Source organism: Enoplosus armatus, chromosome 12 (genome assembly GCF_043641665.1).
Source record: "Enoplosus armatus isolate fEnoArm2 chromosome 12, fEnoArm2.hap1, whole genome shotgun sequence".
NCBI classification, from domain to species: Eukaryota; Metazoa; Chordata; class Actinopteri; order Centrarchiformes; family Enoplosidae; genus Enoplosus; species Enoplosus armatus.
In genome coordinates, this window is record NC_092191.1 from 23757134 (window position 1) to 24016425 (window position 259292).

Genomic DNA, 259292 nt, shown 5'->3' on the forward strand with positions numbered 1-259292 from the left:
TATTTGCTTGTTCCATCATTCTATGAAATGTATTTAGAATATATTGACTAGATAGTATGTTGACTAGATAGTAGTGACCAGAAGTACGCATAGTAATGACTAAATGATAAAGAAATAATTATTTAAATGATGGATAAATAATAATATTGAATAAAGAACATAAATACACTAGAATATACTGAAAGTATGCATGTGACTTGGGGACAAACATCTACTTTGTATCTACATTATATGGACAGTATATACTGTATGTGCATAGTAGTAACACATTGCACATGTGGTATAAAAAGGTATATTGTATTGTATTGTATATTTAATTAATGAAAGGTTGTTTTAAATATATACGTCCCCATTATATTTAGTGGAGCACAGATCCATTATATTCACTTATCCCCGCCCATTGGGTGTCCAGCCCCGCTTATTTCTGACCCCCAGGTTGAGGTATACCAGCTTCCCAGTATGAACACTTGCTTTTTCAAATCATGTCCTAAAAAAGTTGTAAAAATGCACTAACAGCCGAATCCACTCTGTTTTGGTCCATCCCTGCAGGTCCACTCTGGAATACGTAACAGCAGGAAAACACACAGTGGTCAAAGTTGGTGGAAACATCCGATAAAGAATCATTAGAAGACATTTTGATGACAAACCACAGTCCAAGTCCAAGTACAGACAGATGTGCTTTATTAGCTCCAGCTCCTCTCCAGCTTAGTGAGCCGGGAAGGCCGTCACAGTGGACCTTTTCATTGGCCGGTATCAGCCACTGCGATTTTACTTCACGTCATTTTTTTTTCTCTCTCCGATGCAAGTTTACAGTATGTCTGCTACTTCCAGGGCAACGCCAAATCAGTGGAGTAAAAAAAAAATACAGCAAGTACTTTATTCTCAAATGTGTATTTTTCTACGATCACCAGGTCTGCGAGCCAACACAAGATAAATAGTGACAGATGGTTTCCATCGCAACACAGGAATTACAAGCCTTCATATTCAAGATTTTCAGTATTCCGTTTCTGGTGTCTGGTGGTTACCACGGGGGAATCCTGCAGCAAGTGCTGTAGAAGGAAGTACCAGAAAACAGCAGAGACAGCAATTCTGATACAAATGTCCGTCTCTCTTTGTGACGTTAAAAAATGTTCTAAAAGGTTCAAAACGTTTTCTGAGATGGCAGTCGGAAGATCAACCGTGCAGGTGTTAACGGGTAGTGACGAAACAGCTGAAGACGCTCCTGAGAGCACGGCTGGATTAATCCACCACCCTACAGGACCCACTTTAAGGCCCGAATCCTTTGACATTGTGCCTTCGTGGTTCTTATTCCCAATTTATTTGCAAATCGCACAAATGACCACAAAAGCGGACTGCTGGTGTGAAAAGATACGGGACGTTCCTGGGCTACATTTGATTGAGAAGTTTGGCGTCATAACGGCAGCCGAACTGCTGTCGCTGCTATTTCAGTCACATACTGTATCAACAAGCACATTTACTATTGTGTAGTAACACAGAGTCAATCGACCCTGGTGAGACCACGTGTGCAGACCACGTGTGCAGCGTGTCAAGCCAGAGAAAACACGGACGCGGCGCAAATGTTCCTCACGTCGGCAATAAGTTAGTCAAACATTGCGTATTTTCTTCATATTGTGTAGTCCTGCTAAGAGCGAACAGCGGGCCTTGACTGGAAAACATAAAAGAAGGAAATCAATTCAGTCAGAGGGGCCAGGACGGGGGGGCCAGGACGGGGGGGGGGGGGGGGGGGGGGGGCTCGTGGGGAAAAGCCCGAGCAAAATCGGTTCAGAGTGACGAGTCCAGCCCATCAGTCGACTCGACCGCACTGGATTGTTTTTCATTTCTTGACACAGAACCAGCACACGTGGCATTCTGATTTCCCCTCATTTTACATTCAAATCCAACATTTGTCTGAGAGTGTCATGAACTATGATTATGATATATAAAATATATATTTTATCCTGTCCTTTTATCCTTATTGAGATATATGTGTTTGTGCATGTGTGTGTGTGTGTGTGCTCTGCTGCATATACTATATATTTTAATTAAAAAAAAAAATCGAAGTGAATTAAATTGAACTTGGGCTTTAGTGTGTGCAACCAGTAGGAACTACATCAGCAAACCTGTCGTCTTGTCTTCCTGAAAGCCTGCGCCACGGCTCTCTCACTCAACCTGTCCTCGTCCATTGACCCTGGAACCTGGGACCCGTGGCGGCCTGGAACTGAGAGAGCTGCTTTTGATTACGAGTCCAAACTCAGAATTCGGCTATTTCTGACCCTAAAATGTCCCTTTAAAGCCAAACGACCACGGCTGCTGCGCACACACATCACAATAGATAGACAAATCAATCAGCGTACTGATATAGTAACTGTGGATGGTTCAACCTACAATTAGTCTCGGGTTTCAGGCACGCAGCGAATGAAGTGTTTCTCGTGCTTGACCTTTGACCTCTGGCCATTAACAAACACAGCTCGTTTTGACCCATGATTTTGCCTCCTAAGGCGACGTGTCCACTCCTGCTGCCGTCGGTCTCACCCACAATGGGACTGCAATTCCACTGTCAATAGTCTGTAGTGTAAAGTGAAAGTGCTCGGGCAACACGTGAACATGCAACAGCAACAAGTGTCCAGCAGCAGGAGATGTTTCATACAGTATGTCTATTAGTGTGCGCCTCCTTTCGCGCGTCTCCTCGGCTGTAAGTCAGTGTCCACTCTGGTAAGGAGTGTTCCCAAGAAGCTTCCCATGCGCTGTCCCCTGGACATCTATGCAACGTGCTTCAGAAAATCGCTGTGTTCTATTGCAACCAAACACAATCAGCCGGTCAACTCAGTATCTGTCTTGGTCTCGGCTGTGGATGTCCCTGGTCCATTTGATCATAGTCTCCGGAGATCGATAGAGGAAGATCAGTTTGGAGTAAAGTTCCTCTTCCAGCTCAAGCTCTCCTGTCTCACGCACCTAAAAAAAAAACACACACACACAGAAACTTTAGTTTGTGGAAGAGGATTACAAAGAAATTTGTCTTCCCAGGACACTTCCAGGACACATGCGTGTTAACATGCACACACGGCACACTCACCAGGAAGATGTCGGTGCACAGCTTGAGGATGCGGTCCACACAGGGCAGCTCCTCAAACATGATGGAGTGGGAGATCTCACTGAAGAAGCCGCGCACGAACTTCCCGATGACCAAGACCACAGACACATACAGACCCATGATCCTGGAAGGAGAGAACAGAAAAGAAAAGAAAAGAAAAAGGAAGGTTTACATTCAAGAAGGGTAGAACACACACACAAAAAAACAAAAACACATCACAGTATTTTCCAATCTCCCTAACCATAAACAAAAGGTACAACGTACAACATAACTTAATCATGCTGCAGTTGCCGTGCATATTTGACAAATATCGTCAGTGAGCGTCACGGCACCGTCATAGGTTGTAAATGTAGCAGAACTGGGAAATCAGTGACGGAGGGTTTGAAATCCATGAAACAGCTCATGTGCTGAAAACGTTAAAACTAACAGATTCCCAACAAAACCTGCTCTGAACCTATTTATAGCCGGCCTGCCACTTGTACTCACCTGTGTCAAAAGACGGCGCTAAAAACAGACAAAATGACGATAAATTTGAGGTTCGACACGAGCCGTCAAACCATTCTTCCAGCTGTTTTGACAACAGGCTAGTCTGCCCGTTCAGAAACATCAAGCACACGACTAGAAATGAGCATAACAGGCCCCCTTTAAGTATGTATACATCCAACCCACGTGCATGGTGTTTGCGAGTGTATGTTCCTTACCCATATCCAGCCAGGAAGCCCAGACTGGGTGGACTGACTTTGTCATTGAATATGACCATGGGTAGAACCCCGCATGAGGAGGGGGCACAGCCTGCGATGGCAATGTCCCACCACTCCTGATTCCCGCTGCCGTAAAGCGACCTGTCACTCTTCAGGGACAGGGTTATATTCAGGTAACCGTCTTCATTACCTACAAAAAAAACAATCAGCTGTGTTAACGGACACTCGGAGGTGTGAGTAACAAACACAGACGCTAATATCTAGTATTTAGTATTTATCCTTCCGCGAACAGGCCCTTTACCAGCACTGCGGTATTATCGTTGTAAGACAACAAGTGCTCTGCGACACCAGGTTGGTCGAATTAATCCAGGAAGAGAAGAGACTCAAAGACACTGCAAGAACCAATGTAATGACATGTCCATTCCCTGTATGTGAAAACCGACCTGGCAATAAAGCTGATTCCGCTTTTAATGTTACCCAGTGACCTTATGTTTCCTTATGGGAGTCTTGTTTGTTCCTTCTGACTTGATATTGGTGCTGTTGCCCTGTACAGACGATCTAGTCTGATCCTGGAAATGGTTTTGTCCCGCTTTAAAAAACATTTGATCTCATATTGTTTCGACGTTAACAGTGCCTCAACGAACTCTGACCTTTATCTAGTTGACTGACTGGTTTGGCCTCAGCTCCGTTAGGGGCGCGGATGTAGCTCGGGAACATATTAGGAACATGCCTGGGAAAGAGACAAGACACCATCTGTAAGATACAACCTTATGTGTTACGTAAAAAATCCAACACCTCCAGAGAGTAAACCTACACAGGCTCAGTGCGATTGCCGACCAGCAGTGAGGCCAGATCTGCTCTGACTGGGTTCCCAGGTTCCAGGTCTATGGAGTGTTTGTCAAAGGTGTGTTCCACCGTCCCGCCTTTACCCAGGTCCCTGTGAGAGACGGAGACATTCAGAGAGAGAGACAGACAGGTGCAATCCGCTTTTAGAGGTGAGAGCATTCGAAGGTGCATCACATATACCCAGTCATATCACTGACACAGCAGAGGAGCTGTGTGACGGACAGGAAAACAAATACTTCAATGTAAACGCTATCATAATTAACAGCTATCCATTATCTCACGCCACACTTTGTCCTTTCACTTGCACTCATATGTACAATGGTTTGTATGAGATACAGCCTATTTTAAGTCATGTTGTCAACTAATTTAAAAAACGTCTCACATCCTCTCCGTGATGTGCTGGTCAGGCATAAGAGCAGCTTCACCCCCCCCCCCCGTATTTCTGATTCATAATGCATAATGCACTATAGCATAATGCCATTTTGTAAGACGGAGAGCAAAGGCTTTACCTCTGGAAATTCCAGGCCAGACGCAGTGTTAGGTCGACCGGACTTCCAAGTAGTTCTTTAATGACTTCCTGTCTGCTGGGGGGGCTGATCCTCCATACTGATCCTGAACTGCCTTCGATCATGGCCGTCACAATGTCCTCGTAACTGTAGAGAGTGATGAACTGCATGGCTACCTAGACACACATGCACACAAAAGGATGCTTAAAAAGAGGCAGCAACTCAAGTAGACACACACACACACACACACACACACACACACACACACACACACACACAGACTCACACACTATTAATGACCCGCAATATGCTAGAAGAGTCTATGTTTACGCCAACTACTTTGAACCTTGAAGGTTCCAGCAGAAACAGTCCCTATTCCCATAGACAATGTGAGAGCCTGAGTATTCGACAACGTTACAAGTGAGCATGTGCGAGATCCGGGCATGCTGAAAACAAATCCTGTAGTGCCAATTATTCATGAGGAAATGTGATTTCAACTAATATTTTGGAGGATCGGCCTACACTCGGCAAAGAAGTTTCCTGTTTTTTGTTGTACAGGTGGCAACAACGACATGTGAGATAAAGAGGAGAGCCAGCAAGAACCGCCATCTTTAAGTCACTTTCACTTCAGTTATTGAGAAGGAAACAGGATTCCGCAAAAACGATGGCGAACCGAGAGAAGGCACAGCGGAAAGTAATCTTCAAGTGTTTGGCCCGACTGAAAAAAACAGGAAAAGGGGAAATTGTCCACGTTTTTTTTTTTCTTCAAGGAGCTATTCAAAAGAAACACTCACAGCTGGAACCAGACACGCGTTTACATTTATTCATTCAAGGAGAAGCATTCGAGCAACACTCGACACAGTCCACATTCCACCACCGGACGCCAGACGCCCCCAAGGCTGCAGGTGCGTGACGTAAGAAATAAGTGCATTTTTTTTTTGTTTGAGAAATAAGAATGGCGAGAGACTAAGTACTTGTTCCAATCGGCATTTGGGAGCCAGAAAGGCGTGACAGTGGTCACGGCCAGAGATGACCGCCATTTCACAGGATGACAGAACTGAAATCCACTGGCCCACAGAGCCAGCCAGAACTCTAAAGCGCCGGCCTGATAATTGTTTATACTTACTACAAGCACTCCAGACAGCAGGGAAGACGAAGTAGCAGTGCATAAATAACATAAATCAAACAAAAAAAAAAATCACCAACGTACCGCGTTGTCTCCAAATGTTTTGGTGAGATTCTCATATTCAGCCTCCGTGAAGGGCTGGATGGACTGCTGCTGCACACTCATGGTGAACAGGGGCTAGACATGCCCACAGGAGACAAAAAAATAAATACACTCGTGAATTATGCGCATTTGATGAACTGTGCCGTGCTGTGCGTTTGTGATTCACATTCATACCTACGTTCCATGTGGCTGTACTGCACGTGGACTGCGAAGATCCATTGCTACTTAATTGATTTCCGCCTATGAATAAAATGAATCTTTGCGTACTGAAACCTGGGATGTTCCTGGCAGAGGGCTCTGACGATAATCTAGGATCTACAGGGATTTCCCACCTTCCACCTTCACGGCAACACCCTCAAAACCATAGACTTAAAGACACAACTTAAAACTTAAAAATATGCCCTGTATACTGTCAGTATGTCTGTTAATTTAACACACTGCAGATACGATATAAACATTAAAAAGCTAATCAGCATTTACTCCATTTGTCTAAGCAATTTTATCAATACCCGGAAAGCAGTTTTGGAAGTTCTGTTGTCAAATTATATTAAATGCAGCTACTCTGCCAAAAGCTGAAGAGCAGTCACCACCTTTAAAAGCTGTATTCTTTTTTTCTTTTTTTTTTCCTATTTTAGGAGACAGCGGAACAGGCGGCTGCGTGAAATGTCGATTACCTCATATCCTCCCAGCTTGACAGTCACGGTGACGTCGATGGGGTGGTTGACCACACCCACCACTGATCTGACCAATGAAATGAAGAGAAGGGGAAACCAGATGATGCAGATCAAGAAGAAGATGATGAGTCCGCCCATGCCATATTTCACTATCTTCTTCTTCTTCTGCCCTTTAGGTTGCGGGTATTTCTGAGGGCAGAAAATCATTTATTTTTAGAGTGTGTGGTGGTTAATGAATCACTTACACTCTACACTCATATCTGCAACCTGTGGGTCTTTTTTTTTTTCCTGCTTTCACATGTACTTGATTGCGTACTGGGCTGTGAGCGCTAAAACACTTCTGATTTTTACCAAATGTGTCCGACTGCAAGCACAGCACCGTATTCAATGCCACCCTGGAAACGTCGACTAAAAACAAACTGCTCCAATGAGTTTTTCATTTCCAGACACGGTCCATCAGCGCTTCAGGCTGACCGTACAAGTGTCACATGACAGGAAAACAGGAAAACACACCCTATATGAAGTTGTCAGTCATATAGGGTTTCAGTTGAAGTGAATGAGTGGAATTTCCAGAGGAGAATTCATATTTGTTTACACTACTCAAGCAAAAAACATGTCAAAACGTGTTCAATTTTTAATAATGAAAGATTCCATTTTAATCAAGCCACCCCCCATACACTTCATACCTTCTCTGTCTCACGGCTGCATTTAATGATGAAGATGTTGGCGTAAATGTCCTCCACGCACATCCAGTTCGACAGAGACAGAGTGGTGTCAGTCCAAACCCAGTCCATCACGGCTCGCAGCTCCACCAGGAACGGCACCAGACGAAACCTACGCACAGACACGCAGCATCCATATCGTACAGTTTTCCTTCGATACACACGCCGTAATAAACTGAAAACACATCGCAAACAGCTGCAGCTGACTGTGTGCGCTGTGTCCGTACCCTTGGAAGAGAAACAGGTTGAGGTGGTTGTATTTCTTGGTGAGGAAGTTGCCGAGGATTCGAGTGGGGTATCCACAGCGGATCTGGTAGGCCGACAGGCCGAAGTAAATACACTTGACGAAGTACCAGAGCTGAGCCACAAAGTTCTGATTGAACTTCCTACACAGAGAGACAGAGAGACGAGGACGGATTACAGCTTGTTTCATTTCATATGCAGCGATATTCTGAGGACTCAACTCATGTGGCATCAGAGGGACGCATTTTTTTCCTCTAATATATCAAGTCACTCTCAATTCAGTTTCATTTATGTACTTATCTCAGGGCACGTGATCATTTAGTTTGACTTCACCTTTCAGTGACAGCAGGCAGGATGAAGAACATCCACAGGTGGATCCCAAACACGAGGATCACCTTAAGGGAAGGAATGAATGTAAGTAATGAGGAGCAAGGCAACTCTGAACATGTCATCCTAACAAATACTGCAGGCCACTTGGGTCGGCATTGGTGGTGCAGCGGTTCGCACTGTCACATGGGAGGCAGAGCAGGGTAGAGCGGGTTGGGGGATGCTCCTTACGGAGGCCAGCACCTTGCATGGTGTGTGAAAGGGTGAATGGGACCAATCTGTAAAGTGCTTTGGGAACCTTTGAGGTTGAAAAGCCATTTACTCTGGGTCCAGACGTCACCTAGTTTTCACCTGTAACACAACTGACAGCCACGGTCCTCCACCTCCTGACTTCTTCTTCTTCAAAAAAAAAACATGACGGAACTGGACATGAACGCTAACGATCTGAACTAGAAGAACAGAACTGAACCTGGAAGATGAGCTTTCCCAAGACGGCCTTGCGCAGGTACAAGGCTCTGTCGATGATCATGGTGCTGAACTGGATGAGCAGCATCACCAGGAAGGCCTCGGGAACCTGGTCCTCCGACAGGGTGGAGGCTATGTCAGCTGCGGCGCTGTGTTTCTGAAGGAGAGAGAGAGAGGGTTAATATATGAAATGTCTTTTGATATGTGCACATTATGATTGAAGGTGACGCTGCCGCTACCTTTGAGAACAAACATGACTTCAAACGATTTGCTGTACCTGCCATGCCGTCCGCCATATCCCTGTGACAGTGCACCTGTTGTTTTTATAAATGTAGGTTCGACAAGAAGGAAAATAACACTGCCTCCTTGATGACGCAGAGCGGCAAGATGCACGTCCACGGCCGGCGGCAGCCTGACAATTTGGCTTTTAAAGCTAAATTCATGCTTGAGGACATGCTGACCCGCGTGTTTTCCGCGCTGTTTTGCAACAAAGTGGTCTGTCTATGAACAAGTTTCTGACTTGTCGACTACAAAAAGCACAATAACAAAAACCTAGAAACAATCATTAAAAAGCAGTCACAAAACCTGCTGTATAACGTCACGGCACAGTCAGAAAAAAAAACAACATTTTCCAATAATCAAAGCACAATCTGGACAATCTGCGTGGGCTTAGACAGGAACGCAAATTTATATTTTAATCACAAAATTCGATTTCATCCCATTGCGGTTTCTGATTTCATTGATGTAAATCCTTGATAGTTGGGTGAATAATTTTTAAAATGGCAACCCTCCACCCTTCCATCCATCGCTCACCCCAAACGCCCAAAAGCCAAAGACGATGATGATGAAGTCGATGACATCAGTCAGGAACATGAGCGCGTAGACGTCAGTGGCAGCCCGGTACTCGGCGTGGAGAATGCCCATGAAGAAACCCTGAGCTGGCCTGTAAACACTCTGGGCACTGCAGAGGAAAACAGAACGGCATGCATTAAACCACTGCATCAGTGGTGGACACTGAGTAATACATTGACATCACAACCCTCTGGACCCTCCTCACCCAGAGACCAACGCATGTTTCATCTTCTGTCCCACAGCCAGCAGTCTCTGACCGGCTGCCTCTCTCCTCCCGCCTTTCTGCTTCTTCTTCTTCTTCGCCGGCTCTTCGCGGGGCTCTTCCGTCTCAGCTGTGGGCTCCACTGGAACAGTCAGAACCACACCCAAGGAGGGATTCAAACACAATCAGCACCACAGAGGAATTAAAAAGATGAAGATGAAATGCTTTTCCTGTGAAAACGTGGGTTTCTCTTTTGGTCCAAATGACGCATCAGCGTCAGAGACCAAGATAAACAGATAGCGTTGGCGTTTGGAACAGCAAATACAGTCAGTTGTGAAATGGCAGCATGTGTGTGTTGTCCAGGAATCCTGCCTGCCAACAGCAGCAAATACTTCAGACTTCAGGCTGCCTCATCCCTGTCTCACTCTCTCCTATTAGTCTTTCTCCATTTAGATGGGACACTCTGGACAACACAGTGAGCAACCATGAAAAGAGGAGGAAGCTGTCACAGTTTGCCTCTCAGTCTCGCTCCTCGACCTAGAACTGGAAGTCGGGACTCGGGTCCGCCATCTTGCCAGCCATCTCAAAGCTCTGTTCTCACTGACCCTCATCAGCCCTCTACCACCTTCAGTCACCCGAACCGGCCTGCCTAACCACCTTTCCGGTAAGCTCCTTTAATTGGGTCAGAAGGTTGCACAATACCGGGTCCGTGGATGCGATACACCTTAATGGAATGCAGCCACAGAGTTAGTTGCGTAACACATCTACCACCATCACAGTCCACACATAATGAAGCCACAAACCTTTGCTGAGCTGTTGTTTGGGTTGTCTAGGTTTCTTGCGGAAGCGGATACCGCTGCTTTTCTTTGGGACTTCCACTATAACCTGCTCGTTGTCCCCCTCCATCTTCTCCTCCTCCTCCGTCGGACTGCTAGGAGGATTCAACATGTCCTCCACCCCAGGCGAAGTTTCCTGTCCGTCTTTTGACCCCGCGGGTGCCGGTTCTGCTGCAGGAGGTTGTGGGGTAGCAGCAGCAGAGCTGGTACTTGGTTCAACAGAGTCCACATTATCCTACAATGATAAACAATAGATTTAGGGAAAGTAGTCTAATATCTTTTTTAAAAAATAAGTCTGCTGATGCTCTCACATGATGTCACTGCTTTGATGAATAGCCAAGGACGCATTCTTTAAAAGTGGTTATCGACAGGGCAGTGACCAATAGCAACTCATTTGCACCGACCTTTTCAAGTTGGTCCAGTTCCTCCTCCTCTTCTCCTCCCTCCTTCCTGCTTACATTTTCATCTCCCTCTCTAGTTTTTCCTTCATCCATACAACCTTCTGGTGAGGGGGTCTGCTCCTCCAGGGGGCCCTCGTGGTCCCACAGGCCATAACGCTGTGTACACACACACACAGAAAAAATGCAAACGTGAGGCTGAGGTTACGCTGGCTGTATCTTGCTCTTTATTGGATTTGGGGAGGTCTCCGTCCATTCCAATCTTCCCTGCCCACCCGTTTCCTCTTTTCCTTATCAACCCTGCAGCATTTAACCAGCCCATTACCACTCACTCTTTGCTCACTCAAAGTTGACTTTGTTGCTTCTTGTCATTGCTTTCGAGCCTCTGATACCTGTACCCACCTGGAGCCTTGCTACCTTTTAACCTGTGCCTGCCTGCCTGCCAGCATCACAATATGGAATCGTAAGGGTGCATTGATGAGGTGGTTTCACTGGTCAATTCTAAAGTTTTATCCACTTAGTGGTTTCATGTGTTTCCCCAAATGAATACAGCTGGCCATCAGTCACTGCGTCATCCGTGGCCATTTACTGCTGTGAAACTACAGGCCTTAGTCTTAGTCTTTTTTTACTGCTACGGTGCTGAGTTTGCCTGACATTAGGGTTGCTTAGTGCATCACATCGGCCATCGACCACTGAGCCCTCCACCTCGCACACAGGACCGGGTGAGTAGGTGAGGATGGGCTGTGAATGGGCTAAAATGTGCACAAAATAGAAATAGTTATTAATATCCAACACACATATGAAAACTATCGCCCAGCCCTGTCTGATATTGTGTATGTAGCCATGAAAACTTGGGGAAACATTGGGGGAAACATAAATAAAGGCAGCCAGAGATGTTTGACGTTAGTTAGGTTCAGCTGATGATAAAATATGAAACATCATTAAATGAGATGAAAAGCCTGCTTTCTGTCTGAGAGCAAGGAACGGAATATTAGATCTGCTCCCCACGGCCATCAAACTCAACACTGGAATTCAAAGGGCCTACTTAAATGATGTGCATTGGCTGCACCTAAAGTCAGCGCATTCTGTCGCCCAGATTGTAATTGTTAGTGCTAAAAAGTCTAACTGTAAAATGTGCTTTATTTTGAAAGGTGGCCAATTATACCCTTGCTGCTTTCACCCCTGTACCATAACTTTAAAGTGCCCTTGCTTACGAGTTGCGGAGTGTAACCATCGCTGTAAACGCTAACTAACCATGAGCAGGGATCTATGGAAGAACAGAGCCAGGAGCTGCAGAAGGTCATATCTGATGTAGTTGTCGGTCTTCTCCAGGCCCAGGATGCGCGGTGGGAAGAAAGGTTTGTCTTCATTTAGAGTCATCTCATAAACACTGTTCCAGGGAAAGAATCCAAACTGGAAAAGGTATTTCACCACCACCATCACCTGGTAAAAAAAAAAAAGAATCACCAGTCAGACCAAAAAAGTCTCGGAAGAAGGCAACAGCACACCGGTCAGTAATATTATGTAACCTGTCTATAGCGCTTCTCTTGGCCTCGTGACTGCAATTCAGTGACTGGATTAGCAATTGAGATATCACATGCTGTATGATGAGCAATTAGAAGAGATGGTCTGAAGGTTAAGATGATGGTTGAGTCTGAATAGTAAGTCTGCTTTTCATCATGCCATATCAGGCCTCCCTGAATACAAGTCTTACGTAATTATTCTCAACTATACCTACCTATTCAAATCAGATTCATCTCTTTGGACTACTGCTTGTCAAACGTTTAGGAACACCCTCACACTACAATAACGCCTGCTATGTAAAACCAAAACAAAGAGCTGAGTGATTGTTATAATATGAAGAATATTGATTGGTGGTCTTTTAAAGGCCCCATGTGAAGGATTTGGACATTTCTGACTTTGGTGACTCTCAAAATGATAGAGTCACAGAGAGCAATACGTGATTGTTTTTTTTTTTTAAATATTGTTCACTGATGCGTTTGGTTTTTTTTTTTTACTCATGCAGAGACACAATATAAGCAATGTGTGCTCATACCTCTGTGTAGACTATAGCAGTCATCCAAAACCTCTTGGTTGGTCTTGGGACAGCCAACATAGCCCATAGGAACACCAGTATGGGCAGGACTAGCGATATCACAGAGGCACTGACCCCGTTGTTTAACACTATGATGAAATAGCAGACCAGCTCCGAGTTGGCTGCCAGCAGGTTGTACATGGCGAACAGCAACTTCAGCAGGCGGCTCTGGCTGTTATAGAACTCTCTGCTCTGTTCTAGCTCTTCAATGAAGAACTGCCTGCAAAGAGAGAAGGGAAAGTCACAGCTACGAGTCGTCGGAACTCTAGGACATTTGCGTTTCCTGAAGAAGATTTGCGCGATCGCTGCTGCCGTAAAATTGTCAGAACATGTTTTGCGCTTACAGATAAAACAGTAAGGGACACCCAAAAAACAAACTGATATGTTTTGGTATGGTATGTACCAAGTTCAGTGAAGATTAGATGAAATGTGTGCCAAAAGAAGCAAAACAAAAAACGTGTTTTATTGGCACAAATGGGGCGTGGCCTGTGTCAGTCGAATCGGCATCGTCCAAGAAACACACTGTGTAAATGTTATTTCGCTAAACCTCACGGTTCGTGACTTATTAGCCAAAACGTAAAACACGTGACGGCTGAATGTGGTGTTTTACTAATGGCCAGAAGGTGGGGCTATTGGTGCCATGCAATTAGTGGGTTCTAACGCTTTTGTGCTCAACGAAAGGAAGCAGTTCAATAATCCATATATTATATAAGCCTAATATTCTATGGGCAGAGAATGCTGGTTTAGCCCTATGCTAACTTGAATGGTGGTCTTCTGGACTTTCCAAATGTTATTGGGCCGAATTGATCAAATTTTGCAGGGGGTGAGGCGCTCCAAACAATGTATCCACCGTTTTACAGCTACAACAGTAGCGACGGAGTAGGCTACAGGAAAACTTTATGGATTTTTTTTTTACCCACCAGGATGTCTTGCCCCTCCCCCCCGTTATGTCGAAGTGTCCTTGAGCAAGACACCGAACCCTGAGTTGCCCCCGATGGAGACCAGCACCTTGCATGGCAGCTCGGTCGCCATCGGTGTGTGTGAATGTGTGTGTGAATGGGCGAATGAGACTTCGCTGTAAAGCGCTTTGGGAACCGTGAAGTTTGAAAAGCGCTATATAAGTGAGATCATTTAACATTTACCACAATAGACCACGCCCACATGCACCAATCAATATGACACTCCAGAATCCCGTGAATACTGGCCTCCAGAGCATGTGTGCCAAATTTGGTGAAATTCTGTCTGCTGGGTTTTCGTGGTACACAATTTTGGCATTTGTGGCGCACCTGTGGGCAGAAATGCATTGGCAGGCCTATTCCCCAAACACTGCCTGAAAACATCTTCTAAGATTTATAATGACTGGTCCAACAGTTGAGCTGAGCCCCGCCCTCTTTGAAGTTCATTGGTCGATACAATATCAACAAGCTTTATACAACTTTTGATGTGCCTCAATGGTCCAACAATGAGCCACAGAAAATTTGGTAGCAACTGTACATACGGTTTAGGAGGGGAAGTCAAAACTGTACGGCACAGCAATTTAAGACAACAAATAATAATAATAACCGGCACAAACTCAATAGGGTTCTCACCTCGAAGGAGTAGAACCCTAATAAAATGTTCCTTTGACACATTCGTGACCCAGAACATTCCCTTTGCAAGCATCATGGCGTTACTGCTGATAGACACGAAGCACCCTGTGAAACCGAGGCGGTCAAATGAAACCAGTGACTGTGGAGTTGGGAGAGTTCGACAGTATCTACCTGTCGCCCAGCAGCTCGCTGGCTGTTCTGGAGTGTCTGTGGTGTTGTTTGGACGGCTCCGGTGCCAGCTCCATGCTGCTGGATGGGGGTTCTGGACTCAAGAGGTCCCCAGTGCTGTTGAGCCTCGGAGTAGACCGGCCTGTCAGCCCCCTGCTGTCCACCTCCAGGCAGCTGAGAGAGTGTGATTCAAACACGCATACACATCAAAATGACGAACATAAAAAAAACGGAGAAACTGAAGATGACAAGTGGATTATTGTTTGAATGTTTGAAGCCCCACTAGCTGCCCCCCTACGAAACAGGGGCAAAATGAACCCTTACCAGCAGTGACCCTGACATGTACATGACATTTTGTCCTGAGGGTATCGCCAGAGGAAAAGGAAACAAGGTGTCAAAAGCAGACAGAGATTCATCCTTTATGAGCGTGCTCAGTACATTTCATGGCACGCAACACACGAGAGCATCCGCGTTCTCTCCTTACATCACCTCGAAAGACCCCCCGATCTCGAGTCCTCCTGCCAGGGTGTGGAACCACATTCACAGCACGATGACAACCCCAAACTCTAACCTGTATCTGGTGGAGTTTTCGGCATCGGTCTCATCCAAACAGGTCTCCAGCGTGGGGCTCTCACTGCCCTGAGACATCTGGTCGTCTGTGGAGTCCGCTGTTGCGTGACGCTGCGCGAGACAGACATGCCGTTAGGGGTCTGCTTTGTCTTTGTCAGCTTTCGCTTAGCTAGAATCTCCCGCTGCGTTTACCTGCTGTATCTTGTGTATGATGAAGTAACGCTCATTGCACAGGACGGTGGACGTCTCCCTGTACTGTTTGGTCAGCAGGTTGAGCCACTGAGTCAGTCCGTCCAGCATGGCCAGAACGATGGCCCATAAGAAGCGCAGGATGTCCAAGATCCTCTGAACCATCTCGCCGTGACCTGCGGCACGCAGACGGAGAGAGAGGAGGAGGAGGTCAGGTGATACAGTCAAGGAAGCAAACTGTGAAAGACTGTGGATTTAGCAGGGTCCTGAGAATCCATCACCTACTGTCGAAACTTTTTTTTTAATATACTTTGATTTATACGCTGTTCAGGCACACACCACCAATACACTCTCATACCAGATTCCTGTTCCTCTGGCTCCTCCGCCTCCTCATGAACGACAGAGTCTCCAAACACATCGTTGTCCCCACAACCTACACACACACACACACACACACACATCCTTAGATTAGCACGTCCGTACAACTCATGGCCCTACAAGAGCAGTAAACCTTCATTATTATGCATCTAGGATGTTTCAATAATAATAGCCTGTCCCCGACTTTTATCGTCACGTGATCGCGACATCCAAAACCTTTCCCTGTGATCTACTTTTCCATACCGAGCCTCGCCCGATGAACAAACGTAAAAAAAAAAAAATATGTGCTACAAATCTAAGTTGTCACGTTGTCTAACATTACAACAAATTAGGGGTAAATGAACAAACAAGCATAATATCTAGCAAAATACTATCAATTAGTGCACATTGTTGTTGTTGTTGTTGTTGTTGTTACAAAATAGGCAGCAGATTCCTCTAGTAAATGATGAAATCGAAGAGAGCAGGGGATCTACAGAAACGATTAGACTACTGGGAAATGTGGGCGAATGTCCCTCACACTCGCTGTGGTCATTAATTAATGCTTCAACTGCAAAAATACGTTTTTTAAAGCCATAACCGATGCAGCCTGTGAGAGGCCTGAGACTACTGCTTCTCCCTACAACAAGATTATATACTTTAATAGAGTATATACAGATGTATTTTAATGAGGCCACTCAGCCATGTGCAGAGGAGAGACTGGAGGAAAGGAAACTTGTCCTCCCCTCGAGTGTGCTGTTATTGAGTCTTAGCATCTGCTCTGGCATCCCTGGCAGTAAAAAAAAAAGAAAGAAAAAGGATGTAAGAATATCGAACCGATCGCGGAGAAAGCCTCCTGTTGTGAATCCGCTCTTCCGTCGCCCTCTTTCTCTTTTCTCTCGATCCTCCTCAACTGTCTCTGGTGTCTCTGACGTTCCCTCAACGCCGTTTTCACACTGGTCACCCACGCTTGGTATGCCAACTGAGAGGGAAGAAAAATGAGAATCAACGACACACAAAAAAAAAAGTTAGCGAGAGCGTAAATTAGAGCAAAGCATTATGATGTGACAACTGCAACTACATGCAGCGTACCTGATCAGTCAGTGGTTTAAAGCCAAGTAATGTGGACACTCACAGCTGTCTACTGCGGCATTAGACCTACGACATAGCTGGTTGACTTACAGTTTAACTTGGCATGCATGATGACAAATGCATCCTAAAAACTCATAAAAGTGGTGTTCATTAGTGAAGATTAATCTCGCTGAACAAAACGTGTAAGAATCATAAACTTTTGTTTGCCACTGATTTTATTTTCTGCAATAATCCTTTGGAATCCCATGGAACAATCCCATGGGCTTGTTGTCGAGGGAACCAGGGCGATGCCGTGTATTGATAAATCCATAGCACTGTCCGTGGTGCTGCAGTGTTCTCCCAGTCCCGTCCCATTCTGTCAGTTTCGTCTCGGATCTATGATATTCTCTAAACTGTATGCTATAGGCCTGTAGTATAGGCCATGATGTTCTCTCTTCTATTATGCGCCATGTTCAGGACTAGAAAAGGCAGAATTAGAAATGTCACAGTCACGGTTAAGGCGTCCTGCAACAATCCGCCTCACCTGTTTACAAGCCTGACCCTAAGCCTACTGAATGCAAGACTCCCATAGAAAAGTCGGTATATTTTGTGAATCGGCCCGGGCGTCTGACCTGACAGGCGGTCTGCTTCTGAGGCTTCTGCTCTTCAGACTGCAGCTCCTCTTCATCCTCGCTGTCGGATTCAAACAGGTAGTACTCTCCCGAGTGGAGCACTGTGAGCGGGAAGAAACGCATTACAACCTCCTCTACCTCACTGCGCGTGGAGACTATCCAAAGTTAAATGAGAGCGTATTTTTCACCCACCCGTGGCGTGGTCCAACCACGGCTGGGACCACTTTTTCTTCCTGGACCTTTTCCTGTCTGCCTGAGTCTCTGTAAGGAAACGAGAGAAGGTTTGATGTGAGGAAGCGCTGCTACAGGACAAACATACAGACAGTTTTCCTAATATTAGAGTTTTACTCATGGTGGAATTAATTAAACGAAAATGCAACCTGAGGGTGGCGCTAGAATAAACGTCAGAGGGTCATTAAATATTTGTATCTCCAGTTTTCTGTATTTTCAAGTTTTCAGAAGTTTTTTTTTCTCCCAGTCAACCAGTAAACCAGTGAGTCCTACCAGCAGTCTGACTCTTGTTGGAATCTTCACTTGCTTTGTGTCCCTCTCTGTACTTCTGCTGCTTGGAGCGAATTCTCTGCATCCTGAGAGAAGAGGACAGGAAAAGAGTTGAACTTTAACTCTCATTCAGAGCTAGTTGTTGTAGTAATGTTTGCTGCGGGATAAAGGGACTCTGTGTACTTTTGATTCAGAGCCACATTTGCATTACCTTTACTTGGATGCTACAAAAGAAATGTGTACCAATACTTTTACCAATACCAATACTGATAATGGATTTCTGGGCCTGACAAGTATAACATTTGAGAGAAAATGAAATATACTGCATCCATGTTCTGCAAGAACGGAGAGTTGAGACAACAATATGTGCCGTGGCAAGACATGCTGCAACTAAACAAAAACATTTAACGTGAGTCAGATTCAAACAGTAAATGCACTCAACCGAAACATTAAACTTGACTTCAGATGAATAAAGGGGATGAATATACATAAAAATGCAACCTACCCTATTTGTGATGCAGCTTCTTTTTTTGCATATTTGCCAGCATGAAATACTATATTTCTTCCAACTTTTTTTCAATTGTTTGGGTTTGTCCCTTTTCCTGTTTCAACATGACAATGTCCCCATTCACAAAGCCAGCTCCATAAAGAAATGCTTTTCCCAGTTTGGTGTGGGAGAACCTGACTGGCCTGCACAGAACCCCATCCAACACATTTGGGATGAACTGGAACAATGAACTGTGAGCCAGACCTGATCGCCCGACATCAGTGTTGGACCTCAGTAATGCTCTGGGGTTATGGGTGGCATGGTGGTGCAGTGGTTGGGGGTAAAATATTAGCCAATAACACGCAGCCTGACATATCAGTCGGACTCCTGTTCAACAAGATTAAGCGTTAGCTAGCTGCTAGCTAGGTGCTATGAGCTAAATACTAATGTCAGCGTGCTAGCATGCTCACGTTCAAAAGGCTAAAATGCTGATGTTAGGCAGCTGTAATGTTTACCATGTTCCCCATCTTAGTCTTAGCCCGCTAACAGTTGCTAATTAGCACTGAACGCAAAATAAAGCTTTTGCAGGTGTTCAGTCAGAAACCAAAGTATTGGACAAATTAACATAATTATTATACTTATTATTATTACTATTACTATCTTTATCAATTTTAGCAACATTATTACCACTACCATTACCATTACTAGTAGTTTACCTTTGCTTCTACCTAACTGGTCGAGGCTATGGTGGCAACTGATGGGTCTTTGTAATTCAGTTCAATTCAATTCCATTCTTATTTATATAGCGGCAAATCACAACAAAAGTCATCTCGGGGCACTTTTCATATAGAGCAGGTCTAGACCGTACTCTTTATAATATCATTACAGAGACCCAACAGTTCCCACCATGAGCAAGCAGTTGGCAGGGAAATAACACGATATTATAATATTATAAAGAGTATGGTCTTTAACTGCTCTATATGTAAAGTGCCCTGAGATAACTTCTCTTATTTTTTGGCACTATATTAATAAAATTGAATTGAATTCAATGTTTGGCCTGATAAATGGGCTGAGGGAAGGTCAGGGGATCACCGAAACTTATCAGGAATCATTGCCGGCGAACCATTAAATAGGTGTAAAGATATCCTCACTGGATATCGTAAACTTACGATCTCTTGAGCTGTGACAGGGATTTCCTCTCGGCTTGTTGGTGGTACCTAATGTTCTTCACGATGCTGGCTCTGAAGAGCTCAAACCCCCTGGAAGAGAAGAAACAGCCGTCACTGCACAAAGAACGCGTGCCGAATTAATGGTAGCTTCTACATTCGGGATCTTCCGTCATCTGCATCACACATGATAAGTTTCCTGTTTTGTCTGCTTTTTCTTTTGGGTGTATAGCATGAAGGGACTGCAACTTGCATTTCGTTGTACAAGCCTGTGCTGTATAATGATAAATAATGAACCATGACCCTTGTATCTATGAAGCGGAAAACTTCCAAGGAATGTGAATACATTTTATAAGGACTGTACGTACAGTATAACAACAGTGGCATGTGGTTGAAAGATACATATACTGCCCCCAAAGTTCGAGAATGAAACTGAATGCTCAAAGACACTATAATTAGTTATATAATAATTAAACCTTTTGGCTTGTTACCCATTAAAATTACACCATGTCTATTCTATTTCTCACACCTCATCACTGTTTGAGGGTTTAGTGTGAAAACTAGTTGCGAGAAGTTCAACCAAAGATGGATTTTTCCTTCTTCGATTGTTTGATGTTAAGTATTTTTAAACTAAACATAATTGTGGGTAACACTTCCTTTAATAATCTGGTGACCCTCATGCATTACAGCCACTGCATTAGCGCCTTCATTCAGTCAGCAAGCTGTACATCGCGTCTTTACCTCGAGGCCTGCTTGGCAGAAGCCTGCAGCTCTGCCGCCACATGCAGGAAGTAGAAACTGAGGAAGACCCTCCTCTGCAGTAACAGGCAGAGAAAACAGATACTGTCCCAGATGATCCCGGCCTCTTCTACTGGGAGGCTGCAAGTCTTGTCACTCACCGCTTTCGCTGTCAGGAGAAAAAAAAAGGCTATCAAAGACTATCAGCACTTGAATGCACAGACATAGCTGTAGATAAAGTAGAATTACCACCCTGCGGTCGTATGCCTCTGCCAACCAGTCAAGCTGCAGTTTACATCCATGTCTGTCGAGACTCATGTACTGTGTGTAGTGAATACTTCAAAGGAATTGAATAAAAGATATAAAGAGTATTTTTGGGCTGAATGGAAGTTGTTACCATATTGATGATACATGTATGATTCCAGTGAATATACACTGTTGAGCTGATCAATGAAGGATTATCGATGATGTATTGGCTACACAGGTACACATGTACTTGGTTACTATGTAAAGATGGATTCTTATAGAGTATAGCGACACTAAATGTGCTGCTTTTGTTTTCTCCTGGCATATTTAGATGCGAAGCCTCTCTGTGAGCTGTGGGTGAGACTCTGCGCGCTCCAACACGTCGTTTGCGGTCATGTGATTCAGAACGAGGCAGGAAGTGAAAGGCAGTAATGGACGAGATGGAGGAAAGCCCGCACTGTGCTGGTTGTTGTTGACTCATTGTGTCGTCCCAGTCAACATGTGTGTGTGAAATCTGGAATTGTCCAGTTCAGTCTTAAATTATGGCTAAAAATCTATTTTGAGGTCACAGTGACCTTTGACCTTTGAGTCAAAAGTGTCACCTAATCGGTGTCCGACCAACTGTGAAATATGGCCACAGTCTCCCCTTCTGTTCCTGAGTTATGGTGTTGAATAATGGCCAAAGAAGGTTTTTTCCAGGATCTTCCAATCCCTTAAATGCACCTCGAGGAGACGGGGAGGCTTCTGGAGGAGCTTAGAGAAGGAAACAGGTTTATTCTGCGCAGAAGTATTTTATCAAGCGGCGTCAGGTACAGGTACAGCTGTGCAGCATATCATAAGTCACTGACGTTACTTGAGCAGCTTCGGCTCCTCCGTCCTCCTGTCTCTTCCTCGCATCTCTGTCACATCCTCGCCGGGAGAAGCTAAGATGCAAAGAGCACCCTGTGATGTCACGGTGAATTGACCTTTGACCCTGGGTCACTTCATGTTTGTATCTCATTAAACATCTGTGTGAAATGTTGTCATAATTACCGCACCAATTCTTGAGTTATGGCCAAAAACATGTTTTGTAAGGTCACTGTGACCTTTGACCACCAAATTCTAATCAGCTCATCCTTGAGTCCAAATGAACGTTTGTGCCAAATTTGAAGAAATTCCCTCCCGGTGTTCCTGAGATATCGCCCTCAACATAATGCCCCTGGCTGTCGCCGGCATGGAGACATCTAATATTCAAAGGTCCAGACAGGAAAGGGGGATTCCTTCATAAACCAAATGTCCCAGGATATACACTATAAAACGCAATGCAATAATAAATGATTTTTGCTTACGTTATATAGATTTTATCAGATAGATATTATTATTATTATTAAGGCACTTACGGTCATAGTATCCTTTGACTGTGCAAACCAGGCTGAAGAGTTGAATCACCCAACAGAAGCCCTTCTGCATCTCAAACACAAACACACATGCCAGGATCTGAAACACAAAACAAACGCAGATTTCTTTCAGTTTGACGGCCAAGAATCTCGGCGTTACGTTTCATTCTTTTGATCGGCGCATTAAAGAAATCCCCAAGACAGCCTTTTTCCACCCATGCAACAACAGCCAAAATGAGGTCTTTTCTGTCTTTGGCTGATGCTTCGTTTCATCCAGACTCGATTGTTGTAACGTTTTGTTGTCGGGTCTGCCGCATGCTGCAAAAGCTCTCCAAATGGTTCACTAAAACTAGGACAGTTTACCTTGTTTATTAAGTTTCCCTTCACTGGCTCCCTTTCCATGTCAGATCAGACTTTAAGGTGCTTCTGATGACTTACAAAATTGTACAATTTTGGTGGATGCCAGCGGCAAAAATATTAGACTTTGAGCTGAGAATACACAGCTCTCACTTTGGTTTTACAAAGACCAGATGGCTCGTAGCAACAGCCCCGGTACCCCCCCCACAGGACCTCACAGAGGTCATACGCCTTCTCCAAGTCCACAAAACACATGTAGAGTGGGCAAACATACCAGCGTTTCACATAGTTCATAAAGTTTCCCCTAACTCAACAACTCAAAAAACTACACCTTTGTCTGGGAACTTTGTGCGTGGCACAGATGTTTCAGAGCCATGAGAGCAGTAAGGTGACTGTGGCTGAGCGTGTATCTATTAAACACCACACCCTCTAATCTACATGAACCAAAATAGCAGACGCATTTGGAGACGCACATACAGTCCGTGACCCAAGACCCACCGCTTTGTGTTTGTTGTTGCGCTTTCATGATTAAAATAGAGCTCTAAACTTCGTCACCTCCCAATATCCAATTTGTTAAAACACATGCTTATCGCTGATGTTCCCTGTAGCTGCCACCCATTTTTTTTTTGTAATATATTTTACTAATAGGGTCCTGCAGGGATGATGTACTTTTGTAGGCAAACCCGGAAGTTAGCATCACCCTGGTTGCCTCGACAACGAGCCAATGGTAAAAAATTTAATGGTAAATGATCTCACTTATATAGCGCCTTTCAACCTTCACAGTTCCCAAAGCGCTTTACAGCAAAGTCTCATTCACACACCAATGGCGACCGAGCTGCCATGCAAGGTGCTGGTCTCCATCGGGAGCAACTTAGGGTTCAGTGTCTTACTCAAGGACACTTCGACATGACGGGGGCAGCCGGGGATCGAACCCCCAACCGGCTCTAATCAGCTTTACCTCCCGTGCGACAGTGCTAATCACTGCGCCACCATGCCGCCAATGGGATTCTTCCATAGGATTTTGGATTATTGCAAAAAATAAGCTCCGTGGCAAAACAAAAGTTTATGATACTTACATGTTTTGTTCAGCGAGATAATCTTCGCTAATGAACACCACTTTTATGAGTTTTGAAGCATAAATGGAATCGCCAGAAGTAAAAAGCTATAGGCTTATTAGGCTATAAAGGAACTCCACCATGGTCGCATTACTTCAGTGTCACCACCACCGAGCTTCACTTTGAAGGGAATATATACATAGATATAGATATATAGACAGATAGATATAGAGTATAAACACAACAAGGCTGTAAAGGGGGACTAGTGAGTAGATGACTTTTCGTGTTCGGCATAAAGACATTTAATGTCCGCGACAACCTCTGTAGTCTCATTTAGCCGCTTGTTAGCAACCGCCTTTTTAAAGACACGTAAAAGCTTCAAAATTCACGAGTGGGGGGCATCTACTGATGTATTTTATGTCGTAGAACAAAATGTGTAAATCTGTTAAGCTTGTGTTAACCAGCTTATTGTGTTAACCAGCTCATTTCAGGCATCTCACCAAAAACCCATTCAAAAAACCCACTGACTTCCAGACGAGGGAACAGGAAGTAGAAAAAAGACGAATTTCCGGGTTTTAGGACTCAGTCCTGCAGCACCTCTATTACAAAGATAAAAAGTCAGAAGAACCAAGAAGCCCATGAAAGCTGCAAACTAGCACCATATGATGAGCTTCATACTTACGGACAACATATTTTTGGATACAATGACTGCCACATTATAGATGATGAGACAGTCCCACAGGGCGAGGCGGGTACTGGATCGTTTGACCAATAGCTGGGTCCCAAACAGTAGAAAAAAGAAGCAGGCGAGCAGGTAGCCCAATCCAAACACAGATATCCTGGTAGCCCCGGTGATGAAGATCACGGACAGCACAAACCAGAAGAGGTGACGAAACACCAAAACTTTAGCCATGTCCAGGTAACTCCTGGAGGGCAGGGAAAAGAACATGTCCAAACATTCCAGATTTGATCGACAAAGAAGCTTTTACTGTGACAAGTGAGCGGGAGAGGGAGGTATCTACTATGTCGGTTGATACATGAAAGAAATGCAAAGGTGAGACGGACGGACAAACCGCTGTATTTACCTGCAGTTGATGAAGTTGGGTGCAGGGTTAAACAGTCGACCTTCCATTGGATCAGGGTCGTCCGTGTTCTCTCCTGCCAGGACCATCCACTCCTCCGTGTGCTCACACTCAAACACCTTCCATTGCTGGGATGCACACATCAGAAGCACAAAGTCCGCTGTGGACACACCCAAGACAATACACCGTCGTCATCATCATCATCATCATCATGAGCCTGGAATAGGAACCCCTATTTTATCTAGGAATGTTTACGTCAAGTTTGACATCAACTTAACGCTCGGCCGGTCGTAGATAATTACAAAGGCCGCTAGATGTATTGTTAGTGTGGATTTGGAGTCCACTGGCTTAGTTAGCTTCTCCCCCGCCGCATTACTCTCGAGTTTTAAATGTGTGACTTACAAAAGTGTAATTATCATCCCTGCCACTGGCGGTGGTGAAGTGGCTTTCAGTGAGGTGAAGAAGTCTAAAAGGTCTGCGGTGTCTGGTCTGAGCTACAACCGCCCTGTGGCATATCTCCTCTGTTCTGACGAAGTGCTTTGAGAAACTGGTTCTCCAGCACGTCAAAGACAACTTCCCAGCGAGACTGGGCCCTCACCAGTTTGCATTCAGAACCAACAGATCCACTGCCCTCTACTCAGCCCTCACACACCTTGGAAATAGCAACGCTGTCTGTTTACTTCAGCTCAGCATTCAACACAATCTCCCCCTGAAACTGATTGGCAAATTTGGCACTCTGGGATTGAGTACTACACTCTGCAACTGGATACTGGACTAGACCCCAAACAGTTTGGATTGGTGGTCACACCTCATCCACTCTAGTGCTCAACACCGCAGCCCCCCGCCCCCCCAGAGCTGTGTGCCCACGACTGCAATCCCCAACATGGAGAAAACTATGTTTTGAAGGACGACACCACCATCATCATCGGCCCGATTACAAACGGCGATGAGGATTCATATCAGGAGGAAGTCAACCATCTTGCAGAGTGGTGCACAGAGAGCAACCTACGACCAAAAACCAAGAAGCTCATCATTGGTTTTAGAAAAAAAAGGAAGCTATGACACACACCTCTGTCTACATCAGTGGAGCTCAGGTGGCGCAAGTGAACAGTTTTAGGTTCCTGGGAATCAGAATCACAGAGAAGCTGACTGTGTTTTGCTCATGGTGGGAACTGTTGGGTCTCTGTAATAACATTATAAAGAGTCGGTCTAGACCTGCTCTATTTTGTAAAGTGTCATGAGATGACTTTGTTGTGATTTGGCGCTATATAAATAAAATTGAATTGAATTGAATTGAATTGAATTGTTTCTTAAGGAAACTTAAGTGCCAAGTTCTTGTTGACAGAGGAGCAACAGAAAGCGTCCTGACTGGAAACATTACAAACTGGCATGGGATGTGCACGACCCAGGACAGGAGGGCTCTGCAGCAAGTGATTAAAACCGCCCAGATAATCATTGGTACCCATCTACAGAGCGTCAGTGAGGTAGCTGCACAGAGCCCAAAGGATACTAAAAGCCAATACCCACCAACTGAAGTATTTCAAAGTAACAATATTCTTAGAATAACAGCTTCAATATCATTTATGACACACTAACTTGTAAAGGGAGAATGGTGCCTCTTTCATTCCCACTCTGCGCCCCAAACACCTGCTCCTGCACTATGTAACTTGGTTGAGCGGGTACGATCTGCCCCGAGAAGTGCGTAACGCTTCACGGCACTACGTCACACATGGGTCTGGCTCGGTATCCTCAGTACGGACATTACGGCAGAGGCGAAGAGACAGAGGAAGACGTTGATGGACTGAGCAAGAGGCCGGACAAGAGTAAATCTGGGACTGGCTTTAAGTCGTTAGCTTCATGAGATAAAAGGCTGCAGACAGATGCCGAGTGGCCTTCTTGCTGCTGGACTAGTAAGTAATATTAGATGGCTTGTTATTTCTTATGTTGTTGCACTTGCTTGATGTTTGGCTGTGTTAGCCAACTTCCTGTTTTTTGATCATAAGCCGAGCCAGCCCACCAAATCCAAATCCTTCAGCTTGTTGTCAATAAATGCACCAGTACGGCTATCCATGAGGGTGAACTGCACTCCAAAAACTGTAGGGGGCGCCAAGTACACATTAAAACACACATTCTTGCACAGTAAACATTGAGGACGTGTGGAAGGTAGTCTTGTTTTGTCGATGCAGATGATGAATGAATGCATGGATTGCCTCTGACAAAGACACACAGATGCACACAAAGACAGACAGACATACGCGCACCAACTGACCGATGAGGTTTTTGGAGTTAGGCACAGTGTAGAAGTCAGGCAGATAGATCCACTTAATGAGAGCCGAGTTCATCAACACTGGAGTGTTCCACCGCCACGGGTAGTCTGCAGGACAACAGACACACAGGAAATACAGATTATATTCATTGCATATGAGATGATTTCACTTTCTGGCCAGAGCATTGAACTATATGATACGAGCGCACAGAACAGTATCCACGGGCAGAAAGCCATCCTTGTGAGGGAGCATTTCTGCAATGGGGTGTGAAAGCTGGCAACCACCTTGCTAACTAAGCAGCCAGTGGTGGTGATATCAGTGACGTCCAAAGACAACTGGGGAAAATTAAAAAATGACCCTGATCTTCCACATAGCTTCCACACCTGTGCGGCCCATAGAGCAAGCCTTGCCGTGAACTGACTCCATGACCACTGACGTCAAAGAAGAAGCAAAGAAAGGCAAAGCAAAGAAGACATCTTCGTCACCCCTCTTGTCAGAGAATGGGCATGGGAAGCCACGGGAGGAGCTACGTTGCCTCCGTGTCAATATAGTTTTCATCCATCCATTCCTTTTCTTCCATTATCCGGGGCCGGGTCGCGGTAGCAGCAGGCTAAGCAAGGAAGTCCAGACGTCCCGCTCCCCAGCAACGCTTTCCAGCTCCTCCAGGGGGTTCCCGAGGCATTCCCAGGCCAGATGAGGTATGTAAATCCCTCCAGCATGTTTTGGGTCTACCCCGGGGTCTCCTACCAGTTGGACATGCCCAGAAAAACCTCCAAAGGAAGGTGCCCAGGAGGCTGAGCAGCTCTACTCCCAGCTCCCTCCACATGTCTGACCTTTCAAAAGTCAACTTGACTTGTTGAGCAGTTTCAAGGGTGTGTAGGGAAGGTCAAGCCTGCACTCGTCACAGCCCCGTGGATACTGTTCTGTGCACTTGTATCACGGGCATGCACCTGGTTTTTATGTGCGTGGGTTTTGAGAAAATTGTACATTGTAATTGTTAAAAATATTGTAAATTCATTCTATGTAGTCAGAGTCAGTTTATGTGTTAGTCAGTTCTGGCTGACAAGAGATTGTACAGGTATATCTAATAAACTGAGAACTTTGTGTGCAGGACATTTGGCATACGTATACATACATATCCATAAACAATATTGGCGCTATTCACTTATGGAGAGTGCAGTTGCTCTACCCGTACACCTACAATAGGAGAACATACTGTAGTTGTGTGTTGTCATCTAGTTGCACTTAACGGGACTCACCTATACAGAGAGCAGGCGGCATGCCCACACACAGTAAATACTGGTAGATCATGAAGATGCACAGGAAGAGACAATATCTGGGCCATATCCTGGCAATAGCTGCCCGCCGCCGCCTCACCAAGATGGCTACCAACCAACAGCCATGGATTATCACCATGAAGTTCATCCGCTGGCCAATCACATTCACCGTCATCAGGAAGCAAATCTTTGAAGAGACATATTACAACTTGATTATCTTTGTTGGCAGACAAAACAGTGATGTTCTGCAAAAGTCTATAAGAGGAACTCACAATGGCGTATCATCTTTTGAAAAACATCTAAAAATGATTGCAATAGAAAGCTATTTCATTAATTTACTATCTTTTTGATTTTTTGGATTTTGAAGCCATCTTTCCCAGCTACCTCTAATCCAAACTTGTAGAAGGTGTAGTTGAGCAGGTACTTGAAGCAGGGTATGAGGCCCTGGTCTAGAGTGTCCCTGGTGGCAGTGGGGAACAGAGTGTGGATGGTGGGGGGAGATCGTTGGAGCTGACGGTAGTGATGAGCCTGGTGGCGATACACTGTCGCCTCGAACACCAACAACATCAGCACTATCAAATGGTTCTGCAAAGAAACAGTCAGGACACTAATTCAATTATGAGATCACTTAGTTGGCCCTTAAGAGAAGCCATGAGATAGAGCAAAGAGGTATCGCAGGTATTATATTCAAAGTTTTAGACAAAATACCAAGCCATAAACTATACCCACAGTACAACATGTTTATATTGTACATTAATTCCATACCTTCATAAACCAAATATGGCATCTGTGCTGGAGCCATGGCAGTTAACAATTTTTTTCACCGACTAGGATTTATATATATATATATATATATATATATATCAAATATACCTTGCTGTATCCCAGTACGGTGGCATCTTTCCTGATTCCAAACCATTTGGCTGGATCCACTGACTCCATATACAGAGAGGAGTTCATCATCTCCTCTGGTAACATGTTGGTTTCATTTGTTAGAGGCTGTGAGAAAAAGAGGAAATAAACAAATAAATAATCTGGACAATCAACACCTCCCACTGGAGCACATTTCTATCGCGTCAGGTCAAGTTATTCTTCAACACCAGATGTCCCAGCTCATGGGGAAAAAAACAAGAAAGTGACAGTAATGGTAATGCTAGTTGGTGAATTTAATGAGGATTAGTCTTTGCGTCAGGCCCACGCCTTTGTTCGGCAACACCATCACCCTCTATTGATCAATTTCTAAAACATTCAGAGACATGTCTCAAAAGCTTAATCAAAAACATCCACAAAGTTTGGTGATGTTTGGACAAACTGTCATTGACTTATGGCCAAATGTGTGCCATGTGTTTTTTTGTCCTTAAGGAATGCCTGAAGCTTAGCTAACTGATTGGTTTCATCTGACTTGATCAAAAGATATAATTGGGTATCATCTGCATAGCAATGCAAGTTTATAGAGTGTTTCCTGATAACATTGCCTAAAGGAGGCATATATAAGGTGAATAGTATTGGTCCAAGCACAGAACCTTGTGGAACTCCATGACTGACTTTGGCGTACATGGAGGATTCATCGTTAACATGTACAAACTGAGATTGATCTGATAAATACGACTTATACCAGCTTAGTGCGGTTCCTTTGATGCCAATTAAATGTTCCAGTCTCTGTAATAGGATATGATGGTCAATGGTGTCGAATGCAGCACTAAGATCTAATAAAACACGTACAGAGACAAGTCCTTTGTCTGATGCAGTTAGAAGGTCATTTGTAACTTTCACCAGTGCTGTCTCTGTGCTATGATGAGCTCTGAAACCTGACTGAAAGTCCTCAAGCAACTTATTGTCATGTAGAAAGTCACACAGCTGGTTGGCGACTGCTTTCTCAAGAATCTTGGAGAGAAAGGGAAGGTTAGATATAGGTCTATAGTTGGCTAAAACCTCTGGATCAAGAGTGGGCTTTTTAAGAAGAGGTTTAATTACAGCTACTTTAAAGGACTGTGGTACGTAGCCTGTTAATAAAGATCATGTCTAGTCAAGGAGTGCTAAGGGTAAAACGACTTCAAGCTGTCTTGTCAATGACAATGAATGATAATATCATCAGACATGACTGTGAGGGATTACTGTAATTATTTTGTTATGACAAAAAGAAAAATAATAAATCTGTGCGAGGCTTATAGATAGCTTGTGATACCAATGACAAACACTCCTTGTGTATCCACTGTACTGTAGAACTCCATTGTTGTCCAAAAACTATTAAAAACACATCATCCAGTGCACATTGTTGCACTGGATGATGTGTTCCTTCTTTACCATGGACACACACACACACACACACACACACACACACACTCATTCATTTTGACTCAGTCCCACCCCCACCGTCCTTCTGCCCCAAAAACTCACTAGAGCACCAAATGTGGATTCATCCACCGCTGAAAATAGTCCCAACAAATGTACTACTTCCTTTTGTTAAAACGTTAGTGTCCCGCTGTTTTAAGAAATTAGTCTTTTCAACAAATGAATCCATATGACACTTCAGTATGACAGGTTTTTCTGTTATGACAGAAGACTTTTGGTTCATCTTGAACCTTGTAACCTTTCCATTTGAACTCAATTGCTTCTCCTATCCTACCTTGTCTCCTATTCCATTCATTCTCTCTCCTTTCCAGCCAGCTGGTAGCTGTTCAGATACCTTACCGTGGATCAAACGTACATAGACATATCTGTTACTGAGTGGCACATCAGAATTTTCATAATTTTTAGGTGATATGTTCATCTATGAAAGGCCATAGAAACTGGTTCAGCATGAGCATGGAAAAACTCAGCCCGTTGCCTTAGAAACAAGTTTAATTACAGACACGGAATGGTTAGACTCAAATTTTCATTCACCACTGCAACAATACAAGAGCTAGCCAACCTCCTCAGCTTGCACGTGTGTGTGTTTAACAGCTATTAGTTTCACCACAGGAGCAACTAAGGCCTCTTTCAAACTCAGCACAAAAGTGCCAAATGATTGTTCTAATAAAGCTTTTGTCCTTGATGTGGTGTGAATGCTTGGGCATAACATCCACTAGGCAGCACTAGAATTGGTGATATTTTGAATCTATGTCGATGGGGACATTTTCAACATAGCTACGGTCAATTGTAATCACCACTCTATATATCACTGCTAATTGTTAGAAAGTAACATAAAGTACATTTACTCAAGTACTGTGTGTGTGTGCATATGTGTCTTACCAGGCTACAGTTGCTGGAGTACTCGACAGGGTTGACAACACTGAGCTGGTACAGCATCTTACACACGATGATGACGCACACCCAGACTGTAGACAGACAGGAAGCCATGTGCCCGAAGCGACCGTAGGGCATCGCCAAGGACCACAATACCACCAGGACCAGATTCATCACAGATGGCTGCGGACAAACACAGAAGCGGGACACGTTTAGGTCATGATGCACCCGAGCAAAAAAATGAACACGCTTAAGAGCTTTACGTCAGGTATCATATGTGTGCAGGCGTGCATTCGTCTCTCAGGTTAACAAGCTGTTCTGAGTTATATTACTGGATACAGTGTCCCAAATAGTTTAGAAAGGCACTGTTTTTCTGTGTTCACATCCTACAGCTGCAGGCATAATCCTACTTGTTGGAACAAGATGGATGGATGGGTGATTTTAGGTAGAGGACAGTCTCACTCAATATGACTACCAATACCACCTTTTAGGTTGTAGCATAATTGACTGTGACATTATTTATGCAAAAGACACATTCAAAATGCTGAATTTCTTGCCTCACTCCTTTAACACACAACAGCCACACCGTCTGCCTTTACCTCCTCGAGTGCAACCCACACGGAGAAGAAGGCCACCATCTTGAGGATGTGGAGCTCCAGTAGCCTCCAGAGAAACACTTGAACTTTGGTGAGAGTGTCAGAAAACCTCCTGGACAGAACCAGTAACCTGTCCATCACCAGACCCCACTTACTGGGTACCAGCTCCACTGAGTGAGGGAAGAGAGAGAGAGAGAGAGAGAGAGGACAGATGAACAAAGAGAGTGGATAGGGGAGGACAAGGGGTGGACAGGAGTTCATTGAGTCCATGAGAGTTTAAGGGGAACTTCTCAACTCACTCAATCTTGAGTGTACTTACATGGAAACATCCAAGGCTCAAGTCAGATAAATAGAAACACAAAAAAAAAAAACACCCATGTAAGAGCAACGCTTCAGCAGAAGTGTCCCATCCGACTCCATTACAGCCAATTAGATGTCTGTTCATACATAATTCTAATACCATATATAAATATACATTATAAAATAACAAAACAAATCACCAAAATCTACACCTGGTTCATAAAATGTGATTATTTATTACAATATAATGTATACATATTATAATTCAGAAATTTCATTGTGAAAATGTGTCACTGCTGTGTTTTTTTTCAAACCTTCGTCTTCAGATTCAGATTCCTCGTCGATGTTAGTCACCAGATCTTCCTCTTCAAGGTTCAGCCCCACCTGCTCCGTCTTCTCGCTGTTCTTCTTCCTGGAGGCAGATTGTGGCGTTAGCTCTCGTTGAAAAAAAAAAAAAAAAAAAAAAAAAGGAAACATACAGAGTTCCTGAGTAATACATGAAGGGAAGCACCGACACAAAAAGCAGAGGTCCGACTGTAAATATCCATTTGTGCTTGCGAGCAGAGACACACGGTGAGCACATTCCAGGGGAAAAGGTGATTTTGTTTCATTGTCGCGGGTCAGCATTTTGAGAATGAGACTGGGGACCATTCTATTCCATTTGCTTAGACTTTTATTCATGACATAAATACAGTACAGTACATTAAAAAAAATAGTCCCTTGAATAATTAACTGCTAACTTATTTCTATCATGAGATCAGTACACAATTTCAACCATTTCAAATATCAAGATAAATGGATGAAATTTATCATGTGACCAAATTCACAATGATTTGGGTAAATATTGCCTCAGCTAAGAAGGAAAATGCAGCGCCTGTTTAGGGCATATAACTTTATGTATGTCCTTAAATCATAGCAACTTGTTGTGCTAGAATGAAAAACAGCTTTAAAAAACATGTTTCCAGGGAAACTAGTCCTATACTTTTAAAATGATTATTATTATTTTTTTTTAATTCGGCAAAATCAGCTGTTCTTCTGACATCTCTAGTATGATCTTCACCACCAGAGGTCTCCGTCGTCTTTAGAAGCAAAGTGGCACAAAGAAAATTCCAAGTCCCTGTTCCAAGTTCCTCCGAATGAAAAATAGATAGGTATATAACAAAAAAATTAAAATAATTCTACAGTATTTTTTTATACCTAAATCCCTCTCTTTTCTCTCCCTGTAAAACATTATGATAGTTGAGGTAGATGGGTAGCCTATAGCCACCGCACAACCGAACCTTAACGTTATGTGGCGTGGATTAGCTGGGATCGGGTTGTAGTGGCTAGCAGGGCGATATAACATTTCCTCCTGATCTAACAATGCCGGAGTGTGTGGGTTGTGTTACTTGTGTATCGGTGCAACATGCTCCAGGTCAGTGATTTTCATGAAGGGTTTGTGGAAGTAGTGCAGCTGCAGAATACAGGCCAGCAGGAAGAAGCCGGGGATCAGAATACTGGTGAAGAGCTCGGACAGTGCAAACATCTCCAAGCCAATCGCTGCCAGCCTGAGGACGACAGGGGGGGCATGATCACACACTCATTATTTCAGTTTTAAACATACATCTTTCTTATTCCTAACTCAACGTGTCTAATTAGGAAACGGCTGCACACAGAGTGGAGGGAGCACAGGGTTACTAAAGACCTGAGCCCTGACGCTGTACCTACGTGCCTAGTTACCACATCGGCCTAAAACAGGCCTAGTCTAGTGATGCTTGGGACCAGAGCCTGAAATGGGCAGCATTGTATTTGCGTACAAGCTGGAAATGTATGTCGTATATTATGATTACCAAGATATGCGCATGAATATATCCAAGACACATTACCCCTGCCAAAAAGGATGTTTAACTATTCTTTTAATATAGAAATAAGAAACTACGAATAGAATACTAATGACAGAAGAACCAGAGAGAGAGAAACAGAGACAGAGAAGTATATAGAGGAAGACACCGGACGAGTCTCAAGCTTTTGTGAGAGAACGCACTGTTCTTCTGTGAAACCAGTGCAATTCCTCCAGTATCCGGGGAAGTCTTCAAACTGGTACGTGTAGATGGAGATCAGCACCAGCATGGTGTAGGCCACAACAAGCCACCAGAAGAGCTTCAGCAGACGCCTCCACAGAGAATAGTACACCTGGGATACATAAACAGGTTATTCATTATTCATTAAGAGATTTTTAGAATCACAAAACCTCCTTTTGGTGGCAAACCAAGCGACACAAAGAAATAATAAAGGCAAAATCTGAGGTGGTTATTATGCTTCTAAGAGTATCTTACGAGATATCTAAATGGAACTTGAAGCTGTTTTAAAAATGGGAGGACTGGGAACCCGAATCAGTGGTTTTGGAGGCCGGTCCCTCACCTGATAGAGACAGAGGCAGAGCAGGAACAGCAGCATGTAGATGATCTTGTATCCGACAAGCTTCCCAGCAAAGGAGACCATGATGAACATCCCCCCACACACGTAGATCCAGTATTTGGCGTAACAGCTCATCACCATGCCTCCCAGAACCTTCAGCACCGACTCATTGCCTGGCCCCTCTTCTGACAAGGACGAGAGGGGGTTAGATGTTGATGGCGATGAACAGGTAAACAGGAGGATACTGTACATGATAGGAATGACTGTAAATGCGAAGATCAGAGGGGGAAACTACAGCAACACAGGGACAGAAATAAGTAAAGCTAAACAGAGAAACTTAATAGAATTAAGATTCATATTTATAAAATTCAACGGCAACATGTCTTTCCAGAACACATGTTCAGCAACTGGGACGTACGCTTTCATGGCTAGAACACAGGTGCGTTGTTTTGTTTTGTGTGTGTGTGTGTGTGTGTGTGTGTGTGTGTGTGTGTGTGTGTAAGAGACCTCCAGTAGTGACTTCCTGTAGCGGTGTGGCCATTTTCTTCTTCCTGCTGAAGTTTTCCTTCACTGACTGACGAACCAACAGCCAGAAGGTTAAAGTGAACAGAAGCTGGAGAGAAAGAGAGAGATTTAAAAAAAAACTAAAAAACAGAGAATGATGGAAAAAAAAACACACAGGAAAAAAAACACATGGAGAGCAAGAATTCAGTTCAGCTGAGAAAAGACGTCTCCAGCCAGCAAAATGACCCCGAGACGGACCCTTTTACTCTGCTGTTTGGATCAATAGACGCTTTTAGGACATATTTATCAAACCTACAGCAAATTACCATGAGGGGGAACAGAACTTTGCATTACTGTTTTTTGTTTTTTTTTCCATTTTGCAGGGTGAGCTCAGCCACAGCTGAACCGAAAACCTGATGCCGGGCTGTTCAAGACGTGTTTTGTACATGTCTGCAAAGGAGCAGAGCGCCGGGAGTGATTCCTGCTTCCTCTCTCTCTCTCTCTGCAAGTCTGAATGGCATATGTGAAGAAAATATATAGTTAAATGGGCCAAAAAAGATCAGTCACTGAATTTGTTTAAAAGATTAACATCCTTTTTTTTTTGTGTCGCTCCAAACGGGTTTTTTGATTTTCCCTCTAGAAAAGCAGGAGTGTGGCTCCAGTGCTGGTGCGGTGTGAAGAAATATGTCCTGGATTTGGCTATGATTCTGCATGTAACCTGGACCAGCCAAGCTATATCTGGTTTGTATCAGCTAACTTCATGGACAAGCTCTGGCTTCCAACACCCTCTTTCCACTGCCGGCAGTCGTAATGAAGGGTCATATTCGATGATTCATATCACACACACACACACACAATGCCTCATTGTCTCCCGTCTTACCATAGCGCCCAGTCTTAGACAAGGATACTGGGCTCTGTCCAGTCCCAGTTGTCTGAGGCTCATGGTTCCCACAGTGGTGGGCAGCTCAGGCTGAAGCTCCATGGCCCAGACGTACTGCAGACAGCACAGAGCCAGGCCATAGAGCAGGATGAATGGAGAGCACAGTGTGGCTGCATGCCTTCTGTGAAAAGAGACGGCAAACTGAAGTCAGGTCGAAAACCCTGAAACAACACGTCAGTGTGGATTCGGTCACAATGTGGCCTGTGAAATCTATACACGGGGGGGGGGTGGTAGCTAGCTTAACGCTGAGAGAACAGCGCTGAAAATGTCTTTGTAAAAAAAAAAATAAAAAAAAATAAAAAAACAGGACCAGGAGGACACTTCAGCAACTGTAGACATAATAACATAATATAGGTCTTATATGGCATCCATCTGCTTTCCTCTAATTTCCAATGTATGACGCCAAAGCACCGAGGCCTGCACATTTTCCACTGCAACAATGTAAGTGAGTGAAACTATTCTCATGCCCCCCCCCCCCCCCCCCCATAAACCCCCCATAACATAAACTCAATTTATGTTGATTTAAATTGGCTTGCCTTTGGTATTCCTTCTCATTATCCAGTTTAATCCGCAGGCCAACAGATATCATTAGTTTTCAGTTGGCGTTATTCTAGCATGTACGCAACATTATATTTGCGTACAAGCTGGAAATGTACGTCGTATATTACGAAATGCACACAAAAATAAATCTGAAGTGGCACCTTTTTTTTTGGGTTCAATTTGGTCAGGCACTGTCTGTGGGAATTAACGAACACATTCGCCAAGAGGATTTACAGACAATCAGGTACCTGACACGCAGGATCCAGATGAGACAAGCCCACAGCAGCAGCACAAAGGTCAGCCAGCTGTGGTACGTGATGCTCCAAACCTGAACAATACGGAAAGAGACAAGAGGAACGTTTGCGGCCTGTAAGATCCATACTGTCACGCCGTTTTTTGTGGAACAGAAACAATCAGCAACCAGTCTGTGATCACAACCAGTAGAGTAGGCTGAAATAGCAAACTGCATACTGTCTTGCGTATTGCGTCATTTTTAGGAATGCACCATCCTCATAGTTACCATCATGGCTATGAGAGCGCAGACATAGCTCTGCTGCATGACCACCTTTCCCAGCAGGTGAAACGGACTTTCACTCTGCAGGCCACTGGGAGCGCCACAGACACCTGCCCAAAAAAAACAAAAACAACGGCCATCTCAGCATGCGGAACATTACACAGAATAAGAGCAAGCCAACCGAGGAAGATCATTCAGAGGCATTATGTAATTTTGTCTTCTGCTGAAATGATCTTGACAGAATAATTACGGTTTAATTACGGCTTAGTGCTTATTTTTGTTTGTTTTTGTTGTGATACCAGATGAGATCTGGGAGCACGATGGGCGTCTTTACAAACGAAGTCAGACGGGTCAAGAAACATCAGTTGAGCAGCAAACAAACCGGTCAACGGTTTATCCCGATCATCGAAACTATCTTTACTTGGAGGTCAAACTGAAAGCATGGACGGGGGAGAGTACTAGAATATTTTTATATTATATTAAATGTACTGTTATTTTAAAGACATGCTCCTCCAGAACAAGTCAAATTTGCCCCAGCTAAGCTAACAGGACCGCTACCTGCGCGGCTAAATGAGCTAACTAGCTAACAGCAGCTACTTTCAGCAGCAGTTAGCGACCCAGGCCCGCTCCCCAGAAACACTCAGCTCAGGCAGAAGTTGGCCAATCAGAAGAATGTGGGCTTTTAGGGAGGGGGGTGGGGGGGGGGGCTTAACCCTTAAAGAGACAGGAGCTCAAACGGCTTGTTTCAGACAGAGGGGGCACTGAGGGGCCGCATGAAGGGCCAGTAGAAAATAAATCAGGACTTTTTTTCTAACTGGGAATCATGCAAAGCTGCTCTAGTGGAGTCCCAGAATAAAAACATAGAGCTGGAAAATCGCATAATAGGTCCCCTTTAACATGTCAACGTATAAACATCATACCACAGAGCCCCTATGTCCAAACCAATACATTCCTTTTCTATAGAGGGCACTTTACAGCCTGTGCATACGACTGAGGATCAAGAAGTCTGACAGGTCTAGAAACGAGACTGCTCTCATTTCTAGACCTGTCAGACTTCTTCTTCTTCTTCTTCTTCTTCTTCCCAAATCTCAGCAATTTAACTTGAGTGAATAGAGCGTTATCAAAACGAAAGGCACAACCAGGAACATAAGGCACACTTGAACTATCGCTGAATCTGCCTTTGGCTGCAGATTTGTGGTGCAGTGTGTTCACACTGAGAGTTCACACTCTTTCCATTTGTGGAGTTATTGCAGGCCAGGCTCACTGTGATTGGCACAGGCTGTTTAAGAGCCACGAGGGCAGTGATGTGACCGGCGGAAGATTCATGCTCACCACACCCTCTGATCTATAATCCACTTCGCTCTACTGCACATGCACACGAAAAGCGTTTCTATTCAAAGACTGTCAATGTCAATTAATGTTCATATTTGAAGAGCTTCTTACATTCTTATCTAACTATTAGCAAAAGGTTTGTATAGATATTGTGATACATCACTTATCATATTACATCAAAATAACCCACTTGTTGTAATGTTTTTATATATATATATATATATATATATATATATATACATTTTTCATTTTAGTGACATAAAAAAAAAGTATTCGATACCCAGATCTGGCTGACTCTCTCCAGCCACAGTTCCCCCTCTGCTGCTTTCTGTGCCCATAGACTGGAGCATGAGCTGCAACAGAAGAGCACGCACACACAAACACTGTCAGATACGGACATTAAACTCTACACGTATAGTAGATGTGTGAGTACAGTTTTATTAAAGAAGGCATTTTCATTCCACTTGATATAACACTTAATGTGATGAATATGATGAGGATGATTTCTGGAAAGAGACATCGCTGTTGAGTTTTTTCCAGATGTATTCTTTTCGGCGCTTTGAGCACCACAAACTAGAGTGCCCATCTAGTTCCATTATATTGGGGAGACGGCAGACATCTCTACCGCTGAGATCTCCAAAACTCGGCAACTCACGCCGAAAGAATCTGGATGCATAAATAGCACTACTATATTTTTGATTTCGGGGCGACCTGTCCCTTTAAGCTGCGAAGCTCCTGTGGCCATCCTCGATGAAGTCCATATAGATTGAACCCTAATGAGCAGGTGACATAGAGATATGAGCATTTACCTGCGTGTCATCTTCAAAACTATCTTTCTGTGGATTCCACGACCTCAGCTCCACCATCTCCTCCTTTAGTTCTTCCTTTTTCTCCTGCTGCTGCTGCTGCTCCTCCTCAACCTGCTGAACACAAATACAGCATCTGAGAGGAAACATCCATCCAAACTGACCAAAGCTTCTTCTTCTTCTTTTCTTTTTTTTTTTAAATGAAAAGTTAAAAGCGTGTTCTCTGTAGATCTAAAGGGATTCGGCCAGGAGGTCGAAGTGAAGTAATCGCTTGAATTTTTATACCTTCCATACCAAACTTGAAAATGTTTTTCTACAATTTTTTTATTTACCAAATACAACAAAACAAACAAAAATGTATGATGCTCTCTCCGCTATGGACACATTTCAGTCCGTACCAATAAAGACGAAAGTACCAGATACCTGGTTAGGCGTTCCATGACATCCTGTCTTGAGAACAGTTGCTATGGTGATGTAGAGGAGGAACAGTATTCCTGGGTTGACGTAAACTGGCCAATCGTGATCTGCATTAAGGTTGAGGTCATAGGGCGAGGAGCAGTTTCCTGGTATGATGATGTCCTTCAGACCAAAGAGTCTAGACAGGAACAAATATAAATACAGACAGGGGTTGGGGGGCGGGGGGTTAAAGACAACAGGAGGTGATAACTTAATGGCATGTTGAACAAATGGTTATTAACATGGTTGTGGCCATGGGTATGTGGAGCAGCTGAAGCAGGAGGATTAGGAGGGATTTGGACAGTCAAATGATCGGGGGGGGCAAAATCAAAGAAATTTATCTTAAAACTTTGAATGTGAGCAAAGAATGGACGAATTAAAGAAATGCATATGTGTTAAATATAAAGTATAACATGTATTATTCTACTATGCCAACTAACTGTCACACAAATCTGACATTACACAAAAAATCATGATGAACTTGACCTTAGAACATTTGAAATTCGACGCTGTGAAAACTGTGATATGACAGTTGCCTTTAACCTTCTCTTTCATCTTCTTCTGCATGAAAAGACAAGGGATCTGGCTAACGGCCCATGTGCGCCTCAAAACCGCATCATTCGTAGCTAATCATCGTCACCCGCTTCACACTTTTATTTCACCAATAAGAAAACCACAGACTCCAAGCAAGTCCAAGGAACGCTGTAACAAGATAGTGGCACATCTGACACGGACAGGCAATTAGCAGCAATATATGAGTGGTATGTAATAAAAATAGATTTGGAATAATGATACTCATGAGACACTATGGTGCTCAGATACAGCGTGTGCAGGTCAACTGAGGTAATGGATAAGTTCAGGGTTCTTGGGAGGACTACAGCAAAACATTGAATTAATGTTGCGTAATGTTAACGGCTCATTGAAAACATGACACCTTGATTAGTGGAACACGTTGGAGTGAATGCATTAATATATTACAATATAAGGAAAATATCACCACATCTCACCCTGACACGAACCCAGCTTTGCCTCGAACATTGTGATTTGTTTCTTTCCTGTTCCCGCCTGTTACTTTTGTTGTTGCCAGGCCAGTGTCGTCCTGTTCTGATACCATTTCAAATGTAGCTATTACAAAGCCGCATGTCATCCCCCCTCTCTCTATGTATTATTATTATATATTCTATTTATATTATCTCTATATATTGCTTTATAAAACGTAACCAAATAACCATTAGCCAGCTGATCGTTTAGCTATAAATATGAGCGCATTCATAACAAAAAGAAGTACCGGATCGATAAGCATTATCAATACCAAACCCTACTAATGATGAAGCAATTGGTGATTTTGTATTCCACCTCCTGTATTCAGCCTCTCTTCCATGTTGCGCTGGGCTGCGGCTGGTTTGCGCCAAACGCCTATTCTCACCGAAATTGCACATGCGAGTTTGCTGCAGCCACATATGCGACTGCACCGGGGGTTTAGACTTTGGGTTTGTGTCTTGCATCCCCCCGTTTCAGTAAAACAGAGGCCTCAGTGTTTTATGTGAATTCATGGTGACGTAGTTTTCAAACGTAGTCTCACCTGGCCCACAGACTGTGTGGGGGGAACAGGGCCTGGGCCAGCAGACTCTGGTACAAGTACAGGCAGACCAAGTGACCAGAAGTGAAGAAGCCCACCATCACGCACAGTGCGTTGAACCCCAGGTGACTGATGGGAAGGTGGCACGCCCACCACGTGCACACGCCAATAAACAGCAGGAAGTAGATGGCAGAGAAGGCAGAGGGCAGCGTGATGCCTGTGGGGGAAACAGAAAAATGTATGTTGCCTCTTTCCCATACTCAAATTTCTATGACAGATATATCCACTTCGCCCGGCAGGTGTGATGGGAAAAAAAAACGAATTTGTGCTGTTAAATGAATAATTCATGCACATAGCATACATATACTTTAGGCTTTGCTCTTTAAATAACGGCCGTGTCATCTTAATGCCCTAAACATACATTCAAATGTCCAACCATATTGTTTAAGGCTGAAATGTCAAAATGACATTGACGACAGGGAGTAGGATAACCCTCCCACATTGCTACTGGAAATCTCCCACCTCATCCACTTGGATAGAAGTATTAAGTATGATGACAAGTACTTATAGGGTGGCTGGGAGGCAGGATCTATTTAATGAAGTATGGGTACATTCCACTCCACTAGAGCAGCTTTTCATGATTCACAGTTGATAAAAGTCCTTATGTATCTTGTCCTGGCCCTTTCTGCAGCCCCTCAGCCCCCCCCCCCCCCCCTCTGTCTGAAACAAGCCGTTTTAGACAAACTGAACAACCTCCAAAAACTTGAAGAGTAGTTCCTGAGACTGAGCGGGTGGATGAACGTCCCTGTACTTGGTGGGTGGTGCTGTGCCTGGATCAGATGACCTGCTGAGGGGGGGTGGGGGGGGCGTGGCTGAGTGCTGTGACTGTGCAGTTGTGACATCACAACCTTATAGAATACAGGCTATGTGCATTTCTCCATGGACTGAGCGTTTTGATGCTTTCCCAGTATTTATACAGCACCGAGACCTGCTTTATAATCAGACAAGACATGGAGAGCTCACTTTCTACAACATGGGACCTTTAAATGATGAACGTAAAGAGCAAATCTGAGCAGAAATTTGAATTTGAGCACCTAGTGTGAACGAAATACCACTGAAATGTTGTTACACAGATCCTACCAGCCAAAGCCAGCAGGCTGATGGCCAAGATTCTCCCCAGGTCCCGCAGAACTTTCCGGGCTGAGGCCTTCAGACGCTCAGCCAGCTGCTTGGCCCTGGTTGCTGTGGAAACCTCCCTTTCGGGGTCACCAGGTAATGACCTCTCTTCTTCTTCATCTTCATCTCCTGATGCCTCTTCCTTAGCATCATCATCATCATCATCGTCATCATCATCATCCTCCTTCTCCTCCTCTTCTGTCGGATCATCTTCTAGCTAAGGTGGGAGGGGGACAAAAATAATAGTTACAGTTGGTATGGTCACACATTCAATTACATTCGTGTAGGCTTTGTTCAGTTACACACACACAAGAATATACTTCCATGTAGGTCGGGATGTATTCACGAAACTGACTGGTAGAACTGGGAAAAACTCTTTAGACTGAGTCATCTGCCATGTCGTCAGGTCAATGGTTACGACATGCAATGAAACAAAGTGCGAACAAAATTGGTGTGTAACTGATCTTTATTAGTCTTTATCAGCATTTACTTTCCAAAGGTAAGACATACTAAAGTAGATATAACAGAAAAAACAACAATATTGTTGTTTTAATTCAATTGAGATGAATCTGATGACGTTAGTAGCTGCAGCAGCACTTCATCAGATCACCGGTTGCCACTGATGTGCCGAAGATCATAACATACAATCTTATGACATTATCCTATTAATTCTTTAACTGACATGTTGTGTAATGGGTCATATTAGAACCCTGTATATCATTGTGCACGTGTAACACGTTCTAACAGCATTTGGCAGTCAAAAATTGGCGATAAAAGCACTTGGATTTGGATACGTTGAAAAGGGGGTTGAATCAGGTGCTCCTCGGATCGAGGACAGCAAACTTCCATGGATCGGAAAAAAGCAGCCGTCGTAATGAACTCTTTGAGCACTGTTGGATGAACAGCGTTTGATCCAAGAGAGTGCAGATTCCGTGATCAATGAAATCAAAAGCTGATCTAAAATCTAGGCATTCAGCCCCTAATTTACTTTGATCAAGGTCCTTAGAACCAGTGGTCAGTCAGTCAGTCAGGACTGCAGCACTCCAACTGCTGGCTGGAGGAACCAGGTCTGAAGGCATGTCGAGAGCAAGAGATCAATTGGTTATTTGCTAAATAATCATAAGTCTGATCAATTCAATGTTAATTCAGTTTCAATTCAATTTTATTTATATAGCGTCAAGTCACAACAAAAAAAAGTCATCTCATGACACTTTACAAAATAGAGCAGCTCCAGACCGACTCTTTATAATGTTATTACAGAGACCCAACAGGTCCCACCATGAGCAAGACCTTTGGAGACAGCGGCAAGGAAAAACTTCCTTTTAAGAGGCAGAAACCTCAAGCGGAACCAGACTCTAGGTGGGGGGGGGGGGTCATCTGCTTTGACCGGTTGGGTTGGAGAGAGAGAGAGAGAGCCATAGCAGCTATAATTACAATAAGAAACAATTCTCTCCATGGATCTCTCGCGCAGAACAACAGAGCTTCCCTAAAGCCAGCATTTGGTAAAAAAAAAAACGTGTTCTACTTGTTGCCATACAGCTCTTGAAATGTGTCCCTTCGATATAAACATTCAGAAACGTGGATGTGGCTAGGGAACGTGAAGACAGTACCTCAGGAAAACCAAACATCCATCCAACTTCTTTCCAAAAGGACTGGATGCATGAACACTCATCTAAAATATACACAACGTGGTCCACCGGTAGCAAGCCACACTTCCCTTCAACAAAAGTACGGGGACCCAGTTCATTTAGATTTCGGCTAGGGAAGTTCTTTTCCATGGAACTCCTGAAGCAATGCGAGCAATATGGAAACGGAAAGGCAAATAGTGAGACGTTCTCAGACAAGTCACCCATATTTACGTTTGGATATGTTTTTTTTTTTTAAATGAATCGATAAGTTGCTTGTAGTGTGCTCTGTGCACATAAATGCTGCGTTCACATGGGTCACCCGCAGATAAATCCACTTCCAGCTCTGTGTCTGCCACTGATGTTATGCAGTAAGTTCGTCATAGATGCCGTCCCACCACTTCTTTATTTCAGGATACCTGGATCCCCTTCCTATACGTGTGCAATGTTTTTTTGGGTTCACTAAAAAAAACAAAAAAAAAATCAGAAATGTTTGGTTTCACCTCAGCAGGATTCTTCTTATTGCGTACGTAAATGTTTATTGTATGGAAAGTTTTACAGGACCACCGTTCCTATCGCGCTGCTTATACTGCGGTATGGGTGTAGTTTATGTGAGGGGGCAGCAGCCCAGGGGTTTTAATGGTACACTTAACACAGCATGTTGTCACGCTTACTCTCTCACTCACTCTTAAGTACAGGTTCCATCACGAAACGGCAACATAGGGTCGGACCCAGGAATATAAATAGAAACCCCCTCCATCTAGATGCGCATACACACACACAGAGTAATCTAATATCCCGTGAACTCACGGTATAGAGTACTGAAGTACCAGCAAAACACAGCCATGATACGCAGTAACAGGTGGCAAAGATCGTATGCTTCTTATTACTGAGACAGGAATATCCCACAAAGTCACCCCCTTGAGAGAACCCTCTGAATTACGGAATGAAATAATTGTCATGCGACTGATGATCCCCGTTACATAAAATGCTTTTCAGAAGGGGTGAAGGAAACCTTTATCGCTCCTGGGGGGATCCGCTTTGCACAAAGAGCCTAAAAGAATATCAACAACAACAAAAAACACCAACAGCCACACATGAGTCTCGTAAAAAAGAAATGCTATACCTTCACCCTGAGGATAAAGGTGCATATTCAGACCGCAGGGAGGGGGGGCGCAGCGAGTCTGCTATGATCTTGTGAGCTGCATTCATGGTGTACTGGTCTGCCATGTAAGTAATAACGTACATTGGCTCCCCAGTTATATTGCCAACCCTGTCCAGTTTGTTCTCGTTTTGCACCGACAATGCATACACTGAATACAAAAAGGCCAATATGCTCTGAATAGCTATCAATAACAGTGCCCAGGTACTGTATAGCTTCAATGATAACCATTATTGTTCATAATTACAGGAGACAGAGAGAAGATGGCTTTAGTTTTCTTTGTGTTGTTAATCTCAGTGCATCTTGTGGCCTTAATAACCATTTTGTCCTGAAGGTGGCACTCGAGGAAAGCTCATGAAGCGTCCAATATAGAAACGGTTCTCTGGGGAGCACGACCGTAGTCAGAACAGTTCATTGCAACCTAATTGTATGTGTCCAAGTGGACATTGTGTCCACCCGGAGATAAAGTGGTTTGCACTTGAAGTTCATATTTGCTGTGTCTTTATTCTTTTGTAATGCAGAAGAGTCTCAGGAACAAAAGGTTCGGCTAATGCCTACTTCTACCCTGCTAGAGGACACATGATCCTCAGTAGATCATGAATATCAACCAAACATGTCGTGAAATTCCAATCCTTTGTTTTTGCGATACCTTGTTACGGAGTCAAGGGGACGTGAAAGGTCTAGGGATCATCCTCCGGGGACCATAAATACCCAGAGCAAATACCATGGCAATCTAGCCTGTAGTTGCCGTGGACACACCGACCAACAAACCGGCAGACACTGCCGTCATTTAAACCTGTAATGTTTGACTGTTAATCCAGTTTGACTGTTTGTCACATCAACATGAAAGACCTCCCAAAACTTGAATATGTCTCAACTGCCCCTCTCAGATTCTCAGATACTCATATTCCATTGTTTCCGTCTCCTTTACTGGCCTAAATCTGATTTGTGCTTGTTTGTTTGGGCAGTTGCCCTGGAAATGGAAAAGAATGAAAGTGAGGAGGTAAAGAGAGAGAGAGAGAGAGAGAGAGAAGTGGAAACACACAAAGAGAGAGATCAGACTGAGAGAGACCTGGAGTATGGAGATTAATTATAGTCTGTAAAATAACAGGAAGGAGGAATGGTAACAATTAGAGCTATAATATCTGAACACTGTTTCCTATAGAGTGATAGACAGACAGCATATCTATGTGTATGCGCGGTAGCTCAGTTGGAAGTGAGCGGGGGGGGGGGGTTCGTTGCTGTCCCAAGTATAGGCGTGCTTGCAAGGCACCCTTGTTTCCCCCAAAGCATCACATTTAACCACTAGAAACGGGTTCAGACTGCTGCTAGCCCTCATGGCCCCTCACTCCGCTGTCCTCAGGTCTGTGAGAGAATCCGTCACATGTAACGTCAGGCTAACTATGCCTCTACTGGCACATTGTTTACTAGAGGTCACTGTTCCAGAGGCAAACCTTAGAGCCAAATGGCGGCTGGCTTGACCGCAGCAATCCTCTGGCTTTAACTAGCTGTCACATATTAGCTGATTCATTGTTTTAATTGCCTGTTCATCTTTATTGCCTGTGTTTTTATTTTTCAGGGGAACTTTTTTTTCCCAATACAAGTGTTTCAGTGATAACGTTTCCTCTTTCCGTTCAGGTTTTTGTTTTTGTTTTATTTTTGATGCCAAAATCACTTTCCTGGCTCCACATCTTTCACGTTCATTCTGCTATAAACGTACAAAAAGAGGTACCCCAATGTCTTCAACTAGTGTGAGCTTTTGAAGTGAGCTCGGTTTTACACGGGGGGGGGGGGGGGTGGCGATCACTATCAACTCGCAGAGGCTAATTCAATCCAGATCTGTTTTCAACTTTGTGCGGACGGAGACGGAGACTTTAACATACAACAGCATCAACGAGGCACTGACAAAAGAGAGAGAGAGGGCAGCCATGTTTATACAGGCCGAACAACAACAGTGGAGCTGTAAGAGGGATACAAACACACTGTACCTACAAAGAGAGGCTGCTTGGCAAAAAAAAAAAAAAGTGAAAAGAAACTTGCTGGGATGGAACAGTTGACTGTTAAAGCCTATTTCTGAGATTATCTATACATTCTGGGAGTAATCTAAATGGTAACCGAAAGATAAAAGGTGTGGCTAAAAAGAAATGATGCCAGAAATTAGGAAGAAAAATAGCCTTATCAGTTCTGTTAGTTACTCATCAATAAACATACAATAGAGTACAAACAATAAAGAAAGTGTTAATGTCATTTAGGACGGACCAGCATTCAGGCTTGTTTTATTAGTCACTATGGCAACTACACCAGGTGCTGTAAAACCTGACGTAAGTGAAATGAGGCTACCTGATCGTGCCTCATGACCTTATTACCAAACACTGTGTCAACTTTGCTTTTACCCCAACAACATGCCTCTCACTTTCATTAACACACACACACACAAACGCACAATGACTCACCGACGTAATGTTGGCAGCAGCCACCATTTCCCTGTTCCTGACCAATCTGCTGCAGAGCACGGTTGTTACCAGGGCAACCAAACACACACCCAAGTCAGGACACAGGAGGCGTAACACGCTCCAAGGATCATCCAAGGGAAACCTTCAAGACACACAACGGTCAAGGGACGTAAAACATTTCGCAGACAACGAAAATGTGAAAATATTCTGATATTTCCTCAAATATTCGACGCAGATTTTGCCTCAAGTTCAAAGATTACTTTACTAAACAACAATGCTTTAAGTTCTGTTTTTCCAAATGCTTTCGTTCAATAGACAAACTTGTTTTTAATCAACACCCTTTCCCCCAACCAGTCATCCAACCATCAAACACTAGTTTACATACCTGGACAGTCCTATATGTCTGGTTATGGTGTCCCATTGCGAACAGTTATCACCTATGGCGATGTTGAGAGGAGGATGCGTGTACAGTACTGTCTGGAAGCAGATGTGAGCCAGCACAAATAGCAGACTGGTACAGAATACCGCTCTGATAAAGCGACCGGTGTGACCTGTAAGACAAAGAGAGACGTAGAGGGTCAAACGTAAAAAGTCAACGGACAGTCAAATACAGCGTAATAAAAACGGAACTCAGTTAAATATACAAAGACACGTGAATACAAAGTCAACTACACAAAATCAGAGTATTTTAAAGGCATGCTGATAAAATCCTCTTGTTAACCGACTTACGCGGAGTCGGATGACAAGATGGGATGTGTTTAGCCTAGCTTAGCACAAAGACTGGAAGCAGTTGAAAATTGCTAGCGTAGCTCCATCAAGAGTGAAACGTAAGATAGTTAGTTCTTTTTTTATTTCTGTGTCATGCCAGACATCTGACCCTCCCACACCACCATTTCCTGGTGATATATATACAACAACTCCTCCACCAACCAGTCAAGTTACAGTTTACATCCGTATCTGAATACTTTTGAATTGAATAAAAAGATATAAAGAGTATTTTTCGGCTGAATGGAAGTTATCACCATATTGATGTATGATTCCAGTGAAAATAGGCTCAATGAAGGATTATCAGTGATATATTGGAATCGTCCGGTTCAGTCTTAAATTATGGTTAAAAATCTATTTTGAGGTCACAGTGACCTTTGACCTTTGAGTCAAAAGTGTCACCTATTCAGTGTCCGACCAACTGTGAAATATGGTCATCAATTCTTGAGTTATGGCCAAAACCAAGGTCACAGTGATAATAATAACAATAATAATAATAACAGATTTCAAATCAACTGTACACTGAAAAGAACTGCTTCATACCTACATTTTATCCTGATAAAGATCATCATGTCCAATATAATCTATAAAACAGTGCACAAGACCCATACTAAAAGTGTATGTGCACACAAAAGCCAAAAAATGGCGTGCACACGTGGCTCTGCCTCATGCCCCGCCCTCTGCACGCCCACATTCAACCATAAATAAAGCACCACGTGAACACTGATGCATATAAATGAGCCTGCTTTTACAGGCACACAAAAACAACTTAAATCGCACTTGCTGGTGTGCACAGTATTAGAAGATATCATCAGAAAGTGCTGTCGCTCTGTTCTGCAGTTCTTTGATGCTATTTGATGTCATCTTACAGTCCGTGAAGACAACAACACCCACGATCCCACGCTACTTCACGAGTACTGAATACTGATAAGTATTGTATGTGTATCCAAATCCTGTTATATCTTATTAGTCTGTGCCATAGAACTCCGTTGATGTCCAAAAAACTATTCAAATTTGTCACTTCCAACTTTGTGGAAACAGTTTGGGGAAAGGCCCTTTTCTGTTCCAGCATGACTGTGCCCCCCAGTGCACAAAGCAAGGTCCATAAAGGCATGGTTGGATGAGTTTGGCGTGGAAGAACTTGACTGGCCCGCACAGAGCCCTGACCTCAACCCCGTTGAACACCTTTGGGATGAACTAGATCGGAGATTGCTCACAAATGCTCTTCTGTATGAATGGGCAAAAATTCCCACAGACACGCTCCAAAATCTTGTAGAAAGCCTTCCCAGAAGAGGACAAGCTGTTACAGCTGCAAAGGGGGGGGGGACCAACTTCATATTAATGCCTATGAATTTGGAATGGGATGTCATAAAAGCTCCTGTAGGTGTAATGTGTAGGTGGCCCAATACTTTTGTCCATATAGTGTATTTGTAAGCTGTTTTTTAAAAGTTCACATCGTCAGTGGGAACCAACCAAAGTCAGAAAGTATTAAAACACAGACCAACACCAAATACAGAACTAACACCAGCCAGTCAAGGTTGGTTTCTCTTCATCTCGACCACGATAATTTCCTAACATTAACAACCACGGGCCCTAAAACCGCGACCGAGTCATTATCTTCAACCAAACCATGATCTTTCCCTAAACCTAAGACAAACATGGTGTAGTGTACGCACATCCAAAAATCTGGTGCTGGATTACAAACCGGAAAGAATCAAACAAAAGATCTGCACACTGTATTTCAATTTAATAGAGCAACATTTCGTCAAATCCCCAAGCAATACATAGGCACAAACACATTCACCACTCAGGTGGTTGTGATCTGCATGACTGAGAGTCAGTCTACTCTCTAATCTAAGATGGACCAATCAGGGCAGAGCTGGACAACGCTGTCTGATACTTAGCATCCATTATCTGAATCAATCATCCTCTTGCTGAGACATTCACTTTGGCTGACATTGTTGACTCTCTGGAGCATCTTTGGATCCGGCCTTCCTCATACTGCCTATCCCCACATTTTTCCACCATGTCACCGCTACGTTTATTATGAGACTCATCTGAACCACAAATGCGGCATACTCTATTAAACTGCCTGGCTGGAACACTTTTATTTTGAGAGAGGTGGGATGGAAACTCTTGCCATGTAATCTTCATTACATCACATGCAGGTGACACCAGGGGGCAACAGAGAAACCACACACACATCGGACTGGTCTCTTGTAACTCAGTATTCTGCCTGCCATGCAGGAGACATCAGACTACCAGAGCTCACGACCTCCTTTCCGGTTTTCTTTTGCAGCTTTTTCAATGTTTCATGTTTTACTCTTGCAAACGCCGCTGCTGTCTGTTTGAAACATGATGTGAAAATGCACAACATGAAATAGAGCAGAATATTATGACTGTGGAAGTGGAATGTAAACAGCTTCACCAAACTGTTTTTTTCCGTTATTTTTTTCTATTGAGTGTTCACGTCACGCTGCTCTGCACCCACGAAACAATAACAAAATTTCCCGGAGGAGCCCACTCGTCATTTGTTGAGCTAATGTCATGCGTCACTGCGATCGGCACAGCTGTTTCAGAGCGATGACATCAGTGATATTGGGGGGGGGGGGGGGGGGGTATTAATCACCACATTGCACTTTGTGAAACTCTTCATACATCAACCAAATTTAGCAGGAGCGCTTGGAGGTGTTCGCACTTTGCGTCAGTTGTTGCATTAAAATGGTGCCCAACGTGTTATTATTATTCATATGTCAGTGCATGTAGCAGACATAATAAGTATCCAGTCCTGAGGACCACTGCATGATGATGATCATATCATAATGATGTGACATGATTCCATGAAATTCCAAAACCAGATCCGGGGATGAGTATTCACCGCGAAGGTGATGGAAGTGTTCGTTTTTGAGGTACTTTATCATGAACCAGGGGAAACTTTGGGCCAATCCACATGGCAACTTCATGGCAGTCTGGCCAGCGGTTGGTGATCTGACCTCGCCATCTGAAGCAGCCAGAAGAGATTGTGTACATTTCAACACGTTACGTGCACGGCAGGTGTCGGACCTGAGCTCGGCTTCGCTGCCGTCGAATCGCTACAGCCATCAGCTACAGCATGTCAGCGCTGGCCACTGCACACGTTACACAGCGGTGTAGAGATGCAAAGTTAGGTTTTATAGGGCGACGTGTGCATGAGTGGCGCGATCCACGATAAAGCTGGGATGAAACCTGTCACAGGCTGTCAGGAGACCCGCGGCGAAGAAGGCTTTCAGCAGCCTCATAAACAAGCAAGGTCGTACCGGCCAATTCTGAAACGTTGAAACAGCGACTGCAGGTGAAAGGAGATACTCAGAATAAACATATTTTTCCCACTTGACTCAAAGCCGAGGCTGCCAGAGGAGGAAAGGGGAGGGGGCGGCAAAACTAGACAAGACTGTAGAGAAGCATGGACGTAGCACCCGTGAACATCACTGCTTGTCCTGACCTTTCAAGTTTGCGGACCCAGAACGTCCTGCGACGAGCAGGTGGCAACGGCAGTCATAAGCCGAGACACTTTTCAAACCAAACACGGCTCAAAGCGTACTTCTTGGACGCAGGACGTGTGAAGCTATATGGGACAATAAGTCTCCAAATCACCACTGAGACTCACATTTGAAGAGGTACAATTAGCAATGGAGACTTCAGAATCAGAATCAGAATCAGAAACTGTTTATTGCCAAGTAACATACATTACAAGGAATTTGCTGTGGTCTGAAGGTGCTATTGTTTTGATAACAAATAAGTAGAATATAAAAGCTAAAATAAGAATAAGAATAAAAATAAAAATAAAAATAAAAAAATAAAAAAATAAGATAAGATAAATAACAACAGTGCAGTGACCAGAATAAAGAATAAGTAAAGTGTCCAGATAAAGTGTCCAGTAGGGGGTGGGTGCGTTAATGTAACGCAGTGGGGACAGGGGTGATGTACGTTAATATAACGTAGAGCTTGTGTTTGTGTTCTGGGGGGGGGGGGGTCAGTGAGAGTTTGTCAGGTTGACTGCAGAGGGGAAGAAACTGTTTTTGTGGCGGGAGGTTTTGGTCCTGATGGACCGCAGCCTTCTGCCAGAGGGGAGGGGGTCGAACAGATGGTGTCCGGGGTGGGAGGGGTCGGCAGCGATCTTCCCTGCTCTCCTCAGGGTCCTGGAGGAGTACAGGTCCTGAAGAGATGGGAGGTTGCAGCCGATCACCCTCTCTGCAGAGCGGATGATACGCTGCAGTCTGCGTCTGTCCTTGGTGGAGGCAGCAGCGTACCAGACGGTGATGGAGGAGGTGAGGATGGACTCTATGATGGCAGTGTAGAAGTGAACCAGCATTTTTTGTGGCAGGTTAAACTTCCTCAGCTGCCTCAGGAAGTACATCCTCTGTTGGGCTTTCTTGATGACGGAGCTGGTGTTCAGCTCCCACCGGAGGTCCTGGCTGATGATGGAGCCCAGGAAACGGAAGGACTCCACAGTGTCCACTGCAGAGTCACACAGGGTGATGGGGGCGGGTGGGGCTGCGCTCTTCCTGAAGTCAACAACCATCTCCACTGTCTTTGAAGCGTTAAGCTCCAGGTTGTTGCTGTTGCACCAGGTCACCAGGTGGTCAATCTCCCACCTGTAGGCAGACTCATCCTCTCCAGAGATGAGTCCGATGAGGGTGGTGTCGTCCGCGAACTTCAGGAGCTTGACAGACTGGTGACTGGAGGTGCAGCTGTTGGTGTAGAGGGAGAAGAGTAGAGGAGAAAGAACGCAGCCTTGAGGGGAGCCGGTGCTGATCGTCCGCGAGTCAGAGACGTGTTTCCCCAGCTTCACGTGCTGCTTCCTGTCAGACAGGAAATCTGTGATCCACCTGCAGGTGGGGTCAGGCACGTTGAGCTGGGAGAGCTTGTCCTGAAGAAGAGCCGGGACGATCGTGTTGAAGGCAGAGCTGAAGTCCACAAACAGGATCCTGGCATAGGATCCTGCGGAGTCCAGGTGCTGGAGGATGAAGTGTAGAGCCAGGTTGACGGCGTCGTCTACAGACCTGTTGGCTCTGTAGGCGAACTGCAGGGGGTCCAGCAGAGAGTCTGTGATGGATTTGAGGTGGGACAAAACCAGGCGTTCAAATGATTTCATGACCACAGAGGTCAGGGCGACGGGTCTGTAGTCATTTAATCCAGTGGGCCCTGGTTTTTTGGGGACGGGGATGATGGTGGAGGCCTTGAAACAGGCTGGCACGTGGCATGTCTCCAGTGAGGTGTTGAAGATGTCCGTGAACACCGGAGACAGCTGATCGGCGCAGCGCTTCAGGCAGGATGGGGAGATGGAGTCTGGTCCAGCAGCTTTACGCGGGTTTTGTCTCTTGAAGAGCCTGTTCACATCTCTTTCAAGGACAGACAGAGGTGTCGATGCTGGAGGAGTGGGGGGCGCTGTGGGGGGCAGCTGTGGTGGTAGGAGGTGTGAGAGTTCAGCCCCAGGTGTGATGAGGGGGTTGGGGCTGTTGGGCTGGAGCTGGTGGGTGATGGTGTGGGGGATGGTGTTAGGACTGTCCCATTGTCTTTCAAAGCGACAGTAGAAGTCGTTGAGGCTGTTGGCGAGGCGTCGGTCGTTAGCAGAGTTGGGGGCTCTTGGCTTGTAGTTGGTGATCTGCCTGAGCCCCCTCCACACAGAAGCAGAGTCGTTGGAGGAGAACTGGTTTTGTAGTCTCTCTGAGTACAGTCGTTTAGCTTCCCTCACCGCCTTGCTAAACTTGTACTTGGCTTCCTTAAACTCCGCTCTGTTGCCACTCTTAAACGCCTCTTCCTTTTCCAACCTCAGCTGTCGCAGTCTTGCTGTGAACCAGGGTTTGTCGTTGTTATAACTCACCCTGGTCCGAGTTGGTACGCAGCAGTCCTCACAGAAGCTGATATATGAAGTCACAGCCTCTGTGTACTCGTCCAGACTGTTGGTAGCAGTCCTGAAAACATCCCAGTCAGTACAGTCCAAACACGCCTTCAGGTCCTCTGCAGCTTCACTGGTCCACTTCTTCGAAGTTCTCACAACAGGCTTAGAAAGTTTTAATTTCTGCCTGTATGTGGGAATCAGGTGGACCATGTCGTGGTCAGAGTGTCCCAGTGCAGCGCGGGTGACGGCGTGAAAAGCGTTACTGACTGTGGTGTAACAGTGATCCAGAGTGTTCCCCTCCCTGGTGGGGCAATTAATAAACTGTTTGTATTTGGGGAGTTCGTGTCTGAGGTTACCTTTGTTAAAGTCACCGAGGACAATAACTAAGGAGTCCGGGTTGGTCCGCTCCGTTTCCAGTATCTGATCGGCGAGTGCGCGCTGTGCGTCCTGCACGTTGGCCTCCGGTGGAATGTAAACACCGACCAGAATGAATGAAGCGAACTCACGGGGGGAGTAGTAAGGTTTACAGTTTATGAAAAAGGTTTCCAGGGAAGGAGAGCAATGCCGTCGGATCACTGTCACGTCGTTACACCAGCTGCTGTTGATGTAGAAACAAATACCTCCACCCTTTGTTTTGCCGGAGAGGTGCGCGTCGCGGTCCGCTCGGAGAAGCTGGAATCCGTCCAGCTGCAGCGCCGCGTCGGGAGTTCTTTCCCCCAGCCATGTCTCCGTGAAGCACAAAACAGCAGATGAATAAAAGTCCTTGTTTCTCCTCATCAGCAGCTGGAGTTCGTCCATCTTATTCCCCAGTGAGCGCACGTTAGAGAGGAATATTCCGGGTAGCGGTGTGCGTTGTCCTCGCCGGCGAAGACGCACGAGCGCACCGGCACGTTTCCCTCTACGTCGACGTAGAGCTGCAAAGGTGAGAGCACCTTTGACCAGAATGTCCCATAAAACAGTTAAAGGTGCGAGAAATTCGGGAAACAAATCCACTGGAGATGTTCCCCTGATGTTCATGAGCTCTTCTCTGGTGAAAGAGCTCCGTGAACCAAAACAAAAAACACTGTTTACAAACAAAACAAGGCAAAACAATGCGCTCCAACAGACCGAGGCAGCCATCCGCGGCGCCATCTTGGTTTTATATAGACTTAACTTCTTGCTGAGTGTACTTTCTGTCCAGTGTCCTTCCAGTCCAAATGCTCGTGGTATTCGGTGTTAGCCACATCATCTATTATCTATATGCGCTGATCCTTTCACAGGGTTGCAGGGTGCCAGGGCTTGGACCCTGGACTATTACAGGGCTAGTCCGACTCACCGGATGTAGGCTGCTGGGATGAGTCTGCCACTAGGCGACCATGTCAGTCGCCATTCTCCTCCCCCCCTGCTACCTGCTACATGAAACAACATCAACAACCTCCGAGCCAACAGCCTACATGCTTTGACAAAGATATGGATCGTACGTGGCTTTAACGGGTCCAGTGAGCTCCTCCAGGACTAAAGTATAGGGAGGCTTCACCTCCAGGACACCGAGGATCAACTTATGTTCATCTTTAGTCAGTAAACGTTGTAAAATCTCATAGTCTACATACCTCGTTTACTATTTTATGTGACGCTATCTTTAGAGGGGATTTAACCATTTTAATGACAGGGCTCGCCTCCCCACGAGCAAATGTTCCACCAAAACAAGCCCCCCCCGACACTATTTTGCAAGGGCATCCTGGGCTGACACATAGAGTAAAGACAGACAACCTTTCACACCTTCCCGCAATCTAGAGTGTCTAATTAACCACACCTGCATGTCTTCAGGCTGCTGGGGGGGGGGACTGCACCAGCCCGGAACCCTCACAAACGCAGGGGAGAACACGTAAACGGCACACAGAAAGAGCCCAGCTGGGCAGTAGGGTTAGAATCCAGAACCAGAACCTGCTGTGAGGATGCTAACATATACAGCACCATGCTGCCCGTAGTACAGCACAGTCCTAATGCTCCAGTCCTTCTCTGAGTTTAGAATGGGGGTGTGTGTGTGTCTCAGTGACCTTCAGGCTCAATATATAGTCGCATACAACTGATGTTGATTAGCTGATCAAACCCCATCAGCTTGTTCCTCTGTTCTGATCGGTGGATCGATGTTGAGCTAGTTTTGGCAGTTGAGACCCAAAATGCTCCCCAACTATTACAATGACAGGGGCAACCCTGCTCCTTTATTACGGCATCATGTTGGCGAAAATGTTGGAGACAGGTCCATACATCGTACGACAAGTCGATAACGTGCACCAGCAAATCACCACGGGCGACAAACGCTTCCTGAAGCTACGGTGACTGGAATCGCATTCAATTTGACAAACTTGGGGGTCTGAGGGAGAACGGTCGGCGGTCTTACCTCTGATTGTGTGTTTGTTGGGACACAGGAACCATGGCACCAGGAGCAGGTAGAGGAAGTAAACCAGCGATAGGACATTGTAGCGGAAAAGGCAAGCTGTAAAGAGAGAGAGAGAGAAAGTCGAGTCAAACAACAGCATGCCTTTAGATATATATATATATATATATATATACGTTTAGAGATGCCTGCACCCCCTTGATCATGACACATGCAATTGTGGGTTTAAAGCGTTAATGATCATCACCATACAACATGACAAGAGTCTGACAACAAAAACCTATAAAAAATGCTGAATGATACAGCATGGACTGTATGACGCCATTCATTATCATCTGTCCATATTTGTTGACTCCCACTGTTGTCCTCGAGGGTTATAGACAGACCTGTAGATCTGCTATGGTAAGCAGTCACAATGAGGCTGCCCTCACCAGAAAACCAACGGCACGGATTGTTGAAACACTGCACCCACCTACACCCTTCTTATTCCACTCAGTCTGACAGGGTTTTTTTTCTGGCATTCTTTTGGCTCAAGGTTCATACAGACTTGAAAAATTCAAACCAAAGTCTCCCTTTATTATGAACCCCAATATTCTGGATGTCTCCTTTTGCTCGATTTCCACGCGCTTCCCCTCAAATCATCATCTGGACGATTATCACTTATATATAGATTATTTTTTGGGGGGGGGATTAGTCTATAAAAAGTCAGCAGAAAGTAGACATTGCCTGTCACAGTTTCCCAGAGCCCACAGTTAAGTGTTCAATTTGCCAAGTGTGTTTTGTCTGACCCACCCAAAGATGCAACTTAGAGTGAAATGAAATGCTGAAAAGCGGCAGATCGTCAGATTTGACAAGCTGGAACTGTGACAACCGACATGAATGGGTAATTGATTATGAATGTTGTCTGCACTACACTGACCAATGCTTTTATAAGGATGTCCAGTGTATCACTTTATTCAAAGCCACTACAGCGCCCGAGGGAGGGCCCACAGGGAGGGCTTATGTGTTTGACTGACGATGTTTGAGTTTCTCCTCCAAAGAGGGAACGCTCCACAGGTGTCTCTCTCCTGCACGTACAGTACAACAAGAGAGGTTTTTTACGAGGTGTTGCTGGCTTGAAGGAAATGAATACAATCTGCCAACATTAAGACCTGGAAATAAAGAAATGTCGGGCTTATTTCCTCCTCTTAAACACATGCAGCGATAATTATAAGGTCTGGATTAAGAGATCACAGTTTGAACACGGAGGCGAGAGGTTTACTACACCGATTGCCGCCTGGCCCTCACTGAAGCTCAACTTCAGTTCATTCGTGAAGTGCACGTCATCCAAAGAGGGGCCGCGTGATGTAAATGTCATCGTCTAGAGCAGCGGTTCTCAAAGTGGGGTCCTTGAGGGGGTCCCCAGCAAAAAGTGGAATGATTTATTTTCACTGTAATTCCATCCATAAGTAACACAGAGTGACAGAGTGGGTGACTATTTCGGTCATGGGTTTCATACACTTTCTGTAGTAAAACAGCTAAAAGAGCAGAGCTAAAACAGCAGAGTCCCAATGGGACAATGATTTTGTCCCAATGGGGGTCCGTGGTCTAATGTGTGTCAGTTTAGGGGTCCTTGACGTCAAAAAGTTTGAGAACCACCGCTCTGGAGTACTGGGGATGCTTCTACTCATTGATGCTACTCATCTGTTGCACCAGTGTGCTGTTGTACCCCCCCCCCCCCCTTGTCCCTGGTCCTATTCTCGTTATATTTTCTCCTCTTGCCTTTTTTTCTTCTTGTTCAGCCAAAAACAACAAACACACTTCTTCATCTTGATCGATCAAACTGGGTCGAGAAACGTGCATGCGTGGAGCGCCAGATCGACACGGACGCTTCAATTGTCCTGTGAACGGAAGCGCGCACTCGACCAGAAAGTATGTCCAAGGCTTCGTGGGTTCAAATCTTAACGTCAGACACACAACTACGCACTCACTTTCCATGTAAAAATACACAACAAAGGGCAGAAACAAACACACAGGTATGACTGGCATTTCTTCAACATAGTAGATACGATGCATAGGCCTCCGCGGTGATTGCCCCTGTGCTTATTTCACTGAAATAACATGGATCTAATAACGTATTTCATAATAATCAAACACTTGATTGGCGGAGGAAAAATTTGGTCGAGATAGCAAGATATCGCGACAACTTCTAGTCAGGTTTGTCGTATTTTTGATGTGATATTCATGCTCCCCAGAGGATGATTCACACTGATTTGGGTCCCTCCCTTGGCCTTCTGGCACACGTGGCTGTCAACTCAAACTTTTCTTTGATCCACGACAACGTATCTTGAATTTTTGGAGATTTTGGAATTTTGTTCTGGATCCCCAGAGGACATAACTTGTAACTTAAGGAGACCTCCTGGTCTTTTCCTCTGGTGCCACCATTAGGCATACATGTTCACTTATACACAAGGAATATTTAAATCTATCAACCCATTCATGCTCCCCAGAGGGTGAACCATTTCCACGTTGAACAACTCATGGCCTTTCTTCGGGAGAAAAGCGCACTCTCCACTGCCAAGTATTGTCTTAGTATTGTGGGCTGTAATCAACATTGCAGCCTCTAGAGGCTGTAGCACTTTTATGTGTGCTTGACTCGTTCCATTGAATCATTCAGTTCGGGTTTAAAAGAAAGTCAACATCAGTCACAAACTTGTTCTCTCAACTTTTACCTCCCTCTGTCTTCTTCTCTCTGAATCGGTTTATGACAGAGTCATTGTGTGTCTTTTACAACACCTGGGACACGGACAAAGAATCAAACACACGAGCGCTCTGTAGCTTCCTCCAGTTGCAAAAGCATAAAGCATATTGTCTGCCAGCCGGTCTGCAGGAATTAGACCGCACCAGAGGGAAGCTGTAAACGTCACGTCTCCTACCTGGCTACCGTTTTTAACGTTTTAGCTTTGTCTCTCTTTGTTTCGCCATTAAAAAAAAAACAAATCAAGGACACAAGATTGTTTTGTTAGATGGTGAGGAGGATGAAACGGAGATCCCGAGATACAACTTTTAATACATTACTTGCAACGCGACACAATATTGCGAGAGTAAGCCACACTCTAGGGCAGAAGCTTTCATAAACAACAGACACAAAGGGGGTATTGTTAAGTGTCCACCTAACTGTAGGTCTTTTATTAGGGCCAAAGGCTGTTCTGGTGTAATCTGTAGGACAACGCTGACTAAACAAACCCAGCCCTGAAAACCCACAACTATAACTCAGGCATACCACAGCTGCTGCAGCTCGACTCGCATGTGTACTGTTCCCGCTCCGGGCTTCGGGACCAGTGGCGCTCTGTCTCTCTCTCTCTCTCTCTCTTCGAGTGTTTCCTTCCAGGTCAAATCAAACCAAATCTTGACCTCAACACCCCAGCAAGTCTATTCACGGCCGAGGGCCTTTTCTGTCCCGGATCGCTTCCTCTCCGCCTGTGCACGGCTCCACCAGTTCAAACTTCTGCGAAACATTCCCCCTCAAGATAAACATCCGATTTGTTTTCTGCCAGCTCTCTGGGATACCTGGGGTATATATATATATATATATATATATATATATATATATACATATATATATATATAGTATGTTATATTTATCAACATGAGTGTCTGTAGGAAAGTTTTAAAAAATGTAAACCAGAACCATGGCTCTAGACCACTGCAGCCGTAACACGACAGTGGACTGCGTTGGCCTTGAGAGGGACAAAGCATTTCCTCTCATCCATTATGTGACTCATGAGGTCAAATGCCAAGTCACTCTGGCCATTCGTGCGTGTGTGTGTGTGTGTGTGTGTAGCCTGTTAGCTACTTCACTGCCAGTCACACAAGTAGCTCACACAGCCCATTGTTCTCCAGCAGGTGGGGAATTCATCACTTTAGACTTTCCCAAGCAGATCGCTGTACAATGATGTCATCCCTTAGCTCTTCGTGCGTTCAAAGGACGACCAAATGCACTGAAACAACACAAGCTTCTTCAGATCGGACGCATCCGCATGTGTGTTTACTGTAGTACAAGGTTGTTGCAGTATTCCTTACTGCTAGTGAATCTTCTCGGCCTGCAATCACTTGATCTCGTCTCGAGTGATTCCCTGATGATTTCTGCACTTTTCAGAACGCAAGCCAAGTCTGAAAATGCAAAGTCAGCCCTGACGGTGGCACTAGAGGAAAGGCCAGGGGTCACGGAACAAAAGTGGAATATCACCAGGAAACGTTTGCCCAAGGGTCCTAACAGGTCACCCCCCCCCCCAGCCATTATGAATATCCACACCAAATATCATGGAAATCTGGTCAAGATTCTTGACATACCTTTCAACAAAAGGATTAGGAATCCTCTGGAGAGGGTCTGGACTGGACAAACATCCCCATCCCACTCGCAAAAACCTATTTTATTTGGTAACATATGTAAAACAACAAATTAAAGTCATTCAAACTAAAACGCCACATTTTACCAACCAATACAGCGCAGAGATGTCCCGATGGTGTTTCTCTGACCCGTGACTGAAGTCCTTTAATAGTGAGATTCTTCTGACAGCCAGCACCAATCCGATATTCATATTTTATACACAAAATACTGCAAACTCATTTCTCTGTCGTTTAATTCCGTACACATTCCACAAAGCCTGGAGATTACTGGTGCCAACATATCCCTCAGGAAAGTGCCATTAAAAGTCAAAAATCCAGATCCGTCAGATTGATTTCATGTTATTCTCAGAAACATTTCACAAGACAACTTACAAATGTGCTTATTCCAGCCAACACCAAACACTTTCTGTATGTTTAGCGTACACATGTTTTCTTTTAAATGTACTTCTAAAGGGCCGCACTATGACAATTTGTGAATACACCTTTGATGACCAAACCCATCACACACTGTGTCCTTAGTGTGAACAGGAACTGTAAAGGCCTGAAGAGATAAAAAAAAAAATAAAAAAAAATAGTATTTGGAGAAAAGATTTGAGAACATGTGGAGAGAAAATAATTTTATCCAAAAGAAATTTTCTCCCTACTTTCTTTCAATCTTTCTTATCCTTTTAATCGTCTTGCACCCCACAGTTTTATTTTGGGACCCTTGTTGTCTTCCATTCATTTATTTAATGGCCACTCCACAGTTCATGCTGACTTTAAAAAGTGGTTACAACATTTTAACACATCGGGCAGACCCAACGAGGGATTTGTATGGCATCGGGTTTTATATATTTATACCTATCCATCAAAAATACCCGGATCAGCCCTGTCCTGATCCTGCAGATGGACTTCCTTAATAAAACAACGATTCTCATTATTGTCCATGGCTACAATATCAGTCCCACGTCAAGAGGACAAGCTGAGTGATGAGGGACTGCCCAGTTAATCATCAAACACACCCAAAATGATGTGTGTGGACAGACGAGATAACACTGTTCAGTAGCCACAGCACCTATCTCTCTCCAGCACTCCGCCCTCTCTGTCCTGTTATGTTGCTCCGCATGTCTAATATTATTGGTGGGGGGGGGGGGGGTTACGCGTTACAAGGGGTCCTAGTTTTTGGTAATATCATTACATTTACTATGTCAAGTTACGTGTTACCAGGTGGTTAAATTGTGCCGGCAGGGCCTGTTCATTTTTACAATTATTCTCCTCATTGTCAGGACAATTTTGGCTTGTCCAGAATATCAGAGCAACTCAAATCACACCAGGAAATGCAGGCTAGCTTGACAATTATCTATAGCTATAAGTAGTAGTATTTTATTCAGAATCAGAATCAGAAATACTTTATTGATCGGGGGGGGGGGGGGGGGGGGGGGGGGAATTGTACAGTACAAGGTGCTCCAATTCAAGCGTAGAAAGAAGCATAAATTTAGAAATAAGAGTATGTACAAAATATAAAAATAAGAAATAGAAAATAAAAATATACACATTTACAATATTCAAGTGAAAAATAAAACTAAAAAATATATACAACAGCAATGAATATGTATGTCTCCATATATATATATATGTATGTATTGCACATTTAAGAATAAGTAACTGTGGTAGTATATGTATATGAAGAGGCAGTAGGAGTCCGCCACCCTCAGCCTGCTGCCCCAGCATGCAACAGCATAGAGGATCACAGACACCACAGACTCATAGAACATATATGAGTATATATATATATTTTCCTACGATTAAAGCTACCCTCAAGACATAAAGAAAAGGAAAAAAATCATTCACACTTAAAAAAAAAACCCTCAAATATACCTTTGTATACCGTTCTTTAAAAAAACAAAAGTGAATTACACATTTTTAAATGTATATATACCCTGACGAAAGAAATACAACTCCTTTTAATGCCTTTTTTTTTTTTTTTTTTTTTTAGGTTTTTGTACTATAAACCTACAAATAATACTGAAATCATATTTGTTCTCCCTCATTGAAAAAAAACCCATACAGTCTGGGAGTGTGGGAATATACCAGATCATTGAATTTCATGACATGAGAATTTAAAAATAGTGGGTTTGTGTGATGACGATGATGATGATGATGATGATGATAGCCTTATTAATCATACCTATAGCTTGTTTTTTTTTGTAGTAAAACTATTGAATTTATAGTTGTTTCAAAAGTGGACCCCCACAATTCCACACAGTAAGATATGTAAGGTGTATAAAGCATAAGCAAGCAATAAATGATATGCAAGGCCTTATAATTCAATATATCCCTCGATGTATACAGAATTGCTGCTGACTTTGACATTTCTCCTTTGATATAGTCAATATGTTGTTTCCATGTTTATGACATGTATTTAGAGCATTAATCACTGAAAAGAAACGAGCTCGCGGTCTTTGTCTTGCCTATTTTGCTCGTGCGCCACCAGAAACAAAATACCCTGACAGATTTCGCCATGATTGCATTCAACCTGTGTATTTATATTTATCAAGTGCACCTTCCTCTACTGTATACCAAAATGAGTAGATGCATGCTTCTTACAATGCGGCCACTGGTAGAGGGGTTAGGTATGCAAAGCTACACTCTCTTACCGCTAAAAGAATGTGCAGGGAGGTTCAGCTGCACGGGGAGGTTGGCTACAAATCCCAGCTGGACTTGCTGAAAGACCAGAGGGGCCCAAGATGCAAACCGTTCAAGGAGACTTCATATCCAGACAGATATCAAACCAACCAGACTCTGTGGGAATGGACAACCACCGACCCAGAGGCGGTGCGAGCTCTAAGGGATGAGACTTGAGGGCGTCTCCCAACAAATCCCAGGAACATCAGTCTAACTTAATGAAAGAGGCCGCCACCAACAAATACAAAGAGAAAGTCTGACAACAATCATATGACGCACAACAATGAATTTATGTTGCACAGAACGCAGCATCTATGACATAAAGGTGGCCCCCGGCTCTCTTTTGCTGTTTTGTCTTGGTGGGTTGGGCCTCTACTTCCTTCCTGGCGTACATGAAACAGGTTTCCTCTCAGTCCTAACATGCGGACAGCACAGCCACACCGAGTGACGTTGAAATCGTTTGTCAGGCGATGGGTTTGCTTGTGTCTAAGGAAGAACACACAGTTAAAGGAGACTCCGGATCAAACATTGCTTTGTGTTGAAAAGGCTGCAGCTGCTTTCCACTGCAGGGCCAGGATTTACACAAAAACGAAGAACTACCGCGCTTTCATGTCATGACAACACGGCATTTATGGTGGGAATTTAAAATATATCTAAACTGCATGATTTAAAAGCCGTGAAGAGCGATTTTATTAATTCAGACCGTCTGTTTTCGGTTACTTCTTCCAATCTTCCGTGGGGCTCACCTTGAATGATAATGAAATGATAAATGATCAATATCAAAAAAAAAACAGTGCTGACAGATGATGATCAAAATCCCTAACTGCATGCACCAAGTCACTGCCAGTTGACATGCAGCTTGCAAGCATGCGTCGGTGGATTTATGTGAATACAGGTCATCGGGTCTGATCTGCCTGAGACTGTGACAGATGTCGACTCCACACCCAGCATTGGATACATGGTATCACTGTAGGTGTGTGTTTGCATTTAGTTACCCATTAATAGGACGCCAAATTTCCCTTTACCTAATACACACACACACACACACACACACCGGTTAAGAAAACTCAGCTGGAACAATACTCCTCCCAAACAGATGGCCGGCATCTGAACAGATCAGATCAGAGCCATGTAACGCTTCAAACACACACACACACACACACACACACACACACACACACACACACACACCCTTCTGCTTCTATCCCAGCAAGTCCTCCAAAGTAAACGCCAGAATACCTTGTTTGTGATCGCCCTCTAGAACGACACCCTATCAGCAGGACAACCAATCGTCTGTCTGCCCACCCCAGACTTTGTAGATCAATAATAATATCACCCGTCTTCATCCTCTGCTCCCGGACAAGAGTCATAATTGCTACAGCTGCTAGAGGGTGTTTTTGCTGCTTGAACGTAATCATATGTACGTCACGCTGTCATTTTTCTTTGGAGCGCGGCCACGTCTTCTATCCCTGGGAGTCATTACATCATACTGTACCGTCCACCTACTGTAGTCTCATCACGCAGCTAAACAGAAGGTTGCGGCTTAATAGAGCAAGTGGGTACAAATACGGCATGATGAATAAGGCAAGTTTTGCAAACTAATATCATGCACATTGTGCAAGTTTGAGTATGTTCAAATACGCTCCAGTGACGCTTGTTCACTGACGGTGAAGAGGTGTGTAATTCACGGAACTCAGATCATGGGTGTATTAAGAGGCTAAGACACCAGTGATATTAGATCTCGTATTGTTTCCCTCACCATGCCAAAATAAAATAAAAAAATAAAAAATGTTTTCCCTTCAGGCATCAACCAGCTCTAAGAAGATGTCAAAGCCACTGGAACCATTTGGGGTTCGAGGGTTCATTTAATGGTCATCTTATAACACAAAGTTTAAATGCACACAAAGGGACTATAATTTACATTTGTAGTTCCATTTATGCTACCCATAGACACAAACAACACAGAGCAAAACATAACAAAAAACATTCATTTTGATGAAATGAGGGGACAATGAAACTTAAAATCCTCACAGATACTTCTGTATTGCTTGCCAGACGGAAGCAGGGTGAACAGGCTGTGCCTGGGGTGGGTGTTGTCTCCGAGTATCCTTTGCGCTGGCACCTCACCTCACCGATACATCACATCACCAGTGATGTTCTGTGTGGTGCCACTGCCAATACAGTACCAAGGATCCAGAAGGGGGAACAGGCCTGCAGTCCCACGCCTTGGTAGCTGCTGAACCCCGCGTGACACAGGTGCCTCTAGTAGCGCCAGAGATGGCGATTGTGGCAGTCCCACACCCCAAACATCAGAGGGTGGAGCTGGAGGAGACGAGTTCAAAACAACAAAACGCTTCAGAGAAGAAAACTCGAAACTGTGAACAACAAGCTCAAGCACTTATCGCAAGAGATTCAAAATGATGATCAAAAATGCTGGTTTTTGATGTTTTTCGGACATCTGGGAGGCGAAACTGGCTGCCGATGTCACACAACGGGAGCAGATAGAGTATCCATCTGTGGTACGTTGACCAGGATCTCAACAGTATTGAGGGCTTTGTCGGATTCTATGGAATTCAGTCGAATTCTGCTGCTACTCTAGACTGGGTTTGTCCTTCAGCCGGCCAGCAGATGGGAACAGCTTGCGCCAGCTCAAGAACATTGATGTCCGGCTGAGTAGCTTGCGAACTGACGCCTATTTCAACACATTCTAGTGCAGAGCGCACATCCACACTGTAGGAGACCCTAAGCTCCCCAAGACACAGCAGCCCTCTCCAAACAGGTTCCAAGATGGAGCCACCACAGACGCTCAAACATTCTCTTAGGCTAAGAAGTATGTTCAGAGGTTCTCATCTGAAGCTTTCAAAGGCATCAAACTGGGAAAAAAAAAAACCCAACAGACTGATGAAGACTCCTGCGTGGGACATCATGGCTCTCTGCAAAGAAGTCGACATGGGCCGTTTTGGAATTGCAGCTGGACATGCTTGGTGACCTCTGCAGAGCTCCCAGCATTGTCTCCCATTTGCTCCATGCACCATGTAAGGGGGTTTTTCAGAGCTGAAGCTGGCTTAAAGGATCTGTTTAGCAAGCCTCTCAAAGCTTTTTTACACATTGCCAGCCACAGCATGCACGGCTAAGACCTCCTTCAGTGCTACAAACCACGTAAATGGGATTCGCGCACTGTACAGCTCATACAGTTCAGCACTGCACATAAACTCAAGAGTTCAAAATGGTCCAAAACTATTTTTTTGCCATTCATCTGTCGCTCACTTTAAATGGAGGAACGTATTTCATCCTCTCCTACTGATGTACTTCCTTTCTGTGTTTGCACATAGTACTGTATGTTACGTTCAAGTAATTCAACAATCCATTGATTTTATGCTTGTATCTGAATGTAATACTTTTGATTGTCCGAATTCAGGAAGGGAAGACACACCCAGTGTGTTGATAGTTGATGTTACGCTTCAGTAGTGCGTCATGCGTCGGTATTTATCCTCGCTCTTATTTTTAAGGTACCATTGGTTAAAAGACATGAAGCTCTTCCTGAGCCTCTCAGTGCTCCCAGTTCCCAACTGTTTGGTACATTTCCTTGTGTTTGCTTTAACCAGGTTTCTTGTTAAATTGAGAGACGTCATGGGAAAGCACTTTGCAGATCAGGTCTCATTCGCACACCCCGATGCCAACCGAGCCGCCACGCAAGGTGCTGGCCTCCATCGGCAGCAACTTCGACACGTGTGCAGTGCTAACCACTGCACTACCATGCCTGCACCAAACCATGCTCAGATCAAAGATCACGCTGCATTCAGGCTGGTTGTGTTTGAACTTGTTTTCTACATTGGTCCAGTCTAGTCACGTGAAGACTGACGGAATGGTTCATATCTAGTAGCTGGTCAAAACTGTCGTTCCACATTCCTTGTTTACCTCACTGTAACACTGTCATGACGAACAGCTCCTGTATATTTAGGCTTTACGGAGACTGGAAACGCTGTGTGTGTGTGTGTGAGTGAGTGAGTGAGAGAGAGAGAGTGAGTGAGTGCATGGAGAGAGAGTAGATCAGTGGTTGGTGTGTTCCCAGTCTGTAATCAGAGAGCAGAAGCAGTCACATCCCTCTCTACCAGCCTGTCTAACTGCTAGGTGGTGTGTGCTTGATACTGTTCAACCTTATTCAGTCATTACTGGTTGAGGGACCACAGAATTTCCCTTTCCCTTTTTCCAAAATTGGTGTTAGCGCTGCCAAGTCTGCCACTGATTTTGATACAATCCTCACATGCCATCCACAGGCAGTGTTTCCTGGCGGAGCAGAGGTGCATGTACTGGCAGTCACATGCAGCTTTGTTGGGTTCTGCTTCTCTACGGATCTGAGTTTCCTTCGTGTAGCTTGAACCCAACCTGAGGCCGAGCCAAACAGTCGTCTCTGCGATGCCTTACCGTGAACCTAAATGTAGCTGTAACCCTGACCACAGGGGGCAGCAGTGCAGGAAACAACGCACACCAGGACAAAAGCCAGCATTAGACCTCCATCAGGACAAAGGTACCAACTCAATAATCATGAACTTATTCCTTTTTAGTGATGCCTCTGTTGAGTTCTACCCCTTCCCACCTAATTCTCTGCCTGAGGTTTAGGGTGTGATGATGCTGTGTTCAGGGCTGTGCGCTTCATGGTTTGTTGAGCTTTACAAGCCTCAAGCTGCAGAAGGTGTGCCCTTAAAATACAGCTCTTAAAAAAAAACAAAAAAACGTGGCTCCCTGAATCCTGCAGAGACGATTAGGCTTAAAGAGACGAAACCTGGTCACGCTGTGAACTGGCTGGAAAATGTTCATTCGACGCTCCTGGTAAAATAACAAGCAACCGTGCCAAGATTCTAACATATCACTGTTAAAGGCGAAAATTTTGCATCCGCTTCCAGAATGCAGTTAGTTGACTGACTATGTGCTTCATCCCACACCTAGACAGAGAGGAAAAACCAGAAGGTCTGCTGCGGAACTCATCAGAACTGAGAGCAGTGAAGCTCCGTGAGATGAAGCTGCTGTCCAACTCAGCTTTTTTGGAATGGAATATTGTGTGTGTGTGTGTGTGTGTGTGTGTGTGTGTGTGCGAGCGCGTGTGTAGTTGAGTCCATGCTGACCAGCTTTCCTGTTTTTGTGGAAAGAAAATGGCCAGATTTATAATTTACACTCATTCTCCCTCTCTCTCTCTCTCTCTCTCTCTCTCTCTCTCTCACACACACACACACACACACACACACACACACACACACTGTCTAACGACACAGTGTGTTGTGATGGTGGTGCGGAAGGTAATTTCTGGATAGCTGATGTTAAAATCACTGCTCCTCTGTGTGTACGTATGTTAACCCTGAGATAACTGCAGGCTTCCCAACCACGGCCCCAGTGGTCCATTTCCACAGCTTCCGTGACAGTAAAAGCAAACACATGCACACATGTACATGATGATTACAGGAGCCAGTGATTGGACAGAAATCTGACAGCAGCTGCAAGGAATTAACTAAAAATTCCAAACGTCGGAGGGAAAATGTGTAGATTTGCAGCCAACTGTCACTGAAGGACCAAATCTGCGGATGGTCATGGAAACCTGCCTGTTCGATGTTGACATGCTTGTGTTTGGGTCTGTTCCACTGAATTTTTGGATCGCGTCTGATTTTTCCTCTGATGTGTATTCTGGCCCTTTCTGACTGTGCTCCACTCACATTTGGGATTGGGTCTCTTTTACTCAAAAGTTAATTTTTTGTTTTAGAAAGTTTTAGACCCATGAAGACCTTTACTGTAGATCACAATCCACTGACACTTCCCATCCAATCTGACAGTCTGAGACACAAACAGTGTGTTTGTCGACTCCCTGCAGGTTTGTACCTCCGCTTTTTGGGATGGAGGGGTAGTGGCTCGGTTGGAAATGAAGGCTAAAGGTGATTTATACTCACATCTGTCCTATTTCTGGTGGCCTCCTCTGTGTTATCAGACTATTGCAGTCACCATCCTCCGCTGGCGTGCGTTACTGTTTTCAAAGTCCGTGGTTCCAGTGAGCTCCTCCAGAACTAAAGTACAGGGAGGCTTCACCTCCAGGACACCGAGGATCAACTTCTGTTATGTCTTTTTTTAACAGTAAACATTGTAAAATGTCTACATACGTCGTTTGCTATTTCATGCGGCGCTTGGGATGTAACCCATTTTAACGCCGGGGCTCGCCTCCCCAAAACAAGCCCGAACGCTATTGTGATTGGTTTAAAGAAAAACAAACAAGCCAGAGCACCACCCCCCCCACACACACACACCCCCACCATCCCAGAACGATGATGGGTTGAGCCAGACCTGTCTCCGAAGGGTGAAGGTAGATACATTTTCTTGTAAACTTTCCATGAATGATGTCCCTTGACCAAAGATAAAACATTGTTTCAATTGAATTGAAAAGGAATTTGGTTTGTGTGTGTTTCCATGGGTGTCCTGTATTATATCACATTAAGTTACATTATATCATACAGGGCGTGAAATGATACGAAAGGGATACCTGAATGCCTTCACTCATGATTTCAATATTTTTTCCACTTCCAATGAGTGCATTCAGCCATGTGGATACAATCCAAAAAGGACCAAGAATCACGCAAGCACATCAAATATGCTGAACTGCTTCAAGTTTTTTTAACTTCATCGTCCTGATGTCAACGGGGAGCTCGTTCCTCCATTGTGGACCGCAAACAGTGGTGATCCTGGTGAGCGGTAGCCGGGGCCCCCTCGCAGTGAGGGAGTGGCAAGCAAGCAAGCAAGCAGAGCAGTAGCGGGTGTGGCCAGGGTGTGTGAAACCACTTCCATGTTTCATGCAGTCCTGCTACAAAAATATACTCTTATGCACACTGTACAGTAAACGGCTAAATAACTCAAGGTCCACCCGCCAGCTTGTTCTCGAGCTTTCAAATGCAAATCACGCGGTCCTCACGAACGTGAACGGTTCCGCGGCAAATGAGCCCGTTCAAAGTGCTGATAAGGATCGTGCAGTATGGTTGAATGCTCAAGAGCCTTGAGTTGAGATTGTTGCGCCATCTGTGTGCACGATTTGCTTGTCTAAAGGCTGGTGAATTTTACAGATAAAGTTCTGGTGGGATGGGGGTCGTGCTACCAGTAGCTGAGGTAGAGTTGGGACCGAGCCGAAGTATAGAGTGCCGATAGCGAGATAATTCACATACCACAGATTCCATAGTCTGATGTTTTTGAATGAACGAATTATAAATATGTAACATTTGTAGCACAAATGAATGAATTAGCAATCAGACAGTTCTACAAAGATATCCAGTAGTCCTCATTGTTTTTGTTTTCTCCCAGAATCCTATGAGTTTGACGTACAGGCACGAACCCGTCGTGATGTAACACGAGACAGCGGCTAGTAACAGCTGGCTCAACTCAACACGTCCTCAGTTTGGAGATATCTCGATAGCAACTTGTGAAGTCCGTAAAGTTGTGCTGCATCGTTGGTTAGTTCGGCATTGGTATCCACTGATATCCACATTCAGGTGTCCGAGAGAGAGAAAAAAAACGTGTGCTGAAAGTTGCTCCAGTGCAAAAGCACAGCATTAAGCTAATACGGTTGGCGAGCTTTTACTGCGGCGGTAGAGTTGGCTTCCATACATTTCGCACACATTCTTTCCAGTAGCTGAAACAGGACACCCATCCACACATTTTATAATCTGCGGTAAGCGTCAAGACGTCAGACTGGCCCAAGCAGCCAGTGTCACAAAAGTGGAAGCGTGGAATGCAGTACAATAGATGACATTATTTTACCAAAGGATATAAAATACACTATAAATATACTAAATGACTGAATTCTAATCCCCCCCCCCCCCCCCCTCTGTGATGAAACAACGTTTGTCCCGGTTTACGTATGTTTACATGACATCTACATTTCCCCCCCGGGAAAAGTGACTTTTGTGGGTCAGATATTCCATGAGTTAATGCTCCGTTACAGACCAGGGCCAGTCAGAGCCTCGGAGCAGACACTGTCCTGGCTCTGAACTCTCCAAACGTGCCACGCTCTCAGCGCGCTGGCTCCGACATGCAACAACAAGTTTTCACCATTAAAACTGAGGAGGGGAAAAAAAAAAAGAAGAAGCCAGCCAGCACTTAGGAAAATCTGACTTAGCTCTGCAAAGTCAGGAAAAGGTTGTGTGAGTTTAACGTCATTTGGAAAACGCAGGCACAGGAGGCCGCAGCTCGTCCTGCTGATACAACTCTGTCTCGAGACAGATGATCAGATCCCTGCCGTTCCCTCCCGGTTCACTCCCACACACCCCACGGCAGCTCACACACACTCGGAGCATTTCTCACTGAGCCGCGAAGTGTTGCTAAACTGCTCTGGTGCGGAATGTCTCTGACTCACTGGCTTAGCAACAGTTATACACAACACGCACACACACACACCAAAACACTCGGGGTACTTTTTTTGGTTTTTCATTTGATATTTGATAGGAGGGATAGACATCCAGTGCTGTTGTCTTTTTCAGTTTAAGTAAAGTAAATCTCACTGTGTGGCCCTGGGAGGGGGGGGGGGGGGGTAAGCTCAACTGAGGCTGTAACTACACATCACTTCTTAACTAGAAGTAGCCCGTGCACACGTTCATACACTGGCATTCTTTGGAAGCTTGTGCAAATTTCTAGGTTAGTACTAGGTTGTCCTACAAGCCTTATGCAGTTGTGTTGCGCAATCTGTACAATAACAACAGTGTTTCACTGATGATGTCAACACCAGCACCAATACCAATCCAGCGTATCACGTCAGGGCGCCATAGCCATAGGCTAACCCTGGTTGTAGGCAGAAGTCACCACTGCAATGTCATGCACGTGCAGAGAATTTACTTTTGAATTGCTTTTGCCAAGAAAAAAAACATCCAGGGGATCCTGCAAAACCTGTTACATGCTGAAGATGTGGCCATTGAAATGCCACTGAAACAGACGCAGACAGTTCTAATAGACAATCTCAATCCAGCTTCTCCAACAAGAAACCTAAACTTTGGAGAGAAAAACACTGACACCAAAAATCCACAAGCCTCTGCTTCATGAAATCACACTTGAGTCGAGAATATCTGGGTCGTGAGGAGAGAGAGAGCCTCCGGAACAGCTTCAGCGCTCCTTGTCATAGATGTCATAGAAGTGTAACTCTCCCGGAGGGATGAACAGCATTCTTTCAGCTGGGCTGAGATCTGGTGACAGTCTTGGAAGTGAAACTGAAAGTGCTAAAAGTGTCCATGATAGACGTAAGATCCAGTACTACATACGGGACACAACACAAAGGCCTTTTGTGCCCTAACCGCCTAATCAATCTGAAAGGATCTGCAGACACAACCAATGTAGGGCTGAAAAATACTACTGCATGTTTTGGGGGGGGGGGGGAAACAAACATTGTATAGAATTCTCATGAAATGACTCTACAATGATTAAGTATCAGATCTCTACTTATGAAACTAAATTGGATTTTAAGTTGGGTTAGTGCATTCATGGCACAGCATACAAACGTAGCATTTTCTAACTCTTTAGACTCATTAGACTTGTACTTTTCTTTCCTTTTCTGCTCGAACACCTCCTGACTTCATTATGTCCCTCTCTCTCACTTCCGAAGCCAAGCCTTTGCCCTTTCGGGCCCGAGCCTCCAAAGTTCACCGCTGTCATCATACCTCTATCGTCTGATAGATCACAGTTCGCAGTTGTCTGGTTACATGTAAAGCAAGCGTGGAAACACGGCCACTGATGCATGCAACTGTTTACGGAGCGACACACATGCAAATGCATGCTGGGATAGGCTCTAGCCCCACAATCCTTCATCTGATAAGCAGGTATTTGAAAATGGATGGACGGACTGACGCGTTCAAGGTGTTGATGGTGATGGAAATGTTCTCTTTTCATAGAAAGGAACAACAACAAAATGTGACTCATCTCATTCAAGTATAATGTTCAGCCTCGGCAACAAATAGACAAAAACACAAAGCATCACGTCGCATCGGCGTCTTTCCGCTAAATCCACGCTACATATTGACACTGAAGTTAAAAATAAAATGGAAAGCAACACAAGTGACACTGCGCTACATTATGGGACTACATCATTGGAACCTTTTTTATTTATTTACTTAATTGGACTACTTTACCAGCTGACAGACTGGTTGTGTGTGTGTGTGTGTGTGTGTGTGTGTGTGCATGCGTGTTTGTGTGTGGCAATGTCTTGGCAACCTTATTGGCATGTTTCACTTCCTTTGACTCAGTAAAAAGTCATGTGAACTGTTGACAGAAACACTGCAAGTTCTAGCTAGTAACATCCTGTCAGGAGAATCACACACACACACACACACACACACACACATACACACACACTCTCTCTCTCTATATATCCCCCTCAAACACACACACGCACACACACACACAATGGAACATTTCATAACAAAAAGATAAAAATAAACCCTCTGGTCATTAAAATGGACGTCTCTGATGGTTTTTGCTCCGAATTCTATAAGAAACGGGCTAAACTGGTGGTTGGGCCATTCACCAGAATGTATGCTGGCCAATATCCCACTTATTCTAAAGAGGGATACAGCTTCCGATTGCTGGTCATCCTACGGACTGGTAAGTCTGATCGGAGCGGACTGCAAATTGCGGTCAACACTTGGAGATCGGAGGCTTTTCAAAACTGATCCAACAGGATTCATTAGGAACAGGTTTTCACACACCAATGTACGGCGCATTCTTAATGTGTTATAATACGCACACTCCAGTTAAGAAAGGACCCTCTGTGTAGCTCTTGATGCAGCAGCTTTCACAGGGTGGAATTTGGACATCTCTTTGAGGTTCTTCAGAGGTCTGGACTAGGGCCCGAATTTGTTAAGTGGGTGAGGCCGCTCTATAGTGGCCCAATGGCGACACTGTTGGTCAACGGCTGTGCCTCGGAGGCCTGGTGGAATTGTTCACAAACTGGCACTCTATGCAGATGATGTCATTCTCTTCCTGACTAAGCCTGAAAAACTTCAATAACCTGCCCTTGTCTCAGCTACGGATGCTTTTGGCAGTTTCTCAGGCCATAGAACTAATTATGACAAATCCCAAGCTTTGCCACCGGGAAACTCTGGGGACAAAAGGGCCTTGGACGATTTTCCTTTTGAATGGTCAGAATCTGGTTTTCCATATTTAGGTGTTAAAAACAACTTCCAAAAGAGGGGGGGAGTCTTACAATGCCTAACTTTTTGTTTTACAACTGTGCACGCCACACGCATAGTGTCAAGCTGGCTGAGGTACTTTCCATATTGATGCCTGGCACTACCCTTTACTCAGCATTGTTATTCAATGAAACATCCTTGCTTCAAACCAAGGTCAAAAACAGTTATTACAATTATGATTAGCACGATCAAAACCTGGGAAAAAACATTGTGAAGCTCGCTGGAAGGAAGGGTCCCTCATCAGCCCAGCACCCCATTACAAAAAAACAAAAGCCTTTCCCCCAGGAATGGGTAAGAATATATACTGTATTTCAATGCAGGTATGACCATGGTATCAGGATTATTAGTGATCTGTGTGTGTGTGTATGTGTGTACGTGCGATTTACGAGATTTGAGCCCCGTAGCAGAAAGTGAATTTAGCGGGTTAGCCAGCTATCTTTTGGCTTAACACGTTAAGCGCTCCGTATCACAAAGCTGGCTTACTTTTACCCATTGTAACCTACGCTGCATTGCTGCATAGCTTACCTGAGGCTTGTACCGGGAAGCAAGTTCAACATAGCCAGGATATCTTTCCGTCACCTGGCTTCACAAAGCCTAACAACCGACGGCAGATATCAACTCTGTGAGCCAACCCAAGTTTTCCCAATCTAGCCATAAGCGTGTTCACATAAAAATTGCAAACATGGACACGTCTCCTGTGTGCAGCAGAGCGGCATATTTTACAAACCAAGAGCAAGCTATAATATTAGAGGAAGAAGCTCAACACATCGTCCAGGCTGAACGCAACACAGCTGCAGCTGCCAAATGCAGGAAGGACAGCTGGCAATGTGCACTTATAATAACATCGGTCCCATCATTAGGGCACGGGGAGACATGACTGTAATTACATTTGCGTGTTCTATTAAATTAATGTGCTGCTTAGATGTATTCTTATGGCCTGTGTGACAATTTTAGTCTCATTCTGTCAGCTGCAACCCCGGTGTTTCAAACGGACTCGGAAGCAAATAAAGAATAAATATAGTAATATATAATACAACAAGTGCGAGGCTTCAGTACTTCAATCAGTCTCTGTTACAGGATGATATCAGTATACAAAAGCCAGAGTCATTCCCTCCAACCAAAATGTATAACTTTCATATAAAATCGCTAACCCCAAATTTTGCTAAATAGTACACGGGACTGGATCCAAGAATTGAAACAGCCTGGCCTCTAGACCAGTCAAATCACTGGACGGACAGGAAATAGCAGTCACAATTTATTGGTGGAGCTTGGGTTAGTATTATTGCTGCAACCAGCTGCCATTTCTCGCTGGAATTCCATGTGTCATGTGTATCAGTTGTGAATTAACCTTCGTGACAATACTTGGAAATGCTGAAAATGTCCACATAAAAAGTGCTTCTTTTTTTTTGTTGCCACATGGCTGCATGAGTCCGCCTTGCTGCCTCTTTGTCCTGGTGGCCAACTGTGGTACTGCAGCAAAAGTAATCCCGGCATTTTACAGCGTTTTCCTGACAGACCACCACAATAAAATGCAAAAGACACCTCAAACGTAACACAAGGTCAGTCGTTGGCCTCACGGACGTGTGTACTCGGCCCTTCCACGCTCAAGTGACTGAGGAGCAAATTCCAGTGTGACTGCACCTTTAAGTCTGCATTGTGAATGCATTTTCAAGTGAGCAAAATCAGATGTCAAAGGGGGGGGGGGCGAAACAAAAGCATGGGGGAATCAATCTTGATATTGTCTTGAGCTGACATTATGCTCCACAAAAATACTAGACTAGAAGCATTGAGAGGAACGGGTGCTCTGAGTAATCTGAATATCAGGATTTACACAAAACAGTATTTTGTGCACCAGGCCCATACCTTAAAAGCAGTATGCGTTTACATCAGCAACGAAACCGGTAACTTGTGAAGTTTCACATGCGTCAGAGCAACTTTTGGCACGGCTACGCCAAAACCTAACTGAGATATCGGTCGGTTTAGGATTCCTCTGCTCATCAGCGAACACGCGCAACTCGCAGGAAATAACATCGCGACCCGCCGAACGCGTTTAGAGTCGTTCTTAATTCGGCCGATCCTCCGGCCCCCGGGGGCAGCTTCACCCGATCCCATCTCACAACTTCTTAACGCCATGGGGCGGCGACACCGACACCCACTCCACCACAGTCTTGAGATCTGAGATTTTAAAAACTGGAAGTTAGTTTTAAAATAAGAAAATAAAAATAAAAAGTCATCATGTGAGCTCCACATGACGCCCCGCTGCCTCGACTCGTATCAACTCCAGTAACCAGACACCAAAGGAAAGTTCCCTCCAGCAGTTACCACCCCAGTATATACGTTTGTACGAGCTTCTGCGCTCAGATGGAAGTTGATAAAAAAAATTAAAAAGTAAAAAAAAAAGTATGGTAAACTTTGTCGTGACAAAATAAATAAATAAAAAGCGAGTTACCTGTTAGCAGCACGGTGGGCAGCAGAAAGCAGTAGAACAGCCAGACAATCACTTGAAGATCCATGTCGGGGTCCCCGATTGATCGATCGCGATACAGAGCGCACCATCGATCAGGGGCGCGAGCGCTGCTACACTAACTTAAACGGCTCCATCGGGGTTGATTGATCAGATGTGACGGGGGTGGTGGTGGTGGTGGGGGGGGGGGGGGGGGGGGGTGAATGGACCATTACTCCGATATCCGCTCATGATCTCCCATCAAAAGTACAAAAACAACACAAAACAAAACAAAAAAGTTTCCAGTGAGTCGATTGTATTGATCTGGCGCGCGAGATTGTCTCGTCTCGGTTAAACTATTGGTGGAGGAAGAAGGGGTTTGTGTTGCTTGTGATCCCTTTCGGAGGAGGAGGAGGAGGCGGCGGCGGTGGTGGGGAGGGGGGGGGGGGGGCAGTCTGAAAGTAACTGTGTTGTAGGTGGAAAATGTGATTCACAGGCAAGTCCGTCAGGAGGGCGTTCATAGAGGAGCTATTCTCCGCGAGCTGTGCCGCTGGTCGCCTCCCTGCTGCAAACATGTCACTCTGAGGGCAGAGCTCACTCAGCTGCTCCGCTTTACAGCCGGCGTTTGATCGCAACGCTGCGTCCGTGGAGTGTTGCATTGTCGGGTCCCGTGGAATTGGCATTTCTGACATGACCACGTCAATCAATACTGGCAGCTCGAAATAGGTGTCTTCCTTGACACATCTGCCCCAAAACTGACGCCAAAGTAAATGGCATTGTGTGTGTGTCTGTGTGTGTGTGTTTGTGTGTGTCAGTGGCGCCCCCTATAGCGTTCAAATATACACTGTAACAAAGCAGTGGAGCCAGTGTGTGAAAAGTGTCCCAAATCAAGTGGTTTCTTTCTGGTCTCGTGATCATTCAATTCAATTCAATTCAATTCAACTTTATTTATATAGCGCCAAATCACAACAAAAGTCATCTCATGACACTTTACAAACAGAGCAGGTCTAGACCGACTCTTTATAATGTTATTACAGAGACCCAACAGTTCCCACCATGAGCAAGCACTCTGGCGACAGTGGCAAGGAAACACTTCCTTTTAAGAGGCAGAAACTTCAAGCAGAACCAGACTCTCTAGGTGGGGGGGGGGGGGGTCATCTGCTTTGGCCGGTTGGCTGATCATCTGGTGACCCCTCAGATGCCTTAAGCCTCTGGATACATATTAATGACCAGTGTGCACGGAGTGGGCTAGTGACTGTAAGTGGTAGAGACACTGACTTTAATCCTGTTACTTTCCCTTACTACCTTGGAGTATCAAAAGTAAAAGTGCTCATTAGAATTGTCTTGGGTGATCCAGCTGGGTTAATCTGCCTACTGGATTAAATTACTGAATGCTCTGGTTGGGAAGTTAAACTATATCAAAGTATAATCATCTATTTATGTACGTATAATACGCTAAATAACTTGAGTTCCAGACACATGGAAACCAAGAACAGTAAAAAAAGATGTTGTGAGAAAATGAATATAATCAAGGGGCGAATAGCCCTGATAAAAAGACAATAGCTTCTTGACAGCTTGTCGTCAATAAAGATACCTGTAGCTACTCTGTGTCTGAGCCATTGATCATGATATGTGAGGCCAGGTGATGATTGTCAAAAATGATTAGCCTACCGGTAATCATTTCCTTCAGTTCTTTTTAGACTCTCAGTTTCAGCCTAGCGTTATTACACCTTTTTTTCTTTCTTTTTTTTAAACAAAGTAGATGGATTTGTACAAAATTTTGAGATACTTTAAAATAAGATGAGTGACACATATGTGAATTAAAATATCATAACATCTACAAGATCTGATTCTCAGTACTTCAACTTTTTAATACACCAGTCAGGGCCCAATCTGTAGGAAGTCTTTCATGTTTTTATCTCCAGACTTATGTACAGTCCTTTTTCTTGTTTGATTGGGGTTTTTTTTTGGTTAAACTAAAAGAAAAGGAATCTGCAATCCGGCAACAAAATACAAATATAGCCAGACAACCAACACAGAACAACGTGAGAAAAACAAAACCAAAAAAATCAATGCAGGAATTGGGCCCCATACTTCATTAAACAGATACTGGTATTTTCTGTAATACAGCACAATGACAAATAGGGATACAACTAACAATTAATCAAGGAATCTTTTAGTCTATAAAATGTCAAAAAAAAATGATGAAAAATGCTCATCACAATTTCACATCACAAAAGAAAAGCAGCAAATCCTCACATTTAACAAGCTGGAACCTGCGAACCTTTGACATTTCTGCTTGAAAAATTAAAAATAAATAAATAAATACACACTCCGATACAGTAGGTGGCGGTATGCTCAAATAAACACAAAGAAGGAGAAGAAGAAACACCTCCTTCGAAGCCGGTACGTGGCCCCCGCGTGGATGTAGCGTAAGAGCGTGGGCGGGGCTTTGTTGAATTCGCGCGAAAGTTCATTTCTTCTTCCTGTGAAGTGTGAACATTTCCGGAGATCTATTGTTGATGGCTGCTACTTATACCTAAACCGACTTCGGTGTACAGCAGATCCGTGCAGTCTTTTTTTTCTCGTTGCGGCCTCTGTGTCCACATCAAGCAGCAGCAGGATGTCTCAGGCTCGAGTTACTGATTTCTTTTCCCAGAGAAAGAAAGGCATCGCCGGTCCAGTGAAACCAGCGAAGCAGCGCAGTAGCGCCGTTGTCCGCGGTGGCTCTTCTGGGATCGGTACCAACGTCACCAGCACAAGGACGAGATCTTCTAGAAACAAGGACGCTTTCATTTGCTCGTCCTCTGTGCATGAAGAGTTTGTCCGAGTTATCGACGAGGCAGTGGGTCGTCTAAACGATGGAGAGTCTATCGGCAGCACCGCGAAAGATTCCCCCTCCAGTCCCCGGACACCAAAGCGGACCTCGGCGGAGTTTGACCTCGGGGCGACCGTGTTTTCAGCCACCGCCGACCACAGCACGGCCAAGAAGAGACGGCAAGCGGAGGCTAAAGCGAACGTTCCGGAGAAAGCAACGAGGAGGAAGGCCAGAAAGAAACTGGTCCTCCCTCAAGACACACCACAGGTAAGTCCATGTTGTGGTTGAGTCCAGCTCCTGAGAGACTCCTCCATCTTTGAGAGAAAGCTGTAAGCCACATGTGCCCCCCCCCCCCCCCCCCACTAAATGTTTATTGACTCAAACAAACATGGCGACCAGAAAACACAGTCTGCTTACCAGCCTGCGAAGCGTAAACACATGTAAACATGTATCACATGTGTAACGCTCATGACATTGAGCTAATTCGGTTCTGTTACTGTGCGTGTCCAGGCGGTGACCCAGCAGGCCCCAGCTCCGGCAGCCCCGGTGTCCGGACACAACACCGAGAGCCATTCTAACTTCCGGACCAACAGCTCTCCGCAGAGGGGCCAAGTCATCGGCAACGCCACTGGACGAGGACAGGCCGGCAAGGTAAGCCAGTGTGTTTGGGCTTGACTGAGGGACATGCTGCACTGCGGTGCAGCCAGCACCCTGAGGCCTGTGGGAGGCTATAACATTGTGTTGAAGGGAGAAAGCTACCCCAGTGTAGTTGTCTTCGTCGGGTCATTGATGATGCGTTTGTCCACATACTGTTTTAATCATGGTGCTGTAACATGCGAGCTAGCACTAGCGTGTGTATGGGCTAACTGTGGTGTAACTGTCAGATTGTGAGATCTGTGATATGGCTGTGGAAAGTCAATATTTTCATCCTGACCTAGTGTACTTTCATTCAAATTCGAAGAAGTCTGGTGTTATCAAATCATACCGACAACATGTTGTGTCCTGCTGGCCACCGTACTTTGTAACAAACGTTTCCCCAAACAGGAGGAAATAGTGCATTTCTTGGGGACTATTTTCAGTGGTGGATGAATCCACATGTGGTGCTCTAGTGAGTATTCGGGGCAGCAAGACGGGTGTACATTCACCCAGTGCAGCAGTGTGCTTCACTGACATGTTTTAGATATAGGCTTTGGACATGCACACACAATACTTGTTAGTAGGATACGTTAATTGTTGGTTTGGTTCTGTACAGTTGACAAGAAAAATATAGAATGTTGCCATGCCCATCCTTTTAAAGTCCCCCCCCCCATTCTTTCAGGCTCTGTGTAAAGAGGGCATTGCAACCCTGAAGTCTCGCCTTCAGAGGATCAAGAAACACGCAGAGGAAATAACCAGCACCGCCTCCATTCCCACGCCCTCCTCTTCCCCCGGTCCAGCACGTAACGACACCACCCCACACGTCCCCGACACCGCTGCGTCCCCCTCCTCTGATGCAGAGACCCTCAAGTTCACTGTGGCACGAGCCAATGAGCTCGCAGCTAAAGCTCATAGGAGGAAGGAAGAGAGGGAGGCAGAGGAGAGCAAGCAGAGTGGGACGCGAACCCAGGACAGGTGAGCATGTACACACACACACACACACACACACACACACACACACACACACACACACACACACACACACACACACAGAGCCGAAAACATTCAAACAATACCAATCTGTGCTGTCAGCAAAAGTAGGTCCTGCTAAATCCGCCCTCTCTCTCTCTTGTCCCTCAGTGCTGAGCAGCCAGCATACCAGCTGTACCATACCCTCGCCCAGGCGTCCCCCCCAGGCCTCTCCCTGCCTTACCAGTACAAGGTGCTGGCCGAGATGTTCAGGAGTATGGACACTGTGGTCTCCATGCTGTACAACCGCTGTGAGACAGCCACCTTCGCCAAGATCAAACACGGAGTCCAGGACATGATGCACAAGTAGGTGGAAGGGCGGAGAGATTTGTCTGGCCGTACACCTTTTTCAGATTTAAATGAGGACGAGTGTTTTCTTTTTAGGATTGGCGTGCAGGTCAAGATCAGCAAAGTCCACACATGAGTCACAAGAAATAAGCATTCGGTGGTGTATTGCCTCCTAGCTCAGTTATGCAGAAGTGTCTTCAGAAATGTTTTGATTTCGCTGGCATTTCTGCGCGTGTTTTGAAATGTGTTTGGAAAGTGAACGTACAACACTCATACTGTTCCGCATCTATGTGCTGTTGTCATGTCGCCACATAGAACAGCCATCTACACCTTTTTTAACTGAGATTTTCCAGAAATGACTGGCTTTGACGACATCCTGGATGTTATAAACTGGCTGTCATGCTGCAGAAGCTAATGTTAAAACCTTTTTTTCTGTACCCCACCTGCAGGCGGTTTGAGGAGAGCCACGTGGGCCAGATAAAGACGGTGTTTCCTGAGGCCTACACATTTAGACAGGAGAAGAACATTCCAACTTTCAACAGCAGCATTAAGAAGGGCAGCTACCAGCTCACCGTGGAGCCCGTCATTCTCTCTGGTGAGAACGCCCCTTTTCGCAGTCTTTAAAGTTACTATATACGATATACAGAACCACTAGATGTCGCACTGGAGCACCAGCATCTCAGACCAAAACAAATGGGCGTTTTGGCCACACTTCCCCCCCATAACCACAAATGGCTGTTATATTGCTCCCCTCAAAGCCATCAGACTCCAGTGACAAAAACACTAATTTTACCTCGCAGATCATTGTAAAAACGCACTTTATTCAAACTCAACAGAAACAAAATAAAACTCGTTTAACGGTCTATAAATATATAGTAACAGTAAATTTTCAACTGTGTGCGTATTGCAGGGCTGTGCAGAATGTGTTCATTTATATTTGTGTGTGTGTGTGGGGTTGTCCTCCTCAGACCAGAATGAAGCCCGTCCTGTCCTGTCCGCCTCTCGTCTCCTTGAGAGAAGACGCATCTTCCACCTGAACCTGGTCTCCATTGTCAAACAGCACCACAAGGTCAGCAGCCGCTCCAGTATTCCTTTTATTTCAACTCGGCTTAGACAGCAAACGGGGAGCAATTTCGAACGCGGGTTCCTTTTTCTGCAAACTAGTTTTCAAACCACGTCTCTGTCTGCAGGTTTTCCTGTCGTCGTTGGTTCCCCTGGTGTCTGTTCCAGAAGACAAACTGACCCGGTGGCACCCTCGCTTTAATGTAGACTCTGTGCCAGCCGTCCAAACTAGCTCACTCCCTCAGCCCCCTCACACCGAGAAACTGGCCACAGCTCAGGAGGTGCTGGACAAGGCCCGCTCACTTATCACACCCAAGGTACTGTGTTCATTCTGAAGTGGTCACATGTCAAATTCCTCTTTAAGTGTACTCCTCACCGTTCTAAGTCAAATGGAATTGTTCCCCTGTCCTGGGTTTAGATGGAGAAGGCTCTGGTTTCTCTGGCCCTGAAGACAGAAGATAAAGCTGCAGAGAGTAAAGGGCCAACATCTCCACAGAACCCAACAGTCCACCAGACATCAGCTCCGCCAGCTGCCCTGAAAGGAGTGTCCCAGTCCCTGCTGGACAGGGTAGGTACACAAGGGGGCAGTTTATTAGTGCTGGGGGGGGGGGGGGTACATTAGCTTTGCTCCATCAGAAAATCATGTTGTGATATATATATATATATATATATATATATATATATATTTATATATATTTATTTATTTTTTTGGTTGGTGTTTCAGATTCGGGCAAAGGAAGCCCAGAAGCTCCAGGCAGCCATGACTCGAAACCCCATCCAGGAGGAGCGCCTGCTGATGATGTCACGGCTTCCGGAGCTGGCCAGGATCCTCCGGAACGTTTTCGTCGCGGAGAAGAAACCCGCTTTAATAATGGAAGTGGCTTGTAACAGGGTGGTGGCCAGCTACAGATCTGCTCTCAGCACAGGTTGGTTCAAACAAAAGGAGATGTTTTCTTTTGAACTGCTAGAAGTGTAGTTGGGCAAGTAGCAAAATGCTGAAGCAAACATCATTTTCCTGTAGCATTTTGTAGCAGGAAAGTTGTTGCTGTCTTCTTATAGAGTTCATTAGAGAGGAGGCACAGCCAATCACAAACGTTTCTTTTCTGAACAGGTGAAATGGAGAAACATGTCCGTCTGCTGGCAGAAGTGGCCGCCGATTGGCTGACTATTCATCCAATCAGAAAGGACTTCTACCTGAAGCTGAACAAGAGCATGGAGCTCAGCATTGTTCTGGACAAACTGAGCAGCAGACTCCGAGAGGAGGAGGCGCTCTGAGAGAACGATGGACCGCGCGACGTGTCTGCCTTTCACAGCGAACCCCTCACCTTTCTCAGGTCCCTTCGCCGTTTGAGCTGCCAGCAGATGGAAGGCTAGTTGTTTGAAGTGCCATATTTATTTTTTTGAGTGGATTTCACTGGTTTGTTGGCAACAGACATTTAGAAGACCATGTGTTTGTGGTGTGCCCCGCGCTCTAAGCTGTCAGTGTGAAAATAGTCACAGATTGATCTCGACAGGTATGTCCCAAAAAAAAAAAATCCCGGGGCCACACTGGAATACCAGAACTAGGTCTGGTATTCCAAAGACTCCTCCTGTGTTGTAAATAGGTCGTCTTTTTAACCACACTTCCTTTTATAGTGACTGATGTTGAAAGTGTAATATTGGTGTGTACAGGTCAGGTCTTTTTTTTTTTTTTAGGGATCCATTTTCTACAACGTAGGACTGATAAAAGTTTCCATTGTTAAAGGTCACTGTCTGATAATGTTTAAGAAATAAAAAAAACATTTGTCAGAGCCCTGCTGCCTCCATTTTCTTTTCATTACACAAGAGAAAGGAAGGCGTCATGAGTGGGGAAAAGCGGTAGTAAAGGAAAACGTGGCATCTTGTCATGCAGAAAGTTTGGTTTGCTTTTCCCAGATTTTGAGGCTTCTGCCTCCACCACGGCACAGTGTGTCTCAATGCTATATCAATCAAGCCAATATCATTTTCAAAGACAAACGAACATGCACCGGGGGTTGGTTGCTATGTCCAGGGTTTTGAAGCCGTCCTGAGAAGAGGTGTGTCCGCCCACCCACCACCAAAAACCGCCAATTAGCCAAAGTTGGCATTGAACCTGGTCAGATTATTCTTCGATCTTTCTGACTTAATCGGATATGTCCGTACCTAATCGAATGAGGAAACCGTGCTCATTTGAATCAAACCTATATGAACTATCCGCCGATCAACTTCGCGTCAGAGATTATTTCACCTCAGAAGCTTGAGGAAATTCCAGGTATCCCCTCAAACACTGAGGAATTTCTACTCCTCCTGCACCATCGAGAGCGTCCTGACGTGGGAGCATCACTGCCTGGTACGTAAACAGCACTGAAAGGAGTGGTTTGTTCAGCTGTACATTAGGCAGTGCTCTACCCTGCCTGAAGGATATTTACACCAGGCGTTGCAAGAACAAGGCCAGGGGAATCATTAAGGATCCCAACCACTCAGATAACGGCCTTTTCTCCCTGCTGCAGTCGGGAAGAAGGTACCGGACACACACCAAGCCAGCACTGAGACACCTAAATGAAGTGACTGCCTAAGTTGATTACTATCTCTGCCTGCGCTGGCTAGTAACAGGACCCGAATCCCATGATGGTAGAACTGGTGGAGCCGTATCCACAAGCTTTTTTCAGGCTCAAGTGCTGCTGGTTGTCCCAAGAGGGCAGACATCATATCTTTGTTCTTCATGATGCATAAAACATGGGGACGCATACCACGGGACCCCAAAGCTGATTTGTGTGCACAGGCCTTTGTTGTAGTAGATCTCACTTACAAGTCATGTAAGTAATGTCATGGTTCGTATTATGGTGTGTTCAGACTGAAAGTTGCATTATGTCTCCTGCGGCCCAGGTGGAGAAAATAACCCTGATGAAGTCATGATGAAGTCATCAGGGTTACCTCAGCTTAGAGACTACACATTTACAACAAAAAGCTCGTGTTACAAACTACAGGCGTGGGGTTTGAAAGATGCCGCTGTTTACCAAGCAGAGATGGTCTACTATAGACACTATTGCGTTGCATTATGGGCAATGTAGGATTCAGTGTTTAAGTTGCTTGACCCACACTAGAGACTGAAAGTCAGGGTATCTCTACCCGTGCTGCTTTGAATGCAATTACTCTTTTTTTTCCTTTTTTTTTTAAATTTGAGTTGACAAATGAGTCCATGCATTTGTCACGTCTAGGCTGGATTATTGCAATTCCTTATTATCAGGCTGTCCCAATAAGTCCCTGAGGACTCTCCAGCTGATCCAGAATGCTGCGGCACGTGTACTGACAGGAACCAGGAAAAGAGATCATATTTCTCCTGTGTTAGCTTCTCTGCACTGGCTCCCTGTAAAATCCAGAATAGAGTTTAAAATCCTTCTCCTGACCTACAAAGCTCTTACTGGTCAGGCACCATCATTTCTTAAAGAGCTCATAGTACCCTGTTACCCCACTAGAGCACTGCGCTCCCAGAATGCAGGGTTGCTTGTGGTTCCTAGAGTCTCCAAAAGCAGAACAGGAGCCAGAGCCTTCAGCTATCAAGCTCCTCTCCTGTGGAATCGGCTCCCAGTTTGGGTCCGGGCCCTAACCCTAACTGTTTAAAAGCAAACTGGCCCAGTAATGTCAGTTACACAGCAATATACTGTATATCACAGACGTTTGCTCTGGTCAGCGTATCGAATTGAGCAAGGGTGTGTCGTTGTGGTAGTTAATATCAATGTGTCTGCTCTGTAATGTGTAAAGACCTCATGCCAGTCTGGGAATGTCATTTCCTGTATAGCTTTATTATATTAACATGATTCTGGGTTCAAACACAAAAAAAAAAACGATGCAGCGACGACAAAAGTGTTAAAATAGCAACGGCGTGCCGACCACAGGACGCCTGCGGCAGTAAACCGGACAGTGGCGACAGGCAGACTGTTTTATTTGTTAGTTGGTTTGGGCTTTACTGGAGCTGACCTGTTACATTAGCTTTGAACACAGTAAATTCGTATTCTTTACAGTTAATCTGATGGACCACCTTCTTACAGGAAAATGTGATCACTTCATCCGTCCATCCATCCATCTTCTTGTTAAGGCACACGGCAGCAGCATTAGAGGAAAGGATCCGTGGTAACCAAGCCGTCATACGCTGGGTAAGGCTTTCCAGCCTTTGCAACCAGAGCATTATGCATGCATGTATGAATGAATGACAAAACGTTTGATATTTGAGCACCGACTGAAACCAATAAAAATAATAAAATACGACTGAAGCCGTGATAAAAACGTAAAAACACGTAAAAAGTGTGCGTGACGAGAGGTTTGGCGTTGGTGACATCAGGAAGCACCCGACTGGTTGTAAAAAACAAAAAACAAAACAAAAAACAATGTTTGACTCGTTTCCAGTGAAACTGCGGCTGCCGTGGCCCTCAGTACTGAACCAAGGAGAACACACTGTGCGGCTTCAGTTTGTCGCTGCCGTTCAGCTCTTTGAGCTCGATGACCACCATGCAGCCCAGAATCTCAGCCTGCTGCTTCCTCATCAGCTCACAGGTTGCATACAATGTCCCTGCAACACACACACAAACACACAAACAATGGTTCCTACTGTGGCCCAAGGAAGAACTTTTTCAATGGCTTGACATTAGTAGGTCAAAAAGGTCTGAATCGAACAACCAATCGGGGCTAGCTAGCAACGCAACTGGCCAATCATAACAGTAACATAACAGCCATGTTGATTCAGACCTGGTCCAGTTTTTAAAAAGACTGAATACAAAGTGCTCACAGAAACTTTTTTTTTTTTTAAATAGGAGCCCTTCAATTCAACATTGTTAAATTACATGCAATGGTCAAAATGAGTTATTTCTACCAAAATTATAATTCAGCTACATTGCTGACTGTAGCTTTAATCTGAGATTAAATTCAGGGAGGTTGAACTCGCCTGAAGCTTTGACAATGAATGCCACCCAGAGACTATGGCAAATTCAAGTGGCTTTGCATGACTTTGGAGAATTTAATATATCTCGCTCAGTGGCATGGCGCTGTACAGAGCCTGTTTGACTGCCAGTAAAAAATTAACCAGCAAAAACGAGGGACGCTTGCTCGTCTGTTAGTGAGTGCAGTGACAGTAAAAAGGTTGAAATGTTACATAATGTAATAACACATTTATGGACTGCTGTTTATGTTTACAACCCTTCTCCCGCGGTTTCCTGCTGGTTACAAAGCAGACCTAACCATGGGGGATTTCTCACCTCCAGTAGCCAGAAGGTCATCAATGAGCAGAACCTTCTGTCCTGGAGCCACTGCATCCTCCTGGATCTCTGCCTCTGCCTGGTGCAAGACAAGTAAGAAAGATACGGTTCATTAAGACTGTGGTGCCAGCATGCCTGAGGGGCAGCGTTCACACTGATCCTACAAGGTAGCATTGCAAGGTAGTATTCATTCCAAGTGTCTATATCACACTGACTGGCCACAAAACTACATGGTGGCCAGTCAGTAAACTGTACGTTACAGATGGAAAAGAAAAAATGAATCTGTGTGAAGCCCAGGAGGCCGTAACAGCCGAGTAGCAGCAACAGCTGTGAAAGTGATACTGTCACGGTGCAGGTGTTCACGAGTAAGTGCAAGCGCATAGGAGGAGGCTCGTCCGGGGGGGGGGATACTGGCAAAGCCTCCTTGTGGAGGCTGCAGAAGGTAGACCAATGTGACCCAGTCCTATTTCCCATTCCTTACTGGTCAGCCAACCTTTCCACTGAGAATAATATGTTGGAAACACACTAGCATTTTAGGGGACATGCTCGTCTCAATTAGATCTCTGCATGCCGATGCGCTTATGTACACATGGCACTTTACGTTGTTTAATGTTAACATTCCATCAATGAATACATGAGTCTCTAGATGTCCGTCCTCCCCAGTGGAAACAGAATATAAACTGCAAGGCAAACAAATAAAATCCTTGGTGTTTTGTGTTCTTTACCTTCCCATACTCTAAATCGTACGCCACGGACACAGTGGTTCCAGGTAGCTTGCCTTTCTTTCTGACCAGGACAAAGCCAACACCCAGCCGCTGGGCGAGCAGAGGCCCAAACAGGAAACCACGAGCATCTAAACCTGTACACAAACAACAGGAAAAAAACAAATAAATAAATAAAAAAGGTGGTGGCAGCTAAATACGCATTACATACATTAGGGCAGGATATAGTGAAGTAGTCACTATCATCCTAAATGATGAATCTGCAGGTGGACAGTCATGCCAGTTAAGATCAGATATGATCTTAAAGCTACAGCAGGCAATATTATTGAAACCGAATATTTCTATAATTCTGACCATTGCATGTCACTGACAATATTTAATTGAAGGGCTCCTTTAAAGAAATGCGTGCCTGTGAGCACCCGCCCCCTTTATATTTACTCTTTAAAAAAAATTAAAAAAACTGGACCAGGTAATATAATCTTGCCTACTGTAGCTTTAAGATCTGATCGCTTCTTCGCCTTTACAAAACCAGCAAGTGAACTGATCAAAGATCAGAAGGCTGGTCTCTCTCAAACTAGAATCACCTCCGCCAACTAGTCGTAGTTGCAGTTCACATCCATGTCTGTCTCATATAATGTTTATAGTCACCATATTGATGATACACGTGTGATTCCAGTGAATATACATTGTTAAACTGATCAATGAAGGATTATCAATGATGTATTGGCTAAACAGGTACACACGTACTTGATTACTATGTAAAGATGGATGCCTTTGCTTCGCTTTCTTACCTACGATGAGTTCAACCTGCTGGTGATTCTTCCTCACGTGTTCTTCAAACAGGTCGATTACTGCCGTCAGGGCGGCTGGATCCTTCAGGATGGGACAGATATCTCTGCAGGACACACACACACACACACACACACACAGTCATTTCAACTGGATATCAATATGAAAAACATGTATAATTCCAACAATCATCCCTTGTAATTAAATCAATTAATCTTTTGTCTAAAAAAAAAAGAAAAGCAGCACATCCTCACACTGGGAAGTATGGGAAACCCACTAGCTGGCAATTTCAGTGCTGCGTTGTCAAACTCGCACATGCAAAATACAGCAATTACGGGAAGTGCAAGTTCTGATGGGAAGGAGCTCTGCGAGAATCAAATGGATGAGGAGGTGCTGACACGTTTACCTCATCATGGGTAAGGTTAAATGCTTGACATGGTGTAAAACAAGAAACGGAAAGAAGCTGGGTCACGTCGCAACATCAAGGTCTGCGGTTCCTTGACGTCCAGGATTGTCCTTTGAAGAATCTAAAACTGGAGAGTCTGGAGTTACATTGTTTAACTTGGCTTTTAGCCACCTCGCCGGCTGTCAGTGGATGGAGTTTGCTCCATTGTCAAGGAAATGGTTCTGTTATCATGCATGACGTGATGTGGTCGTGTATGGAATGCAGGTCCCGTGCAGGTCGGGCGAATATTTAACCACTCCATCCGCTGCTGAAGTTCTGGGTCATTTTCCAGAGGGTGGACCTTGTGCTAGAAATGTATGGCCAGAATCAGACCGCCAAAAGGGTCCAAGCCAGCCCACTGGATGACTAGTGGAGTCAGTCATAACTTCTAGAAAGAGAACAGTCTAGACTTGCTCCATCTGTAGAGTGACACGAGATAACGTTTGTTGTGATTCGGCGCCATGTAAAATAAAACTGAATTGAATTCCAATTTGTCAATAAAATGCACTGCTATTACCGATTTGTCCACTGGGGGTCGCACTGTCCTGACAGGAGCGGCAGGCCCTATGCTGGATACACATCTGTTCCGTAAACAGATGGTTCATGGAATGTGAACGTTGTAGGTAGGTAGAGGGGGGGGGGGCTGTATCTCACCTCAGGGGGGGGGGCTGTATCTCACCTCAGGTGCTCACTGACTGACAGGTAGTACAGCAAACACAGTTCATTATTGGTCTAGAGCAAACAGGTACAGGCAGAGACGGTAAAATCGAGCCGTAAGAACTCTGCCGGTACATGACGCCATCAGCCGCCACTCCGCAATGTTAACGTTGACGGTTTTTTTTTTTATCGTTTTGAGACTGTTGTCCGTTTCCAGGGCAACGGGCGCCCACAACACGTGAATCCGGTCCGAACGAAAGCTCGCGGCCCCTTCCTCTACCTACTCTGAGGAGCATTCCGCACGCGGAGCTTTTCACGCGCACGCCGAACTCTTCCGGATACTGAGCGGGCAGCGTGCAAGAGACGGACCCCGTGCGACCACGTACGGACACACGTGAAGCTTTGAACGAGGGCTTGGACGCGGCACGTGGTTGAAACGCTAGTAATACGTCCCATCGTCGTCAGTGTCTTACCTGAACAGGATGCCCTCCTTCGGGAAGTCTGGAAAGGCCCGGATGTGTCTGTGAACCAGCTGGAGTTTCGATTCTGGGTCCGCTGCCATTCTGACCAACCGAATGACCTGATCGATCCTCTGCTGCGCTCTCTTCCTTTTATTCCCCCCACCTACCACCCCCACGTGGGGGGGGGGGGGCTGTCTTTCTTCCTCTCGACAGTGTGCACACAGCATTAAGGCGCGTTGCCGCCCTCCTCTGGGCTGAAGTGCGCATGTTCTTGTTATTGGGCCGTTTTTGCAGTTTAATCCTCTGCCTCGTTCTCTTCAACCCCTGGATGCACTGGAGCCCAAAGAAAGTCTCAATAACCAGGAATGTCAGTGAGTTTTTCAGTTCCAGTTCCCCAAAACCCCATAGAGACGGTTGTCTGCCCCCCCCCCCCCCCCCCCGTTCCAAATCAAAACTAAATTATAACTCATTCCAAAGCCTTGTTCTTATTCTTACACACCCAACCTGGAAAACACTAAAGCCAGTTCTGTTTGTTATAGGGTACTGATCTGTATTATGAATTTTACCTGAATTCTCTGAGTTTTTTTCTAGTCCTTAAAACATATAAAGTAATAAAGTAAAGGGGGGGCACACCAGTAATCTGTCTCACCTGAGGTGCTAACTGACTGAGGCCTGCCTTGACTTACAGGTAGTACAGTAAACAGGTAAACCACTGTACTAACTGTACAAACACTATCCATTATTGGTTTGGAACAAACATGTACCAAAGTTATATTTATATATATATATATATATATATATATATATATATATATATATACTATATTGCCAAAAGTATTGGCTCACCTGCCTTGACTCGCATATGAACTTAAGTGACGTCCCATTCTTAATCCATAGGGTTTAATATGACGTCGGTCCACCCTTTGCAGCTATAACAGCTTCAACTCTTCTGGGAAGGCTTTCCACAAGGTTTAGGAGTGTGTTTATGGGAATTTTTGACCATTCTTCCAGAAGCGCATTTGTGAGGTCACACACTGATGTTGGACGAGAAGGCCTGGCTCTCAGTCTCCGCTCTAATTCATCCCAAAGGTGATCTATCGGGTTGAGGTCAGGACTCTGTGCAGGCCAGTTAAGTTCATCCACACCAAACTCTCTCATCCATGTCTTTATGGACCTTGCTTTGTGCACTGGTGCATAGTCATGTTGGAACAGGAAGGGGCCATCCCCAAACTGTTCCCACAAAGTTGGGAGCATGGAATTGTCCAAAATCTCTTGGCATGCTGAAGCATTCAGAGTTCCTTTCACTGGAACTAAGGGGCCAAGCCCAGCTCCTGAAAAACAACCCCACACCATAATCCCCCCTCCACCAAACTTTACACTTGGCACAATGCGGTCAGACAAGTACCGTTCTCCTGGCAACCGCCAAACCCAGACTCGTCCATCAGATCGCCAGATGGTGAAGCGCGATTCGTCACTCCAGAGAACGCGTCTCCACTGCTCTAGAGTCCAGTGGCGGCGTGCTTTACACCACTGCATCCGACGCTTTGCATTGCACTTGGTGATGTATGGCTTGGATGCAGCTGCTCGGCCATGGAAACCCATTCCATGAAGCTCTCTACGCACTGTTCTTGAGCTAATCTGAAGGCCACATGAAGTTTGGAGGTCTGGAGTGATTGACTCTGCAGAAAGTTGGCGACCTCTGCGCACTATGCGCCTCAGCATCTGCTGACCCCGCTCCGTCATTTTACGTGGCCTACCACTTCGTGGCTGAGTTGCTGTCGGTCCCAATCGCTTCCACCTTGTTATAATACCACTGACAGTTGACTGTGGAATATTTAGGAGCGAGGAAATTTCACGACTGGACTTGTTGCACAGGTGGCATCCTATCACAGTACCACGCTGGAATTCACTGAGCTCCTGAGAGCGACCCATTCTTTCACAAATGTTTGTAGAAACAGTCTGCATGCCTTGGTGCATGATTTTATACACCTGTGGCCATGGAAGTGATTGGAACACCTGATTTCAATTATTTGGATGGGTGAGTGAATACTTTTGGCAATATAGTATGTATATATATATATTTTTTTTTTTAAACTTATTTTTCACTTAAATACTGTAAATGTGTATATTTTTTTATTTTCTATTTCTTATTTTTATATTTTGTACATACTTTTAGCTCTAAATTATGCTACTTTCTACTCTTGAATGGGAGCACCAGTACTGTAAAATTTCTGATTCTGATTCTGATTCTGAAGTCCCTAAGTCCGCACCAATATCTGTTGAAGGGAGTGTGGGAAGACTGGATGAAGGAAGAGAGGGGGTGGGGGCTGAGTAAAGGAATGAAAGTAGGAAATTAAAGAAGGTGGGGAGAGGGATTTTGTACAAGGTAACAAATATCTGTAGTTTATTTAATAGTTAGCGTTAACGCCAGCAATACTAAGGAACTGATAGTGGACTTTTGGAAGACGCAGGGGAGGAACTAAGCCCCCCTTAATATCAACGGGTCTTCGGTGAAAACGGTGGACAGCATCAACTACCTTGGTGTCCAAATCACAGAGGGCCTGACATCGGGCGCTGCATACAGACTCAGTGGTGAGAAAAGACAGAGACAGTTTCACCTCAGACACCTGAGGAAATTTTGAGTATCCCCTCAAATACTGAGGAATTTCTACTCCTGCACCATCAACAGTGTCCCGACGGGGGAACATCACTGCCTGGTATGGGAGCAGCACCGAAGAGGACCACAAGGCCCTGCTAGGAGTAGTTTGTTTAGCTGAACGTACAATAGGCGGTGCTCTACCCTGCCTGAAGGATATTTACAGGTGCTAACTGACTGAGGCCGGCCTCGACTTACAGGTAGTACAGCAAACAGGTAAACCACTTTACTAACTGTACACACACCGTCCATTATTGGTTTGGAAAAAACGCGTACAGGTGGACGGGTACAGAAAGAGAAAAGAAAAAACTGCTGTTACCTGACTTGATAAGTCGCCACTTCAGAATGTTAATTTTGACTTTTTGGTGAGACCAAAGTCCCTAACTCCGCACCAATATCTGTTGAAGGGAGTGTGGGAAGACTGGATGAAGGAAGAGAGGGGGTGGGGGCTGAGTAAAGGAAGAAAGTAGGACATTAAAGAAGGTGGGGAGAGGGATTTTGTACAAGGTAACAAATATCTGTAGTTTATTTAATAGTTACCGTTAACGTCAGCAAGACTAAGGAACTGATAGTGGACTTTTGGAAGAAGCAGGGAAGGAACTAAGCCCCCCTTAATATCAACGGGTCTTCGGTGAAAACGGTGGACAGCATCAACTACCTTGGTGTCCACATCACAAATCAAATCAAATTTTGGGTATCCCCTCAAACACTGAGGAATTTCTAGTCCTGCACCATCAACAGTGTCCCGACGGGGAACATCACTGCCTGGCGTGGGAACAGCACCGAACAGGACCACAAGGCCCTGCAAAGAGTGGTTTGTTCAGCTGAACGTACATTAGGCGGTGCTCTACCCTGCATAAAGGATATTTACAGGTGCTAACTGACTGAGGCCGGCCTCGACTTACAGGTAGTACAGCAAACAGGTAAACCACTTTACTAACTGTACACACACTGTCCATTATTGGTTTGGAAAAAACGCGTTCATTGACTAGTTCACCTGCATTCTTTCTACCTGGTTGCAAAAAGAAGTCCAATTGTATGGAGGTCTATGGTGAAGATAAAATAAGATCATCCTTTATTAATCCATCAGCAGGGACATTTGCATTGTTATAGCAGCATACAGGATAGTGCAATAGCAAGTAAGTAAGAAAAATCAAAATATAATAAATAAAAACAATAAAGACCGTTAAAAACTATAAGAGAGATGTAGTTATTGCACCATTTGTTATACATTCAGAAATATTGCATGAGAGTGGATTGTCGGTGTGCATGGTCTACTGGGAGCAGGTGTGATTGTAGAGCCTGACAGCAGCCGGGAGGAAAGACCTGCAGCACCTCTCCTTCACACACCGCGGGTGAAGCAGCCTGTCCCTGAAGGAGCTGCCCAGTGCTCCCTCCACCAGAGTCTGGGGGGGGGGGGGGGCATCCCAGAACAGAGCTGGCCTTCTTAATCAAGTCTGTCCAGTTTCTTCCTGTCAGCAGCTGAGATGCTGCTGCCCCAGCAGACCACTCCATAAAAGATGGCTGATGCCACCACAGAGTCAAAGAAGGTCTTCAGGAGTGGCCCCCTGCACTCCAAAAGACCTGAGGGGTGTGTTTGCACCGGCGGAAGTCCACCATCATCTCTTTGGTTTTCCCTGCGTTGATGTGGAGGCGGTTCCACCGGCACCAGTCCACAAAGTCCTGGGTCAGTCCTCTGCATTCCCTGTCGTCCCCATCTGTGATGAGGCCGACAATTGCAGAGTCATCAGAGAACTTTTGCAGGTAGCAGTTGGCTGAAAGAATGACCCGGCTTCTCACTTGATTTACCTCAGTAAACATTTTCCTAATGGGTTTATGGTCTGTAGTTTCAAGTCTTCTTCAATACAGCCCGATGTTCATTTTGTAACTTATGGTCCCGTTTAGAGTAAAATAAAGTACAGTATGCTTTAGGGCGGGGGTGCCTTAGTGATGGACCCTAAAATCTATAATAATAATCGTGATCTCAATATTGATCAAAATAATTGTGATGATCATTTTGGCCATAATTGTGCATAATCTAGTTGAAATCAATATTAGGTTATCAAAATCAGAAGGGGAAAAAGGAATAATGTGGAGAAAAGTACATCATCAGTGCATTGGGAATAAAACACAATAAAAGTTTGTGGGAGAAAACCTTCACCAGGGCCAGATGGGTGCAGGTGTCCCACCACACTGTCTTGTGATAAACACACTACTAGATCTTCAGATTCTGGTATATTGCAGATTTATTGAAGAATAAAAGAGAGTCCATGAAATCGAGCTGGTCCCGGGAGCAACTAAAAAAATGTGTGTGTGTGTGTGTGTGTGTGTGTGTGCGCATTAACGACTGGATTAGAACCGGGGGAGAATAGAACCTACCTGAGGGTGGCAGTAATGCACTGCAATGGACGCCACCTGCCGTAAAGCTCCAAAGCAGAAGAAGAAAAAGAAGTAAAAAGATGGCGGTGGAAGAAATTGTAATTCTTCCTGTTTGATAAGTGCACATAAAAAGATAAGTGTGTGTGTGTGTGTGTGTGTGTTGCGAGATGTCGGTAGCTGGTGGACGTATGATGTTATTGTTCAGGTGTGTTACATTCCGATTTGCTCAATGTGCCGTGGCTCCGTCATCATGGCGCGGTTTTAGATGCAACAGACGGATACAGTTGGCTGCTGGGACTGTCAGACTGATCCAGAGCAGAGCACGCGGCGGCACGCAACACGCCGTCACAGGTCAGTGGTGTGGGTTAACTGGAACACACTATTCAGTGTTCAGCTCAAAGTGTGTGTGTGTGTGTGTGTGTGTTCTCGGGCGAGTATTCTGTTTCTCTTTAAAAGGATTAACGTTTTGCGACTGCCGGTATACGGAAGCCGAGAGCGTCCGTCCTTACAAAGGCCCTGCCTGCAAAAGCTCGTTTCCTGGCGATAACTTTCGTTTATCTGGTAGTCCAACGTTAGGCTATAAAGGGACTCCACCACGGTCGCATTACTTCAACGCCACCACCGGTAAGCTTCACTTTGAAGAGAACATAGATAGATATACATATATAGACAGATAGATATAGAGTATAAACACAACGAGGCTGTAACGGCGGACTAGTGAGTAGACGACTTTCCGTGTTTAATGTCCGCGACAACCTCTGTAGTCTCATTTAGCCACTTCTTAGCAACCACCTTTTTTAAGACACGTAAAAGCCTCAAAATTCCCGAGTTGGGGGTATCCACTGACGTATTTTATGTCGTAGAACAAAACGTGTAAATCTCTTAAGCTTGTGTTAACCACAGACCTTATTTCAGGCATCTCACCAAAAACCCATTTAAAAAACCCATTGATTTCGAGACGAGGGAACCGGAAGTGAAAGTGTTAACTCATTTCCGGGTTTTAGGACTCATTCCTGCAGCACTCTACATATATCATTGTAAACATGACTATATCATTTAAGTACATAATAATATGGATGGAAAATATTTGTGCTAGTTATAGACACAAAACAATATGGGTTTTTAAGTTTCTAAAGACTATGCTTTTTTTTTTTTTTACTCCACCTGCAAAGTCAGTTCATTTTTCAAGTTCATGGCACAATGTTAAAGATTATTTCCCCCCCCCAAAAAAGCAGGCTTGTCGGTGAGCAGAACATACCGGGCTGGACAATTACGTGCGCCATCCGCTAATGCCAGATGGTTCACCCATCACTCTGTTGGGGGGTTTTTGAAAACCAAAAAGGAATCGAAATGTTGCAGGCAGGGCTTTCCTTCTCTAACAAATCATAGTTTGGCCGAGGTTACAGTCTTTCCGCAGGAAACACTGTAGTTGTGTTTGGGTTTTTTTTTTAAATATGCATATATACATAAATTATGTTATGTTTATTGATATTAGGTCATATTTTTAAGGTGGTCGAAGGCTGATTTTGTTATTGATTTTATGTGACTGCAGGGATTCAGGTCTGAATGCAAGATAACTCGCTTGAATTTTACTCCTCAGTGGCCGACTATTTAGATAGTAGATTAGATGGGTACAGTGCAGTCTGTAAGTATTGTGCTTGGTTGTTTTGTCTCTGTACTTCAGGCAAATTGAACATGAAATGACAGCGACTATGGCGTTAAAGTGCACACTTTAGTTTGGGGTTCTTTACATCCATATTAGTTGAAGAAAAAGGGCAACAACTTCTACATGGTTCATGAGATCGTAGATGTTAACACTGTCATATCAAAAGCACTTCAACCTTTATAGCCATTGTTTCATTTCCAATCCAGTGTCCTGGAATATAGAGCTTGTTGTGCATTTTAACATCTTTCTGTCCCCCTGACCTCACTGTAGCCTACTGACCTGAGAGAGGCCAGCACTGGGACTAGTTGGAAGTGAAGTCCTGTCTCACTATGTTGTCTTCCTTCCAAGGGAAGCTGGTGCGGAATGGAGAGGATAAGAAAGCAGTGGTGAGTCTCCACCTGCACACTAAATACCTGAAGATCCCCACTCATAATGTTGGCTGATTGAAACACTAATCATCATGCTTCACATACTAAAATACTAGCTCATACCTCCATGCCATAGTAATGCCCTTTTTTTCTTCATAGTTTCTGTGGACTGGCCTGTTAACACCTGTCTCTCTGTCACTGTTTTCAGATCTGTATTGAGGGGAATATTGCCAGTGGAAAGACAACATGTCTGGAGTATTTCAGCAAAACTAGCAATATAGAGGTACAGCAAAGTTGCGCATAGTGCAGATTTGCGTGCATCTGTTCCCACCAGGAAGTGACCACTCTAGTCGTTACACAAATTGGCCTTTTTTACATAACTGCCATTTGACACCAGAGTGGAGGTTGGACTTTGGGTTAGAAGTTTTATGATAAAAAAAAAGAGGAACTATTTTAGCTTTTTACACCTTGTGTGTCCCCCCCCATCCTGAATATTTTGAGAAATTAGCGCAGTCAAAAAAGATGGAAATTCAAAGAGTGTGTAAATGAAGAGTGTGAAAACTCTTTCCTAAAGTCCAGTGATTGGACATTGGAAGTGTTCGTTAACGTATTATTCCTCCCTCCTTTCTTGTTTTGGTTCAGGTCCTAACAGAACCAGTCTCTAAATGGAGGGATGTCCGTGGACACAACCCTCTGGTACTGTACATGACACTGTTGTTGAAATCAGACTTTTTTTAATCAGGTCAGGACCATAGACTGTACATAAAGATGGCCGACGCATCTCCACTTCCTCCCCCTGTACAAAAATGAAGCCAAACTCTCCCGGATACGGCAGCTGCCGTCTTGCGCTGGTGACGTCATTTGGAGTCTGCGCAGTGGGGATCGGGGGGGGGGATCTGGGGGTGGATCAGGGGCATCAAGGTCCCGCCCATACACCCACCCGACCCCAATCGCGAGCACATCACAGTCAATCTCAGCTGTCAATCATGATGTCTCACCCCGTTTTTATAGCATCAAATAACTCATTAAAACCAAACTTATCAGAAAAACAAACACTTGAACAAACATCAGCCTGATAAGAACTACGTAAAGTGACAGAAACCATCTTTGGGGAAAATGTATTTGACGTGTATTTTGATTTTTTTTTAGTTTGGCCCATGTCCCATCTGCTAACAGGGGGGCGGGGCTTATAATACCTATACTGCAGCCAATCACCAGGGGGCGATCGAGACATTTTGGCGTCACTTTTAGGGAGCTGCCATGTCGTCCATCTTTATATACTGTCAGTAGTCAGGACCTAAAATTATTTGCAGGATAGGTTTTGAGAGCATTACACAGAGTAATATTTTTAAAACTAAGATTGTAAACAAAAACAAAAAAATGTGAAGAAAATGTGGGTGAATGGCACTTTCATTTCATAGCATTCTGCCAAGTTGATTTGGATTGTTCTGTCTACTGTATGTACAAGTTAATTTTAGCCTAATGGTGGCCCTAAATTCAGAAAGGTCACCAAATATATTAGGATCCATCCTCTGGGGATCATGATTCTCCAGATTACACCTTGTGGAAACGTGTCCAGTGCTTTGTCTAGTAGTAGTAGTAGTAGTAGTAGTAGTAATTGAGCCCCTGTATATGTACTCCATGCTGGCTGTGTCATCTGTTTGTTTCCGTCCCTGCAGGCTCTGATGTACCAGGACCCAGAGCGCTGGGGCATCACACTGCAGACCTATGTTCAACTCACCATGCTGGATAGACACCTGTCAACCATAGTAAGTGTACTCATTGCATTGTGTACTATATAATATACTATGTCACTATGTCCACACTGTGTTGACCTGCAGTGCTGACTTGTGATGCAAACATAGGACCTCGTCAGGAAATCGGCTGTATGTACCTAAAGTTTCTTGTTGGTTCCAGTCAGCTCCTGTCAGGATGATGGAGAGGTCCATCTTCAGTGCCAAGTACATCTTTGTGGACAATCTCTTCAGAAGGTACCGTTATCTGTGGTTTGTGAAGCTTCATCGCCTGGATCAGCCCAAGAAACTAGATCAGTAAATCCATGAGCTAAACTCTCATGCTGGCTTGATGGACTCTGCTGCATAACAGTTTAAGCTCTTAGTCTACATTTGATACCTCTTGGAGCTGGGATGTTCTGTGTAAGAATGATCCCATTTACACTAGGAAGCAAGGCAGTGGGGGTGGGCGATATGCATAAAATCTTCTATCATGGCTTACTAATTTTATATCACAATATATTGCCTTTTGTCGAACCTCAGTAGAGAAACTGATTAGAGATAAAATAGCTTTATCAGCTGTTATTCTTGGCTTAAACAGTGAAATAAAGACCCGACAAATAGAGTGCTGCAGGAATGAGTCCTAAAACCCGGAAATTAGTCTGCATTTTTACACTTCCTGTTCCCTCGTCTGGAAGTCAATGGTTTTTTTTGAATGGTTTTTGGTGAGATGCCTGAGATAAGGTCTGTGGTTAACACAAGCTTAAGAGATTTACACGTTTTGTTCTGCGACATAAAATGGTAGTAGATACCCCAACTCGTGAATTCTGAAGCTGTTACGTGTCTTTAAAAAAGGCGGTTGCTAACAAGCGGCTAAATGAGACTACAGAGGTTGTCGCGGACATTAAACACGGAAAGTCATCTACTCACTAGTCCGCCTTTACAGCCTTGTTGTGTTTATACTCTATCTGTCTATATATCTATATCTATCTATATTCTTCTTAAAAGTGAAGCTTAGTGGTGGTGACGTTGAAGTAATACGACCGTGGTGGAGTTCCTTTAGCTTTCTACTTCTGGCGATTCCATTTCCATTCCAAATATCCTAATAGTGAAGATTAACTCGCTGAACAAAACTTGAGAGTATCATAAACTTTTGTTTTGCACACAGAGCTTATTTTCTGCAATAATCCAAAATCTCATGGAAGAATCCCATTCAGCTTGTTGTCGAGGGAACCAGGGCGACGCTAACTTCATGTTTGCCTACAAAAATACGTCATCCCTGCAGCACTCTATTCACGTACTTCACAACACTGATGCAACAGTGTGGTTAATCCAATATTACCATAAATCAACTGCTGGTCGATTTGCAGCATTACCCAGTTGACCAATACACCCAGAAATGTTAAAGGCAACTGAAGATGTTTTGCACATTAAGGTCATCTCGTGGTTTCTGTTGTCATACTGCCTACCCAGACAGCATACTGACGTTCTATTGGTTGATTTCGTTTTTTGTTTTGTTTTGTTTTTTTCTTCAGTGGGAAAATGCCAGAGGTGGACTATGCTGTTCTCAGCGAGTGGTTTGATTGGATCACAACTAACATTTCCATTCCTGTTGATCTGATTGGTGAGAATACACAAAGCAGAAACACACATTTTAATACATATTATAATAAAGATGCAGAAATACAGAAGCTGTGGTGTTTTACTGACTTCTGACAGACACTTGTAGAAACATTGATTAATACAATTAACTGATATGAAGACTGATTAGAAACTGACACCTGTTTGTTGACAATGCCTTCTGACACCATCAAATAATATATTCATGTTACATAATCAGTAAATTGCAGTGAGGTGAAACATCACATTACACCCTCTTGTCATAGACTGTGACATCATATAGTGCTCAAATGTTTGTGCAGGAGTCACGGAGGCAGAGTCCTCCCTCTGTCTGAAACAAGCCGTTTGAGCTCCTTTCTCTTTAAGGCCCCCCCTCCCTAAAAAGCCCACTTTCTTCTCATCGGCTGGCCAAGTTCCGGAAGTCTTTGGAGGAATTTCCAAAGGCAAGCTGTTAACCGGGCGTTCCCAAGTAACGTTGACATAAACGTAAACATCTGGTCTGTCCCTGGAGCAGAGATACCATATAAGGACATCCGTGCCTGTCTGACATCAGATAGACACGGCGGTTGAAAAAACTGAAACGTAGCGTTCCGATCAGTCTGAAGACTGGGGATTACTTTTACATACGTTTAGCTCATTATTTGGCAACTTTGGCAACGTTTAATAGGAATATCCAACACTGTAACACGATGTATATGACAGAAAATAAGGAAAAGCATGATAGGTCCTCTTTAAACCCCCCCCCCCCCCCCCCCCCTCCCCCATCTGTGACTGTTTCCTCTGGCTCCAGTCTATCTGCAGACGTCTCCTCAGACCTGCCATGAGAGGTTAAAGCAGAGATGCAGAGAGGAGGAGAAAGTCATTCCATTGGTGAGGACGCAAACTCAAACGTGTGGCTTCATGCGTCAATCAACTGTGATTTGGTCACCAATAAGGCCTCAAACCTCTGTGTGTGTGTTTACCAGGAGTATCTGGAGTCCATTCACCAGCTGTATGAGGACTGGCTCATCAAGCGTACCTCCTCCCCTCTCCCTGCTCCTGTTCTGGTGAGTGACCATTCACATCCAGGCAAGTCTGGCCACTTCCACTTTATCCCTCCTGTCTTCATGTGATGTTGCTACATGTCCAGGTGTAGTGTTTTTTTTTTTTTTTGGTCTCCTCCTGTAATTCTCATCTATTTCTAATAGTTAGATAGAAAAAAAAACTTTTTGTGTGTGTGCAGGTGATTCCTGCTGACCATGACCTTCAGAAGATGCTGCACCAGTACGAAGAAAACCGTGACAAGATCCTAGCAGCCAGCTACCTCTGACACCCAAACACACTGTTACACACACACACACACACACAGTACAAAACCATCCCTGCGTGGAGACAGGAGATCCCAGAAAGCTGTTTGCTACCATTGTTATACGACTGATCTGTTACATTGACAGTTTAGCCAGTTCATAAGAGCTAATGCTAATGCTAATGCTTTTTTTAATTTCAAAGTGTCCTAACCAAAAATGTATATTAGGATATAAGGATTCAACGTACAGCGTGGAAAAGCTCCAGAAACGGAACTAACTTCAGACCAATTAAATTATTCCGCTGACCCACCCCTCCACCCCCCCAGCTTTTCACTGAGGTCTACATTGTGCGTAAGTTCTTGTTCAGGTGTAATGTATTTTGATTTGTTTGTTTTTTACCATGTAATGTAATGCACTGGACGTTCCATTTTGCTGTCACCCAGATATGATCTATAATGTGTTTTGGATTTTAAACCTCAACGGGTCAGATCACAGGATGGTGGTCAGTGCGGTAACAGCTGCCACTCCACCCGCCGCAGAAAGAAATACACGTGTGTCACACAAGTGATTTTCATTCATTTTTGGGACCTGATGAAGACCACGTAGTGCTGTAATGTTTCTCTTTTAATGAAGGAACCTTTGTTCATTGTTTTACATTGTTTTTCTTTATTATTAATAAGTATAGTCTGTAATCATAATTTATATTTTAATCATTTTCTGCTGTTTTGTGTTGGTCAGATATGTTAGTTGAGTGCGTGCTCAAACATGTACTACTGCTCTTAACTACTTTCAGGACATGATCTAAAAAGAATATGTTACCACATGTTTTGCTTTCTATAGCTCTGTTAATGAGACCAACAGTGACTGGTCAGCAGAGAGATCATTTATTTCTGTATATACAAGGAGTTGGATTTCTCAAGTGACCTTGGTGTTGGTATAGGTTGTTTTTTTGGAAATTTGGCTAATTGTTTATTTGTTACAAATGTCTCAAACTTGCGCCCCTAAAACATAATGTCAATTTTTGGCAGATCTGTAATCCCTGTCGTGTAGAGGAGAAACAGAATTTAAAGATCTTTGCTGTGTGTGGTTCATATTACTAAATAAAGTGGTGTTCAATCATATCGGCAGGTCGTATTAGCCCAGCAAATGAGTGCTGGCATATAAATATAGTAGTGACCTGGTTGTAACTCCAGTTCTATGAATATGTGCAAGGTCCCTTAACGGGCTTGGCTATTGGTTTACCCCCCTCCAGAGGTTGCGCCAATCAGGAGGTAACATCCTCCCATATTAAGCCCCCAGAGTAAACATTGATTGTCTCCCTTGAAATGCGGCAACAACAACAAGGACCAGCTGGGCTTGCGGTTAAAAGGCCTTGCACGTGCTCACAGAACTGGAGTTACATCCAGGTAACTACTGTTTCTATGTTGTACGTGCTCTGCCCTTTAAGGGGCTTCGCCATTGGTTAAAACCATAGACTGCAAACGGGAAGCGCATCCGTCGCTCGCGCTCCCGAGACAGGTGGCACAGGTGTCACCCTCAGCCAGGGGGGATGCCATCGATGGGAACTGGCCTCGCGGGAGTCCCAACAGCAGCATCGGTGAAGCACAGTATGCTCATCTTTATCAATATATTGATAAGTTTTAGACAAACTGAACAACCTCCAAACACTTGAAGAGTAGTTCCTGAGTAGAGCGCTCCAATAACTTAAGACAGACTGAGTGGGTGGATGAGCGTCCCTGTGCTTGGTGGGTGGTGCTGTGCCTGGAGCAGATGACCTGTTGGGGGCGGTGACTGTATAGTTGTGACATCACAACCTTACAGAAGTCCTGACGGCTCGTTTAAAGGCACAGTTGTCTGAATACGGGCTTGTGTGCATTTCTCCGTGGACTGAATGTTTTGATGCTTTCACAGTATTTATACAGCACCGAGAGCTGCTTTATAATCAGGCAAGACATGGAGAGCTCACGTTCTACAATATGGAACATTTAATATTATATGTTAGCACTTTACCTCCATTTCATAAAACAATTTTAATTATAAAACTAGGTGTGCCTGGTTGCTTTTGAACCACTGAGTCACATAACATGGATAGATATGGAAAAAGAATCAAAACAAAAGACAAAAGAATTTTGTTTACGCTTGGTGTTACTCATCAACAGTGTATTCTTCAGCTCTAACAAACAAATGTATTTCTTTTCTCATAGAACTTTTATTTCTAGTATTTCCTAATATTTATTGAGAAAATAGACTTTCAGGGCCTTTTATTGAATGGTTTGTGGTGCAGACTCCATAAGACTAGATGTTCTTACAGTTCACCCAGGTAAGAGCTGGCTTGGTTGTGAGATGTACCAGGAGGCAGAGTCGCAGTCCTACACGCTTCTCTGCGCTTCCATTAGAGCAGTTACCCACCCAACACCCCATAATGACTGTGTCTGCCCCCCGACCACTTAAATTAATTCAACCAAAGTTAAACAGGAGAGGAGTCATTAATAAAAACTTAATAAAAATTAAGACCACTACTGCTATAGGCCAAAACAATAGGAAAATTAAGTGCGGACTGTTAAATATCAGATCTCTGTCATCTAAAGCTGTATTAGTAAACGAGCTAATATCAGAGAATCATATTGATCTACTGTGTCTGACAGAAACCTGGCTGTGTCATGAAGAGTATGTCAGCCTGAATGAATCCACTCCGCCCAGTCATACTAATACTCACATCCCTCGAGGCACCGGCCGAGGAGGTGGAGTTGCAGCCATCTTTGACTCAAGCCTGTTGATGAACTCTAGACCTAAACTGGATTATAACTCATTTGAAAGCCTCGTTATGAGTCTCTCACTCCCAACCTGGAAAACACTGAAGCCAGTCTTATTCGTTATAGTCTATCGCGCTCCAGGTCCATACTCTGAATTCTTATCTGAATTCTCAGAGCTTTTATCAGGTTTAGTCCTTAAAACAGACAAAGTCATTATCGTAGGGGATTTTAATATTCATGTGGATGTTGATAAGGATAGCCTTGGTACTGCATTTACCTCTTTATTGGATTCGATCGGCTTCTGTCAGAGGGTACAGAAACCCACTCACTGTTTTAATCACACCCTCGACCTGGTTCTGACATATGGACTTGAAATTGAACATCTAACTGTCTTTCCACAGAATCCTTTGTTATCGGACCATTATTTAATAACTTTTGAATTCCTATTACTGGACTACACGCCATTAGGCAAAAAAGTCTACACCAGATATCTATCTGATAGTGCTGTAGCTAAATTTAAGGAAGTGATTCCATCGGCATTAAATTCAATGCCATGTCTCAATACAACTGAGGACTCCTATGCTAACCTTCGTCCCTCTCAAATAGACAATGTTGTTGACAGTGCTGCAGGCTCAATGCGATTGACACTTGACTCTATTGCCCCTCTTAAAAAGAAGATAATAAAACAAAGAAAGTCGGCTCCATGGTATAACACCCAAACCCGCAAATTAAAGCAAACAGTGCAGAAACTTGAAAGGAAATGGCGCTCCACCAAACTAAAGGAATCACGTTTAATTTGGCAAGATAGTCTTAGAACTTATAGGAAGGCCCTCTGTAAAGCCAGAGCAGCCTATTACTCATCACTAATAGAAGAGAACAAGAACAACCCCAGGTTTCTCTTCAGCACTGTAGCCAGGCTGACAGAGAGTCACAGCTCTATTGAGCCATGTATTCCTATAACCCTCAGCAGTAATGACTTCATGAGCTTCTTTAATGATAAAATTCTAACTATTAGAGACAGAATTGATCACCTCCTGTCTTCAGGTGGTATCTTACCTTCAAACACAGGAATCTCAGAAATAGCTGTAAAACCTGATGTATATTTGGATTGCTTTTCTCCCATTGACCTTCACCAAATTACTAAAACTATCTCTTCATCTAAGCCATCAACTTGTCTCTTAGACCCCATCCCAACCTGGCTGCTCAAAGAGGTTTTACCTTTAGTCAGCACTTCTTTACTAGACATGATCAATCTGTCTTTATTAACAGGCTACGTACCACAGTCCTTTAAAGTTGCTGTAATTAAACCTCTTCTTAAAAAGACCACACTTGATCCAGAGGTTTTAGCCAACTATAGACCTATATCTAACCTCCCCTTTCTCTCCAAGATCCTTGAGAAAGCAGTCGCCAACCAGCTGTGTGACTTTCTACATGACAATAGGTTGCTTGAGGACTTTCAGTCAGGTTTCAGAGCTCATCATAGCACAGAGACAGCACTGGTGAAAGTTACAAATGACCTTCTCACTGCATCAGACAAAGGACTTGTCTCTATACTTGTTTTGTTAGATCTTAGTGGTGCATTCGACACCATTGACCATCATATCCTATTACAGAGACTGGAACATTTAATTGGCATCAAAGGAACCGCACTAAGCTGGTTTAAGTCGTATTTATCAGATCGATCTCAGTTTGTACATGTTAACGATGAATCCTCCATGTACGCCAAAGTCAGTCATGGAGTTCCACAAGGTTCTGTGCTTGGACCAATACTATTCACCTTATATATGCTTCCTTTAGGGGATATTATTAGAAAACACTCCATACATTTTCATTGCTATGCAGATGATACCCAGCTATATTTATCGATCAAGCCAGAAGAACCTCATCAGTTAGCCAACCTCCAAGCATGCCTTAAGGACATAAAGACCTGGATGACCTGTAATTATCTGATGTTGAACTCAGACAAGACAGAAGTTATTGTTCTTGGCCCTGAACACCTCAGAAATACAATATCTAAGGATATTGTTACCCTAGATGGCATTGCCCTGGCCTCCAGCGCCACCGTGAGGAATCTCGGAGTTGTCTTTGATCAGGACATGTCCTTTAACTCCCACGTAAAACAAACTTCACGGACTGCCTTTTTTCACCTCCGTAATATTGCAAAAATCAGGAAGATCCTGTCTCAAACAGATGCAGAAAAATTAGTCCATGCATTTGTCACGTCTAGGCTGGATTATTGCAATTCCTTATTATCAGGCTGTCCCAATAAATCCCTGAGGACTCTCCAGCTGATCCAGAATGCTGCAGCACGTGTACTGACAGGAACCAGGAAAAGAGATCATATTTCTCCTGTATTAGCTTCTCTGCACTGGCTCCCTGTAAAATCTAGAATAGAGTTTAAAATCCTTCTCCTCACCTACAAAGCTCTTACTGGTCAGGCACCATCATATCTTAAAGAGCTCATAGTACCTTATTACCCCACTAGAGCACTCCGCTCCCAGAATGCAGGGCTGCTTGTGGTTCCTAGAGTCTCCAAAAACAGAACAGGAGCCAGAGCCTTCAGCTATCAAGCGCCTCTCCTGTGGAATCGGCTCCCAGTTTGGGTCCGGGAGGCAGACACACTCTCTACTTTTAAGAGTAGGCTTAAAACTTTGCTTTTTGATAACGCTTATAGTTAAGGGCTGGCTCAGGCCTGCCTGGACCAGCCCCCTAGTTATGCTGCTATAGGCCTACACTGCCGGGGGACTTCCCATGATGCACTGAGCTTTCCTCCTCTCCCTCTTCATCTTTGCACACTCATCACAGTCCAATGCATGTTACTAACTTTATTTCTTCCCCGGAGTTTCTTTGTGCTTTGTCGACTCGTAGGTCGCTGTGGATCGTGGTCCTGGTACGCCTGGGTGCTGCTGCTGCCATGGGCCTGCCTGACTCCCATCACTACAGTTATTATGTTTAGTCGTAGTTCTGTCACTATTAAAGCTCCTATTATTAATCTCAGCTAATATTACAGCTATTTCTACTGTTAGTGCTGCCATACATCTTTGCCTACCTATCTGTCTGTCTGTCTGTCTGTCTATCTGTGTCTCTATGTCTATCTCTCTGTCTCTGTCTGTCTCTCTCTCTCTCTCTCTCTCTCTCTCTCTCTCTCTCTCCCTAAAACCCAACCGGTCAAAGCAGATGACCGCCCACCTAGAGTCTGGTTCTGCTCAAGGTTTCTGCCTCTTAAAAGGAAGTTTTTCCTTGCCACTGTCGCCAAAGTGCTTGCTCATGGTGGGAACTGTTGGGTCTCTGTAATAACATTATAAAGAGTCGGTCTAGACCTGCTCTATTTTGTAAAGTGTCATGAGATGACTTTGTTGTGATTTGGCGCTATATAAATAAAATTGAATTGAATTGAATTGAATGTAGCTGAAAGCTCAGAAAACTACTAAGTGGAGTTTTGAGCTTCAATTATTGCGTTACATATGTTGTTCCCAAAGGTCGTAAACAAGCTCCCATACTCAAAACAGAAAATATCATTTGAATGAGGGCTCGGGATCAGCATCGATGAAGAGTAAGGCCTGCACACCAAACTCCAAACCACAAATTGACTTTAAAAGAGAATGTTTTGATCCCCATCGCGCTTTGATTTTTGACGTAATGAAGAGCTGACTGAGACCGAAACCCATTTAAATGAATGTGTAGTTTGAGTCGGTGTGCATTTTTATATGAAATATGTTATCAATTCCATATTTCATTTCATTCTTTTTTTTCTGAGGAAATCAATGGTGTAGTCAAGACTAGATCTCGAAGCTTTTGTAGGTGCAAAAAAAGTTAGTGAACCCCGAGCTGCATTGCTTCAAACGAGCAGGTAAATACAATCAGGTGGCTAAATTGACCAATAAAACGCACCGATGAAACGACAGATCTTTGGGGAGGAAATCTGGCAGCACTGTTCGATGAACAGAGATGAAACCAGGTCAGTTTAGTTTAGTCTTACCAAAGTGAACCCATACAGGTGAAGCATGCCGAGAGGGACCTCAGAGGACCTCAGGAAAGAGGGTGGTGAGAGCACATTTGTCTGGGGAAAGCTATAAATTCATCTCAAAATCTTATTTTATATATATATATATATATATACACAAAATGGGGTCCAAAAGTCTGAGACCACATTGAAAATCTCTAATATTTTCACGTAAAACCTGGAAATAAGTTTGAGGCTTCAGAAACATTTTTATGACATGTAAAATGAAGAAGAAATATTTAAAGGGGACCTATTCTGCTCATTTCCAGCTCGATATTTTCCTTTTGTGATTCCATTAGAGGAGCTTCACGTGATTCACAGTTCAAAAAAAGTCCTGATTTATCTCCTACTGGCCCTTCATGCGGCCCCCTCAGTTCACCCTCTCTCTGAAACAAGCCGTTTGAGCTCGTTGTCTCTTTAAGACAACGAGCGGTTGGTGCAACAGCAACAACCCGGAGCTTAACGCTTCAAAGACAGTGGAGATGGTTGTAGATTTTAGGAAGAGCGTAGCCCCATCCGCCCCCATCACCCTGTGTGACTCTCCAGTGGACACTGTGGAGTCCTTCCGTTTCCTGGGCTCCATCATCAGCCAGGACCTCCGGTGGGATCAAGAAAGCCCAACAGAGGATGTACTTCCTGAGGCAGCTGAGGAAGTTTAACCTGCCACAAACAATGCTGGTTCACTTCTACACCGCCATCATAGAGTCCATCCTCACCTCCTCCATCACCGTCTGGTACGCTGCTGCCTCCACCAAGGACAGACGCAGACTGCAGCGTATCATCCGCTCTGCAGAGAGGGTGATCGGCTGCAACCTCCCATCTCTTCAGGGCCTGTACTCCTCCAGGACCCTAAGGAGAGCAGGGAAGATCGCTGCCGATCCCTCCCATCCGGACACTATCTGTTCGACCCCCTCCCCTCTGGCAGGAGGCTGCGGTCCATCAGGACCAAAACCTCCTGCCACAAAAAACAGTTTCTTCCCCTCTGCAGTCAACCTGACGAACACGGTCACAGTCTTGCACTGATTCTGATTCTGAAAACCCACTTTCTTCTGATTGGCCGGCCAAGTTCCGGAAGCCAAACTGTAAACTTAACGTTGCTAAGCAACGTTAACATGAACATAAAATAAACATAAACATCTGGTCTGGGCCTGGAGCAGAGATACCATATAAGGACATCCGTGCCTGTCTGACATCAGATAGACACAAACGGAGCGTTCAGAGCAGTCGGAAGTCTGAAGTAGGGATTACTACAACTTTGATAACGTTTAGTATGAATATCTGACATTGTAAGATTACATATATGACAGAAAATACGCCAAAGCATAATAGGTCCTGTAGGAGTCATTATTTATGCCTGTTTATTTGTTCTTGATATTAAATCAAAACTGCCCAGAAGTCTATTCTTTGAAGCGCGTCAGAAAGAGGACTTCCCCCCTGCACCCAGCCGAGTGACTAATCGCTGGTCAGGATAGTCGCTACAGGTCCTCCTTAAGATTTGGCACTAGTTTTTAGGTCAGCAATCGAATTTAAGCACATGTTAACAACTGAACTCCTTCGTCCAAAAGCTCAGATGTCTTTGAGCTGTGTCCCTTCCATCGAAGCATGCGTTCAGGTGACACTCAGGTCGGTGGATCTGATCTCCTCATCGGAGGCTCCGTTCAATGAACTCAGCTCGCAGCCGGTGTTCACCTGTTCTAAATGTGGCTGTGCCTCAAGTTTCCAGCAGGTCATGGCTCACGAAGCAGCATCGTGATGGTGGGAAACATGGCGTCCGAACTAAGTGAAAGTGTCAGAAGTCAAGCTGTTATTCTGAGCAAAGAGGGGGGGCTTTCAAATCACGGCTGGACTAAAGGTTTCTAAGGGGGCAGTGCTCGATCCGGCGGACCATCAGAAGATCAATACATCAAGCTTAGTTCCCCGAGAGATAGAAAAGCACTTTCATCACAGATACACAATCTGCTAAATAAAGAACGCCAGAGTTTGAAGCTGTTATTTTAAAGTAAAATAGTTGCATAATGTGTAGTTATACACTGTTTCTTTTTTTTTATTTTTTTAAATTATTTCTACAAGTAAAACAGGACCTCACACCTGGAGGAGGAGGTCAAGTTAGCATTTTAGCATATTAAGACAGCATTAAATATAGATGGATTTGAGAAATTTGGCTTGGTTAAATGGGAAAACAGAAAACCTGCTTATAATCCGTAAACTAACACTCTGAGTGTATCGTTTTGGCAGGTAAAGACAATATCGTACCGGCACAACAATCACCAACAATCTGACATATACATATATCTATTGTTATATGAACTGAAGGATGTGTAAACCACTGTGGCTGAACATCCTTTTATTCTAGTTTTTGTTGTGTTTAGATATCTTTTTCTTTTTTTTTTAATGAATCAGTATTTGGAATCAATATTTAGATATTTGTATCCTGCATCAAGTGCAGAGATATCAACAGTTCTTGGACAACCACCGAACTTTCAGCACTGACACTGTGTGACACTGTTATTCCCAAGGAAACCTGACTAAGTCCAGAACATGAACATTCTGTTCTGAGCAAAACATGTCAAAATAAGGAGGCATTCACTGACATACTTATTGGCAAAAATACGGAGATGGGTGTAATATGAAACAATGTTTATTCAGAATGGAGCGGTATAAAAAGGACATTATTATTTTTGTACCGGTTGCTCTGCAGACTAACTCAGGTCTTCATTGGGACGCAATAAAGACTTTCACAAAGCTTCACTTGTTTCTCCGGACTTTTACTCCAATTGAGGACTACGATTTCCACCACAGGACATCATTTCGGGTCCAGCTAAATGTCAATTTATGTCAGCACTATTTAAAATAAATTTAAGCACTATTTAAAAAGAATTTAAAGGCAAAATCTGATTCTAATGTCACACCGCCATCGAAATTTGAAAGCCCAGCTGGAACCTGCCATACGCTCCAATTAACAGGCGTTTTAATCCATATGCGTGCCGAAGTAAACAGGCCTACATTTTCAAGTACGGTCATTTTTCCCCATCTACAACTACAACTCTTCAATGATATATACTGCATATAAATAGACTGATATGATAACATTAAGACTAAGGGCCTTTTAATGGTGAAAAAGACACATTTATGTCAGCCTCCGAGTCGTACTTCTGAGTCTGAGATTTGGGACAAAGTGGCTGGCAGTTATGTCTAAATAAAAGCCAATATTAATAGTTATTATCAGTTATTACACTGTATCTGGTTTCACAACAGAACTGGCAGTATGGACAACCATCTTGGAGTACTTTGGCTGCAGTATGAAGTACATACTGCATACTGCTGTTCATACTGCTGAAGACTAAGGGGGGGACAGAGCTTTTGAAATAAGAGCCTGGAACTACCTGCCCGTGGATATATATATGCGGCAGGCTGAGTCAGCGGCGTCTTTTACATCTAAGCTTAAAGCACACTTTCAGTCGCACCGCCTTCCCCTATTTGATTTTATTGTGTGGCACATTTAGTACTTTTCTTTTTCTGTTATGCTTTATGCGTTTTTTTTCTGCTTGCCACGTGAAACACTTTGTAACTTTGCTTTGATAAGAGCTATATAAATAAAGATATTACTGGAGAGATTTTTGCTTTTGTTTGCATGCTGCACACTACATGCTACATTTTGGCCAAATCAGCACGTGCTGCTAGTGTAGCAGGCGGTTTCCAATACAGCGTTTGCGAACGCTCCCAAGTCAGAATTACGGGAGGTTTGAAGTAGATTTGAAATTGAATGTGCACAACATTGAGATTGCGCATTAAAACATCTTTTAACTCTGCGCTCGTGTCCTATTAAATCTTGGTTTACAGACTGATCGGTATTGGTTTTGGGCTTGCTCAGTAATTCTGAATCACTTCCAAACATGTAAATGAGTTATTTCTTGTGATGGTCAACTATAACAAAGCTCTGTGCGCTTTCTGCTGTTTCAGTGTCATCAGTGTCTTCTCCTCCCTCCCTACAGCTCCGGCGGTCTGCTGCAGGCTGCTTCCGCTCTTCCGTCGCCACAGGATCCGATGCCGGATGCTCCGATGCCGGATGCTCCGATGCCGGATGCTCTGATGCCGGATGCTCCGATGCTGGATGCTCCTCCACCTCTCCCTTATCGGCGCTCTCCTCTCCTCCCTCGTTTTCTTCCCTCCTCACTTCCTCGTTGGTCTCGTGCACACGGAGCTGCCCCATCATCTCCGCCAGCTCTCTCAGCTCCTGCTCCTTGTCCGTGGAGTCCAGAGAGGGAGGCTCTGTGAAGATTTCACAATTCATTTTCAGTAGACAAATCCAACCAAGACAAAAAAACATCAGCGTTATAAAAGTCTTAATCAATAACAGAGTTAAACTGCTCTCATTATATTATATTTAAATTGTTGTTTTTTTTCCAGAGCTGATGATGTAAGTAGCTACGCAGGGGAGCCGTCTCGCTTCCTTCTCGTTTTGCGAACAAATCCTTCTTTCTGAATGACTCTCAACGAGTTAAAGGGGACCCTTTATGCTTTTCCTTATTTTCTGTCATATATATGCATAATGTTACAATGGCAGATTCATATTAAAACAGCAGTTAGCGGTTATTTTATAAAGCAGAGCAGCCAGGGGACCATCAGAACCAATCAGAAGAAAGTGGGCTCTTAAAGAGACAGGAGCTGAGGGGCCGCATGAAGGGCCACAATAAGATGAGGAAGGACTTTTTTAACTGTGAATTATGCAAAGCTGCTCTAGCGGTGTCCCAGAATGAAAATATACAGCTGAAATGAGCATAATGGGTCCCCCTTAACTCAATTTTGTGACTCAAAACTTATACTCATAACCCTGCTTCTGTATCTGTGTGTGCGCACACACACACACACACACACACACTCTGAGCGTGAAGAAGGCATGACTCTGAATGCTTAAAGCACAGGTTTTCTCCTCGTAGGCTGTTGTGAAAGCGCTTGTGAAATGAATATGCGCACGCGTGGATCTCAGTTGTGCTCGCGGCAGTGATTGTTAGTTGGTTTTGTAGAACTGCAGAAACCAAAACATGAGCTCATGACCTTCGAAACATCACCACACAGCGCCCAAGAATAAGGTGGGATTGTGTCGTCATCGTAATAACAGTAATCATCATGATTATTATGTAATGGGATTTTGGTCAAAACTGGTCAGGCATTATGGAAGCAGACAGTGTGTGTGTGTGTGTGTGTCTGTGTGTGTTACCTGCTGCAGTCTGCTGTTGTGTCCAGGGAGGAGGCTCTGCCGTGGGCTGAGATTCTCCAGGCTCCTGGCTCTGCTCTGCTGTGGATCCAGCTCTCAGTGTGATGTGCAGGGAGATGGCCTGAGGACCACTGAGCTCATCGTCAACTCTGCTCCCATTACAACCACTGCTTCTGCCATCGTCACCGAACACTTCGCCAGCTCTGCTGCCGCGGACAGTCGCAGCAGCGGCTTTGGCGCCTCTTTTGGGGAGATCAGCAGCCTTGGCGGGGTCACTGTAATCATCAGCGCTGGCGGTGTGAACAGCTTTGCTGCCGCTCCTGCTGCTGTTTGCTCGGTGAGGTTTGTCCGATAGCAGAGGACGGCCCCTGATGGCCAGGTCGGGGTAGGTCCTCTGCATCTCCATAATAGACTGGTCTACGTTCATGGGGTGGCAACATCGAGGCTTTGGCTGGGGGTTCACTGCAAGCCTGGTGTCCAAATACAGAGGTACCTGAAGAATCAAGGAGTCCAGCATCAAAATCTCAAAAAGGGGAACATCAACCTTAAAGGAGATGGGGCCCTTTTTTCTTTTTAAGACATGCAGCCATGGGCCCGGGCTGCTGCATTAAAGAGGAGGTATTATGCTCATTTGCAGCTCTATATCTTTGTTCTGGGACACCACTAGAGCAGCTTTACATAATTCACAGATCAAATAAGTCCTTCTTCATCTTATTGTGGCCCTCCATGCGGCCCCTCAGTTCACCCTCTGTCTGACACAAGCCGTTTGAGCTCCCGTCTCTTCAAGGCCCCCCCTCCCTAAAAGCCCACTTTCAGGCCTGGCAGCTACAGTTAGCTTAGTTAACCATCACTTTAGCAACAAGTGAAGCCATCTGTCCGTCATCTGTCCTCCTACCTACCTACCTCCTTTCCTTCACAGCAGAAAAAGTTCTTTCTGTGAGACAGTGAACAACCTGAGCATTAGTAAAGTCCTGAGCAGAGCAGCTCCAACAACCACCTGAGGTAATCCGTGTTCGGGGTCATGTCATACTTTCACAGCAGTAAGACATGAAAAGCAAATGGAGCGTCCTGAGCAGTCTGAAGACTGAGCTTTTGGCTCACAGGGATCACTTTTACATACGCTCTCCTCATTATTTGGCAACTTTGGCGACGTTTAATAGGAACATCCAACGTTGTAACCCTAAGTCTATGACAGAAAATGAGGAAAAGCATAACAGGTCCTCTTTAAGGACTCAGCCTACATTGTACGCGCTCTACCAGGTGGCCCACTGGGACGCCCCGTATGTGTGTGTGTGCTTACTTGACTGTGCAGGTGTGAGTATTCAACATATTGGAAAACAGTTCAGCTCCATTACAGTTCTAATAACACGAAGCGATGTTGAACACAGGTTGAAACCCCTCTCCCCTCTCTCTGGTCCCCCCTCTTGCACTCTGTCTTACCTCTTTTCTATCTGCCTCTTTCTTCTTCTCCTCCTCTTCCTTTTGCCCTATTGCTGTCTTCTGTTCGGTAAATTCCTCCGGTTTTGTAGGCCCTAGTCTCTTCTGGAGCACCTCCTGCCACTCCTGCAGCGTAAGATCACAACTGTCACATGGAAGCCGTGAAATGAGAACAAGTTACTGTGAGCTTCGACCGAGTCCTGTGGCTGCCATTCGTTTGCATATACAGTATGTCTGGAGTCCTGCAGGGGTGACGTGTTTTTGTAGGCAGACCCGGAAGTTAGCGTCGCCCTGGTTCCCTTGACAACAAGCCAATGGGATTGTTCCATGGGGATTTTGGATTATTGCAGAAAATAAGCTCTGTGGCAAACAAACATTTATGATACTCACATGTTTTGTTCAGCGAGATAATCTTCACTAATGAACACCACTTTTAGGTCGCATTACTTCAACGTCACCACCACTAAGCTAAACTTTTAAGAGAATATAGATAGATATAGATATATAGACAGATAGATATAGAGCATAAGCACAACGAGGCTGTAAAGGCGGACTAGTCTTCTCATGATGCATGTTACTTGCTTTGTTTTCATCTCTTGCAAAGCATTTGAAAACGCGGCAAGACAGAAACACACTGACGTTCATTTCAAAGCGTATGCCATCAGAATCATTTGAAAGGTGCTTTAGGAATCCCTACAGTGGCTTTAAATAAAGCAGAACACCACGTCATTCACTGTAGTATAATCACGGTTTGATTGGACAGTGACATGGCAGATATGAATAAACACGCTTGGATGTTTTCCGACCTTACCTTTGGTCCCAGCTGGTCCTTCTCCAGGAGCTCCAGGAGGCGGCCACATTCCACCCTGGCCAGCAGCAGCTCAAAGCCCACCAGCATGGCTCTGTCTGGGTTAGCATCCTCGCTGAGTCTGTACTCACTGAAATACATCAAACGGTAAAGAGGACAACTGAGGAGCACAAGGGGTGACGTAAAAATGATTGATGAGAAGAGCAGACCAAATGCCACTTTCAAGTTACTGTCTATTGCACTGTTTACAAGTGAATGCGTGTACGGTGCGGTTCTGGTTCTTCTCCCAGTTCCCTACCTTTGTGGACTGTCAGTATGGGGCAGGTAGCCAATACAGGCCAGGACTGACTGAATGGCAGAACTGCTGAGAACTGGCAGGAGACAGTAAACAAATGGGCCCGTAAACGTCTGAAAGAGACGGAAAAAAACAGATCATCTGTCAGTATGTTTATTAAAGATCTCTCAAATGTGGTTATTAAAAGAACTGTGACCAAGGTGTGTAGGGAGCAGGACAGTTTATAGACACACAGACATCATCAGCCTGCCAAATGATCAGCCGGGATTTGCTTTAACCTTTGGCCTGACGGTGGGCCACCGAAATCAGCCTCCGAGGACCACGAATATCACAGCAAATTGCCATGGCCAGTAATTGCCCCCCCCCCCCCCCCCGAACTGACTACTGAATCTGAACCGGTTCAGATGAATACTTCATTCCCACTTTTTTAGAAGTTACTGTTGTAGTTGGGGACCGCAATGAATGATTATCAAAAGTTTGAGAAGCTGAAACCATGAAATGTTTTGAAATATATTGTCTATAGGGGTGTCAGTCAAAGAAAGACAGAGAAGAGAAGAGAAAGAAAGAAAGAAAAGTGAAAGAAAGAAAGAAGGAAAGAAAGAAAAGTGCCACCTTCAGAGTCTTGATTTCCTTCTTCCAGGGTTGAAGGACCAGATTGACACAGAGGGTTTCCAGCAGCTCGGCGGCTTTGATGAGAGCAGACAGGAGTTGCCTGTAGTCCGCGCTCAGGGCTCCGGGGCCCTCGCTCACAGCCTGATAGAGAGGGAACGCCGCGAACGTCCCCCCGGGTTCTGGCTCGCCCAGCAGATACTGGGCCGCCTTCTTCAGCAGCCGGGCGTCGCGGCACGGCCGAGCCTCTGTACACAGCTGAAGGTACCAGTTCACATAATCACCGTAGAGCTCCTGGCGTGAAACCTCCGCCTGTTCTGCTGCTCTGATGCCGTCCTTCATGACTGACACACACACACATACAAACACACACTCTGTCACTGTAATGAGGAAGTATAGCTGTCAAACAACCTGACGAGGAAGTGAAAGTGAGAGCAGCTCTGCCACCACTTCACGGCCCTGTTATACATGCCATAGATTTTCTCAAACAGCAGGTATTTATTCAATATATAAAGGAAACCGGAGATTAAAAATAGCATGACATGACTCAAACTCGTAAAATAAAGTTTAGTTCATTTTTCAGGTACATTAGAACTAAACTGTACAGTTACAATGTCGCCCCCCCCCTTACAAAAACAGTTAAATAATAACGATAATAGTGTTATTAAGAAACACACGTTTCGTTTCAGTTTTAACTTTTAATTCACCGCTGGTTCAGCACCAGCAGCGAGACGTGATGCCAGATCTCGCGAGAGTGTGTTGCTGAAGAATGAAAAGTTCATTTTCTCCAGATTTGTCCGTCTGAAAAAATGCCATTTTAGTGTCAGAATGTTGGGAAGATATGTGGCTTGTGAAAACATTGGCCCAATATTTACTTCGGTGACTACGGGAAAAGAAAGAATGGGTCACACCCCGTGGTCGCGTTCACTTCTCACACTGGAGTGAAACAGACTCGGGACCTGCCGCTAGTGTCCTAAAAGTAAAGGGGCGGGGCAGAGGTGAAACCCACGTGACACCGATACAGGGAAATTACTCTGAGTAGAGTCGTCTATTTCTCTGTTTTTTTTTACACGTTCATACATTTTAGGAACTTGTAGAATATTAGGAATACTGCTTGTATAAGGTGAAAAAAAATAGGAAGTATCGAGGAAGACCGTGTTTTATTTTGAAAACCTTCACCCGGATGTATTCGTTTTTTGTTTGTTTGTTTCCGGTGTCAGTAGTGTGTCTCGCAGTCACGCTGCCAGACTCCAAACACAGTTCGCAGTCACTCTAACAGAAGAATTTGTGACATTTGGTTATGAGGAGGTGAGTCGCCGCGGTTTTTGTGTAACTTGAACTATCGTGTTCTACAGTAGCCATGGTTAGCTATTATCAGCGACAACCGCAAATGAGATAGAACAGTGGTTCCACGGTGAGTCTGTAGATACAGTATTAACAGATGACCGCCAAATGAATCATTTCTCCGGTTAAAGTCCCTGACGTTACATTAGCTGGCCTTAGGTACTCATATTTGAGGATTTGCTGCAGTCATTTTATATATTACTCATCTATTAAAAAGATTATAGCCAAATGTGTGTGTGTGTGTGTGTGTGTGTGCGCGCGCGCGCGCGCGTTTGTCCACTGCCTTGACAGCGCGTGGAAATATCACGCGAGCTCTGCCTATGGACTGCTAGAATAATAATAATGAGAAGAATATAAACACAAGTGGTGTACAAGTCTGACTGTGAAAGCACAGATAAAGGGGAAAAAAAGCTAGTAAGTGTAGCATTAGTTTAAATGACACAAAACTTCTGTGAGTTGCTTGTCCCTTCCCCTTTCCCTTGATTGGTTGTTTTTATTGCCTATGTTATTCACTTCAGGTTGCTTTTATATAGCACCAAATCTTAACAGGAGTTATGTCAGGGCACTCTTCGTGGAGCAGGTCTAGACCGTACTCTTTATAATATTAAGATGATGTATTTTCGTTCTATGTAGAAGATTTAGTAAATATGTGGTGAGAGCAAAGACATGCACATTAAACTCTGTAGCTTGTGATTTTTTATTGTTTTTTAGGCAGATTCTTCTTGTTAAGTGAGCGTAGGATTCATACTGTGATTTACGTGTCATTGCATTTTAGTCTTGTTCCGAATGTGTGTGTCCCGCTGCAGGCTCAGAGAAGCACAGTCATGAAGAACAGAAGTGTCGGCTGGCTGGACAGTCGCCTCAGACAGAGAGTGGAGCAGGTACAGGTGTCTCTCCCGGGGCTGCATGTTATGAGCAAATTGGTATTTGTTTGACAGAATAAGCCAACATGGAAATGTTTGTGAAATCTCACAATTAGAGTAAAAGCAGAAAAGCAGTGTCTCCTGTACTGTATCGCGTCATATTTTGCACATGAAAAATAAAAATCTTGACAAATGAGTCAGTCACTCATTCACCAGGCAAAGTAATTATAAACGTAATATATATAGAGCACTCATTCCAAACAGTAACTGAACAGGAGACCAGGATAAATCATGGGACAGTATTCCCCGTCCTGCCACTAGAGGACATCATGAGTGAGATGAGTGCTGTTTCCATGTTGTTTTTCTTGTTAAATTGACATGTGAACGGGGGGCCTCGTTCATAAAAACGTTCTTTCTTGAGATCATTTCCGGCGGTATGTTACTGAGCATAAAACACCTTGCTGTACGCAGGTTCTCAGAAGCCCATTTGCAACGTACGCGCTTGTGATCTATAAATCTCAAATGAACTTTTAACTGCCTTCCAATCAGCGATATCCCCCTTTTACATCCCAAAGTGGGCTGAACTTGGACAGACACAGATATCGCATGGTTACAGCTTGTCTTCCTTTCCAGATGATTGGCTAAATCCGCGCACAAATCTAACAACATTTCTTGGGAGACGATAGCGACTTATAAGCCATGACAGTTTTCAGTGTCTTCCAGTGACGCAAGAACAGCCACAGTTACTTCTTTCTAATCCGACACAGTATTTATAGTAGTATTCATTCGATCATTTCTATCCCATTGTTCATAAAACTGATGCAAAGTTCACCACGGGCTTGGGCGCATATATGCGTCCCAAACTCCAGTACCCCTAGATAACCAGCAGGAGAATCACTTACGTCAAGTCCAGAGTTTGCTTAGAGATGAGACCATTTCCACGTCAAAGTAAGGTTTTTATATAAAAACTACTTATACTTGGCTTTCTGCTTAAGTCATACTTGAGATCAAAATTGACCGTAAGTCCTTTTTATAAACGAGGCCCCAGGTCTGAAATTCTGACATCAGTGTCGGTCATCTTGAACCTGTTTTCACGTTGAATTCTGTTTGCAGTATCTGGAGTCCAGCAGCAATGAATATGTGGACCTTTCAGCCTTGGCCCTGGAGCTCCAAAAACTGTACAGGTAAGTTCATCAGGCTCAAAGCAAAGGTGGTGACTCTCTGCTTGTCTGTTGCGTCAGTCTGTCCTACACTGAATCTGTAGTCAGGAAATCATCCAATAAATGAAAGGCAAGGGGAAATGTATTTATATAGCACATTTCATACCCAAAGGCAACCCAAAGTGCTTTACAAGAGTACACGGGCAAAAAGCACAAGAAACAACAATAGAGGAAGCAGGCAAGAACACACAAGAGTGTGAAACGCGTTTAAAAAAAAAAACAATTGCACAAACTAACACAACATTTGATTTGAAATAAAATGAACTGAAAGCAGTGAAAAGAAACACGTCGAAGGTTGGAGCATATCTAAGCTCGTCTGGAAGTCTGTCCCAGGCAGCTGTGGCATGAAAGCTGAACGCCTTCTGCTTCGCCGCGTTTTTAACCCAGTGAACTACAAGCAGACGTGACCCAGATGTCCTAGAGTTTGTGGGGTGCTCGCAGGGTATTTAACGTGTCAGAGATGTATTCGGGACCAAGGCCGTTGAGTGCCTCGAAGACGAGCGGAAGTACCTTGTAGTCAATTCTTTGGCGGACTGGAAGCCAGCGCAATGACCTGGCGAACCGGAGTGATGTGATCCTACTTCCTTGTTTTCAAGAGTTCCAACAACTGCCCCCCAAAAATGACCATACAGATAAATCCACACCTCTCTGGACACGGAGCGTGTATTGATGGTGTATGTTCGTGTAATTAAAAGCCACGACTTGTTTTGGTTTGTGTGATATCTTCAGAATGGAGTATGGCCGAAGAAACAAGACGGCTTTCAGGATTCAAGTAGAGAGAGGTAAGAGGCCTTGTTACACTGTGACAGTACAATGCGTATAAGTACACATTCACACCAGACTGATTGTTTTAGTCATGATAAATAGAATTATTGTCACATGATCACAGGAGGATCCTCGTGAGATCAAAGAAATGCTCTCTTTCTGAGAAAAAAACAAACAAAAAAAAGAATTGCACGCGTGACCTCGGCAGCCACGCCCTGCACCAGCCAGTCCATTTCAGTTGTCATGTGTGTCCTGCGAGAGGCCCTGATTTGTCTTTCCCCGTCCGCCTCTCCTAGTGTATGAAGCGATCGTGAAGGAGTCCGGGCTCAATGACCTGGAGAGCAAACACTTGGCCAAGAGAGCCAAGCACAGTCACAACGACACTGGGTAAGGTGACCCTCTCGGCTTTACTGCCCGGTGAACCAGTCCTTCTCTCTGCTGTACTCTTAACTAATGCCAGTCACACCTGTGTGTTCGCAGTGATGGCGGCAGCAGCAGCAGCTCAGAGGGGTCCTCTGACAGCGATGACCACATTCTGGAGAACACGGTAAGACATGATGTGAAGGGTAAATCTCAGGGCAACGAAAGGCCGTTGGCTAATGAAGTATAATCGTAATGTCTAGCGCTTAGAGAGCCTCCACCTTTTTTTAAAATGAAAGGGATTTAAATGATTGATTATGTTCAAATGGTTTAATCTGCAATCTGGTTCTAGGTCTGTGTCAAAATACACACCGTGTATAGACCACCAGTGTGCGATTCTGACTGTAAATATGAAACTTCTTAAAGTAACTATACACCAAATTCAGAACCACTAGATGTCGCACTAGACCACCAGCGTCTCAGACCAAAAGAAACGGGTGTGGAATTACTGGAATGTTATTCATTCAAATGTTTTCTTGACCTTTGCTGAAGTTTAGATGAAATGTATTGAAGGGATATTGAGAATTCCAATTCCAAAAAGCACATTTTGACAGTGAGATCTAACCATTCCTTGCTGCTCTTTTTTTTTTTTTGCCATCTACAGCCCACCAACCACATGAACAGCTCTCTTACGTCTCTGTACCGAAAGGGACACCCCGATTCCAGCGGCTGCTCACCCGCGAGAGATCAGCCTGCCGCCAGCGGTCCTGCCTGCACAGCCAATCCCCCTCCCAGCGCGGGGACACTGGTATCCACAGGAGGCTGGTTCATTGATAGAGGCAGAGGCCCAGAGAAGAACAGCGTCCTCATCGACCTGTGTGAAGAGGAGCCAACTAATGCAACAACAAACGTGTGTATCAGTCACTTAAAGACACAGGACAGGGTTAGGGTGGTGCATTTCAGACACACAGACAGACAAACTGGGCTGGAGAGTCAGATCTAGTGCAGGACACATGTTTGTTTTTTTTTAAAGGAGCCATTCAGTTAGATATTGTTAGTGACATGCAATGGTCAAAATGAGTTATTTCAACCGAAATTATGATTCAATAATATTGCCTACTGTAGCTTTAACAATTGGAATTCTGCCTTTATAAAATGTCACTGCCTCTGGCCCTTTCGTTAATGGGGAGGGGCTCCAGTCGTGGGGGGGGGGGGGGCATTCTAATTGTGCCATAATACAAAAACAAACCAAGTGAGGAATGAACACCTGATAATCCGACCCCTCTGACTTAAAGCATTTTCACATGCGCCGACTGACTGCCGTGCATTTCTGTCACCAGCAGACAGGCGCGTCCGTGCTGGAGCCTGAGAAATCCCACAAAAAGTCAAAGAAAAGGACGAAGACCTCCACTGAAACCACTGAGTCCCGCACCCTGAACAAGAAAGGTACTGCCTTGTCCAGTCTGCCAGTCCAACTGTAAAATACAGATTTTTAACCTACTTTTGAACACTACACGATAATATAATCCACTATGTTGCATCACAAGCAGCTCTTTCTGTGTGAAATCACTTCTCAGCAAAATCAAAGTCACCAGAGCTGCAGTTTCCCACTCTGAAGTTTGAAGATGTAGGCGGTAATGAAGAGACGTTAACGGTTAGTACCTTTTTTTTGTTTGTTTGTTTAACCTCGCCGCTTCGTTTGTTGTCGGTACCAACTGTTCCTCTCTTTGGAACGTGGGGACGGCTGCAGTGCATTGCTGTCAGTCAGTTTTTTTTAAATTCAGCAGCGTTGAATATATGTCGTATTGTCCATCAATAGTTATGTTTGACACCATTGCAGGACGTGTGCAAGCTGTTGATCCACGTTCGTCACCCTGAGGTGTACCAGCAGCTGGGAATGGTTCCACCGAGGGGCTTCCTCCTCCATGGACCTCCTGGCTGTGGAAAGACCCTGCTGGCCCAGGCTGTGGCCGGGGTGAGTGCTGGACAAAAAGCCAGCCCATAGAGACAATAGCCTCCTGTTGTAACTTTAATGTTGTGTTACATTGTACGACAAAGGGTCCAACCATATATGCATTGTATATGCACATACTGTACATATGCATACCTAAACCTATATATATATATATATATATATACACACTCTCACACGCAATTATTTTCATTATACAGACTGCTATTTTCCCCAGCTAGGCCTGAGTCAGTTAAGCGTTGGGTGTGTTTTGTGTGCTTGTTAAATAAAGTGATCTGATTGTGCTGCTTCAGGAGCTGCAGCTGCCCATGTTGAAGGTGTCCGCTCCGGAGCTGGTGTCTGGAGTGTCCGGGGAGTCTGAACAGAAGCTCCGAGAGCTGTTTGACCTGGCCGTGGTTAGTAGTGCTTTCCTTCCTCTCTCTGAAGCTCTCACCAAAAGACTAGAGACCGGAGGGAGCCATAGCAGGCACAGGTATCCAGATACTCGAGTAATGTTCCTGTGCTACGGCTGGTACGGTATAACTGCTGTTATTGATATATATGATGCATAATGTAGACCGTCTTTGAACATCACTGGTTCTTTCCTCCCCTTTGCAGAGCTCTGCCCCATGCATCCTGTTCATAGATGAGATAGATGCCATCACCCCTAAGAGAGAGGTGGCCTCTAAAGACATGGAGAGGAGGATTGTAGCCCAGTTGCTGACCTGCATGGACGGTAGGATGCACTGCCTTCAGAGTGACGTATAATCCCCCCTCAGGAAACGTCAACGTTTACCGGAACAATCAGTAATGATATTTGCAAACAGAATGCTATCAAATGGGCACCTTGAGTGTCCTGAAAACAGCCCTGCAAACACCAACACCTGCTGCAGATCTTGCCCCCATGCAGACTTAAAGTATCCGATGCAGAATGAGATGACGGTACCAGCTTAGACTCACCGTCACTCGACCCAAATCTGGTACCACTAAATTAGACTGACGTGGGTGGATATGTCCTGTTAAGCTAAATGTGAAGGGTCAAAGAACTTTCACTGGACCTCCACAGGTGAAATGAAATGGTTTGTTTTTTTTCTGGTGCTTACCTCCTGACAGACTTGAACAGTCTGACAGTGACAGCTCAGGTACTGGTCATCGGTGCCACCAACAGGCCAGACTCCCTGGACCCCGCCCTCCGCAGAGCTGGACGCTTCGACAGAGAGATCTGCCTGGGCATCCCTGATGAAGCGGCTCGTCTCAGGTCAGCCCATACGCGATCAGAGAGAAATGCTAAATATTGCAATCACGATAATCTAGACTGTTCATTTCTAGTTGTAACTTTTTGTCCTTTTTACTTACTGGTCGTGTCAAAGCTCCATAAATCATCCCTAAACCTCCAGATTTCTTCCCACCTCACTGTTGATGTGTTTGAAACTCTTCATCGTTCACATCCCTTACGAAGTTCGACTGCGGAGTGTGAAATTACCTGGATCTTCCGCTTAGCACTCGCATTGTGCGGCTCATAGAACAAGCCAAGCCCCCAGGAAGTGCACTGGGCTTTGAAACCAATTTGACATAGTGGACAACCCGTTTAATTACAACTTCCGGGTCCGTCATGTGACGCACGCTGGCCGAAAAATATGTTTTTCCCATAGACTTGCATTGTAAAAGAGACGCGTAGAGAAATGGACCCAGCACAAAAGCCTGTTGGTGGTGAGTGCAGGTGATGTTGCGCTTACCCGAACAGCTTGCCGTGCTGTGATTGAGGAAATTGTACCGGAGATGGATCAGATGGGGTCGGGAGATATTGAGTTGGTGTAGCTTCCGGATCATCGGATGCCTTCGGATGGTTATGAAAGCAGGGCCGGAGTCCACAAAGAGGATCCTGGCGAAGGTGTCCGGGGAATCCAGGTGGTGGAGGAGGTGCAGCAGGCATAGTGGCCAAACCGTTACAACTTCCAGGGAGTACGCCTCGTGACCAGGGTTGCACAAAAACGGAGTTCATCCTCAAATTTCATTGCAGTCTGCCTGTTAGATTTTGATATCATCTCTTGTGGAAGATAGTGGCATTAGAGGAAAGGCCGGGGGGAGGATTCATCATTCGAGTACCATACCTATCCACAGTAGATTTCATGGCAGTGCTCAGTAGTTGTTGAGGCACGAGGCCCCGGACCAAAGTGACACAGTCAGTAAGATAGTATGACTGTGTCTGTTGTTCTCGTTGAGACACATCCAAAATATGTTTCCAGTAGATTGTTCCTTTTGATGTAAACACAAGCAAATGCGCAAATCATTGGGCTTTGGGCATTTACCAAATGATCTCAGCCTCTGACTCCGTTGATACTCACACAGTTTGAACACCTGTGCTCTGTCAGGATCTTAAAGACATTGTGTCGAAAGCTGAAGCTGCCGGAGGACTTCGACTACCAGCAGCTGGCCCGGCTCACCCCAGGCTACGTGGGCGCGGACCTCATGGCCCTGTGCCGCGAAGCTGCCATGAGTGCTGTCAACAGGGTTCTGCTGGAAATAAGGGGGCAGCCAGTGAGCCAAAGCCAGAGCTCTACCAAAGATCTGTTACCAAGCAGCGCTCGGACTGAGGCTGCTGTGACGGACGGAGAGGTCGGAGAGGTCGGAGAGTTCGGAGAGGTCGGAGAGGTCGGAGAGCAACAGACAACAGACGCCAACCCAGTACCTCAGGAAGGGTCAGGACAGAATCACCTGCAGGTATGAGGAGCACCAGAAATACATCTCACAAACTCAGTCCACTCAGTATGATAACTGGCAACAGATGAGCTCCGGGCTCAGTCGCCACATAATGTGTGTTTTCCAAAAAGATGCTGGCAGTTCATAAGTTAACGATCAGACAGATAAAACCAGATGATCATTCCTGAATAAATCAGGAGGAAAGGTTCCTGCTTCTAGTTTGAACCCAATGAAAAGCTTGACATTACTGCCAACCAAATACTCGCACATATAACTGAAGAGTTATTGGTCCTTTTGATAATACATGATAATTGTGATGTCACAACTACACCGCAACCCGCTCAGTCTGTCTTAGTTATTCTTAGTCTTAAGTTATTGGAGCGCTCTGCTCAGGAACTAGTCTTCAAGTGTTCAGTTTGTCTAAAACTGCTTGTTTCAGACGGGGGGGGGGGGGGCGCTGCTGAGGGGCTGCAGAAAGGGCCAGGACAAGATACATAAGGACTTTTTTTTCAACTGTGAATCATGCAAAGCTGCTCTAGTGGAGTCCCAGAATAAAAACATAGCGCTGAAATGAGCAGAATAGGGGAGCTTTAAATTTCTGTGGTGTTCTGACGAGTTGGGTGCTGTGTCCAGCAGGGGGAGCTGTGGCAGCTGCTTCACCTTCTGAAGAACACTGAGATGCTGTCGGAGGGAGAGTTGGCCACCCTGTGCATCCTCATGTCAGACTTCCAGGCCTCTCTGTCCACTGTCCAGCCCTCGGCCAAGAGGGAGGGCTTCGCCACGGTGCCTGATGTCACCTGGGAGGATGTGGGAGCCCTGCAGGACATCAGGGAGGAGCTCACCATGGCCATACTGGTAAACACCAGGCTTCTTCACATTTAACATTAGGAGAGGCTTCATCCTGGGCGCTGGGATCATTACCTTTTGTCACGCTAAACCCCCTGAGACGAGCCATATCTTTTGTCATGCAGAGGCCCTCTCACCATTTATTATCCCAGAAAACCTCTGTTCTGTCTCGTGTTCTCTTGTTATTTTGATTTGAAGTCTTCATCTTTTTCTCTGATTAACTGGTCCTTTGTCACATATGAGACTCAGCTGACCCCCTGCTGGGACCATTGAGTCCTGCATGGGGCCAGGGATTGTTCTGTGGCCCTGCTGTGATCTGGCCCACATCAGACCTGGTTCGCGGTCACTGTGCAAATACATAGTGTACGACGGAATAACACAGCTGCGTGTGTGTGTGTGTTTGTGTGTGTGTGTGTGTTTTGCAGGCTCCAGTGCGTTCTCCAGAGCAGTTCAGAGCTCTGGGGCTCAGTGCTCCATCAGGTGTGCTGTTGGCTGGACCTCCAGGATGTGGAAAAACACTGCTGGCCAAGGTTCCCCCACCACACCAACAGTCATACTTAATAGTCAGCAACACAGCACTGTCATCACAATGTCACCAATTATTTATAATCACAGTAGATCCTAAATGATCAGTTTAGTGAAAATATGACTGGGCCAAAAGTAGGACTTGAGTTATTCTTGCAAGTTCTTTGACACTAAATAAATAAAATAATTTTGACACAAAATCACGCATCATTCCCTTCATAACCAGCAAATATATGTTGATACTGTGTCATGAAAGGAAAAAGCTTGACATTTTGGGGAAATTCGCTTATTTGCTTTCTGTCTGAGAGGGAAACGAGTCGTCCGTGTGTTAAGTGCAGGCCAGGACATGGTTAGCCTAGCTTAGCATACCTACCAACAGATTTTAAAGCCAACTGGTTGAAGACGACGTATCTCGTGGGAGGTACGTGTTGGAACTATTTCTTGTTGCTGGGTTCACTGACACAAAGTTGCTGGGCAGATGGAACTTGTCTTTGTGAAGGAGTAGCACGGTTTGACAAATGTTTAGGACAGCTCTGCGCTCTTTCACTCCTGAAAGAGACAGGTGAACTTTCCAAGATAAGAAATATGATTTAAAAAAAAAAAAAAAAGGTTTTTGTTCCTCAGGGCCAACTAGGTGAAAATGCGGGGCCACATTTCTACTCTTACACGTTTTTGATAAATATTTGGCCTAGATTGTCACTTGGTCATTGTCTCACTGTGTCTCACTGTGTCTCACTGTGTCTCACTGTGTGTTACTGCGTTGTCTCCCGACAGGCAGTGGCCAATGAGTCAGGCCTCAACTTCATCTCTGTCAAGGGTCCAGAGCTGCTCAACATGGTGAGTCACTGAGCTGCAGGAACGTGTTGATGTAGCGGAGGCAGCCTGTGCGTTGTTCTCACTATTAACCTTTATCCACATCTCTGAGAGGCTCGGCTTGTAGCTGCGGATTCTGTATATCATAATGATTCGTGTTTTTTTTTCCCAGCCTGTTGTCATGATGATCTCGTTCCCTTGCACCAAATATTGTAAAAGTCGTCCCTGCTGTTTCTTTCTAGAGTCCTGCAGGGATGATGTGTTTTTGTTTTTACTAGGCAGACCATGAAGTTAGCATCGCCCTGGTTCCCTCGACACAGACCTTATTTCAGGCATCTCACCAAAAACCCATTGACCTCCAGACTAGGGAACAGGAAGTGTAAAAATGCCGACTCATTTCGGGGTTTTAGGACCCCTGCAGCACCGTGAGTCGCAGAGGGGCTGATGTTCGAATCCGCTGGCTGCACTAACTGACGAGTCTCTGTGCTTGTCTTTGCAGTACGTGGGAGAAAGCGAGCGGGCCGTCAGACAGGTCTTCCAGAGAGGACGCAACTCGGCTCCTTGTGTCATCTTCTTTGACGAGATCGACGCCCTGTGCCCTCGCCGCTCGGGCCATGAGGTGAGGAGCGTCTTGTTTCAGGCATCACATTCGACAACGCAACACACGGCTACCAATGTAGCACACACAGATGCATCATAAAGACAGCAGAAGCAGTCAAGGATGTGTGGATTCCCGTTGATGCACATCCACATTTATCATCATCATCATTATTATTATTATTATTATTATTATTTTTATTAGAATCTTTCAACACATCACATTTTGACTCTATGGGCTTTATTTTTTGTAGGTGTGTAAATTAAATTTAATAAAGTTGGGAATTCTGTTTAAGATGATAATGTTTCACTTTTTTTTTTTTAAGTCCATTTTCAGAATTTGCCAAAACAGTATCACCAGAATCAGAATCAGAAATACTTTATTGATCCCTTGGGGGGAAGTTATACAGTTACCTGTGCTCCCATTCAAGAGTAGAAAGTAGCATCAATTTAGAAATGAGAGTATGTACAAAAACAAGATAGAAAAAAAAAGAAAATACACATTTACAATATTTAAGTGAAAAATAAAAAATATATACAATACCTGTGTGCATGTGTGTGTGTGTATGTATATATATATATATATATATATATACATACATATATACACATATATATGTACACACATATATACACATATATGTACATACATATATACACACAATAGTATAATAGTAGTTTCATTAAATATATATATTCATTAAATAAACCACTGTGTCAATGTGAAACTGTTCAGTCAGGAGCCAGTGTGCGGGTGGTCAACCAGCTGCTCACAGAGATGGACGGCTTAGAGACTCGACGGCAGGTCTTCATCATGGCTGCAACCAACAGAGCAGGTACAGATCCAGCTTCGGTCAGGCCTGAACCCCTCAGGGGTGACCAGAAGAACCTGAAGCCTGAAACAAGCTTCTTGGTTGGTCAGAATGGGAGAACAGCTGGAAGAATCGTATCATGAGTACAAATTTGATGTACTCGTACTTTATTTGAGTATTTCCATTTTATGCTACTTGCTTATACTTAGCTTGTGACCTTAAAATATGTCTTTATATATGAGCGAAAAGTCCAAAAACCAACTTTTCCCCCATCTATTTATCTCACCACTCCTCAGATGTGTGTCGTGACCCTGTTGAAGGGGCCAGAGCCCCAGGTTGGGAACCACTGTATTGTGTATATGAAGTAGTTAAAACAAGCTCCACCTCCACCAACAATAAAAAGCTGCGTACATGTTGATGCATCAGTATGAACAATTTCATTTTTCATCATTTTTTTGATGATCAGTCACATGGTACATATTTCTGAGGAGTGATTTTTACTATTACTAGTTAAACTACTGTTTTAAGTATGCATGTATGTAGAAATACTTCTTCCACCACTATTTTTCAACTTCTTAAACACTAAATGACTTGTCACTTGTCTTGTCTCTCACCCAGATATCATCGACCCTGCCATACTGAGGCCAGGCCGTCTAGATAAAACCTTGTATGTGGGTCTGCCACCTCCAGCTGACCGCCATGCCATCCTACTCACCATTACCAAGGTACGCTTTAAGCAGAGACACCCAAAGCACGTTAAACAGCTAGAATTCTCCATTAAGGGTTTAAGATTTTATTGTATTTATAAAGCTTTTATGTAGCTTTTTTGATTTGAGATAGCCAGATATTTTCTATTTTTTTTTTTTTTTTTGATAAGTTTCAAACCAAACTTATCAGAAAAACGAACACTTGAACAAACATCAGCAGGATGAGACCTACCTGAAATGACAGAAACCATCTTAGGGAAAAATGTATTTGACGTGTACTTTGATTTTTTTTTTAGTTTGGCCCATGTCCCATCCGCTAACATGGAGATTTCTATCCCATATTGTAGAAACAATAGACAATCCACAGAACACATGATATTTGAAAGAACCTTATTATATTCCTTCCAGGATGACGCGCATTCCCCCTTTTCCCATTTCAACTTTATTGTATTTTTTTTTTAAATGTATTTTCCCCCTTTTAACTTTTGTGATCCATTTTTACGACTATGACCTGGATCTGATTTCTACCCCAGTAAGAAGAGACCATATCTTATCTAAATCTTATCTAAATCCTCATTTTTCATTGCTTTATTGCCCAATGTTATCTTTGTCTCAAAGTTTTCCTCCAGGAAAAGATTTGGAAAGACATGCCCATTTTATTGGAAAGTCTTTCCAAATCATATGCTGGCCATCAGTTTATACGGTTCTTTAGACCACGAGCTCGGCCTTTGACTGTCAGCATCAAGTGTGTTCCGTAATCGTCTTTAATGTCTTTATGAGACACTTTATGAGACACTTTATGAGACCAGAAAAGGTCTTTTGAATCACATTCAAAATGTCCATCCACAAACTGTTGCTTTGGCACGTCATGCAGCGGCTGATTCCCGAAACAGCGCTGCCAGAGAAACAACTCTCTTTGCACTAAGCTAGGCTAAATCACATCTCAGACCATCTATGAAACGGCCGCTGATGTGCTGTGATTCATATGTCGCAGGGGGGGACCAAACCTCAGCTGGAGCCAGATGTCTGCCTCGAAGAGATCGCCCTGGACGAGCGCTGCGACTGCTTCACGTAAGCTCCCAGCTGGAAACTCCAGCCGTCCTCGGACACCTACTGAATACGTCCACGTAGAAGCGCTGATCCATGAGTGTGATGAGCGGAATGAAAAATGTGAATCTAAGTGTGTGTGTGTGTGTGTGTGTGTGTGTGTGTTTAATCCAGCGGAGCTGACCTGACTGCGTTGGTGAGGGAAGCGTCTGTTAATGCTCTGAGAGCCTACCTGAAGACCCAGCATTCCCCAGCAGCAGCTTCTTCTTCTGGTAACTCCTACCTCTGCATACATGTACAGTATTTAGTATTTAGGGTTAGGGTTGGGGGGCGCATGGGGGGCCAGAATAAGATGAAGAAGGACTTGTTTGATCTGTGAATCGTGCAAAGCTGCTCTAGTGGTGTCCCAGAATAAAGACACAGAGCTGGAAATGAGCAGAATAGGTCATCTTTAAAGAATCCTGCCACCAGACTCCAAACCCAACTAAAGAGAGACCACAGCACCCACATTTGGCTCATCTGCATTGACTTCCAGTTCCTCCCGAAGGCTAACAGGCTAACACAATGATAAGAGCTGCTCTGCAGTAGAAAATGGGGGAACACAGGATGTACAGTTGTACAGTGTAATTAGCACTTTGCCGCGACAGAATGCAGCACAAACAAACAGCACTGTGTGTGTGTCATGCTGAGTTGACCTGAGCGCGCGCTCACTGTTACACACACAGGTCACACACACTCCTCTGGCTCCGTGTCCGACATCAGAGTGAGCAAACAGAACTTTGACGATGCCTTCAAGAAAGTTCGTCCGTCGGTGTCCAAAAAGGTAAGAAAACGTGTAAACGGAACAGTGATTTCTATGTGACATGTAAATTGTGTTAATTCTTTGGGTACTGCAACAACCCACTTTACATTCATCTATTCTTTTGAATGGGCTTTTTGGTTAGATGCCTTGCATAAGGTCTGTGGTTAACACAAGCTTAAGGGATTTTGATGTTTTGTTCTACGACATAAAACACGTCAGTAGATACCCCCCCCACACACACACACACACACACACAATTTTGAAGATTTTACGTATCTTTAAAAAAAAAAAAAGGCTAGATGAGACTACAGAGGTTGTCGGGGGACGTTGCCGAGGGAACCAGGGCGATGCTCAAGTTCAGGGTTTGCCTACAGAAATGCGTCATCCCTGCAACGCTCTATTGGCCAGGGAGGTGCGATACATTCTTATTTTATGTCAGACTGAGATGCATGGGCATGCCGTCCTGCAGCTTTTACCACTGTGTTACCTTTGGCATCCCTTAAATGTATTTCACTATTCCATTTATTTCGCTGACGCCTTTATCCAAAGCGAGTCGCAAGTGCATCTAGAAACAATAAGAGGCAGAGACAGAGTTAGTTTCCTTTTTTTGTTTATTTATCTCGTCTCAGTTGAGTGGCCAAGCACTTGAAAAGAGACTGGGGTGGAGATGGTGGAGATCTGCAGTTGAGTGAAGACGGCACGCTCAAGTGCTTTTGAAAGAGATGTGAGAGAGACGGGTCTGTGATGCTTCAGGGTGGTTGAGTTTGGGTTCACAGCAACACAAGCAGCTGTCAAAGAGGTGAGGAAAGGAAAGTAAGAGGGTGATAGGGTGAAGAGGGCAGGTGGTTGGGCACTGCGAGGTAACCAGGCTTAGTTACCTCCACTGGGAGAGGGAGAGAGGACAGCTGGGTGAGGAAACAAGGATTGTTTGGTATTTTACCGGACTGTTTGTGTTGGATAAACCTAATCAAACTCAAAGACATTTAGCTGCCAACTATTTTGATAATCGCTTCAGTCAGTTTTTTCAAGCAGAAATGTCAAACATCCAGCTTGGTTCCAGCTTCTTGAATGTGAAGATTTGCTGCTTTTCTTTGTCGTTTATGACGGCAAATGAAGGGCGTTTGGGTTTTGGACTGCTGGTCGGACAGACGAAGCAATTCGAAGACATCAATTTGAGGAAATGAACGAAAATGACTAAGTAATTTAAAGGCCCAAAATGGCACCTTGGTACCATTAGATATTTTTGGTACTAGTGCCAATACCATACTTTTTTCTTTTTTCACTGTATTTGGAAAAAAAAAATTTGAATATAATATTTTAATCGAACAAAATAAGACAAAGTTGTCACACGTTAAATGTCCTTTAAACACTAACAGAAAACACGTATACTTTGTGTAAATAGAATAGTCTAAAACTGGAAAAACGTTGATTTAAATCAGGACCTGAGTTTTTTTAAGTCAACAAGATCATGCCAGATTTCGGTGCTCGACAAGTTTCGACACAAACACATTCCAGTCGGTGCCTTGAAAGCGGCAGCTGTGTGGTTACTGTGCAGCAACGCCCCGCAGTTCATTACGCGTCCGTGATGATCTGCAGCACGCGGCCAACAGCTCCGTGCTATGCTCGTCTGTCAGATCCCTGTCCCATATCGCCTCCCTGCTCATCAAGTTAGCTGGGAGAACCAGTCCGCCCCCGTCCCACACTGAACACCGCAGCATCCAACTGTGGGCCGCTGTTGGTGGGGGGGGGGGATATCATTTAAGCATTACAGACTTCTATCACAGCAACAAACACGAGCGTGGACTGTTGATAGACGGAGATCTAACCATGCAGTGTGTGTTTGTGTGTTCCCCTGTGCAGGACCAGAGGATGTACGAGCAGCTCAGAGAGTCCCTCAGCTAAGATAAGTCCAAGACCAGGACCGCAGACGTCACCAGCAACAGCGACTTATTAGTGAATCATTTGATGTCACGTATGTAGAAACCCAAAGACAAACACGCGTCTGACAGGTTTATCTGTGGTAAAGGATTTAGTTCTTGTCAGCAGACTTACAGGTCAGCTACTGTTCTGCTATCAGGGCGGTCTCTGACCTTAGCTCTCCTCCCATGCCGTCACTGTGTGCCTGTGAACACGCTGCCGATATCTGTAGTGCGCGCACACACACACACACACACACACACCCCAACGGCTGTCTGATAAAGAACAATAAAATGCAGATTGTGTCTGTTCGGTTCAGGCGACATCCGCCATGCGTCTCCCATGGCTCGCTGTTAAGACGACGTGACCGACCCATCGCAGCAACAAAGTATCGTGTGAAATGTTTTTTCTAAATCCTAGTGTCTATGATGCTAACTTTCTTAAAACAAAATGGATATAATAAACACCAGTGTGATCAGACTCCATAATTCTCCATAGAATTTTTTTTAAAAAAAGGATTTTTTTTTTTAGGATCACCAAATCCGGATTTGCGGCGCTCTGAATGGTAACAAGTGTTTTTAATTGAAGAGACAGACCAACAGGATACCACCATGCTCTTCCATCTGTAATACCTTTTTTTAAATTGTCAGACTTTTCAGCTGACCCACATTAAGTAAATGAGAACAAACATGAATTCACCAAAATATAAATGAATGTGTTTTAAACTACAAGTGTATTTTGGATCAATTTCGACATTTTTGATTTAATCCTGAAATCCACCCTTCAACTGGGATCAGAATAATCCCGTTCTTTTGGATCAAAGTGATCCCAGTCCTACTCAAAAAAAGTAGTTTTGAACAACACAGACTGAGTGTTTTTATATATTACGCGATCCGATCCGATTTTCAGAATCCAGACCTCCTTTCGGACAACCGATTTTCAAGATCTGATGCAGTCCGATGGCTGTAATCCCATCGGATTACTTTTGAACATCTGGCCCCTGAGGATTCCGGTTAAATCCAGACTACCCAGCAGCGGCTCTGGTCCTGTGGCATCATTAATGCAAAGAAACTCCAACTGTTGTGGAAAAAAAAAAAAAACAATGGCTTCCCACGTTACAAGACACTTTGCATCTGGAGAGGATAAGGGATGAGTTTAAAGAATTAGAACACGTGATTTTTTTTTTAATGCTGTTTCTAAGCATTTGGAAGGGGACAGACGGCTGAGCAGATCTTCAACGGCACTCGGAGGGGAAGGGGACCCAGTTGGGGGGGCTTGTTTTTTTTTTTGTTGTCCCATTTGTGTTCTGTTTGTATTTGTATGTATTTTGTATACGATGCTGGTTTTTTTGTTTTTAAACAAAAAGAAAGTGTTATATATATATATAATGGCCTGTTTATTTCACATGTAACAAGCAAACAATGTCTCTTTAACCTAACAGAGGTTGGTGTGGAGGACAGACAGAATGTGGTTTTGGTCTCTGGTTGTTAAAGGAGGGAGCTGCTGCTCGACGTGACAGGCGGAGCAGTATGGGCGGAGAGGTGATGGATGACGTCAGAGTCGGTCTTAGTTTTTTCCCCCCTAATTCAAATTTCAACTCGGTGTTTTTATTTTCAGAGTCTTCATGTGGAAGTCAAGTCTTTGATGTACAGACATACATTTTTCATCAAAGTGAATAAATTCATACAGTTTAAACTCACAACCCACAAACATGGAATTGAAAACGAAAGCTCCAAAGGCACTGATGAGTCAACACGCTATCATCTCACATGCAACACAACCGAAGTCACAGTTTGTATGGAAGCGTGACAACAGAAGAAAAAAAGAAAGAAAGGGTCACAGGCCACTAAAGGTTCACTTCTACATTTAGCACATAAAGCAACCGATGCGAGCCTCTCCATAAACACACCCGCTCACACTCACACGTGACAGCAGTATGCTGCAGGACACTCGCTTCATACAGAGGGAATCTTAATGATGAGCGGATTCACTCAATGAGTTCAACTTTGGTCCACGCGCGCACACACGCACGCACACACACACACACACACACGATGACGCTGTCGACAAATAACAAAGCTAGCTTTCATGTTGTTGACCTTCCAAGTCCAAAATGGAGGAAGATGTCGTCCAAGTTCGTTCAGCTGTATACAATTAATCTCAGCGGACACCAAACGGCTCTGACATGGATGGTACAACAACCTGGTGGCCTTATTTTGGAGTTGTGCAGCTCTCTTGATGGCTAATTTCATAAGACTGGTCTATAGTTAGGCCTAATGCAAATTACAGCAGTTAAGCAAATCTAAAGACCGACTGAGCAGTGGGAGAGAGTAAAGAGAGTGTTCTGTTCTCTCACAGGCCACATCACGGACGGACTTTAAAACTTACTCGGCCAGCAGATCATCTCGGACCGCCGTCTAGTTTAAAACTGACCTGACTGAAGGACATATTGCGGCTGTATGGTGTCCAAAGCATTTGGCAAAATGAAATCCGAAAGAGATCCGGGGGGGGGGTGTCATAGCCATCCCATATTTTTTCTTTGTTCAGAACACAAAGCAAGTTAGGCGTCTATCTTAAGTTGAACTATTTGTTTGAGCTAAGCCAACGTCTTTCACACTAAAATCACACATCATCAAACTATTACATTTTCAATCTAACGTCACTTGCCGTGGTTCTTCTGACCTGGATGACAAACAACTGAAACTATTTTCTCTTCCTGTGGAGGAGAAGCACACATACAGACTTGTGTATTAATATGCAGAAGCCGTTAAGTTTATAGGACGGTGAGCCGTGCTGCTGTCGCGGCCGACGCTGCTGCTTTGTTCCAGAGCGGCTTTTTCCCCCACTGAAGTTACTCCTGTTTGACGTCTCCCTTCAGCTTCCTCTTGACCCGCGAGTACGGGCTCAGCGCGTCGTCCATGATGAAGTCGTACAGGACCTTCACCCACGATGTGTACTGTGGCAGGTCATCATAATACTCTGCTGCGATTTTCTTCACCTGGAAACGGACAAGAAACGCTGCTGAATGATGACATTTTAGATTTCAAAAGAGTTTGCACAGCCTGTAAAATGATCATTTTGAAGTAGTTTCACTTTTGCTTCCACACAAGTGAAGTGGGAGCTGGGTGCTGCTGATGTGGCTGGTGGTGCTGACCTGTGATTGATGAACTGTGGGTGGACAGAGCTGATGAAGCCTGTGGCTAGCAACATGTCTCATTCTGTAATAGTACCACTGTGAGATCCTTTTCAAAAACCATGTGTACTTGTTGTATAATTCTTCTCCCCAAATGTATCACTTTCAGTAGAAGGTGCTTTATAGTTTTACAGAAAAATGCTAATTTAATTCAGGTGTATTGAAAAGGACTAGCTAATGGGGAAATATAGACAGACAGTCACCAATTGGTCCACTTCCAATGAATTACTGGTGTAACCTATAGAACAGGGATACTCAACTTGCTTTGTGCGGGGGCCACTTTTGCAAGAGGACATGAGGCTAAGGGCCAGTTAATAAACAAACATTAATAGGCCTCAGGCCTTTCTGCCAGAAAGCCTGTCTAACACGTGGTTAACATTGTGTCACAGTTTCCTTAGGTTTAAACACCTAAACTACTTTAGGTTAGGTTAGGTTTAGGAAAAGATCATGGTTTGGGTTACAGTAATAAGTTAACGTTGACTTTTGGTTTCACGCGGGACACGAACAGCAGTCTCCTGGGTGTCAGTCCTGTCTTTCTGGCAGAAAGCCTTAAAAGGCAAACCTCTCCTCAGGTGCACATAAAATGTGTGTCACCGCCACAGATCGCTTATTGACAAAACTTCCCAGTGTGAATCAATTTATTTTCATTGTGAATTAGAGAATGGTCGGCTGGCCACCTGGCACCCTATCACGGGGCCAGATTTGGCGTCCTCTGGAGTCAGTATGCAGCAGATGTGCTAAAAAAAATCTGTCTACAGGCAACATACTGTATATGGAGAATAACATTTCTAATAATAAATGAATATCTACTGGGTTTAAAAGGAGCTTTTCTGTCAAGGAAATTTCAATTCTTCCAATAATTAGAACCACATTACATGAATAAAACTGGAAATAAAGCATTACCAAATGCACACACTAAGTTTGCACCATCTAAACCTTGTGCTGCGTCAGTCTTGTCTCGTGTCAGTATGGTAATGAAATGGAATGAACTGCTCTATCTCAGTTTGACCCTTTTTACAAGCCTGTCTCTGACGAGCCCCATGCGCGGGATGATGCTTTTAAAGCTCTTGTTAGTCAGTAAATAATTGTTTTATGGTGTGTCTTATCTTTGCTGCCAAAGATTTTAAGTGTATTTTACTGCTCTTACGTAAGACAGGTGCCAGGAAAATGTGAGGAAAAACTGTAGGTCCAGTAGTTTCCTAACCATGACTGTGGTTGGAGTTTTATTTTACTGAATGGAAACTGCTTATTTATGTTAGCACGCTTAAGGTCGGCATGCCATATTAGCATTAACGTCTGGGGACACCTGCCTTCTATAACATTTTACGATCTATCTATATGCACTGTGCTACCATTTTTGCACTTTTTTTGTCAGATGCTGAACTGCATTTTGCTGTACTGATGGTTAATCTGTTGAATCTAATCTTAATAGTCAGGGAAGAAAGAGTCAGATTGTAAGAAGCCTTATCTACGAATTTAACATAGAAAGCGAGACGAGCCGTATAAACAGTTTTCGGAAATCCTAACTCGTATCTCGAAGTTGAACTGTTCTCAGATGCTGATTTAATTCATGTTATCTCAATACCACTCACAACCCAAAACTGCCTTAGTCTCTGATGATGGGCTTAATAAACCAAAGTCTCAGTCTTGTTTGTTGATACTGTGTTCCTGATGTCTGTCCTCACCAAGCTGTTAATGCTGTGTGGTGAAGATAGACAATTTTGCCCACTGTGGTGGTGGTTTGCATAATTTGTTACCTAAAGAGGCCAAAACAGGATATAGTATGACCACCTTGAGACAGTTACGGTGACAATTACAAAAAAACAACAACATAAATGTACAGCTGTACTAACCATGGGCAGCCTGCGTCCCGGGATGCTGGGGAAGTCGTGGTGCTCATTGTGGTAGCCCACGTTGAAGGTGAGCAGGTTGAGGGAGCCGTAGTAGGAGTAGGTCTCGTGGCCTTTGAGGAACATGTAGTGCTCGGCTATGAAGTGACCAGAAATGGGGTGCAGGCCCATCCCCAGCATGGAGCCAGCCAGCATGTAGACCACAGGCTTGGCCCCCCACAGCCAGTAGAGCAGGGTGTTGAAGGTGAGCTGGACGGCCAGGTTGGTCACCTCCAGCTGAGTGATGGGTTTGGGGTTGATGCAGAGGGGCCGGACGGCATAGAACAGCGGCTGCAGAATGATCCAGATGAACTTGCGGAAGCGCGTGCAGAAGAACCAGCCCTCAAACTCAGTGGGGATGTCTACATCGACGCCATCTCCGCCCAGGTAGCGGTGATGGTCCAGGTGATAGCGTTTGAAGGAGGCCGAGTAAGGCAGGCCGATGGGTAGGTTGGCAAACATGGCAAAGTAGCGGTTCCACATGGCCTTGTTGTTTCCAAAGGCCGTGTTGTGGGAGATCTCGTGAATAGCAAGGGTCATTGAGTGGTTGATACAGCTGCCAAAGGCATAAGTCCAAAACAAAACCCATTTCCAGTCCAAGTCTTTGACCAGGTAGAAAGCTAAAAACTGTATAGCCACCATCATGCACACAATCCATTTCAGCCTCGGGTCAGGACCCATCAACGACTTGATTTCAGGGTATTTGGCTGTAGGAGGAAAAACAAGAGACTCGAGTTAAATTCAGGGAAGACTTAAGCATTTAAATGAAGTCTGCTAATGTTTCGATTCAAAAAAATATCAATGTAAAAACATTTATTTAGACTGAGAGAAAGTAATACATTGTGAAGAACACGGGACCGGGCCCACAGAAGCATTTCAATGTAGCCGAGCCATCTACTGATTGGCACCTTGTGCAATGTATTTTACCATTCCACCATTCTGATAAGTCAGAAGAAATCAGCTACAGTACATAACGCACTCTACATAACCCGATCTGCTGTTCAACTCAATCCTATTTTATGTATCTAGCAGCAAAACTTATCTCATGACACTTTGCATATAGAGCAGGTCAAGGCCGACTCTATTAGACAAGAACTTCTGCTGAATATTGTCAAAGGTTATACCAGGTTCCACATGCAAAACATTCAAAAAGCAGGTGAGACTTTTTACAAAAATGTCACTTTAGGAATGCAGAACTCTTTACAACCGCTGTGGAAGTGCTTTATCTCAGTTCCCCCAAACGGGCAGTCCTGTGAAGCTTGTAATTATTTGATTTTTTTGGATTATTTGACAGTGTCAGAGGATGTGTGTAACGCGTGAACCCTCTGTTTGCGCAGGAGCTGAACCAAACTGAGCATCTTACAAACATACAATCTGAGACAGCACTGAGTCCCAACGCTTTAGATATGTTTATGTTTTGTAATAAAAAGAGAATGATGAAAGGGAAACCAAGACACTTTATCAGCTTTCAGATACGTTACATCTTAACTGGTCATTCCCATCTGGAGATATTTATTTTATTGCAACTCAGCTTAGACTGCAAAATTGTAATTACAATTGATGTGAATAATGTTTCTTCTTGGAAATGTTATCCTTTTAATAATACCATTACAACATTCACTTGTAATTAACATGTAAAACCCGGGTATGTTGGGCCATGTATAGGTAGCCCATGTCATGCCAATACAGTTTGCAAATCAGTCAGGTCAGACTGCAGGCAGCTGATATGTTGTACTATATATTGTATAGTGACATTTGGCTCTCACCTCTCTTAACTGGGGCAACAATGGAGACCAGGGTTGTAACTATGCAGTAAATCCTGTTTATCAAACCGTTATCTTAATCCCTGATAAGAGGCTGAAGAACAGCAAACATGTAAGGGCATTTCAGGCGACAACGCTGACCCTGCTCACACCTGGTATCAACGCGCGTCCTGGGTGATCTGATAACAAGTGGACAGCGCCGATACCAGGTGTGAATGCACCCGGGACGCACTGAGACCCGATCGCTCAGACCACATTCGGAGGTGGTCTGGGACACATATGGCCACATTCTTTTAGCAGTGAGTACGCTAACTGTAGCTGCTGTGACCTCAGAGCACCGGGGGAGTGTTGGAGTTTACACCGCTAGCAGAGGAGGAGGTTTAATAAAGCTTTATTTAGGCTTTACAGCCAAAAGACTGGTAGCTAAGCTGAGCTAATTAGCTAATGGTAGCTACAGTTAGCGGTTGCTTTAGCAACAAGTAAAGCTATCTGTCCATCAGGAAAGTCCGTAAACCACCGAGGGTTGAGGCAGAGCAGCCGGAGGACACGTTTAAGTTTCACCAGAATCAGTGAATAAAGTTATAAAAGTTGTGTTTTTGTACAGTATCAGTGAGGCCTGGCCCCCAGAAACACTCCAGCGGCATCTAGTATTTTTCCAACCTAATCTGATAAACAGCAAGTTGATCAAATTCCGGTTAAAAACAACAACGTATTTGGCCTTTGCGAAGTGAGATCCGGTCACAAGTGGTCGCTGGAGACACATGTTGATGGTGCGCACAGACGTACACGGAGCTGTCCACTTGTGATCACCTAGGACGCATGTTAATACCACATCTGAACAGGGCCACTGTGGGGAGTCAAAGTTCGACTAGCCAGTGCAAATTATTACTAGCCCAGTATTCAGCCACATACCTTGCCCTTACATCACAACGTGACAAAACTCTCAGAGCACCTCAGATTTCTCTGTAGAACTGGCAGCCAGGCGGTTACAGTTTGAATGTTTCATTACAGCAGATGAGCGAGAGTTCAACATCAAATGGGTCAGGTGGCCGGGTCAGCCTCGATTCTCCAGCGGTAACAGCCAAGCTTTATCTCTTCCATTGTCGTAGCAATGTTTTGTTCTCATGGACAAAAATCAAACCAACCTGGCTTTGTTTAATGATGCAAGGCAATGTGGAAGCAGACACGACCCGGGAGCCCGGGGTTTAGTTGACTTCCCACATACCTTCGACCTCACTCTCGCGCTAGCCTCTCTGCACTAAGTCATTTATCAAATACAGGACCGCCCCTTCTTTCAACTGCACACAGGGCATCAAACAGTCTGGGCTGTATTACTGATCTACAGAACAATGCAAAGCCAGACCAGTTGCTGGAAGTGCAGGCTGAGGAAACTAAACAGTTGCCTGTAAATCATCAACAATAATAAAGACTTCTTATGTCATTGGAGCCTTTTAACATGATTTTTTAGCCTGGTTTTGTATTGATTCGGCCCTCTACCACTGTGTTTTTTTCTTTTTTTTACATTTACATGTGTTATATTTGTTACTCTGGTCATTGTATAGTCTAAACTGATTCACTGTGATGAACACATATCTATCCATTTTACTTTACGTAGCCCACTTTGATAGATAGATCAAACTCCACCTGCATTGGAAAGATTGTGTGACACAACCGAAAGCTTCTTTTTGTCAATCAATCTATCTATCTATCTATCTATCTATCTATCTATCTATCTATCTATCTATCTATCTATCTATCTATCATATGCAGCCCTTTGCCAGAATGTTTTAATGCATCTACCTGAAAAGACAAAAAGCCCTTTGTAAACAGAGATCCAGCAATACTGCTGTAAAGAAGGCCAGTCATTACGCCGGCTCTGCTTTTTTTCCACACTGAACCAAATAACACCAGCAGACTGTGTGACTGTAGATAGCATGCCGGCGTGACGTATAACACAACAGCGTCGCCGTCTAGTGTGCCCGGCTCCCCCATTTTACACAGATGCCGATTCCGTGTTTGTGCGTTTTATACAGACGCCGAGGTGCAACGTTCCCATCTTGAACAGGCTGTACACTTTCATGCATGGTAAGTCATGTCGAGCTGCGCGACCTGTGGCTGGCAAATATCCAGGTGTTGATAAGGCAATTGATGTGTTTAACAACTCGCTGAACATGGCCACATTACTGACCTTTAGACTTGACTTGAGTTATCATTCAAGTCAAGGAGGTGGTGGCACAAGGGTCATTTTCAAAACTATGAACTCCTCTATTCAAAAGGAAACTGCTGAACATCTGCCAGACTGCCTATCACTGATTCCCAGTAGGAACCAGCAAAGGCTCACATGGAGCGAGTGGGCGCATTTCTACTGTCGCACGGTATATGCAGTCATGTTGCCCTTCCCTGGCTGTCAGGGCCTCTTAGCAGATGTTTTGGATCTGGATCTTCGTCCTCCAGGAGAGTCAGCCTCTCCTCTCTGTTTGTTTCCTCTCTCGTCTCTGTGTGAATGGTGTGCTTCCTGAGTGTCCACACTGTAATTTTACATTGGTCTATTCTGTACACACGACATCTATTTCCTGTCCGTCGGTCCTGGGAGAGGGCTCCGTCCTCTGTTGCTCTTCCTGAGCTTTCTAACATTTTTTACCCGTTAAAAGGTTTTCTGAGGAATTTTTCCCTTATAATAGATAATGCTTCAGATTCAACTCTTTTCCACCCAACACTTTGTTATTCAAGCCCCTATACCCAAACCCCCCATCTCCATATTTGGTGGGACACTGCTTCCTAAAAAACTAGATGGAATTTCAAGATTCATTTATTCTACATCATATCTGTGTTTCTGTTCAGATGTGATTTTATCTCACTGCAACATATGCGACTGTGTGAAATCAAAGTGGTACAAACATTTTTATTTATTTGATTTTATTCTTTACCTCTCCCTTTCTGGATGTACATAGTTATGTTATGGCTCTTTTTTCAAAGCTTTCCCTTAAATAAGAAAAGAAATAGACTATGAGTCAATCTAAGAGTATATAAGGCTGAGAGACTATATTTTTGATACTTTCTCACTTTTTTTTCATTCTTGGCTTTGAAAATGTACAATATATGTGTGTATATATTTTTTTCTTTCAGTGCTTGTACATCCATATGTATGGCTTGTGGATGTAATAACAATGCATTTTGAAATAAATAAAAAAATATATGAAACTAACTAAATAAATAAATAAATATGGGCCCATATGTAACCGAAAGACATACGATGGAGTAATTAAGGCCATTTGCTTTGTTTCACTGGATAATGGCCACTGTTATTTTGTTCTCTGGTTCCGGGGCTAAGAAATTCATCTGTAATTACAGCCTTGATGACAGAAGATGTAACAACTAGGCCATTAGGCCCCATTACAAGAAATTACATTAGCAGTACTCTAAAACAGATATTGTTAAGACCAAATACTTATTTTTTGCAGGACAAAAAGGTTGAATATCTTATAAACAATTTGATTCTGCTGGCAAAATATTATTTACACAAATGTAGATTTTTAAGATCTCCTCCTCCTTGTCAAAATATATTCAAACACACATGGCTCCTTGGAATTGTATTTTGAGCCTCAAAATTCTGGGAGGTGCATGACCACACACCAGGCACAAGGAGGAGGACACTGCGTCAAGCACAAAGCTTAACTGGCTTAACTTAGCTTAACTTTAGTTCTTCAAGAGTAACAAGAAGAAGGGCTGAGTATAATACAATGAAACATAATGAATACAATCTCTGTCCATGATAAAATCTCAAGTCACACTAGGCTTTCGCTGCGCAGCCATTTAAAATTAAAGAGAATTCAAGACATGCAAAGAACAAACAAAGAAGCCCTCCAGGCTACATGTAGTGACCCATTTGCCTAACAACTGGGAGGTTACAGCAGAAAGGCAAGTCTCAGCAAATACGACATCCTGTAATTCTACTTACAGATCCTGGGTGAGGTCATCTGTTCATGTTTCTAAGTTTGTGTTGTCTGTTTCCTCTAATAAGGAAACAAATTAATCAACCATTAAGGAATACATCTGGGAAGCTTCTCTATTAAAGTTAAAGCTGAGTAGTGCTTGACATCCCACACATAGGCTCCATTTTTATTTTTTTTTAAATCAAGACGCACAATTGTCATTTCATAATGCACACAGACCAGCGGACCTTCAGTCCCGCGGAACACTACAGCGCGAGTTTTACCCGGGACGTTTTGGCAGCGCATCAGTTGTTGTCTATCAGCTGTAGCAACCACAGTAGTGACCGATTCCCGGTTAGTTACAGTGAAAATTAACAATGAATAGCGTCAAACTGTGCGCCAACATCACCTGGCGTCACCTGAATTTGTCGATTAGCGGATCAAGACAAAACCAGACTGTAAGGAGAGTGCTCCTCCCCACAGCGTCCAGGCAGCTTCTCACTGCAGATTCAGACTAAAGTAATAACTAATGCTACAGGAGTGTTTATCGCTGCAGACGGTGTTGTAGAGAATTGAGCTACAATGTGTCTTCAGTGTGCATGTTAGTCAGTCCTTTGTTCCTGCCCTGTGTAAACCAGCACAAGCTGCAGTTGTTCAGGAATTATCAACAGGTCAGAGTCTTATGATGGAGCATTACTGATATTTGTTATTACTTTTTGAATTGACAATATGTCAGTATTTGAGTGCATTAACTGTTACAGACAAAATTATGGCCAATGAGCAACTGTTGAATGTCTACATTTTTCAAAATAAATGACATGGCATTGTTTTTTGTTTTCCCTGCTGTAAAAACATAAACAATCCGTGACCCCAAAACAGAGGTTCATACCGAACAGTGAATTTTGTGTACCGTTACACCTCTCGTGTTGGATGCCTAGTCCTATTTAATGTGTTAATGTTAACGTGACACACCTTATTTTAAATTATGAGGGTAGTAGTTGGACTGGCTAGCTAGTAATGTTAGCCTCGACAGCGACCTGAACAGTGACGTATCAATAAGTTAGCTACCTAGCTAACATAACAGCTAAATAAATAACGTTAGGTCTCTCTGTGTTTGACTAGTTTATTACAGAACCTGCCCGTCACACGGCGCGCCACCCGCCGCCACAAGTAAATTCTCAACCTGTGGGAAACGCTGAACATTTTTGGATAATAGCGCCGTTTCTAATACCTGAGTTTCAGCACCAACACCTAAAAGATACTTTTAAATGTTCCATGTTTCCTGCTCTTCAGATATAGTCTGCTGCTTCCTTCACAGCACCCTTCCTATCTGTAGTGTAGCAGTGCCTGAGAGTCTCCTGATACTGCTGCATTCACTATGTACTAACATGAATAATTCAACCAGGCGACAGCTCTGCTGTCAATGAGTATCTTTATCCACGGCTCGGGTCTCACTCTCAACACAATGGCAGTACTTTGTGTTGACCAATTAACTTAAGTGTGTGTTATGTTAACAGGGAAAAGACATTAGAGATAGATATGCAGGGAACGTATACATAGCAAATCATCCACAACTAAGTCCTGATCCCAGAGAACTGAGGCAGACCACCTGACCCCCCCCCCCCCCAGAAAAAAGGGCACTTTGACACAAAGTAGGCCTTTTGTGTTTGCTGCCATAAAAAAAAGGAGCATTGCATATGGGGCTGCCATATCCAATTTCTTCTTTGTTAATGTTCATACAACAGTAACCGCTTACAGCGCTGTGTAGAGGAGATCCCAAGGTTTGTAAAAAGAGAGCAAAGACAGACAGGAGTATGTGTGACGCTTTAGTGTAAATGGCGGGTTACGCAAAAAAAAGACTGGGTCATTTTCTCCTAATGTGTGTATTTAACCGCGGGCTACTTAAAATAACTCTCAACAGCCAACAGAACACCAACTGCGGAACATTTTCAACATAAGTGTCAAAGCCTTGTGTTAGCCTAGTCTTCCGTTATGCTGTATCCATCCATGGCAGTGTCTAAACCGTTACTGCAACTTTACCGTGGGAAGCTGTGAGTTATGTCACTTCAGGGAGTGGCGAAATTCTCTGCCGCTGCATTGCTAACGTTAATATGGCACTTTAAGCTAATTAACCTAACTGCAACTAGCTCGTACGCTAACTATCTAGATTTGTATAACAGCCGTGGTGTTGGCTGTCTATCATTAAAACGGGCGTCAACTATTCACCAGCGTTTGACCTAGCTAAACTATGTCGGTTAGCTACACAAGCGCTTGTGGCCAACAACCGGGCGGATGTGAAACCGTTAGCTTAGTTACATTAGCAAACCGAGTCAGCTACTGTGGTGGTAGTATTACGTGCACCATTACACGTTTAGCTACCGTTAGTGACGTAAACCCAAATAGCCACCCAGCTGAGTTCACACAGTTACATTTAAGCGAAGTTAACTATAGGTTTATTCAGAAGTTGCTAACGGATAAGCTAGCTCACCCAGGATCTCTTTCCTCCTGTCGGCATGCGGCTGGTCCGTATACACCCATTCGTAGTCCTCGCGGGCGACCCGGTTCCCCATCTTTCAGATTACTGTTTGTTTTTGTTTTTTTTAACAACTTGTTAGCCAAACAGTAAGAACTTCTCCGATTCTTTCTCCTCTCCTCTGTGGTCCTTCTTCTCTCCTCTTTCCTCAAACTCTGAGAACCCGCCCGGCTGACCTGCCCGAACATCAGCCAGCTCTGCCCCCTTGCTCCGGCTCCTCCTCCTCCCGGCTGGCCGATCACTGTTATAACAGGTTGAATCACAATTACATAACAGCTCGTCCTCCTGCTCTTATGAGGCTATTTACCACTGCAGCTACGAGCCTGTCAGCCAGCTGATATTCCTCTTAAACTAATGAGAGCTTTATTGAAGTATTGCTTTTAATAGCTACAGTTACTTATATCATACTGTGGAAGCATTACACTGTATTGTATTATTTATGTTTGTTTAATGTTCTTGCTTATTGACTATTTTTAATATATCTTAATGAAGTATAACTTAAAAAAAAATGAGCACAATGAAAATGAGTCAGTAAAAGGTAGTGGGGCCCCTATTTTACCATTGTATATACACGGACGACCCACTCCAACTCACCCACCAACCCTTATTATATTCATTGCATAAAAAAACAATAACAGCACAGAACAATTAACTGTTCAATTAACCCAAATAGTGAACTTAATACCTGCCTCAGTTTGTGTAAAACTAGCAATTTGTATGCAATTCTGAACAGACTGTTTCCTGTGGAACTTGTAATGTATCAGATGATGTTTCTTTATATTGTTGACAGGTTCCAGGCAAATGTGAGATTCAGGTTCAGTTTTATTTTACTGAATGGAAACTGCTTGTTGATGTTAGCACACTAAGGTTAACATGCAATATTAGCATTCATCTCTGGGGACAACTGCCTTCTGTAACTTTACTGATCAGCTCGACTGTGACGAGCCGAGTTTTTGTTGCGATTTGGCGCTATATAAATGAAATGAAATTGAAATTGAACATAATCCTAGTGTAATTCTTCAAGCAGCCCGGCTTTATAATGAATAAATAAAGATATATAAACTGACTTTCTAACTAATAACCCTTAAATTGAGTTATCTTCTTCACAGAAATTAATTAAATGCATGCATATTGAATATTCTATCAAAATGATGACACCCTTAAAATCAAGAGGTCGCCCAATGGTGTGGGAATATTTTACTGCTGCTTCTGTGTGAACCCTTCCAATTTTGGACTGGTCAATTTTTTCACAGTCTGTAATATTATGGTCTATCTGCAATTAGAGACAAGTCAGGAGGAATACCTGAAGGCTGATAGCCACCAACCAACAGCTGATGTCCACCATGTTTACCATGTTTATGACTTGTGAGCTTTCACGTTGCAAGTGCAACTAAAAACGTTTGTGTGATTGCAGAGCTGATCGTGAGAGGGTTAAAATACTTGTAAGCCTACGTTGACAATATCATACCATGTCCGTGAAATTTGAGCTGAATCGCCTTAAGCGACGTTTCCAGTCATAATTACAATTTGGATATTGATGTGAAAGGTATTTACAAGTTGATAAAAGTTAATATTTACTCTGACATGACAGGAATGCGGCATAACAAAAAGATCCTAATGCATCGCTTTGTGGGAAATGTAGGGTCCAGTGTTTTGGAGCTTGTGGTAAAAAGTCAGGATATCTCTCCTCTGTTACTTTTAATTTGGACCATTCTTTTTCACCATGCTGTCTCAACGACTATTGCATGGATTAGCATACAATTTGGTAGAAGACACGTTCCCCTCAGGGTGAAATCTAACAACTGTCTGGCTTTTCATCCAGCACCATCATCAGGTCAAAAGTTTGAGTTTGTCCAGTCCTATGGTTTAGGGCCAAATATCTACAAAACTAGTGACACTCCCATCAGCCTCAGCTGTACTTTGTTAGTGCTAATGTTGCTAACACACTAAGATGGTGAACATCTTAGCAATCTTGAGCAATTAGCTCAAATGACCACCGGCATCACTGAGCCTCTGGCATGGCTGGAGACTGTTCGTCCACCAACTTTACAAAAGTCCAAAACTAAATCATCATATTTCTATGTAAATAACAGAAATCAACCCGCAAAGTGATTGAGGATGTGGAACATTACCGTAAAAATGGAGGCTGTAATGGATGGGTGTGAACATACACAGACACGCGGATAAGTTAAGTTGAGCTTTAATAGGTTTGATTTGTACATTTTTAACAGTAATGTGTGCAACAAAACCGTACAGTTGGCCCCAAGTTGGCCAACTCAAAAGATAAGTTTTCTTGGGATACAGACATGAAATAATTCACAATCTACACTTTAAAGTACATGAAGATTACAGTACAATTTTCTAAACTGAGACGCAGTCTCAAAATTAAACCACTAGATTACATCTTCTTGTTGTTTTTCTGCCCAGTGTCATTATAATACAGGCTGTTCACCAAGACGTGAACTGCATTTCCGAAGTTTCTTCACCAAGAAAAGTTCATGCCATGAGTGGTTCAGGTCATCTCCTACGAACAGAAAAGCTTCAAACAAAAAAAAAAAAAAAGAAAGCAAAAAGTGCAGCCACAATATGGGCTCACAGTTAACCTAGCCTCACAAGGCAAGAGACGAGTGTGTGCTAGAGAGGGGAGCGTCAGAGCCGGGCTCGCTAGGCACGTTGCGTAGCAAATTACGCAAGGGCCCGCATCCCAAAGTGTCAAAGCGGGTGTCAATGTCACGAAAAGAGAAAAAAACAAATAAAAAATTAAAAAACAGCATGAGAGTGAATTTCGGGAACGGGAATCAGGTAAAGTTTGATGTCAGCAGACAACAGTAGCGTTGACATTAGGTTGGTGCTAGCTGGCAGAGCGTCTCTTGGGCCGGTCTGTGTCGCGCTTGCTTGCGTTCGGTGACTTTGTGACCGACGTAGGCGCACATGGGCATACTGGGCAATATGGATGCACATCCCTCAGTAAATAATAGCCAAAGCTAATTGTATAATATTGTGAGGACCGGACTAACCAGGCACCAGAGCCAAAGCTCAGTGTTGTTATGTTCTACAATTTCGCATTTACATTAATGTTGATATTCATAGAAAATATTCTATTCATTAAATATTGTTTTCTTATACCTCATTGTGTTCTCTGTGTGCCATTCATTTCCAGCACCCCCTCTACTGTCACAGCAAACCAGGCATGAGTTCTGGAAGTTCCCTTACACTAATTGCAACAGGCTGACTATAATTTCAAAGTTTGTGTTATAAAAAAAAAATAAAAAAAGGGCCAAAAAATATTTTCTCACTTCCCTCTGGGTGGTTCTATTCATCCATTCACTTTTCCTTGTTTTCAAGAAAAAACAAAACAAGCTGCATGGCACTACAGGAGTGAGAACGTGTGTAATTTGCCTGAACAGACCCTTTAAATGTCATTACATATACAGTACTTTTTAAAAACGTTTTACATCATTTCTACTTTGACTTTTGGAGGACCATACAGGTATTTTTCCTCTGTTTCCACCCATTTACTACAATGACTTAGCCTGAGAAAGTGTCTCGAGTCCAGCTGGCGCAATCCAAGACTTTATCGTGTCAATGATGATCTGACTCCAAACTCCAAAACCTCAAGAACTACTGAGCGTCAAAGTTCGTTTCTTGACCTTGGAAATAGACCAAACTAGCTCTTGAGTTTTGGAAACGACGTACAAGTTTGATGGAAAAATATAAATCAAGGTCCACTTACAAGGTCCCGTGATGCGCTGAAGAAGCTAGCAAGTGACTTTGGGTTCAAATTATTTCATCAAACCATTTACACTTTGACAATTATCTTAACTCAAGGCCAATTCGGTCTTCAAACTGCTATTTCCAATGATGAAGACCATGGGATGTGGCTGAAAGCCCTGGTAAAAAAAGTTAGTAAGTGGACCTTGAGTTAATATATTAAGTCAGACTCAAGAACAATTGAACCTAGGAATTATAAAATGAAGCATGATTGCGCAATTGCACGGCCTATTCCTCTGATTTTGGCAGACAGAAGAGGAGAAATTTGAATGAGAATGTTTCCAGGAAAAGTTGTCATGTTTTCCTCCACAGTTTGAAAATCTGAAGTCATAACGTGCACGTTTCTGCAGTGAAATGAATGGAAATCCAATGAAGTAGAAACAACCCATTCAAAGAACTGTAACACTCAGTGCACTTTGTGAACTGTTCAGCTATATATTATTGTAGTGAACAGGCTGAAATATGTAAAAACACTGTATGACCCTCTTAACGATAGATGCCAGACATTGTTTTGCCTGCTCTTGCTGAGAACCTTTGGGGGGAAAAAAAAAATTTGTTACACACACACACTAGAGCCATGGGTCCCGTTATCTAACTGCTGCATTTCTAAGGATCAGAGGACAATAATATCTGTCAGCGGTCGCCGAGGCACAGTGGAAAGGAAAATCCCTTCACAAATAACACGTTCTGCCCTCATCCGGGCAGGGAAGGCAGGAGTCAACAGGTGACTCTTCGACTAATGCTACCGAACAATGCCCTTTTTCCTTCTTAAAAAAACAAAAACAAAAAAAAAATAGACCCCCATCCTTCCTTTTTATGTTGATTCAAGAACTGATCAGATTGAACTGAACTGAGCAGCAATTTTGGATAGACTAACCATGGTTTCTGGCAAGGAATATAAATGACTTATTACTTTTTACATGATTCTTTTTTTATTGCACTTAGCCGAAGTTAGGAAGAAGCAACTGTGGATTTAGACTTCATACCCAAGTGATCACTGATTACCAATAACATGCAACTTCAATTCAGTTAAGATTGTACTTTAAGGCCTGTCACGACGATTTTTACTGCGATATCCTATTAGTTGTGTATGTTTCCAAAATAAAATCTCTTGGTAGATTTCATTTCGAAACATATGGAGCTTCTTAGAAAAGCATCTTACATTAAAAAGCTGTACAGTCACTTTAACCTTCAATAAATAATCTTTGATGCAAACGGCCGACCAAACTGCCTGATTTAGTTAAGAGGCTTGTAAGGATAAGTCTGGTGATATTCTATGTTTTTCTTCTTCGTCAACAAATCCTGCGTGCAGAGCCAAACCAACAGAGAATGTATCCTAGTAACAAGTATTTTGTGAGTATCCAAACACATCGTCGATCCACACTGGGTGACATGTTCCTTCATTACCATGAACACACACACACACACAGTTTATTTGGCCTCAGTCCCACATACACCGTCCTGTGGTCCCAAATACTCACTAGAGCACCAAATGTGGATTCATCCGCCGCTGAAAATAATCGAGCGGTTGTTAACAACGAGTGTCCGGCTGTTTTAGGAAATTTTAAAACGTGAATAATGAATATTTGTGACCCTTTTATTTTGATTCATGTCTTCAGTGGGAACCAATGGGCTTGGGGCTGAGAGCCACAGACAGGGTAGGGGAGTCAGAAAGTACTGAGAGACCGACTCACACGTTGTTGGTTTGGGTATTTTCATGGGATTTGTTAAAAAAAAAAAAAAAAGAAGAGAACACTGGTAAAATGTACAGGGATAGTCCTGACTCATCTCACGGACAGTACAGGTGATAAGTGTTGGTGGCGTGGGGTGCGACACGTGGAACTGGGGTGTGATCAGTCCGACCTCAAAACCAAAAACAAAACTTGACCAACTAAATGACACACTGAGTCTCTTATTTCTTGCTGCGCAGCCGTTTGGACTGTCGTGGAAGGTCTGAGCTCTTTCTGGTGCGTTTGAGTGATGACCCTCCCTCGCCCTCTGGCTCTCTGGGTAGAGAGGCCGCGGCAACACTGCCACTTGCCAACGCAGTACCAGACGTGCTGGCAGCAGTGGAAGACACGGCAGTGCCGCTGGATGTTGAGGGGACAGCTGTGCTGGGCCTGGGTCCTCCCATAGCAGCGGCACTACTGTCCATCAGTTCGCGGAGCTTGTGCTCCAGCTCGGCAAGGCGGGCGTTCTGCTCGCCGATCACCTGGGTCTGTTCCAGCAGCTTCTGCTCCTGGTCCTGCAGCTGCTTCTGCTGCTCCAGCTGCTTGACGCGGATTTCCTGCATCTCCCTCCGCAGCACTGTCATTGACGCCCCGTTCACCTTCACCTGCTGCTGCACCTTGGTCATCTCAGAGCGCGACGGCGTGTTCTTGGCCAGCAGGGACATGGTGGTCAGGGAGGTAGATGGACCTGCCACTGAGGGAACAGGACAGAGAGTCAGAGGTAAAAATGCAGCAGGCTTATATTGAGCGTGAGAAGTGATCTTTGTTTGCAAGACCAGAACAAGGAGACCCAAACCATGCCAAAAAGTATGCCACAAAAAACAAATTATTTTATTATTGATTAATCTGTCAGTAATTTGTTCAATTAATTCATTGTTTTGTAAATAAAATGCCCCAAAAATCAATGATAAATACCCAACACAATTTCCGAGAACAAAAGGTGACATCTCCCAAAGATATTCAATATAAAACAGCAACAAACTGAAAGCCTTACACTGGAGTGTCAATGATACACGAGCGGTTGCAGCTAATACAAGAATGAAGCAGAAACCAACAGAGTGTGTCGTGTACAAATACAACTGAAATACTGGGGCCGCGTGATTAAATGCAGCAATGTCTAGAAGCATGAACGAGTAGATCAATAAATCACAGACAGCCATTCTGTTTCATTATTGGATGTCTGTCTGTTCTCTGCTATGTACATGTGGATTGTGTGTTCATTAGAGGAAGGTAAACAGACTGCGTCATGCCCAAGTGATCAATATTTCACGTTACCAAAGAAACAAAACTGTGGTGCTTTTTGACAACCACCACTAGATGGCGCTGTGGTAGCGCTGCCGCCATTTTGGACTGAAAAACGCCAACAACCGTGTGTGTTGAGTGTTGCAGCATTTAAACAAACACACTCTGGCTATATGAGAATAATAACAATGAGTTGTAGAGTGAAGCTGGTGTTACTATCATTTCCAAAATGTCAAATAAGGCATTGATTTGGTATCCATGTATTGATTCTTGTGACATCCCTAATTTTCTTTAAAAGAATAATTCCCAAACTGGGATCCTAACAGAAAATACACAATTTGATTTTGACAAAGTTGAAAAAAAAAACTTGTTTTGGTTCAATTATTCATGAGACTCCAGTGCTTCTATGTTGAGGACAATTAAAGAAATCATTAAAAGAAAAAGACTGAAACCGCAAGAGCTGCTATTTTTTTTTTTTTTTACAACATATTGTTTTTGTCTTATTGAGAGCTGCGTTGGGTTCTTTGAACTCTTAACTTTACAAGCCGGGACAAAACACGGGTCCGTTACCTGGTGCGGAGCCAATGAGGCGGCCGGACAGGTCGGCCCCTGGCAGCTTCTTCTTCAGGATGGGGACAATCTTCTCATCAAAGTACTCCATGGCCATGGAGGAGATATCCCTCAACTCCTGCAGAACCTCATGAGCCCGCTGGGGGGCTCGAGTGGAGTTCACGTAGCGCAGCACGCGGTAAATCTCATCTATCACCTGAGGACACACAACAGTGCGTGATCAGGACATTGCAAATAAGGAAAGTTGAAGTCAACACATGTTGTATAAAGGTTAGGTCCTGGTCACCGTACATTTGTGATAACTCCACCTCTTGCCCAATCAGCTAGGGATCGGCTATAATATAGCTAGTATTGTTTTCACAACTAAATGCTCAAATTGTTCTGAGCAGATAATACAAAAATGCGCAGACAGCGGCATATTCTTGATTCAGATAAGAGCGTTAAAAATCGATTAGAAAAACCTCCCATCGAGACTTTCAAGCGAAACAACAATGTAAGAGATTTGTTGGTTAAATCTGATCTTCCTCCTTCTAACATCTCCTCTTGTATCTTCCTCACAGGGTGGGTAGAATCTATTGAGTGTGTAACTAAGACATCCCGCCACGGCATAAAAAAAAGACCAATCAATGTGAGCTTCGCTGCTGTGACGAGGCGTCTCCATCGGCCCTCTGTACGACTGCTGTTGCTGCCGTTTCACGGACCAGAGGCGGCTCAGCTAACCTTTCCGGGGATGAAGCAGCAGAGGTTGGAGTCGACGTATTTCATGAAGGTCATGTTGAGCAGAGAGAGGCGCGTCTCCACGGCAGCCAGGATGTCAGCGTGACGGGCCAGTGAATGGTTTCTCCTCTCCGATTCTCGCCTAGAGACAATTCATGACAAAGACAGTGGTTTTCAACTGAGAGCAATGCATCATTCATACCTGGGCACGACAACTTCACCGATAGCTTTAGTTTTGAGGAACCGAATGTAACACAATGGAATGTGTCCATGCCGTACCAAGATGAAAAGGTTTTCATTGGGCAAGAACGTGTCTGACTACACTGTGAGCTGTACAAGCAACATGGCCTGTTGAATACATTTGGAATATAAACCAAGCAGCCAGCCAGCTGTGGTTCTTCACTTAAGAGTAAGAGAACAAAGAACTCAGAGGGGACAGACGCCTCCTCTCCGTGTCCAGTGGACGCCAGATGCATTTCAGCTGCGTTTCTCAGTGGTCTGTCCATAGACTGTATATAAAGATGGACGACATGACAGCTCCCCCAAAAGTGAAGCCAAAAACACAAAACATCTTGATTGCCCCCCAGTGGCTGGCTGCAGTATCGGTCAAGTGCACGTCAAATACATTTTTCCCCCCAAAGATGGTGGTTTCTGTCATTTTCAGGTAGTTCTTATCAGGCTGATGTTTTTTCGAGTGTTGGTTTTTTCTGATAAGTTTGGTTTTTTAATTCGTTATTTGATGCTATAAAAAAAACGGGGTGAAATGTCACGATTGACAGCTGAAATTGACTGCGGTGTGCTCGCTATTGGGTGGGGCGGGTGTGCGGGCGGAACCTCGATACCGCAGCTCCACCCCCCCCCCCGGTCACCACTGCGCAGACTCTGGGAGGAAGCGGAGACGCGTCAGCCATCTTTATAGTCGTATATATCGTCTGTGGGTCTCATGTACACTGGCAACCACCCAAAGGATCCTTTCAGGCGTCGATGTTCTTCTGACTATTGTTATTGGTCTGTAAGCACTTACGGCCTATGTTCTGCGGCTGAACGCATCCAGAGTAGAGATTGGACTGAAGCTGCTGCTGCTGCTGTTAATTTGCTGCCGACATGTCGCTTTCACTACACGGCCAAGTGCATACAAGTTGTAAGCTCAGCGACAAGGTTTGCTCATGTGCCGTCAGCCTCAGAGTCTTAAAAATTAATTAAATTAAATTAATGCGAGATACACATTCAGTTTTGTATTCTAATAATGATCGTTTTAAGAAGTTAAGAAATATATTACTATAGAAAAAAATCGTACACCTATTTATTTCAGAAAATCTTCCTATCAGAAACTTACTGTATGTGCGGCGTCACTGTTATTCCACAGTGTGTGGCTAGACCTCAACAGCAGTGAACACATCTATCTGTCTCCTGAAGAGCTTGTACTGGTGTGATACTGACCTGGGCAGCTGGGCTTTGACTTGCCTCTGGCACAGACTGTGGTAACGCTCCACCTTCAGGAAGCCCTGATTCAGGACACGTTGGCAGATCATGTCCATGCGCTTACACACCTGGAGAAAACAAATGAACAACAGTTACTCTGTTTTATGAACATGTACACGAGTCAAACAGTGTTGTACTTCTGCTTCCAGCAACAGAGAACCTCCATCGCCACTTCAGCGGGAAGACATTTGCCTACATAGGGTTATTTTTACCAGTATTTTAGACAGAGGACAGTACCTCTAGTCTCTAGTATCATTTTTTTTACTTTTAACACTTTGGAAGTGGCCGTTGCATGGTCTTCAAGACATGTTCACCATCCTCTTCTAACCTCCCACTGCAAAACTATTTCCTCCAGTGTACAGTGAACAGGATCCCCATGTCACAATGCTCATGTGCATTTCTTGACCCATTCACTTACCATGTTTGTTTGCAGAGACAATCTGAGAAGAACTGACTCAAGAGTCACATTTTTTCCTTCCTCTCTGTCATCAGTTATAGCTGTGACTCAAGAATCAATGCAAGCCCACAGGCCTAGCACGGGGGGGGGGTCTATTACCTGAATCTGCCCATGCAAAATAGGAATTACATAAGAAGCACGGACTGAGGCTGGTAATTTTACATAGCAAAAAAGTGTAATAAGGAACACAACTGCTGCAGCAAAGTCGCTAATGTTGGCAGAATTATATGAAGGGACTATAGGAAGAGCTGCAGTGAAAAAGAACAGCCAGCGTGCAAACCGACCAGTTAATGATCTCCAGCTAATCTCACCAAAATTCTATATCCACAAGCAGCTGGCTATGTCTGAAGTTCCGGGATAACTATAAAAAGGAACAAAACATACCAAGAATCTAATTTAAGACAGTTCGGGTTCATCCTTTCTCTTATCAACATTCATCTTTTGGTGCGTTTGCGGTGTGTCGTGTATTCCAGCCTCTGCTCAGCTAGGCTGTCCTGCTAATTAGATAATAGCACAATGAGCACTGCGTGCCATTCGTGCAATTAGACGGCCACAAAGACATTAAACACGGGCTTTAAATACTACCCACAATTATTTCTACGAAGATTTGACAAAACTAGTGTCCAAAAACGAGCGGTGCATGTGGCTAGCATTAGCTTTGTTCCCCTTCTAACGTTACTTAGCTTGTTTTTGTTCTCCTTACCGAGCGCAGCAGGCTGATTTCATCGTAAGACAGGAAATTGAGAATGGTCTCAATGGCCACAATGGGTAGCCCTAACAGCGGATTGTTCTGGTGCGGTTGGTCCGGTGGAGGGGTGGACTGTCTCGGTGACACCGCGTCTGAGTCCAAGGACCCAACACATCCATCAACTCTCTCTACGACGGCCGCCATCTTGCTTTGCTAAGGAGGAGGCGGAAGTGACGTTTCAAAGGGAAGCCAGCGTGCCATTTTTTCCCAAGTGATATAAATAATTGTTTAAAAAGAAAGGGATGACCATTAAGAGACTAGATACAGGCACAAAAGACCAGCTTGTGATGGAGGAAAATATTAAAACGGATAGGAGCAAGGGGAAACAAAGGAAGTCTATTCTACGGTGGCCCTGAGGGTCAAAACAGACATTTCAGAAAACACAACATTTCAGAAAACACAAAGACATTTCAGAAAAAAATAATATTTCACTAAACACAACAACATTTCACAAAACATTTGAGTGGGTTTTGGTTGCATGTAGGTAAACAGTCCGTGTGGAGGGCAAAAGAGGCAGAATGCATTGGCCGAAATACTCTTGGAACCCATCGGCTATAATCTGACAATGATTTAGCTTTTCATCAATCTCGGAACCCTGGACAGTAGCTTTTTATTAGCTTTTTCTTTAAATTGTCCTCAGATGATAGTAGATGGGTTCTGGGGTTTGTAATCGTTCTGCACACAATGACCGCTGCACGGAAGCACATAGAAGTGGGAAGCCTTTCTGCCAGAAAGTCAGGGAAGTCAGGTGACGTAGTATAAAGAGCCACAAAGTCCATTTTGGTAAAAGAATGTGGTGGATGAATGGTCAAACACAGACCGGTCATCCAGGAGATTAAGATTAAATTTCTGTGCGAGGCCAAATGTGCCTTATTATTTCCTTTTTTTAATCTTCTTCAGTTTTCAGTTGCAGTTTGGTTAGGTTTAGGAAAAGATCATGGTTTGGGTTAAAATAATAAGTCATCGTTGAACTATTACTTTTGGTGCCTAAACCTAACCAAACTGCGAACGTTTCACAACATTAACCACACGTTGGGAAGGCAAACTTCTCTTCTTCCACGTGCCGCACGGAAGAAGAGATCATGGCCCAGATAAGGTGGATATCCGCTGGCTACACTGGAACATTGGCCCGTTGCCCCCAGAGGCTAAATTGACGTCAAACAATAGCCGATGGGTTCTGAGATTGACAATTTATTAACAGTTACAACTGCATACTTGGATTATTGTGAGAATTTATTGACAGTTTTGCAGATGACTTACTAAGTCTTCACCCTTTAGTAATGGCTTACAAACATTTATATCTCTCTACTTGACAGTTTAAGTGGGGAACTCATGGCCCAATATCAACGACTATCAAAGATGACTTTATAATGACTCAGCAGCCACAGAAATTGTTCCCAACATGGCAACCCTAAAGGCTTGTAACTGATAAAGAATTAGTAAATGGTTTATTCTGTGGTACAAAGATAGACTGGACATTCTTAGGACATTCTTCTTAAATATGTTTTCACTTTCGATGCATGCCTGTTACCAAGCATGGCATGCATCATTGAGGATACTGGATGTGTCTTATTTTTGCTTTTTCATTTTCTTATCACAGCTTTCAAAAACCCATTATTTGGGTTATCTGGGCTATTTAATTGCACCAGCACAACCCCCTTTTCAATTCAAGCATTATGTTTTGTTATTTTGTTACTTGTACCAATAAATAAAGACTTTGCTGTCATGTCTGTATCTTCATTTAAGTGTATGGGGTAAGCAGGAGAAATGTTTTCATAGCTGAATGGGAAGTTCTTTAACGTGACCTGGGTTGACTTTCTAGTTGGTATAAAGCACTGCAGCAGTGCATTTCTCACTGTTTTGTCTTTTGGCCACCCAAGAATTACATGTGTCCAAAAGGCAATACTGAAACATGGGCGATGATGTTGACTTTCTTTGGACTTCTCCTTGTTACGTGCCAGGCAGGGGCAAAGTGCCATGTGTGTTTTCTCCCTCCTGCTTGTCTTTTTTTCTCCCTTTCCCCAGTTTCTCTCCAGGTGCTAACGTGATCAGTTTCCACCTGTGCCAGTCCGGCCGTTCATCGATTCCCTTGGATTTCAGGCTGGCCAGAATCGAAGGAGTAATGGCTCCAAATAGAAATGTTTTCACATACGAGCTGCCAAAAAATCAAAGACAAACTATGGTTAAACGCGATAAGACGAAAGGATTGGACTGAGGTGGTCGTCAGAAACGCTCGCGTTTGTAGCTCACACTTCGTATCACGTAGGGTTAAATAAAGTGTTGTATGTTGTAGGTATGGATAACGTCATGTGTCTGAAGGTTTGTTGTGCCCACCTCATCTACTCCCTATTTGGGAATAGGGGATTTCTCGTTACGTTAACCGTTTTAGCTCATAAGCTAGCTTTGTTAGCTACTTGTGTGGCCAGAGACAAAACTCATCTGTTAAATCTTTGCATTTCAAGTCTTGAATCTGACCATTCAGGACATAGTTATAGGCATTTAAAGATTTATACGCCCTCAGTTTCTTTTCACTATACACGCTTGGTTTCTCTATCAGGTAAGTGTAACGCTAAATGTCAGCCCATGGTAAATTCTGTCAGATCGTGAGTGAGCGTGTTAACTTTGACCGAATGAGTGACTGTACATATTCAGAGAAACTCCTATCTTCTTCAGCCATTGTTAAACAACAAGCCAACAGAACTTGCTAGCTAGCGTTGGCTAACGTGTTCAGGGAATTATTCTGCCTCCACCTAAGCTCCGCCCACACACAGAAAAAAAAACCTAACAGAAAAGGGGTCCATTAGTGGCGCTTTAATGTATGAACACCTGACAGTAAGGATGTTGGCAGCAGCCATGTGGACCTTGTTGGTGATGTTTTTGTGAAAGTTTATTTAAGGAAAACGGAGCTCCTCAACAACGGTATACAAAAATACTAGAGACAGCAGTATATACATACTTACAAGCAAGTCTACCAACCAAAATCTGCTTCTTCTTTTTTTTTTTAAATTCAGTATAGGTTTTTATCAATACAGCCAAGTTTCAAAAGAGCCATTCCGCTTAGAGCACAGTATTAACAATTACATTGTTCAACGTCAGATCCTCTGTGGTGGGTCTGTGCTAATGCTCTGCCATTACTTCACTCCATGTCAGTAGAGTCCAGTTCATTGAGAAACCTCTGACACTTGGTCATGAGGACTTTGATGGCCTCTGTGACCAGGACATCTGGAGGCAGGATGCCAGTCGACTCCACAGTAACTGTATGAGGGAAGAGATACATCAACTGATACACAGTATAACTAAAGTAATACAACAGAGATGCTTAAAAAAGGAACTATCCAAGGAGTCATATGAAAACTAAAATACTGATTTCTTACGGTACAAATAGAAGACAGGTCATTGTTGTTTTAGGAGCACCAGCTGTTACTTCAGAGCTATTTTCCCCTGTTTCCAGTCTTTAAGCCAAGCGGTGCACTTCTCAAAACATCTTAACTATTCCTTTAAGCCGACCCCTGACTTTCACTATCATTTTCATTTCCTAGGATTGTTCTAGAGCTGCAGAGTCTGAATACTGCCTATGTGTGACGGACAAGGTTTATGAACGTACAGATGAAATGGTCTCGCAGCCTTCCGAGCTTCACCACATTCTTCAGGTCATCGTGCCGGAGGACTTCCCTGCTGCATGTATCTAGGCGGCTGTTCACCACTTTGGCAACCTTTTTCCCTGTGGACAAGACGAGAAGACCGATGAGTACATTTACAGATTTTTTTTTACTCCTCTGCCCTCCTAACATCTTTCCATTCTCGCTTGGGAACAGAAGGATTTATTATTATAACTGGAAGGTCATCCTGTTTTTTCCTGTATTTCCAGAGTCACTGAACCCTTCCTTAACACACTGTATATCTGGCCATCTGTTATATTAAGCCTAGATAAAAGAAAAATCCAGCAGTGCTGCATGCTTGACGAATACCGCCCTCGGACTAACAGTAATGTATTTAGTCGTTTCCTCATGTAGAGTTGGTTTCTGTTTCCTGGTTTCTATTTGATTTCACATTAGTTCTCTCTTACCGTTAACATCTTCCAGGTCTATAACTCCTCGGGAGAAGCAGCGTTTTAAGCGCTCTGCCTTCTCTCCCTCCACCGGCTCCAGCAGGGTGATCTCTGGGAGGAGGCGGTAGCTGGCTGTGGCCACTGGAGAGAACTTAGCGTGGTCCTTACCTGAGAACAGAGAACACACACACACACTTCAACATCAGGCAGAGGAAAATACTGACCAGAAAATATTAGGATGCAGTATGTGAGCTGTGAGCCGGCTCCTACCAATTCCTTTGACGCAGTGCATGATGATGTCCAGCTCCTGTCCCGGTCGTAGCTGAGCTATCAGGATGTCGTCGTGTACTGGTCTGATGATGGAGTCTGCAAACACGTCTGCCTGGTTCCCGATGGGGACCCACTTTATGTCCCTGGAATAAACTGAGACAGATGTTTGAGCTTACCCATGGATATTCCTTCTTAGTTAGATATCAGTGCCTACCACTCGTCTGCTGTTTGTAAGTCTGTAGTCCTTCACTCAGTGTCACCTGAAACCTACCCATGTGGTTCAGATACAGCTCCTGTGGGTCCGACGTGTCTTTGCTGGCTCTGGGGTTCCTGCTGCATTTAATCTTCAGCTGCAGTTGAATTGTGTCTATTTCTGAACCTTCTTCCTCTGCAGACTCTTCACCTGGAACAAACAACCCGAAACATGTTAAACTCATACTGTGCGCACGCACCCACGCACTGTGAGGCCAGGCTTACTAAACATACTAAAACCAACAGGACTGTTAATCTTATACTTTTAAAATGTTGGCTGAGGTGGCGAAAGAGATGTGCTGGTTCAACTCTATTTTATAGCCCTTTTACACAGAAGATCCAGAGTCATATCTATATTAGAAATATAAACAAAAACCAAAAAGGTTCTTTTTTTTGGTTGCTCTGAAGTCAACCTGCTGCTATCTAATATTTGTGCGTAGAAATGTTCTTACTTTGCGCACAAAATAAGTGCAAAATTACTGATGAAAACATGCACATGGGACAATTTTGTTGTTACCCATCATGCAGATGTTAGTGAATCAGAATCACTCTAAATTGACATGGCACGCCCGCTATTTGCAATCAGCATACTCCGCGTATGGAAATGCGAGGTGCGTCATGGTGAAAGCAGTGGAATTGCTGTAAGAGAAGCATGGCCTCTGAAGCCAAAAAGCAAAAGAATTTCACGTCTGATGAAGTTGAAACAATAGTGTCTGAGCTGGAAGCCAGAGAAGGCCTCTGGAGTCACCATGGTAAAAGAGAAAAAAAAAGGAGGTTTGGGTTGCAATATCTTCCAGCTAGATATGCCATTTTAACATCTGCTAGGAGGTAAATCTGAATCTTTTATATACCCTGCATGCCTGTTAATAGGCTACCAATTAACACTGGCTACATATACACTATATTGCCAAAAGTATTGGCTCACCTGCCTTGACTCGCATATGAACTTAAGTGACATCCCATTCTTAATCCATAGGGTTTAATATGACGTCGGTCCACCCTTTGCAGCTATAACAGCTTCAACTCTTCTGGGAAGGCTTTCCACAAGGTTTAGGAGTGTTTATGGCAATTTTTGACCATTCTTCCAGAAGCGCATTTGTGAGGTCACATACTGATGTTGGACGAGAAGGCCTGGCTCTCAGTCTCCGCTCTAATTCATCCCAAAGGTGATCTATCGGGTTGAGGTCAGGACTCTGTGCAGGCCAGTCAAGTTCATCCACACCAAACTCTCTCATCTATGTCTTTATGGACCTTGCTTTGTGCACTGGTGCACAGTCATGTGAAACAGGAAGGGGCCATCCCTGTTCCCACAAAGTTGGGAGCATGGAATTGTCCAAAATCTCTTGGTATGCTGAAGCATTCAGAGTTCCTTTCACTGGAACTAAGGGGCCAAGCCCAGCTCCTGAAAAACAACCCCACACCATAATCCCCCCTCCACCAAACTTTACACTTGGCACAATGCGGTCAGACAAGTACCGTTCTCCTGGCAACCGCCAAACCCAGACTCGTCCATCAGATCGCCAGATGGTGAAGCGCGATTCGTCACTCCAGAGAACGCGTCTCCACTGCTCTAGAGTCCAGTGGCGGCGTGCTTTACACCACTGCATCCGACGCTTTGCATTGCACTTGGTGATGTATGGCTTGGATGCAGCTGCTCGGCCATGGAAACCCATTCCATGAAGCTCTCTACGCACTGTTCTTGAGCTAATCTGAAGGCCACATGAAGTTTAGAGGTCTGTAGCGATTGACTCTGCAGAAAGTTGGCGACCTCTGCGCACTATGCGCCTCAGCATCCGCTGACCTCGCGCCGTCATTTTACGTGGCCTACCACTTCGTGGCTGAGTTGCTGTCGTTCCCAATCGCTTCCACTTTGTTATAATACCACTGACAGTTGACTGTGGAATATTTAGGAGCGAGGAAATTTCACAACTGGACTTGTTGCACAGGTGGCATCCTATCACAGTACCACGCTGGAATTCACTGAGCTCCTGAGAGCGACCCATTCTTTCACAAATGTTTGTAGAAACAGTCTGCATGCCTTGGTGCATGATTTTATACACCTGTGGCCATGGAAGTGATTGGAACACCTGATTTCAATTATTTGGATGGGTGAGTGAATACTTTTGGCAATATAGTGTATGTGCAATTTCATGTGACTAGAAATTGGTGGGAGTAGCCGACCATTACAGGCCGGCTCAATTAAAACAATGAAAACCAAAACTGTTACGTTTCAATATGGACATTTTCATATTACATGCTAGGACTGGGACTCTCTTTTTATAGTTGAATATTTTAATAATACATTTGGCCAGTGCATTAGCAAAGTAAAGGTTTGAAATATTGTTGTCTATTAAAGCCTTGTTGAATGAAAGCAGTTTTAATATGCTATATGATCTTACTTACTAAAACTTGAATTACTTGCCAGTGTTGAAAGCTAAACCTTATTAGATTCCACAAGGCATAATAAGGGGGTTTGATAAGCAGATCCCATATTGCATAAGGACTGAACAACATGCTATCCAATCCTAAATCATAAGCTGTTGAGTCGACAAGCTGCATGAGAGTAAGAATGGGAGCACTGTGGTCTACTGTCACGGAGTTGTCTTTACCAGTGTTCCGGTACTCAAACAGGCGAGGGTCAGCTTTGATGGGGATGAGGCCTAATCTGTGGGCCAGGACTTCATCCTGGACGATGGATGTGTTGTTATAGATAAACACCTTCTCTATAGCCATGGTGGGCACCTGCAAGCAAAAACCAATGAACGAAATGATTTGCATGAAATGAAAAACGTCATACACAGAAAAGAAATAGTATGTAGAACTTTAACAGGCAAAAGACTTTAAACAACATCTTAGGCCAAAATGATTTAGTTAGTATGGATTTGAGACACTCAATGACAAAACACGCCTGAATGGGAATCCTACCTCTGCGAGTAAGATCCGTCTGACGGCGTTGGCGATGGCTGCGTCTACCCCCACCATGTCGAACTCCATGCTGCTCTCGTCCAGATGCACCACGTCGATTCTGAAGTTCTGCAAACAGAGGGACCTTCAGTAATAGTGTACTCAGTTTGAGTGCTCATTGGTTCAAAACACCCACAACACTTGAAAGTAGTAAATTCATTATTTCTTTTTGAGCATAAAATGTGAACAAATGTTTCAGTTGGATCAATCTTATATATACATATACAGTATATATATATATATATATATATATATATATATATATATATATATATATATATATTTACACACATATATACAAATACATATACATATATATATATATATATATATATATTCAGGAAGGAGAGGGGGGCAAGGAGTGAAATAAGAGATACTAGAATCCTTTGGAGGTTTAGAAATGAGTGTGTTTGGCCATCATTTCCAAAAGTGCAAGACAGACATTTTTAGTGTGAGACAGTGTAAATTCTGTAAATTTGATTTACAGAAAGATCCAATAACACCGGCAGCCACTTTCAGGTCAGACACGGACAGGAACGTACCTTTTGAAATTTCTGCATATCCCAAGTGTCATCATAGCCGGGGTAGTTTCCAGGGAAATCTGATGTGTGAACCTAAAAGAAACAAATAATCAATCAATAAGAACAAAAAAGGAGGCCGAACCCAGGGTCCACACTCACCATGGGGCCCCCATAAACAAAGCCCATACGATCATACCCTACTTTGATGATTTCAAAAACCCTCACTACTGTATTCTGTGAGGGATGCAGTGGGCTATGCATCTGCCGCTCTCCTGTACCCGTCTATTCTGGTGGCATTGTTCCTGGTGTTGCCTTGTCTGGTACCCCTTAAAGGGATCCCTGACCTTCGTTTTGCTTTGCTGTGGACTTGGTCATTCAGTCCTTTTAAATTGTATTTTTTTTAAATACACAGAGAGAAAAGAATTTTCAAAAATGCTTTAAATTAATTTAGTTAGTTAATCCATAATATAAATCTATACTTACATAATATTATATATATATATATATTTTATGTAGTTCTGTGTCTCCTTTCTTTTTCTGTGATACTGTGCTACAGTCTACAAGAGCTGAACTACTGCAAAATGAAAGATACAGTCTGGCTGCTAATGAAGAGTCATTGATGCTGATGCTGCCGCCGTTTGGCAGATGCAGATTGTTGCCTTGCGTTGGCCTCTTGTTCCTCGGCGGTGAACTGCTAGTAAAGGCCAGTGACATGAATATTACATAATATTTACGAGTATTCTGCCTTCTCCATTCAGCAGAACACACACACACACTGACAGCCACTATAACATAATATTACACTGAATCAGATGAGAGAAAAATCATCACGTTGTTAATATGACATTATCAAGATAATGTTGGGGGCACCGCGAGTAAATACAACAGAGCAAACACTATAAGTTACTGTATGAGTATTTTAAAGGGAAATACTTTACTAGAACGTGGTACTTTAGGCAGTGCAGTATTTTCAGCTATTCTCTAAAGCCACACCGAGATATAACAGGAATATTACAGTGATATCACACTGTACACTGTGAACCAGTGTTGCAGGTTTTTAAATGACCAGTAGGCATACTTAAGGGCAATATCTATGCTGATTCTGAGCAGTATTACATGTTGTTGTTGGTTCATGTCAGACTGCTCACGGTGTCTGAGGGCGTGATGGGTGTAAGAGGGCCACATGCGGGTCAGACCCGCAGCTCAGAGGAACCCAGAGCGTTACAGCTACCTGATGACATTATCACGAAAGCATCGTTAAAAGCGGACTCACATTCTTCACACCAAATTCCCCCAGTATTACTCGATTCCGAATTTCTTCCACGTTCCTCACGGGCGCCGCCATTTTTGCCATGTAGCCTGCTTTGCTCCGCCCACACTTTTTCTTCTTCTTCTGCTTCTTCTTCTTCTTCTACAACCAACGTGAATAGGTGCATACCGCCACCTACTGTACCGTGAGTGTGTAGCATCAGGGCTTTCACTACTTCATTTTACACCAAAGAAAAAAAACATTTTTTCAACAAAGAGGCATAAAAACAAGTGTCATCCAAAAAAGAGCCTCCAAGGACTCCAACGTCCACTGTGAGTCCTTTTAGGTTTCATTTAAAATGTTCTTCCTTTAAAATATTGAAAGTCTTTGTAGCTTTTTTGTTCTTCACATATTCACACTGCTTGAGTTCAACAGACCATTTTGAATTCACCAAGAATAATCAGAAGCTGAACGATACAGTTGATATCAATATCCCTATCACTTCAAATACACCCATCTGTACATTAGTACCCATTTTTCTATTTACAAAGTTTTGCATATCTGTCCAAAATAAATTTAAATGATCCCAATTGAAAAAACAAATGAAATATTGCTTCTCTATCTGAATAGAGGTGCAGTCAATATAGCTTAAATCTTTCCAACACTTCTTTAAAAGGGTGAATTCGATGGAAAAACCTTGAAGGATATTTATATCACTTTATTATTAATACAATATTCTTTTAGAATACATATATATATATAGAATAGTGTAAACTGCATGAAATATAGCATCATCATTTTTAGGTGTGACTGGTACCTTATACTTGAAGACATTCTGAATATGACAGTAACACACCATTTTTGTTTAACAACTGACCAAGTAACAAAATTCCATTGTCAAACCGTGAGTGGTTTATTTCCGTATAAAATATACTTCTTATTCCAGATAAAGTCTCTGTGAGGGCTGACATTGTGTTTATATGTTAATGTCCAGGTCAAAAGAGCTTGCCTATGAAAGTTAACCAAAAAAAAAAAATGCATTTCAATTTTGTTTCAATAATAGAGTCAAAATGTAATTTACATTGTTGTTCCACATTCTTACAAATAACAACGCCTAGGTATATTACATTTTCTTTAATTGTGATCTCATAACAATGTGAAAAAGGTTTTAATTGAAAATAAAAGTCCACGTTATCCATGTTCATCTTTAAACCTGAAACATTAGTAAACTCATTTATACAAGCCTTTCGAAACCTGACTTTGGTCTTTTAGAGAAATTGCAGTATCATCTGCAAATTGACAAATTTCAAAATCCTTCCCCGCTGCATTTATTCCTTGGAAGGGTTAACCATCGTTTGTGTAACTAACATAACAAAAATGGAGTTACTGGATAGCCATATCTCATACATCACCATATCATCACCACATGCACCACACGTTAACCTCACACAGCTGGAACAGCCGTTATATAGTGTCTGAATTGCATTTTGAAAGTAATTTCCAAAACCAAAAAAAGTAATGGCTCACATAAACTCATATTTGTTTGTGTCAAAAGCCTTGAATAAAATTAAACTTTCATCAGGTATTATAATCTATCATATCTGGTATCAAACAAATATTTTTGCTAATACATAAAACCAGACAGCTCATCTATTAATTGATTTAACCCATTTCTTTTTAGTATTTTAGAAAAACTTAAAGCAAATAATTTGCCATTGTTATTAAGTAGACTAAGAGGTCTAGCTTAGCGTAGCTTTCACAGTTCAAACAAGTCCTTATGTATCTTGTCCTGGCCCTTTCTTCAGCCCCTCAGTTCCCCCCTCTGTCTGAAACAAGCCGTTTTAGACAAACCTGAGCAGAGTGCTCCAATAACTCAGACGTGCTGTGATTGGATCAGATGACCTGCTGGGGGCGTGGCTGAGTGCAGTGACTGTATAGTTGTGACATCACAACCTTACGGAAGTCCCAACGGCTCGTTTAAAAGCACAGTGTCTCTCCGTGGACTTTGCGTTTTTTATGGCCACACAGAACTAATATGTAGCTACAGCTAGCCGGCTAGCTACTTGTTTAGTTACTAGTAAAGTGGAGCGTTTGTCACATCAATGATGTCAGCCTTCAGGAAGTGGTTATCTTACAGCATAACCAGTTTTACACACTAGACTGAGAGCAAAGCAATCTTTTTTCGAAATAATCTGATATTGTCTTCAACTTCTGATTACCGGGGGGGGGGGGGGGGGGGCTATGCTTTACTAATTATATTGTACCACAGAAACTATGTGACCAAAGTAATTCCTTTTTTTTTTCAAAGCAGGTTTCCATTGTGCTAAATTCCTTTCAAATGTCTTGTAAAGTTAAAAATGAATGAATGAATTCAAATTCATTTGAATTTAATTGAATTCAAATCCAGGAAAATGCAGTTGTACGGAGTTCAGTCTTTTTATTGATTTACTTTTGAGGAGCCGACACTCAATAAGTATAAAATAGTTTAAGTTGGATTGAGCACATTTGAACACATCAGATAACTTACCTTGAAGAAAATGACATACAGTTCAAACGCCAACACAGCCAATATTACCCTACCCTAAACCTAATCCCATACATGACTCAAGGTTTAGATGAAAACAAAAAATAAAGAAGACAAGAAAGAATGTAGCTTGGGATGTTTTGGGGTAGATGATGAAGCTCAGCTGTGGTGGCTGTGGTTGTGGTCAGTCACATGTGACCAACACTTGGTTTGTTTTTATCATACAGGAGGTCAGTGCACAGAGATCTGTTCATGGACTACTGATTCTTGTTAATAACAATGATCTGAGCTGTGAAGATAGTTCATACAGCAAAAGAAGAAAATATACCCAGGAAAGCCTCATACTATTTTAATCACATCCAAAATTGCAAAAACAAAAAACAAAAACATTAAATCACATTAAAGAGACTCATAATAAATATGCACTGAATGAAGGTATACTGACACTGCAAACTCAAAGAGCTTAAACCATATTTATGAAATACAGGTAGGCTAAACAGGTTAATCCCATGGAAGTACCTAAATGCGCCCATCACTCACTCAACGGACTCATCATCTTGTTTCCTATAGTCTGAATTCCAACACACACACAATATGTACAGTATTAATTGACTTTGGAGGCCACAGGGTAATTCTCTTCCAAGGACATGATCAATCTATCCCCATTCATATCCCCATAAATTCGATCCCCAGCTCCCCCTGTCCTGTCGAAGTGTCCTTGAGCAGGACACTGAACCCTAAGTTTCTCCCGATGGAGGCCAGCACCTTGCATGTCAGCTCGGTCGCCATATCGGTGTGTGAATGTGTGAGTGAATGTAACCTTAGCTGTAAAGCGCTTTGGGAACCGTGAAGGTTGAAAAGCGCTACATAAGTGAGACCATTTACCGTTTAACCCCAAAACACCACGTGGAGCCCCAGTCACCCAGGAGGAGGAACAACAAACCCACAAGGTGCCAGGGAGGGGAGAGGGGTGGGAAGGAGAAGCAACTGAGATGGTTAGGGTTAAAGCCAACCACTGGTGTGAGGATCAGGTTAGGGTTAGGTTGAGGTGTCTCTGTATTGTGACCCCCACACATTCATTATAAGCTTTACAAGAACAGTAATTATTGCAGGACTGTTGTATCAGATTGCTTTACGCTACACAGCTGTTGTTTCATTGTGTCTACGTCCTGTAAGTAGTTTATTATGGAGTGGCCCTCTGAGAACACTGGCAGTGCACAGCTGCAGGAAGGTCTCCAATAGTTGAAATATTGAACCATATACAACAAATGATGAATATATAAAGCTGTTGTTAGTCCATCATTGGTTTCCTCTTCAGCACTTTTCGTTTGATTTCCCCTTTTCATGATAACGGCAAACAAGTTCATGTGAAGCTCTTCCTTTGATTCTCGTACGAACGCCATTCTTGTAGTATGCAGGTTAGTCCAGAGACCTTCTGACCAGATGGGTGATTTGAGGCTGAGGCTATGAGTAGCCGTACTGGCTACTGAACACAGTGTTCAGGTTCTGTCCAGTCCATCCAGTCAGCTGGTCAGTTAGTCAACAGCTGTGGTGGTGCGAGCGCAGCAGGCCGGAGTTCGGATGGAGCCCATCATCCTCCTCTTTCTCTGCCGGGAGGTGTTGGCGTTCTGCTGCGACAGCTTGGCTGCATGGCTTGCTGTCTCCTTGATCTGCAGCTCCAGGTGTTTCTGGATGGCCAGGCCCAGCTCCTCAGGATCCACAGAGGCCCCGTACACCTCCCATGTCATCCCTTCTGCATCCCACTTCACCTCCTTCACTGGGGACTTGGGAGCACCACCCTGTTTCCTGCCTCCATCACTGTCTGTGTTCGGAGTTTGGCTGCTGGAGGTCTCGCTCCTGCTCTCCTCTGTCAGACAGATGTGGGGGAACACATGAGGTGTGACGGTCTGTCCTGTCTGCACCCCAACATCCCTCAGCTCTCTGTGGGCTGTCATAGTCCCCATGTCACGGGTCGTGGTTCTGACATGGCCAACGGGACTGCTACAGGACTCCTCTCCACCGAAGTGTTTTTGGGATTGTGGCCCAGCACCAGGAGGCAGCGAGCTGATCCAAGAGTAGTTGAGGTTGCAGCACCGCAGCAGGTGTTTGGCATCCAGGCCTGTGTCACTGACAGAAGAGATGAGGCGAGGCAGGGTGAGGTGGTTCATCGCTGAAGGAGGTCCCACTGTACGCTGGATGTCGCAGCTTGGCTCTACACCTGCCAGGCGTGGCAGCAGCTGGGAGGGGGCTGGGATGGGCTGGGGATGGCAGTACGCAGCAAATGTGTCCTCAAAATTGGCATGATGGATATAAGAGCCATAGCAGAGTGCCTTGTCGCATTTAAGGGGAAGATCGCCCTTTACCTCAACACCTTCCACTTTGGCTGCCGCCTTGGGGGACGAGACACAGACACACCTGCTCTGCGGTGCACCACCTTCTCCACCGTTGGCCCCTCGGCAAATGGTGGTGATAATGTTGCACTGCTGCAGCTGCATGGGCTGCTTACAAGCTAACATGGAGTGACTCTCAGCCGGAGTTGGGGGGGGCACTCCCTGTTTAACCAGAGGCAAAGTGTCCGAGTGACTCCTGTGTACAGGCAGGGAGGCTGGCTTTATGCTCTGCACTGTCCTGCTTGCCAGGGGGTTGTCATTGATGGCATTCACGACTATCTCATGGTGGTGTGAGGGTGTATGCTTCTCAGCCAGACTATGGGGGCGGCTCAAAGCTCTGGGGGGCACACAGTGTTCAGATGGGCTTTGTTCCCGTTCACCAGGCTCACCACCGACCCTCAGACCGCTGCAGTTAGTGTCTGTGGTCGGAGGAATTGCTGAATGTTCTTTACAGATCTCACCGGCAGCCTCCTTTTGCTCCTCCTGGCCGGGGTAACCTGGTCCTACAGCCAGTTTGGAGGGTGTTCTTGCCTGTGTAGACCTCTTGGAGGTGTGAAAGACTGACTGACCAGAGAGGGTAGATTCCAAGGAAACAGCTCCCCCCAGTGGGTACAGCTCCGACACAGGATGCCCGGCCTCTGCCATGGTGGACCTGTAAGAAGAATTAAAACATAGCTTTATTTTATCTTAATTATTGTACTCCTAAATAAGACTCAAATTAGTCTGACACCTGCCCATCGAACACTAATCCTTTATATGCTATCCTGGCTGATCATCCGGGCCCAGACCTGATTTGAAATCATTAATGCTAACCCATAAAGCTTTGCATGGTATCTACCTGACCACCAGTCATAATATAGGCCATCACGTGCATCTATAAATTCTATTCTATGCAATTCTATAAACCTCGCAATACTACACCTGTGGAACATGGCTGAGTAAACCTGATAGGGGACCATCCACACTCCCCTTTAGCAGATTTTAGGCTACACCCTTACGACACTTATACAGATGTTAGGTCACCTCTGAAGCTTCATTCAAATCTGAGAAACCTTTTTCTTAAGGGACCCCTATTTTACCATAGTATATACACTGACAACCCCCACCCCACATAAAAAGGTGGAGAAAGTAGCCTACTTCTTTTGAAATATCTTTATGTATATTTCATTATATTCAGTGCATAAAAAAAACAATAACAGCACAGGACAATTAACTGTTCAGTAAACCCAAATAGTGAACTTAATGCCTGCAGGAGGTTTGTGTAAAACTAGCAATTTGTATAAAATTCTGAATATTGACTATTTCCTGTGGATATTACTATGTATCAGACGATTTTTCCTTATATCTTTAGGAACACAACTCTATGTCTGTATTATGCTTTTCTATTCATTTCACTATCATACATACGTTTTAATAGTCCAAGCAGCCTGGCTTTATGATAAATAAGTAAAGATATAAACTTCCAAAATAACCTTTAACTTTAGTTGACTTCACGACCCCCCCCAGGGTGTCATCCTGTTGAATAGCTATTTTAGTCAACACACACACACACAACCCTATGTCACCACATTTTTATACCACCACTCCTCCACCTGACTTGTATGCACCCCCACATCACATGACACATGGGCTGAGTGTGAACTATCACCACTCCCCTCGTTACACAGACCTGAGATTGGTAATGCTCCTCTCGTCTCGCTCTCCGACAGAAGGCTGAATAAGTGCACACCCCAGAGCTATTATTTAAAAAAAACAAAAAAAAACAAAACAGTTGCAGGGTGATCCTGATGATCATGTGAGCGGCTAACGGGATGCACATTACGTCATGAGAGAGTGTGGCGTTTCTAAGTGTCATGAAGCGAGTCGCCGGATCCACACGGCAACAAGTCAGTGCCAAGCCTGTAAACCCCCCCCCCGCCTGTAGTGTCTCATTGGAGACATCTGAATCGGAATTTTTACATCACACCCTTCTCACTATCAGATTCACACCCATGTAGCCAAAAACACACACACACACACACACACACACACACACACACACACACACACACACACACACATACAGTATGCTGGCACACACAGATGCAAGTGTGTTCCTCAGGAGAAGAGAGGTTTTAAACATTTTCATCCACCGGCTTACCTTTCACAGTGAAATACTTGCTGCTACGGCTCTTTCCTCTCCCTTGGGGGATGTGTCGGGTGATGTGTGCAGTCCCTTAGATAGCCTTCATCCTCCTCCTACTCCTCCTCCTCCTCCTCACATCCACAGGTGACCTCTCCCTCTCTCTTTCCCTCTCTCTATCTTTAACTCCTCTCCATTCACTGCGCTGCCTGTGATCTTCTCTCCCTGCTTTGTCTCAGCAGGAACCCCCCCAACCCCACCCCCCCCACCCGAGCTGTGGAAAAAGATGGAGGAGACCTTGAGATAATCCTCTCCTACCACTGATTACAAATGTGAGGATGCAATCTTCAAATCCCTCCTCTGTAAGAGCAAGCGGAGCCGGTTGGTGGGTTGGCTTATCCAGCTGTAGTGGGAGAGACGGGTGGGGGGAGGGGAGGGGAGGGGGGGGGGGTGATGAGAGCAGATCAGGCAGCCAGCGTCATTGTCCCTCCACCTGGGAGGAGGAGGGGGAGCAGGGCTGACGCCTGAATGAATGTGAGCACTAAAAAAAATAAAGAAAAGATCCCGTTTCTTCGTCTTCTCTGCACTCCTGTTTTTTTTTTTTTTTTTACCCTCACTCACTCATCTCCATTCTGACCTCAGTCACTGCTTTAGTTTCACACTCTCTGTCACTACCCCCCCCCCCAACCCTCCCGCCAACTCCAACCCACTCTCCATCACTATCCCTGTTGCTATGGAAACTGCAATACTCAATGGGCCTGTGTGTTGTCTCATTGCCGGCTGAGAAAAAAAAAACAGACAGCCAAAAACAAATCACCTTGGGAACTGCTCGTGTTTGTGGTTGACTCAGCCGCAGCCGATCTCACACATCGACCCGCTGCTTTTCCATTTCCCCATGTATGTCACTAAACATGGAAGAGACGCAAAGGGTGTTAATAGCATAGCATGTTAACAGCTGGCTGGCACAAGCGTAAGTACCAGCAGAGTAGTAACGAAGCACTTCCCCTTCAGCCTGTTCCCGCCTCCTTCGCACATTTGAAATTTGACATTTAATTTTGATGTCGCACTCTTTACCTCCAGCTAACATTTTGTGGCCGTTCTGATCCTTTCAGAGAGGACTCACACACACACACACGCAGGTTTTAAGGTGTTACCACATTTCTGCATTTAAACACTCTTTATCGCCTAAATATTCATATTTATAAATGATCATATATTACATTCAGGGCTTTTGAATAGAGTTTTCAAGAAGAGACGGACAGGTTTCTTGGAGGCGGCATCTAGTGGCTAGTACTGGATGTATTTTGACTTTCTGTATATAACAGAAAGCTCTGGTTTGTGCAGTTGTGCAGTGTTTTATAAAAAAATCATTGTGCAACACAATTTTCATTTTGACACATTAAACAAGACAGGACATCCATAGCCGCACGATACAAAGACGACCCAGTAGATGCCAAGCAAGAAAAATTGAAATAATATTTTATTGGCAGCTTCAAATGCAGTCGGAGGTCTCAGAAGGCAGACTCCTGCTTCCATCCATCATGTTAGATGTTAGAACAGAGGGGTCACTGACTACAATGAAGGGCTTGACAGCAGGTGGGAGATATATATATATATAGCGCCAAATCACAACAAAAGTTATCTTGTGACACGTTACAAAAGAGCAGGTCGAGACTGACTCTTTATAATATCATTACAGAGACCCAACAGTTTCCACCATGAGCAAGCACTTGGCTCAGGGCATCATGGGAAGTCCCCCGGCAGTCTAGGCCTGTAGCAGCATAACTAAGGGCTGGTCCAAAGACAACACCGAGATTCCTCACGGTGGCGCTGGAGGCCAGGGCAATGCCATCCAGTAACTACATCTTTAGATAATGTGTTTCGGAGGTGTTCCAGGCCAAGAACAATAACTTCAGTCTTGTCCGAGTTCAACGTCAGATGATTGCAGGTCATCCAGGTTTTTATGTCCTTAAGGCATGCTTGAAGTTTAGCTAACTGATTAGTGTCACCTGGATTGATCGATAGATATACTTGAGTATCATCTGCATAGCAATGAAAGTTTATGTTTGTGAGTGTTTTCTAATAATATCTCCTAAAGCAGGGTTTTTTAACTAAAATTCGAAGAGGTCCAGTTAGAGAAAATTTCCCCAAGCAAAGGTCCAGAACATCATAATGTCTAACTTGCGCTGTGATTTAGTGTGATATATATTGAAGTAGCCTAGTAGTTGTATCAACGTCTGCATGTAATCAACAACTGACTGTCAAATCAAATAAAGAAAGTACCATTCAAAAACATTGACAATATTTATTGTCACTTAACATTGAACTATACAGATATATAATACTGTAGATATGTATAATGTTCTTCTCTCATTAAGTAAAAGAAGGGATGCATTTAAAAATAAAATAGAGAAAATAAATAAAATAGCTTTTGAAAAAATGTGCATCTTAAAACACATGCACAAAACAAGACGAACAAACCTGCTTTGGGGCTGATTGTGTTCAGATGTGCTTGATAAAAAACAACTTTGCATGCTGAAAATGAGTAAATAAAGAGGTTTGATACAAGTGCTTAATTTTAGAAAAACAAAATAAAGTGTAGCAGCAGCTTGAGTTTCCCTTTTTCTTTGTTAACTGTTTCACATCTTAACAGTCTCAACCAATTTCACAATAAATAATGTGTCTTCTCTCCCTCCCGCTCACTCGTCTCTCCGTCTTCTCTCCCTGTGTCGTTCACTCGCCTCTCTCCTCTCTCGTCTGTCTGTATTCAGAGTCGCAGCGTTTATCGCCTGTAATGCACAGATTTGATTGGCTGAGTAGCATCACGTGGGCTGGCGTAACTCGTATGCAATTGGTCTGTGAGTTTCCTGATCCGCTAAACCAGTGCCCTGTCAAAATTTAAAATCCCTTAATAATTTATTGATTATAGGTCAGGGTCCGTATAGAACGGCGTCTGGGTCCGGACTTGGACCGCGGTCCGCCTGTTAGTGACCCACGTCCTAAAGGAAGCATATATAAGGTGAATAGTATTGGTCCAAGCACAGAACCTTGTGGGACTCCATGACTAACTTGTGCATGGAGGATTCATCATTAACATGTACAAACTGAGATCTCTGTAGTAGGATATGATGGTCAGTGGTGTCGAATGCAGCACTAAGGTCTAACAAAACAAGTACAGAGACAAGTCCTTTGTCTGATGCAGTTAGAAGGTCATTTGTAACTTTCACCATTTGCTGTCTCTGTGCTATGATGAGCTCTGAAACCTGACTGAAAGTCCTCAAGCAATTTATTGTCATGTAGAAAGTCACACAGCTGGTTGGCGATTCTTGCTTTCTCAAGAATCTTGGAGAGAAAGGGAAGGTTAGATATAGGTCTATAGTTGGCTAAAACCTCTGGATCAAGAGTGGGCTTTTTAAGAAGAGGTTTTGTTACAGCTACTTTAAAGGACTGTGGTACGTAGCCTGTTAATAAAGACAGACTGATCATGTCTAGTAAAGAAATGCTAACTAAGGGTAAAACCTCTTAGATGAAGAAATCGTTTAAGTTACACATCACTGTTATGAGATGATGTGTGTTTGGATCCAGACATGAGCTGTTTGAGAGAAACCTGGTTACTCAGCTCCCTGTTATCCAGGTTTCTTATTATCTAAAGTGGTGCAGGTGGGTCTTTGACTGTCCACATCCAGCAAATCTTTTGCTTCGACGTGGACTAAGTTACGTCAATATGACAGAGAATGATCCGAAGCCTGGAATAAGGTGTTGACATGCCACAATATCCCAGTTTCCGTTGGCGTACTCCAGCTAGCATATGTGGGTTTCTCAAAACTAGAATGAAGGGTTAACCTCAGGTTTCCAAAAACAGAATGATTTTTACCGTACCCACTTGTCACGGAAAACAGATCATCACTGATGCCAGTGTGCCACACAACTACTTAAAGCCCTCAGAGGGACTTTATCCACTGAACTGATCTACCATTTATCTCGCCCCTATGTAGATTACTCAAAAAATCTCAAGTCTTGGTACATTAAATGTTTAGAACAATTTTCTTTAAAACATTATTCCCAACCCCAGTGGAGAATTAGAATTGTGTGGTATATGTGTGTGTGGGGATATAAAGAATTCATCTTTTTGCCTCGGAGAGTGTGTGTGTGTGTGTGTGTGTGTGTGTGTGTGTGTGTGTGTGTGTGTGTGTGTGTGTGTTACTTGGGCGGGGGGTGGCTGACAGCTGTGCACAGATTAAGGCTAAGATTTTCTTGGAGCAGCTCTGTGCGTGTTTCTGTACAATGTCATTTGCTTTCAGTTCACGTGTGTTTAAAGTATTAAAGTGTACTTCTGCGTGCTTGCCGTGCGTGTGTGTGTGCGGTTGTTTTGGAGTGCTCAAATCATCAAATTGCTTCTTTCTTTATGTCCCAATCTCCACAGCGCTGCGTGATCACTGCCGTCTGTGTTCCTGATTACCAGTGTCAGCGTGGTGCTGTACAGGGGCTGCTCCAGTATAGGCTGTTCCCTGTACAGTGCTCCAACTTAACGCATCAGCCAATCACCCAATGGAGAGACCATCATTCTGCTCCCCCTTTTAATGCAAAACACCTCATGGAACTGACTTTGTAAGACCCTCGCGACCCCCACACATTCACATATCAGCAGGTTGCAGACATGTCCACAAGAGGGAGCTGTTGTCAGACCAGTTTTACACACACCAACCTGAACACCTGTGAGAGCAGCAGCAGCGCAAACTTGTAGAAGACATGTTGGATGTTGCAATTCAGTTCAATTTTATTTACATGGCGCCAAATAACAACAAAAGTCATCCCATGACACTTTACAAATAGAGCAGGTCTAGAACGACCCAACAGTTCCCACCATGAGCAAGCACTTTGGTGACAGTGGCGAGGAAGAACTTCCTTTTAAAGAGGCAGAAACCTCGAGCAGAATGGATCCACAGGAACCTGCGAGACGAGAAAGCACAAAGAAACTCCGGGGGAAGATATAAAGTTAGTAACATGCATCGGAGGGACATGAATGTGTAAAGATGGAGAGGGAGAGGAGGATATAGCAGCATAACTAGGGGGCTGGTCCAGGCAGGCCTGAGCCAGCCCTTAACTATAAGCGTCATCAAAACGCAAAGTTTTAAGCCTACTCTTAAAAAGTAGAGTGTGTGTCTGCCTCCCGGACCCAAACTGGGAGCCGATTCCACAGGAGAGGAGCTTGGTAGCTGAAGGCTCTGGCTCCTGTTCTGCTTTTGGAGACTCTAGGAACCACAAGCAACCCTGCACTCTGGGAGCGCAGTGCTGTAGTGGGGCAACAGGGTACTATGAGCTCTTTAAGATATGATGGTGCCTCCAATGATGAGAAAAGGAAGTCATTTCTACTGCAGCCAATCAGAAGCACAACCGAGGAGCCTTCTGGTTTTTACAGCTGCTGCACACCTCCAACGCTGTACAGCAGTGGTTCCCAACCTGGGGGCCCTTTGAAGCCCTCTTGCTTTTAAGGGTATAAGAATTTTTTATACATATATTAAATATAATATGCATGCACTGAATTAATTTCTGTGAGGAAGACAAATAAATGTGAGGGTCACAGCCACCGTTTCCAACCTCTCTTGTGTTTATTAGAGATGATACAGTGTTGGCCTTTTTGACATTCATACAAAACAAACAGAAAAATAAGACAGCAGCTTCTGATTCTGGGTCCATACTGGCTCAATGTCTTTTTCTCTCGTCCAATGACATTCGTGGGTTTCTGTCCTCGGATGGAGACAAGTAGTGAGCGTGTGTGTGTGTGTGTGTGTGTGTGTGTTTAGCATTCTGTGTTAGTGTTTCAGGGGATATTTGACTGGTGATGGGGGTTTTTCTTTGCTGAGGGTGTAGCGCTCTTACTGATTGAGGTGCTTACCCACCCCCCCCCACAGTCAAACACAACCCACAATAGGTTTTTAAAATAGCTCGGGTCCAGGGCCGCGCCTCAGGATCACATCATGTCAGGATCGGCTGCTTCTCTGTCACTATTAAAATGGTAAATTCCATCTACATTTTTTTTTTTTTTACCAGCCAGGATTAGTCCCGTGTCTGCGGAAACAGTTGTGTAATGTCTAATTGTGGTTCTGGAGAAGCTTTGTCAAGCCTGAGAATATAATGCCATAATGATGTCATCAGGGTTTATGTTGTAAAGTTTGAAAGATGTGGTCATTTACCAGGCAGGACGGCTATCAGGATATCTCCGCCTCTGCTGCTTCGATTTTTCTCTTGGGAGTCCCTGAACTTTATGGAATGCAATGCTAAATCACTGGAATACCCTGAAGGATAACATTTGTATCTAAACACAAATAAACTGTACATTTGCAGTGGATCATTCTCATTTAATAATAATGGCCCTCATCACTAAAAACACGAGTCTCTTGGCAAATGTAACCACGCTAACAGGCTAGCAGTGGCACATATTTCAACTTTTTATCGAGTCTCAGCAGCAGCTGCAGCAAGGAGAGAATCCCCCCCCCCCCCCCCCCCCCAACAGTGTGTTGTGTGGTTCCTTTCCACTTGTTGTTGACACTATGCCATGTGCGTTAAAAGTATATGATTAAATAAAAGCAGGAGAATGGACACATCATCATTCAAAACGCATGGTTACCTTATAGTGAATAAACGGAGCCGTTTCCCTGACATGATGTTTAGTGTGGCGCAGAGACCTGGACCACACCTGGGCTTTAGTCATGTACCAAATCCAAACACATGATATTTACATTGACCCGTCATCGTATTCAATCCATTTTAAAGGGTAAATAGGATAAAAGGGAACGCGGCCCTGGCGGTTGGCTGGACCGGCAGGTACATGTGTGTGTAACAGAAAAATCCGGACCAAGATATGGACTGACTGTCTGTTTGTACTGTCTGATTCAGGCGGCTGGCCACTCCCCCCCCCCCTCTCCCCCCCCCCCTCTCCCCCCCCCCCAACATATACAACTGACTTTACAATCATTCTTGTGGAGAGATGTGACATGTGTGTGTGTTTGAGCATGTTAGTCCTGTACCCAGTCATACACTCCACATCTGCACGGTCTCATCCTGTGAGTTTCTCTCCTCATATTAAGGCTGCTTTAAGCCTCAAACCTGCTGGTCACCCCAGTCCCTCTGGATCCACAGCAAACTGATGGCGGCACAGCATCAGCCCTCCGTCCAACACACACACACACACACCGACAGACGGGAGCCTGGCAACAAATCAGGAGTTGGAGGGCGAGTCCACCGAGATCCTTCTCAGTGACCAACACCTAAAGGAAGACCTCGTGTTGGACTGTCTTCTTTTTGCCGTGGAACAGGAGCACCAGTGACATCAGCTCTATTAGTGTGTGCTGCTGCTGCTGCTTCCACATCAGGTAGTCCAGTCTAATCCAGAGGCTCACCTGGGCTCATCCACAGACTCCAGTCCCGGATTTGTCTGTCTGTCTCTCTATGTGTATGTGTGTGTGTGTGTGTGTGTGTGTGTGTGTGTGTGTGTTGTGTGTGTGTGTGTGTGTGTGAGAGCATGTGGCCTCAGCTCCAGCTCGTGCTCTGGAGTTCTTGGCGGAGCCAGGACGGCAGCGGTTGGCCCAACCGATTCAGCAGACGCAGCAGCTCCATATTGTGCTCGCGGTAGTACTCGGCCAGAAAGGCACGCGACTGCACGCACACGCGCACACACACACACACACACACACACACACACACACACACACACACACACACACACACACACACACACACACACACACACACACACACACACACACACACACACAGATAAACAAAGAGATTGGAAAAAGTCAGAGATCAGATGAACTAGAGAAAAAAAAAATTTGAAACAACATAACGAAGTTAAAAGTGCAACAATAGTCTCAAATTCACACGCCACAAAGTCTCTCTTTACTCTGCTGTTATTCAATAGTTTTATTGTCACCAAACCCCATTGGTTCCTACTGAAGACGTAAATCTTTAAAAAGAAAAACAGCTCACAAATCAAAAAAGGCTCAGTAAATTCCAAAAAACAGCTGGCCACTGCAGTTCTTTTAGTAAACGTTACTCAAAACAGGAGGAAATAGTGCTTTTGTTGGGGACTATTTTCAACAGCGGATGAATACACATTTGGTGCTCTACTGCAGTGCTTTCTAAAAAAGGGGGTGCTGCGCTCCTCTCGCGTGTCTAAGAACAGGCCAAAACGCCACAGGATTTGATTATTTCCATTTTTAAAATTGTACATTTTAATAACACCTCACTTCATTAAATAAGATGCAACGTTTAGTTGATCAGAATCTGCTTATTAAAAACCCTGTTTAATATGTAGCCACGCCACAGCTAAATGAGAACACGGCTGCCAGTGTTTTAACAGTGGCACAGAAGCAGCGAGAGCAGTGCAAAGATTTCTCACTCAGAGACGTCTACCGGCTTCACGACACTTTGGCTGCTCGTGGAACCACGAGATATTCATCGCTGTCCAACTAGTGTCACTGCCGATCCCAGCATGCTACCTGTGAGCTCGTTTTTTCACCCCTGGAAGGAATCACCTTGTCAGTGGAGCTCTGTCCAGCCTCTCTGCGCGTCAAGAGCATACAACAGCAGGCTCCTCTCACATGATTAAATTATATCATGCAGCTAAAATGAAACTAATTTTACTTCTGAAGAAAATGAAATTAGCATAGCTAAACTGCAGCACCACAGCCTGCTGAGTTTGAGCCTGAGTGATAGAGAATAGGACCAGAACTAGATTATCTTAACTTCACAGAGAAGTTCATATATCACATCCCACACATGTAGGTGGGTGGACATTTGGGGTCGCCATGAAAATAAATCTCTGTGGAGAGGTGCTGTGGTTTCAAAATGTTTTGGAGCCACTGTTCTAAGTGAGTATTTGGGGAAAACAAGATGGTGCATGTGGGGTCAAAATTAACTACAGTGTGGGTTGATTTTTTTTTTTTTTTTTAAATGGAGCTCTGTGGCACAGAGGAAGAAGATATATATTGGGTTTTGATACACACACACAAAACTCTGTGCGTTTACTCCATACTCTCAGACCCCACTGAACTACGTCCGTGAAGATCGTCCGACTGCTTCTTGTCCTGTCAGACTACTTTTTAGTGATGTCATTGTGTGCCCAAACCTCAGCTATGAACTTGGTGAGTACAATGTTATCATTCAGGGTACTCTTGAAGCCTTTTCATCACATCTAAAATTGTTACTATAAATGCAATTGCGAAAAATAAAGTTTACAATGTATATTGTCACTTTGTATATTTTACCAGCTGTTCATCTTAACTCTGATTGCACGTTTTGATCACTATTATTTAATGCTCGCTGAGACGCCAGGAGACAGCAAACAAACATGACGACGGGATCGCTTCATTTCAAATATTAAAAGATTGTTTGGTTTACATGACTCATGTAACCCTAACCCTAACCCCTAACCCTAACCCAAAAGTCAACGTTGACTTATTATTAGTTTAACCCAAACCATGATCTTTTCCTAAACCTCACCAAGTAGTTTTGGCGCCTAAACCGAACCAAACAGCGACCATTTCACAAAGTTAACCACATGTTAGACAGGCTTTCTAGCAGAAAGGCCTGAGGCCTATTAATGTTTGTTTATTAACTGGCCCTTGGCCTTGTGTCATCTTGCAAAAGTGGCCACCGCGCAAAGCAAGTTGAGTATCCCTGGTGTAGATGAAACACCAGATTATGTTGAAGTATTTTTCAAGGAGTACAATTTCCCCCTGGGGATCAATAAAGTATTTCTGATTCTGATTCTGAGTATATTCAAATTCAAGTGTATTCCTAACTTTGACATCATGACGGTTAAAATTAAGCATTTTCCAAACTTTCAAGACTTTGTGAGAAACCCTGTACTATTGAGGAAAGAATTGATGGCTAAAAGCTATGAAAAATAACACCCATGTTTTAGTTTGCTTAGTAGTTTTGTTTTAAACCAAAAGGATCCTTTAAATGTTACTCTTTGCACAAGCAGTTGAGGAAAGTGTGAGGTGTGGATGTACCTCAGAAGTCATCTCTGGGTACTTCCTGCCTTTACTCTTCCCCAGACATTTGGCTCGACCTCCTTCCACCCGCTGACACCAGAACCCTTTGCTGTCATCGTACCTGCAGAAACAGAAAAAACAGAAAAAAAACAAAAAACAAAACATCTTTGACACGTGGTAGATGGAAACATTGCTGAGTTCATCTCTCTGCCGTAAACAAAATGTTGAACTGTTCCTTAAAGAGGACACAGGGTTCTCTAGATTAACAGTGTGTATACAGTGCATCCGGAAAGTATTCACGGCGCTTCACTTTTTCCACATTTTGTTATGTTACACCCTTATTCCAAAATGGATTAAATTAATTTTTTTCCTCAAAATTCTACACACAACACCCCATAATGACAATGTGAAAAAAGTTTTTTTGAAATTTTTGCAAATTTATTAAAAATAAAAAACTAAGAAATCACATGTACATAAGTATTCACAGCCTTTGCCATGAAGCTCAAAATTGAGCTCAGGTGCATCCTGTTTCCACTGATCATCCTTGAGATGTTTCTGCAGCTTAATTGGAGTCCACCTGTGGTAAATTCAGTTGATTGGACATGATTTGGAAAGGCACACACCTGTCTATATAAGGTCCCACAGTTGACAGTGCATGTCAGAGCACAAACCAAGCATGAAGTCAAAGGAATTGTCTGTAGACCTCCGAGACAGGATTTTCTCGAGGCACAAATCTGGGGAAGGTTACAGAAAAATTTCTGCTGCTTTGAAGGTCCCAATGAGCACAGTGGCCTCCATCATCCGTAAGTGGAAGAAGTTCGGAACCACCAGGACTCTTCCTAGAGCTGGCCGGCCATCTAAACTGAGTAATCGGGGGAGAAGGGCCTTAGTCAGGGAGGTGACCAAGAACCCGATGGTCACTCTGTCAGAGCTCCAGAGTTCCTCTGTGGAGAGAGGAGAACCTTCCAGAAGGACAACCATCTCTGCAGCAATCCACCAATCAGGCCTGTATGGTAGAGTGGCCAGACGGAAGCCACTCCTTAGTAAAAGGCACATAGCAGCCCGCCTGGAGTTTGCCAAAAGGCACCTGAAGGACTCTCAGACCATGAGAAACAAAATTCTCTGGTCTGATGAGACAAAGATTGAACTCTTTGGTGTGAATGCCAGGCGTCACGTTTGGAGGAAACCAGGCACCGCTCATCACCAGGCCAATACCATCCCTACAGTGAAGCATGGTGGTGGCAGCATCATGCTGTGGGGATGTTTTTCAGCGGCAGGAACTGGGAGACTAGTCAGGATAGAGGGAAAGATGAATGCAGCAAAGTACAGAGACATCCTGGATGAAAACCTGCTCCAGAGCGCTCTTGACCTCAGACTGGGGCGACGGTTTATCTTTCAGCAGGACAACGACCCTAAGCACACAGCCAAGATATCAAAGGAGTGGCTTCAGGACAACTCTGTGAATGTCCTTGAGTGGCCCAGCCAGAGCTCAGACTTGAATCCGATTGAACATCTCTGGAGAGATCTGAAAATGGCTGTGCACCGACGCTTCCCATCCAACCTGATGGAGCTTGACAGGTGCTGCAAAGAGGAATGGGTGAAACTGCCCAAAGATAGGTGTGCCAAGCTTGTGGCATCATATTCAAAAAGACTTGAGGCTGTAATTGCTGCCAAAGGTGCATCAACAAAGTATTGAGCAAAGGCTGTGAATACTTATGTACATGTGATTTCTCAGGTTTTTTATTTTTAATAAATTTGCAAAAATCTCAAAAAAACTTTTTTCACGTTGTCATTATGGGGTGTTGTGTGTAGAATTTTGAGGAAAATAATGAATTTAATCCATTTTGGTATAAGGCTGCAACATAACAAAATGTGGAAAAAGTGAAGCGCTGTGAATACTTTCCGGATGCACTGTATGTGTGCGAGTGTGTTACAAACATTAGAGCCTGGGTGTAGTTGAAGATGGGAGTGACGCCGAGGAATCTCTGGATTCCCTCCATCACCAGTGCAGGGTTGGACCGCAGCAGGGCCCCGTCCACAATTTGCAACTACAACACGCATACAGAGTCAGTGTCATCCATGTATCTCAACAGTGGTAGATGATACTTTTTTACTTTTTTTTACATATATACACATACACACACACACATATATATATATATATATATATATATATACACACACACATACAAGCAGGGATTAAGTTTTATGTTTTGCTATTAGTGGAGATGAATCTAATGTGCATTAACAATATCTTACCATTTCAATTCATCTCTTCTAATTTTACATGTTATGTAAAAAACCTGGATGGAAACCAGCTGTGGAATGTGACCGTGAAGTAAACTGGACTGTACTAATATACCCCTGTGCTCCACTGTGTGTTAGCAGCTGTGGTGTGTGTTACCTGGCTGGGCTGGTAGTGCTGCAGCCAGCGCTCCAGGTGAGTAGCATAGGCCCCGGGATTAAGGCAGCGTCTCTGAAGGGCCAGCAGGTCCCTGGGGGCTGAGAGGCCTGCCGTCACCACTGCATGGAAAGTGTTGTTGAGGGCGGCAGGGTCCTGGTGGGCCCTCTGGTGCTGTGGACATTAAAACACACAATATGACTCAAACAAATGTATGTAAACAGATTTATGTCACCATAACATGAGTAATGCACGTCCACAACATATACTTTACATAAAGATGGACAACATGACAGCTCCACAGCTTTTTGTACAGTGGGAGGAAGTAGAGACGCGTCGGCCATCTTTATATACAGTCTATGGTCCACACATGATATGCGTGATGGTTCTCACCTGGTACCAGGAGTAAGCCCTGTCAGATGGCTTGATGAGCACTGCCAGGATTTTGGCTCTGGGAAGCAGGGCAGCAGCTCTCTTAGGAGCTGCCTCGGTGTCAAAATAATTGGCACTCTTTTCAAACATAAAATCTGTGCTGACGTTGGAAGGGAATGGGAAGAAGTCCATGTACCTGAGGAGAACACAAACGAACAACACTAGTCAGACTAGTACTAGTTAGCTAGTGCCTAAAAAAAAAAAAAGTATTCCCCACCACCCGGGCCATTTCCTTTCGTGTTTGATTGTGTTACCATTTGAATCAAACAGAAAAGACTCTTCGATGTCAAACAGATCTCATCAACAAACTGATCAAAACTAAGTACACACAACAAGTTTTCACATCCTCCAGTCACCTTTGGCAGCAAATACAGCCCATTCTTCTTCATTAAACTGCTCAGGCACAGGATCTGGATTGCATTGAGGTCCTGGACCAACACTGTGGTTTTGAAGCTTCAACTTTATGTTTGGGGCTGGGGATTTTTGGTTGATCTATTAATCATTTAGTCTTTAGTGGGTGTCTTTGTTCTGGCAGTCACATGTAGGTTTAGTGTCCCGGAAACAAACCTGCATGCGCACAACCAGGAGATATCCCTCCCCAGGAAACATAAAGGCTGCATTCAGACCGAATCAGGAGGTTACGGCAATTAACACAGGGTTGTGCAGCGGTGGGGGGTGACACTACGTGGCCCATTTGTGTGACGTTATGTTGTGAACTTTAACCCCCAATCCAGAAGGTGGTGGTAAACAACAAAAGAGAGGAAGAAGTAGAGCTTTAACCCCCGGCCCGGGCTGCTAGTATGCTGGTAAAAGGTTCTGACGTCGGGTTGCGTTTCTCCAAAAGTTGAATCCGTCACAACTTTTCTCCGCAGCGGTGCTGCAGTTTTTCCCAGAACCCCCCCGTGGTTACCACTGCCGCAGCCTAAACGCACTGCCCTCATTCAAAATGAATGGGAGGACTAGCGTTTTCGCCGCAATGCCGGATTTGGTCTGAATGCCGCCTAACTTTGGACTCTTTCTGTTCCCCATCTTTCACAGTGTAGCCATGTTAGAAAGATCACTTCATGGCCAGTATGGAGACGAGGACTGATTAACTATAGTTATCCTACCACATGTTCATATGTCATGTGAGTAGTGTATTAAGATAAGACTTTTAAAATCTGAACCTATCCTTCAATAGAAAATAAGACATCTAAAGAAAATAAACAAAATTAAAGACGTGTTCAGGCTTTCTGAAGGCAGTGTACAGTATGTGGTAGTCCTGTCTTTACCAGTCAATCCCATTGTCATAGTTTGCTCCACTGAAGAACTGGATCTCCTCAAAGGTGGTGGGGCTGGGGAAGGAGCAGGTGATTGCTGGGTGGAGGCTCAGGAATGAATGGAGCGCTGTAGTGCCTTTGAGTAAAAGACATTTATAATAAATGAAGGGAGAGATATGTAGACAAAAGATAAGGATGAAAATGGAGATTGAGAGAGTGCGGTACCTGTTTTCTGTGGTCCAATGATGAGGAACTTGGGGAGTCGGTCACAGGTCTTTTCTTTAGACCAGATATCTTTGTGTCTCTTGTCATGACAAGGGTTCTGGAAAAAAAAATCACATCAAAAAGCAAGAGTTCTGTCATTCAAATACGTCACATGGACATCACATGTCTCACTCGCAAGCTGTGGCTTTGTTTGATTTAAGGATTTACTATGACTGCGAGAAGCAAGTCAATACACTGACCTGCCAGAGGGGGTCCCTCTCCTCAGGGAAGATCTGGAAGTATTTCTCAGCGAGCTGCACAGGGGGCAGCGTCTGCAGCCTGAGGTTGGTCCAACACTGGACGAACTTCACCAAAGACTCAAAGGTGTACAGACCCAGCCGGTCATTGCCGTAGTTAGACAGGTGGGTCATGAAGATGCTGATCTGGATTGAGAGGGCACAATGTACTGTTGGTTTTCACACAGAGACATGTCCAAGATCAAAAGATATGTTCGATAAATTTGAGTATAATGATCACAATTTGATTCACAGAAAAAATATTGTAACATCTCTAAACATGCAAAACATATTTGTTACAAACAAAAGTACGACTGACTAGAAAAACAGATCAATTCAACTTGTTTGTGATTTTGTGTGTGTGTGTTTGTGTGTGAGAGCTGTCCTGTCCAGTCTCAAGTCTTCTTTTATTTCAGCGTCCAGTCGCAAGTACTGAATCAAAGCATCTGTGTGTGTCAAATAGTGCAATCCATGATGACTTTCTGTATGTTTGGAACATTGTAGTGTGTCTTTACACCACTGCTCCCGGTGGTGACCTCTGCTTGGGCACATTAAAACCACCAGGCTCAGTCCTGATCCTGAATGTGATCGCGCTCCCTAATTATTATTATTATTGCTTTGGCTTTTCAGCAAAAAAAGAAAAATTAAAGGCAGTTAAGGCACTCATATTCTAATGCTAAAACAACCTTATATTTACAGTGCATGAATCTTTTTTTACAGTGTAATATAGAACACTGTCTGTGATGATGGCAGTGCTGAATGCAAACAACTGAACCAATTGACGAAACCAGTTTAGATGGAGGGACACGCGGGCTTGTGTCGTTTACAAGACGCATGAACCATTATGCATGGGTCAATGGTATGTTACAGTCATTTCAAACAGCCCTTTCAGCAGTTAAGATTAGCTGTTAGCTAAGCAGTTAGCTGTAGTAGCATTTGTGCAAAAGCAGGTTATTTCTAATAGACAAATGAAAATAAATATTACAGAAAAGGAGCTATTTTAATAACTAAAAGCAGAAACTAGCACATAAATAAGTGAGAGGAGGGGGAACTATTATGGGTCACCAAGTCAAGTCGAGTCTCACAGCAGACAACTTGAAGTTGAGTCGCAAGACGTCAGGTCAAGTCTACAGCTCAGGTGTGTGCATTGGGGGGGGGTTCGTACAGGGTTTAGGAGGACAGTTAGGAAGAGTTCTCCTCCTCTGATGCTCTTGTCCAGCTCCTTTGAGCCTCCTGGGTATTCATTATAGAAGATTGTATGGGTGAAGAGACCACAGGTCTGCCTGGGCAACACCTAAAACAAACAAGGACAATCATTAGTTGTTGGTGTATATTTGTATGATTGTGTGTGTGTGTTCTCTGGTCTCCATCTTTGTGGACTTATAAACTATTATATCATTACTTCATTAGATCAGGACGTCAGGGTTAATCAGTAGAATACTGGACAAGGGAAGTCCCGCAAAGTGTGGCTGATCCGGGCATCTTTTGATCAATAGGTACCGTTATATAAAGCCTGATCTATTTTGACCCTTTGTTGGTTTGCTCTGGGTACTGCTCTCAAATGTTCCATTGTACTCCATTCAAAATGAACAAAGCACTCTCAATTTATGATGTGTCAGTACGCATTTGCTTAAAAAAAAAAAAGGGATTTTGAAAGTGTTTCAAGAAGTAGAAGTGCTGCTGTTGGTCGAAAACTACATTTGAATTATTTTTTCCCGCTAGAGAATGAAACGTCTCTCCCTTGGACACAAAACACTATAGGATACAGAATCTTTTTGGAAAATGGAACACGAAACTATTATCTTGATGCAGGACATTTAAATTGCTTTAGTAATTTTAATATACAGGGTTACTGGTGGCTTTGTGCTCACTTTGCAGCTGTACTGTGTATAGAAATTAGGGATGTTAATAATTTACCATTTAACTGTTAACTGACAATGAGAATTTTGACTCAGAGACAGAGGTGGACACCTGTATGAGACACAGGCCCCCCTAATTGGATCCTCTTGACTGGTGGATAAGTATTCGGACGTTCTTCCCGAGGCTGGCCTCTCTAGCGAGGCGTTATCTCTGCGTTCCCCGGACGTCGGTACCGTCTGAGCGGGTAATCTCCGCCGCGGGTCTCACAGTCGACAGACTGAGAACCAGACTAACCCCCCAGCATGTGGACACGTTGCTATTTCTGAGTAAAAACCAGTAGACAAGCTGTCTGCAAGTCAGGACTGACTTTATTGTAGGACTATCTGAGGTCTGAAAAATGAGACTACAAATTTCTGTTTCTATTACAAAAGTCTGGCTCCTGTTCTTTATTTTAATAAGTTATAAAATATCTTTCTACACAGGAGATCCAGCGTGTGAATCCTCAGTTCTGTTGTTTGTTGTTTGTGCTGCTATGGCACATGTAAAAATAAGCCCTTTCTTATGAAAACCCCCCATAAACATTTGTTGTATGACTATTGGCCATTATGTTAATAGGTCATTCACTAGACATTCGCCTATTCTAAAAGCACATCTTGTCAGTTAACAGTTAATGATCGGTTAACAAGGGTCGGCTATCAGTCAGAAAAAAAAAAAAAATCTAAATTAGCAACCCTAATAGAAATCATAAAAATATAATGAAAATGCACATCAAATCAGACCTGTTTAACAGATTATTCTCCAGACAAAATATAATTTGGTGTCTTTTCATAAATAAAAGTATAGGTTTATGACCAAACGGCAGCGAAGCATTTGGCTTTGATCCACACAGTATTTGCAAGATGGGTAACTAGCGAATCAAAATACTGCTACTGCTATATTCCTGCATATAGTATTTCCTGCTGAACTGTCTCCACACAGCTGCAGAGTTAAGGACATCTCAGCTTTACATTCATTTGGGACTGAAAAGTGTGTCCGTGTGGAGAAAGGTTTACCCATGGGAACATTATTGCAAAGCAAGTAATGATCGAGGACTGTGGACCGACCTGGATCCCATTGTGGATGAAGCCACGACGGTATCGAGCAGGCCTCAGATGGGGGTATTCCTCAGTGCTGGTCACCTTGATGCCCCACACAGACTTCCAGGCCTCGTAGAGCTGGCTGTGAACTGGGTAAACCCCAGAGTGGTGAGGAGCCACCGCATACCCCATATCTGTTGGGATGCCATGCTCCTGGAGAGAGGGAGGGGTGTGGAGAGAGGACAGGATGCAGGGAAATGAGTGGGTAGCGGGGGGGGGGGCAGGCAAGAAGTAGAAAGTCATGGTCAGGAGAGAGGGAAAAAAAAGCTACATACTCCTTCCACTCTCACACACAAGTCATGCGGCGTGTCTGCAGCGTGTTAGTGCTGCTAACCTGAGCGAAGATCTTGTTGAGCCTCATCTGCTCGGCCAAGACGCTGACGTTGTGAAAGAGGTGAGGCTGCATGTGGCTCCACATGTGAGGAAACCACCAGAAGTCCATCCTGTGTTGCAGCAGCATGTCATCTCCCCGATCCTCCTCATCGGTACCTGAAAAAACACACAAACACACACAGTTTCAGCATATTTAATGTGGCCTGATCCACATTAAATACAGTTTCTATGTCAGTGTCAGTATGAAATGCCTCAGCGATCAGTTTTTAGTGCCATAGCAATCTCTGGCTTCATGTTACTTTTCATAAAATGATTCCAATGAGCTCCACACAGAGAGGGATAAATATTTTAAATCTGTGGAAAAAGATGGTACTGCTGTCAGATTGGTACGCAGTACTGGCAGGCACCCTGAGATGACGTATTGGGAAACGGTATTGGTCACAATTACACGATGAGATGAACTTGCTTTTTTAGTTTTATTGGAGAACATTTTAATTGGATGGGTAAATGTGAGGCAGTGGTGAGGTTTCCTGAAGTAGTCGGGAATTTTCGACAGTTATATTGTCAGGGGTCTGAACCGTTCTTTAAAGGGGACCTATTCTGTTCATTTCCAGTGCTATATTTTCATTTTGTGATTCCACTAGAGTCCTGATTTATCTTACACTGGCCCTTCATGCAGCCCCTCACTTCACCCTCTTTCTGAAACAAGCTGTTTGAGTTCCTGTCTCTTTAAGGTCCCCCCTCCCTAAAAGCCCACTTTCTCTGATTGGCCGGCCAAGTTCTGGAAGAATTCTGTAAACCTAATGTTACTAAGCAATGTTAACATAAACATAAACATCTGGTGTGTGCCTGGAGCAGAGATACCATATAAGGACATCCGTGCCTATCTGACATCAGATAGACGCAACGGTTGAACTGAAACTGAAACGGAGCATTCTGAGCAGTCTGAAGCCTGAGCTTTTGGCTCACAGGGATTATTTTTACCTACATTTACCTCATTATTTGGCAACTTTGGCAACATTTAGCATGAATATCTGACATTGTAACATTACATATATATGACAGATAATAAGGAAAAGGAATAATAGGTCCTCTTTAAAAAAAACTTTTGGCCAGTGGCGTGGCTACAACCACAAAAAGCAAGCAGGATAAGAAACTCAACTAGGTGACATCCATCTGTCTCCTCCGCTCCGTTTCAGTACCGTTTCAGTACTAGAAAAATGTCCGCACCATGACAAATCAGGGCAACTTTTTATAGACACAAAACCATCCTACAGCCATCTAAATTGGCGGAACATTTCTTGGTCCAGTTATTTTCTGGTGCTGTGCCAACCAATCAGGGGCCACCAGGGAAAGCCGAACATATTACACACATAGTGACGTCGGGCGGAGATAAGTGCGCCCTTCGGCACACAGATAAATACTGTAGGCAGCACTTTTTAATAGTCATCGCACGTTTCCGTTATAATGTGTGATTTATGTGAGAGTAGCAACTTCAATTTATACACACACACAACAATAACAAAAATGACTTTTATGTATTTCACATTTGCAGGAGGGGGGCCGCCCCTACGCCTTTAATGGACCCCACACACCACAGCTGTAGGCCCTGAACAACAGTGTAGAATTTATGGGAAAGAATATATGAGTTTTTATATTGAAAGTATATTGTTTAGTAAATTCTCCCAATTTCACATTTTTGTGTGGGAAAAACAAACAAACATTTTGCAACCCATCCCAATGAATGCTTCGAGGCAGTGGCAGCCTAAAGGCCCTCACACACAATGCCATTTGAGTTCAGGGGAAGTCGTGGAGGACAGAGCAAAATGGGCAGAGTTTCCAAAAACTTCTAGCACAACGAGTCGTTTGGTTGTTGAAAGTTATTCCTCTTTATCTCAAAAAAGAAACTTTAATTAGGTCTGTAGCTCTATTGAGACTCGAGAACACATATACCACATAAACTTAAGCTACGTTTATCATATAGTGATACACATATTGCCTACCTACACGGAAATACTAGGCCCGTTCCAGATGAGCTGTGCCTTGCCTTAGTTTTTTTCCCCTTTTATTATCAATATTCCCATGACCATTCCCATTTCTTGATTAAGGGTTAAGATGTGTTCTGGCTCAAAATATTACATTAGTTGTTGACCTTGTGGATTGCGTTACAGGTCTCAATAACAATGGCAGAGAAGGCAGATGCTCAATAAAGCTGTCATGTATAGTTTTAATGAGAATCAGAGCTGTTATCTAAAATACAAATCATATATCAAGCCACATTTAGCTTTTTTAGGTCATGTTTTTTTCCTTCCAGCAAATCAATAGGCAATAATGCACCGGTAGCTCTCTTCCTATACTCCGGGACAGCGATTATGAAACAAAGTAGCCAGCTAGTGCCAGAAGAGAAAGCGATAAAACATGTCCAAACACTAAAATGGCAATTTTTCAGACAGACAAATCTGGAGAAAATGAACTTTGTTCGAGACCTGTCTCTGTCTCAGCAACACACTCTCGTGAGATCTGGCAGCAGACATAATCACTTCTTGCTGAATTAAAAGTGTGTGTTCTTAATACCATTATTATCATTATTATTTAACTGTTTTTGGAGGGGGGGAAAAAAGAATATGATTAGACTGATAAAACGAGCAGCAAAACAAGGCGGCGGGGAGGCAACCGCGTCCACATAGGAGACAGGAAGTGTATACCATTTCATACCACTGGTGCAGCTTATAATGCGTCATCATCTGTTAGAGAGTATCTTTGATATTATCTATCGAGAAAACGATACAGAATAAGATACAAAGAAGCAAATGCAGTTACAATGACACTTGATATAATCTAGCAAGAAAACAAAACCACAGATGAAAAACGACCAACCTAGCGAGCTAATTCTTGCCCCCGGACCGGCAGGATGAACCTGAGCTAAGATGAGATTGTGGTGTGAATGTTTAGAACTGTGTGTGAACAGGGCCTTCCAGAAAACGTTTTCCTGGATTAATAAAAGGTTAAATAAATACACTAATTCTTACATTGACAACATTGCAAATTCCCACGAAACACTGTTACAGGTGAAGGCTCTTTTCAGACACAAAGGGAAAGGTCCAAAGCTGTATAATAAAGAGAAAGCTGTGTTGATACAGTAATGCCAGATGTTCCATACCTGTGTGATAGAACTTTCCAGAAAATCCCAAGTTGAAGGTGAAATCAGGGACCAGTCCTCTCATCTTGTTTTGAGTGTTGAGCAACGCCTGTGAAAAACACACCCCAAGTTCACACTTATAAACCATCGCTGCTTACTCTCATTGATCCAACAAGGCCTTAGTCACATGTAGTAACAATTGACATTTTTTTGTGTGTGATACATTTTATAGTGCTGGATGGAACACTGAAGCTTTATATTAATACTTTTGATAGTGGTGTCTTTGTGCTGACCTGTTATTTTTATATTTTATCATTCTAGGAGATCAGTATGGAGCCCCCTCCCCCGACAAAACTCAACCTATACACTGTGTGTTAATAATCTGAAGGGTGCACAAAAACCAGAATTAGAGGCCATATATATTGTTCAACTTTGTCTGATTGAGACCTGTGTCCCATTTCAGGGGCTTCTCCTGGGACCTGGGTCTTTTTTGACAAAGCGAGCAATCCTCACAGCCCGGAAAGAAATCCACACGAACACAACAGAGGAACATCAAAACTCACTGGGAGGACCAGGGCCAGAGATTTAAACCCAGGTCCTTACTCCTTTTGCTGAGCCACTGTGCTACCCGCAAACCACAGTACAGCTCCATGCTCTGTTCAAGAAGGAGAAGGCATCAAGAGTGTTGGAAATAAAATTTAAAAACATCAGATTTGCATCGGGTATGTAAAACCAAGCCAAAGACTAGGCTAAACAGCTCTCGAAGCCAGCATATAATTAACATAAATCACGCCTCCTTCACCATCAGCAGCTCAGAGGCAGAACTCTACATCTCTAAATCAATGCAGCTATTCTCTTGATTAGCCTGGCCATATCCAGCAGCGGTTTTAGACTAGTTACCCTTTGTTTTGCTCTGCTCCATGCTGGTGAAGCCCTCTAATGTAGGCGAGGTGGTGATCATTTGTCAGATCTTTTGTAAGTGTAGCAATTAACAATATAAAAGACTACAATAAAATCTCCATAAATGCTAATGCTAGCTTTGTACTTGTACAGACAAGTTATTACGAGCAATTAAAAATCCTCACAACTTATAACATGAGTCAGTGATCTCCACCCCACGTTGCCCAGCCCTGTGCAGAGCACAACACTGGCCTCTGGAACCAACAGGCGGTAACTGCTGGTGTAGTGAGACATGCCAAGTTATGTGATCCACATGTATGGGACATTTTGGAACCACCATTGGAGAGGTTGGAGAAGAGCAGGGCAGCGATGCAGCGGATGAACCTACATGATCCCAATTTCAGTGCTCTCTTGTAAAGTTGTTCATCCCTCCTAGCTACAATGGTTTGGTCAGAAAAGCAGAGTTTGTCCAATCAGAACTACTCTGTCCTGCCGACCGATTCAACACGGAACTAGTTATTTTTTACGAGCTAAGTCATTACAGAGTTATAAATGCAGATGTGTGTTTGGCGGGCGAAGCACCGAATTGTAAGGTGGGTGTATAACCTGAACATGTCCTTGTGTAAATTTAAACAATTGGGCAAAATATTACAAAAGCTAAAATATGGCTGCATGCTTTGGGAAATGACTGGCACTAATGAAAGGATAAGCAGCGACCACTGGTATGGTCCTTTAAACCTGCAATAACTGATGTTTTTGGCCACTTGTATTCAGCAGAAACAAGTTGTGAACACAACATTGACATATCATCACATTTTAAAGTTGATGTTTCACACATCCAGCAGTTACAGAGCAACGCAATCCTTCATGTGGAGTGGCGTTTGTGTCACCTGATGAATGGAAGTCCAATATTCTCTCTCTTTTAGCTGTTTTTGGTCTCTAACTCCTGGGGAAATATCTGGCTGTTTAGCTGCTAAATGCTGCACTATGACTAAACAATGAACTGAAACTCACTATAAAGCTCTGAAGAGACGAGGGGAGCTACAGATGATAATTCTCTGGGAGGTTCGTCACTATGAGCGACCACTTTCACATTGTCATATTGTTTTCACATTATCATTTGATAGATTTTTATCGAGATATTGATTATAGCCATTTTAAGGGTATCAGTAATCCTTTCTTACTTCATATTAATTAATCAAAATGAGTCGTTGCACATCGGCATTCTAAAAACTTAACTTGTACAAAAGAAACGTGAACTGATCGTTTAACTACTCTTTCAGTGTATGAGACTCTTAACGTGTATGTGAATGTGTGTCAACTCCTCAGAATCGACCACTATGCAATGTGAGAGGCAACTAAAGTTGACGACTGATAATTTCGGGTCTCTTGTGGGACTATGGATGACAAAGCTCACCCACCTCCACGTCTGACACCTTCATACGTGTCCCCTCCTTGCCAACGAATATATCATCCACGTCCACCAGGATGTGGCGGTCCAGGGACAAACACAGTCTCTTCCCTGTCAGGTAGGCAATTGCATCTACGAACACCAGCTTGTGAAGCCAATAGTTGAGATTATTCCCAAAGAGAACTCTTTGAATGCCATCATGGAGTCCCAAGTCCTGGACCACTGTGGCATGGAGGGCCCGCAGGGGGCTGGGTCCAAAATGTGCCAGTGCCTCAGAGGACTTGGTGCTTGCCAGAAGCACTGGTTCATAGGTAGAGTGGTTGGACTGGAAAATGGTCCAGTCATCCCCTGGTAAAGATCCCTGCTCCACCTGGTTGGGCTTGGTGATGTAGAGTAGAGGAGCATTGGGGTTGATGCGGTAGTCCCTGAGTCCCAGGTGTGAGTGTAGAAAGAGGGGGAAACCCTTAAGCTGTGCGCTGAGAAGAGAGTTTTCATTAGCTTTGAAGAAGCCAATGACGCCTACTCCATACTCGGCACAGTACTTGTCCAGCAAGTCGCGGTTCCATGCATCCAGATTGACATATTTCAACACATTTTCATAGATGATCAGTGTGTAGCGTCCACGATTATGCTCCGTCAAAGTGGGCATGTCACCTTTACCAGGAGCGATCTCCGTCCGGTAGTGGAAGCGGCTAGACTCTAATATGGCTACAATCTCCTGGCCCAGCTGGGAGTAGATGCTCTCAACAAACACAAGAACTACGGGCTGCGTCCTGGAATTGTCCACAGCCTTCACCTGCCGTAGTCGGCCCTGGCGCAGAGGGAGGAAAAGTGGTGCCCTCTGGACACCTGGCCCTCCAGCTGCCCCAGTGCTCGCTCCTGGTGACATCCCCCCTCCTCCACCACAGTCACTGAAGGGTAAAGGGGGGGCCTCCTTGATTTTGGGGCTGTTGGAGACGTAGTAAGCTAGGAAGGCCATAGACAGCAAGCAAAAGATGATAAGTGCCAGGATGAGGCGGTGAAGCTCCAGCTGGCGGACACCTCGCATTAGCTTCCACAATCCCAAGCCTGCACCTACCATGGTGTTGGAGGGGAGAGGCAGGACTGGGCAGCAAGCAGCAGCGGTGAACAGGGAAGGAGAGCAGAGAGGTGGAGTAGGGGTGAGAGGAGGGGGGAGTGGAGGCAGAAGATCGAGCAGTAGATACTGGCACTGAGCTGTGCTGAGGAACAGCCATTTACACTAGGTTACCATGGCCAGCATCATTCATTACCTGCTCTCCACTTCTAGCTCTGCAGCGCAAAAACAACGCTCTCAGATGACTGAATGGAAAGCGGGAGAAAGGGAAGGAAAGATGATTATTTGATGGATGGAATGTCTAACCCCAACACAAGTGACCAGTTGGGTCCTGAATATCAGGTTCCAAGTTCAGCCTGAGCTGTTCGCTGCTTGGTCAGTTCTGTCCTTCAAGCAGCTGTGCAGGTGTCTCTGCATGTGCATGTGTCCATCTGTAGATGCCTGTGTAGTCTCTCAGCAGTGGGAATGTCTCTGCTGGTGGTCTGTGCTTCGGGGCTGGACCCCCTCAGGCCACCTAGCCTGGACATCCCAGAAAGAGATGCCTAGAGGATGAGGACAGAGAAGGGTGAGAAAAATAAAGAAGAGGGGAGAAGGACCAAGTCAGGAATGTATAAATATGGGTATGCCCCTTGAGATGTCATCATCTCATCTTTTCGTAAATGGAAAACAGAACAGAACAAAACACAAGAATATATAACACAACAATGACAAAACAGACGGTTGCAACCTTAGACCAGACACAATCAAAAGATGATCATATCTATAAATAAAGGAACAGTGATAGTATACTGAAAACAGGCAATTTGTTTTACGATGACAAAACACCACATTTTTAAATAAGCGAAAGGATGACAAAGAATGGATATTTACAGGTAACATAGAAGTCTTTTTACCAACTTCCTTAGATACAAAGGAGACCATCCGATCAGAGTGTCTTAACGAATAATTTGACATATAAGGAACAGAAAATTGTTTCAGACCATAAGGACAGTTAAAGTTAATGCATTTAAAAATGAATTGATACCAGTGAAACTGACATCTTATATCTGGAGGGAGCCAGAGTGTGTCTAAAAATGCGCAATGGTGTGTATATATTAAAAAAAAAAAAAAGAAGTCAATTTTTGGTAGTATAAGTTATGAAACAAGTCTCTTACTAACATTAAAAGGTCCCATATGAAGATTTCAGCTCTATATTTTGACCCTTTCTGCAGCCCCTCAGTTCCCCCCTCTGTCTGACAAGTCGTTTTAGACAAACTGAGCAACCTCCAAATACAGTGAAGAGTAGTTCCTGAGCAGAGCGCTCCAATAATTTAGACAGACTGAGCGGGTGGATGAGCGTCCCTGTACTTGGTGGGCGTGCTGTGATCGGAGCAGATGACCTGCTGGGGGCGTGGCTGAGGGCTGTGACTGTATAGTTGTGACATCACAACCTTACGGAAGTCCTGACAGCTCGTCAATAGTTACCTAGTTTCTTTTCTGTCTTCTAGTAGAATATACTGTTATAGTAACTGTCTTTCCTTTCTTTCAGTTCTTATTGCAAAGACTGTCACTCTTTTTTTAGTCCGGTGTTTTTTACCTCTATATGTTGCTGCTCTCATTATTACTATTATTCTTATTACAAATAATTATTATTATTGTGGTCACTGCTTTCATTGACATTCGATCAGAATCCCTACCAGTGTATCCATTGACACGCTAACAACAAATGCACTACTGTACATTAACACCCTCTCCTATTATCACTACTATTATTAATGTACCCACCTCGTGGAATATTAAACAAACAAATCACACACACCGGCAACATCCTCTGTTATTACTCGTTATTACTATCATTCATTTTCATCTTTATTATATTATCATTTCAGGCATCCACAGTTGCCTTCACAATAACCCTGAGGAAGCACCCTGTATGAATGTGTGGTCCTTCAACAACCACCGTCATTCTGGTATGAATAAGAGACAAAGAATGTGCTGCCTGTGTATAGTGTCGGGCTCACATCACATAGACTATATAAAGATGGACGACGCATCTCCACTTCCTCCCCCTGTGCAAAAATGAAGCCAAACTCTCCCAGATACGGCTGCTGCCATCTTGCGCTGGTGATGTCATAGGGGGGGGGGGGGGGGGGGGTCACTTCTGGGGAGCTGTCATGCCGTCCATCTTTATATACAGTCTATGGTTGACATGCATGCCTCAGTTGTTTTGGCCTGCAGAGCACATTAAATGGAGCTTCCCACAGCAATTGGAAGCTGCGAGTACCGAGGCATACTGTGTGACTGTATGGCTGTATGGCTTACAGGCTTTTGTTACACACACAGCTCTGACATTACACCCCCATCAATTCTAAATTCATATACATGAATTAATACAGCTGAGTGGCTACTGGGTGCAGCTGTCACTAGGCTATAGCTTCCTATACTTGTTAAGAGTACAAAATAACATAAATTCCAAGATGATGATCATGATTCCGTCGAAGAAGGGTTTACATGCCGAACGCGACAGCAGAAGTCAAAATGTGCATGCAGGTTTCTCGTACTTAACCTAACTAAATAAAACGCATAACATGTGAATGACACAGTGACACCCAATGGACAGAGCTGATGTTGATAATGCACTACTATCACAGAGGTCCATCAATGATTCATAAACTGTACTAACACACACTTTGTTGTTGTTGTTATTGTATATATTTTCAAGCCACACACATACAGGACATAAGCTAACATTCAGCTCAGCTCAGCTCAGCTCACCTTGTGCTCACTGTGTCGTTTCTTTTTCTGAATGAGCGGAACAGTTTTTTCTGATTTGTGTTGGACTTTTTACTCCTTGTATAGTGAATATCAATATGTGGCAAACTGCATGTGAATTTTGCTTCACATTGGTAGCAATTACTGCAGAACTGTAACAATAGACTGCTATCACTTTGTCCAGTCTCTGTGTGTGTCAGACAAAGCATCTAAACAGTCCGTGACTGAGACCTTAAAGGTGAGGAAGATGAGGGGGAGGAGTAGATAATAAATGGTGTGGAGTGTGGGAGGCTGGAGGAGCAGTGTGGGGAGACAGTGGTCATGAGTATCTGGTGTTCAACGGGTGACTGGAGTAGAGCTTAACACTCCTCTGGGATCCACAGGAGAGAACAGCCAGCAGCAGCAGCAACACTGGGGAACCAGCACAGGAACCAGCAGTATGGAGGACCTGAAGGTCCAGAGTTTTAGGGCCATTAGTTATAGTGGGTATCAAGTTGCTGAGCAAAAGGACTGATCATGTGGGGAGCATGAAATGTTTAATAAATGATCACGGTAATCTGCCCATGAGGTTTTGATATTTCTTGTGTGGTCAGAGGGACAACACAATCATATTGTTTAGGTGTTCTTTTCCTGTGGTGAAAGCTTCATTACAGCTTTTCTCTGTGGTCTTACTTGTGGTGGTGGGTGGCGCAGCGTGTGACAGGCGGGTTCAGTAATAAACTAGTCAAACAAAAGAGACCTAACGTTAGTTAGCTGTTAGCTAACTAACTTATCGATACATCACTTTGCACCGTGTCTGTGTGTTCAGTTCCATGTGGAGGTTAAATTAGTAGCAAGCCAGTCTAACTACACTCGTAAGTTAAACACATTAAATATGACGTGGCATTCTTTTTTAGGCATCCAACTAGGGGTGTAACGGTACACAAAGTTCAGTATATACCTCAGTTTTGGGGTCACAGTTCGGTACGTTTTTTGGTACTGCAGGGAAAACAAAAACAAAATGCAGAAAAACATTTTTGTTTTTATTTTGAAAAATGTAAACAGTGGCTCATTGGCCATAATTCTTACTGTAATAATACTGACATATTTAAGAACAAACAGATAACACAAATGTCAGTAATGCTCCATCCAAGACTGTGACCTGTTGATAATTCCCGAGCAACAGCAGCTTGTGCTGGTTTACACAGGGCAGGAACAAAAGGACTGAGTAACATGCTCACTAAAGGCACATTGTAGCGGGGCTCAAGACCAGAAAATTCTGTATTCTCTACGGCAGAGTATGGTTGCATATCTGCAGCGATAAACTCTCCTGTAGCATTAGTTATTACTTTGACACGGTCTGAATCTGCAGTGAGAGGTTGCCTGAACGCTGTGGGGAGGAGGACTCTCCTTCCAGTCCAGCTGTAGAGTCTGGATCTATGATTGCAAGCCACCTACTGCCCCCATGTTCCTGCTCAACACCCGCTACTACAATTAATTATTATTATTAATATTATTATACATCTATGTTGAACTTGCATTGTGCTACTGTATGCTCTCTCTCTCTCTCTCTCTCTCTCTGGCAGATGACCATCCAGTCTGGTTCTGTTCAAGGTTTCTGCCTGTGTTTTTCCTTGCCGCTGTCGCAAAGTGCTTGCTAGGAACTGTGGTGGGAACTGTTGGGTCTCTGTAATAATATTATAAAGAGTCTAGACCTGCTCTATAGGAAAAGTGCCCATAGATAACTATGATTTGGCGCGATATAATAAAAATGGAATTGAATTCCAATCTGGTTTTGTCTCGTTCCACAGACAGATGCGACTTCAGTTGAAGGATGTCGGCGTACAGTTTGACACCAATCGTTATCCATTTTCTCTGTAACTACTTGGGAAACCATAATGCTCCCATACAGCGGATCTAAATGTCATGGAAGGATCACTCCATAAATTAATAGCCTACTTAATTATATGTGAAAATAGCCTGTGGTCCTTCCCAAATAGTGTTGTCTACAGTGACCAGCAGAGGTCCCCATGTGTTACCAAATTATTGTTTCACACTTTCACATCGCAATATGCTACCAAATAACTTCATAGTCTACGACATGATCAAGCTGTGTTCACTTTTATAGCTATTGTTCGTTGTTGGCTACATTATGTAGCCTACACTACAACCTCGATTCTGGAATGTATCAGTCCTTAGCTGTGACATTGCTACAGGCACAGGACTATGGTGATATCAAGTTAATAGCCTACATGATCATTGCATGGATATATTCAAGACCAGGACATAGCTGCATTTTCTCAAAAGTCTGCTAAGCGAGACAAGTGACGAACAGGCACAGCTAAACGCTCATCTAGTTTTCCGAGGATCTCAAATATCAAGTCAGACACAAGGGCAGGGCATCCCTGAGTCTGCTTTTAGCATTAGTCTGATTTCTTCAATATATGACAAACCTGGTTTCTTGGGGTATGGGGATAAGAAACCCTTTCCCGAAGAAAGCTGATTTCTTGGCCACCTGGTTTCTTGTGTGCATATAAATGTGCTGGATGTCAGGGAGTGAAGCAGCTCTGTTGGCAGGCAGTATATTGAAAGGGTTAAAGCTAATATTTTGTTGACGGAAATATTTAACACCGACCTTAAGTCAAAGAAAGAGCAAAGTCTACTGACTTGCTTGGACTGGCTTTCCCTCCAATGTCATGAGACCTTCAACTCAACATTGCTGGGAACATCTGAAAAAGGAAAAAAGCAGAGAGAGAAGCTGTGATTAGGGCAAATAGTGGACATACATTACTGGAGGGGCCAGCAGAAGAAAACAGTCTTCAAAATACGGAAAATGAGGTGAAATATTATCTTTTCCGAAAAAACCATGGTCCCACGGGGATACGTCTTAATGATTTTGATGACCCCCTGGCCTTTCCTCTGGTACCAGAATCACCTTAAAATGTCCCTTTGAACAACACTTAGGTCCTTGACAGGCCATCTTGATAACTAATGGTATCATGTTTCAGATTTTCATAAAGGGTAATGAAAGGAACCCTCGATGAAAAGACCCACTGCATCCATTAGGGGTCAATAGAGGCAAAAGTTTCTTGAAAACCAATCTTCTCAAACACAGCTCTCCATTATCTGTACACACACACACGCGCACACACACACACACACACACACACACAAGGAAAAGGCCTCGCCTTTCAGTCTGGTTTTGTCTCGTTCCGCTAATCAACACATTTGGGTGAGGTGTTTTCACAGATACACCCTGGTCACAGGGTGTGCCGAACCGAGGAAGTAGCATACTGAACTGAACGCCTTGGGACGAATACATGTACCGTCACCCTACTGGACAGTGTTTTCTGTTGTTTTGCCACCAAAGCAAGAAAGAGTAAAAGAATAAAAATCACAAAAGAAAACAAATAATTCCGTGATCAATCATCTGACGCACCACCTCAATACAAACATGGTTGTTGTTGCTGTGCAACACGTTTGTTACTCTACCCATGAAGCCCTACTTCCCCGTCCCCTTTGCTGTGGGTGTGCTAACCTAGCTTGTTAAAAAAACAACAACAACAACAACAAACGTTTCGTTATTAAGGTCACAGAAAAATAACTATATTACCATAAACTCTCAAACAGTGGCTGGGGCCTTTATTTACCTCAACTGCAGAGGGAACCAGGCCTTTATATTAGAGGCAGGCCTTTATTTCTTTCCTCTGATAAGTATACTTTGGTATTATTAATATTTTGGTATTCAGTTTTATATCACATCAGACAACAACAGCAAATCCTCGAAGTTGCGAGGGCGGGAACCAGGCAACCTTTGGCATCCCCATTCTAACTTAATACTTATTTCTTAACTGTGAAAACCTGAGCAGCAGCATTTTGAATGATTTGATGAAAGATATTCGCCTATCACAGATAAATCGGTATCGGCATTTATGTTATCCAGATGCGCCGATTTGAAAACTTTGTCTTATAGAATATAATGCTTAGGAAGATGGATTGGGGGAATTTAAAAACGGTGTAATTATATAGTATATACAGTAGAGCGCGCTCCAGTGATTAGAAGTCGTAGACACGGCTGTCAAATACAGCTGGAGTCGAGAAATCAGCCGCCTCACTAATGGTTAAAACTACAAGCCAGCACAAAAATGACAATTACCAACATAAACCACCATGTTCCGAATAGACACATTACAAACACAAAAGTAATATTTCCATTTTGCAGCATAAAACAGCTACTCAGTCAAGCACTAGGCATGAATGGAAATGTAGACCATCGCTATAATACTCTCAGCACTGTCTGCAGCTCATGTGGCAGAGTACGCATCACAGCCTTCACAGTAAGTTCAGTTGCTAACTAGTTTGTGAAAGACATTGCTGGAAAGTTAATAAACCATCATTTTCCCTTTTCAGTATCACTCCAATATAACCCTGTCCCTGACAACCGTCATGTCACTCATACTTATCACATCTGTTAGCTATGTTAGCGAGGTAGCTAGCCGGCTATAGTTTGTCAGTACAGTCCGTAACGTTCAGCATCAGAGCATGTCTTCCCATTCATTCTGCAGCTCGGCAGACGACGGTGCAGTGGTGGTTTGAGTTGAACATCGACTTCACGCTACGTTGTTACTTAGTTGATGAGATGCAATGCTGGAAAGTAAATAAACAATGTCCCCATATTTTACTCTCCTGTGGCAACCATCATGTCACTCATGCTTATCATACAACTACTCATTTGCTACATTAGCTAGCTAGCTAGCTTACCATGTAGCTACTTTCATACCTTGTCAGTTGAGTGGAAGCTAATGTGTGAGCATCTTAGCCCATTCTGCCTATAACTACATTATAACGTCAATAGGAGTGCAACAGTAACGTTGCCGTTTCCCCTGAGCGTTTATAGCCGGGGTGCTGTTCATATCTTGACTCGGCAGCAGTGACCCATGAGTTGTACATTAACAGCAAAATATTACTAAAGATGACATGTTTTGATGAGCAAGAAAAAAAAGTTTCTGATTGGAGTTCAATCTATTGAAATAATGGTTCAGAAGAAAGCTGTAGCATTTCATAGCTAGCTTGACAGAGTAGAGAATTTTAGTAGAGAGGACATCAGATGTTTTTCCAGTAACTTCACTCATTAAATACATTACATTTTTTTTTATATACCTAAACATAAAAAATACATTCATCATTAGTAAAGATTAAGGTATTTAAAATAAAATATAGAATGAGTTCCAGCTATTATTAATATATAATTAAGCATATATTCTGTATATATAAAGAATATCAGCCTATAGATCGTTATCGGAATTTTTTATTCCCCAATATCGGTATTGGCCCCAAAAATACAGTATCGGTCTGGCTCTACTTTCATCTCAGAAAGGCCTCCCAGATGTTGCAACAATCAGAGATACGTTAGTCAGTACTTGTCATGTCTTCAATCAGGGACACAAGACAGGAAGGATTGGTGTTGTTCTGCAGTGCTAAGAGGAATACACCCCATGACCACCACCACACACCACGGCTGTGCCCGTGATTTATTTACACATGGGTAGGCAGCCAAAGAATAATCTGTTAAACACTGTGTTATATTAGAATTCTACCATTTCTACATGCTGTACTCACAAGAGAACACCATGTAGAATTCTACCATTTCTACATGCTGTTCTCTTGTGAGTAAAAACTCTGCAGAATGCAGCATTTGTGTTTGAAACTAAAAAGAAAAACACAACGGAGGACTCAGAAACTGATCAGTGCATCCTTCACTGCTGCTTCCAGCTAAAAATGCAGTGCAGCTGAGCTATGCATGCTGAGATGAAAAGGTGAAAGGGATGCTTCATTAAAATGGTTCTGTTGCTGCCTTTGGCTTCCTAAATAATACACTCAGTGTCCAGATCATTAGCTCCACTTACCTAAACCTAATGCAGTCGAACAACAGTCCTGCAGTAAGTCCTCCCTTCATTAACCCTTTATCAGGCACTCATTGAAATACTTGTAAATTCAAAATTTCAACCCTAGAGTGTCATTACAGGACACAACAAGACTTTTTTACTTTTGTGACATTTTTAAAAATATTCAGTTTTTATGGTGAAAATCAAGACCAATGAAGTTGCCATATATGGTTCCTTGCCCGTCTAGGGTAAAACATTTTATATAAAAAAATATACATTTACTTTTAACATGTTTGATGGAACATAAATAACACACACACACATATATTTATATATATAACATAAATAACAAAAATAACATCATATAACATCATGTAACATCATATAACATATGAACAAATATAACAATAACATAACATCAAAGTCCAGTCCAGTCCAGTCATTTATCCGGCTTACTGGTGGTAGTCAAGAAAGCAGTTACGCTCTGCATTGAGGCACAGGTGGACCTTGCACACCCTGCAGACCACATTTGACCTTTTGATGTTCCCCGTCTTGCTGCAGTACTTGCAGGTCTGGCGGTTGGTGTAGACCGGGGCATGGAATTGGGACAGGTCAAACCCAAACCGCACAGAATCAGCTGGGGTGTGGCTGCGGTGTCCCCGGACAGGCTTGGGGACATCATCAGAGGTTCTGAAGTCTGTTGAGCTCCTTCGGGGGCGAGACGTGACTGGCTTCTGGTTGCTGGCATCCTTGAACACCTGAAGCCTAAAGTTCTTTAGTGACAGGCCAGCCACATCGAGAGCCTTGCAGTCCCGCCTGTAGATGCCCCAGGCATTCGTGAGGCTGACATCAATCGCATAAGCGAACAACCGCATGTACCACCTCTTGGACTTCAAGGGGGTACGGTAGAGGTGGACCAGCATGTCACTCTTGTCAATGCCCCCCATGTTTGCATTATAGCTTTTGATGACAGCAGGGCAGCTCACTTGCTCCTTCCTCTTGGTGTCACTGCAGTACCGGTGGACTTAGGACATGGGCTCCACCCCCATGTCTGTTGACAGCAGAGTGACAACCTTGTTGTCCTTCCACCTGAGGGCCATGATCCCATCATCACTGGTTACATAGTCTAACGTACCACGAGGGACAGTCTTCTTCCCCATCTCCTTGATGGACTTGAGCGGAGGCTGGCCTACTCTGTTGTCCCTGGCTGTCCCTGTGTACCTGCAGTTCTTGTCCTTGAGGTACCGCACCAACTCCAGGCTGGTGAAGAAGTTATCCGCAAAGATGGCTGTGGTGGTGGAGGAGGAAATGGTGCTGAACAAGACGGAGACTATCTGGTTGGTGGCACCCATGGCTTGTTGTTCAGGCATCAGGGGGACACCGTGGGCCTCCAGCGTAGTCTTCCCCTGGTATAGCACCATATCATGAATGAAGCCATCCTCAGAAGCCCTGGCAAACAACTTGAATCCCCATTTGTCCGGCTTGTTCTTGATGTACTGCCTCAGGTTACCAGCTGTTTTGCCTTTGTAGGCAACCATGACCTCATCCAAAGACTGCTTGGGAGTCTGTGGCTCACTCTTGAATGCAGTAATCAGGAGGCTGAACAGTGGCCGGATCTTGAAGAATTGGTCAATGGTGCCAGGGATCTGTGTGTTGTCATTGAAGTGGACAAGCCTCTTCATCAGGCTGAACCTCTTAGATGACATGAGGTTTGTAACTTGTGGGACCCTGGTCTCCATTGCCCAGTAGTCATCAACGGAGGGCAGCTCAACAATCCCCATGTACATCAAGATTGCCACAAAGTTCATCATCTCATCTACACAGGTGGTAAAGGTGGTGTTGATGTCCTTCTGAGATGCATATAGATTGGTCTGGTATGTTATGTGCTCTATCACTTGGAGGTTGAAGTACCTGCTGAAGTACTGGAATGGACTCTCCATGAAGTCAGGGGGAGAGTGCTGGTACTCAGTCAGGGCTGGGTTGTCCAGGTCAACCTTCTTCCAGGTGGTTTTCCTGGCTGCTGGCTTGCTGTTGTTGGTGGGCCTCTTGGCTTGTGGTGCTGGCTGTTCGTCATCCTCCTCCTCCACCTCCTCCTCCTCCTCGAGCACCTCCACTGCAGGCCACACGCATTTCCTCCTCTTGGCAGAGGGACCCATGTCGCTCAGGCCTGGAGTGTCCAGGTTGTGGGTGGGTGGGACGAAGTCTGGGTCTGCCACATCGTCGTCTTCCTCCTCGGAGCGCTCATCATCACTGATGGCGGGGTCAGCTGGCACAACAGTCTCTCTCTTTCCATAGAAGACCCGAGTAGAAAACCCGAGCTAAAGAAAAGAGAGTTTTTGAGTCACTATCGAGCCCACTTTGAGTTATTTGTAAAGGAAAACAATAACAGAACAAGAATATTGACATATAAATTGTAAATATATAATAAGTGAAAAATAGCTTTATAAGTAATGGTGGTACCACTTATTTTTTCTTATAATTCAATCAGAAAAACTAAATAAATCACAAATATTGAATTACTAAATAAATTTTAGCAGTAATAAGGCTTACAGTAAAGATAAACACCAATATATGCCATTGAAGTATAACAAAAAACTGTTACAAGGTCATAAAACTGACCAAAATCACACATATTTCACTATTTATAGCTTAAAGATTTCTATAAATGGGTTAAATTTCTCAATGCATCACTGTATAATGTTACACAAACCTGTGGCAACATCCAATACACTATTGAGTACTATTGTCCTACGTTATAATGCATGATTTGTAAAATTAAATACTCTAAGTATGGCTTACTACACGCATTGGGCGTATGTCTAAAAATGGAAACTCCGTCACTTGCACTAGTTTTACCTGAACCGGGCGTATGATCAAATATGGTCACAACATTTTTCACGCCAAAAATGTCACTAATTTCACTAATCCTACGCAAACAACACCTATCTAAACATTTAGCACAGCTATTCAAACGTATAATGTGCGAGTTTCATCAACTTACCATCGTTAGTTTCGATGTTATGACTGTCGGTCTGGGGGCAGGTAGGGGAAGACAGCCGTACTTTTCGTGTGCCGGGAAAACAGGGAAATTAGAAATGCTCTGGGCCGCTGCTGATTGGTCTGATGGCATGATGCTACTATCTGTAACGTAGCCTAATCTTCGCTGATTGGCTGAGAGAAGTCACGTGGTTACCGACCTCACTGGGCCGCATTGCAACGCCATTTTGGATGTCCGCGGAAGTTACCATATAGAGTTCCTTGCCGGATAAAGGGTTCACATTCAGTTTCTGTTGAAACTGCTTTGGAGAGGTTTCAACTTTGCAGTCACTTTGGAGGCTGTAAGCTTGCTTCATACTTTACGCGTCCGCGTGACGTAAATGTTGTCATCTGCCAATGTCCGCGGAGTCCGGGCGGACAGCTCAATTCCAGCTTACTACAGCTAAATGGTAGAGCTGGGAAATAGAGCTGGGCGATATGGCCTTAAAATAATAATATGGCACACCCCTGAAAATATAATAATTTAAAAGCCTTGAGGAAATGGTTTTACAAAAATTATCTTTCTAATCAGAAGAGCAATTGAGAAAATAATTTTTAAAAAGTTATGGAATCGATTAAATCAATAATTACAATGATCATTCGTTGGAACCGCGTGACACATAAAAAATAAAACTACAACCACATAATGAATGAGTAGAAATTGCATATCTAGGATCACTGGTGAACTGAGCACATTTCTGATATCCTCTGTAAATTGATATAAAGATTGCAATCAGCACTGAAGATGAAAAATATACTAAAACAGAAAGGAATTGCTACTTTACAGTTAGAGAAAATAGAAAAATATTCATATAACTATATCTATCTAAATATTAAATAACTGTAGCCAAATGTTTCACAAGTGACATTCAGTTTCAAGTTAAAACTAGCAAGTTAAAGTTAGCTCCAAACATAACCTAGACTTTCAAAAAAACCTCACAATCCCAAGCACCAGTTCCAAACATTAATGTTGAGAGAATCCCTCAAACATGAGGTATTAAAAGTGTAACACCTTCCCAAAGCAAGTCCCTGTGGGCGCAACACCCAGGACAGTCATCCTGAGGAGGCAGAGGGCGGGGGAGCAGCGCTGAGCAGAGCTTCCTGCACAAACTATTCATTACAGCCTACCTGTCGTGTCTTAACATGCTCTAACACACCTTCCCACTTCACACACTTCCCACAGAAACCCCCGATAATGCCCTGAAACCACGGTTTCTGCAGAGACACACATACCTGTTAGGATGTGTGTCGCTGCAAAAAGGTTCTACCACAGCTACACCTAAAAAGAATGTTATCACATACTGATTGGACTTTACCAACAGATGAAAGGTATGCATTATTTCAGATAAGCTTGTGATGCCCTGATGAGTGTTTTAAATGAAAACTCACAGCTGTAAAGCTACTGGTTTCACCTCCATATTTGAGCAGCAAAGTAGCATTTATTCAAAAGGTTAATAAACATAGTGACGACACATTTAAAGAAAAGTATAAAGCTACAGCTTTTTAATTATGACCTTAAGATTACCAAAATCTGACTGAGAACTAGTATTCTAGTAGTGACCAGATGGCCGTGTGTGTGTCATACAGACCTGCTTTGGAAATGTAGCATGATGTGCAGAACATCTGAATCATTTAGGGGAAATCAATTTAGAATTTCCCCTATTAATATTGCAATTGTGATTTAAATTGCAATTCTTTTCTGAAAAATATCACTGTTTGGCTTTCTACAAACATCTAGCATAATTACAATAGGGTATATGCAGAGTCTTAAAAAGTATTAAAAGTTGATAAATCAATTTAGTGACATTTAAGGCCTTTCAAAAGTATTAAAAAGTCTTAAACGCCATTTTCCGAGGTATTAAATTTTGACGCTTATTTCAGTATGTATACTTGCCCATAGATTATGTTAAAATGCAAGTTTGCTCGAATTTAATCATTGAGTAGGCACGTAGAGGTATTCTCTGTAGTTTATTTATGGCATCCTGCTAGATTTGGTTATCTGAAAAGAACAATAATAGGCCTAATAATAATAACAACAACAACAGCAATAATGATAACAATAACAATAATAAGAAGGATAATAACAAGCGTTTATTCATATATTACAATATTTATAGATCAACACAACTTATTCATAGATGTCAGGGCTGAGCCCTGGATCTCCACTGACCCTGGAACCGCCCCTGCTAGCCACAAAGCCGCCATAGGATGCAGACAGCAGGTCTCTATTGCACATTTCTGTGCTACACCACCATCTGTACCCCCCACCGCTGAAGTTACTACAACAACCACCGCTTCATCCTCTACTGCTGGCCTCCGAGAGGGTCTGTGGTGTCTCAACACAGCAGCAAAACACCAATCCCTCAACTCTGATGACGTTCATTCATATATTACTTCTTATCAAAGTTGATTGGTCAAATACTGGTTATATATAAGTACAAAGTGTGGTAAATATAATGGCGATGAGGTCTTAAATTTAATACTTTTAAGACATTTTAACTTGAGGATTCCTGTATACACCCTGTACAAACATATCTTGTTTCTTCACAACAAGAATCAGAAGAACTGACATTACTCAATATTATAGAATATGGAACATTTTGTGCCCCGTAATGATCTTAGTAACGAAACTATATGCAATTTCAAAATTGAGTCTTATGGACATTTCTGATAATGTGGCCTATAATTGGGGTTAGCATTAGGGTCAAACTTCAAGAATGACACAATAAAATGAGAATATCTATGGTAGGACCACAGGCCTAAACAAAATGAGTAACTAACCAAACCATTACAAACATTGCCTCTGCGAGCCACACTGCATCTTTATTTGTGTAGTCAGCTAGAGCAGTGTGTCGAAAACGGGATACTGTTGCTCCATTGTTCCATTATTTCTCTCCATGCAAATCTATAGGTCCATGGTCACCAGAGCTCAAGCCTGCACATAATGCCTGAACAAATGTCAAATGTATTGCGTTATAGTTTGATTAAAAAAAACAAAACAACAACAACTGATGAGCTCCGCTGCTGACTCTGTATTTTACACCTGAACATGATTATTCCGAAACCCTCTCCCAGATGGGTAACTTTAAACCGACGTCTCTTGTTGTAATGTAGCCAGACATGGTCAGGTATATCCTATATATATATCCCTTCCTGTTATCTCTTGACTCTCTCTGGGATCACTTATTTAGTGTTTCACTGTAGCCATTCACACGAGACAGGCATTACCACTGACAGATCTTTGGTTTCAGTCTGTCAGATGACTGTAATGAACTGTGAGTTACTACTGCTGAACTACATGGGGAGGAGGCGAGGGGTGGGGGACAAACAATAGGGAACACAAAGAATAAAATGCTACCCATTACCATCTAACACAACAATTTTGGCCTCCAAAGTTAGAATTGATTAGAACAGAACCTGGTCTCAGGAAAAACTGAACATCATGAGCTTTCTAATAGGTAGATTTATTGCAGGCCTATTGTGTATTTGGTTACACGATATAGTCCAGGTGCTCGCGTTTGCTCATGTGTGCCCTGTTTCCAAGAGTGAGTGTACTGTAGACATACAGCAAATATACAACACATAGCAACCTCCAACACAAAGGGCTTTATTTTTATGGCACTGCAAAAGACTAGTGCCAGCAGGTGCAACATGTCCTCAGTCAGGTATCACTTGATAGACGCTGATACTACAGTGTAGCAAGAGGAGCTGATTAAAAGCTTAAATCAGGACGCTACGCTAGTTTTTCACAAGCACTACATGGGAGCACACAAAAAAAAATGTTAGGAGCACAGTGAAGAATACCCACGCCACACTTCATGTAAACAAATACTTATAAACCATAACTGTAGTAAAACAGAACAAGGGGAACGTGTTGCTCTTAGGAGGAGGCTGGCTAGAAGGAACACACATTGGCACAATGGCACTGGCATCCTGGCTGTGGCTAAATCTACACCTGTCCACTGCAGACGCACTATCCACAACCTGGATGAGCAACTAGTGTAAATGAGTGTATTAGTACAATATTATAACATTAAAAGTACAATGCTAATATAAAATAGTATTATGTCCGTATGGCCAGCCCCACTATGTTTTGAATGATTAGCAGCAGGGTTGGGGGGGGGGGGGTAACGGTAGGTTGTAATCTTTACTCGCACTTTACTGTGCTCGTAAATTATTTTTCCAGTTGGCACATATCTATTTTTAGGGGCAAATGCGCACTGTAACAGTGGGAAAAAGATCTTAAAAGCAGGGCTGTCAATCAATAACATGATTACACTTAATTACATTTTTAATTAAATGTACTTAGTTACATTTTTAAAATCTCTCTGTGCATATCATGCATGCATTTTTTTTCTTGTTACTTTAAGACGACAAACTGTGGTAAGTAACAAAATGGAGCAGGAAAAAACGTGGCGTGAAGAGCTTCAACAGCAGGGAGATTGTCCTTAGCAAAGAGGTCTGTATTTGGTTCAGAAATGAACACCCAGTCGAGGCGAGAACTTTAACCAGGCATTAGGAATCTTGAAATCTACTTTCAACCAATTTCCAGGACGAAGGTCGTGGCACGGCAGTCGCTTTATGCAACAACTCAAATAGTCCTGCTCTTTGAAGCAGTCAAAGGCTATGTCCCCCTTCAGTATGCCAGTGTAGTAGTTGCAGACAACTTGGGGCGATGTGCTCACATCAGTGGAGCCCTACACAACAACAGGACAGAACATACATCACTTTGCACTACACATTTTTGTTGATTTGGGCTTATGTCGCTTTATTTTCAGTTCCTGTTTTTCAGTCATGCGATGATAAGGGAAGTAATACTTGAAGTGAAACATTAAGGACTTATGTGTTAAGACTGACCCTACCCACCGTACTGTATACTCAGAAGTCTGCTGTTTCTCAGCCAATAGCGGGCACAACATGAAAACTTCAGGAGACGTAAAGGTGTGTCTGTCCTCCCTATGATGTATTCAATAAATGAAAACTATCTGAATTTACTGTTCTGTTTATTTCTGAAGGTGATATCTGTGGCGTGGGTCAACTCTGAGGGCCCCTGTCTCCTGGATGGTTGGTCGTTCTGGTTAACCAAGCCACGTTCCAACACTCTCTCACACAGGTTAACATATAGGAAAACACTTGAAAGGGGTGAGGTCAGAAAGTGAATGGAACGCCCCTGGTATTAATTTTATGAGTAAAATAACTTTTTAAAATAACTTTCTGTATCCATGACTTTTTACATTGTTTTTCATGATCATAGCTTAGACTATATTCCCTTTCGCGTTTTACTTTCATTGTTGTCTCTCTTCATAGTCAAACAATGTCCATGTTTGTGTGGCAGAAAGGTTTCAGTTCACATGGTGTACAAGGCTGTTTAAAATCCATAAAGCTTAATAGTGTTACTGGAGAAATCTAATAGCTCCACTTGCTGTGGCAAGTGGAGAAATCTAATAGCTCCACTTGCTGTGGGGCAGGGTTTTAATAGCCTCACCCTCATACACAAACATCTCCCTGTGAAAACCACCCAAGGGCCCTCCACTTAATCATCAAGTGCTATCTCCGACATCAGTGACATGCTCTTAGCACAGAAGCGGACCTGGGCCTGCAGCTCAGCACTAATTGGGTCTCCACTCAAGAAACAGAAAAGAACCAGCGCCAGTCGTCACAGAGGGAAATCAGCTTTTTATAGCCACCTCATTCACAACGTGCCACTTCAGAGCTCTCACTCAATCATTTCAAGTCTACCAGGAAACCAATTATTAGGATGAAAAAGTGATTCCTAATTCATTACTCAAGATATGCACCCCGTCAAACTGTTTGACGGCTTTCACATTAAAACCGAAAGACTGGTGATGATGGAAATGAGTGTGAGGGTCATTGTTATTAGGATATTCGTTCAAAAAGATATTCGTCGATGGCGCTCAATTGGTAATGGACACACTGGCATGGAATTCACTGAGCAGATTCAGGTTCCTCAGAGAGAAAACGTTCAGGGCGATAAACACAGAGGTTTTGATTTTCTTTAATACTAAGCTTGATCCAAGATGCAGGTTTACTGAGTTCTCCGGATCATTTTATGAATAAAAACCACAGCTGCTTAAATGTGGAACATACGTTCCAGGTAATGTACCAGGACTACCACCTGACTACGACTATGTGACTGAAAATAACAAACTGTTTTACGGCAATATTTAGACGATTTTGGTGCATGCTAACAAGGTTAAAAGGGGAAAGTGGAAATATGCTCATCCCAAATCAAGGACAACACATACAGTGGATGGATATACATAATGTACACTGCTCCCTCCCCAAGTGTGTTATTTCTATACCTTTCATACAGGATATGTGCATATGACATGGGTCTACTGACTGCTTGTTCAACCCACAGTGAACCTATTCATCAGACAGTGTCACAGGTTAATGTCTGGTTGTCACTGTTAGTCTGCCATGGAGTTCCACACACTTTTACAGAGTAAGACTGAATTATATCACATCATCATCATCATGCTCCCTCACCCACACATGTGCGCTCTCCGTCTCTCTCTCTCTCTCTGGTCAGTTAAATGACTTTCAAGCCTCAATATCACCAAATCAATTCATCCAATTCATTACACCCATCTCTAATAGAGGCGGCGGTTCACCAAAGCCTGGCAGCATCTGACCCAAATTCATCCATGGCTGGACTGCAGCGGGAACAGGATCCACATCTTGTTTGGCATGCATAAGAAGCAGTAATAATACAGAGATGTTCGTGTTGAGTCGATCCTAAAACTCAAGCCAAGTCTACTAGAATACAGGACTAAATATCATATCATTTAAAATTAGGTAATACTTGATTTCCATGACGTACTGGTCGAACACAAGAGCACCTTCAGTGGGAGACTCATTCCTCCCAAATGTACAACAGAGCGCCACAGGAAATCATTCCTGCCTGTGGCCATCAAACTGTCCAACTCCTCCCTCTGAGTGTCACTGACACTCAGAGGGAATTTGGACCTACTTCACCTGCCATATACTACCTCACTATTTATTCTTCAAAATGTTTCAGTGCAATACATTGTGTATATATATATATATATATATATATATATATATATATATATATATACACATATATACGTGTATATATATATATACACACGTGTATATATACACATATATACACGTGTATATATATATACACGTGTATATATATATACACGTGTATATATACACACATACATATACATTGTTATTGTAGATATTTTTTACTTATTTTTCACTTAAATACTGTAAATGTATATATTTTTTATTTTCTATTTCCTATTTTTATATTTTGTACATACTTTTAGCTCTAAATTATGCTACTTTCTACTCTGAATGGGAGCACCGGTACTGTACAATTTCCCCCCGGGGATCAATAAAGTATTTCTGATTCTGAAAAGGTTTGGTGGAAGACAAAGAATCTGGCCCAATTTGTCATTTTCAGCACCCACAGGAGAAAGTACTCCACACCCAAATCTATGCCATCATTATAATATTCACTGCTGGACAGCCAAGTGATGTCTCCTGCATCAGTAACACAACTGAAACTTCAGTCAACTAGTCAAACATCACCTGGTGTGGAAGTGGAGATTTAGACCATGCTAGTGTAGATGCAGATAACACCTTTTTTTCCCCTCCCAGGCCTCATTCAACAAGTCACTTTTCAGTTATTTGACATTAATTCACTATAATTGACACACACACATACAGTAGTTGGCTTCATTCATTGCTTCGACTCTCCACTAAAGCAGCAGCACGGAGTTGTACACCGCAGCCGGGCCATCAGGCTTGATGAGATCTGAGATACGAGTCTCAAACGACAACTTGGCAAAGGAGATCAGCCCTGCTGCTACTGGTGGCAGAGTACTACAGGTAGCTCGGACTGTGGGGGTCCAAAACATCCCACCTGGAGCCCGGCAGTTCCATGACACGGCTCCCAGTCTGAGTAACGTCAGATACCAAAACACTGCCTCACATTTACCATTACGCTGATGGGGATATGGTGCTCCACAGTAAATGAAAACACAGTTGTGCATTATCATAGCACACACATTCTGCTGTCGTAATACGAAAGTCTCAGCACAAGAAGAAGAAGACCTGAAAAACATTAAAGAAATACGCAAAAAAACTTTATTTCTACAGCCAGAAGCTCGTCGTGGATTCCAGCTAGCATGCTAACAGCTAGCTCTGCAAAGCAACAGTCTCACTAGACTACACTGTGGCTAATGTTAGCATAGCCAACGCCAGCTTTCAGTGGCTCAGGGTGATACTCCGGCATAAACCAGCACCTGTGAGGTGAACCTCCACAGTCCATTTCATCTGTGGTGCTGGCATATCCATATGTTTGCCAGCCGGTAAGGAAGGTCCCCAGTCCCGTAACCGCTGGGATAACTGGGACCTGAACTAACGTTACAGCTAGCGGCTGAGGCTACGACAGCTACTCACAGGACTCCGCAGAGGGAAAAAAAACGACTTCAACTTTGACACAGCGTCACAAAACATGAAACCTGTCAGTGATATCCGACTTACCCGTATTCGTCCTCAACAGGCGGCAGTCCGACAACAGAAAGAGGGGAGAACAAGCTCCAGGGTCTACTGTTAAAAGTGAACTTCAGCACGTCGCTGTTCGGTCCGCCATCTTGGATCTGCTGAAACCCTGGACTCAACCAAATTGGACATATTGGGGGAGGGTTTAAAGTGTAACCCCCCCCCAAAAAAAAATACATCTAAAGTTTGTTTTCACAGACCAAAGTCCAACAGACGACAGGGCATTCGCTGCTACTCGGGACATAATGAAGGCATGACAGTGGTAACGTTGACGCGCTTCTGCTCTTACCTCAGAGTGCTGATGTGGTAACCTCTGAAGTCACAGCCTCCATCCTTATGTGGATTTATTATAACAACAACAGATACTAGCTCTCCCAACACCAACAACAAACAAATACATATTCCAAACATGACATTCACATTGTACAATGTCGCTCCGTGATACTCTTAAGATCACTCTCAATTTAATTGCTGTAGTGTCATCAACCAATGGTTCTCAAAGTGCGGTCCGGGGACCCCCGGGGGTCCTTGTGGGGGTCCCCGGCAAAAAGCAGAATCATTTATTTTCACTGTAATTCCATCCATAAGTAACACAATGACAGACTGGGTGACTATTTCGGTCATGGGTTTCATACGCTTTCTGTAGTAAAACAGCTAAAAGAAAGCAAAACTCCTATCAGATGGGGGGGGGGGCGCTGGGAGAAAATCTTATCCAATGAGGGTCCGTGGTCTCATGTGTGTCAGTTTAGGGGTCCTTGATGTGAAATAGGGCAGAACTTCAATCAACGACAGTTCAAATCGATGAAATAAAGAAAATGAATGAGCCTGTCCAAGCTTAAACGTTATCTCTTTTTTTTTGTTACAATGTTACAACCAGAATATCATTTACCTGAATATGATTTCATAACCGGAATATCATTTTGAGCCTAAGTCACAACATGAGTGAAAATTATCTTAGCTCAGGATACCCTTTTTATTACTATTTACATTTATGGATATAAAACTTGGCATGTAATATAAAAACATTTCACATAAAAACATGACTTTGGGCAACATCATGTCTTGTTTGATTATGAAGCAGGCTAGGTGTAGTATAAATACTGTGAAAGAAATGCACACAGCCCATATTCAGACTCTGTGCCTTTAAACAAGCCGTCGGAACTTCCGTAAGGTTGTGATGTCACAACTATACAGTCACCGCCCTAAGCCACGCCCCCAGCAGGTCATCTGCTCCAATCACAGCACGCCCACCAAGCACAGGGATGCTCATTCACCCAGCTCAGTCTGTCTAAGTTATTGCAGCGCTCTGCTCAGGACTACTCTTCCAAGTGTTTGGAGGTTGTTCAGTTTGTCTAAAACAGCTTGTTTCAGACAGAGGGGGGGGGGACTGAGGTGCTGCTGGAAGGGCCAGGACAAGATACATAAGGACTTTTATCAACTGTGAATCATGCAAAGCTGCTGTAGTGGAGTCCCAGAATAAAAACATGGAGCTGAAATGGGCATCATATGGGAGCTTTAAGGGAGTCCTCTTGGCCTGTGGAATGTCCTGGATCAAAATACATGGATTACAGCTGTATGTTTGAGAAACTATGATGTTGAAATCAGTTCCAGTAGATTTGCTTCTTCTACGACCTCTTCAGTCCAGGTTATGTTAACCAGGTCAGCTGATTCTAAACAGATATTTCTGAATTCTGCGATAAGCTCTCTACTTTTACGTTCTTTATGTACTGGCATCTTAGCCTCCTGAATTTGAAGTAGTTCAGGCAGCCTAATACACTGAGGCAGCAGAGTGCCTCCTGAGTCCTCAGTGAAGTCCTGGATCTTCCTGTAGCAGCTGTCCGTGTGGTGAACGGCTCTCGAATCCCTCTGGGTGGCCACTGATGCGATTTGACTGCCGCTCATCATCACAGGGGCCCCCAGGGAGTGGAACAGAATCAAACTGCCTCCCACGCTCGAATGGACCCGACAGATTCTCAGTGTGGATTTTTGCTCATGCTGCATTATTGATAAACCACTTTCACTGTCCTCTCATCTTCACATAAAATCAAAGGAATTTCAGTTACATCCACTTCACCGGCAGCAAAGGACGTGAACATGATATCTGCTGAGGACGCGGGTTGGAATTTTACAAATGTAAATGGCAAAATGTCCAATGAGACAGCTTTTTCTGCTCCTCTCCCTGTTCTAACAGCCTGCTTTGAGCAACCGTATCTCATGCAGAGACTTCTCACGGGAGAAAAGTGCAATCTAAACATAACATGCTTGTTTTCTTGAGATGTCAGAAGTAATTATGAGAACGCGCTTTTATTTTGTGATATTATTTTCAGTTAATGGCACAGAATCTAACACGAGACTGTGAGGAGGGGACCAGTGTGTGGTGAACCCGAGGAGAAAAGCTTCATTCAAACGCTTGCACTGGTTCATTCCCATAGGATGAGACTGTGGCGATGTGTAAACAGTCTGTCTGAGGCCTCTCTGGAGCGTTCGACCGTATCTCACGTTCGTCCTCATGCAGATGGAAATAGATTAATGTTCTGTTGGGACTGCTTGAACGCTAGAATGTGGGATCCTTTCCATTCAGTTGGTTAAATATCTGTGATACATTATTGATATTCCTCTGAAATCTAAAAGTCATTTACCTTTGGCACTTTTAACACACCTGACTTGTAAAGGTGTTACAGACAAATTCCAAGTTTACAGCCACAGTTAAATCATTTGGAATATAGCAGCCATGAATGCTATGGTCCATCAAAGCTATCAGGCCCCATATCATGCTCATTTCAGCTCTATATTTTTATTCTGGGACTCCACTAGAGCAGCTTTGCATGATTCACAGTTGAAAAAAGTCCTTATGTATCATCTCCTGGCCCTTTCTGCAGCCCCGTCAGATGAAGATGAAGATGAGCAGGCCCTGTGAGAGACAGGATCTGCGAAGGGTTCTGGCTGTTACGCTGTGGACAAACACATTTGTAAACCACTTATTTGATTTGTAAAAAATGCAAAACAGTCCTAATTTCTACAAAAATGTGTATTAAAAAACAACCCCATATAGTTATGTATTTAGTTCTGCTTTAGCAGTGTCTGCAGGACAAACGTGACCTAACCTTACTAATGTAACTAACCTAACGGCTGCTGCTTTAATGAAAACTTCTTCGAATAGAAAAGTGGAAAACCAAATATCTGATACACGTGGTGAGTACTGCTGGGGGAAAAAGATCTGATAAATGACCCTACTGCTCCCTCTTGTGGCCACTACTGAGAGCACACAAACCTCAGGGGCAGAATGTGGTTTGACCTCTTGGCCTCTGTAGAAAAAAAAAAGAAGAAAGAATGAGGACTCCCACTGAACCCCACACAACACTCACAGGAAGTTAAGTGTTTTGAATCATCTTTATTAAGTAAACTCTACACTTTTAGTATTGCTTTTATCTTTTTTTTTTTATTCTTTTCACTCTAAATTAGAACCTTTTGCAATCAGCACATATAGAACTTTTCAATCAAGCTACACTTTTTTTTTTGAGGAATACAAAAATATCACAGCACATTTTTCTACTAAGTCACCTTCACCTGTGAGGGCCAATCAGAGAGCCGGGTTCAGAACCACAGCAGCTGCCTGGACAGAGATGGAACGTCAACATGTCTTAAAAGTAACAGCACCATGGTCTTATGAGCTAACCACACTGAAGAAAGGGGCCACTCGAAACACACTGATGTGTGTGATTTCTGACAGGGCCCGGGTGAATGTTGGGACTCGTGCAATGCACAGATCAAGCGGAGCCGGGGCTTTCCAGAGCCAAACCACGACAGTGTCTCATTTCAGGGGCCACTGTGTTACAGAGTCATGGCCTCTGGAGGTGATAAGACCAGTGAGCTGTAGCTGCACTGTTCCTTTGTTGTGTGAGACGGCCTAGAGAGTTGTTGTAGTGGCATCCCAAAATCACAGCTGTAGCCTCGCAGAGACAAGTGAGCGGCAGACAGTGAACTTTGGGAGACTGAAGTCCTCAAGCCGAAGCTGAAAAAGGAGACGCAGCCACTGTCTTAGCCCCGTCTCATCCACTGGGCGCGACAGTCCCGAATGCTTCCCATTGAAAGCGTACATTTGCCAAACCAACCACTTAGATCAACCATCTTCACCATAAAGCACAAATCTCTGCTTTGTGTGGCTTGTTCCAAGTTTTTCACCCGACACAAGAGGCCGTAAGCCAATTCCTGCTGGGCGCACCAGAATGAGACAATAGTGCACCTAAAAGTGTTTCAAACTGTAGTGTGTGTGTGTGTGTGTGTGTGCGTGTGTGTAAGGAAAACTTGGAGAGAAGAGGATGGGGGAATAATTGACTAGTTTGGCAAATTAAAGAGCAGTGCACGGCTGCTCCTAATAGCCTTTCAATGGGGAGCAGCTGGGACCGTCTATGCATTGGAACGAGTCAGTAATTTGGATGCTGAAACAACGGGCTGGGTGTGTGAATCTCAAAGAGTTTTTGAGCACACACACTGATTCCGCGTTTGTATTACTCAGTATCAAAACTGGTGGCACCGAATGTGAACTTGATGTAAATTGTTTGTTTTGTTTTTGTACGGTTACATCGTTACAGACTGAATTTGACTAATTTGGCTTATTTTGTTAAATGTCGAGAAATCTTTTGTAAAAACAAACAAAAAAAAAAAGATATTGGGAAAAACCTTTTGAGATTGGGGCTGAAAAATGGGTGAGCAGAAAACTTATTTTTGATAGATCGTGGTGCGCACCAGAATCTCTGACTCCCAGCCCAACTGATCAGTCATAACAACAGACTGATCCAGATGTTGGGACATCGCTCAGCCAAGCAGTGATCAGGTGGCCTCGGGTTTTGGTCTGGAGCTGTGTTCGTATCGCTCCTCAGGCAGGCTGAAATGTAAATTTGGATCCCACACAACAACAACAACAGCACCTTTAACATCCTCTCATTCTCTTCCCATTCCATTCTGCATACATGTCATATTCTATACAAAGTATCAAAAAAGATTAAACAAAATACTGAAAAATCCTCACCTGTACTCACAATATAATTTCTCATATTAAACCTTTTTTTTTTTTTCTCTCTCCTTGCAAATCTTCCTTTTCTCCCACTCTGCAAAGATTCAGATCCATAGTGACAAGCTTCAGGGTGAATGAGGCATCACAGCACCTACCACTCTGGACAGGAATGTTGCAGCATGAAAACGACCCACGCTCAGTGGTTTCATTCAAAACAAAACTAAACAAAAACTACAAAAACACTGGAAACGGAGTGAGGATGGAGGGTGAGAGATCCCTGTCAATGTCTTCAGGTTAGGGGAAATGGAAGAGACGAGTTAGATGAAGAAAGGAAGGAGTACACTTTAATTCCACAGTTACACAAACATAAACCATAATAAAACGAGAATGAGGAGTCAGTCAAGAACAGGGGAGAGCAGGAAGGTGACCCGGCTTCTCCTCTGAGCTCTGGGTGGACGAACACACACATAAAAAAAAAAAAGAAAGGAAGTCTCTGTGGGTCGGGGGGGGGGTGGGTGGCGGGGGGGCAGGGGTACAGGAGCTGATTGTACTGCCTGTGTGATGTGTTTGAGTGCACATTGCAGGGAGCAGGGTCCCTGACAGAACCAGACAGCATGAATGTGGCCGGCTCAGTGCGGTGGCAGTAGCAATGCTGGAGGGCCGAGTGGGCGCTGGATGGGACTCCTCAAGTCCAGGCCCGGGCCTAGCACACTCTCACCCTGAGCGTGCGTGCTCAGGGGGAGAAGGTTGCCATCTCCAGGGAGATGCGCTGCCACAGCTCCTTGGTCTGCTTGCCTCTCTTCAGGTTCTGCAGCACGTCGTTGAACTGCATCATACCGACGGGTGTCAGGCAGAAAGCACCTCGAGCGCTGCGGATGATGTTGACAAAGTCGTCGTAGTCGGCAGGCGTCAGGTGGATGAGCCGGTGGTGGATGTACTGCAGAGAGAGAGAGAGAGAGAGAGAGAGAGAGAGAGAGAGAGAGAGAGAGAGAGAGAGAGAGAGAGAGAGAGAGAGAAGTATGATTCTACAGGCATTATACAACGGAGATTGAATCCAAACATGGCAGAACATGAAGCCATTCACTCAGCCAACAGCCTGAAAAAGGACCCACTTCCTCATTTAATTAGGGCCGCAGTGTGGACGTAGATGCGTCGTACCTGCAGGTAGGCCTGTTGGCAGCGCTGGACGAGCTGGTGGAAAGCAGGTGTTCGGAGGTGAGCGTGGATGTGGGCGGGGTTCAGCCTCTGCAGTGCCTCCATGATGATCTCCTGCAAGACGAACGGACTGAGGACACCTTTTGCTGCTCCGACGCAGAACTGGTACACATAGTTGACGCCTGACAGGCAGAGAGAAGAAGTGGACTGGTTATGTGAATAGAATAGAGGAAGTGACGGTTAAGAGAGAGGAGGGAGTTTCTGAAGTGGATTTTGTGTGTGCCAATTCAGAATGAATTGAACTTTACGCAATAATCTGCTAGCTTGCCGTTTGCAAATGACTTTATCAGCCAACGTTACGAAGCAACCGAACGCCAGACGCCCCGCAGCTAAGTTACAGCTAACTGGCTACAATCGTTGCTGCTCTTCTTGGCACCTTTGCTTTGTCTCCTCGTTCATTTATTGTTGGCTAAAAAATTTTGTTACACTCAGATAGTATTTACGATGCTTGCGAGGTTAGCCAGCTAGCTGCAACTTAGCTACGCAGCATCGATCTGGCGTTAGTTGCTTTGTAACAGGCGTTACCCACTGAAAAGAGGCTCAGGCACCTGGGAGCACACATAACGTCACATCCTTTGGATTTTCACGGAAAAACTGTCCTTTACATGGAAATCAGTTGACAGGCAACTGAGAAAGTCGGGGAAGGACTCATTTTTTAAGTTACGTTACAACTGTTTTCATCAAATTTTAGTATGAAGCTTCCTTGTTTTCTGATCTTCTCCTGTTTGCCCTGATAGATTTTCGTTACTATGTGTGTTAGCGCCACACTTCCCGTGTCCGTTTCAAATTAAAAGCCCTGCAGCTTTTCAGCGGACAGAACCCCTTTCCTAACGAGGGTTTTATTGTGAAACATTTGCAGGACTGTGTTGTGTGCGGTGTACATACGGTGCAATAACCCTTTAGATGAGTTAGAGCAACAGTGTTAAAAAATAGCATGATTATGTTGTAATTTAAATTAAAGAGATGGAAATGTTCATTATGCTTAGTTGGCATGCACATTATGTGACATGTGTTACAGTGCGTGGTGTTGAAGGGCCTCTGACTTTTGCTCATGTTGCGTAAAGAGTGATATTGACAGTCATTAAAATCATTCTGTTACATCACTTCTTCCTTTGTTCATTGTCATTGTAGTGTTTCTGCTACTAGCTACAGCAGGCAGAGACTTTCGAGCTGGGCTGCTGGTGTGTGCGTTCAGCCATATTCAAGTACCAGATAACTAAACAATAAATTCCTGCATCAGCCATCCAAATCATCCCTCCATTGTTGTCCAATCCTTTATCCGCAGGCTCACCTAGTCTTGCAGCCAGTCCCAGCAGCCATTTGACATCCTCAGTGTAAGGTGGGCTCCTGGAGAAGTTGTTGGGGTGGTCATTGTGAGCCCTCCTGCCCAGCATCTCCAGCGCCAGCATGCCTTCACACGAAAGAACAATAGAGATCACATTTGTTCAGTTCATCTACTACATGCACAGTGGTTAGAGTAAATATAATCATAGGACTCAAACTCCTCACCAACTCTATAGGCAGAATGCAGGTAGTGCAGGCCCTGTTGGCTGATTGGCTGGCTGTGCTGCTCGTCCTCTGCTGGGAAAGGAGTGCTGACCAATGAGCCGGGCTGGGAGGAGAGGGAGGGCAGAGATGCTCCCTGTATGGCCTGGATGGTGGGGCCCGAGTGGACGCTGCCTACTGTAAAACATGACAGGCACATCATATTGTTTAGCATCAACCAACACATATTAACCCATCCCATGGTACTATAACATGTACCGACGTATGATATCAAAAAGGTAGACTAAATCAAGAAGAACATTGATAATTGGGTTTAAAAACACACAGAGTGTAGTCCTGACCTGCTACAGTGGTGCTGAGGGGCAGGCCGGTCTCAGTGTGGTAGGGATGGACGGCGATCTGAGTCATGGACGGTACGGGGACACCAGGGAAGGTCACAGCCGTGGCTGCCATAGGTGGCTGGGGGCCAGTGGCCACTGAGAATGGGTACTGGGCACCGATGAAGGCAGGGTGCATTCCCTGAGGAGGTATACACAAACACACACACGTATATATATATATGTATATATAGTACAGGTGCACAAACAATTAGCTTGAGTTACCTGCACTCATACTGCTACCACGAAGAATAAAACAAGTGTGAGGATACTTATGTCGCACAAGAAAAAAAATATTTATTTCAGCGTAGTTAGCACGCATTAGCTAACTTGGCTTGTTTACTATATTACTGAACGTCCCGCCGAACCCCATACAAAAATCTGGCGGTTCAACAAAGTGTTGCTTGATTGTCTATATGAAAAAAAAAAGAAGGAAGGAATGAATAGTCGAATATTCAAATTGAACCAAACCAAATCTGATTCGATCAGGTACAGATACTACAGCACTTATCGCTATAACCATGGATTCAGTGTATGAATAATGATCTGTTGTGTGATTAGCACAATTTGGTTATCATAATGAAGAGTTACCTGTACTTGTACGTGGCATGCGCAAAAAAGGACCAAGCCAAATTCAATTTGAGAAACTGTGAGCAAAAAGAACTCAAACTCAACCAAAAGATTCTGACCGTTAGAAGAGCTACGGAGCCAGAATACACGGCATTTAATTTGACATTATAAAGGAAATTTGTCATTTGAAATTAAATGACTCACTGAAGAACTCGCTTAGCTGAAAATCGTCCATGAAATTAGAGATTTTAGTAAGGGTCCATACTGATAGCAGGCTCATGATTAACCGTTTAATAAATTGTCCATCAGACTCTCCAACATCCCTCATGGGCTGATCATATTCACCGGTAACATCTAATGTTTAACAGCGATGAAACAGTTTGGAGCACGATGTTGAAACAAAATGACACCTGTAACAGTGCAAGAACACACACACAAAACTAGACTTATGTCCATGAAGTTATGGCAGCAGTGCATGCTGGGAGGGTTCCCAACACACCCACCTAACGTTTGCCCTTTTCCAACTCTTCATACTCCTTCAGCTGCTTCTTCATACAAATTAAAGCCAGTGATGCAGTTTGGCGTCAGCTAATTCCCCCACTCAGGTAGACAGTTTCAGACATCTCGGACAAGAAGACATTTGATCGCTTGCTTTATTGACTAACAGTCTCAGGATACTCCACAACGTCAACGTGAGCTTCTACAATGTGAGGATTTGATGCTTTTTGGGGTTTGTTTTTGTTTGTTTTTTTTTTAAATCACAGTAAACTGAATATCTTTTATTTTGGTCTGTTGGCTGGACACCAAGTCGACTTGGTTCCTAATAAATCATAGTGGGTATTTATAATGAACTATTTTGTAGACCCAACAAAGCAATCAATCATAATCCAGAAAAGAACCAGCAGATTAATGGATAATGAAATAATTAGTAGCAGTAGCAGCCAATAATGTACCTCAAGTTTTCCCCCACACTGCCAAAATTGGTCAAGGTCAGGTTATGTACACTGCCTGCAACCACTTATGTAGTTTTGAGTCTTGATGTGAAGGCAGCATCAAAACTGTACTTTCCAAATTCCAGCTGTGGGCCCCCCGCTTACCTATTTCTTAACAAAAAGGAAATTCAACGATAAGCCCAATGATTGTATGAAGAGGAGTTCTGACCTGTGGATATGCAGCCCCAGACACAGGGAAGACGGTGGGCCGGGGGACATGCTGCAGAGGGTGCCCCAGGTACTGGGGGGTGCAGACGGTGGGGAGATGGGCCTGGATGGTGGTGTACGGGTGGAGGCCCTGGCTGTGGGGGTGAGCCATGGCCTGCCCGGGCATCGCGTGGGACTGATAGATGGTGGAGCCCACAGAGATGACGGGTACGACGGCTGCTGCGGTGACCGAGGCCGTGACTGTTGCCATCCCCGTAGACTCCATGTTGGCTCCGCTGTCGAGGACACCACAGCTGGACTCCGGGAGCCTCCTGCCCGAACCACCGTTGGCCCCGCAGCGGCCAGAGGTCTCCCGCTGCTGGCTTGAGCCCCCGCCCACTGACTGCTCATACAGCCAGTACCACTGGTGAGCCACTTCAAAGAGAACTTCAGGGTACACACCTCCACCCTTGGCTGCTTCCTCTACTGCCATGCAGGCCTTCTCCAGCATCACATTGTCCTGAATGGAGACAGGGACAGATGGGAAGTGAGTTTGGGGGGGGGGGGTGAGAATGAATGTATGATGAGTGAAGAGGAGATTGACTTTTTTTTAAATAAATCATGTATTGTCTTCTTCACTGGTTTCTTCATCAGAAAGCTCAACACCATATTAGACGTGATAGACTTGACTTTAAAACCTCTTTAACAACAACAAAAAAAAGAAACAAGCATGTGCAACAGTATTCAGCTGCCTCCATGTTAGCAGATGGGACATGGGCCAAACTAAAAAAAAAATTCAAGTAGACACCAAATACATTTTTCCAAAAGATGGTTTCTGTAATTTTAGGTAGTTCTCATCACGCTGATGTTTGTTCAAGTGTTTTTTCATGATAAGTTTGCTTTTAATGAGTTATTCGATGCTGCAAAAACGGGGTGAGACGTCATGATTGACAGCTGTGGCAGCGATTGGGTCGGGCGGGTGTATGAGACACCATTGTCATGTTGGGACCAAGCACACTTGGCGAACACATTCAGCAACAGGCTGCAAGCCCACTCCCACAGTACCTGCTCTTTGCACTGCACCAGGGCTCTCTGGATTTCATTAGGATTGAGGGCGTGAGCATGAGGCAGGCAGCTCAGGGCCAGCTCTGCTGCCGCCCGAACCATGTTGGGGTCCCTGGCCCGCGACGCTCTGTCAGCCAGGGATGCCACCTCCGGGGGGGTGAGGTGACCATCCCAACACTCCACCAAAATGTTGAGGGCAGCGCTGCCGATCTCCATGGCCTGGCCTGAGAGACGGAGGGAGGATACAGTATTTAGGCAGGAAGGAAAGTGGGTGGAGGCAGGAAAGCAAAGAAAGAAAAGTCCTTGGATTCTCTCTCACACAACACACACACACTCACCAGTGATCCAGGACACATGGGAGGAGTAGGTCCTGGACAGCCAGTTGGGTGAAACAAAGTTGTGGAGGCCGAGAGCATACAGGCCAATCTCAAAGGCACACAGGTGCAGGTTTCTGTGGGGCCCCTGGTGGCCCCCACTGGCTGAGGGCTGGGTGAAAATGGAGGTGGAGGAGTTTCCTCCAGCTTTGATCAGCACCGTCTTGGCCAGCTCAAAGTAAAAATGGGCTGCTGCCTCTGATGGCTGGTTGGGCACGTGGGGGGCGTGGCACTCTGGACGTCGCCCTTTGTACCTGAACACAGGGAAATGTATTAACGTGTTAATTCATCTTAGTTGTTCAGAATGAAGACAAACAGATCTACTGAAAATCAGGTTGGTTTCCAGGCTCGTCAACTTAGCTTCACCTCATCTCCGATTCCTATTTCTGTTGTTAGACTGCACTGCTCCCTGTAGGCCTCTTTGTGTCTAGTTTGTTATGTTATCTGTCTCTTTTGATTGGTAGAAATAGTAGTATTTTCATAATTTGTTCTCCCTTTAAATGTTTTTTTTTTGAATGGGTTTTTGGTGAAATGCTTGGAATAAGGTCTGTGGTTAACACAAGCTTAAGAGATTGACTGAATGGTATTTAAAAGAATTTCCATCATATGGCAAGATTTCCAAGATAACCTGCACACCTACAACTGCTTTGACTGTCAGTTTCCGTGTGTGTCCTTTTCATTGTGAACTAATGTGGTCTGCGCTGTGTTGGGTTGTTTCAAAGTTCTGAACTAGCGTCCTGTCACAGTTTAATCACAGATCAGTCTGGTAGCTTAAAGCGATGAATGCCACTTTTCTTTGTGGTTGTGCTAGGCAGTTAAAGTGGTAGTAGTAAGTCGCTGCGTAGCTATGCCGTGTGCCTCCTTAAAAACATGTAACTACACGCCGGGGCTACCACAGCTACAGACGGAGCTGTGACTGGTCAGCTCGGGCTGTTTGTGCGTTATGCTGGAGGAGATTGTTGAGAGTGAGGACAACGCTGAAGAAAGGCTCAGTAACATTTTCTTTTTTCCAGTCACACACACACACACACACACACATCTACACATCTAGCAAATACATTTTCGCCGCGAGCCTCGTTCTCACTGCGACCCCCGCACTCTATCACAGTGAATGAAAGAAGTAATGAGACAAGGAGAAACAGAAGTTACCTGGATGTGACTCCAGTTCTATAAGTACGTTCATAGTCCACCATCGCTCTGTATCACAAAGTCAACGAAAGAATGTAAACACAGTTACTGCGGGGAATAGGATGAAAACAGGATATGGCCTGATCATGTACGATACATCTGTTCTGCTGTTGTGGTGTTGACATCGACAGGTTGCTGGGAATTGACTGCCTGCAGATTCCAACTGATGAGGAATCAGTCACAAGCAGATGATTCTGTTATCAGGCAGCATTTGTTTTGAACTCATCTTTAAAAATTCAATCTATTATAGGTCATTCCAGTAACCCAGCTAGTCTTAGTGACCTGATGAGGAGGAAGTCTATAGTTACCTGCTGGTGTCTGTGCTCTTGGCCCTGGCCCCGCCCCCTGCCCTGCGAGAGCCACTGGAGGAGGAGGAGCCCAGCGAATCTGACGATGAACTGCTGATGCTGTCGCTGTCCTGGCCCCGCCCCCAAGATGTTGCCGCCCAGCCGCCCCGGAGCGGCCGCCGGCTGAGGGTGGGCGAACTGTCTGAGGTTGTCTCCGGAGCACTGCTATCTATACTTGCCATGCCTGTCCAAACAACATGCACATCTCTATTACCTGTTTCAGCACATGGTACATTTCTGGGTAAAGAAAGCTGTATGTGTGCAATCAGAAATGCCACATACATGACCCAGGCTAAAAAGTCAGCACTGCCTGTCTGACAATGTGGATATCAGTCGATTCTCTGAAAAAGTGGAGGTAACAGTGTAAAGTCTGCCTTTTGTATAAGAAATATAGACATCATTACCGGTGTGTTTCTTCTTCTGCCGGACGGGTGAGCCCCAGCAGCGTTGGCTGTACCCACAGCGCGCCCCCAGCGCCAGCCGACTGGGCACTGTGGCCTCCAGCTTAAACGGAGCCGTTTCATTCTGCTGGTCGCTTGACGAAGGGGGCCCGTCTGAAACTGCGAGAATGTGAGAAAACATTTCTCAAGCACAGAGCCGACACGGAAACCCATTGCACTCAAATAATCCCTCAGGAATGTGGACGTTTTGTCATTAAATGAATAGAAGCATTACTAAATGCATTTGCGTATGAAAATAGAAATGTTGGTTCAGTAAACTTTGATTACCAGTAAACATTTTGTTCTTTTCATTAAATTAGTAGCTATAATAATTGGCTAATTGAGAGTATCCTATTGGTGGAAGTGCACGGTCACAGTCTGGCCCTCTGGTAGTGAGGATCAAATTTTTGTGGCCGTCCCTATTATCAAAGTTGCCCATACCTACTCTACAGTTTAATAGGACATGGCATCCAGAGAGGGGGACAGGGGGTTCTCACCGTGCTCCCTGGTCTCAGCATTACTCTCCCCTGCTGAACTGTTCTGCACTGGGTTCAGTTCAGCCTGATGAGCCACCTCTTCACCAGCCAGCGCCACAGCAGAGGAAGAGCTGGAAGAAGAGGCCGCTACAGTAGTCGCAGACGAAGAGGAAGGGGTGTGTTTGGAGACGCCCCCAGTGGCCCCACTCACCCCGCCGTGGCCGGCGGCAGTGTGTTTGGATGGGCTGCGCTGGCTGCCGGCTGCCGGCTTGCTGGAGTAGAAGGAGCTCAGGGTCTGGGGCTTGTGGGTTTGACTCTCCCTGTCCAACAACTTATCCAATATCTGAGGATGGGAGGAGGGGGAGGAAGACGGGGCAAAGGGAGAAGAAGAAGTGTTAATTAGAGAAACTAAACTCCCAGTTGGCTTTAATTCTTGGCGATCTGTTGAAGTAGATCTGTGGTGTGAGTGAGGCTGCAAGGAACCTTTCCCAATGTGTGTTTGGAGCATCTGAACTTAACAGGATTGTTTAACCACTTGGTATGGTTTGTTCAGCTAACAACCCCCCCCCCCCCCCCCCCAATTAACCTAGGAAAGTAGGTCTCCGATCCTAAACAACGTTTTCAGTAAGAAAACCATTCAGACTAAACACTGTATGTGTGGGATGACTGCACTGTTATGTTTTGACAGAGTACATTTAAGTAAACCAGCAAGATGTTCCGAAACCAATGAAGAAATAAATACATATTACATCACAAAGTAGATTGTAGACCTTGTTAAGCACACAGTTGCCCATTTTGAAGGTCCCATACTATGCTCATTTCCAGCTCTATGTCTTTATTCTGGGTCTCCACTAGAGCAGCTTCGCATGATTCATAGATCAAATAAGTCCTTCTTCATCTTATTGTGGCCCTTCATGCGGCCCCTCAGTTCACCCTCTGTCTGACACAAGCCGTTTGAGCTCCTGTCTTGGCTAGATGCCGCCAGTGTGGAGACCAGGCCTCGCTGATTGTTGTACAAAAACACATAACAACAACAACACAACTGGCTGCTTTGCCTCAACTTTCTGTGATTTACAGGCGGACAGAGAGCTTTATATTAACCGCTGACTGCATGGTTAACCGAGCTTACTAGCTAACAGCAGCCGTAGTTAGCATTAGTTAGCGATTACTTTAGCAACAAGTAAAACCATCAGTCCATCAAGAAACGTACTACCCGAAAAAGCACTTTCTGGAGCAGATGACCTGCTGGGGGCGTGGCTGAGTGCAATGACTGTATAGTTATGACATCACAACCTTACGGAAGTCCCGGCGGCTCGTTTAAAGGCACAGTGTCTGAATACGGGCTGTGTGCATTTCTCTGTGGACTGAGCGTTTTGATGCTTTTACAGTATTTATACAGCACCGAGAGCTGCTTTATAATCAAACAAGACATGGAGAGCTCACTTTCTACAATATGGGACCTTTAAGGTTTTCATATTTGATGTTTAACCCAGCAGTAGCCATTCAATGTATTTGTGTATTTGTATTGTGTGTCTATAGTGTTTTTCATGCTTTCTTTATATAACTCTAATGTGTGTTGGCTTGCACAGGAACTCACAGGGTTTAACCCTGTTTTCCAGGCACAGCCTCACTCTCATCCTATTTCTAAAGCCAGTGGGCACCTCTGTTACAACACGAAGAGAAAGTGGGCAAAAAAATAAGTTAAGTTTTACTAGGTTTTTGCTCTGCCTGGCCAGTCATACCTGAAATTTGTTCAGGAGAAAAAAAAGTTGCCTTTTTCTCAATCAAATGTCAATATGAGTTGACAGTTAGTGATGGCTACCTTCTTGAGCTTGCTCTGGTCATCCTTATAGGTGATCATGAGAGCCAGAGCCAGATCACCTTTCACCCGTCTAGTTCCTTCACACAGCAGAGGATGCTCCGCCTCGCTTACTGTGGTCTTCATACCTGCAAGACACGCAGAGGGTCGAGACAAGAGGAGGGATTACAGCAGGAAGTGGGTGGGTGGGTGGGTGGGGGGGCAGTGAATCTAACAACGAAGGAATAGCACGAGAACAAATTTACCGAGGGCAGCGACAGCAGCCTCGAAGCCCAGCTCCTCGTCGCCGGGCATCTCGTTGTTGCGGTTGCGGCTTGGTGGACGGGAACCCGTTGGGGACACAACTGCACAAACAATATGGCGAAAAAGTGAGAGGGATGTTAATTCTTGAAGTTCCTGTTTAAAATGTCTTAATCTACAACGGTGACTCCGAGTTGACATTTGCCCAAAATCAGACAGGCAGCGTACTCCAAAGAAAAGTTTTTATATTTTACATTATATTTTCATTGAATGATTATTATTCAATGATTCAATATTATGTTATTGTATAAATAATCTTGCCAAACATCATTTGCATTAAAACTTGTCGGACGTCCAGTGGCCTAGAGGTTAAGACACATCCCATACAACCACATCACTGATTTGATCCCCCCCCCCCCCGTATCTCAACTGTCAAATAAATGCAAAAATGCCACAAAAAATGATGTTTTTTAGTTCGAGCTGACAAGGAAAACACTGCATGGCTGTCACTTGTATCCCCAACATCTACTAGCTACTAACAACTATCCAAGGGAAAAAAACAACACTTTAAACTGGTTAAAGACACAGTCTTCACTGCAAAAAAAAAACAACATAGGTGGAGTTCAACATTTTAAAGTCCAACCACCAAACAATAACTGGTGCTTACCTGGGGTACACAGTACATCAAAGATGAAGCTGGCCAACATCAGAGGCAGCACAGGTCTGTAATCGCAGAAGTTTCCGTCGCGGAGCTGCTCGGCTCGCTCTCTGATGGCCGACATCTCCACCAGGCCCAGAGGAATCTTTTTCAACAGAGCCACCACCTCCGACTCCTGGTAGGCCAGCTTCACCTAGTCAACCCACACACACACACACACACACACACACACACACACACACACATACCGTCAAGCAGGTGTGGTACACGTTCATGTCTCCACGTTCTATAAACATGTATATATATATATATATATATACACACACACATATACAGGAATAAGGAAGTCCATTCCAAAATGGCAACCGTGTTTATCTACATTTATAGCATTTGGCACACGAGATGCTCAGTCTTCACTGAAACAACACTATCCTGTGCACCGGTCCTGCACCGGCTCTCTTTTGTGGGTTACCTGCTTGTAATGGATAAAGAAAAATATGATATAGTTCTTAATTTGTGACTGCCAAATGAGACCATGGGTGAAATAAAAGAAAAGTATACACACAAGTATACACACAAAAAATAAAATAAAATAATAATGTCCTGTGCTGCAGTCTTCCTTTTCATCTTTTCCAGCATCATCTCTTGTATCAATCCTGAGTGCAGTGAGAAAAGCAATTGTCTGGCCACTTAGATCTTCAGATGGGGTTTGGACAGTGGTAGTAAAGTAAAAAAAAAAAAATTGGGTGCTGGGGCACCCTGGCTGGTGGCCTCTGGGGCTAAGGAGCCAACAATGAATGACTGGGGACCTTTTAATGCATTCCTCATCTCTCTCCTCGCATTTCCTGTCCTGACGACAAATATTAAAGGTCCCATATTGTAGAAAGTGAGATCTCCACGTCTTATTTGATTATAAATCAGGTCTTGGTGCTGTAAAAATACTGTGAAAGTATCAAGGCACAGCACGCCCACCAAGTACAGGGACACGCTCATCCACCCGCTCAGTCTGTCTGAGTTATTGGAGCGCTCTGCTCAGGAACTACTCTTCACTGTTTTTGGAGGTTGTTCAGTTTGTCTACAACGGCTCGTTGCAGACAGAGGGGGGAACTGAGGGGCTGCAGAAAGGGCCAAGATACATGAGGACTTTGTTCAACTGTGAATCATGCAAAGCTGCTCTAAGTGGAGTCCCAGAATAAAAACATAGAGCTGAAATGAGCAGAATATGGGACCTTTAAAAGATCTTTGGTTTACATGAGTGATCGTGTAGATTATGTTGAAAATCAAGCATTTTTCAGGAAGCATATTCGAGACGAAAGTTAGCATAATTGAAAACCTGGATGGCAATTTTGCCTAAGCAATCCGTGTATATATCCCTGTACGTTTCTTTTTGTGGCTCCTTAGCTTTTTTAAAAAAACATTTTTTTACTACTATTTTGTTAACTGAATAATCGTTTTCAAGCAAAAATTGTGAAAAGGTCTCTAGTTCCAGACTCTCAAATGTGAGGATTTGTTGCTTTTCTCTGTTTTATAATCATTATAAACTGAATTTCTTTGGGCATTTGAAGACGGCGCCTTGGTCTCTGAGAGGTTGCGACAGACCTTTTTTCCACAATCGATGAATCGAATAAAGTAATTGACAAGTTAATCAATAATGAAAAGAATTGTTGCTTGCAGCCCTGCATGAAATGGCAATAAATTAGTCAATATGGCTAATTAAACATAATGAGGCCATATAATTGCATTGTGGGGAAAAACCCTCTCAACAAATGACCAATCACTCTACAGTAGCCAGCAGAACCTGCCTTCAAATGTTAACGGATGGTACAACAATGCTTGGCATACATTAACTGGATATCATTTGATAACAGATACAATAAATGGAACTCTACAACCATTCAATGTAATTATCTGTCAGGACTGTTCAAGTACATGTGCATACAGAGTACGTGTGTGTATTTATGTAAGAGTCAGAGACCTCCAGAGCTTTGGTAGACGCCGGCGGTCTCTGCAGTTCCAGGGAGAACATGCCGGTGCTGAAGGCCAGGTTGTGGAGCTCCAGTCGTTCACTGAGAACAGTGAGGAGGAAGGCGGCTTTTGACAGCGTGTTGGTGGCTACCTGCGTCTGACGGCTGGTCGACACCTTGCTCTTCTTACCCTGAATCCAACAATCGGGGAAATAATGACATCAGAACATGAAACATAACTTGGACTTCTGACAAGCAGATTCACACTTTTTTTTCCCTTCATGACCTTCATGATACCCCACTACACAGTTCAAGATGCTGACTGATAAGTTTGGAACATTGAGACCGTACAACCGAAGGTGAGAAGACAAGTTAAAAGGACATAGCAGAATGTGCTCCATGGTGATGCAAGTATGACTGTGTCTACCTTCGTCTGTGGCTGCTCAACTTTCAGGTCTGGAGGGTTGGCTAACAGGTCCGTGGCCAGCTCCACAGCCAGCCGGCACGCCTCATTACTATAGCCATGAGCATGGAGGGCCTCCGCACACGCAAACAGCACCTGCACGCGCACACACACACACACACACACACACACACACACACACACACAGACACACACACAGACACACACACAGACACACACAGACACACACACACAGACACACACACACAGAGCAACGGTGTTCAGATCAGTAAGAGGAGCAATGTAGTGGCACTGAAGTATTTTTGGCCAATGACATTTAGATCCCAGTGATCAGTGACCAGTAAACACAAGTGAAAATAAAAGACAAGGAGCAAAGTAGTCCACTCTCCAAGACATCTTCATCACTTTGATTTTAAAAGTCACATATTCTGTTCGGAAAATTCATCACAACCCGGATCTGAATTTTGTAGTTTTGGCAATCGTTCATTTTAACATTGTATTCACAAGCTTTGCTGTTAAAGACAGGTAGGCACCAACACAACTAAGGGCAGGCGATCCCAAAGATTTTAAACTGATGGAGTTTAACGTTTGAAACATTTTTTAATCTACAAAAGCCTGCAGAGAAAGTCTGGAAATCCCTGATCCAAACCACTTGTAGCGCTGAAACCCGGAAATGAGTCAGCATTTTTACACTTCCGGTTACCCTCGTCTGGAGGTCAACAGGTTTTTTTAAATGGGTTTTTGGTTGGATGCCTGAGATATGGTCTGTAGTTAATACAAGCTTAAGAGATTTACACGTTTTGTTCTACGATATAAAATACGTCAGTAGATACCCCCCACTCGTGAATTTTGAGGCTTTTACGTGTCTTAAAAAAGGCGGTTGCTAACAAGCGGCTAAATGAGACGACAGAGGTTGTCGCGGACATTAAACACGGAAAGTCGTCTACTCACTAGTCCGCCTTTACAGCCTCGTTGTGTTTATACTCTATATCTATCTGTCTATATATCTATATCTATCTACATTCTCTTAAAAGTGAAGCTTAGTGGTGGTGACGCTGAAGTAATGCGACCGTGGTGTAGTTCCTTTATAGCCGAACGTTAGTTTTTTTACTTCTGGTGATTCCATTTACGCTTCAAAACTCATAAAAGTGGTGTTCATTAGTGAAGATTATCTCGCTGAACAAAACGTGGAAGAATCATAAACTTTTGTTTTGCCACAGAGTTTATTTTCTGCAATAATCCAAAATCCCATGGAAGAATGGTGTGGCGATAGCAAGTGACTAGACTGTCACTGTCAACTTACAGCTTACCATCAGGGGACTGTGACCTCAGCACTCTGTATGAAACTAATGTCGGCCTATTTTTTAGTGCCCACCCACACAGATATTGCACTAATTAAATTATAGCACTGACACTGTCAGTCTGCACCAAAAGTTCACAGGAGAACACCACTATAGGCTGTCACTGTAAATTCAATGAAATTCAAAATTTCTTCCTTTGGTAATTACAATTCTGACCAAAGTATGTGATTTGAGAATGGGATATTTTATGTTCCATGATGCAAGTACAAGATCTTTCTTCCTTCCTTACCTCCATGCGCCCCTCCTGCTCCAGCGGTTTCATCCCTGCGAAGATGTCTGGCTCCTCCTCCTGGTGGTTGTCAGCCAGCTGTCTCTCTGCTCCCTCCTCTGAGGCAGCACTCAGGTAGTATGCCTGATAGTCATCCTCGCCCACAGCTTCTCCTCCTGCGGCTCCACCTGCTACCTCTGCTCCTTGGTTAGCTACTCCGCCCGCAGCCGCTGCCCCGCTCCCTGCTGCACCAGGTGCAGCAGACGCCGCCTCTCTGCGGCCCCGCGGCGGCTTGGCAGACGTTTGAGTGGTGCCTGATCTTGCCGTAGTGGTGGAGGTGGAAGGCTGGGTACTGCCTGCAGAGTCTACGTCTTCATCTCTGTTCTGGACAGGCTCCACCTCCAGCTCTGCTTCCTTCTCTGCAGCGCTGGGCATGTCCATAACAACCACCACAGTCTCTTTGGGAGGGAAGCTAGGTGGAGCAGGCTCCGCAGCAGGAAGTACAGCTGAGGCATGGCTGACATGCTTCGTTTCAAACATCTTGCTCCCCCCGTTGCTGCTGCTGTACTTGCGTGAGTCGCGGAGCAGTGGACTTGGGGAGGGCAGCATCTCTGGCGGCGGGGGGAGAAACTCAAAAGTGTTGCTGGCCTCAGCCCCCAGAGCCAGACTGCAGCCGTCGTCCAGGCTGAGCTCAGCCAGGTCCGGCTCCAAGGAGCTGTCCTCACTGCTGGTTCTCCGCTTGGCACTGGCATGCTTGCCACCTCCTAACCCTCCACTTCCTCCAGGACCTCCTACAGATGCCCCCTTCCCACCTCCCTGTGTCAGTTTCAGCTTCCCTCCAGAGGAGGAGCCCGGCCCTTTGTACATACACTTCCCTCCTCCGTCCTCCAAGGACAGAGAGACACTCCCTCCCAGGCGGACCAGCATCCCTCCCCCTCCGCTCACTGACAGACCCTTCCTCTTGGTCAGTATGGTCTCCTTAGGTCGCACTGCCACCTCCTGTTGGGACGAGTGACCACTTCCTCTTCCTTTATAATCTCCCCCAGCTCCACCTTCGACTCTCACCCCTCCCCCCAATTCAGAAGGTTCTCCCCCACCCCCTGCAGCAGCTTTGACTCCTCTCTGGAGCTGCACTGCCCGGGACCAGCAGAATGTGGCGCTCTTCTTATCGGCACTGCAATAGGTGATGCCATCCAGTGGGTAGGCCACCTCCCAGTTGAAAAAGCAAGACTCCACAGCGGGCTTGAAGCCCTGGAAGAGTTTATCCAGGGACTTGCGATGCTGTCCCCGCTTCACTATCTCTATAACTTTCAGGTGCCACTGCTTCAGCTGGCCTGCCAGTTCCAGACGCCTGGAAGAGAGCATACACAGTTCGCTTAATATTTACTTTATCATGTTTCATGACCAAATTCTGTGACAGTTTAAGAAGTCCATAAGCAGTGTGTGGCCCGCTGTCTATGGTCTGACCTGCAGGGGCTCATAGTGGGGTCGAGCACTGCCAGCCTCCATAGCACCACCATCTCATCGCACATGCTGGCACAGGCGTGAGCTGCCACCTCTGACTGGCCGTTGCTGCGACCTGTGTGGCCACTGGCACTGCTGTGGGACGCTGACGTCCGAACGCTGTACCACCAGCTGATGATCTGAACACACACACAGTCAGACAACTCAGAGAAAAGAATGTACAGTATATAACAGGGGGTGTTCAACTAAAATTCGAAGAGGTCCAGTTAAGAGAGAATGTCCTCCAGCAAAGGTCCGGAACATCCTAATGTCTAACATGCGTTGTGATTTAGTGTTATATATATTGAAGTAGCTTAGTAGTTGTATCAGCGTCTGCCTGTAATCAACAACTGACTGTCAAATCAAATAGAAAAAGTAAGTACAATTCAAAAACATTTTGACAATATTTATTGTCACTTAACATTGAACTCTACAGATATATAATACTGTAGATATGTATAATGTTCCTCTCTCATTTAGTAAAAAAAAGGGCTGCATTTAAACATAAAATAGAGAAAATATATGACTTTCCTATAGCCTTGACATTTCTCAATTCTCAATTCAAAAATCACAACAAAAAGGATTGCAACATGTATTACAATTCTAAAACAACATGCTCATGTCTGCAGTCTTTTGACCTTTGCAGTGGCTGTGGCAGTGGTGGTGCGACTCGGGTCATGTTGAGGGTGTACCTGTTCATAGGTGAGGCACTGCTCAGTGAGGATCTCGAGCAGCGGGGCAGCGTTGCTGTCTCGTCTCTTGAACATCTCCCTGACGATGGACAGAAGGTTCCAGATGCCTTCGGGCTCTCTGCCCCTCAGAGGTCGCAGCAGACACGCCCACTCAGCAGCGGCTGGCGGCTCCGTGGACGACAGGTACATGGAGTTTACGTCACTGTGGTTTAACACAGACACAGCAGCGACTTTAGTCTGGTATCAATGAGGTACATCAATTAGGAAGAAAGAGGGAGTGAGAGCAAAATAGAGTGAATTAAGTAAGAATACACAACACTCACTGTACGCGTTCACTATTTTTTCGGATCACAGTTTCTTAACATGTAGAGGTATAAGCTACACTGTGCTTTGGATACACTAGATAATACTAGTTGTAGTTAGTGAGATAACAAGTATTCCTTAAGCCCTCCCTAAATGTGACTGCATTCAATTCAGACTTCAGGAAGTACTCATGGAAATGTTACATGAGCCTAGAAACAGATTGACAGTATTACTTTTACCCTGGGTTTGTGTCTTTTCCTGAGGTTTCTACTACTATTCAGAATCAGAAATACTTTATTGATGCCCAGGCAGGAATGATTTTCTGTGGCGCTCCGTTGTGCATTTGGGAGGAATGAGTCTCCCACTGAAGGTGCGCTTGTGTCCGACCAGTACGTCATGGAGAGGACGTGAAACATTGTCCAAGATGACCCGCAGCTTGGACAGCATCCTCCACTCTGCCACCACCATCAGAGAGTCCAGCTCCACCCCCCACAACGTCACTGGCCTTGCGGATCAGTTTATTGAGTCTGTTGGAGTCCGCCACCCTCTGCTGCCCCAGCATGCAACAGCATAGAGGATAGCACTGGCCACCACAGACTCATAAAACATCCTCAGCATAGTCCGGCAGATGTTTACTATTAATAGTAAAGACCATAAGAAATGCGGACTATTACGTGGGACAAGTAGCGCGTACCTGAAGACGACAGGTGAGGGCCCACAGAACTTGTGCAGAGTCTTCTTGATGTTGTCGCTGAGGGTCGACTCATCCAAATACCAGGTGCTCTGGTCAGACGCTGAAGGGCCTGCTGTGGGGTCTACACACACACACACACACACACACACACACACACACACACACACACACACACACACACACACACACACACACACACACACACACACACACACACACTCATGTTTCCATCACTGCAGAGGACTTACATTCATTACCTGGAGACTTACCCTAACCCTAGACCACCTCTCATTTAACCTAAACCCTTACGTTACGGGGACTTGCGTTTTGTCCCCAAAAAGGAAGCAGAGTCCCCACAATGTGACAGGGTAAACAGATTTATGTAATACACACACACACACACAGATCACACAGTGATAATTTGAGCTTTCTCAGAGCAAGGCATCCAAAGAGAATCTGTCCTGCATGATAAAGTCTAAAAATTGTTAATGTTTCTCTTATTATTTATTTTCCCTATTCCCGTTTCACAGTACGTGAAGTGAAGAAACTGTTGATTTAACAGAAAATGTCTCTTTTCTTCGACTACAGCGACATTTTGGAAAGGGACCATAGCTCTGAGAGGTAAGTTACATTTCCTGCCACAACAATATCACTCCTCTCTCCATGGATACATAACACTGCCATCTAGCTGCAGAAATATGTAACAATGTAGACAGAAGCTGCTCCACCCTCTTATGTTCAGATAAAAGGTTGAACGAGGTGATCATACGTTTTCCTCTACATCTGTACAGCACGAGCTTGTTCACGTTGTATGTTCAGAACAAGCTATGTTTTCATTGCTGCCACTGTACCTGGAGCCCCACACACGGTGTTGATGGCAGTAGACTGAGAGGACAGCAGCTCATCCAGCAGCCGTTGAGCTGTGGGTAGGATCTACAGACACAAAACTCAATGAATTATCGGACAATAAACTAAGCTTTGTCAGGTATATGACATGTACATCATAGAGATGTTGTGCTTTATAAAGAGAGAACACCCGGCTCAGGACATGGATGTTACCTGCTGAGGCAGCTCACTGATGAGGTACTGGGCGAACTTTTGGAGCTGGTCCCGCTGCAGCCTGGACAAAGACTCAGAAACTGGAGCCCTCAGACACACTGCTGATGCCTGCACACACACGCACACACACGCTGCATTGAGTACCAACACCCAATAATATCAGTTGACATGTAAACTATATAGCGTTCCCAAAATTATAAAATGAAAACACACTTTAAAAATGGAAATTGTGGTATTTTTAAACCTGGGCCTTATATTTAAAAACTTTTGGCATCTAAATGAGAGATAGTTACCAAAGATTTTGAAATTGGTCCAGTAGATCACCTCAGCCGGCTGCCGCGAATGGGCTGCGATGGCTGCAATGTAATCCTTGGGGGCAACTGCGCCCGTGAAAAGTATGCCCACTAAAAGTGCTTGTTTTTTTCCCACTGACATCATTATCCTCATTATCCTTTTTGTTTAACTGGTAACAATTTAACCCTTTCCACCAACATACACATCTTTTTAAACATTTTTTGGTGCAATGTACCAAGTGACACGCTCAGATCTGTGCACATTCTTCAAAATAAAAGTTTCACACTCCCAGGCACGTCACCCACAGCCAGAGAGGCCTACAGTTCTCTACAAATAACCGCAACTTACAACTACTTTAATTTTCCATTATTGTATTGATTTTTTTTGTTTTAAAAATCCCTGAATAATGATAAGTGCCCATCATAAGTTCCCAGAGTCCAAAGGGAAATGTCTGCATTTAAGAAACCATAATTGCTTTTTGGTATTTCCCCTGAAAACTACTTTGTGCGGTTGTGTCGAGACTTTGGCTGAGACTAGACTTATCATTTCGGCTCTGACACCACTTCTTCCTCATCTGACGATGACGTGCCTGATACATCCTGCGGTCTATTAATACTATTTGTTTTTGGTTGATGAAATGAGATCAATTGAATTGATGAAAATGTGACATAGTTTCATCATTTCACCCTTCCTTTGTATGGAGACACAAACTCACATTGTGGATCCTGAAGAGGCAGAGCGCCACCACATGGGCACACCATTTGGCCCCAGCACCACAGGTGCAGCTGCAGGAAGTGATGCGGCAGCGATCGAACATGACCGCCACATTGTAGGCTCCTTTAGATTGACCGGCCTGACTGGACACCACTGTAGCACTGAGGTGGAAGCCTGGTAAAGAAGATACGGTCACAGAAAGACAGGCAAAGACACACATTTTAGAAGGTTGGGTTGGGTTGGACATTACTGCGCAAACTACATTGTGAACTGTTTAACATATGAATGACGGCCGAGTCTACGTAAGGCGAGAGCGACAACTCAACCCACCGATCTGCAAGGGGTCTTTGACAGCTCTGATCCTGTAGAGCTGCTCTCCACGTTGGAATTCATCTGGACTCCCATTAGCCAGGCAGGAATATAACCTGCAGCAGGAGGAGGACAGAGACGCACGGGGGGGGGGGAAACCACAGAGAACGGACAGAGGAGGTGAGAAAGACAGGAAGAGGAAAAAGACAGAAGAAAGACGCGAAAGGGAAGATAAAGAGAACCAAATTAGTCAGTGACTCACAAAACTGACAATACCTACACATATTTTCTAAGCCTCTCGTCCTGTTCAGGGATTGTGGTGGGTTGGAGCCTTGTTCTTCTACTTGCTAGCTGATCCTGTAAGGTGGCGTGCACGATGTCCTACTCTGTCTAGGAAAACCACTGTATGCTTCCAGAAGGTGGTAGCTTCCTATGTGTCCTTCTGAACAGTCGTACTATCTGATAAACGTCACCTTCCTACCTCGAAATGCCACCCGTTTCTTTCTGAGCATTTCAATGCCACAGCAGCTGTGGACAATCACGTTTCTGTGAGGACGTCTGTAACTGAGTCTTTGAGAGAAGTCAACGGTGACACATACTCAACACAGAATGCAAATTTAGGGTTGGGTTCTGATAACAAGGTGCGACAGTCAGTAGGGTATAACTGTTATTTCATTGTGCTGCGTATATATTTAAACACCATTCCGTCTTTAATCAAAGTATCTTCTGCAACTCAGCTTATTTTTGGGTTGGTGATACAGGTTGTCAACATTAATTAGGCACTTAAAACAAAAATTCTTTGCAAAAAACATTTGCATATGTTGAAAGCTAAAAGCTAATTGGATTTAAGGGATTCGAAAGGACTGGGACTAGACCAGCAGATCGTATTTCCATAAACGCAGACAATCTGGATCCTTACCTCTCGTGTCTTAGTGCCCGTTTAATCACTACCCGCTTTACACATATATTTAATCTAACATTCATTACTGATGAGATCCTGACTGTGAATGGTGGCAGGCTACAGCTACGGAGTTACGGACTGCGATCATTTAAAGAAAAGGTTGCACAAAGATAAGGAAAGGGGGCGTTTGCTTTGGCTTCGCAAAGACTGTAAGGCTCGTCTCACTCGGGTAGTGAAATGGCCTTTGGGAAGTGGACACCACAACAGCAGCAACCTTGCAAGCGCTGTTTCAGTACAATAGGATCTCTGTTACCAAAACTGAGGATCTCTTGGTGGCACAATATAAGCAAGAGTTTAATGAAAGGGTCTCAGGAGGAAAACCTCATATATATCAAGGGAAGACCTGACGTTCAAGGAGATAACGGGTCGCTCTGCTACACTTCAGGGATGTCGTTGCATGCTTGATTTGCCATTCAAACAACTGTAGTGTGGCGGGGCAGCGTCTTCAGAGTTTGAAAATAAAGTTTCAACGGAATGCAAAATTTCAGACGTACCTGGGGCTGTCCACTTGTGATCACCCAAGACGCATGTTAATACCAGGTCTGAACAGGGCCAATGAGACTACCTGATTAAATAAAGGTTAGGGCATACCTAACCTAACCAACCCTATGTAACATTACTGGCTAATGTCACTGCACAAAATGTACATTTGCATGTTTTAGGGACACCATCTGTCTCACCAGGGTTTACTGCTTGTTTGTTTACTGGGTTCACAGCTTTATACCTCTCTGAGAGTTCACCTAGAAGGACAGACATCGAACGCAGCATTTAGTTCACTTCCTAGCCTGACACAAGTCTCTTAATTTCACCCTGTGAGCTTTCTGCCTGCAACAGGGTTGTTTCTTTGCCACGAGTTGCAGTTACAATGCAGGCCGTCTTTGATGTTCTCGGACGTCAGCCTTATACTTCATGAGAAACTGAACATGTAACATTCACTGCTTGGTCCAACAGTTAAGCACTCATTTATCTAGACTGTTCCAGGCCCGTCAACATGAAGTTCTCTCATGGTGCACAGAGGGAAGCCTTTGTCAACAGAAGCAGTAACACATTCTTGCAGATTGCAATTCACACAGGACTGGTTAGGAGCGGAATAGCTTGTGCTGATTAACATCATCATCATGATGATGTTCAGTCAATATCCAAGTTGCCTAATTAACCATAAAGGCTTGTGATTTTACCGTACTGTGTGAAAGTGTCTAACCACACAGAAATGAGTAGTGGCGGTCGGCACTTGGGGAAACCCTGTCCGATGTCTGAATGAACGGGCAAAATGAAAATCCAGAGCTTAATTATGTAAAAATGGTTTAACACACTTTCAGAAATTAGCTGTGGATTGCCAGGGTACACTCAATAGAAGGAGCATAATGATAAACAAATACCATGTAGATACAGGATGGGAAAACAGCATTGTTGAGCAACACCTGAAAGAGCACACCAACTCCAATGGTAGCATAGCAGACTAAACATTTAGAAAAAGCTCTCTCTCTCTGGCAGGGCATCAGCAAATTGTACTTGTTACTTCAACTGTCAGTAGTTACAACAGGAAAGTCAACGGGCACACCCCCGATAAGAGATGTTCTCACCTGATGTCCTCCTCGTTCTCGGGGAAGCTCCAGTAGGCGATGCGGAGCTGGAGCTGTTCTGGGACAGGGGGGTAGACCTTCTCCACCACTTCAAACGGGATGTGGAACGCGACCTGCTTCGCCGACAGCTCCACCAGCGGAATCACCTGTCCATCTGAGGAGGACCACAGAAGAGAAGAGCGTCAGCTCAGTCGGCCGGACGTTGAAGGACCTCAACTTCCAGGCAAAAAGTATTAACGCCTTGATTCTCACGGTTTTGTTCCATCCTCCACCGGGAGCATTTCAGAAGCAGAGCGTTTTGCCTGCCCGACTTTGTGGACTTTGTCATTTTCCCTTGATTTCTCTGCTTCTACCACGGCCTGGCACCACCGCTCATGACTCAATGCTGATGTAGCAATGTGATATACGATCGTGAGTCTGCGAGGAGTGTCGTATTTTGAAAATCGCCCGGATGCACTATGTTGCTCCTGTGGCTGACTTCCTGCCCGGCGGGTGCAGCTTGATGCGGCTTCCGTCAAAAATAAGAGAAAATAGAGTGGCGCAAGGATGACGTATTCAAGAGGTCGTCGCGGACATTAACGTCTTCATGCCGAATCACTAGTCCGCCTTTACAGCTTCGTTGTGTTTATACTCTATATCTATCTGTTTATTTATTTATATCTATCTATATTCTCTTAAAAGTGATGCTTAGCGGTGGTGACGCTGAAGTGATGCGACTGTGCTGTAGTTCCTTTATAGCCTAGCTTTTTACTTCTGGCGATTCCAAAATCTCATGGAAAAATCCCATTGGCTTGTTATCGGGGGAACCAGGGGGGTGCTACTTCAGGGTTAGCCATAGTGGGGTATAATGAACATAGCAGCCTCTGGGGGACGCGAGCAGGGCTACAGACTTGTAGTTCTATTTGGGTATAAAATATTGATCATACAAAAACTGTGACTAATGAATTTAACTCAAACAGTGAGTGTGTTTATGTGTGTGTGTGTAGTGAAGAAAGAGCAGCAGAAGTACAATGACAGGAGTTTTATTGAGAGTACAGTGGTCTGCCTCTGAGGGAAGAAAAAGTGATGGGTCTCAGATTACAGACCTCATTTCCAAGCCACTACTTGTGCTGCTGTTTACCATATATGGAGCACAGGACTCCGTTCATATAATGCCATCCTTGGTGTAAAGGCTCGGGGACTCCTGGTTACAGGCCAGGGGAAGCCCGTCAAAACAAGCAGACTAGCATCACTCATGTGTTGTATGAGCTAAGCCACAGTGTTTAAAACCAGGTGCTTGCTTTGAGTGCATTAGGTGAAAAAACAACTCATTTTTTCAGTTACCTCATGATGCAAAGGGCTTGCCTTCTTACAGTAGCCGTAGTCGACAGGCTAGTAAACCATTTTTCACTGTGTTAAAACTGCTACATCGAAATAACACTTCCCATAATCCATCCATGCAGCCTTAAGGGGCCAGTACACTCGATCAAAAGTGCTTGCCGGATGTCGGACACCTTTCCTTAACATTTCTGCAACTTTCCGAAACCTTCGACCCGACATTCACGCCCACCTCTTGCCGCGATTGACCAGCTTCTCTCTCTGGCTCTCTCTTTTCATTTATTACACAACTATCCCTGTGTGCAACCGAGCACAACACTATGAATGCCCTCCAGGAGAGACTGTGCGACGTTATCCCCATATATAAGTGTTGCAGGGATGACGTACTTTTGTAGGCAAACCCGGAAGTTAGTATCATCAGAATATAGATAGATATAGATATATAGACAGATAGATATAGAGTATAAACACAGCGAGGATGTAAAGGCGGACTAGTGAGTAGATGACTTTCCGTGTTTAATGTCCGCAACAACCTCTGTAGTCTCATTTAGCCGCTTGTTAGCAACCGCCTTTTTTAAAGACACTTCCAGAGAGAGCTGAGTCTGATTAGACAGGCTGGAGTTTTCCTGCAGCTACTGCTGCACTCAGTTGATGGACTCTTCCGAGAGGACAAACTGTACTATGTTTTACTCTCACCTGCTTTGTGTTTTTTTCTCTCAGTTAAATTCATGTCATTAAAATGAGATACATGATACATGGAGTTGTTTTCAGACAGTTGTATTGTTTGTATCTTAGTGCTACAGCCTCGTGTTGCTGAAGCATTTCAGTTCTTTTTGTGCAACAGCTCAAGAATGAAAAATAAACTACTAAATCTTCAGGATTACGTTTATGGTCTTTTGAAACTGGTGGTTATCATAGTTTTAGTAAATAGTAAGAAACTGGGACAGTCCAACTGTCCAACAGTAGAGAGCAACAACCTGAAGAGAGAGGGGAGGCTGGGTAGTAACAGAGTTTAATGTTGCGAGCCTATGATTGGCTGCAGCAGGTGAATGACGGCAAGCTGTCCACCAATCTGCGGCCAGCACAGAGGGGAAACCACTACAACAGCTGTTCCTTTGTAGCTGGCTGGTTAAGAGCTCATTCACTCTTTTCACTGGATCGCTACTCGTCTCACTGCCTTCCTCATTTCCTCCCTCTGTCGTTTCTCACCACGGGGTGCACTCCATTTGTGCGCTAACAAACACCTACGGTGCGCCGGGTGGCACGTTCTGCTCCCTATTTAAAAGCTGCCTCTGCTGTCATACACACGGGATCCTCTACTCTGTTAAAGCGGAGGGTAGGTTTACTCTGACCACTCAGCTGATTAAACAAACAAACAAACAAACAGGTGAAGTATTGGTACCGCTCTACAATGACAGCCTCTGTTGGTGAATAATTATTGATTGGTCTGCCTTTAGTTTGGTCTGTAAGTGAAAATAAAAGAATGAATGACGCAGGAATACCACCAACAACTGCTGCCAAAAGAAGCTCATTGGCTTGGCGTGGCAGTTACACCGTCTTTGTTTCCCCGTCCTCTCACCGGTAAAGGTTTCCTCCTCCATTTCACACACACTCGGGCTACTCGTCATAGCCTCTGTCCTGGAGGGAGGAAATGGAGTTAACCCATTCTTTTCAAGGGGAGAGTTTGGTTGCAAAACATGCTTCCTTGACAATTTCTCAGATGTCGTTTTAAGTACATTTAAGTACATCAACTTTGCAGCACAGTCTGATAATGTGCTATATCACTGTAACGTAAATATTTTAAGTCAATTGAAGAACTCACCTTGGGCTCTGGGAAATCATGGAGGATATTTTTCACTGTCTGACATTTTATAGACTATTGGTTGACATAAGAAAGCTGCAGCCCTTATCACTTCTTCCGTCTTCTGGCTTGTATTAGCCTCCTACACCTCCTTTCTTCCTCAACCACTTCTCTCTGCAACACTGGGGCTCTTTTCTGGAGAATTAACGTGCACCAAGACGCCGCCGGTGTGTAGGACTTAACATAAACAACAACAGGCGTGGTGTTAGGTGTGTTACCATAAAAACCAAATATTAGCTGATATATCCTTATCTGATTACTTTAACTCTCAAATATCGATATTGGCCTCAAAAATCTAGTATTGGACTGAATTCCTATATAATAATAATAATAATAATGATAAGATTATATGATAACCTTGGACATATTATCTAAACCACTTATTTGGAAGTGAAAAAATAGTGAATATAAAGATTGTTACACAAATTGCCCGCTGTAAAAATCAATTTGATTTTGATGAGAACCACTTTCAGGTCTATCTTTGATGCTGCTTACTTTGTTAAGTTGTGATTTCATGCAGTACAGGTAGAGCTTTAGTTTCAGTTGTGTATGAGAAGTTAACCTTTCCTTCTGTAGACCCCTGATCTGTCAATATTATGACTTTTTTTGTGGGCGGAGCTTGGGTGGAGGCAGAATAATTCCCCGAGCCCGTTAGTTAACGCTACCCAGCAAGTTCTGTTGGCTTGTTGTTTAACGATGGCTGCAGAAAATACGAGTTTCTCTGAATATGTACGGCCACTCACTTGGTTCAAGTTAACATTAATCAATGGAACCTGATTGGCCAACCTGTACACGTACATCTGCACAGACATTCACACCTAGCTTACCTGACAGAGAAACCAAGCGTGTATAGTAAAAAGAAACTGAGGGCGTATAAATCTTTAGATGCCTATAACTATGTCCTGAATGGTCAGGTACAAGACTTGCAAATGCAAAGATTTAACAGATGAGTTTTGTCTCTGGCCACACAACTAGCTAACAAAGTTAGCTAATGCGCTAAAAGAGTTAGCGTAACGAAAGTGCCCCAGTTTCTGATGAGGTGGGCACGACACATGACGGTATTCATACCTACAACAGATAACGTAACCATGGCGTCTGCATTGAAAGGGTCTACATGCCATGCATTTCACCCGATAAAATCCCACAGCTATCCAGATACAGATGTTAATACCCTCTGGAAATTGAGTCTATATAAGGCGATAGTTTGATGCTATGAATGTTGTCCGCTCATACATTATCCATAATATTCTGCTATCTTGATGAACTCTTCCTTGGTTGGCAGTTAAAAAGTGTGAGTTGGGCTGCCTTACAGTTTCATTTTCAGGTAAGTTTTTGATACGGTCGGAGGGCTGTGATGCCTTAGAACGGTCACATGAGCCATTTTTACTGCAGCCTGTGTAGGATAAAGCCTTCTCTACCATTCACAGCTCCCTCCCCCAGTGTTTCCATCTTCTCGAAGCCACCACATTTACACATGTGGCCATCTCAAAACCAAAAAAAACTTAAAAGTACATTCTTCTCCTTGTCCTTGTTCAAAAACACAGCAAGATATGGACACGCGAATGCATCCGAGTTAGGGCTGGGCAATGGGGCCGCGGTGGTTGGCAAACCGGTTTAGAGGTGCATTACCGCTGCCAGCTGTCACTCTCACGTCACGGTCCTAAGTGGTCCTGCTGCCCAAGTCACCTTAACTTGTGAAGCAGCTGGATTCGCAAAAATCATGTAAGAAGAAGAATCGCAAGAATCCAGACCTGATTTGCTACATAGCCAGCCACAAATGTATAGCCGAGACGCTAAGGAATAGCTCCCACAGTGGAAGTGGTATTGCCAAATCTCTACCGGTGGAGACATTTCTACCATCACATGTTATATACCGTCACCTCGCCCCAAACCTAATATGAATCATGGGCACTCAAGTAGCAAACGAGCATTTTTTTCAGTGAATATGCAGCTTTGCCTGGAATGAATAGATTGCCATTAGGAATGCTAATTTAGATGGGTTTTTTTCTGACCGATAGCTGACCCTTGTTAACCAATCATTAACTATTAACCGACAAGATTAAAATGTACTATTTAGATTGTCTGTGACCCATTAAAATAATTACCAATAGTCCTACAACAAATGTTTGGGGATTTTTTTTCGTAAGAAAGGGTTTGTTTTTACATGTGCCATAGCAATACAAACAACAGAACTGAGGATTTACAAGTTATAGGCTAACAAAACATAGGTTAACAAAACAGAAAACATTTCAGACCTCACTTAGTCCTACAATAAAATAAACAGACCAGGCCTACCTCAGTCCTGACTCACGGACAGCTTGTCTACTGGTTTTTTTTATTCAGAAATAGCAACGTGTCCACATGCTGGGAGGTTAGTCTGGTTCTCAGTCTGTCGACTGTGAGACCCGCGGTGGAGATTACCCGCTCAGATGGTGCCGACGGCCGGGAAACGTAGAGATAGCGCCTCACTAGAGAAGCCAGCCTCGATAAGAACGTCCGAATACTTTTCCACTATTCAGGAAGACCCAATGCCTGTCTCTCATACAGGTGTCCACCACTGCCTCTGGGTCATTAGCTTGATGAGGGGTGCTGTAGTCGTCTCCCAGGAGCAACACTGTGGCTATTAATAATATATTTTTTAACTGTTTGATAGTATTAACCTAGTATTAATCGGTCAAAATTCTTATTGTCGGTTAACGGTTAATTGTTACCATCCCTAGTTGCCATATTTTAAACACCTCCTCCACCATTTAACCCTTTGTGACATGCCTTGTCTGGCTGGAAACGTACGCTAATTTAAGTTCTGTGGGTTTGAACAATGTTTGGCTGCACAATATGAGTTTGTAACAACTGACTGACTTGCTTGCTTGCTTAATAAAATGAGTTTTAAGTGTCCTGTTTTCATTCTCTACAGTCAGTGGACAGAACAGTTCTGTCCTACCACAGAGTGTACCCAGCTCTCAACCAAGACCAAAACATTTGACAAAGATGGAGCAGCTTTGAGCACTTGGCACTTTCGCTGTTGGAATACTTAAGGCAAGCCATTCGCAGCACAAGTCATGATTTAGAATCTCTTGGAAACTACTGAGCATCATGTGGGTGAGCAGAGACATGGAGTGTAATTAAGAGAAGAATTAACAAGACAAATTGTGAGGAGTTTAAACTAACCTATAAAATGGAATTGAATGAATTTCATAGCAAAAAAAATCTGTTTGTTCCGACTGACACATGCATGCAATGAGGCTTATTCTCAGAGGAAAGTGAAAGGCTGCATGTAGAAACAGCCTGTGCCATTCACTAGCACTGGGTTGCTGTTCCTGTTGCACGGGGCTTTTCCGCTAGTTGATGGGTTTAGTAAACAAGAACATGGAGGAGTCTCTGGAGAATCACCCCAGAGAAGAGCCTCTGGTTGCTGCGAGGCATCAACACACACACACACACACACACACACACACACACAAGCCAGTGGGATCCACATTCCCAGGACTAACTTCCAACAACATTACAAGCCCTATAATGAATAAAACACGCAAGTACAAGTGCTCTTCCAAAATAAAGGGCCCTTGAGATTGTGACTGGGTTAGCAGTTTGTTGACACGCTCATGAAAAAACTGCCACTATGTTATAAAGTTCATTGGCTAATAAGTCAGCCCTGCCTTGAAACAAATGCACAGCAATAAACTGACAAAGCTAAGTGGAGCCGATGGGAGTGCTAAACTTTTTTTTTTATAACTGAGCTGCAATAATATCAGCTGCAGCCAGTTGATCTATATATTAAAACAACTAATGTATATTTTATAATAACATATAACATATGTAGTAGGTTTTCCAGCAACAGGTACTACTGCTAATGCCCTTTCACACAAATTCATAGACGTGTTCACAATGAATGGAAATATGTATGTGTGTGTGTGTGTGTGTGTCCTTCTCCAACCTTTAATCTTGACAGTCGGGGAGTTGGGTCCAGCGGACTGCTTCCTCCATCCCCTCCAGTTCTGACAGAGGCTCTCGGCCTCGGAGATGAAGGAGCACAGAGAGTCTTCCTCGAACCGGTCCGAGTCTTCGAAGGAGAACCTCTCCCCATCCTCCCACTCGGCGAACATCAGTTCCATTACATCCACTTTTCAACTGCTTCGAAGTCCAGAGGACTGCGACTTGAGGCCACGGGCCTATCTTTTTAGTCAAAAAAATAATAATAAAAATAAAAAAAATCAAGGTGAAACCCCGGCGAACAGTGTCCAACACTCGGGAAGAATCTCAACAGTCTCAAGGCTGGGGGAGGGGAGAGGCCACTAGCAACCAAAACACAGCTGAGAGGCTTACCGCTGGGCCCTCACACACACAGCTACATAATACAAACTCTGACAAGGCGGTGGTCTCCTTTAAATAGTCTGTTGGGAGCACATACACACCAAAACTACCGCCACAGAGTGTCTGCACCGAACTTCTCGTGTGTTTTAGGAGTGTGGTTTCTTCTGTGGTCAAATCAAACTAGTGGTCATATTGAGATCGATTTAAACGACCCCCTCCATGCTTCCCGGCTGAGTTATGGCTCCTTCACAGCCTGTTACTTTGAACAGAAGGTCCCGTCCTTCTATACGACTGTCCTGCCGCTGCTGCCGCTGAGAGGACGGAGCGAGCCAAACTCACCGGCTAAGGACTGTTGCTGTCAAAACGAGACGAGAACATTTCCACCCACCATGCGGCTAACAGCGCGAGCACACCGTATAGCTTTGCAAACCAAAAAACCAAAAAAACCAAAACACGTTTAGCTTGGGGGTGGTGGGGGTGGTGGTGGTGGTGGGGGCGACGTGATTAAATCTTTAAGAACGCCTTAAGTTGTTTCCATTCATCCCGACGTCCTACTCCTTTCAACCAATCAACTGGACTCCGATGCTATCGAGATTATTTATCGTAGCATTACACCAAATCCTGAAAGTGTTTAATGTCTCTCATAGCAAAAAAAAAAACATTTTAAACGAGTCAACGATGTCAAGAAAACACACACGTAGTATTTGCCAAATGTCTTCTTTGTTCTACATTTAGTGTGCTAGTGTAATGTTGTTATGCTGGGCTGCTAATGCAAATAACATTTAGCTAGCCGCCGTTAGGCTAATTATGCTAATAACTGCATACTGGGAGAACACGGGCAGCTGTCATCCGCCGCAGACGACTATATAGAGGTTGAATTTGGTGTTGAAGCCGACGACAGTCTTGTTCAGTTTGGTTTGCCCTCGTTCTGCCTCGGTACAACTACCTTACGTTAGCAATATCTACTAGCAATTGAAAGCTAACCCCCCCACCTCCACAATCGGCTAACTTCAGCTAGCTTGAAGAGCTGTTTGTTTACATTTACTGGTGATGCTATACAGCTGCCGTACGAGAAGGACTACATGCTTATTTATATCGCCTATCTTCTGGACTTTTGCGTTTTCCTACGTTACACACGGCTCATATTTCGATATTAATCCCCGCTCCTAGCTCAATGTTTTTTTCCGTTCTTTGTATTAGTATTAGAGGCTTCTGTCTGACGTTAAAAGCTGGTATATTCCTCAGTCAGCTCAGGCGGAGAAATCCCGATGAGTCCTACAGATATCTCCCGACTGACACCGGCTGCCCTGGCGTCTTATAATCGTCCCTGGCTCCAAATGACACCGGGATCCTCCGAATATTTCCCGTATCCCTCTCGTCCAGGGCTCTATCAGAGTGTATCAGTCTGCCGGGGGAAGATGGCTCACCTCTCCTGCGGCTCCTCCTCCATCAGCTGATCACAGCTTCCGGCTGCCAGCTCTACAGGGCAGCGGCTCAGATTCGGTTTTCAGCTCGGCTGGAAACGACGCTCGACGTGTAGAGCGCCCTGGCTGTCTTACACCTGAGATGCTCGACTTTTGATCTGATTTATTTATGTTCTCTTACTCCATAAACAAGCCCCAACCAACCTGACCTCAAAAAGTCCCTCTTTCTCATGGCAACCTGATGTTTAATGGATGGCTGTTCAACAGTACAGCGACAAAGGAGCCTCTGGCTGCATTACTTAGTTGAGGCACACTACATGACTGTGTGTGCAGATTGCGTTTGATTGATATGTCTGGCACTCTACTGTTTTATTGCAGATCTTTTTTTCTTTCTTTTTTTTCCCCCATAGCAACAGGTCCAATCAGCAACAAACACCTTTAGTGTCATTAATCATTAAAGCTGTTGAAAATGTGGTGGGATAAAGTATTTACCTTTGAAATGTCAAAATGTTGCGTCCTGTGTTACTGATTTGGTTTAGATTTCAGATGATGTACTCATCAGGCATCAGGAAGGGATTTTGCACAACAAAAACATAACATGTTGAAGGTATGCTAGTCATTTCTTGGCATTTGTGTTCATGTTATCCTACTGGCCAAACATTTGTTTCAATTTCCTTCATGCAAATTTACCTTTACCCCTGAAATTCTCCTTATAGCCACCATTTCTGACACACAAAGTCCTTTCCTTTTATTTGATAATAAACAGAAGTACAAGTTTCATTCTCATACATTCTGTCAATGTAATGTTTGACTGTTGATAAGTTAGGCAGCCTTTTTTTTTTTTTTTTAGCAGAGAATGAAAGTGAATTTTGAGGTGACGTGCTTTTTTTCTCTCCATAGAAATGTAGGAGACAGTACATGGCACCTTCCAAATGGACTGATCCAAATCTGTTACTGTTATTTTAGTAT

At 44.0% G+C, this 259292-nt stretch overlaps 12 protein-coding genes across 15 annotated transcripts; 3 read left to right on the forward strand and 9 right to left on the reverse strand.

Moving 5' to 3' along the window:
• Positions 1-664: 664 nt before the first annotated feature.
• piezo1 (piezo type mechanosensitive ion channel component 1 (Er blood group)) lies at positions 665-77737 on the reverse strand. Its single transcript, XM_070916564.1, has 54 exons — positions 77640-77737; positions 56943-57038; positions 48302-48467; positions 47913-48058; positions 42641-42871; positions 41504-41717; positions 39889-40060; positions 39469-39582; positions 38940-39012; positions 37334-37437; positions 37062-37141; positions 36214-36394; positions 35337-35442; positions 34833-35014; positions 34456-34604; positions 33821-33979; positions 32747-32844; positions 32136-32302; positions 31543-31719; positions 29185-29310; positions 28696-28896; positions 28294-28498; positions 27037-27141; positions 24771-24927; positions 24368-24611; positions 22277-22373; positions 20655-20820; positions 19917-20006; positions 18264-18346; positions 17952-18020; positions 17760-17860; positions 16939-17038; positions 16061-16135; positions 15706-15878; positions 15515-15624; positions 14947-15117; positions 13148-13406; positions 12346-12534; positions 11098-11250; positions 10661-10928; positions 9861-9999; positions 9617-9764; positions 8808-8960; positions 8345-8406; positions 7996-8154; positions 7733-7880; positions 7047-7235; positions 6355-6447; positions 5148-5320; positions 4607-4729; positions 4443-4522; positions 3793-3982; positions 3074-3215; positions 665-2952 (listed from the first exon to the last, which is right to left on the reverse strand). Exons 1-54 carry the CDS (start codon positions 77701-77703, stop codon positions 2824-2826), a joined length of 7749 nt encoding a protein of 2582 aa, XP_070772665.1. The 5' UTR covers positions 77704-77737; the 3' UTR covers positions 665-2823.
• Positions 77738-80256: 2519 nt separating this feature from the next.
• On the forward strand, positions 80257-85208 carry cdt1 (chromatin licensing and DNA replication factor 1). Its single transcript, XM_070916565.1, has 10 exons — positions 80257-80718; positions 80962-81102; positions 81770-82062; positions 82228-82422; positions 82854-82999; positions 83373-83473; positions 83595-83783; positions 83885-84034; positions 84191-84392; positions 84578-85208. Exons 1-10 carry the CDS (start codon positions 80257-80259, stop codon positions 84739-84741), a joined length of 2043 nt encoding a protein of 680 aa, XP_070772666.1. The 3' UTR covers positions 84742-85208.
• A 2039-nt stretch (positions 85209-87247) lies between these two features.
• Positions 87248-91957, reverse strand: aprt (adenine phosphoribosyltransferase). The gene is made up of 5 exons (XM_070916169.1): positions 91799-91957; positions 90226-90329; positions 89438-89571; positions 88713-88791; positions 87248-88030 (listed from the first exon to the last, which is right to left on the reverse strand). Exons 1-5 carry the CDS (start codon positions 91885-91887, stop codon positions 87891-87893), a joined length of 546 nt encoding a protein of 181 aa, XP_070772270.1. The 5' UTR covers positions 91888-91957; the 3' UTR covers positions 87248-87890.
• A 5007-nt stretch (positions 91958-96964) lies between these two features.
• tk2 (thymidine kinase 2) lies at positions 96965-104615 on the forward strand. 3 transcript variants are annotated; one of them, XM_070915777.1, is made up of 10 exons: positions 96965-97172; positions 98836-98873; positions 99064-99138; positions 99498-99551; positions 100535-100624; positions 100773-100846; positions 102124-102212; positions 102999-103078; positions 103174-103254; positions 103431-104615. In XM_070915777.1, exons 1-10 carry the CDS (start codon positions 96989-96991, stop codon positions 103515-103517), a joined length of 852 nt encoding a protein of 283 aa, XP_070771878.1. In that variant the 5' UTR covers positions 96965-96988; the 3' UTR covers positions 103518-104615. The 3 variants fall into 3 exon arrangements, with proteins under 3 accessions (XP_070771878.1, XP_070771880.1, XP_070771879.1); XM_070915779.1 differs by having other exon boundaries at positions 97037-97172; positions 98758-98873; XM_070915778.1 differs by lacking the exon at positions 96965-97172 and adding an exon at positions 97411-97538 and having other exon boundaries at positions 98758-98873.
• Positions 104616-112866: 8251 nt separating this feature from the next.
• LOC139294356 (spermatogenesis-associated protein 2) lies at positions 112867-118956 on the reverse strand. Its single transcript, XM_070916219.1, has 6 exons — positions 118618-118956; positions 118009-118118; positions 117714-117840; positions 116906-117028; positions 115469-115958; positions 112867-114519 (listed from the first exon to the last, which is right to left on the reverse strand). Exons 1-6 carry the CDS (start codon positions 118954-118956, stop codon positions 114155-114157), a joined length of 1554 nt encoding a protein of 517 aa, XP_070772320.1. The 3' UTR covers positions 112867-114154.
• A 957-nt stretch (positions 118957-119913) lies between these two features.
• On the forward strand, positions 119914-136363 carry nvl (nuclear VCP like). The gene is made up of 24 exons (XM_070916001.1): positions 119914-119922; positions 120765-120839; positions 121935-122005; positions 122771-122823; positions 123103-123193; positions 123287-123353; positions 123831-124076; positions 124507-124612; positions 124744-124820; positions 125007-125141; positions 125432-125533; positions 125736-125853; positions 126231-126375; positions 127490-127742; positions 128451-128672; positions 129089-129193; positions 129963-130025; positions 130501-130620; positions 131335-131434; positions 132029-132135; positions 133112-133188; positions 133339-133409; positions 133899-133987; positions 135827-136363. The coding sequence occupies exons 2-24, from the start codon at positions 120783-120785 to the stop codon at positions 135866-135868; spliced, it is 2517 nt and encodes an 838-aa protein (XP_070772102.1). The 5' UTR covers positions 119914-119922; positions 120765-120782; the 3' UTR covers positions 135869-136363.
• Positions 136364-137278: 915 nt separating this feature from the next.
• degs1 (delta(4)-desaturase, sphingolipid 1) lies at positions 137279-149328 on the reverse strand. Its single transcript, XM_070915864.1, has 3 exons — positions 149149-149328; positions 140930-141672; positions 137279-138881 (listed from the first exon to the last, which is right to left on the reverse strand). The coding sequence occupies exons 1-3, from the start codon at positions 149228-149230 to the stop codon at positions 138735-138737; spliced, it is 972 nt and encodes a 323-aa protein (XP_070771965.1). The 5' UTR covers positions 149231-149328; the 3' UTR covers positions 137279-138734.
• A 4586-nt stretch (positions 149329-153914) lies between these two features.
• On the reverse strand, positions 153915-160054 carry fbxo28 (F-box protein 28). 2 transcript variants are annotated; one of them, XM_070916305.1, is made up of 7 exons: positions 159866-160054; positions 158664-158773; positions 157227-157365; positions 156507-156702; positions 155113-155388; positions 155048-155073; positions 153915-154960 (listed from the first exon to the last, which is right to left on the reverse strand). In XM_070916305.1, exons 1-7 carry the CDS (start codon positions 160052-160054, stop codon positions 154877-154879), a joined length of 1020 nt encoding a protein of 339 aa, XP_070772406.1. In that variant the 3' UTR covers positions 153915-154876. The 2 variants fall into 2 exon arrangements, with proteins under 2 accessions (XP_070772406.1, XP_070772405.1); XM_070916304.1 differs by having other exon boundaries at positions 153915-155388.
• A 2654-nt stretch (positions 160055-162708) lies between these two features.
• Positions 162709-169319, reverse strand: polr1c (RNA polymerase I and III subunit C). The gene is made up of 9 exons (XM_070916171.1): positions 169239-169319; positions 167987-168058; positions 167406-167513; positions 167090-167222; positions 164500-164631; positions 164229-164381; positions 163977-164126; positions 163515-163631; positions 162709-163165 (listed from the first exon to the last, which is right to left on the reverse strand). The coding sequence occupies exons 1-9, from the start codon at positions 169317-169319 to the stop codon at positions 163047-163049; spliced, it is 1065 nt and encodes a 354-aa protein (XP_070772272.1). The 3' UTR covers positions 162709-163046.
• A 3954-nt stretch (positions 169320-173273) lies between these two features.
• Positions 173274-174773, reverse strand: LOC139293846 (G protein-regulated inducer of neurite outgrowth 2). The gene has a single exon (XM_070915453.1). It carries the CDS (start codon positions 174771-174773, stop codon positions 173274-173276), a length of 1500 nt encoding a protein of 499 aa, XP_070771554.1.
• An 8510-nt stretch (positions 174774-183283) lies between these two features.
• ndst2a (N-deacetylase/N-sulfotransferase (heparan glucosaminyl) 2a) lies at positions 183284-200703 on the reverse strand. Its single transcript, XM_070915898.1, has 13 exons — positions 199633-200703; positions 197333-197420; positions 194174-194328; positions 193807-193992; positions 192009-192137; positions 190808-190990; positions 190569-190665; positions 190356-190479; positions 189046-189220; positions 188656-188826; positions 188190-188299; positions 186270-186372; positions 183284-183906 (listed from the first exon to the last, which is right to left on the reverse strand). Exons 1-13 carry the CDS (start codon positions 200701-200703, stop codon positions 183781-183783), a joined length of 2718 nt encoding a protein of 905 aa, XP_070771999.1. The 3' UTR covers positions 183284-183780.
• Positions 200704-226558: 25855 nt separating this feature from the next.
• Positions 226559-256700, reverse strand: zswim8 (zinc finger, SWIM-type containing 8). Its single transcript, XM_070915948.1, has 26 exons — positions 256523-256700; positions 249411-249564; positions 246888-246982; positions 246559-246731; positions 245550-245657; positions 245342-245423; positions 244491-244611; positions 243494-243695; positions 242766-242941; positions 241320-242649; positions 239733-239864; positions 239317-239496; positions 237351-237534; positions 236689-236787; positions 236447-236571; positions 234646-234967; positions 234113-234268; positions 233670-233892; positions 232138-232427; positions 231800-232023; positions 230757-231254; positions 228990-229167; positions 228652-228825; positions 228434-228553; positions 227086-227264; positions 226559-226864 (listed from the first exon to the last, which is right to left on the reverse strand). The coding sequence occupies exons 1-26, from the start codon at positions 256698-256700 to the stop codon at positions 226661-226663; spliced, it is 5907 nt and encodes a 1968-aa protein (XP_070772049.1). The 3' UTR covers positions 226559-226660.
• Between the last annotated feature and the right edge of the window lie 2592 nt (positions 256701-259292).

What these genes read in the sequence shown, in the direction of transcription:
- cdt1 (XM_070916565.1), top strand. Translation starts at nt 80,257, where the DNA reads ATGTCTCAGGCTCGAGTTACTGATTTCTTTTCCCAGAGAAAGAAAGGC. An exon ending in GACGAGGACAGGCCGGCAAG is followed by an intron (nt 81,103 to 81,769) that starts GTAAGCCAGTGT and finishes CCATTCTTTCAG; the next exon opens with GCTCTGTGTAAAGAGGGCAT. An exon ending in GTCCAGGACATGATGCACAA is followed by an intron (nt 82,423 to 82,853) that starts GTAGGTGGAAGG and finishes CCCCACCTGCAG; the next exon opens with GCGGTTTGAGGAGAGCCACG.
- ndst2a (XM_070915898.1), bottom strand. Translation starts at nt 200,703, where the DNA reads ATGGTAGGTGCAGGCTTGGGATTGTGGAAGCTAATGCGAGGTGTCCGC. An exon ending in TAACTGTCCTCCTAAACCCT is followed by an intron (nt 190,991 to 192,008) that starts GTACGAACCCCC and finishes CTCTCAATCCAG; the next exon opens with ATCAGCATCTTCATGACCCA. An exon ending in AGAGGGACCCCCTCTGGCAG is followed by an intron (nt 190,666 to 190,807) that starts GTCAGTGTATTG and finishes TTTTTTTTCCAG; the next exon opens with AACCCTTGTCATGACAAGAG.
- LOC139293846 (XM_070915453.1), bottom strand. Translation starts at nt 174,773, where the DNA reads ATGGCAGAGGCCGGGCATCCTGTGTCGGAGCTGTACCCACTGGGGGGA.
- piezo1 (XM_070916564.1), bottom strand. Translation starts at nt 77,703, where the DNA reads ATGGATCTTCAAGTGATTGTCTGGCTGTTCTACTGCTTTCTGCTGCCC. An exon ending in GTCATGGAACGCCTAACCAG is followed by an intron (nt 39,583 to 39,888) that starts GTATCTGGTACT and finishes ATTTGTGTTCAG; the next exon opens with CAGGTTGAGGAGGAGCAGCA. An exon ending in TGTGGGTTGCACTCGAGGAG is followed by an intron (nt 31,720 to 32,135) that starts GTAAAGGCAGAC and finishes GTTTGTCCGCAG; the next exon opens with CCATCTGTGATGAATCTGGT.
- LOC139294356 (XM_070916219.1), bottom strand. Translation starts at nt 118,956, where the DNA reads ATGAAGGACGGCATCAGAGCAGCAGAACAGGCGGAGGTTTCACGCCAG. An exon ending in AGGAAATCAAGACTCTGAAG is followed by an intron (nt 118,119 to 118,617) that starts GTGGCACTTTTC and finishes CGTCTCTTTCAG; the next exon opens with ACGTTTACGGGCCCATTTGT. An exon ending in CATACTGACAGTCCACAAAG is followed by an intron (nt 117,841 to 118,008) that starts GTAGGGAACTGG and finishes GATGTATTTCAG; the next exon opens with TGAGTACAGACTCAGCGAGG.
- degs1 (XM_070915864.1), bottom strand. Translation starts at nt 149,230, where the DNA reads ATGGGGAACCGGGTCGCCCGCGAGGACTACGAATGGGTGTATACGGAC. An exon ending in CAGGAGGAAAGAGATCCTGG is followed by an intron (nt 141,673 to 149,148) that starts GTGAGCTAGCTT and finishes TTCCTCCTACAG; the next exon opens with CCAAATACCCTGAAATCAAG. An exon ending in CGGGACGCAGGCTGCCCATG is followed by an intron (nt 138,882 to 140,929) that starts GTTAGTACAGCT and finishes GTCCGTTTCCAG; the next exon opens with GTGAAGAAAATCGCAGCAGA.
- zswim8 (XM_070915948.1), bottom strand. Translation starts at nt 256,700, where the DNA reads ATGGAACTGATGTTCGCCGAGTGGGAGGATGGGGAGAGGTTCTCCTTC. An exon ending in TGCTGAGACCAGGGAGCACG is followed by an intron (nt 234,269 to 234,645) that starts GTGAGAACCCCC and finishes ACATTCTCGCAG; the next exon opens with TTTCAGACGGGCCCCCTTCG. An exon ending in TGGTGCAGTGCAAAGAGCAG is followed by an intron (nt 231,255 to 231,799) that starts GTACTGTGGGAG and finishes GTCTCCATTCAG; the next exon opens with GACAATGTGATGCTGGAGAA.
- nvl (XM_070916001.1), top strand. Translation starts at nt 120,783, where the DNA reads ATGAAGAACAGAAGTGTCGGCTGGCTGGACAGTCGCCTCAGACAGAGA. An exon ending in CACAGTCACAACGACACTGG is followed by an intron (nt 123,194 to 123,286) that starts GTAAGGTGACCC and finishes GTGTGTTCGCAG; the next exon opens with TGATGGCGGCAGCAGCAGCA. An exon ending in CCGCACCCTGAACAAGAAAG is followed by an intron (nt 124,613 to 124,743) that starts GTACTGCCTTGT and finishes ATCACTTCTCAG; the next exon opens with CAAAATCAAAGTCACCAGAG.
- tk2 (XM_070915777.1), top strand. Translation starts at nt 96,989, where the DNA reads ATGTCGGTAGCTGGTGGACGTATGATGTTATTGTTCAGGTGTGTTACA. An exon ending in CACGCAACACGCCGTCACAG is followed by an intron (nt 97,173 to 98,835) that starts GTCAGTGGTGTG and finishes CTTCCTTCCAAG; the next exon opens with GGAAGCTGGTGCGGAATGGA. An exon ending in GAGAGGATAAGAAAGCAGTG is followed by an intron (nt 98,874 to 99,063) that starts GTGAGTCTCCAC and finishes CACTGTTTTCAG; the next exon opens with ATCTGTATTGAGGGGAATAT.
- polr1c (XM_070916171.1), bottom strand. Translation starts at nt 169,319, where the DNA reads ATGGCAAAAATGGCGGCGCCCGTGAGGAACGTGGAAGAAATTCGGAAT. An exon ending in GTTTGAGTACCGGAACACTG is followed by an intron (nt 164,632 to 167,089) that starts GTAAAGACAACT and finishes TGTTTGTTCCAG; the next exon opens with GTGAAGAGTCTGCAGAGGAA. An exon ending in GCACTGCGTCAAAGGAATTG is followed by an intron (nt 164,127 to 164,228) that starts GTAGGAGCCGGC and finishes CTCTGTTCTCAG; the next exon opens with GTAAGGACCACGCTAAGTTC.
- fbxo28 (XM_070916304.1), bottom strand. Translation starts at nt 160,054, where the DNA reads ATGGCGGCCGTCGTAGAGAGAGTTGATGGATGTGTTGGGTCCTTGGAC. An exon ending in AAATCAGCCTGCTGCGCTCG is followed by an intron (nt 158,774 to 159,865) that starts GTAAGGAGAACA and finishes TGTTTTCTCCAG; the next exon opens with GTGTGTAAGCGCATGGACAT. An exon ending in CCTCATTGGCTCCGCACCAG is followed by an intron (nt 155,389 to 156,506) that starts GTAACGGACCCG and finishes CTGTTCCCTCAG; the next exon opens with TGGCAGGTCCATCTACCTCC.
- aprt (XM_070916169.1), bottom strand. Translation starts at nt 91,887, where the DNA reads ATGGCAGCGGACCCAGAATCGAAACTCCAGCTGGTTCACAGACACATC. An exon ending in GCAGGTTGAACTCATCGTAG is followed by an intron (nt 89,572 to 90,225) that starts GTAAGAAAGCGA and finishes GTTTGTGTACAG; the next exon opens with GTTTAGATGCTCGTGGTTTC. An exon ending in TGACCTTCTGGCTACTGGAG is followed by an intron (nt 88,031 to 88,712) that starts GTGAGAAATCCC and finishes TGTGTGTTGCAG; the next exon opens with GGACATTGTATGCAACCTGT.